This window comes from Equus caballus, chromosome 5 (genome assembly GCF_041296265.1).
Source record: "Equus caballus isolate H_3958 breed thoroughbred chromosome 5, TB-T2T, whole genome shotgun sequence".
NCBI lineage: Eukaryota > Metazoa > Chordata > Mammalia > Perissodactyla > Equidae > Equus > Equus caballus.
Window position 1 is genome coordinate 75,333,333 of NC_091688.1, and position 286,063 is coordinate 75,619,395.

General features: G+C 39.9%; 3 protein-coding genes, 1 long non-coding RNA gene and 1 other non-coding gene across 20 annotated transcripts; 2 read left to right on the forward strand and 3 right to left on the reverse strand.

Moving 5' to 3' along the window:
* Positions 1–7,530: 7,530 nt before the first annotated feature.
* RWDD3 (RWD domain containing 3) lies at positions 7,531–23,680 on the reverse strand. Of its 3 annotated transcripts, none has more exons than XR_011439337.1 (6): positions 23,523–23,680; positions 13,082–13,579; positions 10,920–11,035; positions 10,716–10,821; positions 9,990–10,057; positions 7,531–8,826 (listed from the first exon to the last, which is right to left on the reverse strand). XR_011439337.1 is itself a non-coding variant. In XM_023641582.2 (6 exons), exons 1-5 carry the CDS (start codon positions 23,605–23,607, stop codon positions 9,992–9,994), a joined length of 861 nt encoding a protein of 286 aa, XP_023497350.2. In that variant the 5' UTR covers positions 23,608–23,680; the 3' UTR covers positions 7,531–8,826; positions 9,990–9,991. The 3 variants fall into 3 exon arrangements, 2 of the variants coding, with proteins under 2 accessions (XP_023497350.2, XP_023497351.2); XM_023641582.2 differs by having other exon boundaries at positions 13,092–13,579; XM_023641583.2 differs by lacking the exons at positions 7,531–8,826; positions 9,990–10,057 and having other exon boundaries at positions 10,349–10,821.
* LOC111773581 (uncharacterized) lies at positions 22,943–42,166 on the forward strand. 2 transcript variants are annotated; one of them, XR_002808200.2, is made up of 5 exons: positions 22,943–23,140; positions 28,517–28,687; positions 32,663–32,790; positions 40,221–40,370; positions 41,407–42,166. It is a non-coding gene; the product is annotated as an uncharacterized lncRNA (long non-coding RNA). The 2 variants fall into 2 exon arrangements; XR_011439338.1 differs by lacking the exons at positions 22,943–23,140; positions 28,517–28,687; positions 32,663–32,790 and having other exon boundaries at positions 38,338–40,370.
* Positions 42,167–49,657: 7,491 nt separating this feature from the next.
* Positions 49,658–151,626, reverse strand: TLCD4 (TLC domain containing 4). Of its 13 annotated transcripts, none has more exons than XM_070268689.1 (8): positions 151,425–151,626; positions 149,730–149,821; positions 98,957–99,121; positions 92,184–92,273; positions 90,397–90,455; positions 88,172–88,266; positions 71,247–71,320; positions 49,658–55,533 (listed from the first exon to the last, which is right to left on the reverse strand). In XM_070268689.1, the coding sequence occupies exons 3-8, from the start codon at positions 99,109–99,111 to the stop codon at positions 55,215–55,217; spliced, it is 792 nt and encodes a 263-aa protein (XP_070124790.1). In that variant the 5' UTR covers positions 99,112–99,121; positions 149,730–149,821; positions 151,425–151,626; the 3' UTR covers positions 49,658–55,214. The 13 variants fall into 13 exon arrangements, with proteins under 13 accessions (XP_070124790.1, XP_070124788.1, XP_070124791.1 ...); XM_070268687.1 differs by lacking the exon at positions 151,425–151,626 and adding an exon at positions 150,152–150,287; XM_070268690.1 differs by lacking the exon at positions 151,425–151,626 and adding an exon at positions 150,121–150,258.
* ALG14 (ALG14 UDP-N-acetylglucosaminyltransferase subunit) lies at positions 150,174–241,584 on the forward strand. Its single transcript, XM_001491203.7, has 4 exons — positions 150,174–150,512; positions 154,990–155,141; positions 187,981–188,112; positions 239,732–241,584. The coding sequence occupies exons 1-4, from the start codon at positions 150,377–150,379 to the stop codon at positions 239,960–239,962; spliced, it is 651 nt and encodes a 216-aa protein (XP_001491253.1). The 5' UTR covers positions 150,174–150,376; the 3' UTR covers positions 239,963–241,584.
* Positions 212,936–213,037, reverse strand: LOC111773679 (U6 spliceosomal RNA). The gene has a single exon (XR_002808375.1). It is a non-coding gene; the product is annotated as a U6 spliceosomal RNA (small nuclear RNA).
* Positions 241,585–286,063: the final 44,479 nt, after the last annotated feature.

Sequence of the window (286,063 nt, forward strand, 5' to 3'; positions counted from 1 at the left end):
GCTAACTGTCCCTTCTCAATGGAGAAACAGCATTATCAGACACATCAGAAACGCGTCAGGTTGGGGTTCACATAGAAAGGAGCACAATTCCAAAACTCCCTCCCCAAAACACTTCAGGACGTCTGTTGCCAACAATGAACTGAGCAAACACAAGTTTAGAGCTCTAGAAAGATACCCCAAAGCAGATGAGTTCACTTTTTAAAAAAACCAATGTATGTCCTTGAGTCCACATTTTTTCTACTCCTAGGCTAGAAGAAATGTAGCTTTTTGTGGAATCTATTATTGTGGCCAGTTCTGACTCAAGAGGAGCCTGTCAGGCCAAAGTAAACTACAGTTTGTCAAGTTGTTAATTTGTTTTGTGAAGAGTATCTGTCTTACCAATGCCACTGCAGATTCACATCAGGATTTAATGTTTCATAGAAGTGAAAACATGGTAGGAAGAGATTGCAATGAATTAAGTAGATATGAACTGAAAGCCACATTCCTCACCTCTAAAACAAAGCTACAAATGGGATGTTTCTTGAGAGGTGTGATGGCTAATTATGTATCAACTTGGCTGGGCCATATTGCCCAGATATTCAGTCAAATGTCATTCTGGATGTTCCTGTGAGAGTGTTTTGGGACTAGACTTCCATTTAAATCGGCGGACTTTGAGTAAAGCAGATCGCTCTCCATAATGTGGATGGACCTCATCTAATCAGCTGCAAATGTGAGTAGAACAAAAGGTTGACCTCCCCCAAGCAAGAGGGAATTCTGCCAGCAGACTGCCTTTAGACTTCAACTGCAACGTCGGCTCTTCCCTGGGTCTCCAACCCGACAGCCTTGGGACTTGAACTACAACATCAGCTCTTCCTGAGTCTCCAGCCGGCCAGTCCACTCTGCAAATCTTGGATTTGCCAGCCTCCATAATCACTTGGGTCAATTCCTCAAAATAAATAAATATATATCCTATTGGCTCTGTTTCTCTGGAAAACCCCGACTCATACAAGAGGGATGGAAGGAATGACAAACTGATCAAAAATAAAGATTCCATTCCTTAACTTTTTCATTTCTTGATAATTTTCATACATCACTGGCAGTTTTGCAACCTTTAGAAATTTTTGTCTGTTTTTCATAATATGGGGGATAGCTCCTATTTTTAATCTTTTTATTTCAAATTCATTTTCCCGCCCTATGCAGTTCATACTAGTGAAAACTTTAAAAATGGTTTTTCATTTATCAAATTCAGACCTTTGTGCATCAACTGACAAGCTAAGCATTCATGTGACAATCCCAAAATTTCAACAGCATCTTCATCTTCCATAGCTGTATTTGTACAATTATTTGAATGTTACATTTTCCGCTTTGTATAAAAATAAGTGGAAAACAGCAAATTAAAGGGTCAAAAATAATGCTAACAAGCAAAAAGTCTCATAAAGTTAGCATCATTGAAGTAAAATGGAGATCATTTGGCATGCTAAGAAAGGTGGATGTACAGCTTCTGTCACACACTCATTAATCTTTACTCAGCTGAGTGCTCAATTATGAGACAGAACAAGATTAAGAATATGTATGAAATGTCGGAAACATATGATCAAATACTGTTTGATAGGCAAAAGGCAATTAGGAAATTTATAATATTTTTAGCTTTTTCTGGGACTGGAATGCCCCTCACAACATGTGTGTCTACTGTTCAGCTTTTCACATTCGACATCCTCACGTGTTTTTAGGAACATGTGATTATAGGGTAGAGCTTCTCAAACTTTAACATGCATACAAATCACCTGGGGATCTTGTTCAATCGCAGATTCTAGTTCAGTAGGTCTGGGGTAGTACATGATATTCTGTGTTTCCAACAACAGATGATGCTGGTCCACGAACCACACCTTGAGCAGCAGTTACAGGAGACTGCCTGTAAATACATTTCATGCTCAAAGGTGCATACAAACATTGCAAAAACTTCTCAGTCCATGGTTCACCAAAATCACCACCAAATGAAAAACCTGTAACTGACATTACTCAACCCAACGAGTTGATTTTAAACCGAATTGTCTTCATCCAACTTGCTTTTGGAAAAATTATTTTAAACCATATCATTTGCTGCCTAAGCTTACATTTGTTAACCTGTCGGATGCATTTTTTTTAAAGCCCTCGTTTCCAATAGCCCTATAACAGCAGCAAAGAAGAGGCAAGGAAATACAATGCTTCCTCTAATACACCCCTCAAACAGGCTCCTTCCTCAGACTTCCTTAACTCATCAGTCAACAGAACCACCATTCACCCGGCTACTCGGGACAGAAACCTAAATATCACCTTTAATTTCTGTCTCCTTCATCTTCTACATCTAATCCAGCTCAAGTCTGCTCAGTTCTATCTTCAAAATGTGTCTAATATCTGACCACTTTTAGCCAATGCCATCACAACCAGACCACCGTCGTTCCTCATCTGGACCACTGCAGCAGGCTTCTGACTGGGCTCCCTGCCGTCCTCTTGCCCTTCTGCCCTATAACAGCCAGATGACCTTATTGACGTGCAAATCAGATATCACAACTGTTTCCAGGGCAATGAATTCCTATTGCACTTGGCAAAAAAACATTCTTACGTTGGGTTAAAGACTCAACAGGATCTGGCTCCTACATCCGTCCTTCTCCAAACCTATCACTGTGCACATACATTGTAGACGTCACCCCACACACTCTTCCTTCCCATAAAGGCCATCTTGCCTCTGACTATTTCAAACAGGCCATGCTCCTTCAGGCCTCAGGTCTTTTACACTTACTGTGTCTGCTGCCTGGAATTCTCTGCTGCCTCATTTTCCTGTGGTTGGTTCCTTTCATTCAGGTATCAGTTTAAATGTCATCTTCTTAGAGAAAATTTCCCTAACCACTTTACTTAAAATAGCCTACCCTTCATGCTGACCCAGTGGTGTAGCCTTTAAGGTCACACGTTCCACTTCAGCGGCCCAGGGTTCACGGGTTTGAATCCTGGGTGCGGACATGGCACTGCTTGGCAAGCCATGCTGTGGTAGGCATCCCACGTATAAAGTAGAGGAAGATGCACACGGATGTTAGCTCAGGGCCAGTCTTCCTCAGCAAAAAGAGGAGGATTGGCAGCAGATGTTAGCTCAGGGCTAATCCTCCTCAAAAAAAAAACTTAAAAAAAATAGCCTACCCTTCTGCACCTACCTTACAACTTTGTATGTGGCTGAGAAATTGCTATTTGTTACAAGGATTTAGGTATTATCTTTACTTTTCTTATTTACCAAAAACATTGAAATAACTCTGGCATTTTTTAAAGCCAAAACTACACTGATAAGGGAAGAAATACAGAAATATACATTGAAGTAAGTACATAGCTTAATGAATTATTATAAATGAAAGTCTGAGGAACCAGCACCCTGGTCAGGAAGTAGAACATAGCCATCTTTCCCCAAAAACCCCTCATGTGCCTCTTTCCAACCACAACCCCATCCTTTCCCCTGTAAGTAAATGCCGTCTCAACTTTTATTATAACAAACTTCTTTGCTTGTCTTTGAGTTTCAGCACTTGAGTATGCATCTATAATTTAGTGTCATTTTGCCTGCTTTTGAACTTTTAGAATATGATATATATTCTTTTGTGTTTACCTCATTTGTTCAATATTGCTTTTTTAAGATGAAACCATGTTGTTCTGTGGCTATAGTTCACTCATTTAGTTTGCTCTATAGTATTCCATTGCATGAATATACCACAATTCATTTGTCCATTCTATGTTGATGGATGTTTCGGTTGCTTCATTTGGGCTATTAAAAATAATAATGCTATTAAGATTCTCATACAGGAAACCTCATACATATATGCACACATTTCTGTAAGGTACATACCTAAAAGAAGAAATCCTGGGTTATAGGGTATGGAACTGTCAGTTTTTCTAGATTATGCGAAACTGTTTGTTCAACGTAATTGGGTTGATTTATACTCCCACCAATGGTGTATCAGTGTTGCCACTGTGCCACTTCTTTGTCAACTCTTATTATTATCCATCTTTTAAATTTTAGCTTTTCTAGTGAGTAGCTAGTGGTGTCATTGTGGTTTAAATTTACATTTCCCCTGCTTACTAATGAGGTTGAGCGTTACCTCATCTCTGCATACAATTTTTGGCCGTTTGGATGGTCTCCGTTGTGAAATACCTGTTCAAGACTCTTGCCCAGTTTTTTATTGGGTTGTATGTTTCTTATTAATATTCTGGCAATGAGACCTATATCAGTTAAATGTGTTTAAGCAACTTTTCCCATTCTGTGCCTTGCCTTCCCATTATCTTTATTGATATCTTTTGATGAACAGGAGTTCTTAATTTTAATTGAGTCCAACTCACCAATATTTTTGTCAAGATTATTGCTTTTGTGTCCTGTTTAAGAGTAGGATCTGACGGTCAAGAAAATATTTTTCTATATTTTTTCTAAAATATTTTTGCCTTTCACATTTTGGTCTGTATTCCACCTGGAATCAATCTTGGTTATGATGTGAAGTAGGAGCAAAATTTGATTTCTTTTCCATATGGGTACTCAATTGTTCCAGGGCCATGTGTTGAAAAGATTGTCCTTTCCAAGTGTGATTCCTATAACAGCCCCATTTAACTTACCTATTGAGCTTGGCAGAAGCAGATGAGTCTCAGAGAATGGCTGCAGATTATCAAATGTAAGTAGGTAATTCACTCCAATTATGCATACTATTCCAGATGTGGTCTTACACTGCAGCAAATCCACTTCGCCCTTGATACTTGGTGTCTAGTTCTTGATACTGGTGTTCTAGTTCTGGCAAATACTTTTCCTCTGTTTGAATTTGCAAAGACCACTAAAAGCAGTTTGTTTTTACCTAGCAAACTTTCACTTCAGGACTATATTTTACTCGAGGACCATATCATCTCTCTGGCTCTCTGTTACACTTCAATATTCAAGGACTTCATTTGTGTTAACATCCCACTGAACATCATGCCAATTGGACCTGGTACACAGAAAGTAGTAAGTACTCTGAATGCCTGATCAGGAGTAGGGAGATAAAAACTCATCAAAACTCAGAAGTCCACCAACACAGTGAAGTTTTTAGGGGTCCAGTATTTTGAGGTAGATCCCAGCATATCCCCAGATGAAAGCTAAGGTGCTTTACCTTGTACTCCCACCATTAAGGTACAATGCTTCCTAGGCATCTTTGGATTCTGGAAGCAATATATTTCATATTTGAATATGATTTTCTGCCCCATTTACTGATGAGCCCTTGGAGCTGCCTGTTTTGAGTGGGGCCCAGAGCAAGAAAAGGCTGCAGATCCAGACTGCCAGTACAAGCTGTCCTGCTGCTTGGGCCTTATGACCCAGAAGACCCAATGGTGTTCAATTAGCCATGGCCTGTGGGGATGCTGTATGGAGCCCCTCACAAGCACAATAGAACCTAGGATTTTAAATCAAATCATGGTCTCTTCTGTAGATAATTATCCTTCTCTTGAAAAAGAGCTCCTACTTGCTACTGGATCTTAGATGAGATTGAACACTTGATCACGGGACACCAATTGCCCACGTGACCTGAGCTACCTATCATGAACTGAGTACTATTTTATCCATGAAGTCATAAAGTTGGGCACATAAAACGAAGTGATGTGTACAAAATCAGGCTCAAGCAAGCTGCATGATCAAGTGGCCGAGATGCCTATAGCAACTACTCCTGCGCAGCTTCTTCCTCAGTCTACACCTATGGTGTCCTGGGGAGTACCCATAACTTGTTAACTGAAGAAGGAACTCAGGCCTGGAATAGGGATCATTCTTCACAATATGCTTCAGCAATTACCATTCTAATCTAGAGTGTCTCTGAAAGGTATAGAAGAGAAATTTCAGTGGACAGAACTTAGAGCAGCACTTCCGATTGTCTACTTTAAGTAAAGAGATGTCCACAGCTGTGGATCTATAATATTTCATGGGTAGTAGCTAATAGGTTGGCCAGGTAGTTAGGATCTTTGAAAGAATAAGATCAGAAGACTAATGACAAGGAGATCTGGGGCAGAGGTATGTGAATGAACCTCTCAGGATGAGCACAGAATACAAGGATATTTGTGTCCTATGTGACGTATACCAAAGGGCAATCACTCAGAGAAAGGCTTCATTGATCAAATGGACAGGCTGACTCATCCTGTGGACGTCAGTCACTCTCTTTCCCTAGCATCCCAGTGCTTGTTCAAGTGGCTCATGTGCAAAATAAATATGGCAGCAGGGTTGGAGGTTATACATGGACTCAGTAACATGAAATCCCTCTCACAAATATTAACCTTGCTGTTGTCACTGCTGAGTGCCTAATCTGCTAAGAACAGAGACCAAGGCTGAGCCACCTGCAGGGCCTCACTTCCTGGGAGACACCAGCCACTAGTGGCTAATTAATTACATTGGATCCCTTCTCTAGTAGAAGAGCCAGCAATTTGTCCTCATGAAAATACTTATTCTGGATATGAATCCAAAGTTACCTCCTCTAATACTACCAACCATGATCTTACAGACATGGTATCTCTCACAATGTAACTTCTAAATAAGAAATTCATTTCAACACAAGAGAAATGTATCAATGGGCTCGTGACTATGAAATTCATAGGTCTTTCCATGTACAAAATCATCCAGAAGTGGCTGCCTTGATAGAATAATACAATGACCCACTAAGACTCAGTTATCAGGCCAGCTGGGAGACGTGACCATGAGAGGCTGAGATGCTATAATACAAGATACAGACATACTTTGAACCAGTGATCAATACATGATGTTATTTCTCTCACTGCCAGGATACATGGGTCCAGCAACCAAGGAATAAAAATAGGACAGATTTCTCTCAGGGCTATATTTAATAACCCAATCACAGAGTTTTCTATTCCCATTCCTTGTAAACTTGGGCTACGCTGGTTTGGCAGTCTTAGTTCTCACGGAAGTAATGTCTCTACCAAGGCACACAAAATGGTTCAAATGAACTTGAAGTTGAGACTGACACCTGAATATATTAGGTTCCTTATGACACTAAACCAACAAGCAAAGAAAAAGGTTCCTATAATGGCTGGGTGATTGATACAGATTATTACGAGGAAATTGGGTTACTGCTTCACAATGGGGTCAACAAGAACTATGTCAGGAGCCAGGGGATTCTCTGGGCTGCCTGTTAATACTTTCTTGTTCAATAGTGAAAGTTAATAAGCAACCCAACCACTAAGGACTCAGATCCGTCCACAATGAAGATTCAGCCACCCTACTAGGTAAAGAGCCTTGAACAGCTAAACTGCTAGCCAAGAGCAGAGAAAAATGGAGTAGAGGAAGAAGTTATAAACATCAACTACAACTTCATGACCAGTTATGGAAACGAAGTGCTATGCAAATTTGTTTCATTGCTTGTTCTGCATATCTTTGTATACATTAACTGTTTTTTTCCTTCCCCATCCCCTATCAAGTTATATAAGAAACGTTGGTGGTACTGAACTTTACAGTTTAATCTTCAGGTTACAGAATATCAAGTGGGATTGTGATTGAACTAGAAGAATTAACACCAGTAAGGATAATAAAAACTGATGCGACTTTATTTCTCCCCTTTGGGGGTAGGTGAGAGTTTCTTCATTTGTACAAAAGACAGTTAAATCTGCATAGACAGAAGCAGAAAACTGTTGTTGTTGTACAGAAATTTAAATACAGGCAGAAGGTGGTGTGTGGATGCTTAACAGCTAAAACGGAAGGTTATGCTGGTTACTTACTATAGGCGCTCAGCTCCCTCTCCCCTCTCTCCATACACACACACTACCATCCTCCTATATTCTGCTCTGTTCTCCTGGGGTTGGGATATGCAACCCAAATTTCCCAGACTTCTCTGCCAGCTGGATTCCTGTTAGGTTTGCTCAATAGGAAGCACTGCTGGAGGTCAGAAGGCAGTACAGGTTGCAGCACTGTGGTCGTCGCTGGTAGTTGTTGCTGTGGCAGCAGCGGTGGAGTGGTTCTGAACTCCAACAGGTCAGAGACCCTGCCCATCATCAATTTTAGGGGAAGGCTGGACCACCGCAGCAGATCTAGCACCAATGACAGCAGTCTCCAACAGGGCAGCAGCAGGTACAGCTCTTAGCAGTTTCTGAACTGCCGTTGCCCTCCCCTGTTCCTTCCGTCATCCAGCCCTGTTCCTTCCCCATTTTGTTCTTCCAGATCTTCTCATTTGTCACCAATTTCTGTTTGAAATTTACTGTTTGAAATACTGTCTGATTTCCTAGTTGGACTTTGACTAATTAACTGCCCCTTGAATTGTTGCATTTTTCAGTTCTAGAATTCCTATTTGCTTTATTTTGTTGTTGTTGTTTTTCAAATATGCCATGTCACCTTTCACAGTTTCTAACTCCAGTTTCAAGTTTGACTTCTACCTCCACGAAGATATTACGTGTAACTGTTTCATGATCTATGTCTGATAATTCCAGCATCTGGAGTCCCTGGGGGTCTATTTCTGTCATCTACTGTTTCTGCTGTTTCTCACTCATAGTATCTTGTCTCTTCATGAGTCCAATTACCCCTGATTGTTAGCTGGATATTGAATTTAAAAATTATTCATAGATAAAATTTGACACCTAGGATGATATCTTCCTCCAAAGGTTTGAAGGATATGAGAACTTGAGAATCATGGACTACCTTAATCCAAGTTCAAAGTTTAAGACTTTTGCACTTGCCAGAATCCTCAAAGCTTAGCCATAGTCCAGGACAACTGGTTTATACACAGTTCACTCTTACACCTACAGTGTAGCTTTTCAGGAGTCCCAGCTCTTGGCCTCACCTCCTCTATCTTCCAGAAGTCCCAATTATTTTTTCATAAGTACCTCAAGCTGAAAAGAAAGCATCAGAGTTTGAGGCAAAAATATCAATGGAAACAATTAAGATTCTCTTCCTTTAATACTAAAATTAAACAAACTGCAAAGAAACTCTTACAGCCTTTTGTCATATAATTTAAAATTTTTTTATCCAAAGATCAAATTAAATTTATATAAATCTCTACCACTGTCAAGGTTAGTTTTGCATTCTGATGTGTATATTTGTGAAAGACTTAGGTATAAACAACCAAGAAAGTAATAATAACCAATACTTGTTTCTAAGGTAATTTGAGCAGGTAGAAATTTAATTAAGTTGGAGAAAGTCATTACTAACATCCAATTTTACCTGATTCAAACTCTTCTCTAGGCTAGAGAGTCAAATTTGAAGATAAAAGTTTGGAGGAGTACCATAAAGTATGAAGTGGCAAACAACTGAGCAGAGAAGAGTCAAGGGAAAATAGAGGACCAGCAGTTCTGTTGTGATAAAATTCAGACCCAACCTCCTCCTACTGCTACTGTGACAGCCACGATGGTGATCACTTTTAATGTTATTTTTAATAAACCAAATGAAGGGGGTAATAATGACCAGCCCAGAATTTCCAAGCCTCAGTTCTTCATGCCAGCAGTGTCGCTTCTCCTTGCATATTGGTGCCATAAAACGACCTAACTACACTTACCATTTCTCCAGGAAAAAAAATCATAAACACCTTGAAATGAAATAAAATGAATCAAAAATTCCCTCCTTAACAGAACCCCATGAAATGATCAACAGGTACGTATAATTTAATTCTAAGAGTGCCTGAAAATGAGACAATCAGATGGACCTGCCACGGCCACAGAGCAGCACTGTCAAGAAACGCTGCTCGGTGCGTCCAACGTTTCCTCACTCCTCTCTCCAGACAGTCCTAATTTCATAATGACACCACTGTACTTCACAGACTGTAGTCAGAGGGATCTGCTTTTGGCCCCTCTTCCATCCCTGGGCCCCTTATTTCAGAAGCACAGGTGGTTTCATGCACACAAATATCCTTTCTCAAATATAAATGCCTGCTTACACTTTTGTTACACATTGTAATATAAGCTTTTATCATATGGCTTCTTCTCTCCTTAGGTCATGATAGATATACTTTAGGATCACCATACTTTTAACCAATTTCAGAAGAAATAAAAAATATTACCTCTAGATAACTTTCTCCATCCAGCAAGCCAAGTTCATTTTGTGTGAAACATTTCTTCCCTTATAAAACTAGAAGGAAAATTGTTCAAAAAAGAGTTTTAATTTAAGTCAACTCTCTAGTCCTATAACTAGCAAGTACCATGCTATTCTGGGACCCCAAAGAAAGCAACTGTAAATCAAGTTCTATAGAATTTCTTTGGTTTGTATTTAAACTAACGATTTACGCAATTCCACAAAGAAATCAGTGTTATATTTTTCTTAACATTCAACTTAAAACATTAGACATAATAAGCTGAACGGGGGAAAATCGTGATCAAATGCTAAAAATGTAAACATGAAAAAAGTAAACATGAAAACAACGCTTTTAAAAATTCATTTAATTACAAGAAAATTAGCCAGAAAATTGCTCAGTTCCAAACAAATCCTCTATATAAACACAAGAGCTCATTTATCATCATCTTCTTATATTTATCTTTCAAATAACATTCCAACTATTGAACCTAGGCTTTACTGGCAAAAATTAGAATACAGGAGTGTTTTTACCATTTAATATTCCATAAACAGAATTGGCTTTTGCTCCTGAAGTTGGGATGGTGTCTATCATTTTGCTTCAGAGAAACTTTAAAATTGTTCCCTTATGAGTATTTCACTTAGCCACTCCCAAAACCCAATGCAAAAAAACCACAGCTGTTTTACTAAATGATTCCTATCTTCCACTTCATTTTACCAGCCCAAGTACAAATTCGGAGAAAAGCTTCTTAAGTCCTGCAGTTTCAAATTCCTTTTGTAACTCATCCAACGATGAATACTCTTTGACTTCAAATGCCAGAAACCTGCATTATACAAGAGAAACTCATGAAGATGCCTAGATTTGTCAGAGTGTAATTACCCATTCAGTTGCTTTTCCATCTGCAATAGTACTAAATTATACCTTTTGTGTTCTGTCTGTACTTTTGTTTCAGCGAGTACACTAATCATTTTCTCTCTGCATTTCTTTCCACTTGAGTCCACATCGACTTTGGAGGTTTTCTGAAGAATCAGGTACTCCTAAACGATAAATCAGTATGTTAAATACGTATCTTACTCTGAATCTCAAAGTCCTAGTTTTAAAGGAGCCTTAGACCTGCAGACTTATTTTCATGCTGAAAGAATACCATCTTTCTGAGTCAAGCAGTAGGAAAGTTACACAGGGTTTTCACGTACTTGGCAGCATAAAGTACTGAGGAACACAGGAGTAAAGAAGGATGTCATCGAACTATGCAGGAATAAATCTGGACAGCCTACGAGGTCTGATTCTGGGCTGGGTACCTTAACCTTCTGTGCCTCAGTACCCTACTCCATAAACAATACTCAAAACAGCACCTACCTTATGGGAAGTTGTGCTGATTAAATGAGTTAACGCACGCAGAGCACTGAGAGGAGTGCCTGGCACACTGAAGACCACCAGCTACTGTCATTACCATTACTGCTTCTGTGTCTGCGTGAAGTTAACAGGCACAGAGCACTTACCATTCCAAATTGATGGCATCTATCAATCCTGATATACAATCTTATAAAAATTTAAGAGAGATCCTTACATTAAATGGCATTTTAGGGACAGCTAATAAAAAAGAAAAAATTCTTTAAAAAGTATAACTTCTCAGGGCCGGCCCGGTGACACAACAGTTAAGTGCGCACATTCTGCTTCGGCGGCCCGCGGTTCGCCAGTTTGGATCCCGGGTACAGACATGGCACCGCTTGGCAAGCCATGCTGTGGCAGGCATCCCACATATAGAGGAAGATGGGCATGTATTTTAGCTCAGGGCCAGTCTTCCTCAGCAAAAAGAGGAGGATTGGCAGCAGATGTTAGCTCAGGGCTACTCTTCCTCAGCAAAAAAAAAAAGTACAATTTCTCTACATTAGCAGAGTTCTAGTCACATGAATAAATACTTGTTAATTAACTGATGGATCCAATCTGAGTAACAGCATTTGTGAAACAGCTGCACTTAGCCTAAAGTGCATGACTGAGCTGGCTTAAAGAAAAATCCGAGCCTTTTGGGGAAATAGGAGTAAGGAAATTAATTTGTATTCATTTCGTCAGCCAGCATTTTACCCAAAAGGATCAAGTTTTATAGATCTACTATAAATCACCTTAAAATATGTTGTTCCTTGGTCAGAACTCAATCCAGGACCTATATTAAATCTGAATTATTCGTTGTGTCTATATGCTATAACCCCGCACTAATCTGATTAACCAAATGCCAAACTAGTTTTGTGACAAGAGCCAGTCATGAAAAAGCTAGGTAGTTATTCTACAAATCTTTACGATCATAGACTGTGCAAGCTAAAGCTGTTTAAATAAATTCGATTGTAATTACTCTTGACCCAACCCATCTGAAAGCATAAAACCTATTAAGTGATTTGTAGCTCTTTTACGATCTGAAATACAGCAAGCAGCTTTCCTCGTCTGGTCCCACATAAAACAGGTTAGATGAGTTTAGAATGAGAACTTGAAAAATCTGAAGAAGACGATGATTTTGAAAGCAGCTGCTGAGACAAGTCAGGTGGAAAGCAGATGTCAGGTAGGAGGTGACATGCTGCCAGCCCTAATGATTCTCCCACTCACACGGAATCCCGGCTGGGAGGGACCAGCTCCTCTTTCCAGGTATCACAGATACCAAATTAAAGTGTCAGAATGCAACTTTCACTGCTAAAAAGTTAAAATTTTTGCAGACTACCCACAAATATACACCTCACTGTGCCTAACTAAGGAAAGAAATAAAAATATGCAGGAACTTCTGGTGCACATTTATGAAGTTGAGGCTCGAAGCTAATTACAGAAACAAACACTCATGCTCCACAGAGATTTTTTTATAACCTATCACTTTTGTTAAGTGGCATGATTTTTTGGATAGCCTTATACTTATTCTTCAAGCCTTACAAACTTATAGCTGTCATTAGAAGTAAACACATTCTTAAAAAAGAAAATGGAGATCCATGCACACGGTAATGAAGGAGAAACATCTTGGTGATTCATCTGCCCCACTGTTATAAAACACACAAGAGAGACACCATTTTAGCAGCAAATACCCAAATTCATATTCAACATTAAACCTTTTGGCACCTTGATGTTGCTTCTGTCTCCTTGTAGTAAAATCAGTATTATTTTACCCATGAACATCAGTCTTCCCGTCAGTCTTAAGTCGGAAGCCCACTTCTCCACAGTTTTGACGTATTTAGTCTTTGCTCTCATGTGGTCTAAATGTAAAAGAGTTACCCACAGTCCATCATCCACGGCCGTGCTTGCTGCAAGAGCACACGTCTCACTGCCTCTTCCAGTTTCTGGTTGGTTGAGGATGTGCCTGAGATTCTGCTGAATCCAGAGAACCAGCTCGTGAACCACAGGTTCTGATGCAAGGTTCTCTGCTCGCTCAAGTAACTTCTCTTTCACAGTCACGCACTGGGCCCGGGTCAGGTGTTCACAGTTAACTGAGACACCAGGCAGACACGAGGGGTAGCTAACCGGTAAATGGAACACCAACTCTAAGGGTACATCCGCATCCGTAAGTCCTTCGGCTTTTGTGCGAATTCTGAACACGGTCCCATCTGTTTCTGGAAGGCATCCAAAAACAATGATTAGCTGTACATAATTCAATTTGAATGGAACACTAACAAGTTAAAATTTCTGTTTCAAGTCTTGATTTATTTTCCATGTGAAAACTCTTGAGTTGTTTTATGAAGAGACACATAATACTAAGAAAGCCATGACTGACGGATTATTTCCTTCAACCACACGCACATATTCAAGGACGCACACACACCAGCACCCAGGACTTCGCTGGCATTTACAGTTGCTATCACCCCCATTTTTATTACAGTTACCAGAATGATTTCTCATCGTAAAACATTTTTCCACCCAGACTTAGTTGATAATTCTGGAAACCCCTAATAAACTCATATGAACATTCAAAGAAATGACGTCGTGTATATATAAAATCACTAATTAATCTGAAAGTTATACACTAAATCCAATAAAGGTCATTTTGTGGTAAGTCCAACTCGAAGCAAACCCTGAACGCTGTGTGGTTGTGGTTGCAGAGTGTGCACGACTGTGCCTGACAGCGTCGCTGCCTGGACCCGCTCTCCTCTTACTTCAAATGTATTAGTATCAGTGTAACATGAAGGTAGCGAGATGAACTAAAATTGGGCGGACATCAAGTCAGCCGCTTCTGGCTCCGTAAGGAGGGGCAAGCGCACACATAGGGTATGAGATGAAACACTCTGCTCTCTTTCAGATTTGCTCCACTTCACCCCTCTGATGTGTTCCACACCACTTCACCCCATTTTTCAAAAAAGTTGATAAAACGTCAGGCTGATTCCTTCTGCAGGGGGCAGAAACACACAGATCAGAAGAGCAGAGGAGAACAGAAGCGGGTGCAGACCAATCGCTTTGAAGCTCACTTGCCTCTCTCTCCCCGACTTCTTTCTCCACTCGCCCTTGTTCCTTCTCTTCACAAGAGAGGCAGTCAAACCTTTCCCATTTTCATACCTGGATCGCTGCTCAACAGCCTCCACAACTGAAACCTGAACATATCCCCCTTTTAAAGAACCTAACAGAACATGAAAATGGCTTTCTAGCCATCCAATTCCGTTTATGTAAAAGCCGTTGTTACAGACATTGATTCATACACGACCAAACACATCTGTTACACAAGAGTTTTTTCTTTAATAGAATCTTCTGTTTCAGCAGCAAAGCACTACTATTTTAAGACACCACCCAGAAACACAGGCAGTAACCACTATAAAGACCATATTAAAATGATACAACTTAAATTCACATTACATAAGTAAAATGTGTACTGCACAAAGAAAAATTTTCCAAATCTAAATGAGTGCACTCCTCTACAAGCCATCGCCAGTTTCTCAAAACCCTTCTTTCTTCCACCCAGTTACCTATCTTTTTTAAAAATTATTTTATTATAAAGTAGGCTCCCCACATGTCAGTTAGATCAGTACATTTCACTATGTGAAACGAGTATTATAAATACCTACAGACAACATAGAACCATTAGGCTAAATGAACTCTCCAGAAATCATCTAGGGAGACCACTTTTTCTACTAAGGGGGAGGCAAAATGTTTAAAGCTCTTCATTCATTCACCAATCAACAAACATTCGCTGAGTCCATTTTAGACCCAAGGCACTGCACGGGTCTCCAAGGGAAAAAAATGTGGTTAAGATGCAGATCCTGTCACATGGACTCAATCCAGCGTTTCACAACATGAAAGAGTGGACATATCCAAAGTGATCTTCCTTGACTTCTCTTCTGCACTTAAAACTTCTTTACGTATAAACACATATACATACAAGTTATATAAACATGTATTTTATGTTATCTCCATGGAGATGATGCTCTACAGGACGACATTTCCGAAGTTCTTCTGAGAAAGGGTATTCAAAGCTCTGTTCAAGGTCGCTGGCACAGCAGACAGCCCTAGCAGCTAGAGAGCCTCTCCCTCCAGATCAGAGGGTAGATTTGTTTCCAGACCAGTATAATAAAGACAACACACTCCTTCAGCACAAAGCGGGGGGCAGGATTGCTAGCAGCCACCTTGTAAGATTGGGGGATTCCTAAGCTCAGTGATCCTCAGCTGTGACAAAGACCCACTGTGTGCACAGAATCCACATGGGCCTACCTCCACATCGTCCTATGGAACTTGGGGACAAGGGCACCCAAGGTGAACCTGAAGTTCATGCTGCCTGCTGTGCAGTGAGTAGCAAACTGTCTAAACCCACCCGGGTCACTGCCTCCTGCCCGGCTGACTCTACGGCAGCGCGCCAGCCACCTGGCAGCTGCAGCTGCTGCCGCTCCTCAGGAGCTGCTTGACCACTTGGTGATACGTACAGTTGTTTCACCACCTTGCTCTCTCCTTTCCACTCTTCCCTCCAAGGAAGAAGCGTCCTCCTCCCTCCCACAGCAAACCCTGCCATATCCAAGATGCAGTTCCAATTGTGAGCACTTCTCTAGTGCCTGCCTTTTCCATCCCTCCCTCAAATCTCTGCTTCTCTTCCGCTTACAAAATATTTACCTTCTCCTTGCTTCAAAAAAACCAAAATGCAATGCTACTCATTCACTTAAACTACAGACCTATCTTTCTCTGTCCTTCATTTTCAATCTTCTGGAAATAGAAAGCTCACCACCTGCATCCACTTTCCCATAAACTGGAAACCAGTCTCCATAACTACTTGTACTGAGACTTCTATCATCACTTGTCTCTGAAGCTCTCTCAAACATCACCTGTGACCTCCTAACCTCTGACCTGCAGGAAGAAGCTAATTCAGCAGGCCTGTGTTGCTCAAACCCTGCACACTCCCAAGAAAGGTGTGTCTTCAGGACTGGCCCTTGGCTGGCTCCTGGGAGATGAGCTCTGAGCCCCTGGCATATTCTGCCTGAGAAGAGTGGTTTTGGGATACCTGAGGCCTTGGACCACAGGGTACCAGTTTGATTAAAATTTACAGTGAATCTTCTTACTCTGGGGACTGGAGTCTGAGGAAGTGACATCAGTTACACAGGCGGGGAAAGTCTACATGATTGATGCCCCATAAAAATTTGGACCCCACAGTTCACGTGAACTTCCCTTGTTGGCAACACTCCTCACGTGTTGTCACACTATGGCTGAGAGAACTAAGCATGGTGCTGTGACTCCACTGGAAAAGGACAACTGGAAGCTTGCAGCTGGTTTCTCCTGGACTTCACTCCATGTGCCTTTTCTCTTTGCTGATTTTAATGTGTCCTTTTGCTGTAACAAATTGTAACCATGAGTATACCAGCTTTTCTGAGTTCTGAGTCCTTCTAGCAAATCATCAAGGCTGAGGGTGGTTTGGGGACCCGTGACACAGCCACATCCAGTGACCTTCATCCTGCCCTACCTTTCCACAGCATCTGAATCTACTGAACCAATCTCCTTCTCAAAATTCTCTCTTCTCATCTCTCCCAGACACCACATTGTCCTGGTTCTTTTCCTACATCTCTGATCATTCCTTTCCTGCTTTGTCTTCTTTTTCTAACCCCCTGAATGCACAGGCATTCTTTAAAGTGTAATCCCATAAACAACTTTCTCACTCTAGCTACCCAAGCTTGAAATCTTAAAGTCACTTGTGACTCTTTTTTTTCCCCTCCTTGCTTCATACTTCATGTTCAATTGCCAAAGTTCTCCAGAATTTCTCTCCTTTCCATTCACAACCACCATCCTAATTCAGGCCTTTCTCTGGTTTCTGCAATAGTGGGCTCCTCACCACCTGCCTCTCCTCACACCAAATTATCCTATGCCACTCTCCCAGACTGACAAACAAATTACAAATTCCTCCATCCACGGAGGGGCCTACCACTCCAACGTCCTCTCCCCTTACTCCTTGCTCCAACTAACCCATTTTACACTAATACTGTCTCTGGTTTCCTGTCTCTGGGCCTTGCTCCTGCTATCCTATATGCCAAGAAGGCCCATAACTCCCCACTTTCTGCCTGCTGGGATCTTTGTTCAACCACCAAGCACCTCTCTAAAGTCTATCTGGTGATTTCCATGGTACTTTGGACTTATTTTGTGGTGTCTTCATACTCAGAATTATTGTAGTTGAACCAAATTAACTGTTTTCTTCACCACTGGAATATATCTACTTTCTTTTTAGACAACAACTAAAATACAATGGGTTACAAGAAACTTTTACATTTTACAGTTACTCAGTTCTGAGCATCACGCCCCCAGTTTGTAATCAGGGGCCTCACTGTGGCGGCCACTGGCACCTGCGGTAGGCTGCGTAATGGCCCAGACATTCATGCCCTGATGCCGGAACCTGTGATTACGTTACCTGACATGGCAAAAGGTTCTTTGCAGATGTGATCCTGAGATGGCAGGTTAACCTCGATTATCCAGTGGGCCCTAAATGTCATCACAGTGTCCTTACAAGAGGGAGGCAGAGGGAGATTTTGCCACAGAAGGTGGCAATGTAATCACTGAAGCCAGATGCCATGTGGCTGCCTTTCAAGATGGAGGGGGGACCACGAGCCAAGGGGAGCAAGGAACCCAGCTCTGGCAGCTGGGAAAGGTAAGGAAACGGCTTCTCGCCTCGGGCCCCAAGAGGGAGTGCAGCCCTGCTGACAACGTGATTTCAGCCCAGTGAGACGGATTTCAGACTTCTGACCTCAAGAACTATAAGGGAATAAATGTGTGGTGTTTTAAGCCACTGCGTTTGTGGTAATTTGTTACAGCAGCCCAAGGAAACTAATACAGTGTCTATGCCCACAAACACACTTCTCCCTTTCTGATCAAAACTCCAAAACCCAGTGTCCTCCAGTCTCTGCCATATCAACACCCACCTCCTCCTCCCCAGTGTCATGAACTAACTGACAGAAACGGGCTGTTCTGGGAGAAAGTCTTGAATGGCTGTAGAGCTAGTCATTCAAATCCTTACCAATTTTCATTATGCTTCTCTTAGTTATTTTCTCATCCTAGTCAGCAAATAGAAAAGCCATAGGAGAAAACACTGAATTTTGCCACATAAAATTGCAAAATTATTAGATGTTTAGAAGAAAAACTGCTTTAATTCTTTTAAGAATTGGAAAGGATTAACGTTCTTTCTAATTGGTCTTCTGGGTGCCTCCTCATCCCCCACCACACACACACTAGAGCCACAAACTAAAATTACACAAAATGATGTTATCTCTGTAAGAAAATGAAAAGCCCAATAACATACCCCATTCTGGTGATATTTAATGTGGTCATAAAATTACATATTCTTTTAAAAACTCATTTTCTGGGGCCGGCCCAGTGGCACAACGGTTAAGTGTGCACGTTTCGCTTCAGCGGCCCAGGGTTCCCCGGTTCGGATCCCGGGTGCGGACATGGCACCGCTTGGCAAAAGCCATGTTGTGGGAGGCGTCCCACATATAAAGTAGAGGAAGATGGGCACGGATGTTAGCTTAGGGCCAGTCTTCCTCAGCAAAAAGAGGAGGATTGGCAATAGTTAGCTCAGGGCTAATCTTCCTCAAAAAAATAAATAAATAAAAACTCATTTTCTCCCAAAAACTCTAGAAGAATGTATATTACCCTTCCATTTCTCATCGGCCTTAGTTTGTAGATGCAATTAAACCAGCTCCTTTTCGCCTCAGAATTTTTCACGTAACACATGCATAGTCAGTCTGACGTTGGGCTTGTTGGGGTTTTTTTTTTTTCATTAAAAAAAAGAAAATGAAGTTGCCCCTATCTGTTTTTAAGATTATTAACAGCTTAGAAACAGAGTGATCAACAGAAAAATAATTCTGCTCTAAATCGAATGTTAATCTCTGTCCCTCCCTGGCTCCACACAATTCTAATTATTAAATTTAACTCACCAACTCATCATTCACAATAAACATCGATGCTCTAGGAAACTTATGCCTGCCCTGGAAAACTAAAATTTTCAGAAGTTCCAAGACTATTTTCATCTATTTTAAAGACCCTACCAGGGGCTGGCCCTGTGGCCAAGGGGTTAAGTTCGCGCGCTCCACTGCAGGCAGCCCAGTGTTTCGTTGGTTTGAATCCTGGGCGCGGACATGGCACTGCTCACCAAACCACGCTGAGGCAGCGTTCCACATGCCACGACTAGAAGGATCCACAACGAAGAATATACAACTATGTACCAGGGGGCTTTGGGGAGAAAAAGGAAAAAAAGAAAATCTTTCAAAAAAAAAAGGAAAAAAAAAAGACCCTACCAAAAGATATAGGTCTTGCCTCTGCTTGAAGCTCACATACACATCCTCTAGTTGTTTTGTTTTTAATAAGTCATTCTGCCTTATAATAAGTGTATCAATTTCATAACTAAAACACTAATTGAAATAGGTTTCAAACCTCATTCTTCTTTACAAGCACATGAAAGAAATTATCCTCCTAACCGTACCCCAAACAACAGAAATTCAAACTAGAGAAGCTGAATTGAACTCCAAACTCTACACTAATGTTATTTTCAGGCTTCACCCGGTTCACGGTCACACAAAGTAGAAACTCAACAAATGCTGTCTAGCAGTGGAAGACACTGGAAATTGTAAACAAAATTTAAGAAAATGAGTTCTTCAAGATTCATTTAGAGCCCTTTAAGAAACCATTTATATCCCATATTCAACTGACTTTCCCTAGACTTGCTTTTTTTTTTCCTTTGCAATTTTTACACATCCTCAGAGTAAGACTTTGTACAGCAAACCACTAAGAAGCTCCAAACACCCTCTCATCCTTCACGTGCACAGGATTTTTTTCCTCTTGCTCCTAGGGGGCTCACCACAAGGATGCATCCACTAGTGCTTGTTTTTAAGTTTCAGCTGAATTTTTATATATATTTAAAATGTGGTCACAGGAAAAATACAAAAAACTAAGAAACGCATGAAGCTAAAAGTGGCAATCCTATCCTTTAGAAGTGAAGTTCAAAGCTGAACTGGTTTTACAGAGGTGAGTTCAGTACTGACAATCAGCAGGAAACAGAGCCGAGCAGATTTAGCGGGGTGAGGGGGTGACAGCCACGATTCATTTTTGCAGGAGGGCCCAATCCAATCTGAACATTAGTGCCAGCAGAATACAAAAATTCACTCTGAAGTTTCTGAGCAAACATATTTTATGATGTTGGGTCTTACTTCCCATTTTACAACTTTTTGATCTGTGAGTTAATTTCCAGAAATGCAATTCTACGTATAATGAGCATTGACTATGGCAATATAATCTCTGTGATCCTCAATCACCTTATCAGGAAAATGAAGATTTACAACAATACAAATCTCATCTATTTCATAGGTATGCACACACATGCATGTAGATACTCTCTTTCAGAATTATCTTGAACATAAGCTGGGTCATACCCATCTGTTTTCTCTGGGTGTTCATTATTGCTCTCTCTTTCTGGTCAAGAGTTATCCTTGCTAAGAACTATTTTACTGATGGAGCAGCCTCATCTCTATTAAGGAGCACGATGTAGTGCAAAGGCCCATATACTCTGGAACCTAGTGGTTACTTATCCAGCCTGAGCATGCGTTATCTTCTCTGTAAAATAAAGCTAAGAGCACCCTTCATGAAGTAAGATGCATTTAAAGTATTAAGTACAGCGGAGGTGACCCCATTAAACCTGGCACCTGGCCTGACTGCACTGCACAGAGAGGGGCAGAATACCCCTGATTTGGTCTACCCACAGGCCTCCCTAGTAGACAGGAGTGTGGGGGCTTACACAGTTTGCACCCATTAAGACGTAGTTACACCTGATGCCTCTTACTATGAGCTTACTATAACCATAGTAAAGAGGCCAAATGTACATAAATCCCCTGAAAGTCTCAGCTTAAATTAACCCAGCTGAACTGAATTCAACTATTCACCCTCTTCCATCTTATGGCCTTAATAGTTGATCCTTGGGCTGGCAGCCTGAGCCTTCCTGGGCTATCTTGTCACCAGAAGTGCAATCCCACACAATGTTCTCCTGATTCCAGTAGCAACAGGGCGAAGCCCATCTGGGGGAGGCCAGGAAGGAACTGATGGGGTTCAGAATGTTCTGGTACCAAGGTTATAGCCTCCCAGCCAAGCTGACGGTGACCCTGGAGCAGCAGCCAGCAGCCCACTGTATGTTTATTGTGGGCTGTTAACAAGGCCTACCTTACCCTTCATGCCCAGTTGTGAACATCAAACATCCCGATTTCAATCACTGAATTGTTCTATTCTCCAGTGAACCTTTCAGCAACAAAATGTCCTAAGTTGTTACACTGAATTCTTTTATAATTCAATTACTTATTGCTGCCAGAACATTGAATCAAATTAATTAGGAGGCATGGCTTGAAAGTCATGCTCAATTTAACAGCAGATAAAGGGTCCACAGTGTTCTCAATATTAAGAAACTGCTTTCTTTAAATGCTTACTTTTTTAAGTTTTCTCTGACCCACCAGCAGTGTCTCACGCTCAGCTGTGCACTCATGATCCAAATGACTACCACTCCATCTCTTTAAGGTGTCATGGGAAACCATAGGTTCATTTTTTTCCAGGATATTCCCAACTAAGCTATAATAAAGGAATTTAGGAAAACTGATGATCTCTTCAAATAGCTTGCCTCAGGCAGAAGTAATTATCAATAACAAGAGCTGCAGAGACAGCGGGTAAGTAAGATGATGAAGAATTAATTACGAATGCTACCCAATCAGAAGAGGGGCGACTAGAAAACACTAAAGGGAGTAAATCCTTTCCTATGGATTTTAAACAACTGTTGCAAAAAGCTCCAAGACAGACTAGGCACGAAAAAGAAAGCAGCTCCATCACACTAATTGGTTCACAGGGCCTGGAACATAGAGCTTTAGGAACGGGTGTAGACGGTGGATGCAAGAAAGAATAAACAAAAAGGAGCCAACCCCTGCTCTGGGTGTGAATAACACACCACATGGATCCCATGAAACCGTCTTACTCCTAGACAGCTTTCTCACAACACCCCTTACACTCTAGACGACCTTCTTAAAGGTCAACCAATTTATGGTCAGAAGGACAATTTTGATAGTAGCTGAAACATAACAGAAGGCTAAAATCCCATGCCAAAAAATTTACATAATGTATTTGAAATCTAAGTGAAAATCAAAAATTATCTGCGTCACTGCACTTTTTCACAAGCTGCAGTTTTGGTTTTTCTTTACTAGAAGCCACGGACAAGGGCAGAAAAAGTTTTAACCATCATCAAAAAATAGCCAAAGAACCTTTCTAAACTGTAAGCTCCTAGAGGACATGGGCGGTGTCTTTGTCAATGTTTGCAGGGAATCCGTAAATGCGGGCTGACGATAAACGCGCCCTCAAGAGCCTGTAACCCGCAACCACCTTTCAGCAAAACAATCAACTCAGAAACACCTGAGAAAAGTATGCGGTGGAGCACCGGGCGATATTCAAAGATTCATTCATCACACAATTACTACCTACCACGTGCCTGGCACTGTTCTAGGTGCCTAGAGTTTTGTGATGACAAAACAGACAGGGGCCCTGCCCTCACGTAACTTGAGACAACCAAATACCCATACAGAGTTAAAACTGCCGTGAGCGCTCCGAAGGCCACAATGCTTAGCGCTTACAAAGGATATCATGCAATTTGCGGAAGCTGGGTTTAAACTACGGGGGTTCAGGATAGGCCTTTTTTTAAGGTGAGATCTGAAGGGTAAGTAGAGGATGGCCTGGGAGAGCATGTGGGAGCCATTCCAGGAGGGGACGGCTGGCGCGAAGGGCCAGGCGCTTCGCGAGTGGGACTGGGACGGACGATCGGGGACTGAGACCGGCACGCAGGGGGGTGGGACGGGCGCGGAGCTGGGGGCGCGGGAGGCAGGGACGGGCCGGCGAGCCGCAGGCGCCTGGGCATCAGGTTCTCCGCTGACTGCAGAGTGGCGAGCGGGGCGCGACACTCTCCCCGCTTTAGGGGGTCGCCTCACACTCCCGCCTGCTCCGACACCACTCCAGTCCCCGGTGCGTGTCATTCCATCAGTCCACTAGCCCGGTCCCCAAGTGTGGGCCCCAGGGCAGGGTAGTCACCTGAGTGGCTCAGCACCTCCCACTCGTCGGGCCCGCAGAAAATCGCAGCCAAGGCCGCGAGCTCCTCCCGCACCCGCTCCGCCATGGCCGCGCGGCCAGCAGCTCCGCGCCTCCCCTTCCGCCGCCGCCGGCCCGGAGCAGCGCGGCCGGGCGGCCACCAGGGGGCGCCCCGCGTCTCTGCAGCGCCGCGGGCCGGGCGGGGGCGGGGTGGCGCTGAAAGTCCCGCCCACAGCTCCTCCCACTGACTCCGGACCCAAGGCGCCGTCCATTCTAGGGACTTCCCTCCGAGGGCAAAGGCTCGGTGGTCCGGGGCAGGGTGTCTGCCAGAGGCGACCGTGCGGCTCACTTGTTGCTTTCCTGAGAGCGAGAGGACTCCCAGCAAAGCCCGAACTCCTCTTTTAGCCCAGGCTGTGAACACTCGCCTTTGCTGCCCAGACCCGGCCTTGGGCCGCGGGCTGGAGGACCGCCATGGCGAAAGGAGCCTTGCAGTTAGGAAGAAATAAACAAGCAGGGCAGTGACCAGAGAGGTGGTTAGCCCTGTCCGGCTGGAAATTGAACGAGGTGTTGGGCAAGGTGCAGTTTAAGAGAAGGGACGAGATTCTCCGTCCTCGCGGAGCTATTAGTGACCCAGGCGGTCTGGGAGTCTCTGAAAAGGCGCCAGGCAGTAACAGCCCCAGATGCTGAGCTGTAACCCGCGCTGGGACTCCGGACAGGGAGCGGATTCCTGAGACTTCTTTTCTTTAACGGATGCCGAAGGGGAGGGTTGGACCTGCCAGCGCTGGCATTCTAAGGACATTCCTGGGGTGGCCCGGGACCTTGTGGGGAGCTGTGCGTCCAAGGTGCTGGGTGCACCGTCATACCATTCCACGTTTGTCTCCTGTCTTCTCAGGGACAGCCCTGTTGAAATGGGCTAAGGGAACTCCTTGGCCTTTGAGGATACAATCAAGTTTACTTTGTGATATTCGATCCATGCAAAACAGTGTGGCTCTTGAAGCTTTGAAATGAGATGATAATCCCTGAATCCAGCGCTTGAATTTAAGAATTTGAGCAATACTAATAGGTAACAATTATCAATCCATTCTGTTTCGGCTTTGGTTTAGAGAACAAGATTACAGTGATCCTCTGTGACAGCGTGTACGTCAGCATGCTTGACTTGTCCTTTTGTTTTTCAAGCAATAATTTAAAATTCTGCAACTCCCAAAAGTTGGTAGTCTAGCTCACAGAGGTCCCAAAATTTTTGTTTGTATCAGACATAACATTCTGTGAGATCAGTCAGGGAATTTAGATGGTCTCACAGTGACTCCTGTCATTGACCTACAGAAGTGGAATAAACGGGGCTGATTTTAAGACCGAATCCATGTTACCATCATCAAACATCATTCCCACTGTTGCTTAAAAGGGATTTTAAAAAGGAAAAGACGCTGGCTTCCGAGAAGAGAAAGGATATATCTAACAAGATGGACTGCAAGAGAAACGCTTTCCAGAGGATGTCAGGAGATTTCAGTGACCCCAAGTAATTAAGAGCACTGCTGTGCACATAACTGGAAAGACAACGGCTTGCATAAACTCATAATTATCTCTGATGTGGCCAATTTATTTAATTAAAAAAACCCTCCTTTGAATTATTTCCAAAATAACAGCAGTTCAGTAGGTTCACGATTAGCTACTAAAGAGTTTGGTGAACAAAAGAATAAATTTTTAACATAAAATATCACTGTTATTTGATTTTAGTTTCAAGTCCAAATTTAGTATTAAAAGTGGTAGGAAAATATTAAATTTAATTATTTGACTTATTTATTAAGGATATTCTGCAAATAAACAAGAAGTTCAAGTCTTATTTTTAATTCCCCAAATTCACTATGAATGACATCAGTGAGATAAGATGAACAGTAAGATTACAGCTGTCAAAAACAGGAGGAGGCAGTCTCTGAAGCCTGCTGTCAGCAAGGTGTCCATGAAATTGACGGAAGAGGACATCAATCTATTTAAAATTTTCTTGTCAATAGGTTTCTTCTTTGCTGGTTCCTTCTCCATTGATTTCTTAACCTGCTTTTCATACTCCATTTAACATGTTTAAATAAAAAAGAAGCCAATGTGAATGTCTTTTAAATTAACACCATCCTAAAGCCCTGAGGTCCCATGAATAAGTTTTTGCTCTGAACATTTGGAAATAATCATCACAGAGACAGCATAATGTCAGCTTGGTAGTTCTCACACTATGAAAATATCAGCTACGTGTCAAATATCTAAAGCTTGCCTTAGTGTAATAAATCTTGTTGTATTCACAAGCTACTGAAAATTCTAAATATTTAAACGAGGAGTGAATGTCTAGACATGTGGATGGATGTCTACTTAGAGCACAGCCTCTTTCTCTCTCTCCACTCCTCTGCCCCAACAGTATATGATTTGCTAGAACAAGATTATTTATACACACAACTTTTCTAAGTAGCTCCTTCCCCAGGACCATAAGGAGGAGAAGTTTCAAATCTCTCACCTCCAGTTAAAACCACTAGCCCAAGAGATAGTTCTTTTAAATTTTCTGGGAAAACACTTCTACTCCTTTTATCATGAGTAGTATGGAGACTTAAATACTCAACTCAATGTCTGAAATTTTAAGTCAAACCCCACTTGGGCATAGAAATGAGAACACACAATTTTACGAGTATTAGGAGTGGGTAAGTGTTAGTATCACATCAAAAAAGCTGAGAATTCTGAAATGGGCGGGATGTGATAAGGAACATTATTGTATTAAGACTATGAGAAAAGTAAAAATGCTTTCAAGAACCACTAAGAGTAAAGAACAAGAGAGTTACCGAGTGTCAATTTGCTAAATGAACCTGAACACCAATAAGCTGTGCTACTGGTTTTGCCTGAAGCGTTTCTGTATTTACTCATTGCATAAACTGTTCTTGTTGACTGTTGGCCTGGTTCCACAAGATGAGTATTCAGGTACAGAGGTGAAAGCAACAATCCCAGACTTCTGTCTTTGGTCTAGACAAGTAAACCCAATATGCAACGTTTACACCTTCTTTCATTACACTGTGGGTACAAGTACCACATTTCCTTGCTGGTGTGAAGTTCAATATCATGGGATAGGTAAAAGCAATGGGATGCTGGGGTACCCAGATAGATACCTCCCACAACTTCCCAGAGCAGAAATAGGTTTGTAATGCCCAGGAACATAGTAAGCTTCCAAAACAACATAAAGGCCGTGGTGTTGATCGCTCATAGTGGTTTTGTTCTGTTACAGTGTGCAAGTCACAAATCTATTTTTCACCAAGATAACAATATAAAAGCAAGTAAAATTTATGCGAATTTGGCGCTGACTCTGTAACCATATCGTTTTGTAGAAAGAGCTGCCTCCACTGTGTCCTACTAATGTGTACTCCCTCCAAAAGATTGGTTACACGCTGCCTGTGAGAACCGTGCTTGATTCTTAGGCATGAGTGGTATCAAAACAGTTCCAGCTTGCTTTGTGGGAAAACAGCCACACAGCCCAGGTCCGCTGGCATAAAAGGTCAATGCCTTATCAATGTTATAAAAACAAATCTTCAGTATCATTAGGGTTTTAGAGTTTGTCTACTTAAAGTAACACCCAAGGGCCACCCCAGTGGTTTAGTGGTTAAGTTCACTGGGCTCTGTTTCGGTGAGCGGGGTTCGTGGGTTTGGATCGCAGGTGCAGAGCTATACCACTCACCAAGCCGTGCCGTGGGGGTGACCCACATACAAAATAGAGGAAGATTGGCACAGATGTCAGCTCAGGTACAATCTTCCTCACCAAAAAAATAAGTAAATAACACCCAATACTTAATTTTGGTTACTACTGTAAATGGCTTCTTTTTATTATTATATTTTCCCACCATGTATTACTAATTTAGCCAGTTTTTATAATCTGCGGGGGGAGGACAGAGTCTGTGTGACTTTTTAAAAATCCTTTTCTCCAAATTGATACAGGGACTATAAATGAGTAGTAAATTCTGCCACTTTGGCAAAATAGATTCCCAGTGGTTGAAAATTGAAAGAGTAATACAGTAATAATATGAGGTCTGAGATTTTCTTCAAAATAATGTTGGAAGGGGGAAGAGGCCGGGGTACAGACGAGGCTGAGGTGACCTGAGGTTAATAATGGGTGAGGCAGAGTTGTGAGTACAGAAGGATTCGGTATTTTCTTCTGTCTGTTTCTGTGTATTTTATTTTCTCTGTAATAAAAGTTAATTTTTAAAATGTAGTCAGTAGATAATACATCAAGATACTTCAGTTTTGCATAATGCTCAACTAAGAGAAAAAAGACAGAAATGAAGGGGGAAAATAGGAGGAAAGGGAAAAGAAGCAGGGCTAAGTTGAGAGAACAGAGTTGGTAAAAGCTATCAAGAGAAGATAATGAGTTCCAAAATGACAGGTTCAACATTCGTTCAAGAGTGAAAAGCACAGAAGCTAAAACTTCAGTGCCTGTAGCAAGATGCATGTGGGTTTCTCTTAGACATGCCCACAGAGGGAGGCAGGCAGAGCTGTGGCGCTCCACAAGGCAAGGACCCAACCCCCTCTCTTTTGTGGCTCTGCTCTGCACACCTTGATCCCCACAGTCATGCCATGGGCTGGGGGAGCCACTGGAGTTCCAACCACCAAGTCCACATCTTGTCAGGAGAATGGGACCCAGTCAGATCCCATTGGCTGCTCCCAGCTGGTGGGCTGGAAAACGTCGCTTTTATTCTGAGAGGCCATGTACCCAGCTAAAAGTGGAGGAAGAAATGAAGTATTACTGTTATTCCATTCTTATGGAGAAAGAGAAAACACTATTGGGAGATAGTGACAGTCCCCGCCGTAACATCACATCACATCACATCACATCACATAATTCCGTAAAGCTCACCTGTTTCCCATCCCTCCACCCTCACAGCCCCTAACCCTTTATCTCGTTGACTCCCTTCGTTTTTCCCATATCGTCTACCATTATCTGAAGTGTCCTTGTGTGTTTGTTTATGTGTGTCTTGTAGTTGCCCCACAGAGAGCGTGAGCACTCCCCCAGCAGCACCACCTAATTAGTGCAGATGTCCAGAGAGATGAGGACACACGTGCACGCCAAGAGGGTCTGAAAGATTTATTGCTTACATGCCAAGGTTTTCTGGGAAGAGCAGGGCAATACAAAATGGCCTGAATGAAAACAGGTGAGCGGCTCCGGTGTTCCTTGTAGTTAGGGGGTGGGGCCGGGGTTAGAGTTCCTCTGTGCACCACTGGAGTTTTCGTGGTCTGAACAAGGGAGGGAGTGCCCAGACTTGCTTACCTAGTTGCCCAGAGGCAGGGCAGAAAGGGAAAGGGGGTAGGACTTGAAAGCTGTCAGCAGTCAATCAAACATCAAAAACAGAGTCAGACATGTTTATTGTCTGTCTCCACTAGGATTTTAACTTCCAGGAAGCCAGGGGCCATATCAGTCTTATTGGCCTCTGTATCCTGCACGTCTACAACAGCACCTGGCAAGTTACGAATTCAGTAAACATTTGTTGATACGAATAAACTCATTGCAAAGTTTATAAACTCTTCATGTGATTGCTTATCCAACAGAGTCAGAGTGCACCTACTATATGCTAGTGACTTTCCAAGGCATCCCGTGACTGAATAAGGTACAGTCCTTGCCCTCCAAGAGTTCCAAATCCATTTGGGAGAGGCATCAGTCTTTCCTGGGGCGGGGTGATGAGTGTTCTGCCAGGTGAATGGAAGGCCATCAGAGAAGGGCCAGGAAGCCTGTTGGCCATTGCATTAGAGGGTTCCCATCATAGGGTAAGGGGAGGAGGAGGAAAGCTCGAGGAAAAGGTGGCTGGAAAGACAGTTCTCTGCTTTCATTCGTCAACAAGTGTTTGCTGAGCACTATGTGCCATTACTCTGTACCAACTATTATCCCAGGTCCCAGGGAAACTGGTTTGTGACACAGACCTCTTGGAAGGTGTAGTGTAATGGGGCAGACAGGTCTTAAAAGGTCAAACATTTGGTAATCAGCAGCCTATTGAGATCATGGGAATAGATGAGGCTGTCTGTCTGCATCTCAAGAATTTCACAAGGAGGGTGATGTATTTCCCAGCAATGGAACAGGGAAGCATTGGTTTGCCAGTCCTTCTAATGTGACCTGGATCAAAACAATAGTCCCTTTGTGGCAATGTTTCTGTATTTCCCTGTGGTTGTTTTTCACTGTTTGGTTTCATTCTGTTTTTAGTGGGGAGAAAAATCAAGCCAAGAAAACAAAAAAAAATTTCCTTTGTGGCACTATTACCACCTGGAAGGGTCTCTCTGTGTCCCTGTCATGTCATTTCTCTCTCTCTCCAGTGGTGATACAAAAACTATCTAAAAATAAAAAGGCTGGGCTAGAATACTTTGTTTATTGTTATTTCGGATAAAATCCTGCTATATTTACGTGGTTTTCATTGCCCTTTGAAACATTGATTGGCCAATAATTTCTTCACTGACAGGTTCATTAGTTTTAAAAGGAACATTATACTTCTAGATGAAGCACAGCCAAGTCTCCTACTCCTGGGACCATATTAGCAAATACTTTGACCTTTTCTCCTTCTCCTCTTTCATAAGATACTTTGCCACTTCTTTGCCTAGCGAATTCTTATTCATTCTTCAGGTCTGAATCCCACCCCTCCTCCTAATCAGAGTTGAGGACCCCTCCTATATTGCCCCGTCGCTCATCATATTTATACACTTGTCAGACTATATTGTAATTGCTCACGTGTCTACAACCCCGGTAGAGAATGACTTTCATGAGATAAGGGAGGTTTTGCAAGCCGTCTTTGTTCTCTCTCCAAGTCTTCACACAGTGAAGGCGTATGAAAGGCACTCAAAATTTTAGATTGAGTCAAGAATGAATGAATGCATTACAGTATCTGAATAAATGGATTATGGTTCACTTATTACCTCTGCTCTCGACCCATCAGATTTTATCATCCTTTGAATGTGCTGATACACCTTAGTATTAAGCAAGAAGATTATTACCCATATCTTTACTCAAATTACGTTCAGAGTAATGAAGAAATATTAATGGGCAAAGGAAATAGTGGATTACTCCTAACAAAGCCCCACAGTTTCATACAGGGGAATAAAAGGGAGGAAATATACATATTATATACATAGTTTATTGTTACCTTTATAGTAACTTTTTACATTTGAGTAATAGGCACCCATGGTTGCCACTTTGCTTCGCTATATATTAAAGAAAAAATGAATTTTTAAGTAATTATTATAGCTAATACACAATTCAAAGTTTTGACATTACTGGGCTAAGTCTGGAAGTCATGTGGTAGGTAAATCTATATAGTGTTTATGTCCCAAATGGAAATGGGACACCACATGGTACCTGATCCAGCCTGGATAGAAATATATTGTATTTCCACCAGAATGTGTGACGAGGGTATTATATTTCATTTACTATTCAGGTTAACATTAGTCATTTTAAAAATAACAAAGTCACCTGAAGACAGAATAGTGATATATAGCAGTGTAGCCGTATCAATTAAAATTAAGAAGCTACAAGACTTAGATTTTTAACTGTATAACTTATGATCACTTAAGAAATTTTTTCTTCTCTTTTTCTGATACTCCAATATGTTGTTGATTCGTGACTTAAAAGACCAGATTATATTGAAGGGGACAGGTGGATACCCTGGAGAGGGGCCCAGGGAAATTTTTGTCATGATAGAAATGTGCTATTTCTTGATTGAGGTGGTAGTCATGAGTTTTTGCCCTTTAACCATACCATTAAGACGTGTGCTTTTTGTTTTATGTATGGTATACCTCAATTTAAAAAAAAAAAAAGATATTGAGAGGATAAGGACTTGTTAATAAGTTCACAATACTTTATAAGATTCCTTTTTTTCTGAATTTGAGCTGAGGATACTCTCAGCTTGAAATTTGAAAGAAATTATTCTTCAAAAACTCTGTAAGCCTTGCTACTGCTTGATTTTTATGTTAAAACAACAAATCTTGGCAAGAAAAAGCTATAGGTTTCAACTATCTTCAAATGGCACCAACTTGTCTCCTTGAGTGGGGTGTTGATAGAGCTGAAGAAAACCATTCCTTCATGCAGGGCAAGTTGCTTTTAGCCTAAAAGCTCAGCCTACTGTTTTCTGTTGATGTGGGGAAAAAAATGTAATTGATACAAGCACGCCTCAGTTTATGCAGACTAAAGAGTGATTATTCAAATATTTTTAATGCACTAAACAAGCTTACTATTTCAAATAATTTTATGACTCTTTTTTTGGCTAAGTGAGGGACCTGTTGTGATGCGGGCCATCTACCATTTGTACATCAATTCTTGGACGCACATATTTTTCACATTTAACTTCACATCAAAACTTGCAGAATGGGTATTAGCAACTTGGAAAAAATCCTAGAATCCTAGTGTAAGTGAAGCATCTTATTTCAAAGAAATGCTCTCTCCCCGATGCTCTTGATGGAACAAAGGATGATGTATATGAGAAAACACAGACACAGATGCCTCTAAGTTACTCTGTGATTCACAGTCATCAGACACAGAAGGTGAAGGAGTTGCAGGAATAGTTTAACTAATTATTTTCCTTATATCTCCCTTTTTAGGTATATACATGAGTGATATTTGATAACGTACATCTAAATAAGTCTAAAACAGCTTTTTCAAGTATAAAATAAAAATTTCAAGTGCTAAGAAAGTGAACCATAGAATAATTGGCAGCATATTTTCTTTTGTAGTGGCACATAAAATAATGGTCCATCTTACAACTGATAGCATCTTAGATTCTATCAAAACTGGTCCTTGTGCTTTTTGGATGTTGGCTTTTCAGCCAAAGGGATGATGGAGGAGCAGGGAGGAAAGACCTGTAATCAAATGGTATCTTAAATGTATAATAATAACAATGCTATTTATTGAGTAGCTACTATAGGCCAGCTGCTATGCTAAGTGCCTTATGTATATCATTACACGTAATTCTCTCCCCAAAAGCCTGAGAGAGACTTGTTGTTTAACTGACTTTTATCCTTTCAGAGCCATTAAGCAATATGTCCAAGGTAAGTTTGCAAAACTGAATTTGAACCTAGTTTTGACAGACTCTCAAAGCTCTTGATCTTTGTGTACTGTCTTCCCTTGCCTCTCCCCACACCCCACCATCCCCCAGAGTTCAAAGGGAAAGCTTAAAGAGGGTGGAGAGAGAGAATGAGAATCCCAGCATCGTTCAGTTCCTGTTCAGGTTGCTTTTGAAGACGTTTCGTCGCTGATGTGGTGACGCCGTCTTCCTTCAGTCAGGTGAGACGCTCCAGGATCCTAACATCAAACCACCCAGCTAGTGCCTTAGCTAGTACTATTTGGGATTCTATCACTTGCAACAAAAAGAATACTACTATAATCATTCCCAGATTTAATGTATTTATACACTTTACTACTAATAATAAAATATTACTTCTAACACAGCCGGAGTTTGAGTCCCGCTGGCTCACTTCATTAAGCCGTACGAGGAATGAAGCCGGCTGTTTCAGTTACAGCCAGTGGCTGTGGAGACACCTGATGCTCTTTGGGATTAAGTGATACCCTAATCAGCACAGGTAGGAAGTCATAAAATACAGCACAAAGAACACAGGGCCATTAGCCCGCTCAGTTTTCCTCTGAGCAGCATTGTGTTTCCACACAAATGGATTAACTATGAAGAAACTCAATTTAGTCAACTGTAAAAAGATACAAATTACAAAATGATCTCCTAGAACTTTTCTGGTTTTAAAATTCTTGACTTCTGCACAGATTAAAGCCATCCACATATCACACGGGTTACTAGGTGCAGATACATCTAGTGGATTTCATGGCCGGTTCCATCCCTATTTCTTTGATAATATGTATTTTTTTTCTTAATAGAATTCAAATTCAATATTATCAAGTGATATGCTTAGCAAAATTAAGACAGTTTTGCTCAGTGGTAAGAATTTTTGAAAAACTATGACATACTTATGGGAGAAATAAAAGAATAAATTGATGTTCTAAACCTTATCTCCAGGAACTATCTCAGGATAGTGTTCGTACTACAAGACTTGTGACTCACGGAAGGAAAATCACCAAGTTCTGGAATGGGCATTGAGTTTCAATTCTTAATGCAGAATAACAGCATACCTCCTTGAAATTAAAGTCAGATCTTTAACATGAGGCAATAAGGAGGCTGAAATGTTCTTGTCTTCCCTTATGGCCTATTGATTTCAAATTTTAATACAAAAATAGAATATGTGATTACTTGTTTTCCCCAAAATGATGACCTTAAAAAGACACGTTAAGAAGTGATTTGCAATTATAAAAAAATACTCCTGTATTCAATCTCAGACAACGGATACAATTTTACAAATCAAAAACTGAACTCTTTAGCCAAAACGTTGACTTGGAAAAAGAAAACATGAAATGTGAGAGGAAAATTATGATATTATTAAGAATTTCTTCCAAAAGCACTAAGCATTTTCCAACAAAAGTGACATTGATTCAATAAACTGCCTTCAAGTTATAGTGCATTTCAGGAGATACTCCTCAATATTTTTTGTTATTTACAGGTGTCATATAATTCCCTGGAGCAGCTATTGCCTAACTCAGTATTAATTATGGCTTGGAATTTTTGATAGCTTTCTATGATATTTAACTTGCTTATACTCAGGGAGTTGTTCAGGGGTATAATTTCCCTCATGTGTTCATCACTTTGGCTAACATTTTAACAAAAGGAAATCAAGGAAAGGAACAAAACTATCTTTACAGAATGGTAATTATGCCCACTGCCTTAAATTTTCACACCAACAGATGGGGGTCCACAGAACCACAAGCGTGAATCCAGGGGTGTCTGTCTACCTGTCTGTGCTTACACTGGGAAGGGCTGAGACAGCAAGGCTTGCTGACTCAGGTGTAGCAAGTACGCCTTCTGCAAGAGGGGACTTTGCCTTTCAAAATCCATCAAGGTAAACCCTTGGCTCCCCACCGTGGATCTCCAGGCATCACAGCATCTTAATTATTCACGGGTAGTGAGGCCCAGATACGGTGCTAGTTCCAGCATTACATAAATAAATGGTGGAGGGCCAGGAGGAAGCTGACTCTGTGTAACTCCCCAGTAGCTAGCAGCAGTGACATTCAAAATATTTAACACTACTGCCACTTAGGCCCTGATCAATCTAAGGAACATTAGGCATAAACGGCTTTATTGACGATAGGAGTGCACCCTGGCTGAGCGTCAGCCCCTGGAATTAGTAGCTTGAACCACTAGTTCAAGTTCCCAAATACATTTTAAAGTATATTATTTCATTTAATCCTCAAAAATTCTGTTATGTAGGCATTATTATTTTTCTAATTTATGAGTGAGAAAATTAAGGCTTACAGAGGTTAATTTACTCTGGGTCACACAACTAGTAAGTGATAGAGCCTAGAAAAAGTATGACTGCTTAACACAACCAGTCTGTTTTATTCTCTGGTTTCTCTTTCATTCTCAATGCTAAGGACATAAAATTCACTAACTTTAATTTTTTTAAACTGTTCTATCTATTCAAAGTTAGAAAATGAAAAGTGACAAATGTTGATTCAGTACTTCAGTTTCGTGTTACTCAAATCACTGAGTTACAAGCAGTTCCCATTAAATGACTTTTTTCTTGGCCTATGGAAACATTAATGACTAGCAAAAGAAATATGTGAATAAGACCCTTTCAATATTATTTTTTGGAGGCTCTTCTTCACTGCTCTCAACTTCTGCTACTGTCAGCATGTTAATCTGTATTGAAAAATATGAACCAAATAGCCAACTTCCTGGGTGAAATTTATCCTATGAATTTAATCTTCGTAAGCAAGGCATGAAGTCACTGAGTGTTTTATAGAAGGATTAAAAATCCGCTTATCCTCGAGAGAAGAGACAAAGCTCTATGTTTAGAAGAATTCCACATAATTTATGTGGATACTCCTCCCTCAAGGAGGTGGAGCCTAGCTCCTGACTCCTTAAGTGTAGTCTATGTGATGACTTCCACCCAGACAGGACAGTATGGGAAGGGGCTCATGAGAAGAGTCGCTTTACATTGGAGAAACCTGACAAATACCACCTCAGCCAGGTGATCAAGGTCAACACCAGCAGTGCTAAGTCATGTTGATGGTATGTACCTTTGATGCGATGTGATTAAAATGGCTCTGGGGTCTTCCTCCCCAGAACCCATAACCCCAGTTTCACCATGAGAAAAGCATCAGACAAATCCAGTTGAAGGACATTCTACAAAAAACACTTGACCGGTACTCCTCAAAACTGTTAAGATCATATAAAACTGGGGAAGTGTGAGAAATTGTCACAGCCAAGTGGAGCCTAAGATGTGACAACTAAATGTTATGTATCATGGGTAGGAACCTGTAATGAGAAAAGGATATCAGGTAGAAACTAAGGAAATCTGAATATAGCAATGGAATTTAGTTAATAATAATGTATGAACATTGGTTCATTAATTGTAACAAATTGTAATACTAATGTAAGATGTTAATACTGGGTGCAAGTTATGTGGGAAATCTCTATACTGTCTTTGCAATTTAATTTTGTAAATCTAAAATTATTCTAAAAAATAAAGTTTATTTAGGGTCCAGCCTGGTGGCGCAGTGGTTAAGTGCACACATTCTGCTTTGGTGACCCAAGGTTCACCAGTTCGGATCCCGGGTGCGGACATGGCACCACTTGGCAAGCCATGCTGTGGTAGGCATCCCACATATAAAGTAGAGGAAGATGGGCACGGATGTTAGCTCAGGGCCAGTCTTCCGCAGAAAAAAGAGGAGGATTGGCAGCAGTCAGCTCAGGGCTAATCTTCCTCAAAATAAATAAATAAATAGTTTATTTTAAAAAATAATTCATTTATCATTTTGACATTTCAATAGTTGATCATGCTACATCAGGCTCTAGTTAATTCAGAATTCCTAAAGAAGCAGATAATAAAAGTGAAGCTAGGATTCCTCAGAACTACCTTTCTTGTTCTGAGGAAGCCTCCCCTTAGCATCACTACCCCACTCGCCACCCTTATCCCATCTCACTTTGCTTTCACAGTCAAAGTTCTTGTAAGAAAAGTGTAGATCCGCAGCCTCTTCTTCACCTCTCATTCACTCTTCAAATCACTGACGGCATGTGTCTACCCAGCAATGACTCCAAGTCCAAATTCAGTGGATTCTTCTCAGTCTTCACTTATTTAGCCTGATGGAGTTTGAAAGCATTGATCCCTCACTTCATTAAAATTCCCAGGTCCCTACCACAGTCTCTCCCGTTCTCTTCTTAACTTTCCTTCTCCTTTACTAATGCAGCAGAATACCAAAACTCCACTGTTTTTTTAGTTCTGCTGTTTTAAATTTGATAAAACTTGAGCTTCTTGGTCTGGAGAAGGGTCATTTCAATAACCCTCTTAATTATACAAATATAGGGTGAATGGGCACCATTCTGGAATAAGGGACTTATTTCTTTTGTCTTAGCAAAATCTGTCTCTTTCCTTGGTGGGCAGAGCTGGTCACTGGGGATGAGGTGACTCAGTCCCTGTGTAAGGAATTCAGGCTATTCTTGGAGAGAAGACATCAGAGCCCCAAACTCCAATCTCCATGATTCAAAGTAAGGAAAACCTGTAAGGGTCTGTCAAGGATTCCTGCCCAAAATCTGCTAGGAGGAGACTAGATCAAGAATTTCAAGAGCTGAATGTACTAGGAAAATTAAATATGTCAGCATAAGGACCCCAGAATTCATAGGGGTGGAGAGGTGGGTACACTGGTTCAGCACAGAGTGGCAGAATTTCCTCCAGACCCAACCATCCTGCCATGGCTGTTGCACACTGGGGAAAAATCACTGAACGTAAATGTGAGTTAAAAGTAGCTGTAACCTTAATGCCCAATCTGTAGCACCACTGTGGTCTACGCCGTCATCTATCAGAGCAGCAGGGGCATCCCAACATCATCCACCAAGTCAGTGTCCAGTGGCAATCCTTCGTGGACTCAAGACACAAAGGTAATGGACTTAGACTCCATGTTCTCTCCACTTGATGCTGGGAAGAGGACTGACCCACAATGCTCCCTACCCTTGGGTTGAATCGGTACCTGCCATTCTTGGAAATATTTGAGGAAGAAAAATATGGGAACTCCTTGTCAACCTGGACTCAATCAACTTATTAAACAAGTGATGTGATCATATTTGTACCCTAAATTTGTGAAGGTCACACTAATCGTACAAGTTTTGCTCACTCTGCCTTATCATTTCACTATGCTTTTTTATATTATTTAATTTTATTATATATTATATTTATACTAAACAATGAATTCTCCTGGATCTATCCAGACAGAAGGGAAGTTTTTGACATGTTTGTTTTAAAGGCAAGTTCTAAATAGGTGTCAGATCAGATGTAGCTCAAATATGGTTTCCCTCCCTCACTTAGGAAGCGTGAGCTTACGGGTGACATTTACAGCAGGTAGTACAGGCTGGGGACAGCACTGCAGACGGTGGGGAGACCCAGATCCTAAACTAATCCCACGGGAGCAGGAGCCCAGAATCCTTTCAGTGTCTGCATTAGTGTTATGTCCACCCTCCCTTTGTCTTCTCCCATCTCAGTAACATCTACAAATGGACAACGTCTTTGTGCAGGTGGATTTTTTGTGGAAATTGGAGGAGGACCAAGCTTCACCTCTGGGTCTAATTCCACAAATTGTGGGAAATTCTTTGGGTTTTCAGAGGCTATAGAATTAGGGATGCATTTTGATCTGATTTTATTGAGATCTTGAGAGAGAAGCTCCTTGTTGATATCTGGGTTGTATACATAATCTGAAAAATAAGCTGCCCCTTTCTGAACTACAGCGGAGAAGGGCAGTGGCTGTAACTAGACCATGAACTCTTTGAGGATGGACATTCTTTCCCATCCTTGCTACTCAAAGTCCGGTCCATGGTGCAACAGCACTGGCATCACCTAGAAGCTTATTAGAAACACAGATTCCAGTCGACCCCAGGATCAACCCTGGACCGACCCCAGACCTAATGGAGAACCTGAATTTGCATAAAACCCTTGATGCTTTGTATGCACATTGAGAGGAGCTGCGAGTCTGGTACTCTACCTCACTCACTGGTGAAGGGGAGGAGGGACAGGAGGAAGCAAGGCAGGCAATCTTATTTTGAAAGCTCTTACATTAGATTACCGATAAATGAGTGTTTTAGGGCTTTAAAAATGAGGAGATAAGGAAAATATTTTTAAATCAAAATTAATAAACTTTATGTAGTCCATGATAGGCTCCTCTTTTTGTTTCCTTTCTTCTCTAATATCTCATGTCATTGTCAGAAAATTTCTTCCAACTAATTTTTTAATGTAAGTACGAGCATGGATAAAGTAGTATATGAAATCATCTTTTTTTTAATTACTTACTTAATTTGACATAAAAATGCTGCCAGCTTTGACGTAAAAATAAGGGCATCAATATTTTCTCTTTATTAGCTACCCAGATAGCACTGCAGTTTTTATATATCATTTTCCTTTAATTTGTTTGTTTTTAAGGTGGTAGTGGTATTGTTAATATTCTCCACCAGCGTTGAGCACCAACTTTCATTCATTTTGTTTTGGTAGGAAATAAGTTGCCAAAAATAAACTGTAGTAAGTCTATATTCAACTTTATAATTTGGGCTCCTATAAGCTGTGAAATAAAATTATAAGCCCCTCCAAAATTTGTTTCAGCCTTAAAATTCAAGAAAAGCTGGAGGCCACAATGACATTTGATAATGAACCTTGTGCAGAAATCATCTTGTTGATACAAGTATTCTGAGAATTCTAAGTACTGAGCTGGCCCTTATCCTTCTTGGCCAAAATAAGAGAATGTTGGAAGTGCTCAGCACTCCAGTGACCTCAAGAACACAATAAACTAAGAGCACTAATCAGAGGGGTAAAGAACGTACTTAAATTTAATTGCAGTTCTCCTCAATGTTTTCTGAAGAGTAAGGAGTTCCCCAAGGTATTCAACCATTAGCTACAAATTCTCTATTTCCAGGAAGTCAGAAATTATGTGAGGAACACACATCTTAAAAATCATATTTAATATATTTATAAAATCATATTTTTCATTAACTATATAGAATGTTTATTATTTAAATGATTATTATTTAAACCATTTAATCTATATATTGTTTAGTATTTAAATTGTCCAGCATTCTACAAATGAACTCACCAGCCTTGTACAAATTATGCCCCCACAATATTTAGTGTGAAGGGTCTCGTTAGTCAGACCGTGGGCTCAGCTCTCCACCTTCAGCCCACTCAAAATAAGGGGTGCCCAAGTGGCTACAATTCCCAGCACTCCAGAAAGCCTCATTCTTCCACAAAATCATAATTAGGCAATTTTTATTTATCATTAACTTATTAAAGAGTTCTATTCTAGCCTAGATTACTTACCCACAATTAAATAATATTTTTAAACACCAGCTTGAAAATAATGAGTTCTGGGAGAGAGGGGGAGATAGGTTAGTAAGTACAGCACAGGCGTTTCAAATGTGTTTTAGGACAAACGTTTAAGTCTAAGAGTCTAACGCCAGGGAAGGTTGTTGGCTCTCCTTTTGGGCAATAGATCCAAAAAGGGCCCCACAGGGGATTTGGCTCATTATTTTCCCTCTAAAAGCTCATATTCTTTACATAAAGCCACTGTTACAACAGCCACTGAGACCACACATTTTAAGTAACCATTTTATTGATGTACAGCATACAGAAGTTCGTACAATTCATATGAATTTTCACAAAGTGAACTCACCCGTTTAGCCAGCACTGAGATCAAGAAACAGAGCCCTGCAGAAGCCCAGCAGCCTCCACCCTGCCCTGCCGTCGTCACCCAGCCCCTCACCCCTCTGCAAGGTAACTTTTACCACCTTAGATTAGTTTTGCCTGTTTTTGAACTCGATGTAAATGGAATCATATGGTATTAATTCTTTATATCTGGCTTTATCTGCTCAACAATAACATGAGTTCGTGTGATTCATCCATGTTATTGCCTGTAATTGTAGTTTGTACATTCTCGTTGCTGTGTCATATTCCATTGTAGGACTATATAACAATTTGGTTTTCCATTCTGTTATTGATGGCATATGGGTTGTTTCCAGTATGGGGCTATTATGAATTGTGCTACTACATTATTGTTTCAAATCAAAAGTAATATAATCAGTTTGAGTAAGGAAACATTTGGCAGATATATTCTTTTTTCACCATTATTTTCTTCTTAAAAAAAATGAAACTATTGGGTTAGATAGAGCAGAGAGGAACCTTAGAGTGTAACATTCTATAATCCTATGGCATCGTTTTTTTTTTAAGATTTCATTTTTCCTTTTTTCTCCCAAAGTCCCTCAGTACATAGTTGTGTATTTTTAGTTATGGGTCCTTCTAGTTGTGGCATGTGGGATGCCGCCTCAGCATGGCCTGATGAGTGGTGCCATGTCTGCACCCAGGATTCGAACCAGCGAAACCCTGGGCCACTGAAGTAGAACGTGCAAATTTAACCACTCGTCCACAGGGCTGGCCCCTAATCCTATGTATCTTAATAACACTTCTTTCTTTTCATAAAACATAGTATCCACATAGCCAGTTTAGCAACTGTACTAGTTTCTTTTGCTGCTGTATCAAATTACCACAAATTTGTGGCTTAAAACAACACAAATTTGTTCTCTTATAGTTCTGGAGGTCTGAAGTCCGGAACAGGTCTTAAGGGGACAAAACCAAAGCATTGGCAAGGCTTCCTTCCTTCTGGAGGCTGCAGGGGAGTCTGTTTCTTGCCTTTTCCAGCTTCTAGAGGTTGCCATGTTCCTCACCTCGCGGCCTCCAGCCAGTAATCCCATCACTGCCATCTGCATCTCTTGTCACATCTCTGACTCTCCTGCCTCTCTCCCTCTTTTATAAGGCCTCTCCTGATTACATTGGATCCAGGTGGGTAGGACATGGACATCTTTGGGGAACCATTGGTCGGCCTACCACACCAACCCTCTGAAGTTACGTTCGGCTCCCGTCCTCCAGTACACTTCATCCCTGCCACCTCAGCGAAGTAAAGCGGAAACTCAATGTCCTTTTACCCCGTGATCTCAACTCAAAGACGTTTACAAAGTAAACTCCTGGAGCGTAGGGATGGACCAGCTTCGTTACTGTTTTCCCACCACCGGAATAATCTTGGATACTCAGTGGACACTCAGTGACTACTTGTCAGTTGAAGGAACGCGTGAAGGAGTATTCCCTACATCCTGACATCCCTCCTGCGAGGTGAGGAGCAGCCGTGTGACATGGGAGGACCTGAGGATAACTGCCTGCAGCTGTGGTTTTACTCCATACTCTGATCTTCACCAAAACACGTACGGTCTCTCTATACCTCCATTTCCTCACCTGGTAAATGAGGTGGCTGGCACAAGTAATATCTAGAGTATCTAGCCAGCATTAATATTCATTTTAAATGGAAACAATCCTTAAGGTAAAAAGTAAAGTGAAAAGGTCAGAATTCAAAATTCTATAAATGGCATGATTTAAATTGACTGTAAAATTATGCACCATACTAATATAAATGTTAGCAAAAAGGGGAAACTGGGTTTAAGATACATGGGCATTCTGTACTATCTCCACAATTTTTCAATGAATTTAAAACTGTTCTAAAATAAAAAGTTTATTTTTTAAAAGTTGCTTGTCAGTGAGATGAGGTTATAAACTCCTTGGGGGTAGGGACCATGTTCTCCCTCATATTTGTTTACATAAAGCCTAGGACAGTGCTTCACAGAGAATGACTAATAAGTGTTGAAGTGTAAGAGAAAATATTTTTGTGGATTTCAGATTATTACATACACAGGATCTAATAGTCTTATCAGAACTGTGAAATAAGCTTTGTTGTGTGGAAAGGCCAACTGGGCATGATGAAATCACTGGTCATCAAGGAATGAGGTCATGGAGTGGGTTAAGCATGTAGCTTTTAGAGGGATGCATCAGAACAGGGAGTGAAGGAGGTCAGAAAGGGCACGTGTAACTTGGACAAGCATATTTAATTATCTTATATTTGAAAATTTTTTAAAAGTCTGTATATCCAGAATTCTCAGTGGGAGTAGAGATGGATGTCGGAGTGTGTATGGAGTATATATGTCCATATGTCCATATCTGGGCACACATCCAAAACTGGTTGGGAATTATAATGCGATCACATGTACGGATTTTTAAAGTTTGAGAAACATTGGACTAAATAATTGGCTTACCCATTAAAATTACCTTATTATTACAAAAACAAAGCTACTCATTAAGCATCAATGATCATGACCTTCACTGTCTCCAAATTATCTCTAAACTGCTTAAATAATTCCAATATCAAACAATTATCTTTATGAAAGCTTAGGCAATGACCAAAAAAACATGTACAGAAAAAGTTACATTAAGAAAACATTAAAAAATTAACTGTGGTCATTTTTGTGTGGCTAGGCCATGGATCGCACTTCTTTCCTTTTCATTTTAGTAAGCAGGTTTTATTTCTATGATGAAAATAAAATTAATGTTTAAAAAGTATTTTTAATTTTAAGAGTTTACATAAAAATATTTTTATTGTTGATTTTTAATTTGAGCAATTAATATTACAAATCCCTACGCACATGAACATATATCATCAGAATTATTTGAGGTGTTATGGGAAGATTTCTTGATTTCCCCCCACCCCTCTCTTCAAACTTGTCCCTTCCTTGGTCTTCCCCATCTTAGGATACAGGACTACCATCTTCCCATTTATTCAAGCCAAAAGCATAGAAATCATCATTTATTAGGCTCTTTCCTTCACCTTCCCACAAGTTCATCAACAATCCTGTCAACTCTACTTCTAAAATACATCTTGAATCTGTCCATTTCTCTTCATCTCTACTATCAGCACTTTAGTCTGAACCAGCATTTTACAAACTGTGAGTTTAACCCATTGGTGAGTTATGAAATCAATTTAACCAATGACAACCAGTATTTCTTCTTTTACCATGATATCAAATGCAAAATCTCAGAGCGCGTCACCCACAGGGAGGGCACTGTCTCATGAAATTTTTGTTTATGAATATCGGTTTATGTACTGAGTCACCAAATAAAATATGTCTCCTCTTGTGGATTGTGATAAAAAATGTTTGACAGCCTGCATTTAACCCCCCTTCATTTCTCATCTGAACTGCTGAAAACCTGGAATGCCTATTCTGAGCATGGTAAGAAGCCAAACTCCTTACAGTGGCTGAAAGACTAACATGATCTGGCACCTGCTGACCGCTCTGACTCTATCTCCCTCCCTCCTCTCCTCACTAACCATGCTCCCATCACACTGGCTTCCTTTTCATTGAACACACCAAAGCATCCCCCCGCCAGGGACTCTGCACCTGCTGTTCCTCTGCCTAGAATGATCTTCACAACACTTGCAGGTTCTCCCTGGTCTTAGTGCAAAAGGTCACCTCCACAAAGTGGCCTTTCTAAAATGCTCCCCAATCGCCATTGTCTTTTATTTCTTTCACAGCACTTATTACTACCTGAAATTACCTTGTATACTTATTTCTTTTTTCAGACTTGTTTACTGACATTTTCCAGTTGCTGGAATGTAAGTTCTCAAAGAGCAGAGCCTTCCTTGTCTGCCTTGTTCATGGATGTATCCCTGGACCTAAGATAGAACCTGGCCCATAGAGAGCGGGGGCTGTTTTCTGATTGAGTGATTTCCTATATGTGAAACACCATGTTAGATCAGGGATCAAGGAGGAAAGACACACCCTACAGAGCCACTTGACACACTACATGCTTACCTGTTCCTTACCTCTATTCCCTTCCAGCTCCCCTGGGCAAGGACTCTGACAGTTTTGTTCACCATTTATACTCTCTGCCTTGCATGATACCTAGAAGATAAATGTTTTTAAGTGAATGACTGAGATCGTGAATTTATGGTGGCTCCAATTACACAGGGTTGAATGATTTTCCAGCTGGTCTCTGGAGCCTGGGTTAAACATAGAAAATGTAAACATTTGGTTAGACCCAGGGTAAGAATATTTAAGAGCTGAAGCTAATGATTGGAGAGTCATGAAAGGGATGGACAATGGAGTGTAGCTTTCTTCCTTCTTGTTTCACATTTTTAATAAACAGCTTAGACGCCTTTTTCTAAAGAATGGTCCAAAGTTACAAAGGTTTTCATTTTAGTCATATTTAAAGAAAAAAATTAACATTCTGGCAAGCCATTTTCTCACTCTATTCTTTAAAACATATATCCTAATTAGTTTTTATTTTTGATCATTACAATGCTAAGCAATCATCACATTTTCCCCTAGAGCAATGCAGATTTACTGCTTACATTACTTTTCTTCATGATATAGTGTCTTAGAGAGTCCATCTACTGATTGTAAAAATCTAGAGTGGATCTTTGGTATAGATAATTCCGTCACCAGTCAGCTAAAGACCAATAAAGTTGCAGGAAACAATTAAGAGTACCACCCAATCAAGTCACAGATAATAAACATTATCAGAATAATTGCCCCATCCCAGTTCATGCCGGCCTTGACTCTTCACAAAGCCCACCAAATAACCTCAGCAGCCCACGTTTAGGGTCATGGGCTGATTACTGAATTCTGAGTCAACCAAGGTAATGGACGCATTAGTGGTAAACGGGCTTCTCAAGATAATCGGAGGATTCAAATTTTTTGTTTTGGTGAGAGAGGAATAATTAACTTACTCTTTACATTTTCATTATCATCTATTTTCCTTTCTGATGATATTTTATTGTGGAAAACAAAGAAAATGTGTTCCAAATTTGGATACCATGATTAAGATGTTTACATCTTCCAAAGGTTAACACTAGGAAGAGTATTGAAAAAAATGAACTTGGCTTCAAGTTTAGTGGGAAAGTACATCATTAAAACTTTATCTCTTTCCCCCAAGAATGTTGAACAACTCAGCAAATATTATACTCAGCATTTTTGGCTAGCTTCATTGATTGCAAATGATACCATCTCTTCTTGGAAGTGAGGAAGACAGAGTCATAAACAAGTGGCCGCATTCAAGGGCATATAGTCACAATCGAAATTAGAATTAAAGCCACCTCCAAAAGCTTACACAACTGAAACCAATATTCTAGAATTGTTGTCTGACAGGAATGATGCTCATAGCCTGCCATATCCAGGGCTATACCCTAAACTTGATGCTAATTACCGTTATCATAGTCTGATGGAGTTTGAAAGAAAAAGGCGCTTCAATTCACCCAGATCAACTCCTCCCTTTATAGATGAAAAAAAAAAAATGCCGGCAAGGTGAAAGCACTTGCCTAAGATGGTCACTAGTAGGTGGTAGATCCAGAACTGGAATCTAGGTTTCCAGACTCCCAGATGAAAAGCCTTCCCATGATGGAACTCAAAAAGATCAAAGTCTGTTCTGAAGCCTGAGAAGGCTGAGCTCCCACTGCTTGCCTGTCAGTGGGGGTGGGTGAGCTAATTTCTTTGACCTTTAGGCTGAGAGAAAACAAAACAGCTTGGCTATGGCCATACAAGCTTATCCAGGACAGGAAGTTCTGAGATCCAGGCTCAGTCAAGAATGAATCTATTTATCCTGGTTGTTCCAGGAACTTACTTGGCAATCTAGCCAGTGCTTAATAAATATTAAAATGATTGAATGAACATTCCTTTCAACTCTTCCTGATGTGTTTGTCTGTTGTGTTTTTAGTGAGAAAAAAGAAACCAGTTCTCTTACTGTGTGTCTTGTGGATGAGTAGGTGACAGATCTGTGAGAGGAAAGGGCTCCCAAACCAGAGGCACAGGAGTGCAAGGCTTTCAGCTGGATGAGCAGGTGGTAGATAGTGGCACACACCTGGTGGAACCTGAATTGATAGGGGAGAGTAAAATCATTAAGAACCTTAAATTCAGCTTAAGGAATTTAGACTTAGGAGTAGAATATTGGAAGTTCTGAGCAGGGCTGTGACATAAAGATGTATTTTAAAATGAGTCAGTCAGCAGTATGTGTGATAGACGGAGAGGGAGAGTGTAGAGTGGGAGAGACCAACTGGGAGGCTGTACGGCAGAGGGAACATTGTAGAGTGCCTCTCCATTTCACCTCTTAATTCATAAACCGGAACTGGAGACCTAACACAATTACTGCAGCCACCCTGCCCCTGCTCCAGGACGCACTGGCTTCTGCTCCACCCTTTGAACTTTCGCCCCTTTGCTCACCATCCACAGACAACCCCACCTAGGGAGTTGCTCCCACTGCAAGGCTGCAGCTCTCTCCATCGGCAGCAGCCTCCAGCTTCTGGATCTGCAGCCAGACTCCATAGCAGGGCCTTATTCTTTGGGCCTCTTACCATCATCTCCAGACCCTTCCCAAGCTCTTTGACTGGTCAGGGCTGGGCTGACGCCATGGGGAGCAATGAGGCATGAGGACAGTGGAGAACATGAGAGCATTGTGAGAAAACTACGGGTTAGTGACCAGTCAGCAACCTGGAATACACAGATACAAGGGGTCAAGGCAAGGCAGTGGGTCAGAAATGAGAAAAACAATTGAAACCACAACAGTGAGGCACTTTGAGAGACTTTCTTTCCCCCCAGTTGAATTCTTCACATTTCCATTATGTTCAAAGTCTACCACTGGCTCCACTCTGCCCTTCCAACTACTACACCTTCTCTTTCCTCATTCATGGCAAAATGCCTCAGACCCTGACTTCCCTCTTCTTCCTCTCATTCACAGCATCCCCTTAAAGCTGCCACCAGCCTGCTCTCCCTACTTTCTGACATCACAACCAGTGGCATCTGTCACCTCTCTCTTCCACAGCCTTATTCATGAGTCATGTTCAGATTTTATAAATCCTTTTGGCTCTCCTTCTGCAATATTTATCAGATCTGGTCCTTTTATCTTTCTTCCTTGTCTCAGGCCACACATCAGTTGCAGTTGTTTGGCCAGTTTCTCCATCACTAACCTATTCCTGTACTCCCACTCATCTGACATTGAGAATCTTTCTCAAATGTCATTTTAATCACATTACTAAGTCTTAAAGCTTACATTGGTCCTTCCTAACTTGTTTCAAATTAAAGCTCTCGCTAATAGGATGTGAGAGTTGGAAGGAAGGTCGGAGATACTTCAAACATTATTTTACAGCTAACAAAATGAAGATTCACAGAGATGAAGATACTTCTTCACGGCTACCTTAGCCTCTCAGGCACCTCACTCTTTCCAAATTGCTCTTCTCCAATTTACAATTCAAACAAATCTTACCCTCTTGTGCTGCATCCATCCATACAACTTTTCTATCCACAACACAGTATATGTTAAAAACTGCTCATTTCATCTTCTAAAACCTCTCATGATGAGCCTGCCTGACAACACAAATCATTCCAGGAAGCTTAATTGTTGGGCACAGTTTGATTTTTGGTAATTATAATAGATCAGGACTTGGGGTTTCCCGCAGACTCAGGCAGCCCACTAGGACCACTTCTCCACTAAGGCTGCCTCCTCATTCCTGCCTCTGCATGGAGGCATCTGATTGTTGGCTGTGGGCAAAACACTGCTAAGATATGCTCTCTTGTATATATGCAGTCACGTGCCGCATAATGACGTTTTCGTCAACAACAGACCACACATACTACGGTGGTCTCATAAGATTAATACTATATAGCCTAGGTGTGTAGTAGGCTATACCATCTAGGTTTGTGTAAGTACACTCTATGGATGTTCACACAATGACAAAATCAGATAATGATGCATTTCTCAGACCATATCCCCTTCATTAAGCAACACAAGACAATACACACACACAACATACCTACACATAACACATACATATACACACACATAATGAAGAATATATATATTGCATTTTAATAAAGAAAAGACAAAAATTCTTATACCATGTGTAGGAATTTCACTATATTCATTATTCTTGATAAGTTCATGTCACCCAAAATGCAATGTACATGTACATAGCATTTTCTTACTCTATTTTTCCTATTCTCTGAAGTCCTTTCTCCTTTTCTGTGTCATTCTCTCCCAATTTCCATCTGTCTTTGAACTTTATCATTGATAGAAACGCAGCCCACCATCTACATTACCTTTCATTTCTGCCTACAAGTCCCCTTCTTTGAGAGTTCTCCTCAGATAATTTCTGGACTGATAAAATTCAATGATTTGGTAAAATGACAAGACTAGATGTGGCAGTAGCATTTAGCTGGAGGTAGATGTAAAGAGGAAGGGGCTATTTGGCTGGGGTGGGGAGGACCTAGGAGCACTGTGCCATAGACACTAAGCTACTAGAGCAGGTGGGGTGTGCACGGGCCTTAGATGAAGAGTCCAATTTAGGGGCAACATCCAGGAACACCTGTCAGGTGATCAGTCACTAGCACGGGGACAAGTTTCAAATTGGCCATATCACTTATTATGTGCTGGTTCAAGGCCCACCAAAAGGAAGGGAAAGCAGTAAGTAGACTTTGAGAAAGACTAGAGACTAGGAGATTAAAGAGTGATGTCTTTGAGATGCCTGAGGTATGGGAGAGAGCACCCACTTACACTTGCTTTGAGGGGTGCTGAATTCTTGTAATTTTACCTATGGCTGATCTCCACTGACAGCTGTGACTGCTATTTTAATTCTGAAATTCAGCTGTTCTTTTGCCAGTCTTGACACATATTTTAGGCATGTTCTTAAGCATGACTCACGATATTCTCCAAAGGCCAAACCACTTCAGTATTCTATTCAGTTAGTGCTCCGCTTCCTGATCTACTGGATATTCTTGGACCAAGATGCAACATTAAGACCACAGGCAATTTGAGAAGGTAGGAATTCCAGCCGAGACATTGGGCAAAAAACACTAGAGACCACATGAGAGGCCTAAGGAACAAAGGGAAGGAGACTAAACTCACAACTGCCAAAGTCCTACTCAGTCTGAAAGAGCCCATTGATTGGATAGCACCATTCCTGCCACTAATGAGCATGACTAAAATGTTGGCTATGCCTTCTGATTTGCTACCAGGCTGGGACCTCGAGAAGAGAAGGAGGGGAAAAAAGGGGGAAGGGGGTAAACAAGCACCTTGAAGAATAAATATTAACTTTAGGATTCAGGTGCCAGGAGAGATGGTTTGATTTGAGGAAAGGAATTGTTATCATCAATCTATTCATTAATTACTATTAAAGTGTACATCTTACAGACTCGAACTTTTGCACTAAGTCATCGTGATTTTATTAAATTTTTTCACAAAATACAAAGCTTTGCACCACATTATAGTAGTGTCCTAACACAAGAAAATACCAAGGTTTCCATTGTGGAGGAAGGGGTGATTTATGTATATAGGATATTGATTTTATACACATTCTTAAAATTAACATTAAATAAAATTGTCATGACAAATGCCAACCTTGTATAACACGCAGATTATTGCTTAGAACTTGCATATACTTTAAAATCTCACACAAATAAAGTATACCAACATTTCAAAATTTTAAGGGAAGTACCTAAAGACATTTATTAAGCCCCTCAAATAAAGCACAACCAAAAACCAAAATGAAGAATATGAAATTGCTATTCTAATTGCTGATAAATCTGAGTAACACTGATTTGAAAGTTACCAAGTCTAACATTTTGTAAATAGAAGTTCTTCAGCCTTATGGAAATAAACTTTAGAAGGTGTGTTCTCAAAATGTTAAATGTATTTTGAAAGACTTCCAAAATCTTTATGACAATATTGTTATATATTCTCAGAAAAAAATTGTATATATATCACTATAGCTACTCACATTTACTGAAGTTTTCAAGTAACTTTTTCAAATTAAATCTATGTCCAAAAGTTAATACTGTTACAAATTCTAATTACCAAAAAAATCTCATAACTCATCCTAGTTACAAGTGAGTATTATCTATGCCAAAATTCCTTAAGTAAAAAGTAGACATAATCATAGTAGAAGCAAACCAAGCAAGAAACAGAAAAATATATAGCATATTTTATTGATAGTTATATTTTTAGGCTTCATTAACCAAGAAGTAGCAAATACCTTAATGCACATTTACAGAAAGAATTACATAAAGATATAAAGAAAAAAATTATAGATGACGATTAACGAGTTTCCAGCCAGAGGTATTGTACTTATATCTTTGAGATTTAGAAATATTTCTCATTGTTTTTGGTCTTAAATATAGGGCCTAATATCAAAACAGTCTACTGTTCAGGGGGAATCAGTGTAAACATTTCGATGCGAACAAACCAATCTTTTGCAGCTGCCTTCAGTCCTTCGCTGCTATCCAAAATATCTTCCGAAAAAGAATGACCTATCATCAAAGCAGGATGAAAAAAAAAAAAAAAAGCTAGTCGAGGCAGTTTGAGCTCTGGGCTAGAAAGGGATAGGGCTCAAGTCCTTGGATGTTGTACTTTGGAAAACACCTTGACTAATCCATTTGCTGGTAAGTTTGTTTCAGAAGAAACATGAGCAAAACTAAGCTTGCTCCATTAAAGAGCAGGACTCAACAAGGCTGCCTCAGACCACCACCCCCGCCTCACAACACAGAGCTACCTCAGGTCCTCTTCCTCCTGTCATGGGGGCTAAGGAAGAACATTTAGATAACTTAATGCCTACAATGAACCCCCAGCTGAAATATGTTTTAAAGCTCTTATTGCTAAACCAGTTTAAGAAAGAGACCACAGATGTTTCTCAATAAAACCATAACATTATTAGCTTTGCTTCATGTTGTAAACCACTCTTGTTAAATGCTAAATGGCTTCCTATAGCCTCTTAGTAAATCATGGTTTGCCCGATCACTACTTAAACTTACCGCAATGGTTTTTTTCAATGAAAGAACATACTTGTAAACTTTTAAACTTGCCACAATAGACGGGGAAGCTGGCAGGTATGGGGAGGCCTCAAAAGTTGACATAGAAAGGTGTCAATACAAGGGGGGAGGTGCTGATGAAGTCCTAAGGAGGAAGAGATGGAAGGGCTGGAAGGATTCAGAGAGAAAACTTCTAGATTGAGGGAGGAGCATCACAGCTTTTAGGGAACATCAGTCATGATGTCTCCTCCAACTCCACGTCCTGCTGGCTATTCATACGTGTCACGTGTGTTTAAGGTCAGAACTCACTTTCAGTAGGTTTAGTGCGTCTGTCGTCAACCAGCTGTGGTTAAGGCTGGGAAGGTGTGTGTGCACGCAGGGCCTCTCAACACAGTGAGACACAGGAGGCGGTCTCACTGCTGTGCCAGTTCGCACCCGCTGAGAAACTGTGCCACATTTCTGACGAAATTACACAAGTTTGCTTCTTATGGAATCCAAAACACATAAATATATAGTCTTCTACTAAGTATAAGTGATAATGTCAACAATTACGTGGACTTTTCAATTTCATCCAATAGATTAAACCACTTAAAGCCAATTCAAATGTATACTTACATATTTGGAGCTAAGAGTAACCTAGAAACTGAAATTTGTTCAAATATTTATTTTAATAATGTCTTTTGGAACATGTTTATTTCCTTTAAAAATGAAACAGAACAAACTTGAGTATTACAGCATACTTTCCCCTACATTTCTCCGTGAGAAGAATGTTTCTGAACACATGGTAACAAATGGTGTAACTAACAGTAAAGCTGGCTGCTCACACCAGTGAAGAAACATTTTCCAAATGCCCAATGCACCTCAGAGAAAGTGTACAATTTAAAAATTGGTACTTTAGCAAAAATTTGATTTGAGTCAAATAGATTACTAAAATTTAGAAAAGAATTTGATTCAAATACCTGTAAACTAGGCGGTTTTTAAAACTAGGCCTTTATAACAGTACTGGGTCATCCACAGTATATGAGTCCCTTAGGAATGGTACCCTTAGGAATGGTAAAGACATTATTTCTCTTAATATAGGGCTAATCCCTGAAATAACAAAATCAAACAGTTGGAATCAAAATTACATTTCAATTTACTATAATGTATCAAGACACAAAGCAGGAGTTAATTTCTTTGCACTCATACATAACTCCATGTTGAGGTTTAAACAAATGCAAATAATACATATTAAAAAGATTTTAGACACAAGAATGCAAACTCTATAAATTCAAGCTCATAATTTTTAAATTCTTCCAAATAAAATATCTAATGCAGAATCTATGTTCTTGCATACTAGTTGATTTTCATTCATTTTCAAAATTTTTTAATAATTTTTATTTTCTAATCTACTACACATTCAAAGAACATCTTTACAGTTACAGGTTGTCACTAATCTTTTTCTATAAAAATAGAGCTGCTTAAAAATTTGTACCAATTTGCTTTTATTTTCCATAAATACTTTAACAGTTGTTAAACATCGGAGTGCCTAATAGAATCATTAAATTAATCCACGTAGTCAAAATACTATGTAAAATGTCTCGCAAAAGTTTATCATTTATTAAATGAAAAATTCATCGTTTAGTAAATGATATGTTCTCTCTTTACTTGTTTCTTAGGTAGGTGGACACAATGACAGAACAGCAAAGTATAGCTCCTGTAAAGATCTGACTTGAAGTAGGTTGGCAGTTTGTGGTCTCTTTTCCATTTCATGTCTGTTGTATGCGGAAATATGTAGAATCTACCTTTGGATATTGAATCTGGATGCTGAATTAGCTGTCACACAGCCAGCATAAAATGAGAATTGCTGACCAAGGGAATAGCAAACTTGAGTTCAAAACATTGATATTTTTAATGCACTTATTTAATGAGCAGCAATACTAACGAAAGGTGCTGTCAATGAAAGTAAAAATTAAACTTTAAGCATGAAATAGCAACTAGAAAAACTGAAACTGCTATATGGAAACTCACTAATATTATAGCTTTATAATGTCATTATTTTGATGTTAGGTTTAAAGTCTCTGTTCAGAAACTATAGAAATATTCAGAGTCAAAAATATTTATTTTATGCTTTGTTTCTTTTGAAAGGAATGAATTTCCAAAATAGTTTTCTAATATAAATGCTTTTCTTTTAAAAAGCCAGTTTTCTTGCAAAAGAGCAAGAAGAGAACAAGATAAAACCACATGCTTTCCTACCCCCTCTATACAACCAATACATACTTAAGTGCCTATGATCTGGCAGGCACTAAATTATGTAACAAATCATCAATGCAATATTGGTAGCTTTAAAAACAAACACCTATATTTTACATTACTTTAAGTCCTTCAAAAATAAGTGTACCAAGTATAAGCCAATGAGCCTCATTTTATCATTTACTTATTGACTGAGATTTCAATTACCTTCCTTAAACGTTCTAAAATTTATCAGGCTCTATCTCTATCTGCATTGGACAGCCAAATCAAATCAAATAAAACCAAAAGTCTTGCTATATCCCGCTAGCCTCCCTTCATCATCATAACACAAACAATGAAAAAGAGTCAAACATTCTCCTTCAAACTGAGAAACTGAATGGATTAGATCTTTTCGTTTGGGTTCAACTAAATTCAAGTATTCACCACTGGTTAAAATAACTTTCTTTTTTTCTTAGGTAAGAAGAATCATAAAGTCAAGCACTTGAGAAAAAGAAATAAAGGCTCCAATAGCTAACTATATAATTCTATATTGGGGTTGCAAGAACGAAAGCAGAAGCAAGGATATACTCACACACAAAAACAAACAGGAAACCAGAGTCACCAGTCATGTATCGTCATATAAGACAATAATCCTGATCATCAGAATACTTGGATTAAATCATCTATTTTTTTCCTGTCCTTTAGGAAAGACAGAAATTCAAAGCACTCAAAGTGCTGACTAAGCAAGCATGGGTATAAACTGTGAGTAAAATATGAACGCTGACTGGTGTTTTTTGTAGTTTTGGTCTCATCAAGAAGAGGCCTACCTTATGAGCATGATACATACACACTGCAGAAGACACTGGTACTGATGATGTTGGGTTCTGAACTTAGGGGAAGTTTTGCAAATAGAAATAATATACTTGGAAAAAGCATAAGGGAAGCAGATAGAGACAGCAGTGTTAAAGCTTTTTTCTTAATGATTCCTCTTATTAGCCTAAATAGTCATCTATAACATGCATCTTTAGAAGGAGAAATTCATCTCTTAAGGAGCTCTATAAAATCTGTCTTAAGCTTTGCATAAAATAAAAAAGCAATAATCTGATAAAGTGCTAAAAATATAAATAATAAAGTGATGTCTGAAAAATGTAAAAATTCAGGAAGTATTTTCTATGACTGAATTAAATATTCCCAAAGCAAATAAAATACTTCATCCAATAGATGACAGTATAGCTAAATGAAAACTACATCATTCTAATATCCTAAGAAAAAGAACATTCCAACAATTTAGAAATTAAACCCTAAACAGGTATTGACAGCCATAGTAAGAAATGAGTGCAGTACAGCAAAATGTTGAGAGCTATTTACAGATTTAAAAGCAGTTCCCAATCTTTCAGCAAAATTGGTCACATAAAACAAAGTGTACCAAGTTAGCATAAGCATCTTTTCACAGAGAATACCAATGCAGGTTAACAGATTTCTGAAAAGATTCACCACTATAAGTTTTTATTTAAACCTTTAAGATTTTATCCATGCTTATAATGCAGATGAAAATCAGAAAACAAATCTTGGGATAAAAACTAAAAATTTTAGTTTCTCTGTTCCAAAGTTTAAAAAAAAGACACTGGAACCCTGGATAACAAGTATAATTAATAAAGAAGCATAAGAACATGCCAAGAATTCATCCTATCAGTAGATATAATGTGGGTAGTAGTGAAGTATGCTTATCAATAGCCCACTTTTAGTCAAGTTTTCCATTCTGAAGACTACTTTTGGCTTTCTCTTGTCTGATGAGAGAGACGACTTTGATGCACCCCCTTGAGATTTTGATCATCCACATGACATTCATCACATCCAAAACAACACAAGTACAGATCCAGGCACTTTGCCGTAAAAGTCCAAGCCTTACGTAGGCTTCTGTTCCAAACACAGAATAAATGTAGCTATAAAAAGGAGGGATCGGGGCAATCCGCACAATGAAGAACACCACCGTCATGAGTATTCCATTGATGACATTAGCCTTGGAAAATTTAGGATACTCCAAAGCTTCAAAGAACCACCTGGAAAAAAAGCAAAGAAATATCACATTTACTCTGCATCTCTGAGGATTAAACATTTTAATTTTAGTTTTTAAAATTCAGTGACCATCCCCCTAAGATTTATATGGAGAGGCAAAGGGCCTAGAGCAGCCAACACTATACTGAAAAAGAACAAAGATGGCAGACTCACACTTTTGGACCTACCATAAAGCTACAAGAATCAAGACAGCATGGCACCGGTGAAAGGACAAACAGAAGAACAGAATAAAGAGCCCAGAAATAGACCCACACAAATATACTCAACTGATTTTTGACAACAGTGTACATATGTTACACAAAAGTGAACTCAAAATGGACCACAGATTTCAACGAAAAATGCAAAACTATGAAACTTGTAGAAGAAAACAGGAAAAAATCTGTATGATCTTGGATTTGGTGATAGTATTTTAGATATAACACCAAAAGTACAATCCATAGAAGAAAATATTGATAAGTTGGACTGCAGTAAAATTAAAAACTTGCTCTAGGGGCCAGCCCCATGGCCGAGGGGTTAAGTTCGCGCGCTCTGCTTTGGTGGCCCAGGGTTTCACCAGTTCGAATCCTGGGCGAGGACATGGTACTGCTCATCAGGCCATGCTGAGGCGGCATCCCATATGCCACAACTAGAAGGACCCACAACTATGTACCGGGGGCTTTGGGGAGAAAAAGGAAAAATAAAATCTTTAAAAAAACAAACAAACAAAACTTGCTCTGTGAAAGGTACTGTAAAGAGAATGAAAAGACACCGACACACTGGGAATACATATTTACAAAATATATACCTATGACAAAGTACTTGAATCTAAAATATATAAATAACTCTCAAAACAATAAGGAAACAACCCAATTAAAACATGGGCAAAAGACCTTAAAAATCTTATCAGAGAAGACATACAGAAGGAAATTAAGCATATGAAAAAAAGTTCAACATCATTTATCATTAGAAAAACATAAATTAAAACAAGATACTACTATATATTTATTAGAATCACTAAAATCCATAAATCTGACAATATCAACTGCTGGAAAGCATGTGGAGCAAGAGGAACACTCATTCGTTGCTAGTGAAAATGCAAAATGGTAAAGCCACTTTGGAAAACAGTATGGAAGTTATAATGCTAAACATATTCATAGCATAAAATCCAGCAATCACACTCCTAGGAATTTTCCCAAAAAATCTGAAAATTTACATCCACACAAAAACCTGCATGCAAATGTTTATAGCAGCTTTATTTATAACCACCAAAAACTGGAAGCAACCATGATGTTATTCAATAGGTGAATGGATACGCAAATTTTGGTATACATGCACATCGTATCTACGTACATACTATGGAATACTATTCAGCAATAAAAAGGAACAAACTATCAATTCATGTAACAACATGGATGAATCTTAAATGCATATTGCTCAATGAAAAAAGTCCAAAAATGCTACCTACTGTATGATTCCACATATATGACATTCTGAAAAAAGCAAAACTATGAAGACAGAAAACACATCAGTGGTGGCCAGAGATTCGGGAAGAGAAGAAGAAGGGAGAAGAGGTGAAGCATAGGGGATATCTGAGGGTGGTGAAACAATTCTGTATGATACCGTAATGGTGGATACATGATGTTATGCATTTGTCAAAACCTATTGGACAGTAGGAAGAGTGTACCGCAAATTTTAAAAAATCAATTAGGAGGTTGGGGGATGCCAGGACATAATGTAGACTGTGACAAAAGAATCTAACTGCATTAGAAATACGTGACATAACCTCATTGAATGGAGTAAGGTAAAAATGGCTGATCTAGGTAACTTTCAAAATGAATGGAGACTGTAAGACTAAAGACAAAAGAAACTGTCCATAAGCACTGTACTCTAGTTGGTAAAGGTGTGTCTCATGGGGGATAGGCTAACCATTCTAAAACCATTAGACATGTATATTGGAATTTACCAAATAAGTAAATTTGTTTGATGGTGAAGTGGGGACCAGGTTTCTCATTGCTGGAGTGGAAAGTTACACACAGGTGAGTGAAGGAGGCGAGACTAATCCATATGATACTGGATTAGAGTTGGAAACATCACTATGAATTCACGTTTATCTTAATATAAATACATAGGTGGACATGCATAGAAATAATTATAGATAAGTGTGTATACACAGGTTAGGTACAGAAATAATGATGCCCCACTAGCAATGAGCAAACCCAGGGCCCAGATCTTGGTTTCTAATACCATTCTCCAATAAAAAGAACCAGGGCTCCTTGACAAATGGCTGATTCTAGAGCTTGGACAGAGAATACATAATATGAATCTAGAGTATTTTTTAGTGCCAGAAAGTAAGGAAGTGCTCAAGAAGCAAAATGATAAGGTTATGTCAAAGGGACACAGAAGCCAACTGAAAGAGCCTCCAATGGCAAAACCTATGATAATTTGAACAAAATAAATAACATAATATTGGATTAAAATCCAAAGCATAAAATAAATATCCATGAATCCATATAAGTGAATGAATGAATGATTAGGGGAAAAAAGATAAATATTTTGTGCAGAATAATTGCAAATAATTTCTGTAGACATTATACCCTCAGAGAGGTAACACATAACTCCTCACTCCTCAAGGTGGGGGGAGCTATGCATAGTGACTTCCTTCCAAAGAATTCAGTATAGAAGTCAGGTGGGGTGGAAAGAGTAACTTTAAAGTTTAGGGATGTGACAACTCAACCTCAGCCAGGTGAACAAGGTAAACATCATCAGTGATAAGTCATGTTTATAGCATGTAGTCCTGATACAATGCAATGAGAAAGGCACTTTACGTCTGTGGTCTTCTTTCAAAAACCCCATAACCCACATCTAATCATGAGAAAAACACGAGACAAATTCAAATTGAGAAATATTCTACAAAACACCTGAGCAGTACTCCTCAAAACTGACAAGGTCATCAAAAACAATGAAAGTCTGAGAAACTGTCACAACCAAGAAGAGTCTAACGAGATATGACAATTAAATGTCATGTGGTATCCTGGATAGGATCCTGGGATAGAAAAAGGACATTAGGTAAAAACTAAGGACCTTAATCTGAATATAGTAGGACTTAGTTAATAATAATGTGTCAATAATTCTTCATTAATTGTGACAAATGTACCATACTAATGCAAGATGTTAACAACAGGAAAAACTGGGTGTAGGGTATATGGGAACCCTCTGTATCATCTTTGCAACTTTTCTGTAAGTCTAAAATTATTGTTAAATAAAAAGTTTGTTTTTAAAAAATTCAGTGAGCATTTGCTCTATTTTACTTTTTCCTCCCTAAAAAAAACCACCTTGCCTAATTTTACCTCATTATTTTAGAGGTTAAATTGTAAATGTAGTAAAATATATCCATGTATCTTAATACTCAACTTGACTGAATTAGGCATGACTAAGCTAGAAACTGCTAAATCTCAGAAACTAAAAATTAACTGTTAAAAACCTTAAAATGTTAAGAGATTAAAAGATAAATAGGAATAATTTTTAGGATAAGAAATGTATTACAATTTATAAGTACATGTAGAGGGAAAGAGAAGGGCTACAGAGATAAACCCACACATCTATGGAGAGCTAATTTTTGACAAAGGAGCCAAGAACATACAATGGAGACAGGAAAGTCTCTTCAATAAAGCATGTTGGGAAAACTGGGCAGCCACATGCAGAAGAATGGAAGTAGACCATTATCTTACACCATACACAAAAATTCACTCAAAATGGATTAAAGACTTGAATGTAAGACCTGGAACCATAAAACTTCTGCAAGAAAACAAAGGCAGTACACTCTTTGACGTCGGTCTTACCAGCATATTTTCAAGTACCATGTCTAACTGGGCAAGGGAAACAACAGAAAAAATAAACAAATGGGACTACATCAAACTAAAAAGCTTCTGCACAGCAAAGGAAATCATCAACGAAATGAAATGACAACCTAACAATTGGGAGAAGATATTTGCAAACCATATATCTGATAAGGGGTTAACATTCAAAACATACAAAGAAATCAGACATGTCAACAACAAAAAAACTAACAACCCACTTTAAAAATGGGCAAAAGATCTGAACAGACATTTCTCCAAGGAAGATATACAGATGGTCAACAGGCACAGGAAAAAATGTTCAACATCCTTAACTATCAGGGAAATGCAAATCAAAACTTCAATGAGATATCACCTCACTCCCATCAGAATGGCTATAATTAACAAGACAGGAAACAGTAAGTGTTGAAGAGGATGTGTAGAGAAGGGAACCCGTACACTGATGGTCAGAATGCAAACTGGTACAGCCACTATGGGAAACAGTATGGAGATTCCTCAAAAAATTAAGACTAGATCTACCATATGATCCAGCTATTCTCCTGCTGGGTATTTATCCAAAGAACATGAAAACATGAATGCATAAAGATACATGCGCCCCTATGTTCATCACAGCATTATTCACAATAGCCAAGACTTGGAAGCAAGCTAGGTGCCCAAAAAGGGGCGAATGGATAAAGAAGATGTGGTATATATACACAATGGAATACTACTCAGCCATAAGAAATGATGAAATCTAGCCATTTGTGACAACATGGATGGACCTTGAGGCATTATGCTAAGTGAAATAAGTCAGAAGGAGACAGTCAAATACCATATGATCTCACTTATAAGCAGAAGACAAAAACAACGACAAACACACACAGAGAAACAGAGATTGGATTGGTGATTACCAGAGGGGAAGGGGGAAGGGAGGAGGGCAAAAGGGGTTAGGCACATGTGTGTGGTGATGGATTGTAATTAGTCTTTGGGTGGTAAACATGAGGTAATCTACACAGAGATGGAAATGTATAATGATGTACACCTGAAATTTATATAATGTTATAAACCAATGTTAACAGAATAAAAATAAATAATTTTTAAAAAAGAAAAGAGATGGGCTAGATTATTCAAGCTAATTAAAAGAGAATCTACTTAGGCAGTAATGGTCAAATTAATAAAATAATATCACAAATAGGAAAAAGTCACTGAAGCAGTAAAATCAACATCCCTTGTTCTCATCCAGATCTCCTGTCTTCCAGCCTTCTCTACTCCAAAGACTTCCCCTTATCCTCAATCATTCATTTCTTTGACTATATGGTGGCCTTTGGATTACTCAGAAATACTAACCTCTAATAACCCAATCCTTTCTAATCACAACTCTTAGCATCCCACATCTCACTGTACCCAATTCCACCTAAACCTCTTCTTTGACCTCTCAGCTCCCAAATCCCTCATCATCAGGCTCCAGACTTTTATTTACTTCCTTTCCTATCTACCTTAACTCAGTGAACTTCAGAACACACACAAGAGCACCTCAGTTCTCTTGCCACTGCACCTATCCCACCCTCCCTGCCTATCTCCAACCTCTCATCAAGCCAGCTTTCCTTAAGCAGTTTCCTATACAGTGAAGGTGAGTGCTGCGCCCTGCAGTCAGAGTGCCTGAGTTCAAAGCCTGCTTCAGCGACTTAGCAGCTGTGTGGTCTCACCTCTCCCTGTTATTGATTTCTATGTCTCAATTTTATCTCTACAAAATGTGGATAATGACTGTACCTGCCTTACATCCTACAACTGTTATGACACATAGTAAGAACTCCACCATACTGAGCTCAATAAATAGCTATTACTACTCACCGATATTGACAGTAAGATAAATGGCACAAATATAATTTAAAGAGACCTGAAATTCAGCTGAATTCTCAAATTTGCTTGATGTCCCTTTTACTTAACTCCACATTCTCCACAGAATTGCTTCCAAATCTGTCTCGCTATTCAAGTCACTTCCCTTCCTCATTCACTTCTCCTTCTCAATCCCATCAGAGGAACTGGCCTCTTCTACTGCTGAGATATTAGAGTCTGTCAACCATGAATTCCTCAAACTCTGACCCCAAGGTCTGAAAACTTCTTGTCAGGCCCCTTTCCCTTTATACTCAGATAAAGAGGTTTCTCTTGCCCTCTCCAAGGCTAATTGCTTCTCTACCCATGCTCTGGATCTCACGCTACCTTCTGGGACTTTAGTCCATCAATTATCCCCTTTCCCTTTCTCCGTCTAGTTCCCCATCTATAGACTGATTCTCCCAAATCCAAAAAGCTCTCCTTCTCTGGTTGTCTTCCCTATCAAATTTTTCTAAGGAGAAGTCAACAGTGTATTCACAGACATTTTTGCTATACTTCACAACCCAGTACAACATGACTGCATTCCCCTACAAAAGAAATTGGTCATCAGTAGCTTCCCCCTAACCAACAGAGTGGATTTTTCTTAGCCTTCGTCCCAGGTGACCTTCCAGTAGCATACCAAAGGTCTACCATAACACTGCCAAGCATCACAATTCCCTCTCTCCTCTCTTGATTTCCATGACGCTATTTCCTCCTGATTCCCTAACTGCACTTCTCAGTCTCCACTTCCTCTGCCTGTCCCTTAAATATTTGCATGCTTCTCAAGGGCCATTTTCTCCTATATGCTCTCTGAAGGCCATTTCATCCATTCTCAGGGGCTCAACACCCTGACACAAACCTCTGGTTTCAAGTCCTCTCTTAAGCTCTACTTGGAGTTCCATATTTCTAATTTATTGCTGGGCATCTTCACCTGACAAATCATAAATTCTCAAATATGCCTAAAACTCAACACACATAAAACCAATACTCTATTCCTTGCCTATCCTCCCACTCCCCATTACCACCTGTTTCTCTTCTGATCCTCCCAATCTTAATCAATGGCATCACCATTGACTTAGTCATCCAAATCAGAAACTTGGAGTCATCCTAGACTATACCTAGAGTCTGTAACCAAGTCTTGTCCATTTTATCTCCTAAAATTCTTTGTTATCCTTCCCTGTTTCATTCCATTTCCACTGCTGCCATTATGATTTTTGGTTCTCAGCATCTCTTACCTAGATGACTACAATAACCCAACTGGTCTCCTTTGACTCTACCTTTCTAGCCTTTTCTCTTTGATGCCACAAGTCCAACACTACCAGCCCAGACTGCTTCTCCAAGCACATCCTCAACTTTCCAAATTTTTGATTGTCTGAAAAGGTGATTATCTACAAATCCAGACTTAGAGAACTTCTCCTTTGGCTTAACTATGCAATCACTATATCTATCTTCTGCCAATTTTTCACTTGACTAGTGCCTGGTCTTTAAGTCAGTCTCTTTCAAAGGAAAGAACTCATATATTATATTCAAGGTGAAGTAATATTTCTATAATTATCCTTATCTTCTTCTCTCATGTCAGAAGGACTACTAATTTCATTGGCATATACCTCTTTTTACCTAAATAGAACACTCGTTCATTCCAACAAATAAAGGCTAACAGTCTATGATAATATGTATTGAAGCTGAGAGGGAAAGGAGCAGTAGGAAGGAAGACATGCATGTGGGAAGGAAGGAGAGAAGGAAAATGCTATCTTTTACCCACCATCCACAGTTATTATTAAGACAGGCATAAAGGAAAAGAAAGCAAATTACATGAGTTTGTGATCTCCCCCCCACCCCGACCCTGACCCCATAGAGAAAAATCTGTCTTTGGTCATTTAGCACTTCTTCCTCCCCCCTCCCTTCTAAAGCAACTTGAACCTTTGAAGTAAGTTTCCTGGGAATAAATTGTGCAGTGTGGTACTCACTACAAACAGTGTAAAAACAAGGTGTTATCTGGTCTAAATCACATTTGGAAAGAGGAGAGGGGGCTACCTGCTGGCAGAGAAAGAAAGAAAAAAAGTGAGAAAACAGGATGGAAGCAAAGAATCAGTCCCTACATGGTACTGGTTGGTGAGTTGTAGGAGTTGGGAGGTGACAGTCAGAAATCTGAGTGAGCCTTGGGAAAGCTGCAGGGTCCAGGAGATATTGTGAGTTCAAGAGGAATGAAGAGAATTTTAAGAAGTGCTGCTGTGAGTAACAAACTGGATCTTTGTTGACATCCTTGGAAAAACTTCAATAAGGATTTGGATGCTGTACTGTTTCTGGGACTCTACACAGAGACTGGGCTGTGAGCTGACCCTAGTTATATCTTGGTGGCAAAGGTAACTCTTTCAGGCATGTAAACATTTGTATTTAATAAATGTTAACTCTGAAAATTTAGGAGTCCAAGAACTTAATTTTAGAAAAGTTGGCTTCCACTCCAATATTATTTTGGTTCCCCATCTACTTCTAAACTACTCCTTCATTGTTTCTACTCTTCCTTCTCTTATTCCCCAATACCAGACATTCAATTTTATCTTTTAAATATCATCTTTTCTCATGGCTTCCAGTGTCACCTCTATTTGATCACTCCAAAATTCCTCTCTCCACCTCTTGGTACATTTTTACTCGGATGCTCTGTTTGTCTTCTTACCCAACAATTCCAAACCAAACTCATCGCCTTTCTTCCTACTCTTTCTAATTCCTCATCTCTTTTATTGGGCCCATTCCTCTGGGTCCAAAGTCGAACTTATCTTAAACTTGTCCCTTTTCTCTACCTCTAATTTCTTATCCATTGCCAATTTCACATTTTCTTCTCTCAAAATCTCTGTTTTTTCATCTTCTCTCTATCCCCACAGCCTAATTTGGACTCCCTATTTATTTTCTGAACTAATGAAATGACACCATTCATTCATACAACTAAGAGCTATATGCTAAGCTCCTATCCCAACCTTTTGCCTCCAGTCTTACAATCAACCTATGCTACAAATACCAAAAACTAGAATTACTCACTGTTATTTTCAGAATCTCTTTCTTCATGATAATACATTCTCACCATCCACCGGGTCAAGTTCAGTCAGCTCTCTCTGGCACTCAATACCCTCTGTGTCTGTCTACCCTCCTCCTAGGACATACTCTTTGATCCTACAAGTCTATGCAGTCTCCCTTTTACACAGCATGTTTATTCCACTTTTCAAAAACTTATGTTCATTCCTGTCTCCTTAAATTGAGGGCCTCCTCTCCCAATCTACTTCTAAAAACAATCCTAAAAATTTTGAGAATATGTCCCACCTTCTCTGTGACGCCTTGTATGACAAATGTCAATCAATAATAGGTCTCCAAATGTGGTCTGCAGACCTCTAAGGCCTTGAGGGGGTGTATAAGGGAAAAGTATTTTCATAATAACACTAAAATCTTATCAGCTTTTTTCATTGTGCTGACTTCTATACTGACGGTGCAAAGCAGTGGTAGATAAAACTGTTGGCGTCTCAGCACAAACCATGGCAATGGCACAAAATGGCAGAGTTGCCATTGTACTCTTTACCACCACACTTACAGTTAAAAACTAAAAAAAAAACCAGTTTCACTGAAGAGTGCCCTTGAAGACGTAGTAAGAATGATTAATTTTATTAAATCATGACCTTTGAGTACATATCTTTGTAATATCTGTGTGATAAAATGGATATACACATAAAGCACTTTTGCTGCAAAGGACAATGGTTGTCTGGAGGAAAATCCCTTGGAAAATGATTTCAATTGTGAGCTAAACTATCTGCTTTTTCCATGTAACACCATTTTTACTTGAAAGAATGACTGACAAACTATGGTTATTTAGACTTGGGCATATGGCAGGCATTTTCTCAAAAATGAACAAAATGAGCTTGTCAAATCAAGAAAAGCAACTGACAGTATTCACTGCCAATAACAAAATTTGAACTTTCAAATGAAAATCAGAATTTTGGAAAATCCGTATCTGCCACTGCAAGTCTGACAGCCTCCCAATACTTACAGACTCTCCTAATAAGATCAATGGTGATACTAATTAATGTGGGTTTTTTATATTATCTAATAAATGCATCAACATTTGGAATCCCTACATAACTCAGTGAACCAATATTTTCCAAATGACTAAGGCATGATGATCCAAAATCATGCTTAGGTAAAGATTCAAAGCACAGGAGAGACCAGCAGACTTGAATGTTGACTGTAGGAAAGTTCATTGGTATGGTTTCAGATTCCACATTTAACTAACCTTTAAGAAACTATCTCTTGGTATATCTTGGTGTAGTATTAAAGAAGAATATCCACAATCATTTGAAAAGGCTACTAAAATACTCCTCTCTTTTCGTACTACATTATTAACTCTGAGAGGCCAAATTTTTCTCATGTATTTCAACCAAAACATTTCATAACAGACTGAAAACAGAAGCAGACGTGAGAATCCAGCTGAATTCTATCATGCTAGACATTAAAGAGATTATCAAAAATGTACAACGGCATTGTTCTCACTAAAATTTTTTCATTTCGGCAATGTAGTTATTTTTCACAAAAAACCATTACGTTAACATGAAATATTATTGTCAACATTAAATGAACTAATAAATATTTTTTAACGTCTCAGTTTTAATTTCCAATCTGGTAATTGTCGACAGATGTAACACACAGAGAAAAAGAAGTTCATTTAGGTCCTCAATAATTTATGAAATCAACAAGTTTGAGAACTACTGTTTTACACCATTAATAAATGCCAGCACCTACTTTCCTGCCCTTTCTCACAGAATGTCTTACCTTACTCACTCGTTATTTTATAATTTTAAGTCTTATTTTCTCAAACGTAGACATGATGTCAGATGCTATACTTGAAGCTCCCTGAAGGCAGGGCCTGGGCCACTTAGGTGCTGAGGAGGTATGCAATATACACTGAGTTATCACGTTAAGGAGCTTAGTTACAAAGTTTTTATAAGGTAACTAATTTTAACAGGAATTCATAAATACGTCCTCTTAACAGGTGAGGGCATTTAGGCAAGACAGAAGTTATCACCATTAAATTATTTTTCACAAAAGAAATCTGATGCATGAGCATAACAGCAGCAGAAATTTAATGGAAGAGCAGGTGCCTCAGCACTATTTCAATTCTCTTTTACTCCATACCCCACCACACGCATCCCATGTGCCTTCTTAAATTACACAAGGGTTTAAAACAGAGAACCTAAAAATACCACAAATTATAAAGAAAACAACTATGGAAAACTCTAACAGTGCTTAAATAACTGTGTTCAATTTTGTTATAATCTTCTTGCTGCTCCATTATATCATCATTTCTTGTTTGCATTCCAACCCCACTTCTCATTTTCTTAATTTAAAAAAACTTAGAGCTTTTACATAAGATATAGTATAACTTTTTCCTATAAAATTAAAGAATAAACTCAACTATCTCTAATCTCATGATTTTTCATAAAGAGTCTCAAACAAAAAACAAATCGAAGTTCCTCTAAGTGTCAAAGTTAAGTTTCTCCTGCTTTCAGTCTCATAATCTGAATCAGATTCAAGAGACAGAAGCTGCTAAAACTTAACTGATCATCTCTTGGGAATCATTCATTCAAAAAGCAATCAAATGGCTACTGTGTGCCAGACAATGTGTGAACACTAGACCATGCAAAGTTTAACAAAATTTGGCCCTTGACTTAATGAAAGGAAGAGATAAAGAAGAAACAGAAAAAAGGGAAAGAACTTTACAACAAAATACATTCATCGTAATGGTATAACTGTATGTCGCTATCATGGAAGCACAGGGACACTCAACCCAGCCAGAAAGAGATGGGGTTTAGTGATGGAAATGATCCTTGGGCTGAGTCTTGATGGATAGAAGAGCCAGGAGGCCTTTCCAGTGATGGGCAAGCTGGAGTAAGAGGAGATTTTTGAGGGAAGATGTGGCAGAAAGAGACAAAACAGCTCCACGTGGAGAGTTTTCTGTGTCACATTAAAGAGTCCGTATTTTATCCTGGAAGCAGCAGGAGCCACTGAAAGGATTCAACATTCAGCTGCATGTTCATTGTTGTGTTTTAGGGAGGTTACCATGGAAGATAATAATACAGAAGGGAGGGGAAAGGGGAACAGGACTGGAGGCAGGGAGATGGCGTAGAGCAGGGATCAGCAAACCTCTTCCATAAAGAGCCAGATAGTAAGCGTGAAATGATAGGCTTTGGAAGCCATATAGTCTCTGTCTCGACTAGTCAACTCCGCCATTGTAGTACAAAAGCAGCCATGGTAGACAGATAACAATGGCTGTGCTCCAATCAAACTTTATTTAACAAAAACAGGCAGCAGGTTTGGCCCTCGAGCAGTAGTTTGCTGACCTCTGGTCCAGAACAGCACTATTCAAAAGAAATTTCTGCCATAATGAAAATGTTCTATAGATAGACTACCCAATTCAGCAGCCACTAGCCACACGGGGCTAGGAAGTACTTGAAATATTATAAGTTAGACTGAAGAACTGAATTTTTGATTTTATTTAATTTTAATTAAATTAAATGTAAATAATCACTTGTGGCTACTCTATTGTGCGATACAGGGTTAGAGGCCGGTACAGTCTAGGTAAGAGATGATGAACCAGGGCACTGGCAGCAGAAATGGAGAGGAGGTGGCATAGGCAAGAAATATTTAGGAGGTGGTAGCTAGGACCTGGTAATGGACCAAATATGAGTGAGGGAGAAACAGTCAAAGATGATTCCCACATGTCCAGCAGAGGTAACCGAAAGAATGGCTGGGCCACATGCTGAACGAGAGAATCTAAGAGAATACAGAAGGAAATACGTTGCATTCCATTTTAGACATATTGAATTTGATGTGCCACCTGGAGGAGAAAACTCTTGACTATAAAACAAAGAAGTAGGTAATATTAAATATGTTCTTTTTATAGAGAAAGTGACTGTAGTATAGGGATGTTAAAAAAAAACTTGTTCAAGGTCATAGCAAGTAAGTGGTAGGGCTGAAATGCAACTTGAGTTCATCGGATTCTAAAGCTTATGCATAGTCCATTACACCAAGATGAGCAAATAGGTAATAGCTGAAACCTTAAAAGTAGAAGAACTCACCCAGGGAGAAGTACAGGGAAGATCCAGAAGAGAGCCCTGGAGAACACCAGTATTTATGGCAGTGTCTCTTACGAAGAAGATGGAGAAGGGGTGGGGAGAAACACAAGAATCAGGTGAGTGCAGTGCTGTGAAAGCACAGGGAGTTGGGCATTAGAAGAAGGAGTTGATCAACAGCATCAAGTCCACAGAGAGATACACTAAGACAGGCACAAACAGAGTTCTTTGGATTTTAAAACTGGAAGTCTAATGAAACTGGAAGCCTCTAATGAAAGAGTTCCAGCAAAATGACAGAGGAGGAAGCCTGATTTTAATGAGCTAAAGAGCAAAAAGATATGACAAAGTGGAGAAATCAAATATAAGCTATGCACTTCCAGTGTTTACTGGGTTTTGGCATAGTGAAGATACACTACATTTAGCACTTACTGAACATATAATGAATGACAAGCACTATGCCAGGCGCTCTATCTATACAATCTCATTGAATCTTCACAATACACTGTGAGGCCTGTAGGTATCATTATCTTTGTTTTATAGATAAGAAAACTGAGGTTCGGAGAGGTTAAATAATCTTCCACTCATACACAATGGTAAGTGGGAAAGCTTGGATTTGAATCCAGATCTTTTAACTTCAAAGAAGACACTCTTTCCTGTATACTTGCACATTATCAGAGTCTTGGAGGATTGCAGAAGAATTATTTCTCAAGAACATCTAAATGGCTAAGCACAAGGAACAGATTATCTTCTTGAAAAAATAAGATTACAACACATGAAAAACTGGCAAACAAAATAACACCCTATAGAAGTACTTGGGAAAGAAAAGGTTAAGCAACAGATCTGCAGCCATTCTCCCCTGTATTGGGGTGGAAGGATCTCCACCCCCTTGGCAAGGAAAAAAAGACAGAAAATCAGGCTAATTGCCTGGTAAACAGACTAATGATAGATCTCCTGATAAACAGACCAATGGTATCTGTAGCAGGAGAGTCTTCTTCAACGGAAGACCTTTAGCAGTCTAGGATTGCTTATGGTAAATGAACTTGGAATGTACGGATTTATGGGGACTGACCCATCGGGGAATGTTACATAAGTTATGTAACCATCTGAGTATTAAATAGAGATGTTTCATAATCAAGAGAGCTCCTTCTACATCAGCGATGTGAACTACACATACTTCTTAGGACCTCATAGATCACCTTATTTGAGTATGTCCAATGGAAAAAGGACCTAGGGAGCTATGTTGATAGTCCTGAACATCTCCCTGCCAGTGACGCGTGATTACCCGTATCCTTGAGATTATCACTAAGGCTTGATACAGGGTATGTTCTCCAACTCACATGATTCTGATGTGACATTTTCCCTGTACCAGGTCACAGAAGGCTCCATGTATTCATGGGAGCCTTCCCTGGCTTTGGAAGTTTGACCTAACACTTGAAAGGCAGGTAAAGTTTTCAAAGATGGAGGGGAAATGGAAGATATGAATAAAAGAAGAAACGTGAGAACAACCCACAGCTGCACAAGAGAGTAAGGGTACAAAACTGACTCCAAAGGGTACTAAGAAATAAGGCTGGAGATGTATGGAGCACATCACAGAGAACTCCAAAAGCTGGAGAAGAGTCTAACAGGATGTAGTCTTTATTAAGAAAATAAGGCACTGAAAGTGAAACATAAGAAAGATCACCTTGGTGGCACTGTGAGGAAAGGACTGAAGAGAGGGGGAATCTGGAATTAGAGAAGTCAGGCAGAGGCTATTGCAGTAATCACACCACGGAGATCCTGGGGGCCTAAACTAGCACCACGGGTATGGAATGAAAGGAACAGCTAAACGTTACACCAAAAAAATGTCAGCAGACTTTGCTGAATGACAAGATAAGGGTAATAAAGGATAAATAAATCCACTGTCAAAAACAAGAAACTACCTCCAGGAAGCAGAGCTTGATTTCCTCTCTCCCTCACTCCCTTGAGAGTGGGCTATACTTCATACCTTACTTTCAAAGAATAGAGTAAGAAGAAGGAAAATCTTCACAGTGGAGAAACCTGGCAAACACCACCTCAACCACGTGATGCAAGTTCACATCCCCTATGATATCACGTAGATATCATGTACCTCCTGAAAGGAAGTGATGAGAAGGGCACTACACTTTAAAGGGATTCCTTCCAAACACCCATAACCTCCAAGTAGCCATGAGAAAAACAGACAAAGCTAGACTGAGGGACATCCTACAGACAACTGGACAGTACTCCTGAACACTGTCAAGGTCATGAAAAACAAGGAAAGACTAAGAAACTGTTACAGACCAGAGGGGACAGGGAGACATACAACTAAATGCAATGTGGCACTCTGGATTGAATCCTGAAACAGAAAGAAGACACAAATGGAAAAACTGATGAAATCCAACATAGTCTAGAGTTCACTTAATGGTAATATATCAATGCTGGTTTCTTAGTCTTGACAAATGTTCCATGGTAATATAAGATATTAACAACAAGGGAAATGAAGTGAAGAGCACAAGGGAGTTTCTGTGCTACCTTTGAAACTTTTCTGTAAATCTAAAATAAAAAGATTATTTTTTTAAATGAGGGACTCAGATAATGTCACTATCAGAATTTGGGAAAAGGAGGAAGTTGATGTCAGGAATATGAACTGGACCCAAGATGAACTCAAGTATAATAAAGCCTTATCATCTTGCAAAGAGAGCTGAGTTCAAAAGCTAGGACCACCACTTGGATAAGTTTCTCTAACCTTTCCAAGGCTTGGTTTCCTCATTTGTCCAAAGGTTATAATAATCCATATCATATATCCTTATTTTTATATAGTAGCTTTAGGATCTTAGAAAAAAAATTTTCCCCAAACTAAAAATAAATAGCACAAATTTAAAATAATTAATGATAACAGTAACCTACCGCTGATTCACAAAAGGGCTGGAAAGTTCTGCAAGCAGGCGAAAATTCCCAACGTACGCCAGGACTCCATCCCTCTGGATGATAAACATAAAACACAATGTCAGGGATAACATTCTTATCAAAATACCGAAGAAACATTCAACAGCTTCTCAGCATAAAATAACAATTGATATCAAAACACAGCAAGTCTGCTAAACTGATTGGCTTCTTCATGAGAACTTATGTCATTAGCATACTACAATATTTTTAATAGACAGCATATTGTATACTTATGTTCACTTACGTAAATAATGTTCACTTACAAAAACAGATTTCAAGCACTTGTCTCATGTTAAACGAATCAAGTCTGTAAATAGCCATTATTAACAGCCTTCTCAAATTACTGTAGAAATATGATCAAAGTAGTGTGAATTTCAGAAGTTGAGGCATTTTATAGCAACTAAATACCTAATAGGAACTCATTTTATATCCATTAATAGAAGAACCTTAAAAATCTCAAAAGTCTACTTAACATTCTAAATAACAATATATAAGCCTGTGAGCAGATGCATATTTGCCAAATATAACAACATATGCTAAATCTTATCTATCACATTTGACCTGAAAATATATTTGTCAACCAAGATCCTAGAGCTAAAACACACACTTTTGGGAACCTTCCTGAATTTAGAAACATAACACCAAGTATAGTCCACCAATTTAATAATAGGAAAAGTATAGCAGAGTTAACAAGCATTAGCAACAAAACCAAAAGTATACATTCCAAAAATTGTATGTAATTAAAAGACGTTACTAGGTAAATGGAGTCATTCCAGCACTTGCAATTAAATAGAATTATGACTTTACACCAAAGGAAATAACCCTACCTGCCCCCAAAACATTAGATAGGCATGGAGCTTCAGAAGCATTTTTCCTACTGGTTATACTATGCTGCTCCCCAAATAGGACTAACATAAAGCAATAAAAAAAAATAACAAATGAGCTTTTTATTTGAAGGTTTTCAGTACCTCTCCATGTAAATTATTTTAGGGATTACAAATTCAGAGCTATATTACAAGAATTAGCTTTTCCAAGACTAATCTAAAACTTTTATAATCTCAAAGTCACGGTCCTTAGTGAAACTGAAATGTGCGATGAGGAAGAAGGAAGGAGGATGGGCAAAGAGACAAAGTCAGCAGGCAAGATGCACACTGTCTACAGCGGGGTGGTCAACTTTTTAGAGTCAACTGGGACACTGCTACACCAGTCCAAAAACACAGAACAATATATGAGAAATAATTATGCACATGTGTTATTACTTTAACATAAAACTATGAATAGGTGTTTATTTGAAATTACATATTTTTCTGTACTATTCACTTTTCTGTTAAACACTTTTACTTATACAAAACAATAGGACAAGTTAATAGTGGCAATTAGTAGTACTTAATAGAACTAATTAAATAAATAAAATGTATGAAAAAATACAATATTTTTATAATGTTTCTTTCTGCCCTTTTATTTAGATCTTTGTTGGATATTTAAATTTAGTAGGCTATATTGTATGCTTTTATGAAACATAAATCTAAGTCTTTTTAAAAGGAGAATGTAAATACAATAGGGCTAATTACATAAGCAGTTATTACCTATATTTAATAAAAAATAATGACATCTTTCTATCCATGATACAACAGGATATTTTTACTCTTTGTTCCCTTTCCCAATAATACTTGTCTGAACTGCCTGTGGCCTTAAGAATATACTCTTATTTTTTTTTGCAGGAGTAAAACATCTACAGTCAAATGTAAAATCCACTTTGACCAGTGGCTCTGCCCTGAGAATCCCACATGACAGGTATCAGTCCAACATGATGACCTCAAGCTAAACATTTTCTTAACAAAGGTGTCTGAACATAAAATACTTAAGATTTCACTTTCTAACAGTAGGCTTTTAGAGTTATAAGAATTCAGTCTCCAGCTCTCTCAAAATGTCCATCCACTTTATATCTACAGGCTTGTTTTGGTAGACTAGCTGTTTGTCTGTAAGGTCCTTTGCGTGTACAAGCTCATCATATAGGCTATCCATTTATAAAATAGCCATCATTTTTAAACACCCCAAAGCACACTGGATGGATTCCAAATAAGTTACAGTTCTAGTAAAGGGAGTCCTGTTTCATGTGGCTACTCTTTTCTGGTAACATTTTTTAGTTAAGAACTCAAAAAATGAGGCATCTTTTCACTGTGAGTTTTTGTGACAAGCCGCATATAATATCCATCAACTCAGGTACAGATAGTTCATGCTTTCCTAGCTCCTTATGACCTCCTCAACGATCACCAAACAGTTTGAGAAACGGTACGTAAATATGTTTTACTGTAATACTTTTTTGCATCCTCATCCTCAATTATTTCCAAATTAAAGAAGGACATTCTTCCTGCCTCACACTTTGAATGCACAGTTTCACAGCAGGCCATCATTTGCTGTCAACAATCATAGCTATCTTGTAGGCACATGTCCACAGAGGCCGTCTCCTTCCATTTCCATAAAGTCAAAAATCTTATTTAGTGCTTTTGCATGTTTTGAGGAAACTAAAGATGAGAAGAACTTTCATTATGAAAGCCTCAATATCAGAGGTAAGCAAATCACATCCCTTGTTAGTAGTGTTGTATGCCAGGTGTGGAAGACATTTAGCAGGTAATATCTTTCCATTGTCTGGTAAGAAGTTCATAGACTGAATGGAATTTGCCAAAGTTTCTATTTGCACTGTCTGCCAAAGGTGCAGAGAGATGAGCCGAGTCTAATTTGTATGTGAACAACATTTATGTTTTATGTAGTTTCTTTATAACCTTCATAGAAATCAAAAGTTCAATTTGAAGCTCCTAGGGAACCCCTTTCTGTTGCTGCAATTTGATGCATCATTTGATAAACCGTAGAAAGTATGACCGTGGGTAAGATCTGACAGAATCAACTCTCTAGTTTATACTGTAAGAAGCCAACACCTCTATTATCAAAATTTCCCCCTTTTTCACCTACAGGGTATTTTGGATGCAACTTCTGAATCAGGAAATGTAACTTTATTCAGTTTAATAGAGCAATCAGGGAACAATAAACTGTGTACATTCATGTGGTGTGTCCAAGCAAATTCAATGCCTGCTATTTTCAGCTGAGCATTAGTGTCTTTTAGGAAGATGAAAAAAATACAGATAGAGTAGATGCACTTGCCCGTCTCATTCCAGACTTGGGGAGATTCAGTCTCTTTAGGCGCTTTTACGCCCCTTCTCTATCAGGTTTGCTGGGGCTGCCGTAACAAAGTACCACCGACTGGGTGGCATAAACAACGGAAACTTATTGTCTTACAATTCTGGAGGCTAGAAGTCCGAAATCAGGCAGTGCTCCCTCTGAAGGTTCTGGGGGGGGGGGGCGGATCTGTGCCAGGCCTCTCTCCTGGCTTCTTGCAGTTCTTTGGCTTCTGGCAGCCCAACTCCAATCTTCACGTGGCATTTTCCCTGTGTGTATGTCTGTGTCCGAATTTCCCCTTTTTATAACGGTACTAGTCATATTCCAAGCTCCTGGATATTTCATGGGCTTATTTTTAGTTTTGATGATTTGTTTAAAGTTTAGGTGAGTTTTTCCAAAAGAAGTGGTTGGAATATTTGAGTGAAGAAGAGGTCAGAAGAACGAGTAATTGTGTTCAAACGTAGACCATCCAAGTAAAATTAAAAAGTTGAACTGTTCTGCTTTTCTCTCCTACGATGATTTAATTCTGCAGTGAATAGGGTAAGGAAGAAGAACTTTGAAAATAGTGCACAACTAGAACATCACTCTTGGGGGAGACAAAAATGCAAGGGAAAATGTTATTTTAGTGAGATGTTTACTTGAGCCAAACATAAAAGTGTTAGAAACATATTTATTATTATTATTATAATACTTCATTATAATGAATTCATGTTTGTAATAAACATTCACTCTTGTTTCTCTCTCTCTCTCTCTTTTTTTTTTTTTTTGGTAAGGAAGATTGGCCCTGAGCTAACATCGGTGCCAATCTTCCTCTATTTTGTATGTGGGACGACTCCACGGCATGGCTTGATGAGCAGTGTATAGATCTGCGCCCAGGATTCAAAGCTGCAAACCTGGGGCCACTGAAGCAGAGAGCAGAAACTTAACCACTACACTACTGGGCTGGCTCTCACTCTTGTTTCTTTTTTTTTTTTTAAAGATTTTATTTTTCCTTTTTCTCCCCAAAGCCCCCCGGTACATAGTTGTGTATTCTTCGTTGTGGGTCCTTCTAGTTGTGGCATGTGGGACGCTGCCTCTGCGTGGTTTGATGAGCAGTGCCATGTCCGCGCCCAGGATTCGAACCAACGAAGCACTGGGCCACCTGCAGCGGAGTGCGCGAACCCAACCACTCGGCCACGGGGCCAGCCCCTCTCACTCTTGTTTCTTAAAGATAAATCTCCTGTTCATAACATTGCCTTTCTCCCCGCAGTTAAAGTCAGCTGTTCTTCCAATCTATTTTTCCTAACAATTTTCTTCTTCGGGTTAGTTGTTTTAAGTCTATGGCATTCCAGGTAACTATATCCAGTTTTTAGAGAATATGACAGCCTGGACGGACTGCTATAAAATATTATGAGTTAATGTGTTCCTAAGGTCAGTCAAATCTTTGCTAAATTAATTTCTTTCAAATAAACAGTTTTTCCAAAGAGGAGATCCAACACTGAAATGGTTTTATTTTTGTTTAATTTGCATTTTATATGACTTTTAAAATATTTTAAAGCAGATACCCCAAAGTCATGTAAAATATGGAAATAATATAGACACAATGGCCTTAGTCAATTAATCTTTAAAAAACAAATCTAAAAATTCCTCTCTAGTTAACTTTAAAAATACAAAAAATACATTTATGAAATATACTATGTCCAAGACTTTTTGAGAGTTTAAAAGATTACTTCTTCTAACTCTTTTCAAATTGGTATAGAATTAAAAGTAATTATTAACCAAAATACCAAATTAATATCACACATAACTTGACTTTATGATATTCTTTAAGTACTAAAAGTTACTAGTAAAAATAGTAAATTTTATATGTTTTCATCTAAATTTGGCCAAAATGCAATATCTCCACACTTTGAGGAAACCTTCTCTTGATTTGTAAAAAATTGGGCATAATATCCTGGCCTTTTGCCTAATTTCTCTTACCTCTTCTCAAAGAGAATGGTTAGTTCTCTCATTTCTAGCCCAGTGGTTCTCAAAATGTGGTCCCCAGAGCAGCAGCAGCAGCATCACAAGATTTGCATCTTCAGGGGGCCCCATTCCAGTCCTAGGGAATCAGAAACCCTGGGGGTGGGACCAGCAATCTAGTTTTAACAGGTACTCTAGGTGGTTCCAATATACACAAAAGTTAGAGAACCACTGTCCTAGCTTAGAGATGACTAGAGATCTCTAAGCCCTAAGGAAACTAGCTCCCTACTTCTCTGAAATGCAATTAGTGAATATTTATGAATGCCCCCATCAGACCCCCCCCCCCAGCATTATCAAGGTACACTTGCTAAATTCCTCTAGAAAAGTTTATCCTGACCCCTTCTCTTAACCCCTAGCTGGGTCAAGCGCCTCCACAGATCTCTCTGCTTGTCTGCTAGAGCACTCACCCCCTGCAAATATCTACGCTCCGTGTGTCTCGTTTACTGTTCTAGCCATAAAGCCTGGTGCAGAGCCTGGCCCCGTTTCCTGAGTTGAACCACTCCTGCTCACCAGTGTGAAGCAGGCAGAATCACTTCCAAAATCAAAATCCTAAGAGTCCTTCAGGCCTATTTCTGAGGGGGTAATAGCACCCTGATGAGACTATTAGTACTCCATTCTAAAAGAAAAGGAGAAAAATATCCAGGTTTTACTTTCGTAAAGAGATCAGAACTGAATTAAACTTGTTATGAGAAAAATGGTCTGACTAATCTCCAAACCTTGATATGTTTAGATTAGTGAAGCAAGACAGGGAAAAGTGGGCAGGCAAGTAAAAGAGGTAGGGGAATTGAGACCTACGTAACAGCTACAGGGCAGAAGGAAAACAGCTAGAAGCAGGTTATCAATGAGCACACCAGCAAACTATGGGCCCTTTGTTAGCTGCATGGCCTTGCGGCTGCTACTGACCTTCTCTAACCCCATTTCCAGATCTCCATAAATATGGTGAATACTTTTTAAAAGAGCTATTATTAGGAGTGTATGGCTGCCACCACCACCATCATCAAATGACAGAGTTAAAATTAATTGACAGACGGAAGTGTCTAATAATGTCAATTGATATTACCACTATATCCCAATACCGACGGTAGAATTTACACAAATGTTTATTGGCTAACTGACTACCAGAAATCTTTTAAAATCTTATTCTATTTGGGTACTTCATTATGATAATTAAGCAGTTAAGTCTGGGGAGGCAGGGATGGGTAACAGATGATCACGGGCCTGTGGTAGGGAGGCCAAGCTCCCGGGTGACTTTGGGCAAAGCTGACCTAAGCTTCTTCACTTTCTCCATTTGTAAAATGGGCATAATACCATCTTTATGACAGAACTGACACATGAATAAAATGAGATGCATATTAATGGCAATCAGAAAAAATATGAAAACAGAAAAAGCACTCAAATTTTTTTTAATTCTTTTAGTTAAAAGTGAAATTGAACTAGGTAATTTTTCTTACCATAATTATAAAGGAGATGAAATAAGCTTAAGAAGAAGTCCTAAAAAGGCCCATTCCTTCCTGCCTAGGCAGAAGTCTTTACCTCCCTGATACCTGGGTAACTACACAGGACTACGGGTCCAGCCTGAAATGATGACGAGGAATGAATAATAAGAAAGAGCGATGACCATCACAATTAGTAAAAACTGAATGTGGATTCACTACTGCTATTTTACTATAAAAGATAAATTATGTTAACAAATCACTCCTCAAAAAGGAGTTAATGTTACTTTCCAATTGCTGCAGAAAAAATCCAGTTTGAAAAGGTAAATAAACATTTCTAAGGGTAAACTCAACTGTTTTATACCTAACAGGTTTGCCAACTTTGTACCTCACTTTGCACAGCTATGTCGCCCAACCCAAACTTAACTCTGTTCACAGCTTTATCTTTATTGCCATCACAGTATCATAGGGTTGAAAAGGTCTCTGAAGATTGCCTAGTTCTATTATCGACAGATTTTTTTAATCTCATCTACCAAAACTCTTCAAATTTGCCCCTCAGCCTGGACAACTCCCTGGGGAGGAGCGCAGCATCTCCTGAAGCAGCCTACTCCATCCTGGGATCGCTATTCAGAAGTTCCAGAACAATACTGCACCCTGATTTCCACTGCCAGTCCTACTTCTGATCCTGGCAATCCAAAATCTCTTTTGCATATGATAACCCTTCCAATATTTAAAGACAGTATACGTCTATCTTCTTTCTAGGTACCATTTCCAATTTGCTCAGAAAATTCTGGTTTCCCCTCTTCAGAGTTCCTGAGCCCTATTAACTGCCAGTATTCACAAAACAAAAACAAACGGATCAAACAACAAAAACCAACTAATCTCTTGATGAAAAGAACCATTTACACATAATAATCCCTACATGTTCCAGTTAAATCACATGTGCACACACATCTTTTTGAGGATGCAGGGCAACCTCTCTGAAGACAGTTTTGGCAGAACGTCAATTTCCTTAAAAATGTATACATAACCATTCGCCCAGGAATCCCACTTCTACACAATTATTCTTTTAAAATAATTATGTATGGGCACAAATATGAAGATGTAAGGATGTTCACTCAAGTTATATATAATAGTGAAACTTAGAACGAACACATAACTATAGGGAATTGATTAAATATTACTATACATCCATACGCCACAAGAGAAATAATGATACAATCAAATGGCCTGAGAGTAAAAACATTTTCAGAACTTGCGAAAGACAGAGAGTTTACCTTCTTCACACCCCTTCTTAGGAAATATTTGAGGTTATGCTGCAACACGATGAGTGAGTAAACCAAGACAGTCAGACATAGGATAAAGAAAACAGTGGCCCCAAACCCATTAGTCTTTGACAGGTTCCTTGCTTTCTGACACAAGTGTACCAGTTATTTTGTTGTATGCAATACTTCAATGTGAACAATTTTAAATTTTAGTTTTGAACCCATTTTTTGTAATATATATTCATACACAGAATGTTATTTTTGATTTATGCACACAAGCATATAGGAAAAAAGTAAACAGGATACATTCCTAGGCATAAATGTTTATTAAGTAAATATAAGTAGTTAACTCTGGGCTGTGGGATTGGGGTATTATATTTTCTTTTTGTTTGTCAATACTTGCTAATCCTCACATGAAAACAAATGACCTGTCGAATTTTTTCAAATGGCCTCTGCTTGTACATTATTTATCATAGTTTTTTAATTTACAATGTTAGGGGCCTTAACCACTATTGTCCAAATGTATACTCTTGTGATTCTCTTTCTACTCCTCTGAATTCTCCTCTGCCTCTTTTAGAGGATCATCCTTCTTCTGGCCCCTGACCCTGACCCCGACCACACTAACCCCACAAGACAAACTTAATCCTAATGGCACATGGGCCCTTTTCCCCTGGAATAGCCATGAATCACCACGAACCTCATAACATCTAGAAGCATCCTCCTGCCCAACCTGGTTCTCCCACTTCCTTCCCTAGTGTCACATTCCTGTAGTGCTCGGGGTCATTTCACCCTCTTCCTTCCCTTTATTCTCTGAAATCCAAACTAGTCACCAAGATCTACTGACTACAAAATGGCTCTAAGATTTGTTTCTTCCTCATTAATATAACCACCAAAATTAAATTTTTCATAATCTATCACCTACACCATTTCAATAACCTCCTAAAAGATATCTTCCCTCATGCAGATTTTTTCTACCTATTATCAGCTTTATCTTTCTAATATGCCAGTTATATCAAGTTATTTTTTGGCTAAAGGTCCTACAACAATTTTGTGAAAAGTAAAAATGCAAGGCTGGTGAGGCGGAATGTGCACTCAATCAGGCATCCCCATCTTACCCATCCAAATCCCATCACCAAGCCCACACAAATCCCATCCACTGACAACCCAAGTCCTTACTACCACCCATGAGGGTCTGACCTCTTCTCCTCAGTGACTTTCCTATGTTTTCTGACCCAGGAAGCTTCATTTTTTTCTGCCAATCTAAATATTCTTTAAAAAAAAAAAAAAACTGAGCTTAAGTCCCATCTATCTCAAAAGCTCTTAGAAATTTCAAAAAAGCATACATATATATAGAAAAATGTATGCACAACTTATATAAACTGCAAGAATATACATCAAGTATTATCAGTAGTTATCTGTGAAGAATCAGATCTAAAAAATGTTATACTAAGCCCTATATTTCTACAAAGTTTTTTTTCTAACATCCATATTCAGACAAAAGAAATTAATAGAAATTAATATACTCATCTTACCATTCCCTAAACTGCTAGAGCATTACTGATTTATCACTGGGTAATGCATTGCTTCAATCTTTTAATGGCTTCCTATATTTAAATCTTAGCTACCTAATTGAATCCCACAGTCCTATCATACTCTTATCTCTTACCCTGCACCTTCTTAGTTCAAAACCACTGTGAGCCACACAGAGGGTGTTAGATACACTTCCGTAGTCTTGCTTCTCTATCTTGTGATCCTGTACATCAAGGACTCTTGACCTGTTTAATCCAATACGCCTGTGAGAGTTAGCATCTGGCACGTACTTCGAAGGGCATAGGCAGCCATCAGATAAGCTCCAGGTTATGCGTAATTCCTTGTTACCTTATCCCCCTCTTCTCCTCAAGAAAACCTACTGAAATACAAGTGAAATACATGCTATTAAAGGGACAAGTTTAAGGTTGCTCTAATAAATTACACATTTTGATACTTTACTGTTAAATTATAGCAAACCTCACAACTGACTTCTGGTCAATATGGTGGTTCCACTTCTGCCATCTACCTTTAAGGAGCTTTGCTTATAGTAAAATTCATACTTGCCATGGTCCTGCATGACTCCAAGGGAAAACAAAACAGGATTTGTCTGATCCCTTCCGGAACTTAAAAGAAAATTCTCCTTTTAGCCAGTGATTATGAAAATCTGGATTTTCTTACCATGGGAAATTTACTTTTCTAACAGCTGAGAGTCTAGGGTCAGGGATTTAGAAAGTAAGGGAAAAAGATAACTAAAGCTATTATGCACCTACTAATGCTAGAATGGCGCTAAATACTGTGCCACCACCAAAGGCTTGGAGTGGGCTAGGCACCATTTCCTACCACGAGGGCTGTAGAATTGGCACGAGATAAGTTCTGGACACCCTAAATCGGAACATTGTGCAAACATGCGACTGCATTCTACGGCAGCCAGAATAACGTACGTTTTTTAGGTTATTTAGACTGACCTGGAGCCTTAGCACATTTCCCTGGAAAACCCTTTCAGAGTACCATCAATCTAGAAATGAGATTTGGGAACAAAATCCACCCTACATTTACTAACTATTTGCTTAACTTTAATCATTCAATATTTTTATTTACTTACAAAACAGAGTTGAAGGTCTGAGCTAACACAGGATTAGATTGCCAAATCAGAGTCATGTGAACTAGTGACCTTACTTAGTGTTAAGCTTTACTAAATGTTACAAGGATAGAGGCTATCAAATAATTCAGAGGAAGGAGAGAGAGGTCAAGGATATCAAGGGCAGTTGGCAAGCCAGGTCCTTCTTGTGCTGAACAAGTGGGGCTGGCCCAGAAGATACGAAGGCTCTACAAGCTGAGGTTTGCAAAGCTCCTCACACGGGAGTGAGAGTTTAACTTAGAAAACATCTCCATTTTATACCCCAAGAAAGTTGTTCAGCCTACGTGACATTCCCCAAGGAGCCAGGCCTCATAGATCCTTGGTTCTCTTCACTATCAGCAATCCTTAGCCAGAAACATCCTAAGGCCATTTCAGAGTTAAGGTCTCTTCCTCCTAACCACATTAGTACTTTATTTACCCAAAGGTCCTGTTGACAAGGAGATTAGACCAGAGTCACATGCCTTCGTTTCTTTCCCTCCCTTTCTCCCAAGGAAGTGAATGAATTTGCAGGTCAGCTGCTTTTATCCCCTCTTCCCAGGGTTACTTAAGAACTTGGTGACTTAATTTAGCTTACACTTCTTTGCCCATTGCCTAGCTCCCCAGTATTAGAAGTAAATCAAATGAGTTCAACAAAACAGTTGAATCACAGAATCTCAGAATTAAAATAGAACTTTAAAGATAATTTAGTGCATGCTCCTACCCAAAGTTTCTACTTAGCTACTTTTATATCTATCTGACTGAAGATTTCTTAGGGTAGAAGAACAACTTTACAAGGCCATTGTTATAATCTTGTATTCAGTGGGAATGTCTCTTCTGTAAACAGAAGCTTCTCTTTACCATCCCCATCAGTCCTAGTTCCACTGTCTGAATTAATCCAGAATAAGTCTACTTCCTCTTCCACTTAATAGTCCTTTCACATTTCCAAGGACATTTCAAAGCCATTATGTCCTACAAGTTCTTATCTTTTCTAGGCTGACCTCTCTGAGTCTTTCAGTTGCTTATCTTAAGGCAATAGCTACCTGATCTAATCTCCCCTCTGCAGTCACCTGGCAGCTCACCCCTGAACACGTGAGATTTTAGAGACTCCAGATGATGACGGTCTTGGGTACGGTCCAACCAGGAAAACCGTAATTTTATTTGATTTGGATACTGTACCTCCCTTAATATGATATAAATTTGAAGACAGTTTTCATTTTTAGCAGATGTGACACGCTTTTAGTGCAACTGAAGTTGCAGTCAAATACCACATTCAAGTCACTCCCCACTTCTTATACATTGTTAAACCTAAAAGCAACACTTAACATTTATCACTATTAAGTTCCATTTATTTGTTTCAGCCTATTATTCCAGTCTGAAACTTTTAAAAATGCGATACGTCATCCAACATATTATTAGCTTCCCCTTCCTAACCTTGTTTCGGTCATTCGATAAACTTGCTTTTTTCTTTTTAAGTTTGTTTTATTGTGATAAAATATCCATAATATAAAATTTACCCTTTTAACCACTTTTAGTGTACAATTCAGTGGCATTAAGCACCTTCACATTGTTGCGCGATCACCACAATCCATCTCCAGAACTTTCTTATATTCCCAAACTATAACTCTCAGGCATTAAACAGTAACTTCCCAATATCCCCTCCACCCAGCCCCTAGTAACCACTACCCTATTGTCTGTCTCTAGGATCTTGACTATTGTAATGACGAATAAAAATGGCAAGTAATAGGATACATTGGAGAATATGAGGAAGCCATTTGGTATAAACCTAATTCGGCCTGAACTTGTCTTTCCAAAAGGGCCTGACTGAGGCCGCTGAGCAGGCATTGTATATCTGCTTTAGAGATTCCCTATGGCAAGAGCAAAAGGCCCTTGAGATAAAGGTGCAACTTCCCTCCCCCTCCCAACTTGGCGTCTCCTTAAGGATTAAGCGTCTTTCCTTAGGCTAGAAGCTGATTGCTGCGCTTACCTGTGACCGCCCAGCTGGAGACAACAGACTTGCCTCCTGCTACGCCCAGCAAGACAGCAGACCCACTACCTGCTGTGTCCATCAAGTGCTATGCACAGGGCAATCTTGTGACTAGTGTGGGAGGGACATTTCAATCATATGTGAAACACCCTCTTTGAGGGTATATAACTACCCTGTGTACCCCCACTTCTTTGGAGTGCTCTGTTCCTTTGTGGAAAGACTCTTCCGGGTTATAATCCTAAAATTTAAGCTCAGAATAAACTCATCCAAATTTTCATTTATAGATTGGTTATGGATTATTTTCGTCGACAGTAAGTATCTCATATAAGGAGAATCATACAATAAGATCACTTTTTTAAAAGTCAAACTAAGAACAAAATATTGACTAGGGTAGACACGGCAGTTCTCTAGGCTAACATCTATTTTATCGTCATACACCAAGTCCAATTTATAAACTGTTTTCTTTCCTGGTATTGAAAGGAAAATAGGTTTCAAAAATCAAGCCAGCTTAGAGAAAGAAAGGGAGACACCTCTACTAAAATCATCTCACTACGCGAATCTGAGAGGATGCCCTTTGCCCACAAAAGAGCATGAAGCAGTAAGCACAGGACAAAGGAGGAGGAACTAGTCTTGAACTCCCCCTGAACCAAAACCCCCCGAGTAGAAGGCCTTAGGGGAGCTTTGTTAGGTTCGTGAAACATGGGGAATGGTCTCATCAGGTATTCTGTATCAAAAATGAAATAGTAAAACAAATGTCAAAACTAAAAGCATACATATACATATATATATATCTTTATACAGACACATATATTTTTTTAAAGTGACCACTTAACATTTTTACCATGGCTAATCCCTCAATTAGTAGTAAGAGTTATAAACTAACTGTATGATTGTGCTTTTTTATAGATTTGTATAACAGAGCTATAGAAATACTAACAAAACAATTTCCAAGACATTTCTGACAGCCTATTACTCATTACTGTATAAGAAAACTGACAATCTTTTATTTCAGTAGGAAAAAAAACTATTTAACATGTTATTCAAATTTTTAGAATATTTTTCTTTGATGTAAATATTTAACATGTTTCATTGTACGTAAATTTACTGGGGAATAGAAATCACACAGACCTTACTATTGAATCATGCTATAGTACACTATATTAGGTGGCTATTTTTAATACCTACCTAGTCAACAGAAGTGTTAATTCTTGACATTTTATCTTTTGAAATGTTGCTACAACAGCTACTATAGTTATCTAACATTTTTCTTTAAGTCTATCTTAATGGGAGAAAAGGAGGAAATACATTATTTAGGTGAGAATAGGCAACACTATTAAAATCATTTTAAAACAGGAGCTTCTCTTTTTTAACAGTGTTAATGATAAAATGTTAGTGAGTCATGGCCTTTGTTTCCTGGTACTGTGGAAATTTTTCTTAGATGAAACACAGAAGACAAATAGTTTTCTAATTCTTATCTCCTGGTATAAATTACAACTTTACTGTATCTGACATAACAACAAATCTTTCCCTCCAATACCACTTCATACAAATTTGCTTGTAAATGTTTTTAAAATGTAGATACTGGGGTAAAACATTAAACAAAAAAACGGAAATTCTCATCCTCGAGGAGGCACACTGCACTTAATACCCTGAGATAAAGGCAACGAGAGGCATCTGAAAGGAATTTTCTCCCTAAACTGCAGCAGAATGGTTTAATGAGTAGATTCTAAGGCAGTGTAATAACGCAGAGGAGCTGGGAAAGGATGTATCTACTCTTCCAAATGTACTGGAACTCACTCTCTAAAGGAGTGGTTTGACTGGGGAGAAGAGCTGATTCACAGGGAACACAGAAGAAAACTAAGGTCACCCAAGAAGTCAGAAAGGGAATACAAAACATGGGGGTTTACCCTTAAAAATAGGACATTAAAGCACGAATGTGTTCACTTCCTTTATGGTAAGAAATTAGCCTGTCATAATTAGTACGATAATTAGTATCCTGTTGCCGAAGGGGTGAAAGCTGAATATCAGGAAAAAAAACTGCAGGATTCTTACCCTCCTACACAGACAGAAGACAGAACTTCTAAGTCCTAGATTACTCCACCGGAGAATTTTTAAATTCCAGTAAATATATTAGGGAGAGGTAAAACAATAGTGGATCAAGACATTATATAACCTATATATGACCTATAATACCCTAAATTCAAAAGAATCTTACTTTTCAACTATTCAGTAGGTATACATTTAAAACCTACAGGTAACTCACGTCTTTTCTTCACTTTAAGTTTTATTTTGTTCCAGTTAGACAATATTTTAAGAAAAAAGCTTACTACAAACAGCTTAAATGGTTGCATAACTATTAAGCCAAAGAGCTTTCCAAATACCAGTTCTTATAAAACTCATAAGAATTTCATGAAAATTTATACAGCATGATAATAATGAGTTGTTATTATTATTATTTTGTTATCCTTACTTAAAATGCACAAAGTGACCTGGGAATTCACTGCATGGAAAAAAAAGTCTCATACAAACAGTAAATGTAAGATCTGTAAATGACATAGAACGTCTACAACTATAAACATTTATTATTTCATACAATTTTTTTCTATTTTGTTTCCTTATGAATAGATTCACTAATTAAAGATAAATTTATTTCATATCATTCCTTTATTTCATACAACAGAACATAGGAAGACATATCAAAAAAGCAACCATCTTTGGAAAAATTGCAACTGATTTTCTTATCAACTTTACTAAATAAAACAAGAGTTAATTTCTTTTTAAAAAATCCACAATGCACTTTATTGATTTTTTTAAAAGGCATAAAAGTCCAAAGAAAAAATAGTATTCATCCCACATAATTAAATTTTCAACTTGCCAACCCATGCACAGCCAGCCACTTGCCAAGCCTGAGATTTCAGTGGCCAAGAGAGCAGCTCACAGTATTCACATTTACAAATGCATGTAAGCGACCCGCTATCTTTCATCAGCCTATATTCTATTCACAGCACAGTGATTCTGACTCATGTTCAGAGAACACAGTTCTACATTGCAGCATGATATTCAACTCACATGAGTACCCACATGCATTCTCCCCAGAGTTAACCAGTATTTTGTGAGTGAGTTTCCACATCTTCTTAGCGAAAGTGTTTAGGAAACAAAGTGCTTGTATACCAAATATCCAAGATCTGTAAAAGGTAGAAGTCTATATTTTATAACTACCTATAATCTACTAAAATCTACAAAAGAGGACAGAAATAAACAGTAGGTATGCCAGTAAAAATAGCCTATTGCTTCAGAAAAATTAAGTGATTATGGATACCTTTTGGGACACATAAGCACTTATTTATAACATTAAAACCAGCACAAATTTTTAAAACATTTGTATTAATTATTTATATTTATGACTTCAAATGAGGGATATAGAGAGATGCATTAATATATCTAACTCTTGCAGAAATAATGCCAAATTGACCTCTTATTCACCAGCTATCTTTGTGTGGGTCAATATAAAGAAAAATAGGAAAATATTATTAATACACATTTGTATGAATTTTTAACAGCCCTGCAAAAAATACTCACAAATGTCCAGTAATACAAGGATTTTAGTAATACCAAATAAGAAAAAAAAAACCAGTGGTTACATTTAAGTTTTAATACAGAGAAAATATTTACATATAAAATTTATACTATTCTAGTATACTATTCTAGTTTACATATATCTATTATTTCCAAATATCTATCTTGGGCTTGTTGGTATATCTAAGTTGAAAAATAACTGATTGTGGAGAAACCTAACAAATATGCAAAGGACATAAAGTTGCTAATTTACAGATGTATAATGTAGAGAAATAATTTTAGATATAAAATTTAATATGCACTACTGCCTGAGATTTGCTGTATCCTCTATCAGCTGAGTCTTGGAATTCTGATGAAGTCTCAGAGCAAGACTCTCTCACTGCTCCAGCCTACTTAAATGTAATTATGCATGTACATGTAATTACACATGCAACTGAACAGAAAAGAAAGATTTTAGCTGGTTATACAGGAATCTATACCTACCGCTGGCTGTTAAATCATAAATGCATCTAGAAAGACACAAATAACAATACTACATGATCCTAAAGGTTTTAAGTGAAAATTCAAGAAATTGGGGTCAACCTGCCTTTCTCAAAGTTTACAAAGCCAGACAGACACACTAATACAGGCACACAAGTAAAGTTATTACTTTTCTTAATAAAGAAGATATCACCAGAGTGATCCCTGAATGCAACTAGAGTTGGCCTTTATAAACTAAGAATTGTAGGTTTAGATTTATGTTCACACTTAAGTCACTATTCCCATTCTTGTCTGCTTGTTAGGCTATTGTAAATCCTGGCACTCACCAGTATAAAGAAGTATGCATACAGCGCTGCACAATGGTGAATTACAAAATATTTGTCACCAATCACTTTCCAATACAAAATGAGAATCAACAAATCTGTAAGAAGGAAAAATAAGGTAAGATATTCTATAGGAAGAAAGCTGCGTTGTTTTTCAAGTGTTTTTAACTCCTTCTCCTGACAACTCATCACAGTCCACTCGAGCCCACAGAACTTTGTTCATACCTCAGCAGTCCAATCACCCACTTTATCGTAAGGTATCTGCTTCCATATAACTGTCTGCCCCACTCTACTGTGACTCCTCCCGGATGATGACCAAGTGTGGGTGTCTAGCACAGAGCCTGGTATATAGGTATGTGATATATTTGTTGAAAGTATAAATGAACAACTTGTTTCCAGGGTTAAATAAAATGGAAATATTATTGAACAAAAATAATTTTAAAATAAGCTAAAATTACTGATTTTCATCATTACAATAATTCAAACAGATAAGATGGTGGCAGAAAAGCTACAACATGACCAACTCACTTATAATACAAATTTAACAAAAATTATTTAAAAATTAACAAAGGATGCAATTAAATATTAATTCAAAATAGCAAAACCACCAAGAACTATGACCATAAAAAAGATATACAAATAAAGGGGTCAAGGCATCAATTTTCTTAAAAGATCCTGAATCTAAACACCATAATTTGGAAAATAATTAGCTTCCTCTAATAAAACAGAAACTTCTCAAAACGTTAACAGCTATTTTCTTTACCAAATAGTTAAACATGAAATTTAGACACGGAAACCAATCACTATCACGGATGGAGACCTGGGAGGATTAAGGTTTTGTGGGGTCAGAGCTTATATAATATGGCGACCTTCTTTTAAGAAAATAAAAATTACTAATACAAAATTAGATATGAATATTTATAAAGAGAAAAGAAACCATCAAATTACAAATTCTAAAGAGAAAATAAATACCACAAATATGAAAATCAAGAAAAGAAAACATTAGTCATTAACTGCCTGCTACACCTCTCTGCCCACATCTTCCCTACATATTTTGGCTGTGAACTCTTTGGTCACCAATTTACATGAAAATGATCTTGTAATATTTTCTACAGAGACAATAAAAATAATTCATTTTTAGTTCAGCTTGATTTAGAAAAGCTTGTTTCAGTTCATATCTCTTGTTTTTAAATGTTTTGTATTGTGATCTAATCTGAGGAAACCTTTAAGTTTCTGTCACACAAGATTTCCTGGGTAGTGACTACTCTCCGAATTGACAATACTCATTAACCAATGCATGAGGTATATTGTAAATTTTGTGTTATCCTTGTTAATGACAGCATTTTGTGCCAAACGCACAAATCTTTTTCCATGGTGTTCACATGATTCTCTCTTTCTTTAATTGGACCAAATAATCCAATAGCCTATTCATTAATTTTATTCAAAATTTATCTCTTCCTCTTAATGAATCACTGTGTTTTGGTATAATCTAATTTCTTTTTACAGTCCACTTACTGATGGGAGAAAATTTTCTATTGAACCCATCACTCATCTTTATCACTTTTGTTTCTTATTCCATTATTTTGATTTGGATTTTCTTTCAGCTATTTATTAAATTTGAAAATTACAAAATAGGGTTCCCTCTATAAATGTCCAAATCAAGGATCTGTTATTTCTCTCATTTTATTGAGACAGTCCAAAATGTCTTTTCAAAAAGCAGTTAAAATGGCATATTCTCAACTTAACTTCCCCTTTGTATCCTTGTATAAAAGGCCATCTCAACTTCATCCCCCATGAGGGGAAATATGCCAGAGGGAAATGCAGATAGGAAGAGTCCATGATCTTAAGTGATTATGGCTAAAACAACTTACTTTTGCAAATTTTACCAAAACAATACAAAACTATGACCCTGGGAACACATTTAAAGTTCATTAGCTTCCCAGTAATTCCACCTGAGAGATTCTTTGGGACAAAAAGGGACCATCACTCACAAAAAAAATGTTCAAGCCTGAGGCTCCACTCTACAGCTCTGACCTTCAACGAGAACCAGAGAGCCAACAGGAAAAACGTTTCAGAAGGTTCTACCATTACAGCAGATATTTCTTCCTTCGTATGGGTCCTAACAGCTACTTCTCAAATAAATAAACCAAAAGCAAAGACTATGTATTCCTTGCATAATTCCATGAGTAGTTTAAAAAGAAACAGACAGTGAACAACATATCACATACCAGAAATGAGGTAGCCTGAAGCAATAGCAATATTCACTTTCACAAGCGATGGATCACCCCTATAAATATTTTAAACAAAAAACAAAGTTCCTTTTTTCAGCACACAGGTTTAAATGACAGCTACTTTTTTTTCTAGTGAGATTTAAATAAATGAAAATGCTTTCTGTAGATTCTCAAATGGCAAATTGTCATTTGCACAAGGTACTGTGTTAGCTATGATAATAATTCTAATTGCACAAGTAATCCTACTTTCCTATATTAGGTAAAAGTTTTATGAAAACAATTTTACCAAAAGACAACTTTTTATAAATGTATTCTCTTACGATTTGTTTGCAATAGAATTCAAATGGAATTCTAGATGCTGATTTTTTTTTTGATTACTTATTGTGAATGAGAGATTAAAACACCTCAGGAAATCATCTAGCCCACCTCTGAATTCAAGGTCACATACTATCATCCTCATCACTTTACTGAGGACTAGAGGGATTTGCCTCTCATCACACAATTAGGAAATGGTGGGAACAGGATAGTTTCACCCTGTTTTCACCCATACTCTTCTGCTGACTAGTGCTCTTTGCTCCAAGAAACAAATATAAATTAACAGTCCTTTATCTGATTTATAATGTGAACTACTGATAAAACAAACACAAAATAAAACTGATAACAGCTAAACTGGAAAGATTCAGCAGAAGTCATGCCTTCTTTATAAGTTTTGATCTGCAAATATGACCCAGGAGAGTTGGACCTGGAATAAATTATGGCATAAAAGAAAATACAAAAATATCAAAAATTATAGTAGGTAAAAGTTTGACATGGATAAAAATTCATCAATGAATCATATCTTTGCTATGAAATTTACTTCCCAGAAGAAGAGGTTCTGTTGACAATCATGTTAGTAAAATTAAAATTAAAAAGAAAAGAAAACACTAGAAATTGTTTAGGTAGATTACATAGAAACTTGGTCAAGGAATTAAATTCACTAAATTGATTCTCTCTGAAAAATATCTTCCCAATGAAAATTTATCAATACTAGATAATTCTGATGGGCATAATTCCGTATTTATGAACAAAACACAACATCGTTGCAGTTAAACAGATGGTTAAAAGGCCCGGTTAAATGGCCTCACATCCCCCAGAGCCCATGTCTACCACATTGCTGTGTAGTGCTTTCTCAAAACAGACCTCATCTCTCAAACTAAGCTGAACTAAGCCTTTTCACATAATTCCAGGAAATATAGTTTGCAAAATTTCTGTCATTTAAATGTTTCAAAAAGAACCCTTTTACAAATTACCATATTATTGCTGAACACAGTTATTATTAGTGCTTCAAATCTTGTCATGTGGTACTAAATTCCTCTCACATGGACACCTATTATTCTCATTTTCATATCTTTGATATGGAATGATGGGTCAAACATAAATTTGAAGACTAAGTCTTAAGTAGATATTATCCAAGTTGACTCCTATCTCAGTAATAACTCACTTTTGCTCTGAACAGTGGTTATAATAACTTGGTTTTCTTTGTTAACATGGTATAAATGTTTACATCATCATCATATTCTCTCTGTTTTGGATAATAACTGCAATACTAAGGTAAAATGGCCCTCATTATTTGTATTCAAATGAAAATAAATCATCTTAATGCACCTTGCTGAAATAAGTCTGAACATAAGCATTTTAATAAACCATATACCATCAATATGTTTTAGCTTTTAAAGAGATGTTCTCATTAATAATTAATATCAAAACATAAATCAAATTGATGACATTGGAAAGAAACAGCTTACCAAAGTGGATCAGCGATAGTGGCCTCATCAAACAAGAAAATGTACAGGCCAAAAATCCCAACCACCAAAGAATGGCATGTAGATACTACCCTGAAATGAAAGAAAATACACACAGATTTTAGATTCTTTGCAATAAACTTTAATTCTGACAAGACATTTAACCTTCTGAAGAAGTTAAATCTGGAAGCATTTAAATACAAGAATGGAGTACCTAAGATTGCCATTTAGAAATGCAAGGGCCACACTTGACTTTGCAATTAATAACAAGAAGGACACCCAGGTCTACAATTTCCTGCTAGAAAACGGGTGAGTCACTTATTGGTTAAAAGTTCTAAAGCAGAAGCACATCTGATGATGCAGCTGATAGACGTTTGTACAGACGGATGGCAAGTGGTAAGCCCTGCACCCAGATTGAAGCTCCACTTGCAACAGCATCACTGCGGGATTAGTCTCCTTCTCCAGTTAGGAATGACTTACTGGCCTTAAGCAACTCCACATCCTTGAAACAGAATTCAAATGAATCACAAAATAAATATTTATTACTTTGGAGATTTCAGTTTTAAATGCACATTCACATGCATTATTGCACTTGCTTCTTGTAACAAATCTGTGAGAAAGGTAGGGCAGCTATTATTAGTCTCTATCATTATTATGAAAGCACTTCTAAACAGAAAAACTCAGGACCATGAATTTGTACATAAAACCTATTTTTAAAAGAAACACCCAAGTGAAAGCAAAATGTTCACAAGATCCAGATCGAATTTTCTTTCAGAGAAGAAATAAAGTTTAGATGAAAATCTTCAGTTTCTAGGAACATATTTTGCAAATAATTTAATGATTCAACCAATATCCAAGCTCTATATGTTACTTAAAGAACTGTATACAGGATACTGTATATTTATTTACACAATTAAAAAGTTTACAAGTAATGAAGTTTCTTTTCTCTTCATTAGAATAAAGGATGAAAGGTATAGCAAAATTTTCTCTTTAGAAATTAACAGGGTGCAAAGAATTTCTCACTACAATATGACCCCACATCTTTGAAAGTTAGTGAAATACATCAACCAATATGAAGCCTGATATTAGAAAATCTTATTGTAAAAGATTTACAATCTTTTAAATCTACAAAAAGATTTCTTGTAAAAGATCTTATTGAAAAATCAATATACTGGATTTAACAGATGATGTGGTCCTAAATAGATATATCATGTTAAATCAAATCATATTTTAAATGCTCAAAGATTCTCACTAATCTAAAGGCACTGACAAAGAACACTTCATAATACCAAAGGATCATTTTCAAGTGTGAATAATTAATCCAATTTATCTGGTTTATAAGTCTGGAATTTTCATGCCAAGGCCACCTGTATTTCATTTAAACACAGCAGGATAAAAATGTAAGTTCCTGGATGTCAAATAAAACACTCGATCTAAATAACCATATGACTAGCTTTCTGTTGCTATTCAAAAACTATGGAAAGGAAAAAATATAACCTCTCACTAAGCTGTTTTAGTGTTTAGTAATCTTACATCAAAAAGTTTCCTCTTGGAAAAAATCTAATTTTTTATTCCTGATACTCAGGCCTCAAATTTCCTTCTCTGTTGAGATGTTATATGGTAAGTGGGAAAAATTATAAGCCCTCAGCTGATGGCAACAGCATATAATTCATGAACGAAAGTTAAATCTTACTTGTATCAAATAGCTCCCACTATAATGAACAGGAGAAGCAAACACCCCGTGCCTTCATACTGTTCTATATTAAAAGTCTACACAGTCAGAAACTTCTGTTATTAAAAATTTCACATTTCATTCTTTAAAATCAGATTCCTGGCAAAGCAAAATGTTGATTCCTTAGTATCTAAAAAAAAAAAAAAATCAAGATGTTCCCAAGATAAAATATTTCAAATCTTTTTTCAAAGAGGGTTAAAAAGAAATGTCTATGCTTATAAAAAGGTAGCTTTTTTTTTTAGGAAATAATCACCATTTTAGAATAGCAATTTAAAGTTACTGACAATCATTCACAAGTAGCATGAGTATTACCAATAGAAATTATACAGCTCAGACAGAGTTCAATTTTAGAGAAGTAGATTTAAAAAGCAGGAGTATTTCAACACAGTAGGACTTTCTATATCATAGGAAAACAAATGGATACAAGAACATTTTTTTACTTATGCAATATAAATGGTATCTATAAGTATGAGTGTTTTCAGAAAAAGCAACAGTTAAGTACAGCAATTTCTCACTTATAATTAACTAAACTCTTATCTCTCAGGTAAAAATTCTGTGGTGAGTTTTTATCCCTCCTGTCCTTTTTCTACTAGATAGCTTAGACCACTCATTCTTCAGAAACTCTTTCCTGATTACTATGAAAAATTCTGCGTGTTGTAATGATATGTTTCAGGACTGGACATCTGATTTCAAGACATATATGCGTACTTTCTCTAAAAGCAGCCAATTTTTTTCCTTCTTTGCACTCTCCACCTCACAATTTAAGTCCCACGTAAACCAAGGTGGAGTGGGAAACAGGAGTAAATTCAAGAGAGAGAGAGAAAAAGAGAGAACACCATTTGAATAGTGTAATACATTTTATATAATCCCAGACTCCTTATTCAAATGGGAACTCAGTTTCCCAAATGGTGGTTCCATGCGTCGTAGAATGGCAGTGACAGACTGAATAATGCAAAGTATTTTTCAATTTTATCATTTCATTTCATTGTCACCTATGCTTCTATCTTTCTTTGGCTTGCAGCTCTCCAAGATTCAAATGTCTTTACCTACCCTAACAGGGTGAAAAGGAAAAGAAAATAGTTCAAGATTCAGTCACAGAAAATGAAGAGACCCTCTGGTCTCTCCCTTCTCTCTTCTATCCATCTTCATGTTAGAAAGGGTTTTACAAAATAACGGTTAGTATCTTTTATATCCCACATTTGAACAATATCTTTGTGCTCTTCTTAAGACAACTATACCTCTTATTTTTAAAAAATACACGGAGAAATAATTCTCACTTTCGGGGTAAAAAGAGCTGTAGCACGTATGAACCAGACAAATCAGTGTAAGGTGCAGAAGAAAACAACTAAAATCTTATTCACAGTCTGAGTTATAAAAGTGGATGCCTGCAAAACAATCTGACTCAAACATAGGGCATTTCAGATCAAATATGACCATTCTCAAATAAATACTTAGACTTTGGCAGAAGTCCTTTAATTCTAAAAGAAAATTTCAATAAAAAATAATTATAGCAATTTTAGAGACCTGCTGAATTCATTTTATAGTTAGCATTAACTTCAAGCTAATAACAACAAAAAGTATTCCCATAGCTGCTCCAATTCACTGAGGTTCGCAAATGCACAGAGCTATTTGGGCACGTGAAATGCTCTAAACCAAGTGAAGTAGTCATCAGAGTTACTGTGAGTTTGAAACCTTCTGAGAGATTAATGAGTTACACACCAAAAAACTCTGCAAACCAACTAATTAAAACTCCAGCAGATTTCTATATCCTGAGATGTCGTATTCATTTTCCATTTATCTTTTGTTTAAAAAATCTAAAAAGCAATTTTTACCTTAGAATTATATAACAAAACAATAGATTCTGGAGGGCTCTGAATTATAATGAAAAGTTCATTAAAAGAGAGACACAGTTAATACCTATCCTTCTCAAACTCTTCCAAGAAATTGGAAGAGGAGGGCAAACTTCATAACTCATTCTATGAAGCCAACATTAACCTGATACCAAAACCAGACAAAGACAACACAAAAATAGAAAATTACAGGCCAATATCACTGATGAACATCGATGCAAAATTCCTCAACAAAATACTAGCAAATTGAATACAACAATACATTAAAAAGATCATATGTCATGATCAAGTGGGATTTATTCCAGGGATGCAAGGATGGTTCAACATCTGCAAATCAATCAACATGAGACACCACATTAACAAAATGAAGAATAAAAATCACATGATCATCTCAATAGATGCAGGGAAAGCATTTGACAAGATCCAGCATCCATTTATGATAAAAAGAACTCTGAATAAAATAGGTATAGAAGGAAAGTACCTCAACATAATACAGGCCATATATGACAAGCCCATAGCTAATATCATTCTCAATGGGGAAAAACTGAAACTATCCTGCTAAGAACGGGAACCAGACAAGGATGCCCACTTTCACCACTCTTACTTAACATAGTATTGGAAGTCCTAGCCAGAGCAATCAGGCAAGAAAAAGAAATAAAGGAGATCTAAATTGGAAAAGAAGAAGTACAACAGTCACTATTTGCAGATGACATGATTGCTTATATAGAAAACCCTAAAGAATCCACTAAAAATCTTTTAGAAAAAATAAATGAATACGGTAAAGTTGCAGGATACAAAATCAATGTACAAAAATCGGTTGCATTTCTATACATTAATAACGAAATAGCAGAAAGATAAATTAAGAATACAATCCCATGTACAAGTGCAAGAAAAAGAATAAAATATCTAGAAATAAACTTGACCAAAGAGGTGAAAGATCTGTAAACCGAAAACTATAAAACATTGTTGAAAGAAGTTGAAGAAGACACAAAGAAAAGGAAAGATATTCTGTGCTCTTGGATTGGAAAAATTAACATAATTAAAATGTCCATAATGCCTAAAGCAATCTACAGATTCAATGCAATCCCTATCAAAGTTCCAATGACATTTTTCACAGAAACAGAAGAATCCTAAAATTTATATGGAACAATAAAAGACCCCAAATAGCCAAAGGAATCTTGAGAAAAAAGAACAGAGCTGGTGGTATCACACTCACTGATTTCAAAATATACTACTATAGTATATACTATATACTATAGTAGTATAAATGTATATAGTATAAATTTATACTATAGTATAAATATACTATAGTTACCAAACAGCATGGTACTGACACAAAAACAGACGCACAAATCAATGGAGCAGAATCGAGAGCCCAGAAATAAACCCTCACATCTACGGACAGCTAATTTTTGACAAGGGAGCCACAAACATACAATGGAGACAGGAAAGTCTCTTCAACAAATGGTGCTGGGAAAACTGGACAGCCACATGTAAAAGAATGAAAGTAGACCACTACCTTACACCATACACAAAAATTAATTCAAAATGGATTAAAGACTTGAATGTAAGACCTGGAACCACTAAACTCTAGAAGAAAACATAGGCAGTACACTCTTCGACATCAGTCTTAGCAGCATATTTTCAAGTACCATGTCTTACTGGGCAAGAGAAACAACAGAAAAAATAAACAAATGGGACTACATCAAACTAAAAAGCTTCTCCACAGCAAAGGAAATCATCAACAAAATGAAAAGACAACCTAACAATTGGGAGAAGATATTTGTAAACCATATATCTGATAAGGGGTTAATATCCAAAATATGCAAAGAACTCATACATCTCAACAACAACAAAAACTAACCACCCACTTTTAAAATAGGCAAAAGATCTCAACAGACATTTCTCCAAAGAAGATATACAGATGGTCAACAGGCACATGAAAAGATGTTCAACATCATTAACTATCAGGGACATGCAAATCAAAACTACAATAAGCTATCACCTCACTCCCATCAGAATGGCTGGAATTAAGAAGATGGGAAACAATAAGCATCAGAGAGAATGTGGAGAGAAGGGAACTCTCATACGCTGATGGTCAGAGTGCAAACTGGTGCAGCCACTATGGGAAACAGTATGGAGATTCCTCAAAAAATTAAGACTAGATCTACCATATGATCCAGCTACTCTGCTGGGTATTTATCCAAAGAACATGAAACACGAAGGCATAAAGATACATGCACCCCTAAGTTCACTGCAGCATTATTCACAATAGCCAAGACTTGGAAGCAACCTAGGTGCCCATCAAGGGGTGAATGGATAAAGAGATGTGGTATATAGACACAAAAGAATATTACTCAGTCATAAGAAATGATGAAATCTGGCCATTTGTGACAACATGGAGGGACCTTGAGGGTATTATGCTAAGTGAAATAAGTCAGAGGGAGAAAGTCAAACACCATATGATCTCACTCATAAGCAGAATATAAAAACGACAAACAAACACGTAGAAACAGAGATTGGATTGGTGGTTACCAGAGGGGAAGCAAGGAGAGAGAAGGGCAAAAGAGGTGATAAGGCACATGTGTGCGGTGACGGATTGTAACTAGTCTTTGGCTGTTGAACATGATGTAATCTACACAGAGATCGAAATATATACTGATGTACACCTGAAATTTATATGATGTTATAAACCAATGTTACTGCAATAAAATAAATAAAGAAATAAAATAAAAAGACACAGATGTGCTAACCATACACCAGGTTCTTTGGTGTGTAGCATTTAACTGCCCTCTGTCTCTGGCTAAGCCGGCCAATACTATATATAGGCCACTCACAGCCCCAACTAATGTTTACTTCATTATCACTTCCAAAGAACATGTGCTTGTTATCACGAATATTTCAGAGAAGAATGCAAACACTACTATTCCCCAGTCAGCCAGAGTCTACTTAAGCTTCCTATACTTCCCCAGAAAGTTAAGTAAATTTTTCCCAACATCTTTCAATATAAGAATTTTTAAAATTTTCCTGTATGAGATCTATCTACTTGTCTTTCCTTTTATTCCTAAGGTCAAATAAAAAATTTGACCTTAGACTTTGTTAGATCCTAAATGAAAGAATTGGAAACATTCTAAATAACTTTATTTCATAAAACTAGCTTTCTTTTTAATCAATTACATTTTCATATACTTTACCTTGAGTTCCATTCAATCTTCTTTCCGGAGCTGAGACTATTAAAACCTGAAGAAACATGTGCTGAAAACCAATAACTTATAAAGTGGAAAAGAAGCTGAAAGGTGAAAAAGCTCGTGAAAGTCATGCTGATGACCAGTTTGGTGTTGGTATCCATATTTCTTCACCTGTTAACAGAAAGGATGACTATCAATTACTTTAAATTGCTCACGATAAACCTAAATTAAATTTTCTTTAATTTTAAAAGAGCATGTAGTTGTAGTTTTAGTAATTTATTTTAATTTAGCACAAATCTATAAATACAAAGAAACTACGAGAATTTTAAGACTTTACCAGCTATTTGTTGTGTATCTTATATTTGTATTTAAAATAAAAGAGGGAAAAATCTATTAAAGATCTCAATATTATAAATTTCAGGAGACAAATTTAACATAGTGATACTCAAAATCTAAGTCTTAGAGTTTAATATTAAGAGGAAATTTCAAGTACTATAACTGAAGGTTTTCCTTTAGTAATACTATTTTTAATTAAACTTAGGACAAATCACCTGACATCTCTGTGCCTCAATTTTCTCATCTATAAAATGAGAGTTGGTTAGATAATCTTTAGGAAACAACTAAGGCAAAAGTCATAATAAAACTAACATTACAGCAAACATTATTTGCTATAATAAACATTACAGCAAAACAAAAAATAATTATGTAATTAAAAATTAATTGTACAATGGGACAAACAACATTTAAAACAAAATTGAAATCTTATGAAGAACAATACTGTCTTGGAAAAGAATCATATCACCATTGCTAAATTAGTATTCAACTTTAAAAAAATATTCTGCAATCACACACATGCTGAGACCAAAAATTCTCCACGGCTTTTTATCTCTAAAATATAAGATTTTTATAAAAGATCTTCAGGTTTTAAGGATAGAATTAGCACAAAGAATAGTTATATACATATATACACATTGAAAGTAAGTTTTCTATCTTATTGAGCTGAACTTTACTTGGCTCTAAAAATCTTAGGAACATTCAAACCAAAAAAAGACACTAAAGCATTTGCTCATATCCAGCAAATACAGCATCTCTATGGCTCCATCCTTGCTAAAGCTGACCCTCAAATGAAAAGGAAATGAATCAATACATATTTCCAGCTGCCTAATGTGAAGAAATAAAATCACCTACTGAAGCCAATTCACTAGAGAAAAGCCAAGTCGTTGACTGTACGAGCAATAACCCCACTTGATTCCCTTCCAACCAGGATAGCATAATAGGAATCAATCTCCCACAGGGCCCCTTCGGACAAAATTCATGTGTCCGTAATGAATTCTTTCCTCATTCTTTGGTTCTGGTATGTGCGCTCAGAAAAAATACTGATATTACAATTCTTCTCTGTAAGATTCCATTAACTTTATTGCTCATTTACTTTTTTTTTAATTCAACATGTGTTTATTGGGTATTAAAAAATTTAATTTGTGGTCTTTTAGCCTAGGTTTAATATTAACCAAATAATACACAAAAGTAAGTTTTGAACATAAATTAAACATCATTACAATTTGCTAAGTGACATGTAAAGGGGAAAATGTTTTTCTAAGATTAAAGCAAATAGGGATCTGGAGGCCGGGTAGGCAGGTAAATGAAGAAAATGAAACCAGCAACCAAAAGAGAGCGGAGAGTCTAATCTTAAATGTGGGGGTGGTCTGGCCTGAAGAAAAGCCTGTATGTTCCCTGCTGGTCCTGGAGGGCTTCTGGGCATGGGCTACTCATTTACTTTTGCTAAAATTCAACATACAGGGGCCGGCCTGGTGGCGCAGTGGTTAAGGTCACACGTTCTGCTTCGGTAGCCCAGGGTTCACCGGTTTTGAGCCAGGGTGCAGACCTACCCACTGCTTGGCAAGCCATGCTGTGGAAGGCGTTCCACATATAAAATAGAGGAAGATGGGCACAGATGTTAGCTCAGGGCCAGTCTTCCTCAGCAAAAAGAGGAGGATTGGCAGCAGATGTTAGCTCAGGGCTAATCTTCCTCAAAAAAAGAAAAAAATTCAACATATATAATAAGCATTTATTTCATGAATGTTTGCTAAAAGTTATGCTATAAAACATAGTAGGTATCATGAAACATTATGCATTTCGTGAATTAATTTAACCAATACATTAAAAAAGTACTAGAACAATTCACCATTAAGAGATTCCCCATTCTTAAAAAAGCTAGTTCTTATCAAATCTTTGTTATACTGGATATTTTCTATTTTCAATTGACTTAGTTTCAGTTAACTCGGTCTTTGGGGTATCCATTGAGAGTCTCACTTTGCAAAAACGTTCCCTTTAAAACTAAAAAGTTCCATATAGGCAAGTTGTGGCTTCCATTAAAGGCTCAGCAGACAGAAGCTAATTAAATTATTCTACTTCCAGCTTTGCTTCTTATTAAGCAGCTGCTTGCCTCATCAGTCATGCCAAACCAAGGACTAATCTAGGGATTTTTTACAAATTTCCCCAGAAAACCAAGGCTTCTGGTAGGAAGTAACTGCCCCTGTTTAGCATTGAATCAGGCAAGAAAATTATAAAAATGGATAAAACCAAACAATGCTCATCACTGACATAGATTAAGGGCCTTTGTGAGTTTGGTGATTATTAAGTAGAGGAGTATACAGAAAAAGTAGAAAAGTATTAGGCCTAGCTCACATACCTCTACGCGTGGCTGGTAGCTGGCAGAAGGCTGGGATACTGCCCTAGAAAGGAGCAGCCAGAACAGAAGTGGGAAATATTTCTGTGGCAATTTACAAGCAGAGTGTCTAGACGGGAACTTCACAATATAATTAGCCCATTCTGATTCACAAGAATTGTCACACCAAAGCTCTGCCAGAGGCCTCCTGAATACAAAGATGTTTGTACTTTTTCCCCCCAAGACAGTCTCTGTAAACTTTCAGTCAAGTTGCTTTCTTAGTAGAGAAAAACCTGAAAAGGTTTGAAGTACACCTCTCAACCACCAGCTGTGAGAGCCCTTCTCCAGCGGGAGGACGCCCAGAGGCAGAGCCACCAGAAACAACATAGCCAGGCTGACTCAGCCTCCACTTCAGCCAACAGCTGATCCACCACCTGTCACGTGTCCACCTCGTCCCAGGCACTGTGCTGGGACTCAGAGTACAAAATGGGGGGCATGCTTACAGGCCAGTAGGGAAGCAAAGAAACTGATCACTGCCACATCAAATGGCAAGTTCAAGGTGCTCAGGGACACTCTCTGCTTTCTGGGGGATAAATACCCCAAGAGGGGATGCATAACCAGTGAATCCAAAGGCATTCAAGGTGAACCAAGATTCCAAGCCCAAAAAGACCCAGTTCCACCAGCTGAGTCTGGAACTACCAACCTGGAACGCAACCGTTACTCTCATTTCCCCATGTTCGTTATTCCCTCGTAACACCAGGAATTCCTTAGCAAGTACGTTGGAATCAGCAAGCCTACTTCCGTACACACAAAAACCGCACCCTTTCACGTTCTGATACAATTTCCAGATAAGAACCACTGCTGTAGTGATTAGTAGTAAAAACCCTTAAAAAGAGGAGGAAAAGGTCTTGCGCGGTTGTCTTTAAAGGCAGCAGGGAAGGGGGAAGCTGGACAGAATGCTCTACACGGGCTTAGCCTTCTTCCCACCCCTAGTAAGCTCCACTGCCTATTTCCCATGTTGATTCCAAACACTCCCTGCTCGCAAATCTCCAGCTCTCCCTCTCTTACAATAGATGAGGTTTCTTCCCATTTCACCAAAAATGAAGGCTATCGGGCATGAACTCCCGCAACATGACAGTGTTTACTACCACTCCCCCCCCCCCCCACTACTGCCCCAAGGCAGCTCCTCTTAGTCTGCACACCATAGGCTCTGCTCACCCCTTCACCATGGCTTACGACGTGTGCAACCAGACCCCACCAACCCCCGCACACCAGACCTGGATGGTCAGCTACCCTCTGGATGGCTCCATGTGGACATCTTGGAGGCCCCACAGGCTCCATAGGACCCCAGCTGAACTTCACCTCAAACGAGTCCTTCCCTCAGGGTTCCATATCTCAGAGAATGACACTCTCATCCACAACACTGCCTCATCTTCCAATCTCGGGCAGCTCACCCACCCTGGACTCCTTCCTATCCCTTACTCCTACAATTAACTGACTGTCAAATTCTGATAGATTGAAGAATATCAAATGAAGGATAACTTGATTCCAGGAAAGTTCTGAAACTTTCCCATGATAGCCTTAGGAATAATACAAAGAAATGTGGCTGCATAACAAAATTAGGCAAATCTAGGGCTGGTTGAAAAACTAGAAGCACCATGTAGATCAGAGATCTGAAGTAGACTTGAGAAATATCTTCTGCTATCCCATTAGGGTTCTCTCTCTTTGGTCTGTTTTCAGTAATATTTTTACAAATATTTATATGTTTACTCAATCTACATATAAAATAGAGCTGGCAAAGATAGCTAATGTAACAGGTTAAAAAAAAATCAAGTTTCAAAATTATCTTCATTGGCTAAAATAATGAGTTCCAAGCAGAAAGATAAAATATAGCAGGAATAAAATTTTAAAAGGTAATACCCAAGGACTTAGCATAGTAGCCACATAACTAACCCACACGCACACAGGAAGCCTTGGCATTTTAAGTTACACAAACCAATGAGAGACAACAATGTAATGAAGATACTAGTAACCAAAAGCAAACTTTAGGTTCATTTCTAATCAGATGGTGCAGAAGTATAACTTTGGATGAAGACACTCATCACTCCCACTTTACTCTGAATTAACCACATACCAAAGTACCCTGAGAGTAGTGTAATTAACATGGTGATTTTCAGAAACCAGATCATATCATGATGAGTTAAAGGGCTGAGTAATGTCAGCTTGGGAACAAGTTTACTTAGTGAGGACCTGAGAGCATTCTTCTAACATCTAAAGAACAGTCATGGAACAGTGAAAGAGGGAACTTACCCTGCATTACTCAAAATGGCACAGGTGGGCAAAAATTACAGGGAGGGAAGAGTTCAGCTTAAGGAAGAACCTTCTAACAATTTAGAAGTGTCGAAGCATCCGTCACAGAAGTGCTAACAGGACAACTGGAGGGCGCGTCCACAGAGGGCATGAGCACTAGTCTGACTGTCAGAGGACCCTCAAAGTAAGATCCTGGGATTCTAGGAATGAACTTAATTCTGACATCTAAAAAGGCAGTTTTGTACTAACTACTACATTAGATTCTCAACATTCTATCATTTATGTTAAAAAAAATCAAAATTGCACATGTAAGAAAATATTAAGTACATATAACATGGTGGGAAATACACAGGCTTGGTCACAGACTTGAGTTTGAATGTCAGTTCCACCCCTTGCTAGCTGTGTGACCTGGGACAAATTACTTCATGTGCTTTAACTGAACCTCAGTATCTTCACCTGTAAAATGGATATAACAACAATACTAACCTGACATCGTTGTCACGGGGAATGAACCACATAATGTTTGTTGGGCACTCAGAACGGTAATTGGCATATACTGCACATTCAGTAAGTTTCTGCTTCCGCCATCGTCCATCTCCAGCAGCATGTAGGACATGTAATTTCTGGATCTGTCATCACTCCAGCCAAGGGAAACAAGACCATTCTCTGGCCACTGGGCCATAGGCCACCAACTAATCTCTGTTTACATTAGTCAACACTCAAAATGTAGGCAGCCCCCACTGCAGAAATCTATCCTCTCCACGTGACCATCCCTGCCATGCGTCAAAGTTCCTTTGCAGCCACCTGACCCAACCTATCACCCCCTCCATCTCCCAAGCCCTTCCACTAGGCTGCCTGGAACTGCTGCTCCACACCCAGAAAACAGTGCTCTATGCTTGGCCTCTCCTCTGCACGCTCTGAAGACACCCCTTTTCTTCTGCAACCCTACCAGGTAGTGGCTGCCTAGTCCCTTACACTTCAGAGTCAAGAGATGGCCCTATATCCTCTTTGCTCCTCATGGTCCCCTTCAGGCCTTACTCCTCCATTCCCTCACTGCCTGTAAACACCCAGGGTCTTTTGGTCCTGCTATTCAGTTACACCACCCTCTCCCTCTCCTCTTTGGTATTCCAACCTCCTAAACATTTCCTCCCATTCAGAGACTGTAGCCCTGCCCCACTGATGTCCTTAAGCCCTGCCAACATCCCGAGTGACTTTCTATCTACATAGAAGGCCCAGGTGTCCTTAACAACTCATTTTATCTTCATCTGGAACGGCACCTCTTCCATCCCACCTCAACCACCCATGGACCTTTATGGTTCCTTTCTCCTCATTTTTATGCCTCCAAAATAGCATTTCAAGTATTTCCTTTGTTGACCTCTCCTTCAAGCGTTGCCCAGTTTTACAAATTTCTCAAGTCCACTGACCTCTCAGCTTTCCCGAACCCACTAGCTGGCCAAACCCCAACCCTGAATATGTCCAACTATTTGCTCAAAGATGAGCCCCAAACAATCAGAGCACTCTGTTGGAAAAAGTCGTATCTCAGAAGAGGTTGAGGTTGATGAGTGTGAAATTACAGAGGGATCAAACAGCCCTCAACACTGCCCTGCACTCCTACCACACTGCCCTCAGCAGGTTACTCCCGTCCTCCCTCACAATAAAATAGAAGCCAACACATGAAAACTCTCAACATCACACTATCACCCGTATAAACTACCTGCATCTTCAACCATCTGTCCTCCCATCTCAGGACAACCTTTCTAACCTGTGCACTTTGGATCCATCATTTCTGGCCTCCTTGGAAATCTTTTGCTCCTCGTTATCCTTTATTCTCTCCTCAACTAGATCTTTCTATTGGCTTTTAAACAGGCTGAAGTCTCCAATAAAAATGAAAATCAACAGATCCACCATCTCTTCTTCCTATATCCTTTTCCCACCTCTCTTTTCCAATATAGTTTTCTCTCTCTTGCCCTCTCTCCTGCCCCTCCCCTATATCCTTTAAGGACAAAGTTCTAGAAAGGTGTGTCCATACTGTCGCCATTTCTCACTCTTCAGCCCACTCTATTCTTGTCCTCACCCTTATCATTCCTCTGAAATTTCTATTCCTCTGAGTCCTGACGCATATAGCCAAATGCCTATTTGTCAGTACCACACAAGCATTTCAAAAGCACCTCAAACCAAGCTCATGACCTGACCCCTAAACTTAGTCCTCTTCTAGGTTCTTCATCTCAGTGAATGGCATAACTGTACCTCCAGATTTGACAGCCAGAAACCTAGGAGTCATTCTTGATAACTTGCTTTCTGCACCTTCCTACTTTACCACCACATCCAGCCTACCAAGTCCTGTGGATTTCACTTCTTAAATAGCTTTCAAAAACATCCATTTTTATTAAGCTACCACCATCACTTTTGTCGATTGTCTCCAAACTGGTATTCTTAGCGTGGAGGACGCCAGGGAAATCTTCTCTAAAAGCTGTCTCTGATCATGTCACCTCCTCACCTACCCCCAACTTAAAATGTTCATTGGTTTCCCAGTGCTCAGCCTCACCTGGCACTTGCCCTCGTTTGCTACACTCCAGCTAATGTGGCCTTCTTTCTGTTCCTTAAAGATGCCATGTTCCCTCCCTCTACAAGACCTTTGCATAACCTATTCCCCAACTCTCATCCATGCTCCTCCACTCCCAAGTTAACTCTCATGCTTCTTCAGCTCTCAGGTCAATCCTCACCTCCTCAGGGAGCTTCTCTGAGCTCCACTAACAGGTCAATTCCCCTCCTTATCTGCTCTCATAACATCATGTCCCTCTCCTTTACGCCTGCAATTTAAATGAATGTCTCCACCCCCCAGTGGAATGTGAGCCCTAGGAAGGTGGAAAACACGAACACTTTTTCCCCTCTCCATTGTGTCCCCATAGCTAACACAGTGCCTGCCATACAGCCTGTGCTCAATGTCTATTAAATAAAATAATGATAATAACAGACAGTCATATTCTTATATGTGCTTTCTATTCTGCTGGTATCTCATCAGTTACAGGTCCCTCAGTTTACCAGTAGAATCAGAATACCGCAAAAAAGAATTTTCTAAATTGATGACTCTAGTATTACAGCATGAAAACACACTGACTTCAAAGGATTCTCACCTCCAGTTGTCCAAAAGCAAAGAGTACCAATACTATAAAGGAGCTAATACTGCATATGTGTCTCAGTCTGTTTGCATTGTTAAAACAAAATACCACAGACTGGGTGGCTTATAAACATCAGAAATTTATTGTCCACAGTTCTGGAGGCTGGAAGCCTGAGATCAGTGTACCAGCATGGTGAGGGCCCTCTTCCAGGTCGCAGACTTCACATGGTAGAAGGGGCTAGAAAGCTCTGTGGGATTTCTTTTACAAGAGCACTAATCCCACTCCTGAGGGCTCCACCCTTTGACCTGATCACTCCCAAAGGCTCCACCTACTAATACCACCACCTTTGGGGGTTAGGATTTCAATATATGAATTTGGAGAAGACACAAACATTCAGACCATAGAAATATGATATTTGATTTCTTTCCCAAACTCCTTACAACACATGGTATGTGTTCAAAGGTTTCATGTGTATATATAATGGTAATCTGCACTGTATTTTCATACTCTTATCAACTACAGAAGTACTCGTTTATTGATTTATCTACTATGTCAGTAGCCCTAACAAGTAAAAGTGTTTAAAAAGTCTCTATTTGCAAACTGTAAATCATTTGTTAATAAACACTTAATTGCAGAAGATGAGATATTTACCAAACCAAATAAACAAAAACTCTACCCAAAAAAGGCACACTGCCCACCCCTACTCTGCTTTTTTTGACATTTTCATATGGGTGGTACATTGCAATTATCTGTCTAAATGCTCATGAAATGTCAATTATTAACCAGAGATATTAAAACCCCCTAGTAAAGAATAACTATCACACTATCCACTTTTGACTTTTCATTCATGTAAAAACTGTTGAGCATCTAACCAAATACATACAAAGCTCCTGGCTAACTGTAGTTACAGTTTTTGTTTTCTATTGTTGTCGATGTTTTGTAAATTCTGCATTGAAAGCTACATGAAAAAAAGTTAGGAGAATTACATGCAGAAAACATTCCACCTCTTTTCTCTTTTCTGGGCATTAAGTTCAAGAACCATTAGCTTAGTGTGAAGTCTTCAGGAGGCCAGCTGCATAAAAGTCAACCTGACTTCTATACATCCTCCAGTATTCACGGTACAGCTTTTTAAACTGAAGCAAACGAGAAGTAAATGAAGACTAAACCAGGACAGGCAAAGGAATCTGATATGAATATGATTCAGTTACACTCCTTTTTGCAGATATATGATGTCACATCAGATTTAAGAAGAAATTCCTCATAACCATAGAAAAGATTTCTCTATGGCTCCTCCGTGTCAGTTAAGACACTAAACTTTGAATAAGGGTATCCTTTATATTTTCCCATTCCTTCAACCATTTACTTCCCAAGAGCATATAACAGAATTCAAATTAACGAGAAACTGTTCAACTCTGCTTGTTACAGACCCTGGCAATTGACATTTCCCAGAAACAATTTTTTTGGATTACAGGTTGTTTTAATGATAACAAAGAATAAAATATTTAAGGTTAAATATTCATACATTTCTAATGGGCCTTTATTTTCCCCTCAGTTGTAAGTAATAATTATAATCACAAGACGTTAGAGCAGAAAGGAGACTAAACTCTGTTCTCTAAACTGGCTCTTAAAGAATCACCTACCCTCAGCAAGAAGTGTCCACACTCAGGGGCTGTGGGATGGCTTCATCTTGCTACCACAACTTGAAGAACTGTGTAGACAGTTAATTCATACTGCCATAGTTCTCTTTAACCCAAGACTTCCCTTTTATCTCTCATAGCCCTATCTGTCTCTTTACATCCTATGTTAAATGCCTTCTAGGAATTTTTTTCTGATCCCTCTAACTCAGTGTTTTTCAAATTTTGATGTCCCAGAGCTCCCCATCCCACTGCCCCCCAGCCCCCTCATACACACAATACTTTCTCAGTATACATTCTGCTTATTTCCACCAGTCAAGAAGATTCTGTAGTCTTCCTTTCTATGGTTTGTTTTCTGGGGGGGAAATAGGTTTCTTGATTTATTTTTTCACATGGCCCAGAGTCCCCACCAAAAGATTCTGACACAGCAAGGCCGGGGAGTTATTCCTGCTCTTTCAAGAAAGAATTTCTCCCCTTGATTTCCTACAACACTTGATCAATTCTCCCTTCTATTAAAAGTATTGTTAATTAGGATTTTAACAAAACTTTTCTTATTTTCCTAGCTTGCATTTATTTGCACTTTTTACATGTTCTAGCTATTAACTTAAAAATAAAACAAAATTTAATACAATTAATCTATGTCATCAATTTTTTTGAATCTTTTGTCTTATTTAAAATTTACTTCATTTTATACTGACTCCCTGCCTCGGGACTTGTTTTTCTAATACCTAACAAGAACTGTGGCTGCAAGGGAGCCGACAATGGAAAAAGGCCTCCTTCCCCAGCTCTGCCTACTGCTCCAACCCACTGAAGCACTCTCCCCTAGGAAACTCAGGAGTTCATTTTCTAGGGCCTTAAGTCTCACAGTATAGATGGCACATTTTATTTACGTGATAAATGTTGCTTCCTAGCATCTCACCCCACTTAGAACTTTTATAAAGAAGCCTTTATTTTTTAAACCTATGAGTTATAATGACAGTCACTAGATTTTGGATAAACCAGAATGCCGAGGCCAGGAGACAATAGTGATTGGAAGGTCACACTAATACAGTAGTTGAAACCAATAAAAAGTAAGGATTTGGAAGCTTATACAACTTGAGGGCCCACCTTTAAGGAAATCCACATTTCACATACAACACACTCCCTGAGACTTAGAAGTGTTCTGTGTGAGTGAGGGGCCCTCAGGCCGAAGCAAGGACCCAGTAGCACTGCTTTGCCAGGTGGAGACTCTTGGGAAGAGGAAGCAGGTCCTGCAGCCAACTTCTACTCAGCTTCTGATGTACTTATTTCCATATTCCTGCTTTTCCTTTCCTGAAGGGCTCACAGAAGAGCCTCTTGGCTTGGGAAATCTCTTGGCTTTCTACCAACATTGTGAAATCAAAGAAAAGCTGGACAGAGTAAGATTTTGCAAATACATTTTGTTCTTTTTTTAAAGGAATCATTGGGACACCTGCCACGCAACCCAGGAAGTCAGAACCTAAGGAGACAGGGAGGTCCTTCTCACCTTCAAGCTGTCCACTTGATTACCCCTGAGAAAGTCCTTAAGGTTAACGGAAGTGCCTGAGGTAGGGTTTTGCCTGCTTGCCTTCTAGTTCTTTTTTGCCTGCTCCCCACAGGAAATAGGAGACAATATTAAATGGGTGAGGGGGGCTGAAGAACAATTTAGCAAATTTCAACCACCTGCTGAGTTCTTAAAACGAATTCCGTTCAGCTAGAGAGAGACCTAAAATCAAATCTTAGTCCCAGTATTTTATCAAGCGGCCTTTGGCAAGAATATAACTTCTCTGACACGCAAGTTCTATGAAACAGGGATAAGAATGCCTACCTTGCTAGATGGTCATGTGGCTTAAAAGGGAGGCGTTAAATGCCCCTAGCACAGTGCTCAGCACATGTAGCCACTTGTGGTAAGTCATTTAATACCCATAAATTCCTTTGCAATGTGATGTTGTCACTCCAGCCACCCAGAGGTGGAGATTATGTCTCTGCCCCCACAAATCTGAGCTGGCCTTGTCACTGTTGACAAATAGAATACAGAAGAGAGGCTGCAAGGGCTCTGGAGCCTATGCAGGCCTCAAATCTGCCTTTCACTCCTTGGAGCGTAGCCCTGAGACTGCCATGTAAAGAAACCTGTCTGGTCTACAAGAGGATGTGAGGCCGCGGAGAGAACTAAGGCTGCCCAGCTGACAGAAAACACTCAATACCAACTAGCAGCCATGCTGGCAAGCCATCATGAATCTTCCAGCCCAGCTGACCCTGCCATTGCAGGCAGCCACATGAGGAAGCCTATAACCAGCAGAGTAACTGCCCAGCCACCCACAGAATCATGAGAAATATAAATCATTTTATTAAGCCACTAGGTTTGGGGGTGGTTTGTTATTCAGCAATAGATCAAAACCCCACTCAATAGAAGATAACACTTATTATTACCACCCTTTCCTAATCAAAAATGTTACACCTGTCTCTCTGATGGCACCAAGTCATAGAGAGACAGGATATTCTGTATCTGAAGCACTGTGATCATGTCCCCTCCTTTAACCTTTGGCCTAGAGGCCCTGCAGCTTGTCCACCCCTATTATCTGTTTGGGGGACTTGGCGGCTTAAATGAGAAGACAGTCAAGGTCTTCTAAATTCTAGCTGGCCTGTTACCTTGTTACCTAGGGCCACTTAAAACTCTACCAAGGTACTCTGAGAGTACTTTCTCTGCCGACCTCCTTCCATAAGGCTGCCATTGCCTCAAACTGGTTCCAACTGCACTATTTTCCAATAAACACAGTACTTATCTACCTGATTCAGTATCTGGTTTGATATTATCAGGAAGCCAAAAAATCTAAATGCGGTGACATGTTTCCTTGAACCATTTCACAGGCTAGTGAGGTGATGTGCAAAACAAATCAGATGCGGCTTCAGGTAACCTCAAGTTTAACATTTACTACAAAGCTCATGTTTAAATTCAGGGCAGGTCCTATACAAGTACCTAAGCTTGGCCCATGGACTTGGTATTAAAGGATTGTTGGGACAATGTTCCTGAGGCAAGACTTAGGTGAACGTGATCATAAAAGTTCAGTTCCAGGTGGCTCGTTAGAGTCGAACTTTTCCCAGGTTTATGAAATAGGGTCAACCTGCCCCAACATGTGGATCTCTAAATCCTGGTAACACTATCATACTCTGCAACCTATTAATCATTTTAAGCTTGGAGATGTTCTCAAGACTTCTTGGAATGGTGGCTGTCACCCTTTAGAAATTGATCAACATGAACAAATACCATCCTTCCTGCAAAAAGGACCAAGTGCAGAGTTTTATTTATTTTTTTAAAGAAGATATTTTGTTCAGTCATTGTTACAGTTCTAATACATGAATGCCATCTAAAACATCCTCACTTCTTTCTTTGTAAGTTGTAAGCCTAGTATTCTTGGGCAAATGGATTCTACTCACAGAAATTCCACTAAAATTACATATTCTGTACTACCTTGTAGAAAAAATTGTCCAGGAACAGTGTCAGATTGCTGTTTTCAATGGTCATGTATCCCTTTAGGTCCTCTTAAGCTATTTCTGGATTAAACACATGAACATACAACTCATCCTCATGACCTTTCACTGAGCAGGGCCAAGGCATGACACCCCTGGCTAGCACTGAGGAACACGACCTGAAATGGCATTACAAAGCAAGGTCACTAGGTTTTACTGTACAATATTGGGAATGTGGTTGAGAATGCTGGTCCTGGCAACTGCAATGTTTTCTTGATGAAAATCCAAAGGAGAAATTTCTCTCACCTCCTAGAATCAGAAATAGACAGCCTTCTCCGATTTGGTTTCTCCCTCTGGACACACTGAAACTTGTTATGGGTTGTTTGCCTCCTGTGTTTGGCCGCTGGAAAGCTTACAGCCAGAACTTCCAGGAAGAGAAGAGGACTTTCAAGTACACTAATGAGCCTCACTCATACCTCCATCTTATTTTCCTTTGACTTGTTTTTCTTTCCCATCCTAAATTTACTTTATCTTGTCATATTGTATGCATCTTCCCAAATCATTTTTGGAACAAGGTAGGGTGAAAATAAAACCAAAGATATCATAGTCAGTGTGTGTTCCTAATCGCTCTGCTCTGGAGAGTGAGCTCTTGTAAGCAAGTGCTGGCATTGCCCCACTTTGAAATCCCTAGAGTATCTAGTGCTACACTTACTGCTGAATGAATATTTGGGGAATTAAATGGTAGACTAAGTAAATTGTGATAGCACTATGTTAACTGAATTATAAAATAAGCAGTATACTAATGATTTTGTCTTTTATCCTCAAAACAAATTCACACATGAGTGAAAGGATGTACGTACGAGGATGTTTATTGCATCATTATAAGAAGCAACCTTAAGGTCCAATGATAGGGAAATGGTTAAATGTATTGATACAGATGCACTAACACAGGTGATATAGCCATTTAAATGAACAAGATGATACAAAAGAATGCTCATCACATACTACAGAGTGAAAAAAAGACTGCAAAGTGATAAATTTTTCATAAATACACAAGTAGGCACATTTTGGCATTTGTAGAGAAAAACGTCTCTGGAGGGCTATACCCTCAAAACTGAAAACTGGTTGTTTTGGGGAGTGTGGGAATATTGGGAATGTGGTTGAGAATGCTGGTCACTGTAAATGCTGTGTTTTCTTGATGAAAATCCAAAGGAGAAATTTCTCTCACCTCCTAGAATCAGAAATAGACAGTCTTCTCCGATTTGGTTTCTCCCTCTGGACACACTGAAACTTGTTATGGGTTGTTTGCCTCTTGTGTTTGGCCGCTGGAAAGCTTACAGCCAGAACTTCCAGGAAGAGAAGAGGACTTTACACTAATGAACCTCACTCATACCTCCATCTTATTTTCCTTTGACTTATTTTTCTTTCTTATCCTAAATAAGAGGACAGGTGGGAGTTGGGAAAGGAGAGTGAACTTTCACTCTCTTGAGTATTGGTTGTTTACACTGTTTTTTATAATGAACAAGTTTCAATTCTGTAACTAAAAAAAAAAAACCACTGAATAAAAGATTTAGGGACTTGAGGCTATAAAGCATTCTCAAGTCCTCCAAATGCCTAGCGTCTAAGAGTTCGCTATGGGGATACTGAGCTGGGAGACACCAAACATGCAGCCTTTGCTCCAGGCAGCCAGACCTTCCCTTCGCCGCAACTTGACCTCCCACCCTGTGGCGTCGATCTTGCCCTAGGTTGCTCCACAAAACATGTAAGAAATGGATCTGTTTTGTAACACTCATACAGGTTTTAAAAATATGAAAAGGCAAAGAAGCTTTCTCAATTGGAACACAGCTGTAGTCTTTCTCAATCCTCAAAATAGCATGTAACAAATGACAAAGCATTTAATTCATAATTGTCTCAATATTTTTACATGTATTAGAGCAAAACATGTTAACTGAGCAAGACTAGTCTGAGGAATTATGTCCCTAAAATGTAACACTTGTAAAGGGGGCTTCTAAATTTGTTCTAAATTTTTCATCAAATGTCCTTCCTCCTCCTCTTCCACTAAATACATACATACCAAATAGGGAGAAGTTGTCTATGCCTTCAAAATGTACTTTTTTTTTTTGAGGAAGATTAACCCCAAGCTAACATTCGCTGCCAATCGTCCTCTTTTTGCTGAGGAAGACTGGCCCTGAGCTAACATCCGTGCCCATCTTCCTCCACTTTATATGCAGGACGCCTACCACAGCATGGCTTGCCAAGCGGTGCCTTGGCCACACCCAGGATCTGAACCGGCAAACCCTGGGCCACCAAAGCGGAACGTATGAACTTAACTGCTGTGCCACCGGGCTGGTCCCAGATCAAAATGTACTTTTTAAAGGTTTTTTTTAAGCCTCTTTAGAGAAAGCTAATTAAATTAACTTGACCAGGAGAGTTTCTCCATGTCCCCAAAACTTAAAAGTCAAATTAAAACCAATGTATAAACCCATCAATGTACAGTTATTTCTAAGGTAGCCAAGGCAGGATACAATAGACACCAACAAAGCACATGCTGGGATCCAAACATGGGCTCCACGGGAATAGTCTGGTGGACACCGTTAAGACATAACACCCAAGAAACCAGGATTGAAAACATTAGGTAGATACCAGACAGCTGAGGAGAGGTAAAGTCAAACACTGAAAACATATCAACTCAGGTAGGAAAATCAGATAAGGCAGGGATGGGTCAAAGGGAGGATCGAAACAGGTCAGTGTGGATGATAACAGCAAGCAGTAACCAAGCAACCAGGTGAACCTGTGCACTATTTCTCCAAGCTTTGCTGTACTTGCTTGCTGGCAAGGGTACTAGGTGCTGGAGTCACAAGTTAATTGTTATGAAAAGAAAATCAAAGGGCTGCAGCTAGATTCTGCCCTTGATTAACTTCAGGGCATAGATACTGGAATTAGCTCAAGGATGCTGGGTGCTGCTTCACCTATTTCTCCAAGAAGCTTTTTTGTCAATCCCAAAGACTATGAAGGATGATTCCAGTTTGATTGTAGATCTTGAAATAGATGTCTAAGGAAGTCTTGATAATCTAACCCTTTTATAAAATGTAATGCAAATACTTTTCCAATTCTCTGTGAGGCAAGCGGCCAACTTCCTAACAAGTTTGATCAGCAAATGGGATTCTGAAAGAACACACTCCATCCACTCCTTCTGCACAAACTTCTCAAAGCGAGAAGGGGAGATGTGAGCCTCCTGCTCACCCACTCTGCACCATGAGACCCTCTGCTCCCTATCCAGCTGAAGAAAGTGGACACGGCCTAAATCCATCCCCAATTTGTTCTGGATCCCTTTGTCTTCTTATTTAACCTACAGAGAAAAATCTACTGCTCCAAAGATACTGCTTTCAAATCCAAATTTACTCATTCCACACTTCCTCTTCACTCAAACCAACTGTTTGCCTTGAAGTGGATAGAATTGGTAGGAAGTCCCCTTTCTGCACCTGCCCATCCAGCTGCCTTTCATTAACGTGAGTCCCGCACCCGTAAAACACCAGATGAGTTCCCCTACACCCTTGTGTCCCCACCGAGAGGGGTCCAAATATCTCCCAATCAAGTCTGTCCCCTTCCACCTCCTCCAGCATCTCCGACCCCAAAGCCCAGCCTGCTCCCCAGCAACCTGTTTTTCCATCCACTAGATAAATGGTGTCCAAATAGTGGTCCGTAATAAGTTTTTCAAAACAGAATGGAAACAGAAATAGAGTAGAAATAGAAACAGAAAATAGAATATTTATAGTAGGCATACGTATTGTTTCATGAAACTTGTTTCAGATGCACATATACTTATGCTCTATGTCTCAATGTAAAAATGCATTTTGTACTGTGTTGTAATCCAAAAATGTTGGAAACACTGCTTTAGATAAGCCTTTGTCCATCTAGCCAGACTCCCCACTCCCTATTGGTCCCCCGGCGCAGCAGCTCCTTTCCTCATGCTGGCTCAAGCTCTGAACACACTTCTAGCTGTCTTCCTCAGCTGTTTTCACAAACCATGGCCTTTTACGATTCACAAGTTCCTTCTCATGTATCCACAGGATTGTCTTCTCCTTGAACAGACCAATGTTCTGAGCAAAAAAACATTCTTTGCTATTCCTGCCTTCTTTTCAGGTCTGGGATCTGAATGCAGCACATCCAGCTGTCTCACTGTGAATAACAAACCTCAGAGAAGCAGGACTCCATTCTTTCATCTCCAACAAGAAAAAACACCACCAAAGTCACTCTTGAAATACCTTAGATTTCCTTAGAAGACTAACTCACTTTCCTGATGTAATGTGTTCTCTAGTGTAATACGTCCAGTGCCTGATCCCAATGCCAGGTGAATACAGCTCACTCCTAATGCTGAGTCAAAGTCTGTTCCCAACCTTGAGAACAGATGGTTACTCCACCTCCATATTGCTTTCTTCTTCCTCTCACAAGGCAAATGGAAAGAGGGAAAGCACAACAAGACAACTGTATGAGCTTGGTGGCATCCTGTCCTCTCTCAAGGAGGGGGGCACAAGCTGTCCAGCACAACTGTACCCCCAGTACTGCCCTTCCCTGTCCAATTGCCCACAGTTCTCACCCAGGCAATTAATTCATTATCTTCCTCTAGAAAAAAACCAGTTTTCTGTATTTTCCTGTAGACTGTTCAGTTTACTTTTCTCAGCTAAACTGAGTATCCCACTTTTCAACCTTCCAAGAGATACTGAAGCTAAATCAATCCTTAATCTGTAGAATATGGGACATTAATTTGAGGAGGGTGCAGGGAGGCACTGAGATCTGAAGGTTTCTCATGAAGTAAACTGTTCAGTTTCCTCTCATACTTGGAAGGCCAGCTCTGAGGGAGGAATATAAACACTGGGCCTCCTTTAAAGCACCAAGGGAGGCAAGTGAACAAGTCTGAGAACTGCAGGATAGCTATACCAGGCTTTGAGGGGCAAGACACACTCTCAAAGGGAAAGGGGGAGAAGGGGAGGTTACATCTAGGGCACATTCCAGAATTTGCCTTGCAGCTCCACCACTCCCTTTCTGCCACCCGGCCCTTTTCCCATTTCCCAGTGGGGAAGCCAGGGGTCCTTTACCACCCTCTCCGGTCATCCAGTTATTTGGAGGGCCCTCAGTCCCTTCCAAGTCGCCACTTCCTCCTCTCCACTCCTTTGCTGGAAATGCCCATAATCGTAGGACTGAGTTAGATTTCTGATAGCTCACTGCTCCCAAAGCCTCCGTTTACTTTGGTAATCAAATGACTCTCTCACCAATGGAGATTTCAGAAAATGAAGGAAAAGATAGACCAACGCTGCCTCCACACTCCAGGGTCTGTTCAGAAGACCCAGCTTCTTTGGAGTTTGCCAGATGTGTCAGCCCCTTGACCACTGCCATTCCTAGGCACCTCCAAGTATACAGCTTTATTCTTTCCAACGAGGTAGAGAAGACTTAGCATGAAAGGAAGAGGAACAGAAAGCTAATAGTGTAAATAATTATGACGGCCTGAGCAGCTGAGTGTGAGACAGGTAGACAGGTCAAACTCATGCAAGAATACACAGTAAGAATTCGATCCCTGGAGGTAGGTAAGGTGGCAAAAGGGGCTGCCGAAGTAAGAAAGAAAGAAGCACCTTCAAATGTATTACCCTCAGGATCACCTGGTGCCACAGGAGGGAGGATGGCAAACAAACTAAAATCCATGGTCCCTCAAGCCATTCTTTCCAATTTCCCAGCGTTGCAGGAGTACACTTTTCTAATTCAGTTTCACCCAGACAATTTAAGGAAAAGATAAACAAGGGAAAAAATTCTCTACTTCATCTATAGCACGGCTAAAAGGGAACTGGGATTCTCTATGTCTTACCTTAACTGGCTACACAAAGATGAAGCTGCATTCCAACCTATACCACATGCTCACAGAGCAGCATCTCACTTAAAACACACACACAATCCAAGATCCATCTTTCTCAACTCCATTTATGACTGAGCAAAGATTTTACTAAAATGACAGCTTTTTTCCTACTTCACACATCAACTCCTAACGTCCACACAAACTCTTCCATCTTGTCCCCAAACTGGTATTGGATTCATTTAAATATTTTGTCAAAGATCACACTTTAAGAACTTTATAAGTTCATATAAAAATGTGCACCACATTAACACTGAGATGTGTACAACTAAGACAAAACTGGCCAGCAACAGTGGCCAGTTTAATGACCCCTTTAACGAACTTAACTCAAAATGTTTTCACAGCGGTTTTCCTCCCGTCTTGGGGCGCTAGGAAAATGCTAGCATTACAGATGCCATTTCACGGCTGGGTAAACCGAGGCACTTCATTTCATCAACCTGCCCGGGGTTACAATGGGAGAGCTGGAAATAGAAACCAATTTCTCCCTCTTGACTCTGCGCCCAATCCCTCTCCCACCAGACTCTTCAGCCACTCGGTGGCTAAAAATGGGACCCACTTGAGAATTGCAAGGATAAATAAAAGCTTCTCGTTTTATTTAGTAACGGGGAGGTGGGAGGGGGGAGACTTACCCACTTGATGCACCTGATTGCGTACCGGCCTCTAACAAGCAAGCTTCCCCCAGATGCCAAAGCACCCCGCCCTGTGAGCCGAGACCCGGAGGCAGCCACGGAACCGCGAGCGGGACGCGGGGCGTCTGGGCTGCGCGGGGCTGCGGGCCGGGACACCCTCTGCGCCCCGAGCGGCGCCGCAGCCCGCGGGCTGGGAGGATGCTGCTCCGGCCGCGCACACCTGCTGCAGCCCGCGGCGGAGCCCCCTCCGGCTCGCGCGCTCGGGACGCCCACCCCGCCTCCGGGCGCCGCAGGGAGCCTCGGCCGCGCTAGGCCGGGGGAGGGCAGCAGGGCGCCCCTGCCTCCAGGCTGAGCTCGGCGGCGCGGGGGCGCCGCGGGGCAAGGCGAGCCCGCCCTTCTCCCCGAACCCACTCCAAACAGCGTCACCTGTGCCGGGTCCCGGGGCGACTCGCGCGCGGGCGACGGCTGCGTCGGGCCGGGAGAGGCGGCGGGTGGTTACGGGCGCCTGCTCATCCGGCCCGGCCCAAGGGCTGGCGCCGGCCAGAGCCGCCCCGCGGATGCTCAGCGGGAGCCAGGGGAGCCGCGGGCTCCGAGCCGCTTGGAGGAGCCGTCACGGAGGCTCCAGCTACCGCCGCGCCCGCAGCGCCCGCCGCGCCCGCCGGACTGCGGGCTCGGGTTACCGCAGAGCGGCTCCTTAAAGGGGCCGCGGCCGCTCGGGCTCCGGCGTCGGCTCCCGCTCCGGCTCCCGGCGGCTCAGACCCCCGGCCAAAGTGGGCGGGGCCCAGGGGCCGGCTGTTGGGCCGACTTTCGGGTGCTGGAATTTGGGTCCCGGAAAGGGCTCAAAAACGGGAACACCCGAGGCGGGCTGCGGTGGAATGCTGGAAGAGCACACCTCACCAGGGACAGACCGTGCTGTCCTTCGGCTTTCCAAAGCAAGTAACAAAACTAGCAAGTGGGGAGAAAGGTCTGAGTCCGCTTCCTTAGCGGTCCATACCTGGGCTCGCCACGTAACCAGAATTCTTTTCAGATTATGAGTTTACCTTCTGCCTTATATGTCCCAATTCTGCCTAAATGAAGCGCACGGTTTGATCATCAGAAAGGAGATGAAAGGGCAGTTGCTGAATTTCCCTGCCACGTTTGACTTGAAGAAAGCCAAGTCCCGCCCCGTTCTTGATTGGGGCTACAGGTGCCTTCCAAGCCGGGTAGGAGACGTTAGCAGAAGAGGCAGGTTCTCTCGGAGCGGCGTCCTCCGGAATCCCTGAAAAGCCCCCCAGGAGTGCACCAGCACCCCACCTACACCCGGAGCCCTCCTGCTGTCAGGGTGGGGAAGTAGGATTTGAATTTTTGGTGCTGGCTGAGAATTCCAAGTTGCCCAGTGCATAAAGTTTGCCATTAAATACTAGCTCTTCTGACCTGCTAAATGTAGCCTCAAAAACTTCTGAGTGTTCTGGATCAACAAGATGGCATTGTTTTGAATAAAACAGAATAACGAAGAGGTACATTTAGGCTGTTATAATTTGCAAAAAGCAGCCACAAATCCTTTCTTTTGGAAAGAGGTAAGATCTAAAGTAAGTATTAATTAGTAAACACCACCAGTAATAAGGTAGGGCAGTTACTTGTAAGAAATGTCTATCAATAGAGCTAATAAATTTTACCTACTACATACGTGCACACAAACACACACTTTAACTGAACTTTACTGAGGCTCAATTTCTTCATCTGTAAAATGGGGATAATAATTCACAGTCACCTTTGAAGACCACAGTCTTAGCAAATGGGCCTCAGAAAAGACAAAAACTATGCCAGCCTGCAGGGGCAGAGACCTGCCCACCTTCACCAGGGAGGAAGGTCCTGCAGGCCTCCAAGTGCATGTTCCCTTTTTTCTCCTAAAGACTCCTAAAGGCATATCAGGGCACCAGTGCCCTTTGGCCACAACTCCCATGGTAGTTGCTTCACAATATGGGTAGTCCTCATTAACAGCTTTGGTTTGCCTCATACCTGCCTTATGCACTCACGTAGCTATTTTGTAACGCCCTATGGGCAGAAAGGTTGTATGTGCACATCTGTGGGATCAACTCTGCAAAAGAACAGACTGAATGTGTTATCTTGGGACTCTGCGTCAAGACTACCTCCTCCAGACTCTCCTATGCTTATCTCCAGTGGTTGACGGTTACTTTGTTCTTTCCTGAGAAATGTACCATCATTATCTTTGGTATGCATATTCTCTAACACCCACTGCAGTAGCCAACTGCCAAGTAAATTCACAGAGATCCACCATACTCTAAGCCCCACTATATTCCTTCAAGTAAGGCCTCTACAAATGCATCATGAAAGCTGCAAGATTGTTTTGATATTATATGGAGCATTTAAGTGAATATATCAAGGACAAGGCCTGAGAGATGAAAGGAATTCAGTAAATATTAGTTGAATTTTGAAACTTTTAAACTAACCAAAACTCAATGACCTTAGGAGGTAGAAGAATATATCAACTGCGTATTTTTTCTCAAAATTTTAATTCAGGTTAATTTCTTTAAAAATATCCATTTCATTATTCACATTTAAGTTTTTAATTATTCTTGGGCCAGCCCCGGTGGTCTAGTGGTTAAGTTCGGCCCTCTCTGCTTCAGGGGCACAGTCTGGTTCCCAAACATGGACCTACACCACTCCTCAGCAGCGATGCTTTGGTAGTGGCTCACATACAAAAGAAGAGGAAAATTGGCAACAGATGTTAGCTCAGGGAGAATCTTCCTCAGCAAAAAAAAAAACAAAAACAAAAACAAAAAATTTAATTATTCTTAACATTGTTTACCAATACTCCCTTTCCAAGGACAGTTCTCCCAAATTCTGTATTTACTATCTGAAGTTTTTCTGCATTTAAAATGTGAGGTATCAACACAGAATTACACTTTTCATATTTTTGTTCATTGAAAGAATTCAAAGAAACTCTTCAGAGAAATGAAATTATTCATCCATACTTAAGAGAAAAGATTACAAAAATTCTTTTGAGACAAATTGTCCTGATGAATTTCTGTTTCCAAAACTTCCTAAACTTCTAAATAGAGCCAGTTGTTTGGAAAACTGAGACAAAAAGCTGCTTCTTTCTAAAATGACAAGATAAAGTATTTTGGAAAACTGTCTCAATTCTCCATTCTGCCCCGTTAGTGAAGATATAACCAAAATGACACCAAACATTTTGATCAGAAAGGTTGACTTAGTCAAAAATGAATAACCCTAGACACTGCTTCCTCCTTTATTGGTAGTTTTAGTGTATCAAGAATTTTTTGTAAGGTTTTGGGAGGATTTAAAAGTACTTTCATTTGTTTTTCAGAATTTTTCAAGAAGAAGCTATTTCAGGATGTTAACAATGATTATCTCTGGGTGGAGGAGATTCTATATATTTGTGTTCTTTTTGCTTGTCTTATGTGATTTTTCTCCTATAATACATATATATTACTTTTGTTGGATCTTTATTTTTAATGAAAGTAATACATGTAAGTGAAAATTCAAATGGTTTTTAAAGGCTTATAACAAAAAAATATCCATGAGTGCCATCAGTCCCCTGACCGACTTCTCCCCACCTAGCTTCACCCCAAGTTCCATACAACCATGCTAGATGGTCTTCATTTCCTAGCTGATATGCTTATACCAATGTTTCTGCATTTTCAGTTTTAGACATTATTTGTTGACTTCTTGTCATGGTATTTGAGGATTTAGCTCTTTTACACACACCACCACCACTACTTCGACCTCACCCTTCTTTCTAACACAGCCACATCACAAGTTTCATTCAAATCAACAATTAGGGTTTAGAGGGGCTGGCCCCATGGCCGAGTGGTTAAGTTTGCGCGCTCCCCTATAGGCGGCCCAGAGTTTCGTTGGTTCGAATCCTGGGCACGGACATGGGACTGCTCGTCGGGCCATGCTGAGGCAGCGTCCCACAGGCCACAACTAGAAGGACCCACAACAAAGAATATACAACTATGTACTGGGGAGCTTTGGGGAGAAAAAGGAAACAAAAAATCTTTAAAAAAAAATAAAATAAAAAAATAATTAGGGTTTATATCATCCTGACAATGTAAATATAGTACATTGCTGAATCAAGTAAGGTGCCATGATAATGCTTTTCTAGAAAATCTCCTGTACTCCCTTGAGTTAATAATTGCCTTGCTTTTTCACCTTTTTAAAAATAGATCTAAGATGAATTTTATCCAAATGCTTCAACATATCTGTGAAATGCCCATCAATACTATCTTGCAATGCCCAAACACATGATTTTTAGTTTACTCTCTTATTTTGCTAAAGCACAGACTCTAATAGCTTACTCAGAGAGGGTGCATAGAAGGTAAATTTTTAGAGTGCTTGCATGTGTGAAAACGTCTTTGTTCTATTCTCATTCTTGATTGATAATTTGGATAAGTTGAAATCATTTTCCCTCAGCACTTTAAAAGGATTGTTCCACTGTCTTTTAGTTCCAGTGTTGCCACTGAAATGTCTAATGTCTTTCTAGTTCCCATTCCTCTGTAACTGACCTGTTTTTCTTTCTAGAATCTTCCCATTATCTCTAGTGATGATGAAAGTTCACAATGATGTACCTTCCAATGGATCTGTTTTCATTGATTCTGCTGGAAACTCAGCAATTCTTTCAATGTTATCTGCAAATTTTTTCTTTTATTATTTCTTTGCTAATTTCCTCCCTCCCCTTTTCTCAGTCTCTCTTTATGAATTCTCGTAGTAGGATGTTGAAACTTCTATATTATTCTCTAGACATATTGTCCTTTTATCCTATTGATCATCTCTGCATCTTTCTTTTCTATTGTCTGAGACAGAGGTTCTCAATTGAGTCTCCCCACCCCAGCCATTGGGCAACGTCTGGTGATATTTTTGGTTGTCACCACAGGGAAAGGGAGCATGCAACTGGTATCTAGTGAGTAGAGGCCAGAGATGCTGCTAACCATCTTACAATGCACAGGACAATCTCCCACTGAAAAGAATTTCCAGCCCCAAGTGTCAATCGTGCCAAGACTGTGAAATCTTGGACCAGGAGAATTACTTAACTTTATCTTACAATCTCCACTGAAGTTTCTATTTCAAACATATTTTTCTTTCCCACCGTCTGACTATTTTGTTATAGGAATTCTCCATCAAAAAATAAACTCGTTTCTCTAGAGAAACTTCATACTTCATAGAGGGATCATGTTGGTGGTGGTACGGTAGGGGTGGAACGAGTGAGCACAGGCTGGCTGTATGAGGTGGGGAAGGGACCCAGTGGTCTAGAGGTTTGTAACAAATTTAGGGCAATCTCCCTTCTTCAGGCTTATGCCTCACCCCTGCCTTCCATGGCTTCCTGCAACTGCAAGTGCAAAGTCTCCTCGAAGCATTTCCCTTACTCCCTCTTCCACTTTGCTAACTCAATTATCTCTACCCCATCCAACTTCTGGCTTTCAAAATTTATTGAAATCTCTCATCTGCTGTAGACTTTTCTCCTGTTTTCTTTTCCCTTGTGGCTTATATCTTGTAAACCCCTTTCTACGCTATTATTTTAGCGCAACTTTTCAAAGACTAAGTGACAAAAAACTTTTAAATAACAGAAAGGGATCCAGAACAGGGGAAGGGGAAGAACATGGATCTATTTTTTTTTAATTGCTAACTCATTTTTTAATTATGCCAAAATATTTTCATGAATTTTTTAAAATTTTACAAATTAGTTGAAATTGATGTTACCAATGACTAGTTTATATGTTTATAACTTTTAGATCAGTTTCTTGAATATCCTTCCAAATACTTTTCCATGCCTATTCTCTAGGATTTTTTGAACAACAAAAAGGATTAAAACAGTACATATTATTTTATAATTGCTCAGACTATTCTATTCAATGGATGTATCATAATGTATTTAACCAATCTCTTACTGATGGACATTTATGGACCTTACTGTTGGCCCAAATTTTCAGTTTTCCAGATAGAGCAAAGTAGTAATGTCTGGCTAGAAATTAACTTTAGTATTCAAAGCCAGTCTCAGATTTGATGTAGAAATACTGAAGGATTCCTGCTCAGGTCAAGAGGAGGACAAGTGGGATGCCTACTCTCCCACTGCTAATACAGTGGTGCTGGAAGTATCAGTCAAGGGAACTAGTGAGAGAGAGAAAGTAGAGATGGAACTACGGGAAAAAAAGATTATAAAGTTGTCATTATTTGTAGACTATAAGCTTATATAACTGGAAAACCCAAGAAAATCAATTGAAAAAATATATAAAAATAGAAAATTAAGTGTATATACATATGTGTGTGTACATATACACATATAAATATATGTATACATATTTATAGTATCTATAAAATATAATTTATATATAAAAAATATAATTTATATATTTTCTAGATACTATATATACTATATAAAATATATAGTATATGTACAATATAGTATATAATATATACATGTATTTATATGTATATACACACACATATTTGTACACACACACACATAATGCCCCTTACAAAATAAAGAAAAAATTCCACTAATTGCAGCAAAAATTTAAAAGTGTCTAGAAATAAATTTAACAAGGAATATACAAAACATATATGAGGAAAACTTTAAAACATTCCTACACGACTCAAAAGTAGACATGAACAAATGAAAAGACAGACCATGTTCCTAGATAGGAAAAGTCAACGTACGTCAATTCTCCCTAAATTTTAATTTTTAAATTTACTGCCATCTCAATGAAAATACCAAGAGGATATTTTCTGGAATAGGACAAGCTGATTCTAAAGTTCATATAGGAAAAAAAGAATAATCAGAAAAACTCTTTGATAAAGGAAGAATAGTTTTCTGTATATTAAAAAATACTACAGAATGTCAATAATGAAACTCTTTGGGATTTACAAAGGAATAGACTAATGGAATTGAATAGAAAGTCCAGAAATAGACCCAAATAAGTAGAGTCTCAAATCAGTGGGATAAGATGGACTTTTTAATAAGTGGATAACATCTGGAAAAAATAAAGTTCAATCTATATCTCATATTGTATATGAGGATAAATCCCCAATGGATCACATATTTAAATGAAAAATATGAACAGACAAATGTGCTACAAGAAAATATGGGTAAACTCTCTTCTTACGTTGGAATGGGAAGGCCTTTCTAACTATGACTCAAAATCTAGAAGCCATAAAATATTAATAAATCTAACTAATTAAAAATAAAAAAACTACTACAAGGCAAAAAATAACAATAACATAAGCAAAGTTGAAACACAAGTTACAAACTGGGAAAAAAACATATCTGGCATTCAAATCACAGGTAATGGGCTAAACTCCTTAATAAATAAGAAGCTTCTAGAAATCAAGAAGAAAAAGACCAGCCACTCAAGAGAAAAATAGAAGACATTAACAGACAAGTCACAGAAAAAGAAATATAAAAATGACCTTCACACATGATAAATGGCCCTCAAAAGATATGCAAATTAAAACTAACCAACCTCATCCCATAAACAGATTGCTATTCTACTTTCCCACTACTCTCTGACTTTGGAGCATTCACCTCTCACTACATTTCTTCATATTGGCTCTACCATCATCATTTTGAGAACGACTGGGAAATTTATGAAGCTATGTCTTTTTTTTCTTAATCTAGATCCCAAACACCTTGTTAACAAAGCAGATAGACCTTAACTGTACAACATTTAGAGTATCGTTGTTTATCAACATACTAAAATTCATGCTCACTGCTTTGAAACATGAAGAATCCATACATCAATATGATAAAAATCAGAACAAACATGTTCTCTATCATATTCCTATAAATAAGTGTTTTTTAAAAAATAAAGTTGAGGGGCCAGCCTGGTGGCATAGCGGTTAAGTGCGCACATTCCGCTTTGGCAGCCAGGGATTGGAGGTTTTGGATCCCGGGTGTGGACATGGCACCGCTTGTTGAGCCATGCTGTGGTAGGCATCCCACATATAAACTAGAGGAAGATGGGCATGGATGTTAGCTCAGGGCCAGTCTTCCTAAGCAAAAAGAGGAGGATCGGCAGCAGATGTTAGCTCAGGGCTAATCTTCCTCAAAAGATAAATAAATAAATAAAGTTGATAGTTGAATTATTCATAAGTAGTTTTCATAGACCTTATAGCTAAATACAATTTTAGAATTTAGAAATATTCCTTAGTGTAAACGTCTCCTGCCCCACCCACATCCTTTGCCAAATATATTCAATTCCAAAAGGATCAAATTTTTGTAGTGATATAAATCAACTACTTCACTGGTCATATGTTCACATTTACTGGTCATATGAACAATCCTAAAAATAACTAAAAACAAAAAACAAGAGCAATTTTCATTGCAGTATTTTTTTTTAATATACAAGCATATTATCTCCCTTATATGTCCCAATCAAACTGATCTTCTAATGTCATTACAACTATTGTTTATGCAATGGTATTACTATAATCAACCCATCCCCTACATTTAAATCATGTCTATCACTAACTGATGTTCCTGTTTTAGAGACTCTATATGAGAAGCTGGAAGCATCAAGAATGACAGTTAAAATTATTATTGATATAGAAAATGTATATGCTGCAACAGAATCAAGAGCCCAGAAATAAACTCACACATCTGTGAACAGCTAATTTTTGACAAAAAAAGCCAAGAACGTATAATGGAGAAAGGAAAATCTCTTCAATAAATAGTGTTGGGAAAACTGGACAGCCACATGCAAAAAAATGAAAGTAGACCATTATCTTACACCATACACAAAATGAATTAAAGACCTGAAACCATAAGACTCCTAGAAGGAGCCTAGGCAGTATGCTCTTTGACATCAGCCTTAGCAGTATCTTTTTGAGATCATGCCTCTCCTGGTAAGGGAGAAAAAAAAGAAAAAAATAAACAAATGGGACTACATCGAACTAAAAAGCTTCTGCACAGCAAAGGAAACCACCAAAAAAATGAAAAGACAACCTAATAATTGGGAGACGATATTTGCAAATCACATATCTGATAAGGGGTTAATATCCAAAATATATAAAGACCTCATACAACTCAACAACTAAAAAACAAACAACCCAATTAAAAAATGGACAGAGAATCTGAACATTTTTCCAAAGAAGATATATAGATGGCCAAAAGGAACATGAAAAGATGTTCAACATCACTAATTATTAGGGAAATGCAAATCAAACTTACAATGAGATATCACCTCCCACCCATCAGAATGGCTATTATTAAAAAGACAAGAAATAACGTGTTGGAGAAGATGTAGAGAAAAGAGAACCCTCGCACGCTGCTGGTGGGAGTGTAAACTGGTGCAGCCACTATGGAAAACAGTATGGAGATTCCTCAAAATATTAAGAATAGAACTACCATATGATCCAGCTATTCCATTGCTGGGTATTTATCCAAAGAACATGAAGACACTAATTCAAAAAGATATACAACATGGATGGATCTCTAGCGCTCTACACTAAGCCAAATAAGCCAAATACCCTATGATTTCACTCACATGTGGAAGACAAAAAAACAACACCAAAGAGGCCAACCCTGTGGCATAGTGGTTGAGTTCAGCATGCTCTTCTTCAGGGCCCGGGTTTGAAGGTTCAGATCGCAGGCATACTGTACACCACTCATCAGTCACGCTGTGGTGTGACCCACATACAAAGTAGAGGAAGACTGGCACAGATGTTTGCTCAAGGCGAATCTTCCTCAAACAAAGAAAAAAAGAGGAAGATTGACAAAGGATGTTAGCTCAGAGCAAATCATCCTCAGGGAAAAAAAAAATAAAAAACAAAAACAGAACCCAAGGGGAAGTGGGGAGGGGAGAGGGTTAAATGGGTGAAAGGGCACATTTCTACACTGACAGATGGCAACTAGACTTTGGGCGGTGAACACAATGTAGTTTACACATAAATCAAAGTATTATGATGTACACCTGAAATTTATGTAATGTTATAAACCAATGTTACTTCAATAAAAAATTACTTAAATTAAAAAGAGAGTGACAGTTAAAATTATTATTTATATGGAAAATGTATGTGCTGCATTCAGATCTCCCACTTAATCTTGAGGCCTGTGTTCTTTGCATTTTAGTAAAAACGAAACATTTTTGCCCTTGAGCAAGAAATAGTTTTGAAAAATTACCCATTGCTAGCTCTTTGCAAAATACTTTTATTATAGTTTGCAATATACTATGAAATTTTTTATTTTAAAAAGAAGAGAATCTAGTTCCAAGAAAAAAGAAATCATCTTGTGGGAATTTATTTTCCACAAGGAAAGGTAGGGTTCAGGTTACAGATTTTAAAATTCCCCATAGTAGAAAATACAAGGTAAAAAATAATTTTCAAAAGACTGTTACAATTATATGTCTTCAAACTTTGTCAAACATATTTTGTAATAAAACATGGAGTATCCCAAAATGCTAACCTAATGTTTAACAGCTAAAAAGTAGGGAGAAATGGATTGTAGGATAAGGAAAATTTTCACTATTAATACTGTTTATGCACAACATATTAGAAACTATAATATCAATAATGAAAAGATCTGGGGCCGGCTCCATGGCCGAGTGGTTAAGTTCGCACGCTCCACTGCGGCGGCCCAGGGTTCGGATCCTGGGCGCAGACATGACACCGCTTGTCAGGCCATGTTGAGGCGGCGTCCCACATCCCACAACTAGAAGGACATGCAACTAAGATATACAACTGTGTACAGGGGAGCGGTTTGGGGAGATAAAGCGAAAAAAAAAAAAAAAGATTGGCAACAGTTGTTAGCCCAGGTACCAATCCTTAAAAAAAACAAAAAAAAGGAAGATTGGCAACAGTTGTTAGCCCAGGTGCTAATCTTTAAAAAACAAATAAATAAATAATGAAAAGACCATCAGAACAAGGAAATTTAACTTAACCTATGATTTCTTCCTACAATCAAATATAAATGAAGCATTTCACAAAAATCATATATATACCAAATTAAAACGAAATGTCAGAATTTTTTTTAGCTTAGACATTATTTGTTTTGATGTAGATATGAAATTCAATTTTCCTCTGAACATTTATAGATAGAAGTTGAGGTCTTCAGACTTTGGACTTTTGGCCATAACCAGTTTGCAGATGCAATCTTATCTGCAATGGTTCTCCATCTCTCTGCATGGCTACATTATCCACCACCAACTGGGGGTCACCTTTGACTCCTTTCTTGCCCCCAGAAAAGCATTCAGTGTCTGCCTTAGAGGAATCGCCTCCAAATTAGTCTCCTTGGCTCCAGTCTTGTTCCTACACCTTCTAATTTATCTCCATTGCTATCATCAGTAAGAAAACAATAAATCTTTTCCGAATTTAGAAATAGATGAAATCATATATTCACCAACGTCCGGCTGAGTTCTGGACAAGTGCCTGACTATCAAAGGCCACCACCAATAGAAGAGGGAACATTATAACACATCAGAGTCCAAAGCACAATTGAGTCTCACGACTGTGTTGCGAGAGGTGGATCACTGAACACACCTGGATTTTAAACTGCTTGAAGACAAAGTTTCTGTCTTGTACACCTTTGCACCTTACACTGCACGCTGCAAGATGGGTGTTGTGTGTGGGTTCTCCCCACAACAATTTTCCCTACTTTCCTCAGCTTGTCAAGGAACTCATTTAGGAGTTCAAAGTTCTATGGCTAGTGGAGAGTCCTAACTGATAATCTACATTCTCGCGAGGAAAAGCACAAAAGAATGACGTGCTTCCCCTCATTTTTTGTCCTGAGCCATTACCTAAAGGTAATGAAAGAGACTCAAGTGATTTTAAAAAACTGCTTTGCCTTCTCTTTTAGAAAGGAACTGCCCTCTGGTTTGCACAGTAAGTCCTGTACCAGGTGACACTTTAAAAACTACCAGGACTTGGCTTGTTACACAGTTTTATCCACACAGTATTCTACTAGAAAGGGAAAGTGGCCTCCCTAAGGCATCAATGCAGAGGTGAAAGAAACTCATTTCAATTCACTTTTCTTAATCCAAATTATCAATTCTTTCAACAAAGAACGCTCATTGTAAGAACATCAAAGGAAACTTCAACAACTGTGTAAATTCTGATTGCTAGCTATACAAAAAACGACTTGGAAAAGAAGTAAATATAATCAACAGCTAAGAATACCAACTGCCTAGATTCAACATTTGTTATATTGATTTGGAAGGGGGAGGGACAAACAAATAGAGCTAAAGTTCAAAACCACAGGTCCCCTGAATAACTCAGGGGTTTTTTATAGATCTGCCCTTCTTTGGTCTGTAATGACCATTATGACAATAAAAACTAAGCATTCTTTGAATTTGGAAATCAACATAAAAATACAAAGAGTTAACTCACTGACATCCCTGTTAGCACTTGATCACCCTGAACTGGGAATTCAGCCCTTGCACTGGTGCCCACAGAAAATCAGCTCGAAGAATTCCATTTTTTTCCCTCAACTTTACAGCAGATTAAGGGTTTCCTGAGAAGCTGAATGGTCTCCCATCAGCTCTATATTCTTCTCCCTTTTCCTCCCGACATGGGAATTGAATGAGCATCTTCTGTTACTTAAACTCCTTGGAGTTTCCCTGCTTGCCTAAAGTTCTTCCAAACAAATACAGCACCACCCCTGAAATAAGTCCTGGGAAAAACATTCTTCAATTTGAGCCACCTACTTCACTCTCATTTCTTAATCAGCTCTGGCATTCTCCTAGTCGTTGACCTTGTCATCTCCAAGTTGTGATGATTCCTTGCACCTCATAACATGTGGGCTTTTTTGCTTTAATTCTGAGCTCTACGTTTTGCAATTAACCTTTTGCTCAGTTCACATCTACCCATTCAGGTAATGGCCTCATCCCATTTGTGCAAGATCTCAGCTTTGGCTTAACTCTGTCCTCCCTGTTCCCTCAATCCAATGAACTGTATCTGACATCAACTCCACTTACACAACAGCTGTCTAAAATTCTCTTTCTTGAGCTTCAGATCTACATTCCCAACATCCTACTATATGTTGCCAGATTCTCTAAATGCAATAAAATAGAAGACGTTATCCCCGTCCTCCCATACTCTTCTTCCTCACTTTTCTCAATTTATGGAGTCATCATGCCTCTAATCACCCAACCCAGAAACCTCAGTTTTCCCAGACTCCTTTCTCTTGCTTAGCCCTCTGTGTCCACATAGACACCATTCTGTCAATTCTACTCCCTAAAGATCTTTCATATATTTACCTCCTCTACCCTTCCTCTTTCACTCACTGAGTTTAGGCCCGTATGCCTTCTTTAACCTCTGATGTCTCTCTGGCATATTCCCTCTTCGAGCCTTTATACACAATGTGCCAGCATAATAATTTCCTTCCCATCTTCTCCCAGTGCTTAGTACCCCATGTGTCACACACAACAGACCCTCAATAAATAGTCATTAATGAAGGGCCGGCCCCATGGCCGAGTGGTTAAGTTCATGCACTCTGCTTCGTGAGCCCAGGGTTTCGCGGATTCAGATCCTAGGCACAGACCTAGCACAGCTAATCAAGCCATGCTGAGGCAGCGTCCCACATAGCAGAGCCAGAAGGGCCTACAACTAGAATATACAACTATGTATTAGGGGTCTTTGGGGAGAAGAAGAAAAAAAAGAGAGAACATTTGCAAGAGATGTTAGCTCAGGTGCCAATCTTAAAAATATATATATTTATTAATTATAGAAGAGACTTCAAATCCTTGTGATCTCACATCTTCCCTTTCCTTGTCATTCATAGATTGCCTCTCTCTCTCTCTCCAACCTCATGCTTCTTCAGGATTCTTCTAACTTGCTGTTGATTATCTTCTTATCCTTTCACCTCCAGTCAAAGCTTTCTATTACTCTTTATTGCCAGTTACATAAATGCAGAGCCTTAAAGTCCTCCATTCTCACTCAGACCTACCTTTCCAGTCTTATGGTTCATACTCGCCCTCTCACATTCTTTATTCAGTCTAGCCAAATCCAACCACAAGTCATTACCCCCAAAAAATGCTGTGCATTTTCTTGCCTCCTTGCCTTTGCTCATGCTGCTTCCAAAACAGAGAATCTCTTCTCTGCACATCTTTCCCTATCAAAACCTTCCTAGTTTTAAGGCCCAGATCAAATGCCACTTTCTTCATAAAACTTACAGATTCCTCCAGACAGAATTCCTCTCTTCCTCTTATCTCCTTCTTCGAAACTTAGTTTATAACTTGCTTCGTACAAGTATTTTGTTTCTCCTACTAAAAAAGCAGTATCATAGAGTTGTTCAAAGCAGTGTTTTTCAGACCATCTGCCACAGAATAACCAGAATCTTGTGAAAAACAAAACAAAAACAAAAACCCTACTGAATCAGTCTCTGGAGGTAGAACTAAGAACTCAACTATTTAAGAGCAAGCTCCCCAGTAAAGCACACAGTGAAGTCACAGACCGGCGAGTTGCAGAAATGGACCTTGAAGTCAGTCAGACTGGGAGTTGCATTCCAGTGATATGTCTGTTAAAGATATCTTCAGAAAAAGCTAAAATCATGACTCTGATACAAATAGAAAAGAAAAAAAATTTAAAGATTTTATTTAACTCCTTCAATGAGGGAACCAGAATTTTTCAGAATCTGAAAAAGACCTCTATACAGAGTTGTAAAATGGCTCAAAGATGATAACAGGCTACAGTTAGGTAATCCAGAAGGATGGCACTAGCTCAAAGATAATAAAGGCATGAGTCAGATGACTTGGAAGGTGTGCTATAGGCCATGCAGTTTTCTACTGAAACATGAAATTTATTTCTACACCTCTTACTAGCTGTGTGCCTTTGAGTATGTTGCTTAACTTCTCTGAGCCTCAGTTACTTTATCTGTAAAATGGTAATAAGATTTCCTAGTTTTAAAAAGTTTTAATGGGGATAGTAGATAGTACTTACCCAATAGAGCTATTGTGGGAATTAAATGAGTTGAGTGCCAAGTATTGAGCCCATGATACTTGACAAACATTACACAGTAGTAACAGTACTAATGGTAGTATTACTACCAACCATAAGTTCCTTGAGACTCATTCTTGTTTACTAATGAATATATTCATTCAATCGATCAACCAATATGTGTAAAATACTGTTTTTGCTGGGTTTGGGTGGATAATAAAATAGTTCCTGTCCTCAAAGAGTCCAGACTAGCAGAGGAGATGAGAACTTAAGCAAATAATTACATGAGCTATAATAAGTGAAAGCAGAGGTATGTGAGCACCATTGGCAAAATGGCTAACCATGGGCAGAATGTACAGAATGCTTACAGAAAAGCACCATAAAGGTGAATTTGAGCTGAATCTTGAAAGGTGAGCAAGAAATCAGTAATGAAGCACAGTGTGCTAACAATTATTGTGCCAGATCATTACATATGTTAATTTTAATTTGCACAAGAGCCTTATAATAATAGCCACTCTGAGTACTCACTATGTATCAAGCACTGTTTTAGATAACCATCATTATCCTATGTTATGAAGAAAAAATTCCTGAGGCTTAGAGAAATCAAGCAACTTTCTTAAGACGATATAGCCAGTGAGTGGCAAAGCCACAATTCATCCCAGATAACCTCTTTCCAAAGTGTAGGAAATATCATCTCAAATTACTAATAAGAGAATCAAAATCCAGAGAGATTGTTAGAAATCAGGTCCCTGGTTTTGAAGCCCAGGCAGATGCAGATGATCATGTCAGAAAGAAGGAGAGCACGCAAACCCCTGGAAGCATGGAGGAGTTTGGCACATCCCCAGGAATCAGCAATGTTTGGAACTCAATATGCATTTACAGAAACAGCAATGGGAGATGAGGCCACTAAAGTAGGCAGAGATTGTGAAAAATAAATCATGCTGCACTAAATATTGCAGATTCTGCTCAGGAGGAGATGAGAAAATAATGAAGGATTTTAAGCAAGGGAATGAAGAGATGAAAGGTTTCAAAATTGGAGGCAGGGCAACCAGTTATGAGGCAGCAAAGGCTAGTATTATTGAGATCAAGAGTTTTGAAGTCAGACAACTTGCCACTTATCATGACCTAAGGAAAGAGAACCTCTCTGAGCCAGAGTCTCCTCATCTGTAAAACAAATATAATAATAGGGTCATTATGAGGCTAAATGAAAGAACATAGGTAAGCACCTGCTACTCTACTTCAGATCTAATAGGCATTCCATAAATGATGGCGGTAGTATTAACAGTTGTTTATTGCTATTTTTGTTATGATACAAACACACTGAGACCTAGTTTAGGTCTTTTTGAAGGAAGAACATGTTAGTTAATACCCTTACTGATGCTCTTTTACCTAGGTCATTTAGAAATAAAACCAATGCTGCTTGATTTGTTCAGACTTGGTAGATTGATCTGTATCAAAACAGCAAAGTCCCAGGAGCACAAAGAGAACCAGATTTCAGGAATGGCATGAGGTTAAGGGTTCAGTTTATCAAACATTTCTGTGTCTCTACTCTGTATCTAACACCGTATTAAGTGGTACATGTATAAAAGTAGATAAGACACAACCTCCTTTCACAAGGGGTCAAGAGTCTACAATATAGTTCTTTCAGTTGATTTCCTTTATTCTAGATGCCTGGCCTCCTCTCTTACTTACAACCTCACACTCACCTCTTGGGTCTGATATTTATATTACTCTTGCGGACGTGATCTTGGATTCCCTACTTCATTACCTACCCCTCCTTTGGACTACCTCCTTTCCTGGCTACTCCAGCTGAATGAGTCAGATCAAAGCCTATCCTCAGTACCCTACCCTGGTTCCCAGGCATCTTGCTACTATATTGAAGTTAAACCAATTCTCTCAAAAGCTGGTACTAGAATTCTTTCCGGAGGAAAACACCTTGATAAGTCATTATGCGTAGCAAGAGACAGGATAATAAAAAAGAGACTGTTCTACATTAGAAATTCCCTTAGGGGTATGGAAGGAGTTGGGGAGAAAAGAAAAGCAAGAGAAAGAAAAGAGACAGAAGGCAGAACAACTTCATAGGATACCTAAAATACTTTTTTAAATGTAAAATACTCTAAGTTATTTGCATTTCTTCAACTCCCTTCATGTCTTCCAAATCTTCAGTAACCCTTCCACTGCCCCTAAATGCCCTCCACACACACACACACGAACACATAGTGTTAGTGAGAGTGGTGGTGGAATAAGTGAAGAAATCATGGGGTCAAGTGCCACTGCTAGATCAAAAAGGAGCCCAATGGAAATATCACACCCAGAACGATGAGATAGTCCATAAGCTGAACCCATCAGTAGGAGTAAGGCCAGAGGTAATACAAAAATCATAGATGTCTGGAAAATTGGCAGAACACTTTGGGAAGTGCTGTATTTTATTTAAAAGTTGTGTAACAGGGAGTTAAATCAATATTACCTCGCTAAAAAAACAAACAAAACATTATCTCAATTGATATCTGGGTCATGATTTCTTCTGAGTCATTGATGATTTAGCACAAACTCCATAGGTCTACCTTTCCAGTATTCCTACTGTCTTCCCCAAAGCTGGCCACCATTGTCTTACCCAGGGTACTACAAGAGTCTCCCTGGGATCAGCAAACATTTTCTAAAAGGGCCAGATTGTAAATATTTCAGGCTTCATGGGCCAAATGATCAGTTACTCAACTCTGTACTTAGGGCCTGGAAGCAGCTATAGACAGTATATAAATGAATGGGCATGGTTGTGTTCCAATAAAACTTTATTTGCAAAATCAAGTGGTAGGCTTTCTGTCCTGCTCCTTCTATTCTCCACATTATAATCAGGATACTCTTTCTAAATGTACTTCTGCTGTACCTCTGCTTAACCACTTGAATGGCTTCCCAATGCCTTTGGATAAAGTCCGAATTCTTTAACAGAGTGAACAGATTTCATCCCATTAGCCTCCTCTCTAGCCATTTCTGGCTTCCAACTCAATTCTTCCGTACTATTCCCCAAGTTCCTAGTTCCCTCTTCTTTCCATGCCTTTGCATACGCTGTTCTTTTGGCTTGGAATATCCCCCTCCCCATTCTCCCCCCCCCCAACACTCACCACCATCTCTCCCCTCACCCCCCAGCTTAGTTGATGCCTACTCATCTATATTTCAAGTTTCACATTAATGTAACTTCCTCCAGGAAGCTTTCTCTGATCCCTAAATTTTCACAAAGTATTGAGATTGCTGGCTTAATTGACTCTCTTATTTGTCTGAAGCTCTGTGAGGACAGGAAATTGGTCTGTAAGTAATCCATTGTATTCTAAGGTACTCAATAAATAATTGGTGAATATGAGGAAGGAAAAGACAAGAACCAACCTAAAAATGGTGGGGGCCCTCAAAAGCTAATTGGTGGAGAATAAGCTGAGATTTGTCTGAACTGTTCCCTCTAATCCAAAATCTGCTCCAAGAGCATTTCTGCTTTGCTGCTGTAGCTTGCAGAGAGTTTAGGAAACATACATCTTCTAGACTTTCTGATGCAGGAACCAAGTCCTGGATGGTTTCCCTTTTGCCTAGATTTCCAAACAATCTGTTCACCCTCTCTCTAGTTCCTGATCTCTCACCACATCTCCTGTTACAGTCTTGTATACAGTGTACTTTACATTTGGTAATTCTCCTCCTAAGGTGATCGTGGCTTGCCTTTCTGACCAATATTCACATTTCATATATCATGTAGTGGGCATATTCTATATGCCAGGCTTACAGGATTTATTCTATAAGCCCGGCCTATAGGACTCAATCATTTAGTCCTCATTCAAGCCTCAAAATAACATTATGAGAGATTTCCTTTTATTATTCCCACTTTACAGCTGACAAAATTAAGACCTAAGGAAGTTACATAATTTGTCAAAGAAACAGAACAAATTGCAGAGCTGAGACGTGAGGAAAGAAAGCCTGACTCCAGGGCTTACGTTTCTAACCTCATACTACTTCACAGTTTCTCGAGGACCATGTCTGTTTTGTCCCTCACTGAATGCTGTTCCTGTACAACCCCAGAAGTCGCCTGCAGTACTTCTGCAAGTTTCATCCCGAATCTCACGGATAGTATGAGAGGGAAGTAGAAAGCATAAAGCATTCCTCAGCCCTCATAGGAGGATGTGAAAAGTATGGGTGAGGTTGAATGATTCAGACGTTAATCATCCAGATAGGAGACCATAACTAAGGATATCTTAGCTACTTATTGCTGCGTAAGGAAATATCTCAAAACTACATGCTTAACAATCATTTATGAACTAACAATTCTGTGGCTCAGAAGTTTGGTCTGGGAAGTTCTTCTACTGGTTTTGCCTGGGCTCACTCATGTGGTGACAGTCGGCTGTGGCAGCCTGGCAGGGGCTTGATGGTCCAAGATGGTTTCTCTGGCAGTCAAGGTAAGCTTCACGGCATGGGCAAGTGACTTGTGCTTGGTTTATTGTTCTACTATTGCTGTCTCAAAATTCTTAATAATTATGGAACAAGGGGCCCTACTGGGCCTTGGAAATTATGTTGACAGTTATGCTGGCAGCTGGTGCTAGATGTCAGCTAGACATCTTTCTCCACCTACCCACTCATCCTCAAAGAGGCTAGCTCAGGTTTCCTCACATGATGACAAGCTTTCCAAGAGAGTGAAGGCAAAGCCCACAGGGCTAAAGTTCATAATTACCACATCATCACTTCTGCTGCATTTTATTGATCACAGCAAGTCAGAAGGCAAGCCCAGATACAAGGAGGTGGCCATCTAGAGTCCACTCCTTGATAAGAAGAACAGAAAAGTCACAATGCAAAGCAGCATTTAAAGAGGGAGGGGTTGAGTTTGTGACCACTTGTTGCAATCTGTTACAGAGAAGGTACATGTTTAACGAGAAATGAAATAATTTCAGTCTTGGACATGTTTTAATTAAGGTTTCTTCTGAGGTAAACCCATGCAAAGGAATCCAATATAGGTATACCTATATTTGGATAATATAGGTCTAAAACATAAAACAGAGGTCTAAAACATAAAAGAGTTGGTTCTTTCCAAATGCTTCCCCTAAAGTTCACCCATAGAATGAACATGGTCAGCCTTACAAGTTGAGCAAAGGTGAAATTTTTACCAAACATTTGCAATGGCACTACAAGCATCACCAGTTTTCCAGCCCGCAAGTCTTCAGTGCCATTTGCCTGACTTCCTAGGTAATGGTATATGTTTCAAGATCTTGTTAGAAGTGCCCCTTCCCAGGTATCAGTTTTTTCACTAGTTGGAGTAAACACTAAATTGCTATAATAAAGAGATCCCAGAAATCAGTGACATGAAGAAAATGGAAGTTTCTTTCCCTCTCACATAACGATTGGGATTAGACTGAGGGGACACTCAGTTCTATGAGGTCATTCAGGACCCAGACTCCTCCTGCCTTGTTGTTCCACACTCTCCTAGGATGTCTTCCTCATCTTAATAGTTGCAGCTGGCCATAGACATGTCCATAAAGAAGACAGAAAGCAGTCCAAGGCAAGCCATCTTCTTTTAAAAGGGTAAGGCAAAAGTTGTACTCATCACTTCTGCTTATATTCCATTGGCAAGAACTTACCCACATATCATACCTGGCTGCAAAAAAGGATAAGAAATGTAGTTTCCAGCGGAGTGAATGTAGGACCAGAAAGAATAGAATGGATTTTATGGTGACAAACATTAGTCTGCCATGAAAAGTAAAAAAGAAAAGGAAGCCAGGGTTAAGAACCCTTAGAAATACAAAGACCAAAAGGGGATAAATAAGGATTTTGTTTCTTAGAGAGAAAGAGAATGACAGCCTGAAAAAAAAAAAAAAGCAAAATCTAGCTGATGGGTACCCAAGTTTCCATTTTATTATTTCCAGTACTTTCCTGAATATATTTTATAAATAAAAGTGTTTTTTTAAAAAACTTTAAGGGAATTAGATAGAGAAAGAAAGACCCAAGAAGAATATCAAGACAGAACAATAGTGATATGAGGAGAATCAGAAGAAAATGGAGCAATGAAAATCAATGAGAGAAAAAAATTTTAATTGCCTGAGAGAAGATAAGAAAGATCAGAAAAAGAAATTCTCCTTGGCCTGGAAAATCTAGAAGTTACTGTTAAATAGTTATGGCAGAAGCTAGATTTCAGTGAATTAAAAAGTGGAAATGAACAAAGAAAAATGAGACAGCAAGCATGGACTAGTCTTTTTTAAGAACACTGACTTTTTAAGAAAGAAGAGATAAGATTGTAACTAGTTACGACTAGTTCCACTTGCATGCGGACTGAGAACCAGCACCCAAGGGCTGAGTTGGGCTATTGGGTCCTAGAACGTAGGGTAATTCACAGTTCTCGCTGTGCAGCATGAGTATAATGTGCGTCTTGACTAGCTAGAAGAACAGAGAACTCTGCATCTTAGGCTGGGAAAGTTTTCCCAAAGTTCAGAACTACGCTTGGATGTGGTGGTTGAATCCTATAGTAACAGGGTCCTGGGGCCTCCAGAGACATTCTCTCTATTCCCACTCCCACAGTCAGTACCTGCCACTTCTGCCTGAGATAGATAGCTTGTTCCCTGGAGCGTCAGGGGACCCAAGCTGGGTGTGAAAATGAAGAAGCACCCAAAGCACCTCAGTCACAGCTGGAATTTGGGCCAACCCTCCCCCTTTAGAATATCAACTGGGGGGGGGCAATAAATCAATAAATCTGGATGGAGAAGAGGGATGCGAATCAGCAATAGTAAAACATAAAGTTTAGGCACTTTTGTTTGCCAGACTAAACTGGAAATATGACCCCCTTCCGTCCCAACCCCCCCAAAAGAAGAATCAATACAGAATCAATAAATTCTAATTAATTAAGGTTCGTGCTGTTTCTTCAAAGTGGCAGAGAAAGCAGCAATCTCCTTTAAGAAAAGAAATGATTTTACAGAGAAAGAATTAGACTGTGCTGTCTCTGAGGAAAACGAACACTTCTTATCGCAGTGTGTGCTTATGTTCTAGGTGACATAGGGATCATTTGGTAGGAAGACAGACTAACAGGAGATTTGCCTTCAACCTTACTCATGAGACTTGAGCCCATTACCCTCCGGAGCCCCAAAGGACTGAGTCCAAAAAAAATAAAAAAGAAAATTCTCATTTAGATGAAGTCTGAGGCACTGTGATCAAGGAAAACAAAAAAATAATGAAAGGATGAAAAACCTCCTTTGGTGGGAAGTGGTTAATATATCTGAAGGATGAGACAAGGCCACCAGGCTGTGAAGTTTGGAAGAAAAAAATACAAGAGGATGGGGAGGAGGCATCAGAAGAATGAAGAGGAAGTTCTCCTTATGAGGCCTAAATCTGAAAGGTCCCTCTCTTGGATGGTTTTTCAGGCCCTTTCAGAAAGGTTATTGGAGAGCCATACAGTGGTGGCTGACAGGGAGGGTTGGCTGAGATAGGGTAAACCTCACATGCCTCACTTATTTGCAAGCTTTATCAGAGAAAAGATCTATTTGTAGGAGCAAGTTGGGTCAGCACTAATGTAACCAAGCTCTCAGACACTCAGATGAGCTTTAGGTCAGTATATTACAGAGGTATCCAGCATGCATAGGACAGTGTCAGTCTAGGGCAAGGCCTGTATCAGTCGATACCTGACTTCTGTAGTGTTGGAAGGGCCATGCTTCTTCCACATGCTTGGGGTCCACCAAGAACATGCTGCCTGGCTACATGTTCAGGAGGACCACCTCTCGACATCTAAAATAAAACTTTGCTCTGTGCTCACCAGAAGGCTTCGGTTTCATGAAATAGCCCTATTGCATTAAAATAGACTGGGAGTGGAAAAACACTCTGGCAAAGGGATAAAAGGTGTGGTTAAAGACTGGAGTGCCATTTTAATGTGGTTGGGCTGTGCTGGCTTGTAGTTTAAAGGAGTTACACTGAGCCAGGCTGATTGAAGGAGGGTTTTATTGATTTTGCTTTTATTTTTTAATGGGAGAGACTTGAGCTTTATCTAGGCTAAGGGTAAAGACACAATGAGAGTCAGTGGTTAAAGACTCAGGAAAGAGAGGGCATAATTGATGGAGGAAACCGACCATAAGAGGTTTGGTTTAGTTTACAGCCTCTTTTCAGAAAGGGAAATTTAGAGATTCTTTTAAATTTCTAAATTAAGACACACTTATTTCACAGTTCCCTAGGTAAATATTAAGTAAGTATTACAAAATGTTAAGACTTTCTCAGAGTAATTTAAATTACCTTTCAACTCACTCCAAAAACAAATATAACGAACAAAGATTCCACTGGAGTATTGGTGTGGAGAAGGGAATCTTAAGTTTGGAAAAAGGCGTAAGTCATCTGAGATTCCTATCAAAAATGTTTATCAGTAGCAGCTGGCCCAGTGGCATAGTAGCTAGGTTTGTGCACTCTGCTTCAGCAGCCCAGGGTTCACAGGTTCGGATCCCAAGCACAGACCTAGCACGCTCATCAGGCCATGCTGTGGCAGCATCCCACAAAATCAAGGATGATTGGCACAGATGTTAGCTCAGTGACAATCTTCCTCAAGCAAAAAGAGGAAGACTGGCAACAGATGTTAGTTCAGGGCCAATCTTCCTCAAAAAAAAAAAGTTTATCGGTAAATTAATAAGCCTGTTTGAGAAGGGATTCACAATGAATAGGGCACCCAATGTTGATGAAAGATGAACAGGATGTTAAATAAGTCATGGAGATGCTGAGAAGAAACCAAGTTAAAAGGCACAGCAAGAGCTATCCACTGTTGTAATGTGTATTCATATTTTACACAAAATTTCCAAGAGAAAATAACACTAATCTTTAAGTAGCACATCTGTAAATTTCATTCTTCTTATCCCCTTCTTCTTAATGTAACATGTTTTCTGCATTAAGTACCTGTGCTGTGTAACATCACTAGCTTCCTGAAGCCATTAGATGGCCTTAGTACATCCACAGGAAGTCACATCAAAGCACCAGCAGCGTTGAGTTAGCATGGTAAAGCTTCAATTTCCTCACCTACAAAATGGGGATAATAGTGGTAAAGTTCATAAGAAGATTGAAAGAGGTCATTGAGAAAGTACATAAATGCTTGCTACCTGGTAGACTGCATGTAGTATTATGTATATGAATTTCACAGGAGGTTTGCCGTGTTTTTTCTTCATATAAAGTCAAGGAATAAGGTATAGTCAGATAAGAGCAAAGACACAATTTGTGTGTTTCTATCAGGGACAAAAGCTCTAGGGCCAGCCCTGGTGGTCTAGTGGTTAATTTCAGCACGCTCCGTTTTGGCAGCCCAAACCTATACCACTTGTCTCTCATGACCATGCTGTGGTGGCAGCCTACATACAAAAACAGGAAGATTGGCAGTGGATGTTAGCTCAGGGTGACTCTTCCTCAGCAAAAAAACAAATATATAAATAAAAAGCTCTATTGCAGCAGACAAAAATTTGAGAAAGATATAAAAAAAGGGCAGATGTACAATAAAGAAGAAGAGACAGTTGATGGATGTGCTAGGCAGAGGCTCTGGGGGAAGGGAGGGTTGGGACAAGGAGAAAATTAATTCAACAGATTTCAAAGACAAGCAGTGTTTAGAGCAGAAATAGAATTGTTTCTTTATTTATAGGTCTAAAACTAAAAATATGGTAACTTTGAATATTAAAGGAGCTAATATTGTGATGTTCAGTAATAAATAGTATATTGTAGTATGATACTTATCATGATAGTCTGGGAATATATTTTTAAATAAGATTTTAATGTCCTGTTAAATTTGGAACTGATAAGACATTTTGGGTGTATAAGGCTAGGGATAGGGATTTATAAACATATCTAGAAGGATGTGTCTGAGATAAACGGACATAAAGTGAGAGAATAAAATTAGCATGTCTAGTAATTTCACTGTAAATTCATCTTAAACAAGGCTTGAATCAAGACTGAGATATACACATATATGTATATGGAGAGAGACACACACACCTATGTCTGTGTATCTATCTATCTAATCTGGTATCCTTTTTTGAATGCACTTGGAGAAAAAGCTAGAAAATGGAAGAGAAATTCATGACTGGCATGTGAAAAAGCCATTTTCAAAATTCTTTTCTTCCTATTTAGTTCTAACTTTATAAATGAAAAGTCAGGCATAGTAAATAATATTATATTTCTACCTTGCTTTCTTTAATATATAGCAGAGTAGCTAGTATAAATATACAACTAATACTTTTAATGATACTGTAGAAGGTAAGAGTGCGAGCTTTTTTTGAATCCTGAATACCAATTCCTGGCTTTGTGACCCAGGGCAAATGATGTGATCTCTCTGTACCTTAATGTCGCCATTTGTAAAATAGGGATCATTATAATGCCTACCTCACAGGGTTGTTGTGAGAATGAGTTAATTCATGTTCTGAGCGCCTGGTATATAGTAAGCACACAGTAAATGCCACTTAAGTATAAAATATTTGCCTTAGCCTTTGAGGGTTAGCATTCAAGGAGTCCTAGGAAGTAGCTTCATCCAGGAAAAGGCTGTGACAAAGCATATATTAGTATATTTCAAAAAGAAAAACAATTCTTGGCTACAACTAAGATTATCTGGGTAGTTCCAGGACAATTTCTGTCACCCATCCTACCCAATCTTCCAGAAGATCTTTGATGGTAAAGCACACAACCATGAGCGCTGTGGGCCACGGTTCTGTTTCTGGCTCAGACTAAGAACTCCCTCCCAGCTTCATCTTACCTTGTCACGGGCAAACATATTGCTGACCAAAGTGGTCTCCCTGGCCCTTCAGGGAGGAAAGCTTCAGGCTTCTTTATCCATTCTCTACTACCCTCATTAGGATTGAAGATTGTTGAACTCTGGTGGGAAGGGGCCTAGCTGCCCAGATCCCTAGCAGCCCGTGCTCCGAGGCAGCCCATGAAAGCGTGGGTTGGGTGGCTTTTCTCTAGGAAGCCCTGTTAAGAGGTGTGCAGTTCACATAGTCAGGCTCATTGTGAAGTCACTCCTTGAGTGTGAACTGGGTCTGTCTTCACACCACACCCCCAGTGCCTAGCCTAGTGTGCAGCACATAATAGGTATTAGTAGAACTGAACTGAAATGTGTTGTGAGCTTGCACTCATCCTTATTTACTTCAATCCCCAGAAGCCTCTCACCTCAGCCATTATTATCCTGATTCTTTTCACCATAGTCAATCGAAAATCCTCCAATCTGACCCAACTCCCATTCCTCACCATCCTTCAAACCTTTTCACAGCACCCTTTGGACCTCCTGATCTGTAACCTACAAACTTCCCTCCTATCTTCAACTTCTTTTGTAATGTCTTCTCTACGTCCCCACATAAGCTGAAGCCTTGCTCTCCCATACTTCCTCAATATATCTTTCAAACGCAGGCCATTCATTTCTCACACCCCCATAGAAGGTGGGGAATGCATCCCTCTTGATCTCTATCACTGCTTCCAAACCATTCCTCCTTCTTTCAAAAACTCCAGCTCCTTTGAAATTCTCGTCATGCAGTTGTACCATCCTGTATCAGTGTCCCCACCAGGAAATAAATGCCACATGCTATATAGTATGATATATTTGAGAGATATATATATCAAATTTGGTTAATTTGTAGATGATTTAATAAAGGGACTATTTACAAATGCATAAATGAGGTAAGGAAGGTACAAGGGATAGTGTAGTAACCCAGGGCTAGTAACAGTAGAATTGTTACCACCCCTAGGCCTGAAGAAACAAGAAAGGGAGCTCTGGGACCTAGATGGAGAGATACACATAGAGAAGGCCATGTTGAAGAGCAGAGATCTTCAGTTCAGGGACCCAGCCTCCCTCCATCAGATCTGATGAGGATCCCCATTGGCCAAACCCAACTAGAACCAGAGAGCAAGGAAACCTGTTGGTTTAATCCATAGGTTTCAGCTCCCATGGCACTGGGTGGAATGTAGAAGTGTAGATCTCAAGAGACAAATGGAAGATATCTAGCTTATACCCAATGCTCTTTTTCGATTCCTGTCATCTTCTGACCTCTTACTCCTTGAAGACTTGAGCTCCTAGCTCATTATCTTCCTCTCTACACCTTAGTGACTTCAGCATCCATGTAGGTGACCCTCTGTAATCTTTTTCATCCATTCCTATAGTCACACACTAAATACTACCAACAGTAATAACACGATGTTGACTTCAAGCATCCCACTATCTGACCACCACCTCTTATCTCTATTGCTCACTGACTCTAATTATTTCATTGCAATTTTCCAACCTTCTTTAGGCTTCCAATCCACTGACCTTACACTCCGCCACTATTCATCCACTGTCCCACCTCCACTCTCCTGTCTTCACTTTACACTATGTCCAGAGGAAATTTCATGGACTTAACTCCCTTGAAAAGAATGTTGTCTCTACAATTTATTCACCTGTCAAAAGTCTAACTCTAGTTAAAGCCAGCTATCTGTCTTTTCCAGTGGGGAAAAAAGACATAATTGTGTGGACTGGTTTCTCTCTACATTTGCTATCACAAGTTTCAAATGGGCATTCTGATCTGCCCAGAATTCCTACACTGATCCTGGTAAGTATGCCAATTACTCTTCAAGAGGATTATTTCATACCTTCTTTCTCCTTGAGCCTCTCATACTCTGCAATCTCAGTATCCACACCCTGATCCGTTCACCACCAATTCTACAAACCTCCCACTATCTGCATCCATATCCCTGCCCTCCATCCTGTTACTGGAGGATAAGGGTCCCTCCTCCTATCAGAGCCCAACCCCTCCAAGTGTGCTCTAAAATTCCAACCTTTTTCATTGTTTGAAGAAATGTGTTCCGGTTCTCCTTCCCTTTCTCTCCTCCATCAATTTTCCTCTACTGGCTCATTTTTAACATCAAATGAATATGTCAAGTAATTCCCATCTTAAAAAATGTCTCCTCGATTCCAAATTCTCCTCCTTTTCTCATCTGATTTATCCATTCCCCTTCAAAGAAAAACTTGATTGTCTACAGAGATTGCTTTTCTTCATCTCCCATTATTTCATTCTGCCTTCCATAACCACCATTCCACGGAAATGTTACTCTTGTTTAGATCCCCAGTGACTAACTGGTTCCCAAGTCACCTGATCCCACCTATCAGCAGCATGTGACATAGCTGATTACACTCCCATTCTCAAATCATTTTCCTTTCTCGGTTTTTGTGGACAACATTCTTTCCTGATTTTAAATTTAAAATAATTTAAACGAAATAAAATTAAAATTCAGTTTCTCAATCACAGTAGCCACATTTCAAGTGCTCAACAGGCATATGTGGATGGTGGACAACACGAACATAAAACAATTCCATCCTTGCAGGAAGTTCTATCGGACAGGACTGAACTAAACTGTCTCCCTAGGTGAGCTCACCCAGTCCCATGGCTTTAAATACCATCTATATGCTGAGTTCTAAATTTATACCTCTAGCTCTGACCCAAGCTTCAGATTTGTACATGAAACTGCCTATCTGATGTAACCATTTTCATGCTAAAAAGGCTATTCAAACTAACATCCAAAATAGAACACTTCATTTTCATCTTCTCCTCCTCTTACTCTACCCACGAAAGCTTTCTTCTCTTCCTGTCTGTCTATTCTTAGCAAATGACACCATCCAACCAGTTTTTAAGCCAAAATTCCGGCAGCCATCTTGATTCCCAATATCTAATCCATCAAAGAGTCTTACCAACTCTATCCATAAAATATATCTCCAATCTACTCTCTTCTCCCTCCACTGTCATCTTCCTAGTCGAAGGTTTTTGTCTGCCTACTGTCCTACTAACAGGTGATTCCCTGCACCTAAATCTAGCACCTAGCAGGTGCTCATTAAATATGTTGAATAAATTAACAAATACAATCTTACTAAATAGTGCAAAATAATCTTAACTTTTAAAATATTCATGAATAATAGATATTTAGCACAGAAACTTTGGGAAACAGATTTTCGAAGATAATAAAAATCACTTCCCAGACTTTACTTACAAATGGTTATGGCTCAATATCATTATTCATTTTGTCAATTATTAACACATTTTTCATGCTTTTCACAGCACTATAATTTACCCCCATGCATCTGTTATTTGCATTGTCAGTGCAACTCACCTCCCCAAGAGACATTTTGGTTGTTGTTTCTTCCCGCTCAGCCTTGCTTTTCCTGATTAATCCTGGAGCTTGTTGACCTCTTGATTATCTATACACTCTGTGCCTGTCACAGCCCAGGACTCAGCTCACCCAGCAGACATTTATTTGTTCAGAAGTTCCCCACTTTGTTCCTGTCCCTGCCTACCACCTAGCTCCTCCCTGCAGTCCTCAGCCTTCTTGTCAGGAACACTAACAGTTTGACCCTAGCCTTGATTCAAAATAACTCAACCAATAACTCCAAACAATGTCTGCTACCCCACCCTCTTTGATTCTCCGTATTTACTGGCAGCCCCTAAATGCTTGATCACACCCATTCATTTCAGCTGCATGACAGGTATGGTCAAATAGATTTTTCCTACAGATACAGGTAATTACACTAGTGAAGGAATGGAGTATGACGAATGCAAGGGCATCTTCTGGGGCCTGGAGCCTAGTAATTATTAATATACCCGACATCTGCATTGGCTGTGTCAGTTTATGAAGCCATCTCAGACACACCATCTTCACAGCAATCCAAACGCTATTATTTGCCTACCCAACACTCACCTCTCCTCCACCCTGCTCCAACTTCCTTCTCTCCAAGAGAATGTCCATTTTGTTCATGACCCACCCTCCATCAAAGGGCAGATACAACAGGTGAGTTGTATGTCATCCTCCACCCTACCCAGCCAGCTTTGAGGTCTCACTCCTTTTATGAATGGGGAAGTGATATGAATATGGCCAGAAGGAGTGAAAGAAAATGTGCTGTGAGGAGTTCTGGAAAAGGTTTCCTCACCCTTAAAACAAGATCCTCAGTGACAAGATCACCTCTTTTTTGGCTCTGGAGATGGCCCTGTCTAGATGTAATTTCTTTTTTTTTTTTTTTTAAAGATTTTATTATTTTTTTCTCCCCAAACCCCCTGGGTACGTAGTTGTGTATTTTTAGTTGTGGGTCCTTCTAGTTGTGGCATGTGGGATGCCGCCTCAGTATGGCTTGATGAGCGGTGCCATGTCCTCGCCCACGATTGGAACTGGCGAAACCCTGGGCTGCGGAAGTAGAGCGCGAGAACTTAACCACTCAGCCACGGGGCGGCCCCTGGACGTAACTTCTGAGACCACTAACATCTTCTATTAAATATGAGGAGAGAGAGTCTTAGGTTGAAACCATTGCTGAGAACAGCGCAGCGGGAAGATGAAAGGAAACTACAGCCTTTGCAATATTCTTAAGCTCTTTTTCATACTATGCCAGAGGCCCTACAGCTGGACTTCCAACTGCGTATTTGGAAGCCCAGGGGATTCTAATTCCATCAAAATTTGAGAGGCACTGACTTCCAAGGCCACAGCTATAAACCTTCACCACCACTTACTAGGTAAGTAATTTTAGCCAAATTATTTAACTTTTATAGAATCCATTTCTTTATCTGTAAAGAGGGGAATAATATTCATCTTATGGCCTTATCGTAAGGATGTAGGGTTAAGAGGATTTCATGGAACACTGAATACGGGAAGTGCTGTGAGGTCTATTAGCCAGAAAATAATGCCACAAAGTCCCTAAATATTTCCCAAACTTGCCTGCTGATAGAAATTGACACACTGATTAGACAAGCTGATCCCAGGCCTGTCCTCTGGAGATCCTGATTCAGCAGCTCCCTACGGACTTCGAGAGACTGTATTTTTTGAAACACATCCTAGGCTCTGGGGAAGTGTGGTAATCAAGCAAGTTTGAATTTAGCAAGGGAACACACGATGTAAAACTCCTATGCAGCAGGATTTAGGATTTCTGGTTTTTAAATCTAAATCTGTTACTGTTTCACTCAGGCAATGTTTCACCTTTCTGGACCCGTTTACTCATCTGTGTACTCGTCCTATCTAACCTGCAGGTCTACAGCGGACTGAAGGCAAATCACATGTGGGGTGAAACGGCTTCTCTAATCCAGTATTTTCATATTGCTGCAATGTGCATTAAGTAGATACAAAAATAAGCAAATTAGGGTTGGCAGAGACGTTGGCTTTAATGGTAAAATTAACGGAAATGATGAATGGTAGGACGATGCCTTCTCTACCTTGAGCCACTGAGCTTCCACTCCTCTCAGGATCATGGCATGACTTGAGGTGATGACCCTCAGCTACTCTGGTCACACTGTTGTGAAAACACCTAGAAAAGTTAAAAATATGAGTGTTGGGAAAGAGGAGATTTGGATGAGGGCCCTAAATTCACTTTTTGGACCAAGGTATGTTTTACTGGCAAACACTTTCAGTAATGTCTGCATGTGCAACAGAAACATTTCCCTCGACGCTCTAAAAAGAAAAAAAGAAAAGAAGAGAAAGACGACGCGGGCCATCGGCCTCAAGTGGAGTTCACGAAGTTGGGAGCGCTGAGAGACACCTAACTTGGGAGCTCCGGGGCCCGTAGGGCGCACAGGACGCCCGATGTCGTCACAGGCGGAAACCAACCTCCTCCAGCCCTTCACTTGCCCAACGTCACCTTACGCTTGAACGACGGCCGCGCAGAGGCCGGCGGGCCCGCCCCCAAGGTCCTGAGAGCCCGGACTTCCGCCTCAGGCCCCGAACTCCTCCCTGCGCAAGCCAGCCCAGCCCAGCAAGAGGCTCCACGCGCCGAGTCTGAGTCTCCTCAGCGCCCGTAGTTCTTGAACTTTGACCGCCCTCAGAGCCGGCGCTAGGGGATGGCACGCATGCGTCGTTCCTTTCAATGGCTGGCGCCCTCATCCTAGCCGCGGCGGGGGGAGCGGTGGCGGTGTTCCTGGCCCTGCGGCTATGGGCAGTGCTTCATTCGCGGGTCTCTGGGCCCCGGGAGTCTCTCAGTCTCCTAGTGGTCGCTGGGTCCGGTAAGTGTCAGGGCTGTGACTGTCGGGCTTGGGTCGGTCACTACAAACCCCAGAGTACACCGCGACGCTCTTCGCTGGTCTCCTTAGAGCTTTTTGGAGAATTGCATGCTGAGATTTGTAGTTTCTCTGCGTTATCGGAACCGGTCAGTCCAGCCGGGGCAAAGTGCTGGTCGGCTGACGCGGCGCAGGCGTCATTAATGCCAAATGAGTAACTTAGACTTGTCTTTAATTAAGCTTCTCTGTAGCGTGTATTTTCCTAACAAATTATTAGTGAACAGAGGGGACGCAGAGCCTTTTGATGCTTACATGCAATTTCCCTGAATAAAAATGGCTCTTTTGCATTATTAATCTGGGCATCTTGAATTTAGTTTAGGAATCGCGGATACTACATGATAAATGAGGCAAAGTGAATTGTCACGTTTATAAATATACAAAATCCCTGAGGATAGAAACAGTTATCTATTGACGTGGAACAATGCTTCAAGATAGTGTGTCAGAGTACAAACAACAAGCTGCCCTATTAGGTAATACACTCTAAACAGACACAGCTCACCAGCTCTGTAGGCGCTTACAATTTAAATGGACGTTTCTGACAGAGATATACAAATACATGCTGCGTAGATTTAGAAATTCCAAGAGATTGCATCCAGATAGAAGAATATTTGTAGGATGAGAAACGTTCTAAACTTATGTTCAAGGATAATTCGTTACTTTGTTCACTTAATATATTTTGGGCCATGGGGGAGGCCAGGCAATATGGGAAGCTTTAGAAATAACAAAACTGACTGATACATCTTGCTGTGGAGTGCTGACTGCGTCCAAAACAGTGTGAAAAGTGAGAGGGTACAGCAGTGAATGAAATGGAGGATATAGAAAAAGTAGCAGAAAACAAAAACCGAAATGGGTACTTACCACACTGAGAGAAGTGCTATAATCTGGGAAATACAAACTGCTATGGAAGTCTTCAGGAAGGGCACCACTTTGTCTGAACTTGAGACAAGAAACTTCCTGGAAGAAGTGATGTCTAAACTGAGACTTGAAGGATGACAAAGAACTGGTCAGACAAAGAGGATCTGGGGCTTTGAGGGCTGGGAGGATGTGGAAAGAAGGCCATAGCACTTGGAATGGCCAGAGATGAGAGGGCATTATTGCATTGAGTTCAATGTGGGGAGGTAAACCCAGTCCAGATCCTAAAGGGCGTTTTAATCTATTGGCATTACTCCACTGCTTCATACCACGTAAGGGTTAGGACCACAGGCCTCTAGATTGACGTAACGCTGGAGTTGGATCACATCTCTGCCACTTAGTAACTTGGTGATCTTGGGCATATTAGTTAACGTCACTGAGCTTTCTGTTTCCACCTCGAAAAACGTGGGATGAGAAGAGATTAAATGTGGTAGTATTTAAAGTGTTTAGTGAAGTGCCTGGCAGATAGTAAGCATTTAATAAATGGTGACTAATGTTAGTCCTGGTAGCAAAGGGATCTTTTAAAGTACTATTGAATGCAGAGTGTTAAATCCAAGCTTTCACAAAGATCATTCAGCCTGCATTGTCAAGAGAATGTTTTGACAAAGACTGAGGTAGGAAGACATGTAAGTCTTTTGAATAATTCCAGTGACGGATGATGACAGCCTGACTACAGTGATAGATGTGGGGATGGAGAGAAGTATATACATTTAAATGAGATTTAGGAGGTAAAAAATCACAGGACTTGTGGATTGAAAGTGAGGGGTGAGGGAAGGAGGAGCTCAAGAATGATGTCCAGGTTTCTGTCTTGAACAAATGGTTGGATGGATGGTAGAGCCATTCACTTGACAGAATTAGGTTTGGTGCAGTGGGAACCAAAATTAGGATTGATAATTCGTCTGGAAAGTGGTGCCCTCTGTCATTCAAACCACTCAGGGGAGGGAGAGGTCAAAAACCTCAAAGAATCATCCAAGTCAAAGAAAGACTTGTAATCAGTAAACAGTTTAATAGTTCATGCCCAGAAGTTTGGAGGAGGGAGAAGGCATTTTCAATGTTTACCTGGACTACTAAAAAGCATTTAATCCTTAGATACCATAAAATAGTATTAATCAACCACTCATATTCAAAGAACATCGGTCAGAATTACTGCTTCTCTTTGAAACACTATATGATCTCCTTAGGCAAATTTTAGATTTAATATCGAGCACTCATCTATCCATCCATTCGATAATAGGAATGCCTCCTATTTTGTAGGCACTGGAGATACAGCAGGAACAAAATGAACAAAAATCCCTGTCATCATGGTGCTTGCCTTCTAGTTGCATAAGGTTGGAGGGAGACAAAAACAAAAGAAATAAAAAGACAGCGTAGTAGATTGTATGGTGATAAAGGACTGTGAAATAGAGAAAAGGAGTTGCATTTTAGACAGAATTGAGAGGAATCTTCCCTAGGGAGCTATCCAACAGCAAGAGGCCAGAGTTGCTGGAGTAGACTGAGTAAGAGGGGGAAGAAGCAGATGAGGCCCAAGAGGGAACAGAGTAAGGGGTCGGATTACAAGAGGCCTTTATTCCGTATGAGAAGGGAAGCCATTGGAGGGTTTGAGCAGAGGTAAATAATTAACGAAGTATTGAATAATTAATAAATAATCAACTCTTTTTAATAGGATCCCACTGATGCTGTGTTGAGAATAGACTTAAGTGGACAGTTGAATAGACAAATGGAGCTGGGGGAACAGACCAGGAAGCCATGGTCATAATCCATGTGAGAGTGATGTGGCTTGAAGCAGGGGGGTAGCAAAGGAGGTGGTGAGAAGTGTTTTCATTCTGGGTATATTTTAAGGTACAACTGAGAAGATTTCGTTCCCAGAGAATATATCTTATTAAAGAGTAAAATGGAAGACAAAGCCCATCATTTTAATGACTTTCTTCAGTGGCAAGGTGAAATTTTCAAAGAATGTATTCAGTGAGGATTTCCTTTAAAAAAAAAAGACTTAAAGCAGGTGTAATGAAGTTTTAATTGCAGTGAAAGATGTTGTGGATATTAGGTTTTTATCCTTAATTGTTCCAGCTGTGAAAACAAGTACCTACTTTGCAAACCACCACAGTTTTTCAAGGCTAAAAGCAAAAGTACTAAAATGAGTATAAATCAGCTGGGTAAATTACTTGCCCCAGCCAAGAAGATGGGTGATAAGTTATAAAGTTAAAGTTTGATTCTAATTCCGGGAACTCACACTTAAGCTATGCCAATTTTATTTCTATATGTAATTCCTTCTGGAATCCAGAGAGTAATCCTTCCCTTTCCACTGTAAGAGAATATATGCATTGGGAGAAAACACATGCTTAAGTTGTTTGATCATCTTTCTATATGTTCACTTTATCACTTTTGAAAGCACTTTCTTACAACAATAATGGAGGTGGGGGGCGGGGAGCTTTGTAGGTAGGGGGGACAGTGTGACCAGAGGCAAGGAGGAGGTCACAAATAAGATGGATACAGAGGATTTTAAGGACATCAGCTTGGCTGAGGCTGGGAGATTGTGAAGTGAAACTGGATAGGTATGATACGGCTCGTTGATAAGGAATTTGATTGTTTTGCTTAAATAGTATATAGTTAATGTTATAGGTAGATGTTCTTTGGAGTTTTTTCCATGAAGGAAACGTCAGTGAACACAGTTGATTTTTAAATGCATAGTTTTGAAATTAAAGTTAAAATTTGGAGACTGTACAGTTTCAAAAATTGAAGATACAGTTGTTTGATGAAACTGGTCAATACGTATTTGCAAACCTGCGGTGTGCTAAGACTTCTGTTAGGAGCAGGGGTTATGGTGGTGAACAGAAGTCTTCCTTAGGAAGTCCTGAGCCCTGCAGTAAGTACTCATACATCCCTGCTGTTGCTTCTCAATGCAGACACCTTCAGTGACTGTCTTCCAATTTTTCACCCTACTGTCCTGACCTTATTTCACCCTCCTCCTTCTTACCAGTATTCGCCTCTTCCCTTCAACAAACATCTCAGATCTTGCCATCTCATGTCCTGGTAATCCTGCCCCTGCCCAATGGCCTCCCTGCTCCTGTCTGTCCGTTAGCTTCACCTTTCAAGTCGTCTCAGTGTTTACCAAGGATCTCCCCTACTCTTATGCAGTGATTTTTCATAACCATTTGCTTAACCACTCCCTCTGTGTTTAAATTTTTCTTGCTGTCTTGCATGGCTCTTTATGTATCTGTGTGTGTCTTGCCCCTCTCCCACCAGGTTTTTGATAACAGGAACTGTGTCTTACACTTCTGTGTACTTTCCTAAGCACCTACTGCTAGTCGTATAATACTGCTAGTATTTTTATACATTTATTATCTTCTTCCCTCATGTAAAAGTAGTATTTATACAAGGTCATAGACTGTTGTTTCCATATGTTCCTTCCGTCTTTTAAGAAGTACACAAAACATAACGTTAGTATAACATAGTCAAATGGATATGTCCGTTGCGGGTTTCTTAATCTTAGGTCTTCTGATATTTTTTCCAGGTGGGCATACCACTGAGATCCTGAGGCTGCTTGAGAGCTTGTCTAATGCTTACTCTCCTAGACACTATGTCATTGCTGACACTGATGAAATGAGTGCCCATAAAATAAATTCTTTTGAACTAAATCGAGCTGATAGAGACCCCAGTACCACGGTAAGTGATAGTTTCTATTTCTAACAAAGTTACAAGTTGTGTATTGAGTTTAATTATCTCTGGAAACAATATCGTGGCACTTTAGTACCCTGATCACACAAGGCAGTCTCAATGTTTATGGCTGATGAAATATATCAAAAGAAATTCTTTCTGTAAAATTTCTTTAAAATAAAGAATTTCTTTAAAATAAATCTTGAAATAAAAATGGTTGCTTAAATTTATTATATTCTCTTTTATTCTTTGAAATAGAGGAAATTGTTTTTCAGTTAATTCCAACTGTGAAAATTGTTTTATTTATACTTACATACATAAAGCATGCAGTTCATGTGGTTATTGGCGCTTCATTAAAGTTCTTTATCAATGTATTGCATTTATTGATAATTTGATTTATCTATGACTACTTACTCTGCAAATCAGATTTGTATCTGCCTTTAAAATTACTTCTCTGCTCCTGGTTGCTCAGTTCATTTTAATGTTTTATTCAGAATTTGGGGTAAAAGAACAAAGTGAAAGTACTTCTTTATCAAGGAAGAAAACTAGAGCTATTCCTTCTGTAGGTCATCTCCGTCCATCTCTTTCACTGGTACCTGCCAAGCCATGGGCTGCAATAGGTCACTCACGACTGAACTCCAGCTCAGACCATTCAAAGTGATTCTCTGGGCTTTTTGGACTTGGAGACCCAGAGAATGGAGGCAGTCTTTTTTCAGGGGCAAACTCTGTAAAAGATAAAACTTAGGAGCTACTGGCAGTCGTGTTTTCACCTAGTGGATAAAGACAGACTACAGATAGAGAAAAGAATGAAGTTAATATGCAGGAAGAATAAAGTGAGAAAACAGATGGCGAGCCCTGCCTTCAGACACTCCCGAGGCCCAGCTGCATCTGTGGGTCCTGGCTTGGTGGTTCTTATCTTCTTGGAAATCAGGATCCACTAATATAACTCCTCTCCCACTTCACCCTCACTCCCCCTCCTGCTTCCCACCCCAGACCATTTTTAAGCTTGTTTTAGTTGAGTTCTGGTCACTTGTAAACATGATCCCTAACTAAAACACCATTAAAATGTATTCTTGGAGAATCCGTGTCAAACAAGATCAGAATCTGCCTGCTGTTATTTAGTCATAGCAAAAGGTATGGTATGTTTTTTCTGTGTGGGAGATGAGCCAAAATGCTTCATTTCTGTTTTAGGCATCAATACTGTATTAGTTGCCTAGGCCTGCTGTAACCAAGTACCACAAACTGGATGGCTTCAAACAACAGAAATTTATTCTCTCTCAATTCTGGAGGCTAGAAGTCCAAAATCAAGTGTCAGCAGGGCCTTGTTCTCTCTGAAGCCTTAGGGGGTTTTTCCTTGCCTCTTCCTGGCTTCTTATGGTTGCCAGCAGTCCTTGGCCTTCCTTGGCTTGTAGCAGCATCATTCCAGTCTCTGCCTCTGTTGTCACAGGGCCATTCCCATGTCTGTGTCTTCACATGCCCTTCTTATAAGGACACCAGTCATTGGATTTAGGGCCCACCTTGGTCCAGTGTGACCGTATCTTAACTTGATTACATCTGCAAGACCCTATTTCCAAATAAAGTCACATTCAAAGATTCTAGCATTTTTGAAGGGCACTTTTCATCCCTGTGTGCCAGTAATTGACTTTTTCAATAATGTGTGAGACAGATAATGGTATCCCCGCTTTACAAATGAGAGAAATGAGACTCAGAGTCGTAAATAACTCGGTCAAGTTCCCTCCAAATATGTAGCACTTACCTACACGTGTCTTCTCCAGTGCCCCTGCTTTGTCCACACGGGGCACTCTGCCTCTTGTGATCCTTTTCCAACTCAAAGTACTGAGTGAGAGAACAGTGCCTTAGGAATTCTTATCTAAGCCATCAGAGAATAATAATATTATTTAATCTCTTATAAAAAGTATTATAATGTAGCAGACTACTTAAAAAAATGTAAAGATGAAGTAATTACAAAATTCTTACTGTTTTCAGCCTAAGGAACAGGTATCTTTGTTTTTACCCAATTATTAGTGTGCATATTCTTTTCTTCTTTCCAAGGTGGCATCCACTTTGGAGCCTCCAGTTTTAATTTAGCGTACATATTGTATATTTCCCTCCAGGTCTATCATCATACGTACTGTTTATTTGCTGAATTATTTCATGGTTTAGTGAAACGTTTGGAAGATTGTTCTATACTGTGGATCGATGATGCTTTAGAACCCAGTAAGTTGGGTTTGATTCACTTTAGTAAGAAAGCCAAAGATTTTGGATTTTTTTAAATGCCGTTATTTTTCCCTGCTGTTGAAGTGGCACCGCAGTGTAGGACTGAGTGTCTCTGTTAAGACTTCCTTCTTCCATCAATTAATTTACTGCTGGAGCAACACAATCCTCGTTAGAGAAGAACGCTATCGCATTCCTGAAGAGTCTCTACTCATAAATCTGAAGCTGGGAAGAGTTTCTGCAGAGATGCAGAGGAGAGCCACTGAGGGCGGTAGCATGAACATGCCTGTTGTCCTGCTGGCTACCCCTTTGTGCCACACTTGGAGGAGAGGAGGCAGGGTGGAGAGACACCTTCCCACTGAGCTTTGTTAAAGGGAAGAATCCACTTATTCCTCTCTTTCTACACCACAGTTTCAGGGAGTTGTCCCTGCAGCCTCCCTGACAGCTATCCCTTCTACCTTCCATGGAGCTCACTAGACTGGGGAAAGGAGGAATCCTGCTGAAAAAATCAGTAGTAATCAATACATTTGCTGGCAGAGCCCTTATCAGCCAAGAATACTGAACAATCTAGATCTGTACTTTCTAGTACAGTAGCCACCAGTACTGGCCCAGCACCACTCACTGAGTTGTCCTTTTCCTACTGATCTGCAGTGCTACCACTGTGACATTAAGTTTCTATGTATGTATATCTCTATATCGAGCTTTCTTCTTTGTTAACTGGTTCATTTGTCTGTCCCTGAGCTAATATCAAGCTTCCTTAGTCTTACTCTTCAGAAGTGTCTTAATTGCTCTTTGTTTTTCACATAGGTTTTTGAAGTAGTTTTGACAAGTTCACAAAGAACCCTGTTGGAATTTTATTTGAATTGAGTTGAATCAATACATCAGTTTGAGGAGAACTTACATCTGTAAGTTTCCAGGAACATCATCTCTTTCTCCATTATTTAGATCTCCTCTAATGCTTTTCAGTAACATTTCTAATTTTCTTTATAAGAGTCTTGCCTGTCTTTTCTTGTTTTTATTTCTAGGTACCTGTGTTGTTTTATTATAGTTGTAAGTGATGTATCTTTTAGTGATATTTCTTGTGTTGTGGTATATGGAAATATAATTGATTTTTGTATAATGATCTTATAAGAACCACTTTGCTACATTCTAATTAATCCTAATATTTTGTACACTTTTGTGTTATCTATGAAGATAATCTCATCATCTGCAAATAGTAACAATTATGATTCTTTCTAATCCTTACACTTTTTATTTCTTTTTCTAATTTTGTTGTTAGAACTTCCAGAACAATAATGAATATGAAGCGGTGTACTGGTCATCCTTGCATTATTTCTGACTTTAAAAATCTGCCAAGATGGGGCCGACCCAATGGCATAGTGGTTAAATTCACATGCTCCACTTCAGTGGCCCCAGGTTCGCATCCCAGGCTTGGCCCTACACCGCTCATCAAGCCATACTGCAGTGGCATCCCACATACAAAATAGAGGAAGATTGGTACAGATGTTAGCTCAGGGCAAATATTCCTCACCAAAAAAGAAGAAAAAATTGCTGAAAGCTTTATTTTAAATCATATTTTGTTGTTGATTTTTATCAATGTCTTTTCTATATCTGAGATTATCATGTAGTTTTTCTAATTTTGTCTGTTTATGTAGGCAGTTACATGGCATGAACTATTCTTGAATTCCTAGAATAAACTCAGTTTGTTCATAGTATGTTATTTTTTAATGTATTGCTGGATTTTGTTTGCGAACATAGTGTTTAGGATTTTTTCATTTATGTTCATGAGCGAGATTACCCTGTACTTTTCCTTTCTCATGCTGTTCTATAGTTTGGGTATCAAGGTTACACTAATCTCTATGTGAGTAGAGTGTACACATTTTGTTCTTGGGATGAATTTGTGTAAATATGGAATTAATTTTTAAGTTTTGTAGAACTTGTCTATAAAACCACCTGGCCCTGATGTGTTCTTTTTCTTGTGGTTATAGGACTCTTCAGGCTTTTTGTTTCTTCCTAAGTCAGTGTTGCTAAAATATTTTTCTAGGAATATGTCCATTTTTTGTAAGTTTGCAAATGTATTAGCATAAATATTTTCATAATATTCTGTTGTCATTTTTGTAGTCTGTGCTGTAGTGTTTGCATGGTATATCTTTCTCTAGCTCTTTATTTTTACTTTTTGGTGTGTCATTGTGTTTAGGTGTGTCTTTTATGAAGGACATACAGCACAATTTTTAAAATTCAAAACTGAGAATCATTGTCTTTTTAACTAGCGTGTTTGGTACATGTACATTTATTATGATTACTAATGTATTAGATTTAGTTTTGATATTTTATTTGATTCTTTCTGCTTACCATACTTTTTCTTTGAATCTTTTTTTCCCTCTTTTTCTGTTTTCTGTTTGGATTAATTGAATTTTCTTTATTGTCCCTTTTTTCCTTCTCCTGGAGTGGAAATTATTCTACTCTCTTAGACATTATCTTTAAATTCGTAACATGGATAGCTAATTTAAAGTTAAAAACTTAATATCTCTGTCCTCCTGAAAACCAAGGCTTTTAGAATGTTTTAACTGTGAGCACCTCCTCCCACCTTATGTATTATTGTTAAGTATTTTGGTTCTACCTTGTTTTTATACCGCTCAAATTACTTAGTACTATTATTATTTTATACAGTCATTGCTTTTTTAGGTTTATATAGCATTTTGTTTGCTTACCAATGCTTATCCAGTGTGTTTCTTCCAAAAGTCTATCTTTTATTAATTCTTTCATGGAAGGTCTCTAAGTGCTATATTCATTCTGCATTTTTTGTTTGCCTGAAAATGTTTTTTGGTTTTCCCCTTCCTTTGATTGCATTTTGCATTTAGAATTCTAGGTTAATTTTTTCTTCATAACTATGAATTTAGCATTCATTCGTTTATTTAACAAGTCTTTATTGAATACCCACTGAATGCTAGTGATACAGTAGTGAATAAAACATACAAAAATCTCTGCCCTTATAATGCCTACATTCCAATGGGGGGATAATAAACAAGATAATTAAGTACAGTGTATAATGTGTTAGTAATAAATGCTAAGGAGAGGAATAAGACAGGGAAAGGGAATAGGGTGTATTAGGAGTTGAAGGGAGGTTTCAATTTTAGGTAGCATGGCCAGGAAAGGTGGCATTTGAACAAAGACATGAGCGAGGTGAGGTATAAAGCCATCTGGGGAAAAAGAATTCTTGGGGAGGAAGCAATAACTGCAAAGAGGGCCTTGACGTGGGGCTGTGCCTGGCATGTTTGTGAAATAGCAAGGATGTCAGTGTGGCCAAAGTGAAGTAAGCAAGGGAGAGCTGAGTAGGTTATGAGGCCATGGAGGTCAAGGTGGGGATGTTGGACTCAGATTTTTTTTTTCATTAAGGTCATACTAGTTTATAACATTGTGAAATTTCAGTTGTGCATTTTTCTTTGTCAGTCACCATGTAAATGTTCCCTTTTACCCCTTACGCCCACTCTCCAACCCCTTCCCCTCTGGTAACCACCAATCTGTTCTCTTTGTCCATGTGTTAGTGTATCTTCCACATCTGAGTAAAATCATATGGTGTTTGTCTTTCTCCGTCTGGCTTATTTCACTTAACATAATACCCTCAAGGTCCATCCATGTTGTTGTGAATAGGATGATTTTGTCTTTTGTTATGGCTGAGTAGTATTCCTTTGTATATCTTTATCCCTTCATCAGTGGGCACTTGGGTTGCTTCCACATCTTGGCTGTTGTGAATTATGCTGCAGTGAACATAAGGGTATGTAAGTGTCTTTGAACTGTTGATTTCAAGTTCTTTGGGTAAATACCCAGTAGTGGGATAGCTGGGTTGTATGGTATTTCTATTTTTAATTTTTTGAGAAATCTCCATACTGTTTTTCATAGTGGCTGCACCAGTTTGCATTCCTACCAGCAGTGTATGAGGGTTCCCTTTGCTCCAGCAGTTGTTATTTTTTGTCTTGGTGATTATAGCCAATCTAACCAATGTAAGGTGATATCTCTGTGTAATTTTGATTTGTGTTTCCCTGATGATTAGTGATGTTGAACATCTTTTCATGTGCCTGTTGGCCATCTGTATATCTTCTTTGGGAAAATGTCTGTTCAGATCCTCTGCCCATTTTTGATCAAGTTGTTTGTTTTTGTTGTTGAGTTGTGTGAGTTTTTTATATATTTTAGAGATTAATCCCTTGTCAGATATGTGATTTGCAAATATTTTCTCTCAGTTGGTGGGCTGTCTTTTCGTTTTGTTCCTGGTTTTCTTTGCCTTGCAGAAGCTCTTCAGTCTGATCAAGTCCCAATTATTTATTTTTTCTTTTGTTTCCCTTGCCCAAGTAGACATGGTATTTGAAAAGATCCTTCTAAGACTGATGTCAAAGAGTACCCTACATATAGGACTTTTATGGTTTCACGTCTTACCTTTAAGTCTTTCCTCCATTTTGGGTTAATTTTTGTGTACAGCGAAAGATAATGGTCTACTTTCATTCTTTTGCATGTGGCTGTCCAGTTTTCCCAACACCATTTATTGAAGAGACTGTCCTTTATCCATTGTATGTTCTTAGCTCCTTTGTCGCAGATTAGCTGTCCGTAGATGTGTGGTTTTATTTCTGGGCTTTCGATTGTGTTCCATTGATCTGTGTGTCTGTTTTTGTATCGGTGCCATGCTGTTTTGATTACTATAGCTTTGTAGTGTATTTTGAAGTCAGGGATTGTGATGCCTCCAGGTTTGTTCTTTTGTTCTTAGGATGGCTTTAGCTATTTGAGGTCTTTTGTTGCCCCATATGAATTTTAGGATTCTTTGTTCTATTTCTGTGAAGAGTGTCATTGAGATTCTGATTGGGATTGCATTGAATCTGTAGATTCCTTTGGGTAGTATGGACATTTTAGCTATATTTAGTCTTCTAATTCATGTGTGCAGAATATCTTTCCATGTGTTTATGTCATCATTGATTTCTTTCAATAATGTCTTATAGTTTTCATTGTGTAGGTCTTTCGCCTCCTTGGTTAAATTTATTCCTTGATATTTTATTCTTTTTGTTGCGAATGTAAATGGGATTGTATTCTTGACTTCTCTTTCTGTTAGTTTGTTAGTAGAGTATAGACATAACAACTGATTTTTGTAAGTTGATTTTGTACCCTGCAACTTTGCTGTAGTTGGTGATTATTTCTAATAGTTTTCTGATGGCTTCTTTAGGGTTTTCTATATATAAAATCATGTCGTGTGCAAACAGTGAGAGTTTCACTTCTTCATTGCCAATTTGGGTACCCTTTCTTTCTTTTTCTTGCCTAATTGCTCTGGCCAAAACCTCCAGTACTATGTTGAATAAGAGTGGTAAGAGTGGGCTCCCTTGTCTTGTTCCTGTTCTCAGAGGGATGGCTTTCAGTTTTTCCCTGTTGACTATGATGTTGGTTGTGGGTTTGTCATATATGGCCTTTATTATGTTGAGGCACTTTCCCTGTATACCCATTTTATTGAGATTTTTTATCATAAATGGATACTGGATCTTGTCAAATGCTTTCTCTATGTCTATTGAGATGATCATGGATTTTTATTCCTCATTTTGTTAATGTGGTGTATCACATTGATTGATTTGTGGTTGTTGAACCATCCCTGCATCCGTGGTATAAATCCCACTAGATCATGGTATGTGATCCTTTTAATGTATTGCTGTATTCAGTTTGCCAATATTTTGCTGAAGATTTTTGCATCTATGTTCATCAGTGATATTGGCCTGTAATTTTCCTTCTTTATGTTGTCATTGTCTGGCTTTGGGATCAGGATGATGTTGACCTTGTAAAATGTGTTAGGAAGTATTCCGTCTTCAACTTTTCAGAATAGTTTGAGAAGGATAGGTATTAAATCTTCTTTGAATGTTTGGTAGAATTCTCCAGAGAATCCATCTGGTGCTGGACTTTTATTTCTGGGGAGGTTTTTGATTACTGTTTCAATCTCTTCACTTGTGATTGGTCTATTCAGATTCTCTTATTTCTTCTGGATTCAGTTTTGGGAGGTTGTATGAGTCTAAAAATTTATCCATTTCTTCTAGATTGTCCAATTTTTGGCATGTAGTTTTTCATAGTATTCTCTTAGTATCTGTTGTTATTTCTCCTCTTTCATTTCTAATTTTGTTATTTGAGCTTTCTCTCTTTTCTTCTTAGTGAGTCTGGCTAACAGTATCTCAATATTGTTTATCTTCTCAAAGAACCAGCTGTTAGTTTCATTTATCCTTTCTACTGTTTTTTGTTTGTTTGTTTCAATATCATTTATTTCTGCTCTAATTTTTATTATTTCCCTCCTTCTGCTGACTTTGGGCTTTGTTTGTTCTTCTTTTTCTAAGTCTGTTAGGTGTAGTTTAAGATTGCTTACTTGAGATTTTTCTTGTTTGTTAAGATGGGCCTGTATTGCTATGAATTTCCCTCTTAAGACTGCTTTTGCTGCATCCAATATGAATTGGTATGGTGTGTTTTCATTTTCACTTGTCTCCAGATATTTTTTGAGTTCTCTAATTTCTTCAGTGGTCTGTTGGTTGTTCAGTAACATGTTGTTTAGTCTTCACATATTTGTCATTTTCCCAGTTTTTTTCTTGTAGTTGATTTCTAGTTTCATATCATTATGGTTGGAAAAGATGCTTGATATGATTTCAGTCTTCTTAAATTTTTAAGACTTGCCTTATTTCCCAACATGTGGTTTATCTTTGAGAACGTTCCATGTGCACTTGAGAAGAATGTGTATTCTGCTGTTTTTAGATAGATTGTTCTATATATATATATTTAGTAAGTTAATCCCATCTAGTTTTTCTTTTAATTCCACTAGTTCCTTGTTGGCTTTCTGTCTAGATGATCTATCCATTGATGTAAGTCAGGTTTTAAGGTCCCCTACTATCATTGTGTTGCTGTTAATATCTCCTTTTAGGTTTGTTAATAGTTGCTTTAGGTAGTTTGGTGCTCCTGTGTTAGGTGCATAGATATTTGTAAGTGTTATGTCTTCTTGATGGAGTGTCCCTTTTATCATTATGTACTGCCCCTCCTGGTCTCTCATTACCTTTTTATCTTGAAGTCTACTTTGTTTGATATAAGTATGACAACACTCACTTTCTTTTTTTTTTTTTTTTTTATTAATTTTATGATAGATTACAACCTTGTGAGATTTCAGTTGTACATTTTTGTTAGTCATGTTGTGGGTACACCACTTCCCCCTTTGTGCCCTCCCCCCACCCCCCCTTTCCCTGGTAACCACCGATCAGATCTCCTTGTCAATATACTAACTTCCACCTATGAGTGGAGTCATATAGAGTTCATCTTTCTCTGACTGGCTTATTTCGCTTAACATAATACTCTCAAGGTCCATCCACGTTGCTGTGAATGGGCCAATTTTGTCTTTTTTTATGGCTGAGTAGTATTCCATTGTGTATATATACCACATCTTCTTTATCCAATCATCAGTTTCTGGGCATGTAGGTTGGTTCCACGTCTTGGCTATTGTAAATAATGCTGCGATGAACATAGGGGTGCAAGGGACTCTTGGGATTTCTGATTTCAGGTTCTTAGGATAGATACCCAGTAATGGGATGGCTGGGTCATAGGGTATTTCAATTTTTAACTTTTTGAGAAATCTCCATACTGTTTTCCATAGTGGCTGTACCAGTTTGCATTCCCACCAACAGTGTATGAGGGTTCCTTTTTCTCCACAACCTCTCCAACATTTGTCGCTCTTGGTTTTGGATGTTTTTGCCAATCTAACGGGTGTAAGGTGATATCTTAGTGTAGTTTTGATTTGCATTTCCCTGATGATTAGCGATGATGAACATCTTTTCATGTGTCTATTGGCCATATTCATATCTTCTTTTGAGAAATGTCTGTTCATGTCCTCTGCCCATTTTTTGATCAGGTTGTTTGTTTTTTTGTTGTTGAGCCATGTGAGTTCTTTGTATATTATGGAGATTAACCCTTTGTCGGATAAGTGGCTTGTAAATATTTTTTCCCAATTAGTGGGCTGTTTTCTTGTTTCAATCCTGTTTTCCCTTGCCTTGAAGAAGCTCTTTAGTCTGATGAAGTCCCATTTGTTTATTCTTTCTATTGTTTCCCTCAACTGAGGAGTTATAGTGTCTGAAAAGATTCTTTTGAAACTGATGTCAAAGAGTGTACTGCCTATATTCTCTTCCAGAAGACTTATTGTTTCAGGCCTAATCTTTAGGTCTTTGATCCATTTTGAGTTTATTTTGGTGTGTGGTGAAAAAGAATGGTCAATTTTCAATCTTTTACATGTGGCTGTCTCACTTTCTTTTTTTTTGCCATTAGCTTGGAGTATCATCTTCCATCTCTTTACTTTGAGTCTGTGTTTATCTTTAGAGCTGAGATATGTTGCCTGGAGACAGCATATTCTTGGGTCTTGTTTTTTAATCCATCCAGCCACTTTGTATCTTTTGATTGGAGAATTCAATCAGTTTACATTTAGAGTGATTATTGATATATAAGGGCTTAATGCTGCCATTTTATCACTTGTTTCCAATTGTTCTGTATTTCTCTTGTTTGTCCTCTCATGTATTTCAGATTGCCAGTTCAGTTTAGTAGTTGTCTGTGTTGGTTTTCTCAGTTTTCTCTTTATTTATCATTTGTGTCTCTGTTCTGATTATTTGTTTAGTGGTTACCATGTGGTTTGTATAAAAAATCTTGGAGATGAGAAAGTCCATTTTCTGATAGCCTCTTATTTCCCTAGTCTAAGCAGATTCCATCCCTTTCCCCTTCCCCTTCTAAGTTGATGTCATAACTTGTTTGGTTTTGTGTTGTGAGTTTGTGGTTAAAATGACAAGATTATAGTTATTTTTGATGTTTTCCTTCCCATTATCCTTAATGTTATAATTAAGTGTTTGCTAACCTGTTCTGATAGAGAGCTGTAATTTTCTCATTTTGTCTGCCTGTTTATCTCCTTGCTCAAGGCTTTGTATATCCTTTCTTTTTTTTTCCACTATGAAGGCCTTCTTGATCATTTCTAGTGGGAGGGTCTTGTGGCCATACACTCCCTCAGCTTTTGTTTATCCGGGAAAGTTTTTATTTCTCTATCATATCTGAAGGATATTTTCACTGGATAGAGTATTCTTAGCTGAAAGTTTTTGTCTTTCAGAATTTTGAATATATCATTCCACTCTCTCCTAGCCTGTAAGGTTTCTGCTGAGAAATTGGCTGTGATAAGGGTTCCTTTGTAAGTTATTTTCTTCTGCCTTACTGCCCTTAATATTTTTCCTTTGTCATTGACTTTTGCCAGTTTTACTAATATATGCCTTCGAGAAGGTCTTTTTACATTTGATGTAATTTGAATTATACTAGCTTCTTTGACTTGTAATTCTTGCTCTTTCCCCTTGTTTGGGAAGTTCTCAGCTATTATTTCTTTGAACAAGCTTTCTACTCCTTTCTCCCTCTCTTCTCCCTCTTGAATACCTATAATCCTTATGTTGCATTTCCTAATTGAGTCAGATATTTCTTCAAGAATTTCTTCATTTCTTTTTAGTCTTAGTTCTCTCTCCTCCTCCATCTGAAACATTTCTATAGTTCTGTCCTCCAAATTCCTAATTCTCTACCCCATAATGTCAGCTCTGTTATTCAAGGACTCCAGATTTTTCTTTATCTCATTCATTGTGTTTTTTATCTCCAACATTTCTGATTGATTTTTTTATAGTTTCAACCTCTTTTGTGAAGAATTCCCTCTGTTCATTAATTTTATCCCTGATTTCATTGAACTATCTTTCTGAATGTTCTTGTAACTCGTTGAGTTTTTTTTATGATAGCTATTTTCAATTCTCTGTCATTTAGGTTGTAAATATCTCTGCCTTCAGGATTGATTTCTGGGTGCTTGTCATTTCCGTTCTGGTCTGGGGTATTAATATAGCTCTTCATAATATTTGATGGGGTGGATTTTTGCCTTCGCACAGTAGTAGTATCTGATTGCAGATTCCACCTGCTGCCATTGGAGTGAGTCAGGAGCTGTGTGTTTTGAACCCACTGCAGTCCCTGGCATCTGTGCATGTTGGAATCTATACTGACAGGGCCCTGTCTGCAATTGCCTGCTCGCCACTGCTGCTTTACAAACATATGCACATGCCCTCTAACAGGGGTCCCTTGCTCTGGCCCACTGGCAGAGATAGTGCACTGGGCAGGGGGAGGGGTGCTTTCTTTCGCATGCATGATCACCAGGATGCTTCACTCTGCCCTCGTTATCTGCCCTCCTGGGGTGCTGGCTTGCTGAAGACACCCCTGCAATTGCTTAGCCTCCTCTGTATCAAGCTTTCCCATGGCTCATAGGCAACTCGGTGAGCAAAGGCATTCCCACAGAGAGCTGCCCCTCCCCCCTCTCCTATTAAAGCCATGTGCAGTCCTGGGCCCTAGATCACTGCCAAGGAGGGAGAGGAGATCCCCTTACCTCCTTCCACTTCCTCCTGGGGTGTCCAGCACCTCCACCTTCACACATGTGGCTCTGTGAGTCTCTCAGATGTCTGTTGTGTTGTGTGAATGTCCTCTGTTGGTTTATGAATGTCCTTTTTGTTGTATCTTACTGGGGAGAGTCTAAGGGAAGAGCTCACTCTGCTCTGATGCTGACATCTGGACTCCGATTTCTTCAGACGTCCTGGTCCATTTTGAGTCTTCGATTTTTTTTTTTCCCTGTGTGTGACATGGGGAGCCATTTGGAGGTTTTAGGTAGAAGAGTGATGTGATCGGACTTACATTTTAATGGGATCATTTTGGCTGCTAAGTAAACTAAAGGGGAAAAGGACAGAAGCAGAGAAAGTAGTTTGGAGGCTCTTGCAGTAATCCAGATGAGAGAACAGTATGACTTGGTCCAGACTAGCAAGAGTGGATGTGATGGCAAGTAATCAGATTCTGGATATATTCTGAAGATAGAGCTAATATGATTTGCTGGCAGGTAAGATGTGGGGTGTGGGGAAAAAATGAGGAGCGGAGGATGACATTCAGATTATTGACCTGAGCTACCAGGAAAATAGGGTTGCCATTCATTTACATGAGGAAGATTACATAAGGGAGCAGGAGGGCTAAGTGTGGGTTGCCTGTAAACAGTCAAGCAAAGATATAGACTCTGCAGTTTGGATCTGTGAGTCTGAAGTTCAGGAGGGAGGTCTGATCTGGTATATGACTTCTGGAATTGTCTGTGTTTACATGATGGTACTTAAAACAAGAATCTGGGTGAGATCACCCAGGGACTGAGTGTGGTTAGAAAATGAAGAAGACTAAAAACTAAGCCCAAGGTACCCTAACTTTCAAATATGGGGGAGCTGTTATTGTTGTGGAACTATCCAATGTTATTTTGTTCTTCCTTTGTAGGCCTCTCCTCCTGAACCTGCAGAGGCATCAAACCCTAGCCCTAGTTTTCTGACATTATTACGTCTTCCTCTCTAAATTCAGTGTCACAGGCTGTCTGCTCCCTTTTCATTTTCTTCTTGTTTCTGGCACGTGTGGATCTCCCTTCTTTCCAGTTGTTATATTTCTTAGAGGAGTTTAATCTGTTTGTAGAAGGAGGGTTTTCAGGTTCGTTTATATTGCCATCTTGCCAGAACAAAAGTCAAATTCATTTTCTGATTACAGTCAGAGTTTTAGTATATCTTTTGTGCAGATGCGTATTCTGGACTATTTGTATGAATAGCACCGCCCCACACCCACCCAGTTTTCCTCACTTTTTTTTCTGATGTGCCCATACCAACTGCAGTTTCCTAGCTATAGATGATACTGCTGTGGTTAAAGGCCTTGAGTATCTTTTTGTAATTTAATTTTTTCAGACGTCTTAAGTGAACCAGAAAAGCTGTACCATTTTAAAGCATTAGCGGTAATTGCACTCTCTGCCTGGGCAAGATGTCTCATCCATATCACTCAGAATAAAAGTGCATCGATTCTCACTTGGTGCTGGTGAGAAGCCAAAACGCACATTTTCAACACAAGCCTGCTCTTCCAAAAACGTAAGGAAAACCTTCCCAGAAATCGGAAGATACAAATTACCCACTGTCAGTCACTTAGAATTACCCAAGTAGCATAAGAATTTTTTATTGTTTGGCTTATACCTTATTCTGATATGGAATTATTCAATGAATTTCTAAATGTTTTGCTCGTTTGTAAAAAAAATATTTAAATGCTCAGATTTACCTATTTATGCTAGATACAAGTATAGAGCAGATTTTTAAGCTAAATTTTAAATTAGTAATGTAATCTTGTAATTAAATGGTAGAGATGACCTACTTCGGGTGCAGAAACTTCATTCAATTTTCTCCTGATTCCGCTGATTCAGTGTATTTTTTTAATGGTGTTTACAATCTTTAGGTACATAATTGACCTTATTTTTAATTACGTAAGAGTGAAGAGAAATAATTATTTCTGGTACACTTTTTAACTCTACTGTTAGCCTGTGCTTCTCTGAGTAGTTTAAGTAGCTTTTTAAGAGAAACAGGCTTCCCTTGGGAGAAACATCTCAATCGCACTCAAATGAAGCAACTGAGATTAGAAAGGTGAGGAGCGGAAAGCTTAGCAAAAAAGCCAAAAGACAAAAAAGCCAATGTTTAGCTGTGAAATTACTTATATGAAAAAATATCTTGAAAAGGCTTCTAAAGAAAGTGTAATTTCCACTGGGATTAGTCCTAAAGTAAAGAGTAGCTAAAGTAATATCGTTTAGAAAAATTGGATAGTAACCATTCCAAATAGAGCCAATTACTAGAGCTATATTTTCTGAAGGTAAGTGAAAAATCAAAACCAGAGCTTTCTTCTTGTAAAGCAGAATCCCCTCGTTGGCCTGTGTTTCAGCAGGGCCATCCACCCCTGTGAGATGTGGAAGGAAATAGGCTCACAGCGTCACACTGTGGATTTTGGTTCATTCTTTTATTTGCTTCCCAACCTGAGCCTTATCCGTTATTAAGCCCCTCCCTTGACAACCGTTACTCCTTGTAGCTTCTGTTAGAGTATGTTGGCACCTTCAGATCCTATCACTAAAGAAAAAAAGCTCAGTGAAAAAAGGATAAAACTTTTTAAAAACTACATGGAAAAGTTAAAGAGTAGGCCTTTTTCATATATAAAACAACAATGGAAGTTGCTGAAAGCTGATTTGAAGGGTTAAAAATTAGAGCTAACTTTCTTTACTTTTGAGTCCTTTAAATAGAATCCCCACTACTCTATAATTAAGCTTATAATGTTTTACCAAGAAAGGTTATTGTTTGTTCACTTATTAAAAGAAAATTAAGTGCGTGTCGATCCTGTATAAGACGCTATGCTTATGTGGCTATTTCAGCAAATCGTTATTAAATATGCCCCAGCATATTTAGCAGGGTTGTGGCAAAATTGTAAGTGGTTATTTTTCTGTTTCTTTATTCTTTTCTTTCTAAATTTTATTTCATGTTTTTAATTCTTTAATGTAAATACTTTGGACAGTAAAGAAGTATGTAAAATAAAAAGTGGGAGTTCCCTCTCACCGCCCCAGTCTTACTCTCTTGAGGTAAGCACTGTACCAGCTTGAGATAAACCCTGCTGGTATGACTTTTTCCCCCTTGTTATATTTGTACTTACAACAAAATATTATGAATTTTGTGTACGTATATACACATCACTACCCAAACTGGGGGTCAGGGTATGGCTGGTTTGTAAATCACACCCTAGATATTGTTTTCAGCTTGTTTTTCTTTTAATTCTATACCATGTTGCTTTCCGTGATGGTACATATAGGTCTGCCTTGTACTTTTTAATGATTGCATGGTCATCTATAGTATTGATGAACCATTGGCCCATTGCAGTTTTCAATTTTTCACTGAATACGGCAGTAAACATTTTTGTACTTATACACATGCTGTATACACATTATATCACACATTCTCGTCACTTTCCAAATTTTCTACAGTCAGCTTGGGTGTTACTTTGATTAGAAAAAAATTTAAAAACAAAAAAGCCCAAATTAAGTAACTTGCTGTCATTAAAGGGCATGTCAACCCTTTTCCACTTAAAATTCTGCTAAATCGCTGGTTGAATTCTTGTTTTAAAGTAAATGTAGTAAACATATGAAAGAGTACAAATATCATGTGGAGTAGAGACAAATGTAATAGATATCCCAAACAGTTGTCATTCTGGTCACTAAATAACACCTTCGATGCCCTCTATTCATATTTTTCAGTAATTTGCTTGGGACGGCAATATCGAGTGCCTATTTTAGGGAAACCCGACATGTGTGCACTTGCTTTGAACTCTCGTCGTCTTGTCTGCATCACATTCATATCCATGGCTGCCCACATTTGTTTCCTAAACCACTGCACTGCACAAATAACTTATTATTCTAACATTTTCAATGATTTCCTTAACATGAAAAAGCATATTTGGAGCCAAAAGCCAGTGTCCATTAGAAGCCGCCTTTCTCTCTAAAATCAGAACCAGGGCCGGCCCGGTGGTGTAGTGGTTAAGTTCACATACTCTGCTTCAGTAGCCCGGGATTCACTGGTTCGGATCCTGGGCGCGAACCTAGCACCACTTGTCAAGCCACGCTGTGGTGGCATCCCGCATAAAATAGAGGAAGATTGGCACAGATGTTAGCTCAGGGCCAATCTTCCTCACAATAATAAATAAATAAATAAATAAATAAATAAAATAGATGAAATCAGAACCAAAATAAGAATACCTGCCATTAGTCATACAATTTATTTGTTTTGTACATCCATCTAAGATGCAATAAGAGGTATAAATATTGAAAAAGAAGAAATAAAGTTATATATTCTATAAATAACTATACTAGAAATTTAAAAAATCAACTAAAAGACTGTCAAATAAGAGAAGTTTAGGAAAGTGTCAGATGCAAGCTGAATATGCAAAACTCAGTAACTTTCTTACATGCCAGCTTTAACTAGTAGAAAAGATAATGAGAAACTACCCCTTAAATGTTAAATACAAGGAAAAGCTCTTGAATAAAAGGAAATTACCTATATGGGCCCAACAGTGAAATCTTACTGAGAGACGTTAAATATGATGTGAAAAAATACAGAAACATGTGTTTGATGTATAAGACCTTATAAAGATTTTCAGTTTTCCCAAATGCATAATGCAGTAGCAGTCAGAATTCTGTTTTCTTCTTTTTTTCCTAACTTTGTTTATTCAACAATAAGTATTTGCTTTCCATCTGCCAGGCATTGTTAATAGGCAGTTGGGATACACCAGTGAACAAAACAGACCAAAATAATTCCTTCTGTCATGGAGCTTACTCAACTCCAGCTGGATCAGAAAGACAATAGTACTAGGCATGGTAGATAAGAAAATCATAAAGCTTGTTAGAAGATGATCAGTGCTTGGGAGGTTTACACAGGAATGGGGGATTGGGAATTATGACAGGGACAAAAACGTTGTGGTTGTTCATAGTACCTTGAAGAAGATGAGGACACTTGAGAGAAGAGCATTTCAGACAGGCAGGATAGTGTCTGGAAAAGCCACAGTGTGGGATATTCCTGGATGTTGGGGGAGTAGCAGAGAATCTCAGTGGCTGGAGCATAGGGAGTGGAGGAAGAAACACTAGAGAGGAGATGGGAGGGTCGAGTAGGGAGGCAATGATATAGGGCCCTGTAGGCCATTGTAAGGACTTCCTCTCTTACTCTGAGGAAAATAGGGAGCAGTGGAAGGTTTTGCTCAGAGGAGTGACATGGTCTAACTGCTGTCTTAAACAGATCACTCTGGTTGCTGTGTTGCAAATGGACTACAGGGAACAAGGGTGAAACCAAGGAGACCGCGTTAGGAAGCTGTTGAAGCAATCCAAGCAAGAGATAGTGTGGCTTGTACCAGTAGGGTTAGGAATAGGGGGAAATAGTTGGATTCTGGATGTTTTTTGAAAGTAGAGTTAATAGAGTTTCCTTACAGATCGGATATGGCATATGAAGAAAAGAGAAAAGTCAAGCAGAACTTCAAAGCTTTTGGTCTGAGCAATTCTAAGAGTGGAGTTTCCATCACTGACCCTGGGAGGTCTGTAGGTGGAGGATCTCTGTCTCCAAGTGTCTTTATAAATAATATTTCATACCACCAAATGAATCAACAGCCTCTGCATTGGCTGGAGGAACCTGGACACAACCTGGGATTCAAAGGGACTGCCCAGGCCCTCGCTCCAATGATTCAAAACCATTCCCTGAGTCCTGCACACTTGTACTCTCTCTCCCAATCCAGAAATGTCCTTAAAGCTTCAGAAATGGTCACAAAGAGTCCTTCCAGGTGTTGGAGGACTTCTATTACTGTGCTCTCCTCTCCTGCCTCCCCAGCCCGTGTCGCTGTCATCCCCTCATGCTGCCACCAGGTGGCAGTACACTGCTGACGTCGAGCTGTTGAGACTAGCGTTACTTCTCACTAGAGACAGGCGGAAATTCTGATAGAGTAGAGATTTCTATTATAGGTTACAGACTGATCTGGTATGGGAACGAGGAGGAGAGATTGTCTCCACTTCTTTTTTAGAAACATCGTATATTCTTATTAGGGATGATTTTCGTCTCCTGTGTTTGAAAAGGCTTTATATGGCTTTAGAGCAATCTTTCCAGCTGGAGAGTGTTTTTACTTAAAAACTTTATTTACCAAACGCGTTACTGAGGTTGCAGTACTGGTGTATTTGTTTTATATGCTCTTCTTTGTTCCAGATAGGTAGAACAGCTCCCTAGAAGCTTTGCCTTCCCAAAAGTAAAATCCTTCTCGAAAATCAAAAGTGGATATTGATTGAGTAGTTCTTGTCTGCGAAATTTGGGCTAAGTTTTATAAGGAAGATAAGTAAGGAAAGGAAGGGCCATTTGGCATCAAGAAGTTTTTGGTACAGTTGGAGAGCCAAAAGTATAAATACTGGAAACCTTAGGAGTTAATGAAAAGTGTTGCTGGGCGGTGCTGGTGAATAAAAAATAGTAAAGGCACCAGGTACCTCTGGAGCCTGGAGTGCAGAGTGGGGCTGAAAAGAGGCCTCTCGGTTGAAGTCTGCCTGTCGACCAGCTAGGCTTCCAGACCCTGTACCCTACCCTGGTAGAAAAGCCAAGCCTTACCCACTGGAAAGGTTGAACTAAAGAGGTTTTGGCTTTGGGAACATCAAGCCAAATTGTAGATGGGGTAAGACATTGCCCTGAAAACAGAGGGCTTAAGGAGAGTAATGAACTATCCCTTGTGCCCCCAACACCCACCACTTAGGTCTCCTTTCCAGTCAGTTCCCAGAATGATATGTTTATTTCCCCCAAACAGGAGATTGACGATTAGCTTTGAAGAAACTGATTTGCTCAAACCTGAACTGTAGATTCTGACTCTTGGTATTTCCCCCAATGACAAGCCCCATTCAGCACACAGGGCTTCCAGTCTGCCCTTTTGTGCCTTATTCTTTAATGTGAACCAAGGTTTCTCAGCGTCAGCACTGTTGACATTTTGGGCCTGATGATTCTTGTGGGGAGCCTGTCCTCTGCAGTGTGGGATGTTTAGCAGCATCCCTGGCCTCCACCACTAGATGCCAGTAGCAGTCTTCCCTTCCCCGCCCCTCACCCCCAGTCTGGGCAACCAAAAATGTCTCCAGACCTTCCTGAATGTCCCTGGGGGAGAAATCTCTTCCTCCCTCCTGAGAATCACTGGTTTGAAGAATCCCAGACACTGGAGGAAGGCCTCAAAAGTAAGAGAAAGCAAAACTAACAATCAGGAAAAGGAACTTTGAGAGCAATCAAAGGAAAGCACGATGCACAGGGAGGGGCATTTAAGGGGAAAATATCTTCAGAGAAATGAGATCTGTTTTTTAAAAACCTCATAGAACAAGAAAGAGCATTGGCTATTAAAATTTTGATTGTAAGAATAAAAAAGTCAAAATATTGGAGATCATATCGAGGAGCTCTGCTGTAAAGGAGAACAAAAAGATAAAAACAATTGAGGAAAAACAAGAAAATTAGATAATCAAACTGGATGTTGAAGCTCTACTATCTAGAAAGAACAAGGACACAGTGGAAAATTTTAAGAAAAGCGATGACCCAGGAAAAATTCCCAGAAGTGGAAGGACATGACCTTCAAACTAAAGGACTTTTCCCAGCCCAGTTAAACTGCAGTCACAACAAGATATATAATTGTACAATTTCAGAACTAGTGATAAAGAGAAGATACCAAAAGCTTCCGGAAAGAAAAGAAATTTTCTTTTCGCACTAGGGAGTCCAAATGGCATTCAGAATGACAGTGGAGCAGTGTCCTCAAACTGATTCCCCATGTGTGCTTTCACAGAGGATATGTGCTCTACCAAAACAAGGGGGACCCAAGAGGAGGAAGACTCCGGTCGGTCGTAGAATCTGGGCTCCAGCCCAGCGGAGAAGCGAGGGAAATTCTCAGGAGGGCATTGGAGAGAGTTCGGAGTGAAGACCACCTTGCAAGCAGGCCTCTAGAGCAGCCAGTGGGAGAGGAGCAAGGGGATGGAGCACTCCAAAAAGGATGGCACCAAGAGAGCAGCGTAGATGATAAATTACCTCTGGCATTTGACCAAACTGAAAGTGCCATAGGGAACTTCAAAACCTGTGTAGATATATTGCTTTGATTAAAAAAAAAGAAAGAAAGAAAAACATTAAGTGCTTTGAATGCCAGGGAGGGAGAGATCTCTGTGGGCTGGAGTGTTGGGGGATGAGGGGTGGTTTCTCCAAAAAGATAGGGGGATTGAAGAGGGCAGGGCACATGGGAAAAAGTAAGGAAGTTGGAAGCGCAGGACATGTTCAGACAGAAGGAGGGTGTGTTTGACAAGAATCGTGACAGGAGTTTGGGAAAGAAGTCAGTTAAATTACAAGACAAGAAATTATTTCAGTTTTAAAAACCTGAGATCGTCTTAGAATGTTTTCTGTTGCAGAAAGGATTTAAGTGATCTATTTTTTTAAAGTCGTACTAAGAGGGGAGAGGGATCATCTCGGGGTTGTGGGCAATGGTTGATTTTTGTTTTCGTCTTTGAATATTTTCTGTATTTTCTAAGGTTACGATTAGAAAACAATGAAAGTGTTTTGTTGTTTTTTTTAGAAACAAAGCTGAAAAGAGATAAAAGCCCCAGTGGAGATAATAACCTATTGATATGAAATATTTATTTTTTAAATAACCCAAACACATATCATAAGCACCAGTATTTTGGGACTAGTATACTTGTATTTTGGAAGCACATTGGTTTTTCTGTTACTTTAATAAATAGGGATTCTTTGGGTTGCATCTCGTAGCCCATATATATGTACGAATCAGTGGCAGTTTGGGAGTTGCAGGGTTTATCCATCAGTCCCTCTGAAGTTAACATGATGTGCTTCCATTTAACAGCACCTACTATTTTCCACAAGGTGGGGTGCTGACTTCACACAGTGGATAGAGACTGCATATAACTTGCTGAGACTTCTAAATCTAATGCATTTAGTATCTCTCATAATTTCCAAGCAATACTAAAAGAAAGAAACTTGTAAACTATATAATTTCAATTGTAGGGTTTTATTTCAGTTTATAAATTATGTATTACAACTCATAGTTTAAGATAATTACATTTTTTGAATGGGACTCATGTTTATATGTACTTTTCCTCCTTATCCTGGACCTTAACTATATTCAATTATAGGTAAAGGTAAAAAATACCTCTGATTTGGAGGAAGGCCATTCTGAATAACAAGATATACGTAATTTATTGCAAATAGAAATCCTGACGTAGCTATTTCAGTGAATAAATTGTTTTCAAAACAATACATCAGATAGGTGTGTACATGTTTGTCAAGTATTTTAAAGAGCTTAATCTTTAAATTTCTTCCTAAGTCTTAATTATCCCATCCTTCATCTCCACAACAAAGGCAAGTTAGGTTAAACTTTCTTTGAATCGGATTCTGGATTGATGGAATTGAAATAACTGTGAGTAACATATTGCAGTTATTTCAGCCTTCTGGTAATTTAATCAGTTTCCCCGTGTCTGTTAAATTTGTATGGAATTCTTACAACGTGCTGAGCCAGTAACGTTTTATGATGTGGTGCTGTTGTTTCTCCATTTTAAAGCAAATTACAGACATTCTAATAACCAGTGTTTGAATTTAAACATTTACATAGGTAGCATAATTTTTAAAAATTTATGCTTATATGAACATAACCCCCAAAATACAATAGTTTCTTTTTTGTTGTCATAAAATCAGGATGTAGCCTGTTTCCTTTTGTCCTTCCTTTTTCATAAATGGAGGTTCTTTGGTCCCTTTTAGCCATTACACTCTAGGATATAATTTTGGAGCCTAGTAGTTACAATCACACGAGGGACAACATAATTCCAAGCCCTTCAAGTAGTGTGGCTGACTGGTGGTGTACTTCCAGTTTTAGTCAGGATTGACCAAAGAGCTAAGCACAAGAAGGAAGTGAAAGTGGAATAATGTGTGCAGGGGGATGTTCACGTGTCTTTCAAGGCCATGGTAGATGCTCAGTTCGTGGTAGCTGATGGAGAAATACCATGAAGCAGTGAAGGAGCTATGGGTTCCAGTCTGGGTTCTGCTGATCCCCAGCTTTGTCATCTGGGGCAAGTTTGCCTCTCTGGACCTGTCTCTCACTGTGAAGCAAGGAGGCCTGGCTGAGATCAGGGGATCCTCAACTAACCACATGATCCCGCAACTGGCTCTCACGTCTGACCTGTCAAAGACAAGCAAGGTTACTGCTCCAGATCACACCACTCTCAGACCTGCCAGCACCTGCCTAGAATCTGCATTTCTGAACACCACCTTTTCCTAGATTCCCAGTGGTCTTGCTCTGTCCACCTACCTGCCAGGTCAACTCATTGCCCCAGGGCCAGGTAGAAACACCTGTCGGCCCCATTTCAACCTGAAAATTTCTTACGTTGACATGTTTTGTACTTAGACAATGCTTTACTGACTCACAAAATTATGCTCAAAGCCAGATAACGAATAATGATATGCTCTCCATCCGTTTCCCGTTTTACCATTCACCCCAGCTAAAAACCTGAGAGTCACCCCAAACTCTCCAGCCTCCTTAAATCCCTCCTCCCCACCATTTTCCCTCTCCATTCTTTCACCTTAGTGCTGCAAGTGTCCTTTAGGCCCTCAACATCGTTCTTCTGGTGTATTTCAGTGATCTCCCCAAGTACATTCTCCACTGTATTTTAGTGATTTTCCTTCTCCGGTTGAGCTCACACCCCTTTTGTCCATTCTCTCTCTTCATAACTGCCAGAGTGGTATTTCTTGAACGCAGATCTGCTCACATTACTCTCCTCTTTTGACATCCTTCATTGGCTCCTCATTGCCTTTCGATTTGAGTACATACTCCCTAGAATGACTTCGAAGGCCCTGCCTCTCCAACCCCATTTTCTGCTGCTCTCTGCTGTGCTCCCTACATGCCAAAAACAGAGCTCCCCAACTACTCTGTGCTGTTTCATGCATCTCTGTTCTGAACGTGCCTGGAAAAACCTTTTTCCCCCCTCTGCTATACCTGGTAAATTCATATCCTTCTGAATCAGATCAAGTCTCTCTTTCAGAAAGCTTTACTGTGTCTTACTTGGTACTGACGTTATATTTAATAATCGTGTCTCATATCTCTTTGATTGTAATTATTAGTTGTCCTGTGCTGCCCTGCCACACTGTAGTGAGTTCATTATTAACTTCTTAGTTGCCCTTGTGTTCCTGGCCCCGTTCCTATCACTTGGTAGGTGTTCTTGGGTGTTTAATGAATGAATGAATCCATGCTCACAATGAAGAGTACAGCTCTGAAATCTAGTGTAAACACTTGTTTCATCTCTGCTATTGATGTGTTTTTCTTTTTTGAGAAAAGGAAAGCTGTCTTAAATTCATATCATTTTAAAGCTAAAAGGAAGACTGTTTCAATTGCAAGTGACGTAAAACTAAACTCAAAACTGACTTAAACAATAAAGGGAATTTGTTGACTTAAAAAAAGGAGAAATTCAGTCTTGTTTCTGGCAGACTTGGTCCAGCTACGCAGGGTTATTACCAACGATAGTCAGTGTCTCTCTGCTCTGTCTTCTGCAGGGTGAGCTCCACTGAGCTCCCCACAGTGCTGCTTCAAGCAGCTCCAAGCTCTGCCCTCAGGGTAGCAGAAACCAGTAGCACATCCTGGCTTTATATCTCTGCACAAGACTATCTAGGGAAGAAGAAGTTCTCTTACAGCATATAGGAGAAAGGAGGCCTCTTTTTCCCAGAAGCTCCAGCAAATGTCTCCTGCCTTATGGTCTCCAATGAGGTTATATTCCCATCTTTCAGCCAATCCTTGTGGCCAGGGGTGAGGGTTATTCCATGTTGCTCAAGCCACTCCAGGCCTCCTCTTGGAGGTAGAAGTTGGGGGTGAAGGAGACGGGCTAACATCCCACTAAAACCATCTGGCTGAGAATGTGAGAGGCGTGAGTTACCCATAGGAAAATTGGGTTATTGTTGGCAAAAGAAGGGAGTAATAAAAGACTGAGAAGAGGACAACTAATAATCATTATAAAGGGCTTTAGAAATTTTTTGGGCCAGAGTCCCGTAATTGTTTCAAGCACAAATGATTTTTTTCTTTCTCTGAGCCCAAGACCTCCAGACAAGGAAGGGCTTCTCAAGGTAAAGTGAGAAGTGGCTGAAAGCCATGGGGTGAGCCTGGAGCAGCAGCCTTGCTTGTCTCTGACAAGTCAGACGTCAGGGCCACTTGTAAAATCACAGTGGCTAGTTGAGGATCCCTGATCTCGCTAGGCCTGCTTGTTTCACAGTGAGAGACTGAGAACCAGAGAGGTTGACTCATTCAGGATGACAGGGCTGGTTATCAGCGGGACCCAGTCTGGAACCCATAGCTCCTTCACTGCGTGGCACTTCTTCATCAGCTACTGTGAAGTGAGCAACTGCCAAGTACTTGAAGACGTGCGTATAAAAACATTTTTTTTGTGGTAAATTACGGTCATCTTGATTTCAGAATGATTGGTTGGACCATCCAATGTACTTGTCTTTTAATATATATTATACTTTGCAGTATTAGAAAAAACAGTTATGAAAGAAATCTGAAACCATTTTTGGTTGAGTGAAATTTTACCATTTTAGTTTTGTCCTGTTTCCAAGATTCTGCGCTAGTGTGGCATTCATTAAATAATAAATGTATTGTACATTTCAGTGTGTGGTAACAGCAAAGAATGACTTCATAGACCACTTGATCTGCTCTGTTGTGGTTTATGATGCCATCTGGATTCCTTGGTGGAATTATTTCCATCTAAATCACTATAAACTTCTATTTAGTTTGTCACAAATCTAAAGCCAGATATGTTTGTGGTTTTCAGCAGTGATGTAATTCTGGAAGCTACTTTGAAAGTTACAAGTTGTCATATACTATTAGCATTTAACTCAGTGCTTCACATAATTTCAGACAAAGTAGAAGCCTGAAAAAAAATCCATTTCTCCACTCAATTTTTTTACTTTTAAGCATTCTGCTTTTCTTGTCTATCTTGCCACTATACGTTTAGCTATGCCTCAGTCAAGCATGTGAGGGGAACACTGGGAGGCTCTACGGGCATACACAGTACTATAGGACGTGGCCTCTGCCCTGTCTTAATTTGGAAGCTTAGATAGCTAGAGAGAATATTTCATTAACTAATATATGTCTTTTTCTGTATGGTAGAGAGAGAAAAAGAGAGTCTCACTTCTTTGTCTTTTATATTACTGCTGATTATGTGAAAGAGACTGGATCATGTTGCAATTTACACACCTAGACTATGCAATACTAATTTTATGTAACCACCATCATATATATGATTGGTTGTTGACTGAAGCGTCGTTATACAGCATGTGACTATATAGGCTAGGTGAGTTGAAGAACTGAGAAGGAAAAGGAAATGGGTAGTTGGCTGTATAAAGAAGCAACAGGAGGCAGGGAGCATAGCCCCATAGGAAGCTAGTTCAGCTCATTATGTGTTGGGGAAGGCAGGCTCCTCAGCAGTGAGGCACAGAGATCCAAAAAAGAACTGTAGAAGGGTGAGTCAGCTGTGTATTTCAGGACACATGAAGACCTGGGTTCAGGTTCTGGCTCTACCACTTGTTGGCTCTGTCACTTTGGGAAAGTTCAGATTTCTCATCTGTGAAGTGAGGACGTCAGATTAGTTGGTCTCTTACAATCCTGAGATGTTATGAGGTAAAGAGTCAGCATCTTCTCCAGCGTAGACCACAGACTGGACTTTTAGAAACTGCAGTGACAGTCATTTATCTGTTCAGCAAGTACTGACTGAGCACCTATGATGTGGGAAACCATTCTTCACACAGGGATTACAGCAGTGAGCAAGATGAAATCCTTTCCTCTCATGGACCTCACATTCTCAGGAGAGAGGCAGACAACAATCAAACACATAAACGAATGATTTAATTTGAGGTACCAATAATTGCCATGAAGATGCTAAAATAAGACAGTGTGGTGGAGAGCTACCATGTATTTAGGGGAGGGGCAGGTGGGGAAAGCTGAATCCTCTCTGAGGAGATAATGTTCAAGGGAGACCTGATTTGAAGGAAGGATCTAACTATGAGACAATCTGGGGAGCACAGCAGACTGCTCAGAGTGAATAGAAAAGGCCCTCAGGAAGGAATGAGTTTGACACATTCCCGTACCAGGAGCCTTGGAAGCAATTGTAAGAAGTTCAGACTTTATCTCAAGTGCACTGGTGAGGGTTTTAAGCAGAATGAAAGGAAAGATCTCCTGTACATTACAAGAAGATTGCTCTGGAGGTTTTGTAGAGCATAAAGTGTAGGGTAACAAGAGGAGAAGCAGATAAGAGTTAGGAAGCTATTGCAGTAGTCGTGGTGGGAGATGGTGATAGCTTGGACCATGGGAGTAGCAGTGACGTTGGGAATAGGCGTATAGATAGGGAATGTGTGTAGAGATTTGGGAAGAAGGAAACATGGGTGCACTCCCATCCCCCCACCCTGCCGATCCCTGCCAGCCCAACATAGATTTTTGTGATCTTCATATCTATCCAGGAAATCTATATATGACAGATTCTGCCATTCCATTTGTCAATTTCTGGCTTGGGAATGCAGGAATACATGTTTTGGTGGTGAATATGGTAGTTCAGTTTTGAATCATTATAGAAAAACTTAGTGAATAGAGAAACACTAAAACGACTATGCACTTCTTGGCTTCAGTAGAATGGATTGAGAGCCAGTTTAGCAGCCTACAATGTCCTTCAAAGAAAGAAATTTCTCTGGGTCTCCATAAGAATCCGGGAGAAGACTGACCCTGCTTGGGTCACATGACCACTCCTGAACCAAATGTTAGGTCTGGGGGTGAGGGGTGGGGTAAGATGATAGGTGAAGCCTCCTTTATGTCCTGCATCCCATTTGTAAGACATAAAAGAGGGTCAGGGACTGTTCCCTCAAGGCAAAGGTACAGACTAACAAAAGCAACATGTCTGTAAAAATGCCTTCACTTGGATTTCTCCAAATGCCACAACCCCTGGGAATGCCTGGCCAAAGGTCATAGCCAGGCCTGAATTATAGCTGTCTGAAACTCTGTCGCCATTCCTTTATCTTCAAAAGAACATTTGTTAAGACCAAAATACAAGCCTTCCATTGGTAATTTTTTCTCATTGACTTGTTTATATATTTGATTATTTTTTAAAACTATAAAGTAATAAAAACTATCTTAGGATTTTGCCATGGCCTGGCTCTCACTGTTTCCTTTAGGTGACACAGGACATCAAATACCCTAGCACCAGCTTCTGTGTGTCAAGCATAGCTAATCTGAGGGCCTTGTCCCTATCAAGATGGCCCCAGGTTCCTGTGCACTTGACTGCACGCCCGCGTAGCAGGGGTAGTACAGGAGCAGTGGGCATAGAATTTTTCAAGCAGTTTTAGGTGCAGAATGGGATGCTTTGCTTGCTCTAACCTAGCAGGCTCCCTTCCCCTTTGTGCTCACACCTCCAAACTTCAGGGCACTCCTCTCTTGTGGACCTGTTTGCTGGGAGAGGACTCACATGAGCTGAGAAGTTCCTTGAGGCCCTAGTGAATGGTCAGTTCCACAAAGAGAAGTCTAGGCTGTGTACCTAGGACACACTGTCAGGGGAGGGGGCATTTGTCTTTGGTTCCTTCTCATCTCTCTCCTGTTCTCCCCTGCTCGTAGGGTTTGATGCCTCCAGGCTCTGGCTGTTTCTAAACTCCCAGTCCCCTGCTTTGCTCAGTTTTTTTCCCTCTAGCCCAGGAATTGCAGTCAGTACAACCCATTTATTGAGTGGCCCTTGCAAGTAAGGGCCTAAGTATGCACTCTGAGATCGCCTCCTTTGTGTCCTTTCTATATTCTCTGTCTAAATGCATCTCAGTTGGGTGACAGGAAGATTGAATTAGTTTATATTAATTTGCAATAACATGTTGAGTCATTCATTCAGTAAATATTTATTGAGCACCAACTGTAAACCAAGTACTCTTAACAAGCACTGAGAGTGCAGTGATTAAAGTTCCTGGGCTCCTCAGGTAAGTTATATCCTAATAGAGGAGATAGACAAATAAACAAATATGTAATGTGCCAGTGGAGTAAATAGAGTAATTTTAAAACATAACAGCCAGCTTTGTGGTGGGGGAGGGAAGCGTGTGTGTGCGCATGTGGGAGGGGAGGGGGTTATTTTAGAGGTTGGTCAGGAAAGGTGCCTCTGAGGAGAACTGACCTGCTGTGATGGTCGGGAGGAATGGGTGGGGAAAGGCTTGGATTTAAAGAGAAATCTCTTTTTGGTAGGATTTCCAGTTACCTGAACTTATCATCAAAAAATAATAATGTGGAGGGGCCAACCCCACAGCCTAGTGGTTAAGTTCGCATGTTCCACTTCAGCGGCCTGGGGTTCCCCAGTTCGGATCCTGGGCACGGACCTACAACCCACTTACTAAGCCATGCTGTGGCCTCTTCCCATATAGAAGGGCTAGAATGACTTGCAACTAGGTTATACAACTATGTGCTGGGGCCTTGGGGAGAAAAAAATAATGTGGGGAAGATCTAGATGGAAGTTAGACGTGGAGGCCTCTCTAGAGTCGAGCTGTAAGCCAGCCATCCCCTGCCAGTCCGGGTCATGGCTCTGACCCTTTGCCTGGCTCATTTCTGATCCGCACCCACCCCCCTTCCCCAAGCCGGTCGCCACCTTGCTGTTTTCCTGTTTATCTCACTGGTAGAACTTTCAGTTTGGCTCTCTTCCCAGCTACCACTTAAACTCTCATCCTTGATGGTCATACAAAATTGCCTTGGGCTGTTCTGAATAAATTTCCTTCCCTGTGAGCTGGAAGAACCTACTCATTGCCCCACCCTACAGGTAACCATATATTTTATTATTTAAATTGGGACACTTCTGAGAACAGAATTATGTTAGGACTAAAGGTATAAACCGGGCCTGTCTCCAGCACACTGGGTCATTGGTCACTGTAGGCATGTGGTCATTGGCCCAGATAGCTCCAGCTCACAACTGGAACTGAGACTCCCCTCCCCAGCCTAGCATCTGATCTGGAGGCCCAGGTTGGGCTCCTTGCATGGCGCATCCAGAAGTCAAAACAGAGGTCATCACTCCTTAGTCACTACCCTTGTTTTTTCACCCTCAGGCCTGTTTTTCTAGTTTTCTTCTTGGAGCCCCCTCAATTCCCACCCTAGAACATGCCTCCCCTAGTTTCCATTCTTCTGAGAATGGACTGGAGACTTTCTAAACCCATTTTCTCTGCTGCTTCAGGCTGCTAGCTGGGATGAGATGTACACTCATTTTCTCTGTCCAGGTCTAAGAAGGCTGTCTCCAGTCCCAGGCACCCTTGCATTGGCCTTACCAGGGCCTCTGGAGCTAGGAGGAGCTGGGCTTCTAAAGCTGGAGTCGAGCTGATCACCCTTCCAGCCTCTCAGGACACTAAAAGTATACAGAAATATTGTTCGTTGCTTCTTTACAAAATTATATGCTCACAATTAAAAGATTCAAAGGACAAGATAAACACCCATGCTTTTTCGAAGAAAATTTTATAGGTATTGACATCAGGTCTCAAAATCTGAAAATAACATCCAGAAAACTTATAATAAGACCCTACTGCATTATTTTTACCAAAATAATAACAATGACTTCTTACTGGATTCAAATATATTTTGTAGTACAGGTTCACAATTCCTTATCTGAAATCCCAAAAAACTGAAAACTGAAAAAAAAATTCCAAGTTTGTCACAAGTTTATTTCACAGCAAAACCTGATTTGAATAGACATGAGGCGTATAGTCTTCATTTATCCCACTTAATGTGGATATCCATGTTTTACTACAGAAATATTAATATATTTGGTTACTTCCACAAACTTCAAAGGAGGCTATATGATATATGCACCATATTACCTGTTGAAAACGCTTCTGACCCAAAAGTTTTCTGATAAGAGATTTTGGCTCTCTAGTATTATTTTGACTATTGTTTTTCAATTAATAATCTCTACGAATTAGGCAAGCACAAAACCTCAAAAAAGATTCCAAACAAATTTGCCCCCACTTGCTTACTGCTTCCTCTATGGTCTGTAGTTTGGGAGCTATTCAGTATTTTTTAATTCTACATTTATTACCCTAATCCTTTGGAAAGAAAAACGTTGATTTAATAAATGGCTAATAAATAAATAAAAGTAATGAATAAAATTTTGAACCCAGATCTCTCCTTCTGCACTGGTGTAACATGGAAGGAGGAGGAAATATCCTTTTACCATCATACGTGAAACAGAGTGGCAGTCCACTTTTATATTGTGCTGAGTATCTAAGAAGTATGCTCATGGGGCTGGCCCCGTGGCCGAGTAGTTAAGTTCACACCCTCCGCTTCAGCAGCCCAGGGTTTCACTGGTTCGAATCCTGGGCGTGGACATGGCACCACTCGTCAAGCCATGCTGAGGCAGTATCCCACGTGCCACAACTGGAAGGACCCACAACTGAAAAAATACACAACTATGTATCAGGGGACTTTGGGGAGAAAAAGGCAAAATAAAATCTTTAAAAAAAAATGTATGCTCATGCCCTCCTGAAACATAACAGAAGCCTCCAGTCACAGCTTTTTCTAAATGCAAAAACTTAGGACCAGTAGTTGTGTGTCTTCCACTGGTTTAGGAAAAGGCTTTTCTGTTCTTTTCTCAAAGATCGTATTGTGCCTCAAGGCCAGGGGAGGGAAGAGGAGGGGAATGTATTAAATATTTAGTTCTTTACTCTCTGACTTAACCTGTGTGGTAGACAGGCTCCCAGAAACCTCCAGTGATTTTTACCTCCTAGTATTCAAGCCTTTGTGTAGTCTCTTCCATGTCAAATAGGGTTGACCTATATAACTAGGAGAGATTGTATAGAAATGATGAAGTTTGACTTCTGAGGTTAGATCATAAAGACTTTGCAGTTTCTGCATTGTCCTTTCTTAGATCACTTGCTTTGGGGAAGCTTGCTGCTGTGTAATGAGAACACTCAAGTGGTCCTATGGAAAGATCTATGTGGCAAACAAGTAAGGCCTTCTGCCAAAAACCAATACTGAATTGCCAGCCACGGGAGTGAGCCACCTTGGAAGTGGATCCTCCAGCCACAGTCAAGCCTTCAGCTGACTGCAGCCCCAGCCAACAGCTTGACTTCAATTTCATGAGAAAGCTCAAACCAGAATAACCCAGCTAAGCCACTCCTGGATTCCTGACTCTCAGAAACCATGAAAAACAAAAGATATTTATTGTTTTAAGCTGCTCAGTTTTAGGGTAATTTGTTATACAGCAAAAGATAACAAGTACACCTGGAACTTTAGTCCAAGGAAGAAACATTGGTTTCTCTGATTATGAAAGTAATAATATATTCTTGTTGCAAATTTCAAACATAGATATAAAAGACCTGGAAAATGAAAATATTCTGTGATATCACCCCCTTTACAATCTGTGGCAAATCGTTTCAGATCTTCTCCATGCGAATGCTAATATGTGTATATATGTGTATACAAATACACACATGTGAGTGATTTGTTAATGCACATTGGATCATATTAAACATACTGTCCTGCAACTTGCATATTCACTTTAATAACTTACCTTGGCACATCTTCCATATACGTTCATATGAATCTATGTCATTTGTTAATATATCTCCATATATTTTGTTGTATGGACTTCTCCATTCCCTATTGTAGGGTATTGAGGCTGTCTCCGATTTACAAAAATACAAACAGTGAGACAGTTGCTAGCATGTGGGCAAATCTGTGGGCTATATTTTGGAAGCAGAAATGCTGGATCAAAAGCAGACACACTTAAAATTCTGATAGATATATCCAAATTAGCCTCCCCAAAAGTTGTAATGATGTATTTACCCAGGGAATGTAAGTGTCTATTTCCCTACACCCTCAACAACACTGGGTATCCACAGTTTTTGTTGATCAGGTAGGTGAAAAATGACTCATTGCATTCTTTTATGTTTAATTGTTAGCCATCTTTTCAATATGTTTATTAGCTGCTTGTGTTTCTTTTGTTTGGAAACTATATTATTTGTCTTATTTGTTGATTTGTAAGAACACTTTGTCTATCCGCATGTTAAGCCCTTTGCCTAAAACATATTTCATAGGAAATTTCCCCCAACTTATTCTCAAAACTAACTTTAACATTTTTTAACCATATTTGTTACTGTGTTTCACTTTGGTATCAGTGGCCCAGTTGATTTGGATTGCTACTGTTTCCTTCTAGTTTCCCGAATACTTTATTCACCGCATTCCCAGGAGCCGTGAGGTCCACCAGTCCTGGCTCTCCACAGTACTCACCACCTTGTACTCCATGTGGCTCTCCTTTCCCCTGACTCACCGAGTGAAGCCAGATTTGGTACGTATGGCCATCACCAAGGAGAAAAGTCACTCTCCTGTGGATCCTTCGGTCGTAACAGGACATATTGTCTTACACAGCCACCATTTGTCAGTGCGCCAGATACTGTAGTAGACCTTTAACTAACTAACCTATGCTAAAGTTTATCATTTGAATGCACTTTGCTGAAAGAGGTGAGAAATTTGTCTTCTTTTTCTACCTATAACTTGAACTCTGTTTGCCCTTTTCTGCCCCTTGTCTCGTGGTGATAAGCACTAACAGAGAGGTGTCTTTAGCCAATTTGTGCTCCTATCCACCTGTGGTTCCTGAGCCAACATAATGTGCTTGCCAGCCAGAGAAGAGCCAGTTTTCTATTTCTTTTCAATACTCTTTTTGTTTTTGTCAAGACTCTGTTACCAAATATGGTGTGCAGTGGGCAGAATGTTATACACACTCCAGTTTTTGTGGGAAAGTAATACAGAAAATAGAAATATGAAAACTTAATTAGTGCACTGTGTTCAGCCTTACCTTCCTTATCTATAAAGGTCTTAAGTTCTCTGTGGTCTTTAGGGTGAAGTGTATAATTAAATTCTAATTACACTTCAGTAGACAATGCAGAGCAGACGATATGTTATCACAGTAGTGTACACAGTTCTTAAATAATACTCTTATTCCTATTTAAGGCCGAATCCATTCATCAGCATAGCATGAAAGGAAACTCTTTACTTGCTTCCCATGTACACGAGTTCTGGCACAGCGGATGTTATTCTCATGAATAGTTGGACAGAAATGCGTTTAGCTACAATGATTTTGAAAGATCTCTATCAGTTTGGTCATTGCCTTTCATCAGCTGGATTGCAGTTCAAGTCCTTCCTTTGGATGAGAATTTTAAACTCTGAATTTTCAGCATGAGTAGTTTGGATTGTTTTCAAAAGATATAATTTACAAACAATGAAATGCACAGATCTTAAGTGAATAGTTTGACCACATGCCTATCAGGATATAGAACATTTCTATCACCCCAGAAAGTTTTCTCCTGCCCCTTCACAGTCAACCCAAGCAACGACTTTCTGATTTCTATCACCAGAGATTAACTTTGCTTATATTTATTTTTAAATTTTTGAAAAAATAAGTTCATCTTATGATCTCCAACCACATTTTTAGTGTAGCTTCACGAGAATTCAGATGTTTCCCTACAAGATCATTGTTGCCCTGAAAGATTCAGTTAATAAACTCAAGACAAAATGGAAGGGAGAAAAAGGGTCTTCACATTTTAAGCTGGAAATGGTGGGTTTATATTTACTAAACCACCAGAGGCATAGCCGCTGTCACTGGCAACAGCCAGCTTGAGTGCAGTGACTCTAGCACTCTCGGGTGTTATGGCTCAGAAGGAAGTAATGACGTGATGGACGATGTCTGCCGTGGACACAGAGAAGCTCTCGTGCCTGGCCTGAGTATCAGATTACCTCTGTAGTGGAAAGAGAACCGACAGGGCGTTGGAACACTTGGTCCCAGGCCCATTTTGGCTTTTATTTTATTTTAGTCATTTCCCTTCTGGGCTTCGTTCTTTAGCTTAAAATGAAAGGATTGGACTAGATGTCCTCTCAGTTTCCTTCTAACTTAGTCTAAAATTTTATGAGCACTATAAATTTGCTTGTAAAACATGGAAGGAAAAAGAACTATTGTGATATTTCTAAAGGAGTAAGAGGAAAAAAGGGGGAAATGTGAAATACTTATTTCCATTTTAAACTGAGTTAGTTAAAAAAATTATTTCAAACCTGAACATTATCCGATCAGCTGCTCTGATATGGTCGGCTTCACACAATGAATTCCCACTTAATGAAATCCCCTTTTACAGAGAAAAAAGTTAACAGTTGAGACCTTTTTTACTGCACTGAAAAAGCTACAATATGCAGATCTCCCCTGTATTTACCCTCAGCTTTCTTATGACTTTTATCACCAAGCACTACTCCTTTATTTCTTTAAAAAAGTGAAAGAAAAACCCATTCTTAGAAAGGATGGCAGCATCACACCTTAAATTACTGGAGTTGTCTGGGCAGCCGGGTGCCTTTCTGCCTCACTTTAACTGTGTGCACCTGAGCTGGGAAGTCTGCCGCGCCGTTCAGCCGTCTCCGAACCTCACTTTGTCATCTATAAAATGTAAACAAAGACACTTTCCTTACTGTTCCAGAGTGAGTGCTGAATAATAAACGTTTTAATGTTTCTTAAATGGAAATTCCATCTGGTATATAATCGCTACCATTTATTGAACAGTTATATGTGCAGACCTGGTCCTAAGTGCTTGCATTCATGCTGTATGAGATAGGAAGTACTGTTATTCACATGTAATGCATAAGGAAATTGAGGCTCTGAGACATGAAGTTACTTGCAGAGTTTGCACAACCAATCAATAATGGAGGTAGGACTAGAATCCAGGTCTTTCTGATTCTAAAACCCAAGGCCTTAGTCACTCAACTGTGTGCCACCATTTCTGGCTCACACCATGGAAGATGTGTTCGTTCATTCAGACCAATTAAGAATTAATTAATACAGTACTTTTTAAATAAATTACATTAAACGTCATTCTCTTTAAATAATAGTATAAAATGAAAATATATCCTAGCAGCTCAAATTAAGTACCTGCTTTCGTAACAAATTTAACAAACACTGATCTAATTAAATAATAATAATAATAATAGTATATATTTCAAAATTAAATGTCATATGTATTTACCAAAATATTTTTAAAACAAAGTGGATAATAAAAATAATGGGGAATAGTACTACTAAGAAATATTATTACAGAATTTTATAAATGAGATTGGGAAAATTAAACAAATTCATATTTACCAATTTCCTATTATAAAAAATCATATGTAAAACCATTGTGAGAATATGACTATTTTATGTCTTAATTGACTTTTCGGATGAGATAATAATCTAAAACCTCAGGTTGATTGTGAGGAAAAAGTGTGAAAATCTATTTACTGAGTGTATATTAAAATTCATGCTTGTTTCATCCAAACCAATTATTAGATGAAAAGTTTGTCTTAGAGAAAAATTATGAACTTTGTTTTGGAGACCTTAAAGCATCATGACAGTAATTGGAAAGATGGTTTCTTCTTTTACAAGGTCATTAAATACTTTTTAGGTGGTTCTAATATTCTGCACATCGTGTTTTTCAAGAAATATGGCTTTGCCAGGCATCTGTGAATAAAAATCCTAAGTTTATAAGAGTGTTCTTGAGTTTAAAAAGATAATGGGACCAAAACCAGATCAGTAGTTGCCAGCATCTGGAGATCGGGGAGGAATTGACTGCAAAAGGACCTGAAGGAACTTCTTTGGGTGAGAAACTGTTCTGTATGTTGATTGTGATGATGCTGGTTAGTTGATTGTGTGCGTTTGTTAAAACTCAGACCAATGCAGTAAAAAGGGTAAATTTTAGTGTGTAAATTATATCAATAAATATGAATTTAAAAAAGATAAAGTGGGGGCCACCTGGTGGTGCAGCAGTTAAGTTCTCACGTTCTGCTTCCGAGGCCCGAGGTTCGGATCCCAGGTGCAGACCTACACGCTGCTTGCCAAACCCTGCTGGGGCAGGTGTCCCACATATAAAGTAGAGGAAAATGGGCACGGATGTTAGCTCAGGGCCACTCTTCCTCAGCAAAAAGCGGAGGATTGGTGACAGATGTTAGCTCAGGGCTAATCTTCCTCAAAAAAAAAAGAAAGATAAAAGTGGATTAAAATGTGTATCATTGCCAAAAGCATCAAAACATTTGACTTCCAGTTGCCTTATGTATGGCATTTAACTGTCTTTGAGTAAAAGTGATTTGGTGAGGCATTGCTCCCCTGTGTCTTGACACCTAACCTCTCCAATGTTTATGAGGCTTAGAGAAGAGGAGTAAATACTTGAATTGAGTTGACAGCATTTGTCTAAAATTTCTGATATAAGATGCAGCACCTTTGTATTAGAAATCTGGGTCAGGGACCATCAGTGGCAGCCAAAAATGACATATTTCACAAATGAACTGAGATTTCTGGTCATTTCAGTCACTTATTATTTTCTGTTTGTAACCTTGGAAGCAGTAAATAGAGTTCATCAAATTTGGAATGCTATGTTTTATGTCTGATTTGTGGATGAGTCTATCGTCCTCAAAGTGGTAGCTTTTAAAAGGACGTATCAAGTGCCTGCTGTATGCTGCTTTTCTACTTGGATACTGAATAGGCCTCTGAAACTTTCCTGGTCCAAAACAGTAGATATTTCTTATTCTTTTCCCATTTTGGTAAATTTGCTCAAGTCAAATCCCCAGGAGACATCTTTGATCTTGTCTTCCACACCCTACCTCCCATGTTCGATAGCAAGTCCTGCCAACCATATCTTCAGAATTTATCACCCAGTCTGTCCGTTTCTGTCCATCTACACTGCCACCATGCCATCCAACCCCCCTATGCACAATTTTCTAACCTGTCTGCCTGTGGAAGGAGTTCCTGACCCCCTGCAATTTCTTCACCACTTAACAACCAATGTGATTTTTAAAAAATATAAATTAGATATTGTTAATTCACACTTAAAATCCTCCAGTGGCTTTCTGTGCTCTTAGAATAAAGTCCGAACTTCTCAGTGTGGCCCGCATGCTCCAGCCTGGACCCGTTTCTTTGACCTCTTCTTCTCCTCTCTTTCCCTGGTTTTCTCTGTGCCAGCCACAACTGCCTTTTTTTTTTTTTAAACAAACCCAGCTGATTCATATCTCAGAGCCTTTGTACTTTCTGCTCCTTGTGCCTGGGATTCTTCACCCCTGATCTAAACATGACAAGCTCCTTTTTGTTCTCTGAGCTCAAATGTTACCTCCTTCCTAAGGCGTACCCTGACTGTTAGCACTTCCTCCAACTCATGGCCTCATCCCTCTGTCACATTGCCCTGCTTTATTTTCTTCATAATATTAATCCCAATAAAAATAAATTATCTTTTTTGTGTATTTGTTTATTGTCATTACATAAGACAGTGTGACTGCCTTGCTCATTGTACTTATGGAACAGTGCCTGGCATGTGGTACCCTGTCACTACATATCCTTGATGAATGTTCTGGTCACTGTGCTACTTACTCAGAGTGCAAGCATGAGTGAGACACGGGCCCTGCCCTCAAAGAGTTTACACTCTTGTCGAAGAGACAAATGGGAAAGTAAGTATAACGCAGTATGCCAAGAGCCTTACTGGTGACAAATGAAAATTGCTGTGGGAGTATTAGAAGAGGATGTCAGTGGCTTGTTCATTCACAAATATTTGTCAAGGACCCTACTTTGTGCGGGACTTATACTGTGTTCAAGAGGTATAAAGGTAAGCACAGTAGACAGCAGTCTTGCCCACAGCAGTGTGGTTGTAGTGGGATAGATCCTCTCTGGAGAGTTGGGTAAGGCCTCAGAGTGGAGACGACATTGAAGGAAAGGTGGATAAGAGTTAGTCAGAGAAAAAGGTCATTTTAAGAAAGTGAAAGTGGGCCAGCCCCGTAGCCAAGTGCCACATGCCACGACTAGAAGGACCCACAACTAAAATATACAGCTATGTACTGGGGGGTTTTGGGGAGAAGAAGGAAAAATTTTAAAAATAAAATCTTAAAAAAAAAAAAGAACAGTGAAAGATTAGTAAGTCAGTTGAGTGAGAGAGTCGTATAATATACATAAAGTTGAAATCTTTAGACCGTACCTTTATTAGTTGGCATTTTACATATTATATTTTATTGTTATTAGAAATTAATGGGATCTGGAACTTAACTCAGTGCAGTAATAAGATAGCCATCTTTACAATGCTAAATATTATAAGTACTGTTAAGAGGGCATATTGGGCCTTTTTCTCTATAATCCCCACAAACAGGCTTCTTTTCATTAAAATCCACTAGAAGTTAAAGGAAATGATCACTTAAACATTTTATTGATTATCATTTTTTTTCTATGAAGATGGGCACCTGAGCTAACAACTGTTGCCAATCTTCTTTTTTTTTCTCCTTTTTCTCCCCAAATCCCCCCAGTACATAGTTGTATATTTTAGTTGTGGGTCCTTCTAGTTGTGGCATGTGGGAGGCCACCGCAGCATGGCCTGACAAGTGGTGCCATGTCTGTGTCCAGGATCCAAACCAGCAAAACCCTGGGCCGCTGAAGCAGAGCGCGGGAACTTAACCACTTGGCCACGGGGCCAGCCCCATGATTATCATTTTGATTTATGTGAATGGATCCACCTAAAAGCCGTATTTTAAAAATATTTTAGAAAAATACTGTTTATTAAACTATTCCTATGTGTCACTATTCTAAGTACTTTGCATATATTAACTCATTTAATTCTCGTAACAGTCCTCCGACATAGTCCTCTTTACCTGTCTTCCATAGGTAAGGAGCTCAAGGTCCAGAGAGGTCTAAGTAACCAAGATCACAGAGCTAGTCAGTGTAACATAACTCCAGTTCTTTAGAAACGTATCAGATTGTGCCTGAATTAGCTAACTTGCCCAGCAATTAAAAACTTAAGTAGTTTTTTTTAAATATCTGTATTGCAGCAGGCACTGAAAGAGATGAATAAAATATAGCCTGTGTCCTCAAGAACGTTATAATTAGTTAGCTTCAAGGAAAATGGAGTAAAGAAACAACAGGTAGGCATGAAAGAGAGTAATTCCATTGGAAAAAACCTCTTTAAATCAGAAAAAGTTCTTCTGTCTCTACAGCATACTGCTTATTCTGCTACTCAAGGTTCTTTTAAAAAGTATTTGAACACATCTTTTTTTTTTGTATTTTTTAAAATGATTATAGAGTCCTAAGAAGTTGTAGAAATAATACTTAGAGGTCCATGTACCCTTAAATATAAGTCCATATGCCCTTATATAAGGACCGTCTTATGTTAAGTATTGTACAATATTGAAAACAGAAAACTTATATTAGTATAGTACTGTTAACTAGACTACAGGCCTTATTCAGTTTTCACCACTTTTTGTATGCATTAATGTGTGGTCCTGTGTGTGTGTGTGTATAGTTCTATGCTGTTTATACATGTATTTATTTGTGTAACTACCACCAAAATCAAGATACATAACTGTTCCATGTGCAAAGGAGCTCCCCTGTGCTACCCCATCCCTGTCCTCTCCCAGCCGTTAATCTGTTTTCCATCTCCACAGTTTGTCATTTCAAGAGTGTTCTATAAATGGAACCATACAATATGGAACCTTTCGAGATTGACTTTTTTTGCTAAGCTTAATGTCTTTGAAATCCATTCAGTTTTGTGCATGTATCAGTAATTCATTTTTATTGCTGAGTAGGATTCCATTGTAAATGCCCATGAATGAGATTGCTGGGTCTGATAGAAAGTTCAAGTTTAGTTTAATAAGAAACTGCCAAACTATTTTCCATAGTGGCTATCCCATTTTACGTCTCACCAGCAGTGTATGAGAGACGATCCAGTTTCTCTGCCTTCTCTTTAGCGTTTGGTACTATCACTATTTCTTAGATATTTAGTGATATACCATTCTGGTTTTAACTTGTATTTCCCTAATTGCTAATGATGTTGAACATCTTTTCATGTGCTTATCACTAATATCTCTTCTTCATTGAACTGTCTGTTTATGTCTTTTTCCCATTCTCTAATTGAATTGTTTGTTTTACTTTTGAGTTTTGAGAGTTCTTTTGTATGTTCTAGACATAAGACTTCTGTGCAATATGTTGTTTACAAATATTTTCTCCCAGGGCATAGCTTGTCTTTACCTTCCTAACAGGATCTTTCACAGAGCAAAAGTTTTTACTTTTGATGAAGTCTGATTTATCAGTTTTTTCTCCTCTGGTTCATACTTCTGTCGCCTCTAAGAACTCTTCACCTCGCCCTACATCCCAAGATTTCCTCACATTTTCTTCTGAAATTTTTATAGTTTTATGTTTAAATCCATGAGTCATTTTGAATCAATTTTTGTATAAGAAGTGAGGTGTAGATGAAGGCTCATTTTGGCTATAGATTGTTCAGCACAATTTATTTTAAAAAACTTTCCTTCCTCCATTGAATTGCTTTTGCCCATTTGTCAAAAATCGGTTGGAAATTTAAAAAATAAAATCAGTTGGGTGTGTTTGTGTTTATCTGTTCCTGGGATCTCTCTTCCATTGATTTCTGTGTCTGTCCCTCTGCCAGTAGCACACTGTTGTGATTGCTATAGCTGTACGCAGTAAATCTTAACTTCAGGTAGAGTGATTTCTCCCACTTTATTCTTCTTTTTCAAAATTATTTTAGCTATTCTAGTTCCTTTGCCTTTCCATGTAAGTTTTAGAATGTTTGTCTATATGTGCCACAAAATTTTGCTGGGATTTTTATAGGAATTGCATTATATGTATAGGTCAGTTTTGGAGAAATTGACATCTTTACTATATTGAATCTTCCAAATCATAGACATGATATGTGTCTCCATTTATTATATCTTCTTTTATTTCTTTCTTTAACATTTTGCAATTTTCAGCATATAGATCATGTACATGTTTTTTAAAATTTAATATCTTGTTATTTCACCTGTTTGGAATGGCTGTAAATTATACATGGTATTAGGATTTTAATTTTGGTCTCTACGTGTTTGTTGCTAACATGTAAAAATACAATTGATCTTTGTTTTTTTATCTCATATCCTGTGATCTTGCTGAACTCACTTATTAAATATAGGAGTTTTTTAAACAGATTTCCTGGGATTTTCTAAACAGTTGTGTCTTCTGCAAATTGTTATTAGTGCCATCAAGTTGATTCCGACCCTGTGTACAGCAGAGTGGAACCCTGCCTGGTCTATTTGTGCCATCCTCTCACCTTCTGGCACTATATCAGACAATGCACTGCTGCTATAATAGGGTTTTCATGGATAGTTTTTTTGGAAGTGGGTGGCCTGGTCCTTCTTCCTAGTCTGTCTTAGTCTGGAAGCTCTGCTGAAACCTTTCCACGGTGAGTGACCTTGGTGGTATTTTGAAATACCAGTGGCATAGCTTTTAGCATCATAGCAAGACACAGACACCATGGTACGACAACTGACAGACAAACAGGTGATGTGGTTCCCTGACTGGGAAACAAACCCAGGCCACAGGGGTGAGAGCACTGAATCTTAACCACTAGACTACCAGGGTCTGGCCCTTCTGCAAATACGGAAAGTTTTATTTCTTCCCTTCCAACCAGTATATCGGGCTTTTTCCTTCTCTTGCCTGGCTAGGACTTCTGGTATGTTGAATAAGAGTGGTGAGAGCAGACATCTTTGTCTTGTTCCTAATTTAGGGTAAAAGCATTCATTCTTTCACCACTAAGTATGATGCCACCTGTAGGTTTTTTCAGTAGATGCTCTTTGTCAAGTTGAGAAAGTCTCCCTCTGTGTCGGTTAAGGTTCTCCTGACTGAGCCAGATCCAATAGGACAGGATTTTATTCAGCCTTTTTGTTCTACTCAGGTCTTCGGTTATTAGATGAAGACCATCTGTATCAGGGAGGGCAATCTGCTTTACTCAGTCTCTACCAATTCAAATGTTACTCTCATCCAAAAACACCCTCACAGACATACCCAGAATAATGTTTGACTAAATGTCTGGGCACCTGTGGTGCAGTCAAGGTGACACACAAAATTAACCGTCACAACCTCTATTCTTAATTTGCTGAGAGTTTTTTCATGAATGACATTAATGAAAAATCAATGTCATTAATGATAAAATGAATTTTGTCACATGCTTTTTTTGCATCAGTTGAGACAATCCTGATTTTTCTTTAGCCTATTGATATGGTACATTACATTGACTGATTTTCAAATACTGAAACAGACTTGCATTCCTGGAGTGAATCCTACTGGATCATGGTGTATAATTCTTTTTATATATAGATGGCTTTGATTTGCTCATAATTTATTGAGAATTTTTATGGTGGTATTCGTGAGGGATATTGGCCTTTAGCTTTCTGTTTTGGACTGTCTTTGTCTGGTTTTGGTATTGAGGTAATACTGGCTTTATAAAATGATTAGGAAGTGTTTCAGCCTCTTTGTTTTCTGGAAGAGGTTGTTTAAAATTGATGTGAATTCTCCTTTGAGTGTTTGGTAAAATTCTCTAGTGAAACTGTTTGATCCTGGCGGGTTTTTTTCCAGAAGTTTTTCAGTTATGGGTTACATTTCTTTAATAGTCGTAGGATTATTCAGATTATCTGTCTCATATTGGGTGAATTTTGAGTTTGTAGTTTTCAAGGAATTATTCCATTTCATCTATTGACACATTTGTCACACAGTTGTCAATTTGTCACACATTGTCACACAAATTGTCAAATTTGTGTGCATAGTGTTGTTTGTAGTATTCCCTTATTGTCCTTTTTTACAACTTTAGGATCTGTAGTTGTAGCCTCTGTTTCATTCCTGATGTTGGAAAGTTCTGTATTCTCTCTTTTTGTATTTATCTTGCTAGAAACTTAATTCTTATTGACCTTTTCAAAGAATCAGCTTTTAGTTTCATTTATTTTCTCTGCTCTTATCTTTATTATTTCCTTTCTTTTGGTTACTTTGATTTCATTTTGCTCTTCTTTTTCTAGTTTGTTAAGGTAGAGGCTTAGATTATTGATTTAAGACCTTTCCTCTTTTCTAATGTAAGCATTTAGTGCTATAAATTTCTCTTTCAGCATTGCTCTAGCTTCATCTTACAAATGAAGATATGTTGTATTTTCATTTGGTTCTAAGTATTTTTTTATGTCCTTTGAGACTTCCTCTTTGACCCGTGGATTATTTAGAGTGTTTTGTTTAATTTCCAAGTATTTGGACATTTTTTTCGTATTGTCTTTCTGTTATTGATTTCTAGTTTGATTCCATTATAGTCAGGGAACATACTCTGTCTTCACATTTGTTGAGGTTTGGTTTATGATCCAGGATACTGTCTATCTTGGTGAATATTTCATGGACGCTTGAAAAGAATGTGTATTCTGCTGTGGTTGTGTGCAGTGTTCTATAATTGTCTGTGAGATCCTTTTAATGGATGATGATGTTGAGTTCTATATCTTTGTTGATTTTCAATCTAATAGGTCTATTGATAGATACAAAAGACATGGAATATTTCGTTAGCTCTTCTAAAACCGTGTCTAAATAGTCCCATTGATCTTGGCCCTTTGTAATCCATTCTATGATCTTTTTCACCTTGTGTAATGTATACATTGATCCCACAGTAATACAATTTTAAATACTTCTTGTAGTTCACTGTTTTGTATCTTGAAACCCAAAGATTTCTTCGCTATTGTGTCTTCTTTAATTTCTCCTAAAAGTAGTAGTCTCTGAGTGAGTAGGCTGATCTCATACTCTCTCAAAATATAATCCTGAGGAGAAATTAGTTTGTTTCAAGGATAAGAAGAGAAAGTTGAATTCACGAGGTTGCTGATCGTTAAACCGAAGTAAGAGGACTGCTTATGTTTAGGGGGCAGGGAGAGCTGTAACGTTCTTAAGGGTAAAGGCCATGTATTTTTGTGTTTCCCATGGTCCCTTCCTAGAAAAGTGCCTTCCACATATTTGTGGAATGACTTAAAAATAAGTGAATGAATACTGGATGATATGAGTCATCACAAAAACAAAGACGCCCACTCCCTAAACTGTGCTCTTCTCAGGCTTTCTTAAGAGGCTGAAAAACCAGAAGGGTTTCCTGAGTCTGCAGTGTTTGATTACTGGCTTCATTCCACCCTGGCTGTTCTTAAATGAAATACTGAAGGAAAGAACTCTGCATACGAAATGAAACCTAATTTATTTTTTAATCAAGTAAAAAATAAATTTCAGATTCTACATGTATAACAAATTGGAAAGAAATGGACCATTTCAGCCTAATACTCTGCCTCTTTGCCTGAAGCTGAAGCGGGTTTAATTCACCATGACCAATTTAGATGTATTTATTACATGTACACTGTGCTTTGTATGAAAGAAGGCCATTATTTTACTTAGTCATTTTTTTCCCCCATGTTCCATACCCAGTTCAAGCTGTGAAATGTCTAAGTTCATAGCAGTAGCAAGTTGATGACATGGATAGTGGGTTATTGTCCATAAGTGGGATACTGTGATTTTTTTTTTTCTAACTAGGTATTTTCTGTGGTGAGCTACAAACTGGGTTGCGCTAGGATTACCACTGTTAGCATAGTATATAAAATTTTTATTGGCCTATTGATTGACATGTGTTTGAAACATTAAAGAGAGTCAATTAACTTCTTGTGGATATGCCAGAACCCTTACAGGAACTTTGTTTTTCCCTTTAATTGCTGTTGGTTTGATTTTCTTTGTATAATGACTTTCATCTGGTATTATATTTTCTTTGATCAAAAACCTTTATAACATATTAACGGAAACTTAGCTAGATAAAGCAAAGGTCAGCTGACCCAAGATGCCTATTTATAAATGCAGTAAAGTGAGAATAAGATTTTTCAGGCCAAGTCAAATAAGAAACAATTAGACCACAATTGTCTACTGCCTCATGTTTTCCAGGATTGATGAAGTCGTACTTGGGAGCCATTGGTTTAAGTTTGTTCAGTCCCTGTTCCTCTGTTGACCAGTTGTCTGTAACTCATTAAAGTAATGCTGGGATGACTTTTTCCAGCATGTATTTCCGCTCCGTACATGCGCTGTAAATTTGGCAACCTTCATAAAGATACAGAAGAACCAGCTCTGTATTGTACGTGCCTTTGGCAAGTCTGATGATGGTCAGAGTCCACTGTGAGAAGTGATTTTATGTGAAAATCCTCCCACATATCTGGTTTCTTATGACTGACAAACTGCTTTTCCCAGCTGCATGGTGAAATTACCAGCTGTGCCACTGACACGTTGGCTGAGTGACAACCTGTGTTGTAGCTGCTTCCATCCACAAACGAGGTATTTAATTTAAAGCTTGTAGCTTCTGTTTCACGTTTTGAGTGACCTCAGAACAAAATCTGTGTCAAAATTAGGCTGTGTATTATCAGTTAGAGATTGCTTTGAATTATCTCAGTTTCTCTCCAGTTTGGGGGACTCTCTGAAGCTTGAAAATGATTTTTCTTTCCTTTCTAAATTGATCCTTTTTCCACTTGGCAAACGTTATGTTTTTCCTCTCTGCAGAAGCCAGCGTGGCTTTGCCTACCGTTTTTCTCCTCGTTTCACTTTGCCTGCGTCGCTCTCTGAGTTGTTGCTGTTCCAGCCCATCACAGGCACATAGGAGATCTGGGCCTTCTGGGGCCTCTTCCTTTCAAGGTGAAAGCTAGCGTGTTTTCCCAGTGACACCGTTGTGGCTACGGTGAAAACAAAAACGAAAGTTGAAGGAAAAGGAATTCAGTTGTGAGAGGATACGAGTAAGGGAAGCGTGATAGAAACAAAGCTGTCTTCAAGAAAGAACTGATGTGTGGGCAGAGGCAGTGAACTTGGAGATACCTGGCCTTGTGGAAAGGGTGGCAGGAGGCACAGGTGGCTAAGTGAGAGCGGGGGGGGGGGGGGGAAGAGAAAGGAAATCTGAAATGATCTTAAGTTTAGATGCATAAGTGATTCCTGGAACAGTCCATTTCACGGCCTGTCACTGCCTGTTTTACAGTTTTGTGTGAATGAGTATAGCTCTATTTTTATAGCATTTGGCAATCAATAAAGTCATTTTTGTGTAGAATTTTTAACACATCCTTTTGGTCTGAGGGAAAAGGAAGGAGCACAAACAGAACGCAAATAATTGAGTATGGAATGAGAGAGCTTAGGAAGGGCCACTGCAGTCCGAGTCAAGTGGCGTCATGAAGGGTTGGGACGCGTCTAGAACGACAGTTGGTATGGGAGTAGGTGGGGAGTTTTGAAATCTGAATGCAGCTGTGAACCCCGTGAGGAGAGGTAAGATGTGTGACTCGTCTTGGCAATCCCAGCGTCTGTTTAAGTGCTCGGGGCATGTGAGAGTTCAGGAAGTATTGAAGGAGAGAAGTTGGCTAGGAGGGAAATGGGATGGGAAGAGTCGGAGAAGCTCTTAAAACTTAGCCATGACTGCTTAGAGCTTTTAATTGGGGTGAAAAAAAATAGAATAGGAAAAACAAACATTGCCTGACTGCTCCTTGGTTAACTTTTGCACCCGCTGAATTAATCTCTGGAATTCATCTAAGGGTTTTTTTGATAGCGCGTTTCTGAAGTGTTAAATATTATCTTTGTCAAAGCAATCAAAAGGAAATGGCAAAAGTTTCTCTTTCAACTTAAGCAGTATACAGTTGCTTTACTTCATCTTTTTTTTGTTGAGATGAAATTCACATAATGTAAAATTAACCGTTTTAAAGTGTACAATTTAATGGCATTTAGTGCATTTACAATGTTGTGCAACCACCACCTATATTAGGTTCTAAAATGTTTCCATCAACAGTTGCTTTACTTTAATGTATTTAAGTGTCATGGACCCACTTAGGGATTCTTACTTTATTTAAAAAAAAAAAAGATTGAAACCTAGGCAATGTTTTCTAACAGCCTTTGGAGACTAAATGCCATCTTTTTCACAGTCTGTCTTGAATTTCTTGTTTCCCTCCCCGTGAGCCGTTGGATAAAATGCACCTTTTTAGGCTAGCGTTTCCTCTATTTTTTGGTGATTTCTTTTTCTCCTGGCCTCCTGGTATAATGTGTTTTTTTGGTTTTTTGTTTTTTTTTTTTTTTTTTTGAGGAAGATTTGCCCTAAACTAACACCTGTTGCCAATCTTCCCCTTTTTCCTTGAGGAAGAGTCACCCTGAGCTAACATCTGTGTGAATCTTCCTCTATTTTGTATGTGGTGTAGATCCACACCTGTGAAGCAAACCTGGGCCGCCAAAGCGGAGCACACCAAACTTAACCAGTAGGCCACAGGGCTGGCCCAATTCTTATTTCTTGTAGCATGAATACACTGAAGCCTCCTGCTTATGGATTTCTTTTTCTAGTGCTAGACAAAGCTAAAGTTAAACCAGCTGCAGAGAGCTTATCACTTCTCCACATGGAGGCTGAGATTCAAGATTCCATTTATACCAGGACAGCATTTTATAGGAGGTGTAAGCCAAGTGCTTCTCACCTTCCTTAGAGCCTCTCCGCAGGGTCAAAAGGGCAAACTCTGATTTTGTCTAAGACACATGGGCAAATCATTATATAAATATTCTTACAATTGGAGATGAGGAAACTCTGAACACCGTAGATTTACTAAGAGGAATGAGTAAGCACCTTACAAATTTCAAACATTGTTGTGGCTTACAGAAAAAGATATTTTGGCATTATTGTTTAGAGGAGTGGAGAAGACCCGATTAGAAACAGGTTAGGGAGCTTGAACTGGTATTCTCCACTCTTAAAAATAGCAGGAAGTTCCCTGCTGGTCAGACCTTTGAATTACAGAAAGAACATGTTGTGACTGATCATTCCTTTTAAGAAATGTGAATACCAGATTTATAAGTTTCATATGTTTATGATGTCAAAATTTCCATATTCTGCCAGAAAGAATGAAATCTGCAGTGGGATCAGAATTGTAGAATTGCAAAGGGCAGCAAATTCCACTTGTTAGGAGAATACCATTTTTGCATTCTTGGTCTTCCTGATTTCACATTTAAGCCATTTATACAAATCTTTGACAAAGCCATTTTAAAAAATGTTTACAGCTGACAGTTTATGAAAACAGGTTTGCTCTTATGGGCTAAATAATTACTTTTCTCTAAAGACAGGTGTCACATGCTCAAATCTTCAAAGCTCCAGATGCTATTTTTCTAAAGTTTTGTTTACACAATACAGTATTTTGTAGATAAGTCTTGTTAGTGGAGGCAGTGCCCGGAGCTCAGGGGACTTGATCTGTTGTTGTTTTATTATTCCTAAGCCAACTTTCCTGTGTCAGCTTTTCAAGGAGCCATGATTCATCTCTGTGAAATCACACAGCGAGAAAAAATTCCTCACTGCTCACTACCAAGGGAGAAGAGAATTGGGGCCGGGTAGGAGCTGGGAGTGGGTGTGGTGTGGATTTCCCTCCTCTCTGTGGGAACTGGACGAGACTTAGTAATGGCAGACTTCCAGTGTTCAGGTCACAGAAGAGTTCTCCATTTTTGTTATATAGGTTTCATCAAGATTTCACTGAGTATTTGCTTTACGCTTTTTCTTGAAATTTCCGTAGTATTGTTTTCTTTAGTTTGTATCCATTATACCTTAGTTGTGATACAGGAGAAAAAAAATGCCATACTGGGAATCAGGAGGTTTTGGGTTTATTCTCAGCTTTGTCAATACTTAGGTGTGTGAGTTGAAGCTAATCAGTTAGCTTCTCTGAGCTTAGCTCCTCCTCCCTATCAAATGGGAATAATAAGCCACAGTGGAAGGAGTAGAGATGTCAGATCTGCTTGCTTTTAAACAGGCCACTCCCTCTGCCAGGAAGATGATTTCCTACCACTCAAAACCACTAACTCCTGCCTGAATGGCTTGCGCTCCTTGGAGCTCCTGCACCTCGTGGTATCTTAGATATAGTGGATGCCCAAAACATGTTTTTTAAATTATGATGATGCCTTGGCCCTTAGAGTCTTTCTGGGGTTCCTCGTGGTTTATGTAAGGAGCACCTGTCACCCGTAACACACATTTGGAAGGCTTGGCTACTGTTCTATCACTGCCCTGTGCATTCTCTGTGGCCTTCTTCTCTCTTCTGTCTCTTTTCATATTTTGTTCTTTTTCTTCCTCTCCCTCACCTGCGTCTCCGCCCACATTGGATCGTGTTGAAGCCCCTGCTTCCATCTTCTGAGACCCTCTCCCGCCTTGCTTTCTTTATGGAGTCCCTGGGGCCTGGCCTGTTAAGCGCCGCTCCCTGGCAGCTGCCGTGATCAGCTTCTACTGCAGGAGTTCTGCTTCCCTTAGGCCTGTTGGCAAATAGAACTTAATTTTAATTTTCAACAATTCTCCTAATTTTTCTGTCCCTAAACCCACGCATTCACCTTTGTTGTAAGAGCTTTCTTGCTCTTGACTATAGGAAGTGGATAGGCGTGGAGACGAGTCATAAACGTTATGGGAGTTACATGTGTGAGAGCTTATGGATTATTGACGGACTGTATTCAAATGTGAATTGGATAAGATCTGTCTCAATGACTTTTCCTTTTCCACTTCAGTGAGCCCTCTCTTTTTAGTTTAGGACCAGCGCTCATCAGGCTTCCTGCCTTCTCTTTTTTGTCAGCTAATTCTGAAGTAAACTGATGATCCTTGAGCCACATGTAGATAAAAACATATTCTGTCACACAGAATCAGAATGTCACATATTCACATAGAATCAGAATTTGGACCACATAGTTGTTTAAGGCATTTCACATTGCACAAAAACCCATATTCCTGGCTCTTTTTGAAAAATCAGAAAGGCAGATGACTGCAGGGTGGATATTAGCCGGAGCTGAGTAGTGACTGCCCTGTACAGGATATGCGCTCTCTGTGGTCTCTTACTCTGGATGTATCATTTATATAGGTTCCCTGAGTGGAGCATGTTTCTGTCCAAGCCTTCAGACGTTTTCCTGAGGACCCTAATGGGTGGTAGCAGTACATAGAGGTGGCTTGTAGGCCTCATACACGTCATGGAGGACTAAATGCAGGCCGTGTAAGTGAAGGCAGTGGGCTTACTGTGCACAGTAGCAAGACAAACCTGCCGTCCCTGAACCCTTCCTCTTTAAAGTCCTGGAGCTGCCACTGCTGTTGTGGCAGAATAGTTAATATTTATTAGACTATTTATATCTTGGTGGATTTCTAGATACAAAGATCATTGTGTATCCTCATAGTCCCCTCCCTCTTTTTATTAGAACAGTCATATTAAGTCAATCCTGGTGGGGAATCTACTTGCACGCTTAGAATCATAAACTTTTATAGATAATACCTTAGCAATTATTTAATCCTACATCCTCTTTTTAAAGTTAAGATAATAGAGCCAAGAGGGGGAATGCTTTGTCCAGACTCTTAGAACTAATAGCAAAGCACAGATAAAAACCCAGTTCTTCTCCCTCCCAGCTCCAGGCTCAGCTCTAGACCACAGTACAAATGAAACTTAGATTTCTCTCCTCTCTAAGGGTAACCTTAGAGTTGGAGTAGAAGAAATGGGCTTGGGCACCGAGCATACTAGGGTTCAGAATCTAGGTCTGCCATTCTGATATTTGGGCAAGTTTAGGTGAACTATTTAATCTCCATAAACTTTCTTTTCCTCATCTGTAGAATAGGGACCATAATCCCTACTTCATGGTCTTATGTGAACATAATCAGTATGTGCATAAAGAGCCTTCGTAGTAGGTTCTTAGATCACTCCCCACCCCTTTGTCACTAGGTTAAATATTCTTTTCCAAAAATTGAGAGACTAACAAGGAGTTAATAAATATTTTAAACTTAGGCCAAGGAATGTCTGCACAGTGCCCGACGTGGATGATGTGGTATGTCTAACTGTTTTCATGTTGATTTTCATGCCATAGTGAGCCCCTTCAGGCATGAAAACAACCAAGGATTATTTGCTTCTCTGTTCTTTCTTTCTTGGCCCTCTTGTTCTGTTTTCATCACAGACTCCGGCCCTTCCAAAGCAGTCTGTCAGGAATTACCTGGTTCTCAGCTCTCTCCTGCTGGACCACCATTCAGGGACATCCTCCTGAATCTCCCCTTTCAAGGTGGAGCTCATGGGCGGTTCTCAGTTACACCATTCATTTCCTCATTTTCTGGAAGCATCTTCTGAACTTTATCTCACGCTATCACTCCATGCAGATCTTTCACTCCTGTGAACTCTTCTTGAACTTATAGGTTAACATTTAGTTGTTCTCTAGTCATCTCACTTCCGTTACATTTCTCCTCCCCCAAATTAGATTGTGAGCACTTTAAGGGCCAAAAACTAAGTCTTTTGGCTTTATTATTATCCCCCATGGAGCTTAGCGATGTGTTGGGTGCTTAGAGAGGTCTTTGATTAATAAGTGGATTTTAAGAAACTGGAACACACCATGACAAAAATTAGCGGCTCCTGATCTCAGCTCCCTGCAGAACACTGCACTGCCTTTCTTCTCTGTCAGTTAAATATCTCCTCCTTCGCTACCACCCTTTTTTCCTCCCTAGGTCCCACTGAGAGGTAAATGGAGTTTAGGGGACCCTTGAACCGCCTCCTGGGTCACCTTTATTACTGTGACTCTCTCTCTGTCACCACCAGCCGAGTGTGCCCTGTCCTCTTAGTTATCAAAGAGCGTGGGAACTTGGACCTCCTCTTCTAAGAGTGCCGTGGCAAGTTTAAAACTGTGCAAAGCTCCAGATTAAAGATTAAAGAGGATTAGGAAACATAACCAAGACTTAGGAACTCAGGGCTTCCTCTGCTGCCATTCCGCCAAAATGCCCACTTGATTCTAAGGGATAATGTTATTCATTGAATTGTTTTTTTATTTTTTAAGAGGACCTGCAACTATCACTTTAGAGTTGCTTTCTTATGCCATTTCCTAGGATCATAAAACCTAAATATCAGAACAAGGTTTTACTGATTATCGTCTAAATATCTATCTGTTAAAGTTACTTATTTCTGAATTTGTTATTGTATAAGCTTGTTATTTACAAATAAAGATCATTTGTAAATAAATTTACAAACAATTGTAAATAAATAAATTATCCACAAATTTGTTATTATTTTGCATTGACTGACTGCTGTGAGCTGAGACCTGAGCTGGGCACTGTGGAAGATGGAGATGACTATGATAAAGTGGATGGCAGTTATGCTCACAAGAGTCTATCATCCAGGAGACAGGCATGGTCCCAAGCCCTAGGCTAGGATGGAGGGATCATGTGGACCAGTAACTGAACTGACCTACCTCAAGGTTCGATACAGAAGCACGAGTGTGACTATTTGGAGGCGTTTTATTTCCCAGGCCCTCTTTAGGAGGTGAGAGCAAATTAATTAACCATTATTCCATTATTCCCGGCTGCACAGACTGCATAGTGAAGAATATAGCATGAGGGCTCAGGGTGTCTGACAGTATAGTTCCAGAAGGCAGGAGCAGCCAATGCACTTCAGAGAGCCCAGAACAAGTAGCCCTTTAGGTCAGTTTTTAAATCAATAACAGATCGGGCACTACAAGAGGAAGCCTGTTTCCCAGCCAAACAGTGAACAATGCTAGAAGCCCAGGCTCCCACAGTCTCCGGGGAGTAATGAGAACTTCTTCAGTAATCAGCCAATTTGGATTTCAGAGAATGATTCTAAACACAAAATGGTAAAAGTTGGGTAAAGTAAACCAAACCATTGCTTCATAGACGAATCACATAATTAAATTAGAGAAGCATAAAGTTAGAAATGCTGGAGGGTTTTTTGTTTTATTTTTTTAAGGAAAAATGATTTAAAGGCAATACTATTAAAATAATAACTCATGGCTAAAAATATATGCTGAAGCGTTTATCTCTCTGGGGACATGAAAACAGTATCATATCCAAGTTGGAGTCTAGTCCCCGTTAGAGCAATAAATTAGTTTTGGAACTCTGAAGTATTTGTTTGATTTCTTTTGTCTGCATAGCTAGTGCAGATTTGGGAGATTGTTTCTTTTAGTTGTTGGCAAAATGCTGTAAATGTCAAGTTCTTGTTGCTGTATTTTTATAATAAAGTACAGAAAACTTAGTTCCATCAAAAGAAATGGAGGGTTAGGATAAATTGTGAATAAACAGTAGTTTTTGGTCAAGTTAAAATACAGTCTATTGTTTATCCTGTACTGGAAAAATGAGACAATTCTATATTTATACCTATAGAGCAACCCTTATATTTGTGATGAGAGGGACAGATTCTTCTGGATTGTTTTTTGTTTGTTTTATTTTGTTTTGTTGTTTAATCAACAGTGCAAACACAAGAAAGAGTTGAACGGCATCTTAACAGATTATACTTTTTCCCTGTGATATCACTTTTGATCTTTAAGGTAATTCCAGCTTTAAGGGTCTTTGATTCGCTGATTCTAAAGTACTGTACTAGGAAATTCCACCAAAGCAGGGCTGCCTGGAACAGGCCCTGTTGGCCCTGGAGTGTAGATGTTCTCAAAGGGAACCCAGTATATGATGATGGAGTATGTGACTAACTTGCAGAGTACTGCCTGATCAGAGGTACCTCAGAACTTTCCCTAAGTCTGCTAACACAGCCTTGGTGACCACCAAATGTGCCATTTGTATTTCTTAGTAACAAATATGGAGAACTAATTACTATTTAATGAGCAGCAAAATCCTACTGGGCTCTACTACAATAACATGGTAGCTTGTTCTAATAAGACAGAACAACTGTGAAATAGTTCATAAAAGTTTAGATCCAGCTCCACTTCTGACTGAGTTGAATGGTATTATTTCCCTAAAGATTTTGGGTTACAGTGACATTCACCAAAAAATCTAAATCATGTTTACATGGAAGTTCATATGAGGAAACACTAATTAAATTTGGTTAAATGTTTCAATTATTTTCACTTTTTATCACTTTTACTCATTAAAAGTGAACACTAAAACACTTAGTAATCAAATTTAGTTTTTTAATTGCAATAATAAGGAATAATAAAGAATCTTAATCCTATTTTATATGGAAGTACTTGAGACCTTCAGGTTTCTAGGCTAATTTAGATATCCCCACCATCTCTCATTATTTCCTGACTTGGCTTTCTGATCATAGTGTGGCCAGATCAGCACACAGTATTCTAAATATATGGTCAGAATGCTTCCTCTGACTTTATTCAATTTCTTTGTTTAATATAATGGAGAACTTTGCTTGTTTTTATTTCTGCTAGGCCCTGTTGGAACTGGAATTTTATTTTCCAAATTTGTGGTACTTTTCACTAAATATGGAATGATATTCTGATATTTTTTTCCCTTCTAATCAACAAGCACTTTCTTTTCTTTGTAGAACTTAGTAATGGCAAAAAGAACTAACTCATCCTTGTGGTATTTTCTAAATCCATAATACACAAATGAATAGTTACATGGCTAATAGAGTATCAGTATACAGTAGCTTCTTGTTTCTTTCTCTCACTTTTTTTAAAATAGATTTTATTTTTTTTAGTGCAGTTTTGGGTTTACAGCAAAATTCAGAAGGCACAGAGATTTCCCAAGTACCTTCTGCCCTGACATGTGCATAGTCTCCCCCATTATCAACATCCCCTGCCAGAGTGGTACATGTGTTATAATTGATGAACCTACATTGACACATCATTATCACCCAAAGTCTGTAGTTTACATTATTGTTCACTCTTGGTGTTATACGTTCTATAGGTTTTGACAAATGTATAATGACGTGTATCCACCATTATAGTCTCAAACAGAATAGTTTCACTGTCTTAACATCCTCTATGCTCTGCTTATTCATCCTTCCCTCCCCCCAATCCCTAGCAACTACTGATCTTTTCACTATCTCCATAGTTTTACCCTTTCCAGAATGTCATATAGTTACGATCATGCAGTTTGTAGTCTTTTCTGATTGCCTCCTTTCACTTAGTAATATGCATTTAGGGTGCCTTCAAGTCTTTTCATGACTTAATAGATCATTTCTTTTTATTACTGGATAATATTCCATTGTTTGGATCTACCACAGTTTGTTTATCCGTTCGTTACTGACAGGCGTCTTGACTGCTTCCAAGTTTTGGCAATTATGAATAAAACTGCTATAAACATCTGTGTTAAGGTTTTTGTGTGGATGTAAGTTTTTAGTTCCTTGGGTAAATACCAAGAATGCAATTGCTGGATCATATGGTAAGAGAATATTTAGTTTTGTGAGAAAGCACCAAACTGTCTCCCACAGTGGCTGTACCATTTTGCCTTCCCATCAGCAATGAATGAGAGTTCTTGTTGCTCCACATCTTCATCCGGATTTGATGTTATCAATGTTCTGGATTTTGGCCATTCTTGTGGGTATGTACTGGTATCTCGTTGTGGTTTTAATTTGCCTTTCCCTAATGACATATGATGTGGAGCATCTTTTCATACATTTATTTGCCATCTCCACATATATCTTTGATGAAGTACCTGTTAAGATCTTTCTCCCATTTCTTAATTAGTTGGTTCATTTTCTTATTGTTGAGTTTTAAAAGTTCTTTGTATATTTTGGATAACAGTCCTTTATCAGATAAGTCTTTCACAAATATTTTCTCCCAGTCTGTGGCTTGTCTTTTCATTCTCTTGACAGTGTCTTTGAAGAACAGAAATTTTTTATTTTAATGAAGTCCAACTTATCGATTATTTCTTTCTTACCTTTGGTATGGTATCTAAAAAGTCATCATCAAACCCAAGGTCATGTAGATTTTCTCCTGTGTTATCTTCTAGGGATTTCATAGATTTGCAGTTAACATTTAGGTCTGTGATCCATTTTGAGTTAGTTTTTGTGAGGGTCAAGATTCATTTTTTTGCATGTGGATATTCAGTTAGTTGTTCCAGGACCATTTATTGAAAAAATTATCTTTGCTCCATTGTGTTGCCTTTGCTCTTTTGCCAAATAGCAATTAACTATATTCATGTGGCTCTATTTCTGGCTCTCTATTCTATTCTTTTGATCCATTTGTCTGTTCTTTCACCAATACCACACTGTCTTGATTACGGTAGCTTTATAGTAGTCTTGAGGTCAGGTAGTGTCAGTCCTCCAACTTTCTTCTTCAATATTATGTTGGCTATTCTATGTCTTTTGCTTCTCCATATAAACTTGAAAATCAGTTTGTGAGTACCCACAAAATAACTTGCTGGGATTTTGACTCGGATTGCATTGAATCTATAGATCAAATTGGGAAGAACTGACATCTTGACAATATTGAGTCTTCCTATCCATGAACATGAAATATCTCTTCACTTATTTAGTTCTTTGATTTTGTTCATCAGAGTTTTGTATTTTTCCTCATATGGATTTTGTACGTATTTTGTTACTTATACCTAAGTATTCCATTGTTTGAGTGCTAATATAAGTGGTAATGTGTTTTTAATCTCAAATTCCAGTTGTTCAATAGGAAAGTAATTGCCTTTTCTGTGTTAACCTTATATCATATAACCTTGTTATAATCACTTAGTAGTTCAAGAAACTTTTTGGTCAGTTTTTTCAGATTTCCTACATGGACAATCATGCCATCTTTGAACAAAGACAGGTTTGTTTTTTCCTTCCCAATCGGTACACTTTTTATTTCCTTTTCTTATCTTAGTACATTAGCTAGGACTTCTAGTACAATGTTGAAAAGAAGAGATAAAAGGGGATATCCCTACCTTGTTCCTAATCCTAGGGGGAAAGTGTCTAGTTTCTCACTGTTAAGTATGATGTTAGCTTAGTTTTTTTGTAGATATTCTTTATCAAATTGAAAAAGTTCTCCTGTATTCCTAGTTTTCTAAGAGTTTTTTATTGTGATTGGATATTGGATTTTGGCAAATGTTTTTCTCCATCTATTGATATAATCATGTGATTTTTCTCCTTTAGCCTGTAGATGTGATAGATTATATTAATTGGTTTTTGGATGCTGAACCAGACTTGCATACATGGGATAAATCCCATTTGATTGTGGTGTATAATTATTTTTAAACATTGTTCAATTCAGTTTGCCAATATTTTGTTGAGGATTTTTGCAGCTATTTCATGTAGTTTTCTTTTCTTGGTATTAGTATTGATTTTGGTATTAGGGTAATTCTGGCCTCATATAATGACTTAGGAAGTATTCCCTCTACTTCTATCCTCTGAAAGAGACTGTAGAAAATTGGTATAATTTCTTTTTTTTTTTTCTTTTTGCTAATGAGGATTAGCCCTGAGCTAATATCTGTGCCAGTCTTCCCCACTTTATATGAGGGTCACCACCACAGCATGAGTGATGAGTGGTATAGGTCTGCGCCCAGGATCCCAACCTGTGAACCCAGGTCGCCAAAGTGGAGTGCGCAGAACTTAACCACTGTGCCGTGGGGCCAGCCCCAAGAGAATTGGTATAGTCTCTTAAAAATATAGAACACTTAGTGAATTTGCATGTCATCCTTGCACCATAGCCATGTTAATCTTCTCTGTATAATTCCAGTTTTAGTATATGTATTGTCAAAGACCAAAAAAAAGACATTTTCACCATTGAAAATGTCCTGAATTCACCGGTAACCAATTTTTGCAATCTCTTTTGGCTTTTTAAAGTACAACTTAACTGTCTGTCAGTGGTAAAGATGGCTGGATTTCAACTTTATACTTTAGTGAATGGACTACATTGGATGTCATACTACAATATAGGTGTACATACTGCTTTTGAGCAGGGGGTAGAGGTGACTGAGGACATGTCTAGGCTGAGTCCTGTGTTTCTGACTTGGGTAAATGAGTGAAATGAAGTTTAGCTTTAGATACATGCTGAACTTCAGCCGACTCTGGAAGTGGAGATGTCCAGTAGGCTAGTGGATGTACTGTCAAAGCTCAGAGAACAGTCAGGACTGTGAATGTTAATTTGGCAACAGTTGAAGGGAATGATTCTTTGAGAAAATAGAAATGTAGGGAGAGCTTTCCTATGCAAAGTCTGTTCCAGAAGCTAGAGTTAAAAGCATTGGGAGGGGGTATCTAGGAGGAAGAAGTGTAAAGCCAGGATGGCAGTGAGAGTACAAGAGAGAATTGGTTATTAGAGGCACTAACCATAAAACGATTATATTTTTCTTCTTTTCGAATGTGGAAGTCTCATTCATGGATCAATTTATAACTTCAAATTTATTATTACTATTTCTGATTATCTGGCTTAACAATTTCAGATGCTCATTAAAGTCCAGAGACTGTAATTCTTTTTAGCTTTTTATTTTGGAATCGTTTTAAACTTACACTTAGCTCTTTACTGTGGAATCATTTTAAACTTACATAAAAGTTGCAAAAATAGCAGATAATTCCTGTATATCATTCATCCAGCTTCCGTTAGTGTTAACATCTTATATAACCATAGTACAGTTATCAAGACTGAGACATTAACACTGGTACGATACTATTAACTAAGTTACAGCCTTTATTTGGATTTTGCCAGTTTTTTCACCATTGTCCTTTTTCTGTTCCAGATCCAATTCAGGGTCGCACATTGCAGTTGGTTATCAGGTCTCCTTATTCTCCTCTAGTCTGGGGCATTTCTTCAGTCTTTCCTTGTCTTTCATAACCTTTATAGTTTAGAATAGTATTGATCAATTATTTTACATACAGAGACTACAATTACATGATCACATAGTGGGATTCATTCTTACTTTGTTTCTAAATGAAAGGTTGAGTTTTCTAAAGAAGACTGGATTTCATGTTTGTGAAAATCCTGGTATTTACATTTTAGCAAGTTGCGATTATTGTGCCTTCTTACTTTCTTGAGGATCTGTCATTACTGGGAAATTCCTTCCTCCTTCACTGCAAGGAAATGATATGTCCTCTGTTCTGTTTACCGTAGCAGTCTCTCTGTCTCCAGTAATGATATGTGAAGATATGTGAAGTATCAGAAGAACAACTTACTGGTTGCTGTATATAGTTCCTAAATTAATAAATTTTTATTTTAGAAGTCATCTTTAAAAGCCTTACACATTTTCCTCAGAAAGCTGAAGATAGAATTACTGTATGATCCACCAGTTTCACTCCTAGTTATACCCAAAATAACTGAAAACAGGGACTCAAACAGATACTTGTACACTAGTGTTCATAGCACCATAGCCAAAAGGTGAAAACGACCTGTGTCCATCAACAGATGAATGGATGACAAAATATACATACAATGAAATATAATTCAGCCATAAAAAGGAATGAAATACTGATACATGCCGCACCATCTGTAAACCTTGAAAAACATTATGCAAAATGAAATAAGCCAGACAGAAAAAGGATAAATATTGTGTAATTCCAGTTATGTGAGGTCGCTAGAACAGGCAAATTCATAGAGACAGAAAGTAGAATAGAGATTACCAGGGGCTCGGAGGAGGGGGTATTGGGAAGTTATCATTTAATGGGTACAGAGCTTTTGTTTGTTTGATGAAAAAGTTCTGGAGATGGTTAGTGGTGACAGTTGCAGAACATTGTAAATGTACTTGGTGCCGCTGAACTGTACCCTTAAAACTAGTTAAAAGGGTAGATTTTGTTATGTATGTTTTACCACAACTTTTAAAAAGCCTTATACAACCATAAATCTCCTGCCCCCACCCCCATTTGTTGGATCATTTTAATTCAATATGTAGTTTTTTTCACATTTCACAGGTTAAATTTTTTCTGAGAAGCCTTAAATAGCATTATCATAGTAAAGTTGACATTATAAAAATTGTATTTCATCTATCATTAGAAATTTGAAAAAATTTCCTCTCTATTTGAATGTGAATAAGATAAATTCTGATATGGTATTTGATTAGTTATGAAGATCAATAATGTTAGAAACATAAGCTTATGGTCATTAGAGGTTCATTTTATCCTGTTGGCTTGGGTTTTGTGAGGGACGCTCATGTCAAGTTTAGCCTCTGAACAACCTACCTGCAGAATATACCACCCACATTCATCAAACCTCCTGATGTTATGCCTCGGATTCTCCAGAACTGAGAACGACTGCAGATACCTGCTTAACTGTAGGCACTCTAGGGGCTAGGGACAGGCAGAATAAGGAGCTCCAGACTCATGACGTGATTTGCTGGCTTGTTCAGTCTCATGATTGGCAGCCCCAACATGCAATAGGGAAGAAGCAATTTTCAAAAGAAGGGAATACTGGGCAAAACAAAGATTGATGTCTGCCATACCAGGTCATTTCATTAACTCATTCAACGGCTATTTGTTGAGCGTCCGTTATGTGCTAAGCACTGTTCTAAGGGCTGCGGATACCTCAACTAACAAAACAGGCAAATATCCTTCCTCCCATGTAGTTTGAGCTGGTCTGTTCAGCTGTAAAAGCATGTTAGAACTTGGACAGCCAGCAGATGTGACATAAAGTGCTTAGACCTCTGAGGCTAACCTGTCCCTTATTTTTTGGTCAATTCATTGAAGTCATTGCATTCATGGAGGATAGCAAGCTAGTATTCATGCCAGAGTGGTGTCCTTTTGCAGAGTTCTGCTATAGCTTCCAAAGGTTTACCAGTGGATGGTGTCACTGTGGCTTAAGAGTCCTTAGCATCTAGAATGAGGAGATGAACTGGTACTGTTTCAGCCCCTGGGGACAGCGTGTTGGTAAGAGCCAGTCAGGTTATTGCTGGATTTCAATCTCAAACCAAAATCAGGAGCCTGGATGGAATTATGCTTGGTGGGGCTCAACCTGAGGTTCACTAGACACGCAGGAGTGCAGGGGCTTTCCACACACACACCGGATGCAAGCTTAATGCAGAAATACTAATTCCAGTTTACAGGCCAAGCTCCTGAAAGAGTTGTATACCTGCCAGTCTTGGTTAGATTGACTTGGGACATGGGCAGGGCCCAGTCTGTTAAGAGAAAAATGTCTTCACACAAGAAATGACTGTAGGATGGTGGTAAACAGATGCTGTCAGCAAATAAAAATAATTTTTAGTATTTATTAGCCAGACCCACATTTTCATTTACTCCTCACAACAAAACAAACTAGGGAAAAAAACTGTTTGAGATCAGACCTCTAGTTGCAAGTATTAAAAAATTCAGATTTAACTTGCTTAAACAAAAAAGGAAAATTTTTCAATATTGGCAGTACAGTGATGATTAAGACAGATCCCCCCTGCTTCCTCCCTCATCCTGGTCTCACTGTGTGGAGTCATAACATTTTCCCCTTTTTGGGATATTAGGAAATATAGTTATATATTTCAGCTCTGGAAACCACATTCGGTTCTAGGCATCACACTTTTAAAGGGCCACTGACAACTTGGAGCATGTTCAGAGGAAAATGACCCAGATGGTAAGGGAATATGAAATCAAGTTGTATGAGAAACAGTCAGAGAAGTAGGGAGATTTGGCCTAAAGAAAAGAAGATTAACCAGAAAGTATTACAGACTCCACAGTTTTCAGATTCCCAAAGACACTACATAGGCTAGGGATTCATCCTGCTCTGCCCACTGGAGCCTCCTAGAACAAGGGCTACTGCTGGGGAGATACAGGAAGAACATCAAAGAGAACTCGATAAAAATCAAAGCCATGCCAAAGGAGTGGACATCATTGGAGGCAGAGCCCAAGCCCCACATCTCTGGAGTTATTCTAACAGAGGGCATCAGTCGGCGCCTGCTCACATCCTTCCTCCCTGAGCTTCCCAGCTTCCCCAGGGCCAGGGGCATCTCTTTCCCTTGTTCTACCTTGTGTATACTTTGACCTTGCTGAGGTGCTTCCATGGTTTCCTTTGTGTTTTAGTTCCATTTATGTATCTGTCTGTCTCTCACTAGTGATTCTCAACGCTTTCAACCTAATGTCTTCTTTTTATGGCAAATATTTTGTAACATGCGCTTTCTTATCCTGAAATGAAATTCATAGTTAATGTAACATACCTATGCAGCACGTGATTCCAAAATGCAATGTAATGCCCTAGTTGTAATAAAAAGGAGAAGCAAAAAGAAAGTGATTTATAATCAGATTACATGTCTTACTTGCATTATCTCCAGGCACGACCACACCAGGAGACACAGTCAAGTAGATAGATTTGGGATGTGGCATCTCCATGTTCAGGATGACTACAGTGCAGACAGATGCAGGGGCATGGTGTTGGTACCTCAAACACTGTGAGTGTGTTTGCTGCCTGTGACTTTCTTTTCTTTTTTTTTTTTCCAATTTACCATTTTAACCACTTTTAAGTGTACAGTTCTGTGGCATTAAACACATTCACTTTGTTGTGCAACTGTCAGCACCCTCCATCTCCAGAACTTTTCATCTCCCCCAGCTCCTGATGTAATTTTCATGAATGGTGAACGGTTCTTGGTAAAGGTCCAAACAAAACAAAGTACAGTCTTCCCTTGATTTCCATGGTAGTTCTGTTTGGAAAAATTCAGTATATATATAAAACATGCAAAAACATATTTTGTCTTTCTATGTAAAACAGAATTAGTTTCTAAGCTCAGATAATTATAAACAGATTATCACCATGTGGATGTCCAGTAGAGCATAAAATAGTGCTTTTTTGTATTAAACAGCCCCAAATATTGCAGAACGTCTGTATCCATGGCACCTGTCCACTAAGTGAAAATAGCACCCCTCAGTCACTATAACACGAGAAATGGTCCTGTTAGTTCCCTGATATGTTGCAACCGTTTGGAACCAGACTGTATAGTACATGAACTCTGGGAAGGCAAGACCCAGTTTTGTTCTCGTTTAACTTCCTTGGTACCTGGTACAAAAGGCACTCAGTGTTTGTTGAAGTAGAGAATGCAGTATAGAGTTTGCCCAGATATCCCTCAAGTGTTTGTAACTCAGCTTTTCTAAAACTGACATAAGGTATCGTCTTCCTCTTCTCTGCCCATGCTCCTCCCCAACTTGTCTTACTCCTTCATTCTCAGTCTTTACAGTAGTCTAGAAAGCTAGCAACTACGATTTATCTCCCTCACTGCACACATCCAGTAGGTCCCCAGACCATAAAGCTTCTGCCTTTCCTAACTGTGGCATCCTCTCTTTCCCCTGCTCCAGCCTCCCTTTCTGTCTTCATCCCAGCTATTGGAATAGCCTTGCTTCCCGGCCTCCATGTCCCCCCTTCAAATACACAGTGAACTCTGAACTTTCCACCAATATGCCAAGCCCTCCGAGGTTTGGAAGTGTAGCTCCCTATGCCTAGAGAAATTGTTACCTTTTTCGCCTGGAAAAGCTCCCTCCTCATGCGTCAAGACCCGGCTTAAATGTCTCCTCCTCAGGTCCCAGACTGAGACAATTACTCAATCTGTGTCTCTGTTCACATCCTTGTGGCATTTCTTGCATTAAACTTTATTTGTTCACATGCCTGTGGTCTCTGCCAGAGTGAGAGTTGCTTGAGTTGAAGTTAATTGCTCAGGCTTTGGAATCAGTAGCTAGAGTTTGCATCCCACTTGAGTTAGCAGTCCTGTGGTCTTGGGCAAAGTCCTTAATCTCTTGAAGCCCCAGTTTTCTTATCTGTAAAATGGGTATAATATAATGCTTATAAAGTGTTTAAAACCAAGCTTGAAATATTTATCATTGTCGTTGGCTTTGTATCTGTCCTGCACCTCAGAGAAAGTATAATAGAGAAGGTGCTTACCAGCTATTTTGAAGGATGGAAGGAAGGACTGCTGATATTGTCAAATTCTGAGATTTTATTATTTAGTCACAAAAACACATGTTATGTTTGGCAGTTATACTCAATTTTGTCATGGATAAATTTATCCATGTAAAATATTCCTAAAAGAAAAAAGTGATCTATTTGCCCCTCTAACTTTTTTAGATGCCTTAAAAAGCATTCATTCTGAAATAGTAATGTAAAAACCCTGGGGCTTGTAAAGCCCACACCCACTGTGGAAAATTATGTGCCTAGAAACTCCTGTGTTTTGGATTTTGGCTTGTATCTTCCAAAATGTGAAGGATGGGGAATGTCACCTTTCTCTTATTAGGCTGGAATGGTGATGAGCAGTGAGTAACAAGGTTTGTTGAGCTAAACTCAGTAACTGTCCTGCAGGTGTCTCACCTTCAGTTAAAACTATATATTCTTATTCAGCTTATGGCTCAATTGTTTGTTTGCTTTAAAAAGTCTTTCTTTTCTATGTCTTGAGCGCTGTTTGCAATATAAAACTAAATCCTAAATTTTAAAAACTTCCATAGCTAATACTCTCTAAATGTTTAAAGCCTGACATTTAATCTCCATGAACTGGAGCGCTCTGATTTCACCGTTTTGCAGCTAGTAAATGTCACTCTGAACATTGTTGCTTTCACTCACACTTAAGCGCTTTCATCTGCAGTGGGTGCAGTGTGTCAGAGAATTCTTTGTGTGCCACTCTAGTGAGGGAAAAAAGACTAAGCCCGGCCTTTAAACAGAGTGAATAAAACTGCTTGGAAGGCAAAGGCGACCCTGTTTTTATACGGTGTTTGTGAACACACAATCCTGAACTCTACTAGAGACTGAAAAAGCGGCTATAGTCAGAGCAGGGTCCCTGCTGAGCTCACACTGGTTGCCAGCCAAACAGCTCCCTCCTCTTTTTGTGACTACAGGGGGTTGGAGGAGAGACCGGGTAGTAGATGCTGTCATTACTTTAATTTCACTTTTGCATGCTGGGTGGAGGAATCTTGTCATCCTCTGGCTCCCCAGACTATTTCCAACCTGGCTGTTTTATTTCTTAGTCCCTGAAGGCTACTGGCACACAGGTCAGCTCTCACTTCTCATCATCTTGACGTGAAATGGAAAATCAGTTTGTGGCTATTTTCATAGCACCTGATTTACTCCTGTTCTTTTATCTGTCTCCCCTTTATATTCTTTATTTGTTTCCCATCTCTGCAGCCTTTTGTTCTTCTGGGATTTTTGTGTTTGTTCTTCCTCCCCCTGCCTCCTCCCATCCCCCAGCCCCCTAACTCCCTCTTGGGCCTTCACCCTCCTCTTGGTCCCCAGCCCCTTGCCCTGCCCCTTTTGTGCACATCTTGCTTTATGCTTGGCTGCCTGCCTTTCTCCTCCCCTGTCTATAACATGCACTTCTGGTGCCACCTCTGCTATTTCTCGCATCTTCCAGGTACCTCTTCATGTACCCAGAGGGCTCGGTCCGGATTGGCCCATGATATAGCTGACAGCAAGCAGACATGCTGAACTTATCGCTAGTCACTGCTGTCAACAAATAGATTATCAGCTAAGGTCTTAGGCATACATGTCTTTTTAAGGGTGGTTAATGCCTACACCACCCATTGTTTCCCGTTTGTTAGCAGCTGTACTGAAGCATGAATTAAAGCCTGGAAATAGACCATCTACAAGAAGCACTGAAGTGGGATTTTAGAAAACCATAAGCTTTTCTGTCAGACATGGATTCAAATCTCTACTCTGTTTCTTATTAGCTATGTGGCCTTGGACAAATTAATTCATTCATTTAACAATTATTTATCGACTGCCTATTACGTGCATTGTATTTGGCTTTTAGGGAGCCAGTTAATAGCCCTCTGTCTTTTCCTCTTATGTTCACGATCAAGTGAGAAACAAGACATGGAAATCAAAATATGAGCTTTATAAACTGATAAAAGCCAGATTGGAGGATGTGGCTTATCCATGCAGCCTCCATGGGTTACTAATACTTCTCCCCTAAATTAGACTGCAGGCCCACCTCTCCTCTTCTCTGCTGAACACACAAGCCAGGGTATAGAGGACAGATGCATGTTGAAGACAGACAAGCTGGAAAAAAGAGAGTGGAAAAGCCCATGGGGCCTGGCTGAGCTGAGCATCCTCAGTCTGTTCTCCTAAGCTCACTGAGCAGGCAGCCACTCCTCCTCCCTAGGGAAGGGTCGAGCTCGCAGATGGAGAAGAAGAGGCTGCACTCTTCCCTGCTGGGACCTGGAAGTTCCTTTCCCTCCAGGGAAACAGCAGGGCTGAGTACTCCCCTGTAACTATAAGCATTATGCTTAACCAGTGATTATATAGGAAGCAAAATAAATGTTGTTAGTCTGTCTCCTCACCTATAATATGGGTAACCATACCCCTCTCTTATTGTGGCTGTGGAGACTAAAATGAAATGAGATATATTTACAAATATGAGCACCCGTTAACTGTCATTCTTTGATCAGGACCAGCCTGCAGTAGAATTGGTCATTCAGGGGTCTGATGTATCTTTGTTGCCCTCTCTTTCTTCTGTCTTTCTGAACCCCAATTTGGTGATTTTCCCCCTCCTCTCTCCTATTAAAAAAAGAAAAAGTGGGAATGCTGGTCCTAAAGCTTTCGGTTTCCAGTAAGCACACTGGCCAAATCTTTTCTAATCCTGGCTTATGTGTTACAAAACTATTAATTTGGACAAAGAAAGCATTTGGAACAATTAAGTCTACTTTAGAACTACAAAACTGGTTGTACCTGAAGGGTCACCAAGGTACAATACATGGCTACAAACAGGTATTATTACCTGAAAAACTCATCGTGATTCCTCACATTTATCATTGTTATATTAACTTGAACAATACTCATGAGTTTCCCTATTACCGTAGAAAATAATTCAGGTGTGGCCTGAAACCACAGTGATGAAGAATAACAGTATGCATAGTGAGTTTTAGGAAAGAACTTTTAATTCAGGGTATTTGGACTTTATTTTAAGGGCAGCAGGAAGCCATTGATGATAAATGATACCTCGATCAGATTTGTATTTTAGGAAAAAGTCCTGTAGCAGCACTGTGGAGAGTGAACGGAGGAGGAGGGGGCGAGGCTGGGAGAGCAGGCAGGCGGCTCTGGGTAAACCAGGGAGCAGGGGAGGTGGCCCACACCAGGTAGTGCAGATCACGGGCAGGGCCCAGACGGAAGAGGCTGTAGAAGAAGAACTGGCAGGATTTCAATGAGAAGAGGGAAAGAGAGAAATATATCAGGGAAGTGGACTGTTTCCTGAAGTTAAAATAGTATTTCAGGTGGCAGTGCTACCAGAGGCCCTTCCCCAGCAGGATTAGAGGGTTAACCTGGGGAATCCAGCCTGAGAAAGACAGTTGGAGCCAAAGGAGAGATGGACTCAGCCATTAAGAGCAGCTGGACCAGGCCCCCAGGAGGGAGCTGGAGAGGAAACCCGCTGGCAGGTTAAAGCCTCCGGGTACGGTGCAATACAGAGGTTTGCCTTCCACTGACTGGGAAGAGCGAAAGAGAGAGGAGGAAGAAGGAGTGCAGGAGAAGAAGTCACTCAATGTGTCGGGGACATTTGGGAGCCACATACTTTCAAGAATTCCAGGATGTTATAGACTCTTCTGCCTCATGCTTGATTACGTCTGACCATTCACATAAAGCACATGAAGGCTTATTTCAGTTTTTCCAAAAAACAGATCTAACAGAAGTACTTAATTGGATACCTAGCTAGATGTTTTTTGTCTTGTAGACTATATCTTTCTTTTCTTTGGGTTTTTTACATTCCATTCTTTTTCCTTAAATTGCCTGGGATGGAGGGAATTCAATCCCTTGGCTCTCTCCTTTTAGTCTGTTTTTATAGGATGTAACGAGAACTTTTGGATTTTAAAACAAGGATCTGAAAACAGTGAATAAGAAAAGATCAGTAATACCCTTGCGAGGTGGAAGGGGAAGGAAAGGCGAATGATTTTATGGCTTTAGAACAATCCATGATGTTCTTCTCTCACCTTTTTATATCTACATATTATCTAAAGGTTTTGATTGATTGGACATAGCACTCTGTGGCCCTCATAGCAGAACGTTATTGGGCAGATCATGGTGAATGTACACTTTAAGTTTTATAAGTGATTACATGAAACAGTGACAAAATATTTTCTCTATCTGTTTAAAGACTTAAGCTTTTCCCTCCATTTCATAGCTTTTAAAGACTCAGTATTGGAACGGGGAGTGTTTAACTAATGACAAGTGATAAAAAGTTTTTGTTCATATTTCAGAGGCAATTTACAAACCATTGTTTTTTCTGAGCTATTTGTACCATTAAACCAGCCAGCGCCACTGGAAAGCCAACGAGTCAGCAGTTCCTGCTGGCTCCCCTGCGACTTTGTTGTACACCCGTTTTGTGCAAAGTGCATGGTAGGGGCTGAATGCAATCCCGTGTTTCTAGACTGATGGCATCCTGATGGCTTGCTCATCTTCCCAGGCCCCAGTGCCAAGAAAAATGCCAGGCATCATTGTAATACCGTACACGTGTTAACTCATTCAATCCTTACTGCAACTCTATGAGTTCGTTACCTGCCATTGTTTATCTCTGATTTCCAGATAAGAAAACTGAGGCATAGGGAGAAAATGGACTTGCTCAAAGTCTGCTGGCTACTAAGTGGCAGAGACAGGATTCAAACCCAGATAGCCTGAGACTGCACTATCCTTACACTAATCAATATACTGTGCTCCCCTTCTGCTCAGGACGTAACTATTGAATTCATGAATAAATACAGTCCTACAGATGAGACAACCCAGAGTGATGGGCTAGTGGTAGTTATTAGAATTACAACATAGATTTTAACATACTTGATTATAATTAGCATCAAATATAAAGTTAGCGTCTGTCACATGTGTGATTGCCTTGCTCCACCCTCCAGAATTCCCTTTGCCAACATTTCCCCCAACCAAAGGGAGCTGGTTTTGTTTTTGGCCCCAGCTCTCTGTTTCAGAGACTCAAACCATGGTGGGCTGGCAGGGGAGACTGAATGGAGTGAGACAGCCAGTGGGGGTAGGAGTCATGAACAACAATGAGCAAGTGACATTAAAGGCTGCCCGGCACTTACTCTCCCTGGAAACGCTCTGTCAGACTCAGGAAGTGTGATTTAATCCTGGTTAAGATAATTCCATTTTAGACCCCAGAGTGGACTGTTTCTCTAAAAGAATTTTGTTTCCAATCTTGCCCTGGGAAGCCCTACCAGTAAATAATTTGGTGTATGTTATTTGCCCTGTTAACTGAACTGCGCAAAGTAAGGGTTTATTCTTCTGCCATCCCACCTCCTTTTCTCTCAAAAGGCTCTTAAAAGAGGACCTGAGAACCTGCTGCCCCAACAAAAAATGCCTGGACCGTGGCCCAGCAGGGTTTGGGGAGGAGGGAAGACTGTAATTCAGTCAAAGAGCCACTGTTGATCTTGAAAGAACATCAGCCGTACAGATGACACAAGGGTTCTGTTCCCCCTTCAGCTCTAAGGCCCATCTTTTGGTGTTTGTTGTGAGGCAGCCCTAGGCAGAGAGACTAAGAAAAATAGCAGCAGCAAATATGCACAAGGGACTTGCCGAGTTCTAAAAAGTGCTTTGCAAACTTCACCTCACTTAATCCTCACTATAACGCTATGCAGAAAGTACCACTTGAATCCCCGTTTTACAGATGAGCAAAGTGAGACACAGAGAGGTGAAATACTTTGCCCAAGATCACACAGGTAGGAAGTGGTGGAGCCAGGATTCATTCTCCAGCAGTCTGGCTGGGAGTCCATGCTCTAATCGCTGCCCTTTCCCTGGACTGTCAGTACCTCGAATATCCTACCTTATTTACAGTTAGACAGAAACTATTGTTTCAAGAGACAGGGGGCTCCCTATTTGAATTAGAAAACCTGGAGGTTTGGTATTTTCTCCATAGTGGCTAAGAATCTCTTCCTTAACAAAATTTTGGTCATGCAGGATGTTTCCCAGATTACCTGCTGGATTAAAACCTGCCCTTACAATGACTCTGGCAGAGGAGTCACTCTGGTGCTACTGACAGACTGAGCCCCACCATTGAGGCCCTGCTCATCCAGCCCTCCCCTCCCCAAAGACCAGTTGTAATGCCAGCAGCGTGTGGCAGACCATTCCCCATGCTGCAGAGGCACTCCTTTAGCATGGGTGGGATGGGGAACCTGGGCCCTAAGATAACTTTGAGGGACAAAAGATATGCTGCCCTGCCACCTGCCACCTCCTTATTAATGTCCCTGTCTGTCCTTCCACCCCTCAGGTACCTTTTCTGTATGCTGTCCTTTTTCTCAGAATGCTGTCCACTAATCCCTTTTCAAGTATTAACAGATAATTAGGGAGCGAACCTCTAGTCCTTGAGATAGGACTCCTCCCAGGGAGACGTGCTTTCTCAGAGATGACTCTCTAAGTCTAGTAAGCAGAGAGGGGGGCGTCTTGGCTCCTGAGCGCCTCAGTTTCTGGCAGCTTTCTCTGCTATTAGGAGCCTCGGGCTCACTGAAAAGCTCCTCTGGATGAGTTCAGCAGGGCTGCGTGTCTCCAAAGTGGTTTTGAGCAGGACGAGAGAGAAAGTGGCCTTGGATGGATCACCAGTACCCACATCTCCTTCTCCCATGGCTTGCTCCCTTAGCACACAGACCCCTTTTGCAGGAATGAATGTAGATGGAGTACCACGTCCGAAGACTGCCAACCGCTTTCCTGTAGGATAGAGCAGAGGTTTACAAGCTCTAGTTTGCACCCATCACCTGGGAGCTTGTTTAAAGTGCATATTCCTGGGCCCTGGACCAGAGTCTGATTTGGAAAGAATCTACATTTTTGACAAGTGCCCTGGATGAATGTGATGTGGCGGCCTGAGAAACACTAGCATTGAGTCACTTCTCTACTTGCTGGTTTAAAGGGGTCCTCTGAATGGAACTGGGATAGACTCCTTGCTGTTCTCAGTTCCTACCAGTGCTTCTGTTTTCTGAGCCTGTAATAGAGGGGAGTCCTTAGTGAAGCCAAACATACCTAACAAAACTCAGCTAAGCTTGAAGTCCATAAAAACCTTGAAAAAATAGCCTGATTTTGACAAGCAGCGTCATTCTGCTTCTGCAAGTTACTGGTGGAGTCAGGTGCACCATTGCTAGGATTTTGATAAGTGTATGGTGGACAATGAAGGGGAAACAATTTTCAAATTCCTGAATGCACAGAGGGAAGCACATGTTCTTCAGAGAACCTTGACAGCTTCTACAAGGTGTGGAATCCAAGCTTGGCTCCAGAGTCCCGTGTTCTTCCAACACACTAAGATACAAGCACTATAAATGCACTAGCATTTCCATTTGTTGAATTCTGTCTTCTTGCCTCTGTTTCACTGTCTTTGAGTATATATGTCTGTCTTTGACACACACACAACCAGAATCTCATAAAGAAGTGTTTTTATGTATCCTTTTGTCTGAATTAAGGAATCAGGTAATCCTCTAGAAAAATTCATAAAGCTTTTTTTATACTGCAAAAATAATCTGTGTGCAAATTATCTATGAAAAACCACCAACTGGTTTTCAGTTCAGCAAGACAGAAATTTTATACATAGGTACATGTGAAAAAAATTAGGGGGTGATCATGAAGAAAATATCACTTACCTACTTCAGAGAGGGCCTTGACAGAAGTCGGGAGTTATATAATTGCTTTGAATTCAAGCCAGATCTTCCTGTTTAGAAAGGATGCTCCCTTTTCTTTTGAAAATGTTAACTATTTCCCCTATTTTATTTGCTGAAAAGCCTTTCTAATCTATCTTAGTCCAGTGGCATGTTACAGTCTGCCACTGATTTCTCTGTTAAGGCTATAAAATATTAATAACAATTGCCAGAATTTCACCTTTATTTAAACTCCCTGTGTCATATCTGCCCTGGAGCCTACCTTGCCTGCAGCCCTTTTCCAGCTAACAGTGCATCTGGTTGGCAGATGCAGGACAGTGCCAGACCAGGATGGAGGACAAGGGAGCCGCAGCTTGTCTTCCAGAAGCTGAGTTTGAGTCAGAACTAAACCGCTAACTAGTTGTGTGACCTTCCATAGGTTACTTAATTTCTCTGTGCCTTAGTTTCCTTGTCTGAAAAATGAAGGTAACAACATCCCCCTCAGAGGGCTATTGTAGGGTTTAAGTGAGGTAATTATGCAAAATGCCACTTAGGCTCTGTGCCCAGCAAGTAGTAGGTGCCTTGTAAATGTCAAGGTCTTTCGCTTCCTCCTCAGGCTAGGGGGAGAGGATTGAACCAAGTAACTCCCTGAGGCTACATCTGTCTCCAGAAATCTGTGCTTCCTGGAGGGCCACTTGGTATAGAGTGTGGGGAAAACAAAAGGAAAAAATACTGAATTACTAGGATTCAGAGACCTCTGTGAAAACATTTCAGAGGGCTGAAAATACAATGAAAACAAAAAAAGACCAAGAAGGCAGGAAATCGTCACCTTGACCATTTGGTCCAGAGAACAGGAAAAGTAAAAGATTCAATTTCCTCAACTGAAAGTAGAAGCAGCCAGAAAGGTTAGGAAAACAATATTTGGTTTGCCTGACAATGATCATTAATGATGATGCAAAGCAGGCGTGACTTAACCATTTAGACAAAAAAACAAATTGTTTTAATTTTATCTGTGTATTTATTTTTTATGATGGAACATCAGGGCAGGGAAATTAAACACCAACACAGTGTGGGCACTGACCCCTCTCAGCTCTTTCTTACTCTGCACTTCCACTTGGAGGAGTGCCATCAACAAGCATGGAATGCCCAAGCTGTGTGGAGCTTTAGGTCTGTAGGATCTTCCTAACAGACACTGAAACTACAGTTGGGTGGCCGTGAGTTGTAGAAGGGCTATCAGAGCCTCATGTCTGTGTGTCTCTGCCACCTATTTAGCTACCATCCCTATAGCTCAGCCCAAATCCAACAAATCAGGATGGTCACAAGAAGTTTGGGAACTCTAATTTCCCATACAAGGGCAAGTAGCCAACTCGTTTTGAAATGAACAAGGTGGGGCTTATTCATCATGTCATCAGGCTTGTTTATCGTGTTACGGCCATCGACTTTTGAGGCTATTTGGCCACAGGCTGAGAAGTACACTACAGAGGCCCTGCAGATCCAGAGCAGGGAAGCTCAAGAATCCTTCAGTCATCTACCCTCTGGAAACCCAGACCATACTGCTCTGGTAATCAGGCTCCTTCTGTCCCTTTTTTCCATAAGTGTTGCTTGGAGTGGATCAGGCAGGGCGAAATGTGACTGGATGATAAAGAAACCAAAATGGGTGGTTGGTTCTTCTTCCGATGTATTTTCTGAAGGGTAGAATAGATCATGCCAGGTCAGTGCCATGTCTGAGACAGAGTGAAGAACAAGCCTTGTGCCACACAGTGCTCTTCAAGTTTGAAAAATGCCACAAGGATACTACTTTACTTTTGGATGAATTATAATAATAACTGATGTTTATTGAGTTTTTACCATGGGCCAAGGACTATGTTAAATGCTTTACGTGTAGTATCTTATTTAATCTCCACAGCAACACTATGAAGTAGATACTGTTTTCCCCATGTTTATTTCTGGTTGGATTACCACTCCCTACTCCTAACATTCTGTACCTTACCCCTACAGACTCCCAAGGAGGAGAATACATTAGAACTAATTATCCACCTCCTGGAAGGACCGTCAGGACCATTCTCATTTTGTCCTATCTGTTTTTCTTTGCATTACTCACCATGAGAAGTTCAAACCCCTGAGAAGGAGTTTCACCTGGCTGTAACAGCTCTGTTAAATTATAATCTGTCTCAAGATCCCACCCCTCCCCAGCCCCCCAAACCCTTACAATGGCCCTCAGTAACTTATAGTCAGTCCACAAACTCTACATCTTGTTTTTCCTGCTTCTTGTGTTAGTTGATGGCTGATTTACCCAGAATGCCATGCCGCTTCATCAGATATTGGTCACAAGTCACCTCCTCCCAGATCTGCTTTGACCTCTGTATCTCCCTTGACCTCTGTATCTCCCTGTTCCCTTATCCAGCTTTATAGTATATATTTAAATGTGTATCTGTTAGTTTCTGTCTACCCACTGGAATATAAACTTTGTGAGGGCAGAGAATTTTGTTCACTAATACATTTCTAATCCCCAGAACAGTACCTGGCATATTGTCTTTGCTCAATAAATATTTCTTTTTCTTTTTTTTTTTAAGACTGGCACCTGGGCTAACAACTGTTGCCAATGTTTTTTTTTTCTGCTTTATCTCCCCAAACCCCCCCTGTACACAGTTGTATATCTTAGTTGCAGGTCCTTCTAGTTGTGGGATGTGGGACGATGCCTCAACATGGCCTGATGAGCGGTGCTATGTCCCCGCCCAGGATCCGAACCCTGGGCCGCCGCAGCGGAGCACGCGAACTTAACCACTCGGCCACGGAGCCGGCCCCAATAAATATTTCTTGAATGAATGAATCCATAATTGAGGGAACTGAGACATGGAATGGGTAAGCAGTTTGTCCCTGGTCACATTGCTGTTAAGCATCCAACTCAGGTCTGTGTGATTGCAAAGCCCTGGCCCGTAAGCACCATGTTGTTCAGCCTCTTCATGGATTATGTGAAGGCAGCATGAGCAAGAATACTCTGACTGAACTGGAGTGGTCTGTGTCGTGGTATCAGTAGAGGGAACTTATCAATTGGACAAGATCCTACAGGACAAAGTTTACTGTTCTTTATTTGATTACACTGGGAACAGTTTTTTTGAAGTAGCACCAAGCAAAATGCAAGTAACTGATATTTGAGCAGCCAGCAATAAACTCATTGTGCTTACAACATGAGTGCATTAGCCTAGATAAAAATAACTTGCTTACCTTTTTGATATGGTTTAAGAGAAAATGAAAGCTGTGCCTGGGTAAAGAGAAGTAGGGAAGTAGCTAGATGGACTGTGGCAAGTTCGTTCAGTGAGGCAACTAATGCCTCTGTAGAACCATGGACTGGAAGTAGTGAAATAGCTGGAAAAGTAGACCTCAAAATGCTATATAGACAATGAAGACAACTCTGAAAACTCCGTGTGTGTTTGCAGTAGAATTGTAAGAGACCTTGAGGTTCCTAAGTAGTTGGTGATTCTGATATTTAGGATTTGTTTGCCTATTTCGTGTTGGTCTTGATATCTAGATGTTTCTGTTTAACTGTTACTTCTCAAATGATTAAATATGCATCAAAAAAAAGAAATACAGTGTATTATAATCTGAGCCAAGCAAATACGTCATCCCATCTGCTACGCATCCTTTTCCTTCCTGCTGTCCACCTCGGCTGATCGCTGACGTTCAGCACTGCCTTTCCTCAGGCTTCCCCCCAGCCTTCTGGTCCTCTGAGTATAGCCTCTATGTGTTACAGACCACCTGCCCTCCAACTGCATTTTCTTCCTGACCCTGCTAATTACTCTCAGATGCTTCTCTATCCAGTTTTCTGAAGCTTTCATCCCACTGCGCTTGCTACTCCTCCTCTCTCGGATGAGGCCTTTTGTGTGTCCTTTCCATAGGCTGGAGCACTCACCTGGGCTCTTCTTGCTGCATAGTCCTCATCCGTGTTGCACTCTGTCTGCTTCCTGTGCTCACAGTCCAGTGCTCTTAGCTCTGCCTGAGGAAATCCTATGACTGTTCTGACATGATCCATTCCTTCTCTAACTGCATTTGCTGCTCTCAAAGTCTGTCTTCTTCCAATCAGGGTTCTTGGTAACAAACCAAAGAAATATACTCTGGCTGATTGAAACAGAAAAAGGATTTAGTGAAAGGCTATATTGAGAGCTCTCAGATTTACCTGGAAAGCTACTGAAATAGGATTCAAAAACACAGAGGCATGAGGTGGGAGCTGAGCAGCAGATTCCATGGCCACAGAGCTGGTTTGGGGGGGACACTGCTGCCACCACTGCTAGACAGTGAACGCTGCAGCTGGCAGCACTGGTACTGGACACTAGACTCTGCCAATGGCACCTTTGCCACCAAAACAGATTCTCCTCCAGCCTTGCTTCTCTGCACCACCAGCTCCTGGCCAGATCTAAGCAGAAACATCTGGCCATGTCACTGGCCCATCCACCGGCTGCAAAGGGGGCCTGGAAAGGAATACCTCACTTGTGCTGTGAGAGATGGGCTCTGCCTGCTGCCACAACTTATACAGTGGGAAATCACTCAAACAGATTCCAAACAGGCACAAGAAAACAAAACAAAAGACCACATGGCCCATCCCTGATTCATGACAGTTGTTTTACTAAACTCTCCCCAACTTCCTTAAGTCCTTGAAGCTGTTTCTTCTAACCTCTCACTCAGCAAGAACTCTGGAACATAGTTCAATGCGAAATTAAAACCTTAGGGGTCACAGATTTATATACGAAGATGTTCATAGCGGCTGATTTAGAATGATTTAGAATAGTGAGAGAAAAAAAGGACCCTAAATTTCCAACAATAAGGGAATAGTTAGATGAATTATAAGTTATCCATAGGATTAAATATATTTAGTCTTTAAAAATCATGGATTTTTAAAAGCTTTTTACAACACACAAAAATATAACTGAAAAGAACTTAACAATATTTATATATATAAGCTCTCACAGTTATGTGTGTGCATATATGAACATATTTTATAGTAAAATATAAATGTGCATCTAAAGACATAACGTTGGAGTAGAATACACCAAAATGTTAACAGATTGATGAGATTGGAAGAATTACTTTCCTTTTTATACTTTTCTGTAGTTTTCACATTGAGTTAAGAAGTTACTACTATTTAAAAGAAAATCCATTGAGGGCGAACTTTCTGTACCACCCTTTTTATTCTTTGTCATATTGTCAGACAGTAGTTTTTTCCAAACCAAGCTCAAACTAAATACTCTGAATTCTTACTCTTTTCTCCTGGTGTTGAAGGAACTCACCCTTTTCTATGTAGTCAGGTCCTCCCTCAGTACCAGTTCGTTCCCACTGATCTTTGTGTTCACAGATCATTCGTTCCGTTCTGTAAACCTTCTCCCCAGCCCTGCTTAGCTCACCCAGCTCCTACCTGAGCTCCCCTCCCACATGCTCACTCTCCCCTGCCCTGTATTTTAGCCCAAAGATGTACTGAAATAGCCGTCTCTGAGGTTTCCATTAGTCTTTGCCAAATCTGAAGATCTCTTCTCTGTCACTGTCTTTTGCAGCTTTGCTGGCTGTAGGAAACATTATTATTTCATCATCTTGACACACTTTTGGGCATAAGTTGGCAGGTGACCTTGGGGTTTTCTTATTTCTCTAAATAAGAAGGTGCATTCCTAACCACCTTACCTGATTTGCTTCCTATTAAGCCTTTCAATCAAGCTCTTCTTCCCGTGCCTCCTGACTGTTCCTCCACCTCGGTGTTTGCGCCCTTCCTCATCTTCCCGTGTACCTGTCTACATAGTGGAGCCAATAGCCTGTAAACCATGAAGTGTTGATTCTGACAGAACCTGTGACCTCCACAGAGACTGCCTGCCTGAGCCAGCTGAGCTCTGACGGCAGGCTCCGGTTCTCCAGCTTCACCCGTGGCCCTGGAAGCTCGGTGGACCTTGCCTGCAGCCGTGTTGCTGCAGTTCGTGAGCTCTCTCCAGCCTCTACCTCCACTAGCAAGGCGTTGTCTGAAAGTCTAGTTTTCAGGCCAGTGCCTCGGAGTGGGACTCTGCTTCTCTGTCTGATCTCTTTGGATCGCAGCCCTAAGTGGACTCTCCATCTAGCTTTCACTCTCACTTTCACATGCTCTCTCTTGGGTCACCCTCAACGTCCTGGTTTCTGACCTTCAAACCAGCCCAGACCGCAGACATCTTAGCCCATATTCTGTGTATGGGGTTCCCACTAGGCTAGGGGGTGAGTTCAGACTACCCAAGTTCAATATGTCTTTTCATACATGCCAGTGTTGTGTTTCAGCCAACAGGACTTGACTTGTAGTGACCTAAATCTACAGAACAATAACCCTCTTTTAACTATTCTTGATCCTTGATCTGGGTCATCTACCCTCATGACTTCATATTTATATTATCCTTGACCTCTTTCTGTTTACTAGACCCATAGCTTATATTATCTTTAGAACATCTTTTGGATTTTCTGCTCTCAGAGAAGTTTACCTATTAATTTGTTAATTCATCCAGTAGGCACGTATTACACACCTACCAGTTGGCACTGCAGATGATCAGAGGCTAGTCAGGGAGTTAGACAAAATAAAATACTTTGTCAGTTAGGATACTTTTAATTGGTAGTGACAGAAGTCCTGATTCAAACTAGCTTAGCAAAAGTGGAATGTATTCCCTCACATACCTGGCAAGTCTAGGGGTAGGTCTGGTTTCCTTCAGGCACAGCTGGATTCATGGATCTTAAATGCTACCTTTGGGACCTGGCCTGTCTTCATCTCTCAGCTCTGCTCTGTTCTGCTTTGTGATGGCTTCATTCTTAAGCTCTCGACGTGGTGAGGTGATAGATGTTAACAGTGCCAGGCGCACACTCTCCTAGGTTCCAGTGCAGCAGAAAAGGCACCGCTCTCTCAGCAGCCCCAACAGATGTACTACCATGGCTCATGTTTCCTCACTGGATTATTTGCTTTTCCCGGAACAAGTGACTTTTGCCAAGGGAATTTGATGCTCTGACTGGTCAGAATGGAGTCATTTGTCCTCTCCTGATAGTTGGGTGTGGAGTCAACTCTACTCAAGCACTTAAGTTGAGAACGAGGGGTATAATGGTTCTCCTGAGGAAAAGGCAAATGGATGTGGGATAGTGAAAAATAAAAAAATTAAAAAGCTGTCAGTCACAGCCATTATGTTTATCATAAGTATGTATGATAGAGTTTGAAACAAGGGTGAGTCTGGCAAAGGGAGTGTTTGACTCCATATATGATGGACAAAGAAGGATTCCCTCCTCCCTTACCCCCTCACTGCTTCCCTTCCTTCCTTCATCCTCTTAGCAAAATTTCGTGAGTGCCTATTTTGTTCCGAGTGCAGAGTATAGATTTTCCTAGAAGTTGACCCTGCCCATAAGGAGCTTACTAAGTACGCCTAGACATACATCAGAGATATTACAGGTTCCTTTCCAGACCACCACAATAGAGCAAATGTCTCAATAAAGTGAGTCACATGAATTTTTTGGTTTCCCAATGCATATAAAAGTTATGTTTACACTATACTGTAGTCTGTTAAGTGTGCAATAGCATTATGTCTAAAAAAAACAATGTACATACCTTAATTTAAAGATACTTTCTTGCTAAAAACTGCTAACCATCATCTGAGCCTTCAGCGAGTCTTAATCTTTTTGCTGGTGGCAGGTCTTGCCTCAGTGTTGATAGCTGCTGACTGAGCAGGGTGGTGGTGGCCGAAGGTTGAGATGGCTGCGGCAATTTCTTAAAATAAGACAACAATGAAGTTTGCCACGTGGATAGACGCTTCCTTTCACAAACGATTTCTCTGTAGCATGCAGTGCTGTGTGATAGCATTTTGCCCACAGTAGAACTTCTTTCAAAATTGGAGTCAATCCTCTCAAACCCTGCTGCTGCTTTATCAACTCAGTTTGTCATATTCTAAATCCTTTGTTGTCATTGGAACAGTCTTCACAGCATCTTCACCAGGAGTAGTTTCCATCTCAAGAAACCACTTTCTTTGCTCATCCATTTAGAAGCAGTTCCCCAAGTTGAGGTTCTGTTAGGAGATTGCGGCAGTGCAGTCACATCTTCAGGCTCCACTTATAATTCTAGTTCTCTTGCTGTTTCCACCACATCTGCGTTACTTCCTCCACTGAAGTCTTCAGCCTTTCAAAGTCATCCATAAAGGTTGGAATCAACTTCTTCCAAACTCCTGTTAATGTTGATATTTTGACTTCTACCCATGAATCCCGAATGTTCTTAATGGCATCTAGAATGGTGAATTCTTTTCAGAGAATTTCCAATTTACTTTGCCCAGATCCATCAGAAGTATCACTATGTATGGCAGGTACAGCATTACAAAATGTATTTCTTAAATAATAAGACTTGAAAGTCAGAATTACTCCTTGATCCATGTGCTACAGAATGAATGTTGTGTTAGCAGACATGAAAACATTTATCTCATTGTACATCTCCATCAGAGCTCTTGGGTGACGAAATATTTTGAAAAGAATCCTTTTTTCTGAGAAGTACATCTCAACAGTGGGCTTAAGATATTCAGTAAACTATGTTGTAAACAGGTGTGCTATTGTCCAAGCTTTGTTGTTCCATTTATAGAGCACAGACAGAGTAGATTTAGCATATTTTTAATGGCTCTAGGATTTTCAGAATAAGGAATGAGTGCTGACTTCAACTTAAAGTCACCAACTGCATTAGCCCCTAACAAGAGAGTCAGCCTATCCTTTGAAGCATTGAAACCAGGCATTGACTTCTCCTCTCTAGCTATGAAGGTCCTCGATGGCATCATCTTCCAATATAAGGCTGTTTCATCTACATTGCAAATTTGTTGTTTAGTGTAGCCCCCTTCGTTAATTATCTTAACTAGATCTTCTGGATAACCTGCTGTAGCTTCTGCATCAGCGCTTGCTGCTTCACCTTGCACTTTTGTGTTCTGGAGACAGCTTCTTTGCTTAAACCACATGAACCAACCTCTGCTGGCTTCAGATTTGCTCCCACAGCCTCTTCACCTGTCTCAGCCTTAGAGAATTGAAGAAAGTTTGGGCCTTCCCTAGATTAGACTTTGGCTTAAGGGAATGTTGTGGCTGGTTTGATCTTCTATCCAGACCACTAAAACTTTCTCCATATCAACAATAAGGCTGTTTCGCTTTCTTATCATTCATATGTTCACTTGAGTAGCACTTTTAATTTCCTTCAAGAACTTTTCCTTTGCATTCACAGCTTGGCTAACTGTTTGGTGCAAGAGGCCTAGCTTTTGTCCTCTTGCGGCTTTCAATATGCCTTCCTCACTAAGCTTAATCATCTCTAGCTTTTGATTTAAAGTGAGAGACATGCAACTCTTCCTTTCGTTTGAGCATTGAGAGACCATTGTAGGGTTATTAATTGGCCTAATTCAGTATTATTGTATCTCAGGGAATGAGGGGGCCTTAGGAGAGAGGGAAAAATGGGGGCATGGCTGGTCGGTGGAGCAATCAGAACACATACAACATTTATCAATTAAGCTCACCATCTTATATGGGAAGAGTTCATGGTGCCCCAAAACAATTACAATAGTAACATCAAAGTAACAAATATAATAATAGTGGAAAAGTTTGAAATATTGGAAGAATTACCAAAATGTGACTCAGAGACACGCAGTAAGCACATGCTGTTGGAAAAATGGCGCCAATAGTCTGCTTGAAGTGGGTTGGTACAAACCTTCAATTTGTAAAAAATCCAGTATCTGTGAAGCACAATAAAGCAAAGCACAATAAAATGAGATATGCTGGCAGTGAAGAAGAGAGACAGTAAGAGCTATGGCCCCGCATTTGTTGAGAATTTATATTTTAAGAAATAGAAACATGAAGAGTATTTCTGTGTTTTTTATAAAATTAAAAAGACAGCGCCAACCATTACATTGTTTAACATTTTCTTTACCCAGGCTGTAAAGTAAATTATTTTTTGTTCAGTGCTTGGAATAAATTTCTCTGGTATGCTTCACTAAATAATGAAAATGCCATAATCCACAATTTTTAAATTTTTTGCCTAGGCTGTCATAAAATGCAGAGTTAAAACCTGTGCTTAATTAAAAGTAGCTTTCCTTAGCCTAAGTTTTCCTTGAGATTAGTTTGCTTTTTTTCTTTTAATACTTTTGTTTATGGTTTTGTGGTTTATTGTTGCTGGGACTTTGTAGTAAGGTACCTCAAAATGTAGGGGTACAACAGAGATAAGCAAACAAAATACCTTTAATTTCCACTTTGACCTTAACAGTCTCTGCCTCTGGTCTACGGCAGGTTGTTAACGCATCTCCCAGCCACGCTCAGTCATTTCTCCTCCTGGATACAGACATCTCTATCAGTGTATTCACAGCTTGTGTGTAGAAGGCCAAGCAGATATTGAAGTGAACACGGGTGGACATGTACGTTTTTTTAAAAAAACAACAAATGTGAAAATATTTTTGTGAATTCAAGATCCAACCAGCAATCTTTATATTGTTTTTTAGCTGTAGGTTTTCTTTTGTTTTGTACTATGGAAAAAAAGATTGAGAAAAGCAACACAAATAACCCAAGGATTAGGGAATACATTAATACAGTGGCTCTCAACTGTAGACATTTGGCAGTGCCTGAAGACATTCTTGATTGTCTTGACTACTGGAATCTTGTGGGTAGACGCCAGGGATGCTGTTAAACATCCTACAATGCACAGGACAGGCCCCCACAATGAAAAATCATCCAGTCCAAGATGTCAATAATGCCACTGTTGAGAAACCTCACATTAATAGGATTTTTAGAATTCTAAACCCTGAAAGGATTCAGAACAATCTTGTAATTTAGGCTTAAGACAAAACTAGAGGCAAATTAGAGTCATAGAATTACAGAATCCTGGAGCTGACTGGGAAAGTCATTGAGTCCAGGCTCCCTGTTTCCTACATACGGTGACTGAGTCACCTAGGAAGAAGTGACCTGAAGCAATAGAACTCCTCCACCTCCGAAACATGGGACCAAGCAACTCACCCAATCTCTCTGTGCCTCAGTTTCCGATTCTGCAGAAAGGGATAATGAAACTTGCCTCACATGATTACTGGGAGAATTAATTAAAATAATACATGTGAAATGTTTAGGACAATATCTGGCCACAGTGAGTTGTTAATAAATGGTGGTGGTGAGGGCTGGGGTGGTGATCATCATTACTGTTGCTGTCCAGGGTCACAGAGCTAGTTTGCATCTTGTTTAACCCTGTCCCCCTGACTCTCAGTCCCATTTTCTTTCTATTACCCTGCCTTGAGGGTCTATGAAGAAAGGTTATAGGGGCAACTCAATGGGGATTAGAGAAGACTGGTCTGGAGAGCAGCTTAGTAGCTGGTAACTCAAGAAGAAGTCTGAACAAAAGCTCTCCATGAAAGACAGATGGGGTTTAAACTGTAGATAGGAGCTTTAAGAAAGACATAAGAAAGATTGCTTCCCACCTGAAACAGGCTGCCCTCTGTCTTCCCAAAGCTCTGTGCATGGTGTTCCAGGTGGTCACGCCTCCAGGAAGGGTGGAGCCGAGATCAGATGACTTTGATCAAACCCTTACAGCCCTGACAGGATGTCTGTCTGTCTGTCGAGAGTCCCTGAAATGCCCGGATGATTAAACAGTGTATCTGGGGACCCTTTCAACTCTGAGATTCTCTGATGTCTAATAAGTTTTGTGGACCTTGTGCTGGAAAGATCATGTGACATTGTAGATAATGCCCAATAGGCATTTGTAGACAACCACAAATCTTGTTTTATGATTTGGGGAGTAAAAATGCTTTGTTAGGCTTTACTAATTCCATCAACATGAGCATATGATTAAGATGCTGTGTAAAACACTTTTTCCCTCTGAAAATAATAATAAGTTAATCTTACCAACAGTTCTGTGAAATGAGTTTCCTCTCATTTTCTTAGGAGACTTATAAAAATTGTTTGCAGTTGCTCTGAGTTGAATTTTTATTTCTGTTGTTGAGTTTACCAGCTAAATTGTTCTTTGTGGGGACTTTTTATTGAGATGTAATTGACATATGACATTGTGTGAGTTTGAGGCGTGCAACATGTTTGTATATTGCAACATGATTACTGCAGTAGTGTTAACTAACACGTTTATCATATCACATAATTATTTCTTTCTTGTTTTGAGAACAGTGAATATCTAGTCTCTTAGCAACTTTAAAGTTTATGATACAGTATTGTTGACTATTGGATCTCCAGAACGTATCTACTTTTTGTACCCTTAAGTTTGTACCCTTAAACAACATCTTCCCAATTCTTCCACCCCAACCAACTAAACTGTTTTTAACCAGTGGTTTTCTATGAAAATTAGCAGAATTCCAAAGCGTTAAAACTCTCCAGATTACAAGCATGGGTTAAATTCACTTGAGGGAAAATCTCGTTCATTTAGTAGCCTTCGCTCAAATATCCCATTTGTTGAATTGAACTCCTAAAAGGATTCTACATGCCACAGAAATATTCTAAATTAGTCATTTAAAGACATTTTCTCCTGTATCTTACATGTTGGTGCTCCAACTATTACAAAGATTATTTTTAAAAACCAACAAGAACAAGTTGGTACGTGAGAAAACAATGAATCACAGCTGATTTTATCTGTTTTCTATATATTTGTATGACATTCGAGATCCACAAAGCATTCAGGGAAAGGCAACACGCACCCATCCAGTGGGTGCTGACCACCAGGCACTGTGCTGGACACCTCCCGCAGCACAGGGCCAGCCACACAGGCACAGAGAAGTTAAGTGATTTCCCCCAAGTCACACACTTGGTGAGCAGGAGAGCCAACAGCGCAGCCCCGCCTGGCTGCACAGTGCACAGGTTTGCTCCATATGAGATCTTGGCAAGGAATATTTCAAGACTTAGAATAATAACAAAAACCCTTCTACAGTTTGACTGCTTTTAATTTAAAATGCCTCATTTAGATTAGTATTCTGTACTTTGATTTGACCTTCAACTTTTTTTTTTTTAAGGTGTTGTGTAACGGACCGGGAACATGTGTTCCTATCTGTATATCTGCCCTTCTCCTTGGGATACTAGGAATAAAGAAAGTGATCATTGTCTACGTTGAAAGCATCTGCCGAGTAGAAGATTTATCCCTGTCGGGAAAGATCCTGTTTCACCTCTCCGATTACTTCATTGTTCAGTGGCCGACTCTTAAGGAGAAATATCCCAAATCTGTGTACCTCGGGCGAATTGTTTGACAAATGACAACTTACTGCTTTAGAATTTTGCAGTCAACAATATTTATGTTTCAGGGAAAGAAAACTACATGTTTATTGTGAAGGCTTCTGAAAGTTCTGAGAATTAGTGGTGGTCAGGAGTGAAAAATGTGTAAATAACCCAGTGAAGAAAATGAGGGCACTCTTAGAAAACAAACATTAATACACCATTAGGCCTCTGTGCACCAAATTTCTTTTCTATATAAAAATATCTGGGCCAGCTTTGGTGGCCTAGTGGTTAAGTTCAGCACACACTGTTTCAGTGGCCCAGGTTCGATTCCCAGGCACAGATCTACACTGCTCTGTTAGCGTCCATGCTGTGCTGGTTGTCCACATACTAAAAAATAGAGGAAGATTGGCATGGGTGTTAGCTCAGGGCGAATCTTCATCAGCAAAAAAAAAAGAAAAAGTAAAATCTATCACTATCTGCAAGTTATCTTCTGACTTGTTTTACTAATATTTTTTTCTAGAACTAAATCTAGAATTTCTATGATTAGTAACATTTCCTGTTCTGCAGCTTTTTTTTTTTTTTTTTTACAGTATTCTGCATTATAAAAAGAAAAGAAAAAGAAAGGAATTTCTTCGTTTTTGTTCAGATACAATAGGCTCTATTTCCTGTATGGAAGCAGCGAAGTCCCTAGTGAACCGGTTCTCTCAGTGTCAAGGAAGCAGTTGTGTTAAACTGGCTTCACAACAATTTGTACTCCACAGGCTTCTAGAACCTTGAGCCTAAACCAGTGTCTTTTTTTGTTCTTTGGTTTTGCTTTGTGAGTTGTTGCCCTCAATCCAGAATATCTTTTTAAAAATGTCTTGTTTAATTGTTAAAATAAATTAAAAGGTGACTCCTGTCAGAGTAATAAAACCATAATTCTGTTTATCAGAAATCCAAACTCTCCAAACATCAAAAAAATGTTTTAGTAAATTCACAACATCATGGCTGTAGTCATCTCTGGCATTTTGAGATGTTTAGGCTCAGTCAGGTATCTGTTTAATAAACATTTATATAGTGCTTGCTGTATGCCAGGTATTCTTCTAAGCCCTTTTCAAATATTAATTCATTTAATTCTGATGATAGCACAGTGAGGTAGGCACTGTTATTAACCCCATTTTACAGATGACTTGTCCAAGATCCCATGACTAGTAAGTGGCAAAGCCAGGATTCAAGCCCAGGCAGCCTGTCTTGAGAGCAAAGCCAGTTTCATGGGCATGTGGCCTGTGCAGTCACATGGGGATCCACACTTAGGAGGCCCCTGCATTGGTTTAATACTCTGCTGTCACCCTCTTGAATTTCTTAATATATTTTGAACAAGGGACCCACGTTTTATTTTGCACTGAACCCCACAAATTATTTACCTGGTCCTGCTTGAGAAGCTGTGCTCTGAATGATGCCATGTCAGCTGCAACGGAAGTAGCTCACCCAGTGTGGGGCCTGGCCCAGGGGACTCCTCGGTTAATGGGAATTCAGTCCCCTCCCTGTAAGCTCTGCTCCCTTAACAAGGCAACAGACAAGGAGAAGACCTCTTGTAGTAGTTGAGTTTTTAATGTTTTCCTCTTAAATCTTTTTTGTAAGTTTGATTTAAATCTAATAAAGAAATGGTAAGAAACTGGTGAAGAGATTGTCTTTTAGTGAAAAGAGGCATGATTACCCGAGGCGGTGTGAAATTAAGAAGCTGAGGCTGATTCAGCCTTTCTTGTTCTTTTAGAGCCTCTCCTTCTCTGAATAAAGTAAAGAAGGGACATCTGTTGTCAGGACATTTTCCTAGGTTTTTGGCTGGAGAAATGCACAGCAGAAGACTCTCAGAACAGTAAAAGCACTTTGACGTCTGGAGCCAGCGGCCATGGGGCGGCCATGGGGCAGCCATGCGGTAGTTCATCGTATTTTGACCTTAGATCTCAGATCTCAGGTTCTGGCTGTGTTTCCACTGACGTAAAGGGCTGCAAGATCATCTCAGGAGCTGAGATGAAATAAGGCTCGACTTTTCCAGAGAGAAAGTGATTTTTTAGGGACAGTAGCACGTGCATTTTATTCATCTTTGAATTTTTGTCTCCTCTGTACTTTGTTCCTAAGCGGCACTAAGTAAATAGTTGATGAGTGAAGTTGGACTGCGCTCAATTGCATTAATGCCTGTCTGTGCACCGGGGCGGCCTCCTGGGCCCCCGCAGGTAATCCTGCTGCAGGGGCTCCTGTCGGGCCAGAGCTGACACTGCTTAGGCTGTGGAGAGTTGTCGAAAAGATGCCATGATTTTTTCCAGAAACACATGTCCCAGATGTTTTGTAGAGCCTTAATTTAGCCAGTGGTTAGCCTGGAACATCAGAGAAAGAGTCTGTGTGTGTTATATCACTAAAAGTTTAGAAATGTCTTCCCGGCTTCAGGCTGCTGTGCACATTCAGAATTAGGCTGAGGCACATGTTATCACGCCTTCTTGCTTAGTTCCAGATTATTTGGTAAACAAGTGCGTGCTCTGCCATGTGGTGGTGTTATGGCTAATTTGCGTCCTCGAGGTCACACTAGCAAAGGGGGCTGGTTTGAGGTGATAGGGGTCTCCCTGCTGTGCATTTTTGCGGCTTAAGAAAGATAGTGCGCTAGTGTCAACTCCAGCTGAAGATCAGCAGCTAGCTGGGCCTTTCCCATCGCCCTTGAAACACTCTGGAATGCAGCTTTTACTGGAAGAGGCTGTTCATGAGAAGTTAATTGCATCAGCCTTTCAACAAGAGGCAGGGAAACCACACATCCTGCCCACACCTACTTCCCTGGAAGATTTTTATCTGCAGTTCAGCTGTCCTGAGGGGTCTCAGCAGCTTCCCAGGTCAGAGAGTCTGGCTATTTCAAATAGGACGTCCAGAAGTCGTTACAGGAAGCTTTAGCCTGGAACGAAGAGTGCTATGAAACCGTGTCAACAAGAGGAATGTCGTATGATTTTAAATTGAAAGCAAGAGGTCCTTGCTAGAAAGGAGTTGACCCGAGCTTCCCCTTACAAAAGCAACTTGAAACACATTGTTTACATGGCCTTCCGAAGACAGGTTAAAATTGGGAAACATACTACCCCTTCCTGTGCAGGTCCTTCGGTTGAGTCAGTACTTTATTTCTTCTGAAAAGCCCCATCTCACCAAAAGGAGTTTGATCGTAATAAGCATCTTTCATCCACAATAAGAATGTCATCGTGAGTGTTAAAGAAGATCACCCTTCTCCGTACAGCTCACTGTTGGGTGCCTCACGGAGTTTCTTCCCCATGATTTCAGCTCCAACACACGATGAGCAGGCACCCAGATTTTCCTGTCTGCCCTGAACTTTCTTCTGTTCGGGCCCATCACTCTAGCACTCTAAAAACAAATTGTCTACAGTTGTGTTCTTGTTGCCAACTCACTTTAAACATGGATCTGACATAGCTCCTGCTTTTCCCCCAGGGTAGTGAACTGATGCTAGCCTCTGTCATATCTCTCAAACAACAGACTCTGGAGTAATTTTTGTTTTTTACTTTCTTTCCTTAATCCACTTATAATTAGTTGCCTTTTTTTTTTTAATATCCCCAGAATTTTCTGTTGTATTTTCGTCCTCTTCTCTCCTTGTCATCTCAAGTCACCTGTTGATGCTGCCTTCGAACTAGTTCGTCTCCACGCTTTCCTTTTCAGTCCCGTGGTCACAGTCTAAGCTACTTCAACATAAGTTCCTTATTTTATTAGCACAGTTTTTGGGGAACTGAGGCATAGAGAGATTAGGTAACTTATCCAAGATTTTATAACTGGAAAGTGGCAGAGCTGGCATTTGAACCAATGCCTTTAGCTCCAGCCAGACTTACCCTAATAGCTATGTTAGGTTTAAAGAAAAGCGGGGTGGGGGTGGAAAGGAAATGAAGAGGGAGCAGTGATGGGGAATAAGGCGCTGGGTGCTCTAGAGAGCGATATCAGGGAAGGCCTCTCTAAGACAGGGATGACTGAGCTGAGATCTGAAGGGTAATGCCTTAGTCCTTCCACTTCCCCTCCCAACTGACATTGCACCTCCCCCATAAAGTCCTCCCTGTCTCCCACAGCCTTGTTTCAGCAACTTCTTCTCTGAACACTTCTGTGACACAGCCACCCAGACCTGAAGCTGGTGCTGAGTTCCCTGCCATCACACTGCAATACCCTGTACTGGGAGACGCCTGTGGAGGGAAGAAATTTCTTTATGTTTGCCTTACTTGAGGGACTATACTTCATACTAGCTTTGTATCTTTGCTCCACTCTTGGTCACACCCACCACAGTTCTGGATAAAATGTAGGCATTAACTAAACATATAAAACGTAAATTCTTATACCTTCTGGCTTTGTCTAGACCTACTTAGTTACAGTCTCATTCATGAGACTAATGGGTCTCAAACTTTTTTATCTCAGGACCTCATGACACTCTTAAAAAATTATTGAAGACCTCAACAAAGTTTTGTTTATGTGTGCTATATTTGTCAGTATTTACCACATTAGAAATTAAAACAGAGAAATTTTTAAAATACAAGAATACACAAGGACACATTCCATTTTCCATCAGAGCAGTGATATCATCACACATTACATAGCATCTAAAATCTATAAATTCATGAGAATGTGCAGGAAAAAGGCAAATAACATCTTAGTATTATTATGAAAATAGTTTTGACCTCACGGACCCCTGGAAAGTTCTTGAAGACCTCCAGGGGTGCCTGGGCCACATTTTGAGAACTGCTGCTTACATAATGGCACATCAAGGACTTCATCTCCTCTCACAGCCTTGAGTCAGTCAATGATCTGTGTATTAGTTTTCTGTTGCTGTGTAACAAATTGCCAGAAACTTAGTGACTTAAAATAACGTGTGTTATCTCACAGTTCTGTAGGTTCTGAATGCAGGCAGGGCTTCACAGGTTCACCACTCAGGGTCTCACAAGGCTGTGATCAAGGTGACGGCCGGGGTTGGGTTCTGATCTGGAACTCTGGATCCTCTTCAGAGCTCGTTCAGGTTGTTGTTGGCAGAATTCAGTTCCCTGTGGGTGTAGGACTCATGGTAACCTGTTTCAAGGCCAGCAGGAGAGTCTGTACTGCTGCTGCTTCTCTTTTAAGGACTCACATGTTTGGGTCAGACACACCTAAGATAATCTCCTTTATAATTAACTCAAAGTCAACTGATTAGGGACCGTAATCATAACCACAAAATCCTTTTTGCCATATTAATGTAACATAATCAGGGGAGTGATATCCCATGATATTCACAGGCCCCACCCATACGTCAGGATGGGGATTAGGATGTGGACACCACGGGGTGAAATATTGGGGACCGTCTTAGAATTCTGCCAACCACAATCTGCCAGGGGTTTTCTGTTTTGTTTTAAAAAAATTTTTTTTTCTTTAACCTTTCACTTAGACCACCAACCTCTTGCCTTAGTTAATCCAAGTTCTCTAATTTTTTTTTTTTAACAGGGGAAATTAATGTCTTGCAAACTCTATCCCTTTTCTAACAAAACATTTGATGCCTTGGTTTGTTTACTTGTCAGATAGGCATGGCAATGGTACCTACTTATGGAGTTGTGAGCATCAAACTAGATGGTACACATACTGCCTTTAACACAGAGTCTGACACATGGTAAGCCCTCAGTAACCTTATGTCTCCAAGTGACAAAGGTGACTTCCTTGCTGTGTAAATGGCCTAAAGAAGGGATCTCTTTAAACGAAGTACAGCAATAACTTCCCACCCTCTAGGATGGCTACAGTCAAAAAAAGCGGAAAATAACAAGTGTTGCCAAGGATGTTGAGAAATTGAAATTCCTGGTGGGAATGCAGAACGGTTCAGCAGCTGAGGAAAACAGTTTGGCAGTTCCTCAAAAGGTTAAACATAAAGTTACAGTATGACCCAGCAATTCCACTCCTAGGTCTATACCCCAGAGAATTGAAAACATAACGTTTACACAAAAACTTATACACAGGGACCGACCCCGTGGCCAAGTAGTTAAATTCACACACTCCACTTCAGCAGCCCAGTGTTTCACCGGTTCAGATCCTGGGCGCAGACCTAGCACCACTCATCAGGCCATGCTGAGGCAGCGTCCCACAAAGCACAACCAGAGGGACCTGCAATTAGAATATACAACCATGTTCTGCCGGGCTTTAGGGAGAAGGAGAAGAAGAAAAAGGGGAAAAAAAGAAGATTGGCAACAGATGTTAGCTCAGGTGCCAATCGTAAAAAAAAACAAACTTGTACACAAATGTTCATACCAGTATTATTCATAGTAGCCAAAAAGTGGAAACAACCCAAACATCCACTAACTAATGAATGGCTTATGTGGTATATCCGTACAATGGAATATTAGCCACAAAAAGGAATGAAGTGCTAATGCATGACATGCTACAACGTAGATGAATGAGGCTTGAAAACATGCTAAGTGAAAGAAGACAGTCACAAGAGGCGACATATGATTCCATTTATATGAAATGGCCAGAATAGGCAAATCCATAGACAGAAAGTAGAATCTTTGTTGCCAGGGACTGTGGGAGAGGGGAATTGGGGTGACTCCTAACAGGGGATTTCTTTTGGAGCTGATGAAAATGTACTGGAATTAGATAGTTGTGATGGTTATACAACTTTATGAATACACTGGAAACCACTAAATTGCACACTTTAAATGGGTGAATTTTATGGTACGTGAAATATTTTTCAGTGAAAAAAACTGTCATCAATAGTCAAGGAATCTATGCATATTTATTTGTGAATGTGTATATAGATGAAAAAAGACAAAACGAAAAACTAAGCACAGCAGCCAGGAAGTTGCTATAGGGAGAATTTTTGTTTATAGTGCTTCCACCTCTGCCCATGGGCAGAGACTAAACAAAGACTGAAGGTGCTGGAGACAAAGCATGGCTATCAGGGAAGGGCTGAGTAAGAAGGGGATGAAAAGAGCCTACTGGGGGGAGGCTGGGGGAAGATGATGGATGGTCGCAGCATGAAGTAACACCCTCTCCCACCTCTTTGCTGAAGATGCCTCATTAAAGAGCCTCACACCAGCAAGAGCCAAGACAACTGAGTGAATTGTATTTTCCAAAGTTGGCCATCCACGTTCTCCTCTGCAATATGACCTGGCCACCTCCCCGTCAAGAGGTAGAGCCTGGGGTTTCTCTCCCTTTGACTTTAAACTGGCCTGAGTGACTTGCCCCGCCACTGGAATACGGCAGGAGTAGGAAATGGCCTTCTGACTTGACGTGCTTGCCCTCTGGACTCTCCCTTGGGATGCCCCCTCTGAACCCAGCCACCATACTGTGAGAAGCCCAAGCCACATGGAGAAGCCATGTGTCGGTGATGACAGTCGCATCTGAGTGTTCATCTCAATCCAGGTGCTGGACATGTGAGGGAAGAAACCCCCAGAGGATTCCAGCCGTGCCATTTGAGCCCCTCCCAGGTTTTCAAATCCTCCTGGCTGACGCTGAGACAGAACAGTCCTCCTCAGTCCTGTGCCCTTTCAGTTTCGGATCACAGAGTCCATGAGCAGAATTAAATGCTTGCTGTTTTCTGCCACTAAGTTTTAGGGTAATTTGTTACAAAGCAATAGGTAATTAGAACAATGACCTTTCAGAAGGAGCTGGTCCCCCCAAAGGTTGGTTACTTTGGCTTAATATGAGGAAAGGAAACGATTTCTCACCCCAAAGGCAAAAGGAAGAAATACATTTCTACACCACAGATAGGAAAAGGCGTTTCTTCTCCTGCTCCTTGGCCTGCCTGTAACAGTGAAACAGAAACCAGTGGATGCTTTTCAATCTTTTAACCATATGCAGATGAATAAGCAAATGGTTGGACTTTATTCCTAATCTCTTTTCCTTTGCTGTATAAATGAGGGGGGTTTTTTTCCACTCTAATAAACTTTAGCATTTAAACAGAAGTCATGTGTCACATATATGACGATTAGCAGCAGGAATGTCGACAAGGAGATAGCTGCTGAGCACGAAGCCTTAATTAATAGCCAAGCCGTTCAACTGGAAATAAGAACAATGTCTCTGGCAGGGGAATGTGAAATCTTTTTTCTAATATTTTTTTTCCTCTCAGTCTTTATAGGATAATGATTTAAAATGCATTGACTGTGAAGAGAACTTTTTAAAGTTTTCAGTTGAGCTCTAGTGGTCGAAGTGCAGTAATCTTGCAGTGACATCACGTCACGGCACCCTCCCCATCCCTGGGTCCCCAAGTGAATTGCCAAAGCCCAGAATATGCAGACTGAGACCAGCGCTGGAACCAAACCGAAGCAAAGCCAAGCAGCAGCAGATGGGATGGAGGAGGCTAGAATGACAGTCTTCTCTCTCAAAAAGAGGGAAAAGAAGTTTCATTCTTCAAAGAAAAGGGAAGGAAAACAAGGCTTTTATGGAAATACCATATACAGAGTTGGCAGAAATTCAGCAAGGAATTAAAAGTATCCAAAATGTTCCCTTATTCAGTTCCAGCCTGGCGGCCAAATGAAAAGAGGCTCCGTTTTCAAGCTGATGTGCTCTGAATTCTCTGGACCTATAACCATGCAAGGCCTCTCGAAGGGCCCGAGCTTTGGTCTCTCTTCTCCCCAGTCAAGTAAGCTGAGTCTAAACAGCCAGATGGAGAGAGAGCTTAAAGTGTTCCTCAAAATCTTATAGAAAACAAAATATTTATGGATGAAATGATAAAAGCTCTGAGATTTAATTCAAAATCCATTGCCAGAGTGGGAAGGAAGAGAGTTTATAAATGAAACAGGGTTAGCCGGACATGATCTCTGTGGAAGCTGGGACAGTGGGAACATAGGGCATCATTATAGCAAACTCTCATCATATTTTGCCCTCTGCTTTCATACATGTGTGAGCATCTCCATAATTAAAAGTTTTAAAAATATAAATCATGTAAGAAGTCTTCAGATTCTAAAAAGTCAAAGAATGTATTGATTATAGATAAAATGAAACAAAGCTTTAAAACTAGAACAAGAAAATAAGTTTTTTAATTACTTTTATTTCATGTTTAACCCATCAATAGAATTTCAGTCCTTCTACAGATCTGATTCCTGAACCAGAGCAGGTTTTTCTGACTTTAAAAATATTCAGTCCTGGCCCTTTCAATACACTGCTGTCAAGGACAAAATGTCACCTTCTTTATCTAGGAAAGGGCTGTGCTGCTCACTGTTCAGTAAATATTTGAGGTGTTCCAACATCAGGTTGACCTTCACAGGAGGCTACCGGGCGCCGGCTCCCACTGAAGACGTCCTCCTTCTCCAAGGACACACTCCCCGCCCCTCTGGAGACTGTGCCAGCACAGGTCAACTCTGTGGACCGTGAATATTAAAGTTGGTGCTGACCCCAAACTCTCGGTGCTGCTGAGGATCTTGCAGTGTGGAGCAGGGCTGAGAGGCAGCTGAGTGATGAGAGCCCTGGGTTCGGGTTCTGGCTTTGCCGTATACATGTGTTTGATTGTGGTTCGTTTTAATGTTTCTGTATTTCCCTACCACATAATACGAAGGAGCTGGACGAGATTATCCTTGAAAGCCCTTCCAACAACAGTGCTGCCACCACAGTAACAACGGCTTCCCTCATTTCTCAAGGGCTAGTGCCACACCAGCTACTGCACTACACAGTACGTGCATTGACTCATCTCTAATCCTCAGACCTAAGCAACGGGGGCCCCACACTTGAGAGACCCCTCTACCTGCCACTTCCCTCCTGGGGGGCCAGAAAGCTGCGACCTTCCCCAGCCCACTCTCCCTTTCTAGACCAAGCTCTGGCTGCCTGGGACCCCAGAATTCCCTGCCTCAATGGCCCAAGCCTTCTTCTAGGGCTTGCATGGGCCTCTTTCCAGGAATGCCCTCCCAGGGAGGCTTACAGAAGTGCAGTATGTGGAAGGATTAGGACCTGCAGGCTGGGGGATGGACAGCGTGCACAAGGCTCCTCACAGTACGAGAGGAACCAGGTAGACAGAGAAGGGAGATGGGCTGTTATTTGGGCGTTTGGTTTGTCCTCTTACCTGGGATCCTGTAAAGTTGGGGTGGGCCTAGTGAGGTAAGGATTGTTATTATTACCACCTCTCTTCTACAGAGAATAAAACTGAGACGCAGAAAGCCTGAGTAATTTGCCTGGGGCCGCACAGCTGGTGAGTGGCAGAGCCAGGGCTCAGACTGCAGTCTGTGATTCCACGCTCTTCACTTTCATGCTGCCACCCAACAAAATCCACAGAATCGGCGGATCCCCGTGGCTCTCAGGAGACAGACACGGTCCTGAAAAGCCGTCTTCCCCCAGCTGAGTTGCTTTTCTTCTCCATTCCCCTTTGTTGGTGCCAACTGAGAATGTGGCAGACAGCAGTGGTGGCAAAGCCTCATCCAGAAAAAATTACCATGGGAACTTGATTCAACAGAAAAATATTTGATACAGGAGTATGACAGTTAATCCTAGGATTTCACTTTTTGTTCTGAACTTCTGACCCACAGCTGCTAGTCCAACCACGAAATACCAAGAAGCTACCTTAACTAGATGTTAACCCTGTTAAACAAGTGTTTGGCCAATCAAATAAGTTGGTCTTTGTTGATTTCCTTTAAACTCTAAAGCCAGGAAATTACTTCTAATATGTTGAGACCCTCGCCTTCCCTTCAAGGACATCCTGAGGCACAGAAATAAAATCTGACCAAACATACTGTCAATTACGACTCATAACGAAATGTCCAGCAAATTATAGGTAATTTGAAAAAGCAAATTTCTGAACAAAGCCATAAAAATGTTTCTTGCAGTATTTTTAGAAGGCGTAATTTGACGTACTTAATAGCAAGGAGTCGATTTTGTTATATTTTGAATACTAACCGCAAATCTCTAAAGTTAGTAATAAGAATAGTAGCTAACAGCAGTGGAGGCTTGTGTGCCAGGCAAATTCTCTGTCTTTTAGATGCATTTGCCCTCTTGATCCTCTCACCAACTGAGGGAAGCATGTGGTATTTTTATTGCTTCTTTACAGATGGGAAAACTGAGGTATAGAGATGTTAGTAAGCTTAGAACTAAGATTATACACAAAGGGGTTTATCAAAGTACTATTTATAATAGGAAAAAAGTGGGAAACTATCCAAATTGGAAAGTGTTTAATAAATTACGATATGTCCACATAATAGACAATGGTGCCGTCATTAAAAATCATGTCATTGAAGAATATTTAATGGCATAAAAGAATGCTTAAAATGTTACGTTAAATAAAATTGTTTAATGATGCAAACAATTGTGTATTAAGAGCACAATTTGAAAATCTATGTAAATGTATGCAAAGTTTAAAAAGTTCTAAAAACATAAAATGTTGAAAATGGATGTCTCTGAGTTAAGAAATTATGTATAAAGATTGTTCTATAATGTTTTAAATTCTATTTTGATGATGTATTACATAATGAAAGAAAATAAGACCAAAAAAATGCCTAAATTCCTGTGAGCCATTAGTTCAGGGAGTAGGAAAAAGGGAAACATTATGACGTCTTCTAAGAAATACTGTACTTGCAAGTATAACAAATAATAATAGAAATAATTACTTAATAAACGTGTCCAGTACGTGCTGTTTTACGTGCAGCTTTCACACCATCTCACTTAGGCCTGCAAAGGCATTGAGAGGTAAATAGTCTTAGTGCCCATTTTGCAGGTAATGAAAATTAAGCTCAGAGAGGAGGTGACTTTTCCAAGGCTCCACGGACGATACATGGTCCAGCCAGGGCTGGAGTCTTTGGACACTCAGTCACAGTGCAGCATCTGTGAACACAGACTCAGTGCGTGGGCAGAGCCAGTAATGTGTAATACTGACCATGTTCGGACTCATTCAGCGTGAGACTGAGTAAGTAAGGCAGCAGCCTACGGGAGCCTCCCGCTGACTTATGGGGAGGTCCAGTGAAACAGGAATTGGGATATCTCAGTTCTAGTCTTGGCTCTGCCATTAATTATGTCTATGGGCAAATCCTTTGACCTCTCTGAGTCCCTATTTGTTCATCGAGATACAACTCAAATGTAACTGGGCTTCCCGGGCCCAGTGCCTGTCCTGGAGGTCAGGTGCCTGCTTTGTCACGTGCCAAAATCCCCTATGTATGATTCTGAAGGCTTTGAATGGCAGTGTTAATTTCTACTGAAGATGAAGGGGCAGGAGGGTTGCATCACACATATCACAAGCAAAACGTCCTTACGGTTTCCTTTAAACACTTCTTCCCCACCCCCCCCCCCACATTCCACCTTCCTCTCCCAGCTGCCCAAATTCTCTTTTTGTTTCCTTCTCCCTTTAAAAAACAAAAACCTTTGTGCCCTATCCTTTCTTGAGCCACACTCCTCAAGATTTCTTCCTATTCCAAGTCTGTTATCATTCAACAAGCATTCATGCCCACTGTATCCTGGGGCCGTTCTTGTGCTGGAGGACTTCACATTCATCCCTTTCTTACGTGGAGTTATCTGACTGGGTCTCAGCTTCTTAAATGTGCATCCAGCCAGAGGCAGTCTGTGGGAGAATAGGGAGGATTTTCATTGCTCACAAGTTCTTTAGTGTTACATGTGATGAGGATTTTAGGCTGGTTAATTTTAAAACTGCAGATGAGAAGCAGGCTCCGAGGAGCAGAGTTTGCTTGCCCTTTGAGAGACATTTGCATTTGTGAAGGAAGAGGGGATGGCCTTACCTCTGGAAACTCTTAATGGGGAAGGCAAGGACTTAAGTTGTTTACTGTCTGGCAACCTCATGTAACTGACCCCCCCCCCCACCCAAAATCCTCCTTTGTCTTTAGCTGAACATGATATTTAAGCGGTGACTTCTGCCATTTACTCAATCCGGTTTGATTCTTATCTAAAAGTTGTGGGACCGCCCAATGCCTGGACCCTACTGGCACTGGTACCATTTTAACTTTTTTTTTGTCTTATAAAGAGATAACTCACATACCTATGCCTTAAATTTAGCCTTACTCTCCACCCATGTTTGCAGCAGAAGCGGCAGCAGCAACATGCCAGCAGCAGCTCTGCCTGCCCATGGGTCCTGCCCCCATGACAGCAGCAGCAGCAGCAGCTCCCCATGCCAGCAGCATCTCTGACTGCCCGTGGGTCCTGTCCCCACGCAGCAGCTCTGCCTGCCTATGGGTCCTGTCCCCATGCTGTTCCACGCTATTCTCTAAATAAAACAGCACTACTACCAGACCTTGAGAGTCCACGAAATCTTTCTTTCAACTCCTTGGCTCACCGACCCCGCATCAACATATAGTATGAGAGGTGAATACTTCTTGCCCTCAAAGGACCTCCCAGCTCTATTTTTAAAAATAATTCTATGAAATGAAATTCATAACAATATCTCCTTCAAAGACACTGATAATTATAACAAGCAGTTATTAGGTACTCACGGTGCCCCCAGCACTAATTACCTTACAATGAACCCTCACAACCCAGTGAACTATAGGTACGATGATTAGACCCGTTTCTTTGATGAAGAAACTGAGGTTTAGAGACGTTTGGTGACTTATCTGGAGTCAAATAGCCACTGGGTAGCAGCTGTAGGATTCAGAGGCAGGCTTGCCAGATTCTAGACGCTGTGCTTTTAGCCTCTGGGCTGACTGCTCCATCTCCCCATCCTGGTCTTCTCTTACTCAGAGTGTGTTATCACTGGGAGGATTGACATGGTATTAGAACCTGTTTTCCTGTTCCATTTTTGCCATGTCTTCTGTCCTAGTCCATTCGAACTGCTATGACAAAAATACTGTAGACTGGGTGGCTTGTAAATATCAGACATTTATTTTTCACACTTCCCGAAGGCTGAGAAGCCCAAGATCAAGGTGCCAGCAGATTCGGTGTCTGGTGTGGGCAACTTCCTAGTTCTTAAATGGCCGTCTTCTTGCTATAACCTCACGTGGTGGAAGAGGCAAGAGAGCTCTCTGGGGTCTCTTTTATAAAAGCACTAATCCCATTCATGAGGGCTCCACCCTCATGACCTAATCACTTCCTAAAGGCCTTTCTTTGATGGAAAAAGCTCCATTCATGATGTTGGTTAGAGAAGTAACTTGTCTGCCACTCAACATGCTTTAAAGTCATGGACTCAGTAAAGCCACTCCAGCCCCCAAGTGTGGAGTCTCTTTTCTCTTTTCTCTTTAGTTTTTTCTTTATGTACTCCATGTTTCAAAGTATTACTATGACCTCTCATCTGTAACAATTTTTTTTTTTTGGAGGAAGGTTAGCCCTGAGCTAACATCCGCTGCCAATCCTCCTCTTTTTGCTGAGGAAGACTGGCCCTGAGCTAACACTTGTGCCCATCTTCCTCTACTCTGTGTGTGGGACACCTGTTACAGCATGGATTGACAAGCAGTGCGTAGGTCTGAACCCAGGATTCGAACCAGCGAACCCCAGGCCACCAAAGCAGAAGACGCAAACTTAACCACTGTGCCACTGGGTTGGCCCCTGTTACAATTTTTTTAAAAACAAAGTCTGAGAAGACTGCTTTTCTCTGTGGCTCAATGAGAACTCCTGGAGGGATTCAGAAAGAACCAGGACAGGTTTTTATTTCTGTCCAAAAAACAACACAGTCAATGGCAACATGTCTTTGGTGAGCTGCCAACACATTCTTCACATCAACATTGGCTGGAGTGATATGGTGTGAGCAACAGAAATCATTGAATTCTTACAAGCATCAGTGATTTTTGTGGAGGTTCAAACCTGACATCAATCAAGACCATTCCAATTTAGTGTGAGGGTCTCTATGGATTGGTTGTGTCTCCTGTTATCTAACAGCATTTCAGAGGTGAATGCACATAATTAAAGTATCCAAGGGCCACCACAGAAGTCCTGCCTTACTAAGGATGCTGAATATATAGATTTAAGTGTAAGACAATATATGTTAAAAGGCATACTCCACAACTGAGAAGGAAACAGATCAGTTATACAATGGAAGGATTTCCTTACTTTTCCCCTACTGTTCCAGAGAGGGATACAATGGTCTGAGACCCGGATTTGTTTAACCAAACCTGCTAACATTGTTTTTTTGTAAGTTACTGGATTGTAAATGGGAGTTAATCTACACCATACATAAATTATATATTAAACATTTTGGAAAACTAAGGGTCTGGCTTATCACTATTACATATATAATATATCCAGTAATCATACTTCCAATATTTTTAAATCTTTTTTTTTCCCCAATGACTACCCATGGATTCTGAAACTAGTGTCCATAGAAATGTTTGCAAAATGTGTGATTTCTCTATGCATTTTCTGGAAAGATAAGCCATAGCTTTCGTTAGATTCTCTATAATCCTTCCCCCACCTCCCAAAAAAAGAGACAAAGCCTACACTTAAGATTCTGAGACTTTTTAAGGGCATATTTATTTATTTTAGAGTCTTTTTTTCAATCTGAGGCTTGAAATTTAATGGAAAAACAAACAACCACATCTCTGCTTTTCCTTCTGTGCCTATTCAATCATCCTACTCCTTCAAAAATGAATGGAGTGTGTGTGTGTGTGTGTGTGTGTGTGTGTGTCTGTCTGTTAAACCTTCTCTGGCGGCAGCAGGATGCAAGAAAAAAAGGAAAAAAAAGAGAAGTGGAAATATTTTTTAAGAAAAAAAATTTTTAGTAGAAATCTGCCTTAAATTTTTAATTTTTCACCTGAGTTCTTGGGTGTTGTTATTGTTATTTAGTAGTCTTCCCTGTGAATTCTTTTGTGGATGGCTGTAAGTGACTAGACTCCATCTTAGCTAGAGGAGCCGACACAGCAAATTTGTGTTCTGTTCTAAATTCAGTGATGTGATGACATATGCTTAGTGGTCAGACTGACATGCAAAATAAATCAGATATAATCATTTGAATATAAGTTTGAGATATAAAATAAACCATTTTGGGATCGAAACAAAAGACAGAACCATAGGAGTAGCAGTTTGCCAAAACACACATCAGCTAATTCTACTTGTTGTCAGAAAAGAAAAATCATTTCAATTGGATGTTTTACTTTTCTACTTCTATGAGTACCATAAAGAGAAGGTAATAACTCAGATGTGCAAACATGGAATTTAGAGGTGGAGGTTCATAAGCAGACACTTGCACTTTTATTTTTAACAGGTGAGGACTCAGGACCAAAGACTCTCCAGGACACGGGGCTGACTGGTCACAGAAGCTCTAACTAGAACCCAGGTGTTCCGACTCTCAGGCCTGTTTTCCACTGCATCCCATCCAGAAAACTAAAGTGAGAGCAATTAACTTTTGACTTATCACAAAGTGATATTAAAGAGTATGCAGTTAGAACACATTTATGATACCTGGGCCCCGGATAACGGCATGCCTACCATCAGAGCTGAAAAGATACCACCTGCCACTGAGTGACTGATAACAGAACACACCATGGGGCTCAGGTTGAACTTGTCATTCTGGTTCTTAGGCCAGAAGCCAGTTTTTAAAATTGACTTCATTAAAATCATTTTCTTCATTTAAAGTTATACTCACCCTGTGAAGGAGATACTATTAGGGAGGTGAAGGACATTAACATTTTCGAGTATGCATTTCTGAGCAGTATTTGAATTTTCTCCCTGTTCAGGTAACCATCTGTTACTTGTATAATTTAAGTGAAAAAAAAAAGAGGGTCCTACACAGTGAGGGTTGTGTTTGATGCGCTGTGGCCGCAATGATCTCATCTACAAATCTGACACCAGCAGTTGACTCTTTGCAATGCTTAGCGTATCAAAGGAATTAAAGAAAAAAGACCTCACCCTGTTTGTGGAGCGATTCAGTTATGATTCCTTTCTTTCGTGCCTTCAAGGAAGACTGGACACCAAAAAGTTGATTCAAATAGAATGTGTAACTGGAAGAAACTTTGGCATCGTTGGGCAAACTGCAACTTACTAGACGTGAAGAGGCACACCTCCAGGGGCTGTGGGACTCCCAGAGCTAACACAGCTAGTAAATAAGGACGCTGGGGCTCGACCCCAGGCCCCTGTTCTCCCACTGCCCTTCCACTACCCACGGTGATTGCGTTCCGGCAATGGAGCAATCCCGGGCCTAAGTTATCCAATTTTACTTCCCATTGGTTTTCTATGGCTTGCGTTGGGGTGTCCCCCAGGGAGGTCATCATTCCTTGTGTCCATATGTCTCATCTGGACATAAGGGGCTGAATCAGAGCCTGGCTAACAGTTGCTGTGTGCCTGCGATGTTTCGGGCACTCCATGGGACACTCTACATACATCAGCACATTTGCTCTTCAGCACAGCCTTGTAAGATAGCTGCTACTATCCCTCTTTTCTCTGTGAGAAAACTGATCTCAGAGAGGTGAGGAAACTCGCCTAAAGTCCCACAGCCGGTAGGTGATGGGACTAAGAGTCAACGCTACATAGGTGTGATTCCAAAACTCACTGGAAACACTGTTGGGTAGAATTAGGCTTTATTTGCCTTTGTTTTCCTGACAGATGCTAGCGCGTTGTTATGCAAATAGTAACTGAGTATTAATAAGTATAGTGAGTATTAATGAGTATAGTATTAGTGAGTAGTGAGTACTAATGCTTTTGGAAAGAATGGACAAATGATAGATTTAGTAAGAACAAAGCATAAGAACTTTTCAAATGTTCTCGACAACATTTCAGATTGGTTTTGTTCACCTCTTGTTGGGGGAGAGAAACAACCTACACCACCTAAAATCCATCAGTCCATTAATTATCACCTTTCCTTGTCATCTGACCGGCAGTCCAGCAGAGTGGCTTAACCCGGGGCCCTGGTGCCAGCCTGCCTGGGTTAACTCCTGCCGTTTACCCGCAGCTCAGACAAGTTGCTGGGCGTCTCTGTGCCTCAGTCGTTTCATCGTAAGGTGAGGATTCTAGTTGTGACTTCTTTATAGGGTTGTTTTGAAGATGAAGTGAGTTAATAGATGTAAAGAACATTGTAACACACAGTAAACACTCAATAAAGAGCTTTATTAACTTAAATACGTTTCTTCATAGCCCTTGTAAAACCCTTACTGCCCTTTGCAGTAAAGCATTTTCAAAAAGTGCTCCATATCAGGGACCCAGGGTTATCTTTGTGCTCTTTTCCTGCAGGTTCCTGTGTGCCGACTGTGTTGACATCACATTATTAATATCTTTTGCTGCCTGGGCTGCAGTCAGAGTTTTTCAAGAGGCCTTGGATCCCCCTGGGGTTTGCTATACTTCAGTGCACCGTGAAGCATGATAACAGGAACTGAAGTGGCAGAAACTGAAAGCAAAATTTAAAACTTCAGCCAAGAAATGCTTGGCTGTTTTTCCCTTTGCTGCGTATTTTAAAAAAAGTAAATTGAGAACCTCTGAAACCGATGAAGTCCAGCATGTTGTATTTCAGGGGTTTTTTGCTTTGGTTTTCTAAATATCAGCGCAGAGTTTTCATCCCTCCCTTCAGCAGACATCCATTGTTTACGCTGGTGTACCCTCATTCCCCGTATACATCTGGTGTCCATCTAGAGCAATCCTAATTTTAAATATCTTTGGCATCCTTTCATGGAAATAAATTAACAAGGCAGGGGAAAAAAGCCTTTGTGAGGCCCTCTGGCCAGAGTCTTGTTTCATATTTAATTTCAGCTGTTTTTCTGTTTGCCCTGAGCTTAAGAGCCGCCTAGTGAAAAAGTCTCGTCCAGTCCTGGAAGGCTGCTTGACCAGGGTAGGGGGATGGCAGCAAGGTACCTTCTGTGCCCTCTTTGGAGGAACACTTAAATATTAAGTTTTTCATCTAGAATTCTGGTCATTTCTTTGGGGCTGGCAATACTGGAAACTAACATTTTATATCATGTATTCTTGTAATGTTTGCTTTTTTCATTTTTACAATAAGATGCATTACTGTGATAGGCAGAAAAGGAAATAAAGGTTTTAAAACTATTGACTTATTGCCACAAATGAAATGGCCATTCTATTTTTAAGCAGCCCCATAATAAGGAGTGATGCACTCTGGGAAGCCGAAAACTCTACACTCTGTGAGCACAGGGACCGTCTGCTTTTCTCATCTTTGTCTTCCACAGAGGAACGCTCTATAAATACCTGCAAAGCAACGAAAAAGACCTCTTTCATATTCCTTTAAATATATTTACTTTCCCAAATAGGAAGACTGAACACTGGTTCACCTTAAACATGACAAAAATTATGTATCACACACACATGCATATCTGGATTTACACACAAGGTATTATTTCCTTGATAAAGGATTCACCAGATCCCTATATATAGCAAAACTCCTCAGTAGGTTTAAAGTATAATTTGATTTGCTTCATTTTGCCTATGAGATAATGGAGTAGATTAAAAGAGCTTTAGTAAAACAAAAGCCCTCGGTTCAGATCTGCTTCTACCTGTGACCTATTGTGTGTCTGTGGGCAGGTGTGTGTGTTTGTTTGCTTGTTTGACCTCTCTGTGTCTCAGCTCTCTCCACTGTAAAGTGAGAATAATTGGAAGTGTTGGAGGGTCCTCACCAAAGCCCCGGAACAGTGCCGGAGCACAGATGTAAATGGTAGCCGCTATTATTATTGTTGTTTATTAAAGCTTTTCAGAACATCCAGTACATGAATTGAAGTATAATTACGGTGATAACCGTGAGTCCCAAAGTGCATCATAAGGGCTCACACTTAACTGGTAGGAAAAAAGAAAGCTTTTCATGCTCAAGCCCAGCCAAGCGATAGAAATGCTCAGACTCACAGCATTTCATGGCTGGAGTTCCAAGAGGACAGAGGCCTCCTTCACTTCCTTGTTTATGTGACCAGAGGAGGGGAAATCCCACCCTCCTCCAGCCTCTCCAGGCTACCCTTTTGAGCCACAGCTGGAAAGAAAAGAAAGCAGCAGTTAAATTCGGGAGCAAGGACTGGTAAGCTGGGATGTTGGCATTGTAGCCTAACAGAGGAATTATTAAAGGTTCAATTCAACAAAAATACCTAAACTTCAGTATAAACTTTTCAGTCTGATAAATAAGCCAAGAGCTGCACCGGATGGTGAAGTAGGAACTCTCCCCCGTGACAGCCCCTCCCCTCTAAGGCGGGAGAGACCCCAGAGGGACTGACTGGCATGTGGGCCAAAAGCCTGGGGATCCCTCCAATGCTGCCAAACAGGGAGGACTTGCTCCAGATTCATGGTCCCAAGCCCCACTGAGCTTCAAGAACCAGTGACAGGGAGAAAAAAGAGGAGGAAGCAAGGAGGGAGGCAACGGACAGGTGTGTTTCCTGCTCTAGAATCTGGTCTCCAGCAGTTCTGGTGATGCATGTACCAGTCAAGCTATGTCTGTGGGGCCGGCTTCCCTGTGGTCTGGGGGTGCAGTAGACTTTGGCCCTTTCCTAAGACCCTTTGCAAGTCAACAAGTGAACAGACTTCCTTCCCATGCCACACCTGCCATGATCTCCTTCTAGAATCGGGGAGGGGCCCTTGGGAAGTGGATAAGGGGCCACAGGCTGCTGAGCACTCCCACCTCGACCCCACAAATGAGATCTCCCTGTTCCCTCTTGTCCACATAGCGAGTGCATGATTCCACTACAATTCAAAGATCAGAGAGGCAGAGTGGCTTTCAAGGGAGGAGACCCATAAACTGGGCCCCTCTTTCTGGTCATAGGCAAACAGTGTTCAGATACTCCAGACAAGGAAAGTGCCAGAAGAACACAGGGTTAAGGTAGGATAGCATTATCCTTTAAGTGCACACACACACAGTTAGTGTACACGGAGATTATACATGAAGAGTTATTGAGATATATGAGACTACGACTTGCACTACTGTGAATCCTTTACAGTTCCTGACGCAGCACTATATCACAGTAGATGCTCAATTGATATTTGTTGAATAAATGAATACACGCCTGTTGAAATAAAGACCCCTGGGGTGGCGAGGGCAGGCTTCACGGAGAAAGTAGTAAGTTACCTGGATCATTATGGGGCATTGACCAGAATGTTGGTTTTAGTAAAGTTTTCATTGTTATTGTTAGAGCTACACAACCTGTAGTAGTCAATAAATATTAAGAAACAGTATCAATTCTCTTCTGCTTCTTTCTTAAAAGATATGGTGGGGGCCAGGGGAATGCTTAACTTTTCAGAGATCTTTTTGCTGCTGAACATAAGGTAGTTTGTTTCCTGTGATCCTGGAGTAGAGCAGTCCTCTCCGCAGTCCTCTTTTTCCACTCTGCTTACAAGCTTCATCATCAGAACAAAGACGTGAAAGCCACAGTGGTGAGCAACAGGGGTGAGGAGATCGCACCGTAGGAGCCGCTCGTCACAAGAACAACACCTCGCTTAGTGCTGTTGGATACGGACGTGGAGGGCAGGCACCTGGGCGATCAGCTTCGCTGTGCCTGATTCTAGGAAGAGATATAAATTGTTTATTAAAATTCAGGTGACTAGATCCTTTCTGACGCAGCCATGATAGGTTACAGTGTCCTGATTATAGAGCATTCTCCAGTGCTTTTGCAAATTGTTTGTCATATCTTTGTAGAAAGTTGGATGTTTTCAGCATATTTTGAAGATAACACGTCTTCCTTTACCAGAGCAGGAACAGACTCTGAGTGAAGACAGAGGAATGAGAAATACGCCATTTCTGCATTGGTGGGTTGCTCTTTCCAACATATCTTGCTGTAAATTAAAGAACTACTACCTGCTTGTGATGGTTAATTTTATGTCAACTTGGCTAGGCCATGGTGCCCAGATATGTGGTCAGACATTATTCTGGAAGTTTCTGTGAGGGTGTTTTTGGATGAGATTAACATTTGAATTGATTGACTTGGTGTAAAGCAGATTACCCTCCATGAAGTGGGCAGGTCTCATCCAATCCATTGAAGGCCTGAATAGAACAAAAATGTGACCTCCCCCTAGCAAGAGGGAATCCTGCCATCAGATGGCCTTCAGACTTGAACTGCAAAATCACCTCTTCCTGAGTCTCCAACCTGCTGGCCCATCCTGCAGATTTGGGACTTGCCGTTCTCCACAATCACATAAGCCAATTCCTTACGATGAATTTCTCTCTATATATATATGTATGTATCTATATATACACATCTTGTTGGTTCTGTTTCTATGGAGAACCCTGACTAATACAATGCTGGAACAAATAATCCCACACATTTCAGTGGCTAAACACAATAGAAGTGATGTTTTGCTCAGGGAGCAGCCCAGTGCCAGGGTTCCTTGTCAGGGGCCAGTTTTTCACCATGTGGTGATTCAGAGACCCAGGCTGTTTCATCCTATGATTCATTATCCTCCAGGCCCTCCAAGTCCTCCATGTCCAGCCAGCAGAGAGGAAGGTGATGGTAGAGAAGGCACATCTGCTTCTTAACCACATTGGCCAGATGCAACACACATCATTTCCACTCATTTTCCATTGCTGGGAACTAGTCACATGACTCTATCGAGCCGGATGGTGGAGCTGGGAAATGTGGCCCTTGACTGGGAAACCACTTCCCAACACAACTCTCTACTAGAGAAAAGGAAGCAAGAATTTGGTAGGTACCACAATCTTCTTCACAAACATTCACTTTCTTACGTGTATTTTTGAGAAGACATACTCCACCTCAAGTCTAATTCCTTTTGTGTTTTCTTTGGTGAATCTGTTTCCTTCTGACATGACACAGAGCCTCTTCTGTCAATTTCCTGAGTGATTGACCTCACATCATTAGAGTTTTCACAGATTTAAAATCTAATGAGGAGAGCAAAGTTAACAGAAATAAAAAGGTCAAATAACAGTAGAAGGAAGTATGTATTAATAAATGCATAATGAGCAGGACAGATGATAAGTACAATGGGTTTTCAGAAGAGAGAAAGAACTCTTGGGTTGTTATCCAGAGAAAGCATTTATTTAAGAAGTGTACTTGACTTGGGACTTTAAGTATGAGTGGGATTTCAATGGGCAGAAGGGAACGGGGAGAACATTCCTCAGAGGGTGAATGGGAGGCATGAGCGAGAAAACAGAGGGAGGAATGAGAAAGAAATTTTTGAGGTATGATCAACAAATCAATCTGACTAGAGGGAATACTCGGAGAATATTTGTTTTTTAAAAAAAGCAAATCAAATCTGGATTGTGCTTGAACTGAATTAAAATCATATGCAAATAATGGAGATCCTTAGAAGATTTTTGCATGAAGAAAAGTTAGAAAAATAATATAGTGGAAGGGTGCAGGATGGTTCAGAGGGGAGCACGCAGAAGCAAAAGACCAGAATCTTCGTGACCCCTGAGTGCAGAATCTTGTGGCTATCTTTGTATTAGAACTCTTTTAGTTGCATGAGAAAGAAGTACAACTCAAACTAGCTTAAGAAAAAAGAGAATTTCTTGATTCATGTAAAAGGGAAATCTAAGCTGCATGTGTTCTAAGCATGACTGGAAACCAGGAGCAAAAAGTGTATCATTAGAGTTCAGTCTTTCCACCTCTCAGCCCTCTTGGCTCTGCTTGTGGTCTTTTTCTACATGATGGGCAACATGGCATTGGCAGCTCCAGCCTCACCTCACAGCTTGGCCATCTTACTAGACAGCCTGTAGGGAAGTCCTGGGGCAGATGCTTCTTGTTCAGGTTTGGGTCACACGTGCATCCCTGAACCAATACTATGGCCAGAGGGGTGGACAACTCTGACAAGTGCTGGGCCATGTGCCCCCAGGGTCGGAAGATATGTGTATTTGGGGACCATGTGGAGAGGCTAACCAGTCCCATCTGAAACATCAGAATGGGTCTACCATGAGAAAGAGAGACTCTCTTATCAGAAGAATGAAAGGGGTGCAGTTCACTACCACCTCTAATTTTTTGAATTAGGTTTTCTTTTTTCCTAAAAATATTTTAAGTTCCTCATTAAACCAACAAATGCTGGAGTGCGTCTTCATTGGCTGCATTATCTTTTACTAATATCTTACATCTCATCTCCCTACATAACCTAGGCTTGTGCTGAATATGTAGTCACGAGTCAACTTTCTCTGAATTCTACTCCAGAAATAGCTCGCACTCACCCCTCCATCCACACTCCTCATCCTTATCCTATGAACAACACCCTCATGCTTCCTGCCTGGCTTACTAAAACAGACTCCCTCCTGGGCTTCCTGCCTCCAATGTCTGGCCTTTCTAATTCATTAAGTACAAACCACCAGAGTCATCTTCCTAAAACTCTGGTCATAGTGTGACAGAACAAATTCTATAATCCTTAATGTGGCGATGTGGTAGTTTGTTTAATGCCCACAAATTCCTCCCATCCCGGTATGTATACCACTTTGCAATGTGACCTTGCTGCTTCTCCTTTAAGGAGTGGAGTCCATTTTTCTGCCTCCTTGAATCTGGGTTGGCCTTGTGATTTGGTTTGACAAGTCAAATGCAGCAGATGTGACATGAGAGTTCTGAAGCTTAGGCCTGACAGGCCTGGCAGCTTCTGCTTTGCTTGTTTGGAACGTTATCCTGAGACTCTGATGTAAGGAAGCCAGTCTAGCCTAATGGAGGATGAGAAGCCATGTGGAGAAGAACTGAGGCTCTCTAGCCAACAGCCAACACTCAGAGCCAACTGCCAGACTTATAAGGGAGGCCATCTTGGGTCTCCCAGCCCAGCTAATTCTCTACCTGTATGCAGACACATTAATGAGCCCAGGAGAAGCAATAGAGGAATTCCCAGCCAAAACATCGAATTACGAGAAATAATAAATCATTGTTTTAAACCACTAAGTTTTGTGACAGTTTGTTACAGAGCGATGAATAACTGAAACAGGGAAAATCAATAGGATTTGTTTGAAGGTGAGGAGATGACTACAATGACTCCCGTTAATTGAAGTTTAAGGAAATAGATAATGAGTTCAGATGAGGATGTAATGAGCGCTGGGAGTCTTTGGGATGTCCCAGTGGGGATGTCCAGTAGGTAGTAAATACATGGATCTGGGGCTGCCTGGACTGAGTCATCAGTTTCAGTAGTTGGGAGTGGATTAAATCACTCAGGACCACCCAGTGAGCGAGGGGAGGCAGAAGCCAAAGGTCAGAAGAGAAAACCGTGGGGAACACTAACCTTTAAGGCTAGGCAGAGGAAGGAAAGCTGGAAGAGGAGCTGGAGTTTTGTAACAGTTAAAAATGGGTAGAATATGTTTATGTACTTTACTCTCATTCTTCACTTCTTTCTGGCTGGTCAAAAAGGAAAAAAAGAAAAACAACAGAAGCCAAGAAGCAACGTGGGATGGTAATGTAAGGATGTCCCAGGGACCCAATCAGTCATTCTCAGGATGCAAATCCCCCCTGGAAACAGAGCCAGTCAGTGGTGGGAGTTCCCCACTGCACTCCAGGACACAGGAACACGCTTAGCTCAATGGCAAACTGTGCGGAAAGGTAACCAACCAACCTGGCTGCCCACACTGCTCTTTTCCCCAGACAGAGATCTGAAGTAAAACCAAACAAATTCAGAGAAATATAGACAAACTAGCTGCTCTAGTCAATGCCAGAAGAGGCAGAGATGTGTGCAGAGGCAATCACGGAAGGACACAAATCAGAATCCACAGAACACAGACAACACAATGAGGAGAGAGACAAAGATACGTGAATGTAGCAAAGAGGGGTGTGTCTTGTATGCTCCTATCTCATCCTCAATGTCCTATCTCTTTCAGATACAATACGGTTGCAGCTTTATGGATACTGTCCTGTGGGAAACTCGATTGTTACATTTATATTTCTGGATATGTCAGTATACTATTGCGTATTTATGCCACAGTCAAAAATTCCCCATCCAAAAACCACCATAATTGTTTAAATTAACAGAGCTGCCGATACTCTTTACAATATTTGGGGTATGTGCGTGTGTCTAGTAATCACATCATACCCCCAAAACCAACTCAGCTATCTTGAATTTGGTCCCTTCATTTTACAATTTTTTTTGACATTTTCAACAATAAGACTGTAGCACTGTTTGCCACTCTCTGCCTCTCAACCAAAGGCTTAATTTAACAAACACATACTGGGCACCCGTATCGTGTGAAGTTCTGCAGGACACACACAGTTGTAGGCAGTGGTGTCCCAGTAAACCAGCACTCCAGAAAGAAAAGACCTGCTTTATAGCATTTGCTAATTTTTTTAGTGTAAACACTGCCACTATGGCTGATTTCAAGCTATCAATGGTTTCACAGCTGGCTTGCAAAAATCCTGAATATTTAGCTGCCTTGGGACAAACATTTAAGAATGAGTTGCCGCACGGGGGAAATCTGAAGTGCCCTAGACAACAGCAGCACCAACTGTCAGCTGTGTGTGTGAAACCATGTTGGTCTTTCAAGCCCAGCTGGCCTGCTAGTACAAAGTGTGCCCCAGCAAGACCAGCACAAGAACCTCCCAGGCAAACCAAAGAATCATGAGAAATTATAAGTTGTTGTTTTAAGCCACTAAGTTTTGGGGTGTTTTGTTATACAGCAATAGCTAACTAATACACACAGAGTACAGATTCTGTGGGGGAGGGTCAGTCTATAGAGAAGCAAGAGCCCTTTTTAGCTTTGCCTCTCCTTTTTTGCATGCCCAGTCCTCTCCGCAAGCTCTCTGGGAAGTTTCAGTCTTTCTCTTTGCTACACCAAGACTTTCTGGACATGTGGTGCTGAACATAAGCCTTGGCAGCTCTGATGCTCTTGGTTCTTTGAATATGCCACCAGTCCAATTTTTAATCAGACTGGAGGCTGAACAAAGCAAAGATCTATATGTACAAGCAGTGGTTTTAGGAAAACCTGTTTTATTGAAAATCAAGACTGATGATTCCATGAAGTGAGGGGATTTGGAACTGCCATGAGCAAGACCACTGAAAACAGAAAGAATGTTTGATAACAGCCTCCTCCTCTGTTTTATTATCTCCTCTGGAAACTGATATTTCTTATCTGTCCCGCCATCAGTAACAGCCTTTGCCCAAGTGTAACTGATTTGTTAAATATTGACTTGATACAGTAGCAAGGACCCAGGATTCATTTATTCCAGGACATTCCATTCCTGAAGTTAGTATTTTATGTGGGGGTTAAGCTCTGTTTCTCCACGCATGTGCAGAGCAGGCCCCAGGTGGACTCCCTAAGGGTCCTCCTGCTAAAGATTTCCAAAGACAAGATCTGTCCCTTTGGCCTCCGTACTACCATCATGAGTGAAACAGTATCAGTATCTAATGTGTCAGGAACGAGGGCTATGATAAGGCATCACCTCCAAAATTCAGCTTCCTAAAGAAAAGCAAGAAAACGGTGATCACGAAAGTCAAGATAGCATTTCCTCCCAGGAGGAAGGAGAGGGTTATTGATCAGGGAGGGACACAGACGACACAGAGAGAAGGCTTCAGGTAATGTTCTATTTCTCACTTGGGGAGCAGGGTCACATGGGATTTGCTTCATAACAATTTTTTTAAGTATTCATGTAATTTTTGTACTCTTTTGTGAATGTAGGTTTTATTTCACAATAAGAAAAATAATCAATTTAAAAGTAGTACATTCTGATTTCTTATTGTATCACCTAGGAGCTTGTTAGAAACAAAGAATCTGGACCCCACCTCAGACCTGCTGAGTCCACTAATTCCCAGGTGGTCCGTCTGCCCATTGAGACTGAGAAGCGCCGTCCAAGATTAAAAGACCATAAATCACTCATCCTGAGGTATTGGGAAAGTCACGTTATCCTTGTGCCTTCGTTTCTCATCTGCAAGATGGGCATAATGGTACAGATCTGGCCGCCCTTCCAGGCTGCTGGGAGGAGGGTGCGAGATGATGGACGTGAAAGCACTCTGAAAAAACAGTAAAGCGCCTTCTGAATGCTAGTTGTTACCCTGGGATAGAGCCCTGAGAGAATTGATTACAAGGAAGCAAACAATTCCCCTTCCCTTAAATTTCATACTTTCTGGAATCTTTTCGACTCCAGTGTTCTGGCAGCCTCCTGCTTCTTGATTCTGCTTTGTCAAAACTTGCTTTCCTCCTTGCCCTGAGGGTAATACTAGCTTCTGACCAGACGCAGGGTCCTCCATGCCTTTTGCAACATCTCTAGGGCAGATGGCCCCTTTCTAAAGGCACTGGGGTTGCCAACGTGACTTTCTGACAAATCGAATCCTGCTGGATGACGGCAGCGTTCTGGCCTCACCTGGGCGGAAGCTGAACTCCAGAGGGATCTGTGAACAGTAGGTAGGTGGGCTTCAGACACACTTTTGATTGCTCATCGCTCTTGATTTTTTTAAAAAACAGTAATCCTGTGCTCTGCACATTGTAAGGACTCAAAAAATGATGATGCACATATGTATTATTTCATAAGATATTATGTCTTCTAAACTTCGAAAGATACTAAAACAGTTCACAAAAGTTCCAAATGGGCAGGTAATTAAAAGACTTATTGATGTGGCTGGCCCAGGTTTCTTGCATGAGGCTTCTACTGAGTTTCATGAATTAACATGATGTTGACATTTAAGGAAATGGTACATAAACACTAGACATTCTATTGTTATGCTTAATTATTCATTCATTTCAACACTTATTCGAAGGCCAGGCTGTACCAGGTTCTGTACGTGGTTGTGTTTGTGTTCCACCAATACAACGTGGAGAGAGACAGACATGGGGTGTGTGTTTCGATGACCATATTAAAACAAAGAAAAAAGAGAGAGAAAGGGGAGGTGTGTGGTGAAATTTTTCAGAACTCTCTCCAGCGCCCCTGTTCTGGAGTCAGCCCCTCCTGATCCAATCCTAGCATCACCAGTTAATAGCTGTGAGACTGGGCAAGTTACTGAACTCCACTGGATCTAAACGTTCTCATCTGTACAGCTGGACAAAAACATGACCTGCTTTTTAGGTTTATTGTAAAAATGAAATGACTTATACCAAGTGTCTGGTATGTGATAAGGGCTCTATAAAAGTTAGCTACATAATGATTAAAGAAAGGGACTAGACATTAACTTGGGGGAAAAAACACATCAAACTTATTAATCTCTTTGTCATGATTTTTGCTATTCTGCTGATGGTGTTTGTGCAGAAAAGAGTCAGGATAATAAGCCTAACCCGCTATTCGTGAAGAGGCCTGCTTGCAAGCTTGGCCCTTGGCTGGTGTCTGGGAACTTAGATTTTGAGAAGGGTCCCACCCTCAACTGATAAGAATGTCTCACTGTCTAAACTGTTTATGCAAACAACCTGATTTATGCTGAACGCCTCTTTCCTTCCGAGAGTCTGGCATTTGGGTGCGTGCCAGGCAGAGGCTGCCTGCATGACCAGCCCCCAGTCAGGACCGTGCGCCCTGAGTCTCTGATGAGCTTGTCTGGTTGGCAGCATCCCACACGTGCTCTCACATATAGAACTTGTTGCTCGGGGATCAAGCAGGTCCTTTGTGACTCCATGGGGGGAGGAGCCTAGGAAGCTTGCGCCTGGTTTTCCCCAGACTTCGCCCACGTGCCTCTTCCCTTTGCCGACTGTGCTTGCCATGCTTTTGCTGCAACAAATCAGAGCCGTGCATATGATCAGTTACTGAGAGCTGGGAGTGCTCCTCGTGCATCACTGAACCTGGGGGTGGTCTGGGGGACCTCCTGACACAGAGCTAAACTAGTTGCCTCTAAAGGGAAAACATTTTGGGGGAAAATACTGGCACCACAGCATTATCTAATGTAATGTCAATAAATAAACATCATATTCATAAAAAGACTCAGAAACATAGGATATGAAAAAATGTTCTTAGAGTAAAGGATAAAAATGCTGCCAAGGGGCGTTCTGTCCTCAATGACCCTTCTCTAAAATTATGAAGACGTTGTGGATCTTCCAGCACTGTAAAAGCTGACTGTGATGGATAAAGCAGAGACTGGCAGCACGGTAACTGACGAGTTTTAGATTGTCTCACTTTAACAGTCCTCCTGCTCCGCTCACACCCTTTCCGCCCCGATGGACTTGATTCCATTCCCAGTATAAAGGAGGTTAATTTTGATTTTCACTCACAGATCTTGTGTGTTTTTAGAGTTAAATGTAAATATGTCATTATAGATTTTTCTAGACTAATTGCTTCAGCATCAGTTTTGAAACATACTCATTCAACAAGAATTAATTGAATACCTTCTATATGCAGACGTACCATTCTTTGGTTTAACTTGAATCCTGCTGTTTTCATTATGATACTGCAGAATGCAGCTTATAGGCCCTTGTTAGGCAAACATCTCCAAACCCTTGCCTTATTTTCTCTTGAAGATAATCAACAAGAGCACGTATTTGGGTATGTTGTTCTGCTGGGCTTTGAATCAAATGAACCAGTCAAGAGTATTGCTCTCCATCCCTCTGAGGAAATTCAGAGTTCCCATTAAAAAAGCAAATCCTTCATTTAAAAAATGTTTAATAGGGTCCCACCTGGTGGCGCAGTGGTTAAGTTTGCACGTTCTGCTTTGGCAGCCTGGGGTTCATCGGTTCGAATTCCCATTGCAGACCTATGCACCACTTGTCAGACCATGCTGTGGTAGGCATCCCACATATAAAAAGTAGAGGAAGATGGACACGGATGTTAGCTCAGGGCTAATCTTCCTCAAAACAAAGCAAAACAAAAAAACGTCTCACAGGGGCTGGCCTGGTGGCATAGTGGTTAAGTTCTCACACTCTTCTTTGGTGGCCCGGGGTTCATGTGTTTGGATGCCTGGCATGGACCCACATGCTGCTCATCAGGCCATGCTGTGGTGGTGTCCCACATACAAAATAGAGGAAGATTGGCACAGATGTTAGCTCAGAGACAATCTTCCTGAAGCAAAAAGAGGAAGATTGGCAACAGATGTTCATTCCGGGCCAATCTTCCTCACCAAAAAAAAAAAAAAAATTTTAATAGAATGGCACGTCTTTCCAGCTGGTTAAATTGAGAACATTGAAAAAAATGGTTTCATGTAAGACTTCTCCACCTCTGGGCTAGAGCGTTTTCATCCAAAGGTGAGCTGGATATGTTGGTATTTAACTCACATATCCACAAGCATTTGTCCACACACATGATATAGTTCTCCTGGCTTGCGTAAGAGTGGGTGAAGACCACTGTGGCATTATTGCTGCTGCTGACAGCCCCTCCCTCCAACTGCTGACAGATTTCAGGGAAGGGCCAATGCCAAAACTGTTAGTATTCTCCTCTTCAAGTTTCAAATTGAGGCATCTCCCGACCCCCTTGCAGGCCCACCCTTTCTGTTCTTGGAAGTAATTTGGAAGCCTACAGTCTATAACTGGCAAAAATGATGGAGAAAGATAGTAAATGCATCTAGCAAAGGAAGCAACACTTTAAGTCAAATCAATATTTATCTACTGAGCCTTGGCACTACTGAAACCCTGAGTCAGGAACACAAAAGTAAAATGTAGCCCTTTGACTTCAAGGAGCACGTAATCAGGTTGACTGTCTTAGATAAGGCTCTTTGCTGTCAAAGAATGGAAGGCCCCTTGGACTGGCTTACGCAAAGCCAAGGATTTGTTAAAGCCAAGAGAAAGAATGCTGCTGGGTCTCAGTAAGAGACTGACACCAAGAACTGGGTGCCGATATGAACCAGTGTGGCTCTGCCAGTCTCTTGGAGGGCCCATCTCTCACTGCTGCTTTCTCTCAGAATCTCTATTTCTTGCTGACTCCTTGCTGACCAGCTGTGTGAGCTTGAGACCAGCTGAGACTGCTAGTTGTAACTATGATATCATTTCTCCCCTTATTCCAGGAGAAGAGAGTTTTAGCTGGACACAGGACCACTCTCTGAAGGCTACACTTCCAAGCCTCCCTTGCTGCTAAGCACAGCCATTTACTTGACTCTGGTCACTATGATATGGACAGAAGTGATATGTACAACTTCCGGGTTATGCTCTTAAAAAGAAACGTGTGAGCTCCTCTCTTCTTCCTTTTCCCTCCTTGCTGCCTAGATTCCAGATAAAGACGGCAGGAGCTGAAGCTGTTGTCTTTGACCTAGAGATGGAAGCGTTGGGTAGAGGATGCAGAGCCACAAGGTAGAAGGAGTCTGGGTCTCCAGCTCTGTGGAGCCATCATATTAGCCCTGGACTGCTTAGGTTCAGACTTTTATAGGAAAGGGAAATTTGCTTCCATCTTGTTTATGCTGGTGTTATATTGGGTCTTTATTTAAGAAGCTGGAAACTGTAACTTAACTGATATATCTGCTTTCTCTGCTTTTCTACAAGATGGAAAACGACTGCTTATAGCTTCCAAATTTAGAAGACCTCAGTTGAAGTGACCATGAATCAAATATCCAGGCAAGAGACTCAGTTGCCCCGTCTTGGTCTTCTAGTCGGCTAAACTGAGAGGGGAGGGTCAAAGAATACAAGCCCAGCTGCTGGGCTCACCCTGTGGGTGGAGGAAACAGGGAGGGTCCTCAGAGGAGGGCCATTGGCTATATTGACCTGGGCTTCTATACTAAGACCAACCACTCCTGGAGGCATGTATGTATTCTTTTAGATGTAAATAATCTATAACATGTAAAAGTAAAGCATATGCAGTAAGTGGATTAGTGAGTGAGGATGAAATCTCCAAAAGTGGAAAGGAAACCAACATCTCTGTCCCAATTAATATGGTCTCCTGTGGATGTGAGGGCGGACTGGCTCACTAGGGGGTGACCTCATAGGCTTCCAAAGGTGCTTGTTCTGCCGAGGAGGATGACAGTCCCAAGTAGAGAAGAAAGACACTTCAGTCAAGCGTATTCAAGGAGCCGTGTTCTCCTGCTAGACCCCCAAACCAGACATGAGGAATATGAGAGGTTTTTGGTGGGGAGGGGAGAGCTTTAGATGAAAGGAAGGAATGTCGGACTGAAGGTCACCTTGGGGATATTGGGGGGTCATCCCCAGGAAACGAAGTCATAGGAAAGAGGACCGTGTTTCTTGATGAGGGCACGGGATTCTGTGTTCATCATCTTCTCTCTGCACCTGTTCTTCCTCGCAGCCAGCCACCAGCAGTAGAGTGTAATAGTTAAAAGAATGGACTTGGGAGCCCCTCTGAGCGACCTGGCAGGTCGCTGCCTCTGGGCCACAGTTTCTTCATTTTCATCTGTAGAAGGAATCTAATCATACCAGTCTCACAGGATCATGTGAGGATTAATAGAAGTGATGTGAGGAAAGTGCTCAACACAGCGCCTGGCACGAAGTGCTTTGTGTGTTAGCTATCGTTATTAAGCCTCTAATAATCATTACTATTCTTTCATTAAGCAAATGCTTATTAAGACCCTGCTTAGCACCAGGAGTAAGAGACCCCGCTGAGTGAAGTCATTTGCCCAAAGTCTCACAATTAAGAATTATTGGTGCTGGGTTTGGACCAAGTGGGTCTGACTTCAAAACAATGGGCTCTGAGGGGAATTCTTATCAATTTCCCTACACAGCCCCCTTTCTTCTAACCTTTTTTTCTCTTTCTTTTAATAAGGTCATCATAGATGTAAAAGAATTAGTTTCTAAATTTAAGGAGCACAGAGTCTAGCAAAAAGAAAAGCTAGACAATTAGATATTATATATAGGACAATACCTTCTATGACAGGGGTTAAAAACTAAAAGTTATGAAACCCAGAGGGGTTACTTTACCAGACTGAGGGGAGCCGGGAAGGCTTCCTGGAGGAGGTGACTAACGAGCCTAGTGTAAGAGAGTCAGGTAAAGCTGAAGAGGACGCATGAAAGAAGGCTTTCCAGACACAGCTGTTTTATTAAATTACTAAAAGTGAGTTATTGCCTAGAACATAGAAAGTGCAGGTGGAATATACAGGCTTGGAGAGCTTCCCCTCCCCCCGCCCCGCCCCCTACTAGTTATCAGTGAGACGTTCTACGTGAAGAGGGCTTTGTAAACTCCAAGATGTTTGGAGTTCGTCCTGGAAGCACAGGTGAATCGCACAGTCTTAGGATCAGACTGGCTGCGCGTCTATACTTGGGCACATGTGTTTTTGGTTAAATCAAGGCTATAAGAACAAACATCCTGACTTTTCCTGAATCAGTTCAGATAGTAAAACGCAAGCAGGAGAGCCATGACTTTGAAGGCATGGACTTTGTCTTTCTCACTGCGGTCTCTCTGGAGTCTAGGACAGTAAAACTTGGCACACAGTAAACACTCAACAGATATTTGTTGAAAGAAAACATGAATTGGATGAAAAGATGTGTGTATTTTAAGAGCAACGTTTGCCAACCTTCGTTTGCGGGTTGACGCTGACTAGAATGGTCTTTTTGGCTTCCATCTGAAGGAGCTGGCAAGTTATTAAGTCATATATTAACCAAGCTTTTGGATCGTTGTATAAATGACTCAGCAGTCCTCAGGAGGTAACACTGCAATTTTTTTAAATTGAAGTATAATTGACTACACTGCGATTTTAACTCATGAATAATAAGTGGGCACCTGCTTTGTACTGAGAACTCAGCTAGGAACCAGTAAGGAGCAGATATAAACATGACCCCATCCCATGGATTTAAAATGTAATAGAAAGATGGGGAAAACATGTGAAGAGGATCAGAATATGCCACCCCAGAATATATCACTTTGGCGTAACGATTATTTTGAGGTGAAGGCAATTAAGAAACAGCAGACACAGGAAGAACTCTCTGCCCTCCCCTTTTCTGCCTCAAATCAGGGCACAAATTTCCCTTTGTGAAGGTGTTCGCCCTCCCCTAGAGGAGAATGACTGTTAATCACTCAGGACTCTTATAACTGGAGTTTGCATGAGAAACCTTACTAAAATAACCTTTATCTCCATTCATTTCCTCCATACGTTTACCTTCCCACAACTTAACACCACTAGAAGCCAAAACCCCTTTACTTTTGCTTGTAACTTCTCCACAATTTATCGCTCTGTGTTAAAATGGTAGATAAGCTCTCAAGCCTAACCACTTCTTTGGATTTTCACGTCTTTTCTGTGAAGCTCCCATGCTCAGGCATGATAAATTTTCCTCCTGTTAATCTGTCTTTTGTCAGTGTAATTTGCAGTCATCCATTACAGAACCTAAGAGGGTAGAGGAAAATTTTTTTCTTCCCCTATACATGCGCAAAAGAAGGGTGGTTATTACCAAGGTTAATTGTGTGATAATGACTAATGGTGGTTTAACTCAGAAAAGATAAGAATGTGTGAATAAATGGAGTATAAAATAAATAATCGAGGGTTAGTTTTCAATGAAGTAAGTACCATTTCACCTTAGGAACATATGCTTAAAAATAATAATATATTATCATTTAAATTTCATGCAACCATATCAGGAAATATCCTTTTTGTTTGTTTTCCTGTATAACTTCTGGCAAGACAGTAGTAAAACCAAGCAATTCAAAGGCAATTTTAATGGCTGCAATGGATTTTTTTTTTTTTGCATTTAGAATAATGCCTGTAAATCATACTCATATTCTCTTCAAGCTGAAAGTAAAAAGCGCTTGCATCACTTTACAAAGTGTTTTCCTTGAAAATTTTTGAGAAAAGACTAGATGAGGCCGAAATATTTTTTAAATCTGTGATCATGATTCAAGCATTTTAAAATGCAAAATTTGGAGAAAGAAATGGAAACTAGTAGAGTGGCTAATTCTAAACACACGAAAAAGAGTGGAAAAATTTTTTCCTATTATGATGACCACATTCCTCCCCTAAGTAATAAGAATTTTACTTGAACAAGCATTGTAATATAATAGGTGCTTATTTATCTAGAATGGTTGGAAAATGGGCCGACGCACTTAACTTCATTTTTTGGGTGAGTTATCGGAGGCACCACTCAAGAATTTCTATTTTTAAGTCACCTCAATACTTAAGTCATCTGGGCTTATTTCAATCTTTCCTTAATTCAGAAAACAAGCACAGAAGGATTTTTCAGGACCTCAGACCATCACTGTTCCTCCTTTAAGGCCAAACTCCTCACAGCCTTCAACACTTTGCTTGATCTGGCCTCTGCCTTCCTTTCCTACTTCAGCCTTCTTCCTCTTGCTCGATGCCTCCAGCCACTTCTTTTCCTTGACTCCTCCGAGCTTGTTCTCAATACATTTGCCCTGGCAACCTCCTCCGCCAGGAGCACCTTTCCCCCTTATCTTCTCAGTGTTCAGTTCTCCGCTTGAATATCACCCCCTCCTGGGACCGCCCTCTCTGAAGCAGCACACACACGCTCCAGCACAACATGGATTCACTGTCTTCACGGTGCTCACGACTCCAGGAAACTACCTTCCTTGTTTCTTTGCTTGACTGTGGTCTGTGCCCCACCCCGCACTAGACTGACCGCTCCTGAAGAAGGATATTAACTGTCTTCTTTACCATTATATTTCCAGGGCCTGGAAGCGCCCCCAGTACAGCGTTGCCACTCGAGAGACAGCTAATGAATGCACTCGAGAGACAGCTAATGAATGAAGGCAACGTTGAGCAAATGACATGCCTTCAAAAATGCTTTCTGTAGAGTACCTTCTGTTAGCTTGTTATTTTTCATTTACTTATTAGATAAATATTTATCAAACGGCTACTGTGTATAAAGTGTGGGAGACACGATGTTGACCAGAACAGGTTCCTGCACTCCTGGAGTTTATAATCTAATGAGAAGTAAAAGCAAAGTTCAGTTAGCTTAGTTTTCTGTTTACTATATTAATTCTTTTAGTGCTATTGAATGAAATGCCTATTTTCCACATGTCTTCATTGCCGAAAGGTAAACACGTTTCCTTCCTTCTAAGCAACTTTCAGCACAATCTGGAAATGCTCTCCTTTGTCAGAACAGTGCTATGTGCTGAAACTTAGACCTCTGAGGAAAGATTCCCGCTGTCTCAGAGAGTGAAAAGGAGTTGCATTTCAATAGGGAACCCTGGCCTTTACATTTCAGAGTAAACAAGTTTACAAAGGCTTTAAACTGCATTAGTATTTTGATACCATTGTAAGTTATCTAAGGTTTTTGATAAGCAACAAAGAAGATTGGAATGTGACGCTAGAATGGGAATCATTTTGTACTTCAAAATGGTTGCTTAGCTGAGATTCTGATGCTAACCCTACTCCTTACAAACAGAAGCTTTGAACCATATCCTTATCAAAACCAAGAACACAAATTACTATAAAGAAGCTAAAATTAGGGCCGGCCCAGTGGCGTAGTGGTTAAGTTTGCACACTTTGCTTCAGCAGCCCAGGGCTCGAGGGTTCAGATCCCAGGCACAGACCTCACACCACTCATCAAACCATGCTGTGGTGGCATCCTTCATACAAAATAGAGGAAGATTGGCATGGATGTTGGCTCTGGGCCAATCTTCCTCAAGCAAAAAGAGGAAGATTGGCAACCGCTCTTAGCTCAGGGCCAGTCTTCTTCACCAAAAAATTAAAAAAAAAAAAAAACTAACAAAAAAGTAGCTAAAATTAAGCAAACTGTATTTGATAGAAATGAAAGGCAGAGACACTCAACCTTTTTGATCCTCTTTCTGTTTGAGAATCAATGAAAGCAGTAAGATCCTCTCCCAGAAAAATGTACATGAGCATATACACAAAAGATCATAGCATAAAAGTCTTGCGAAGGTTATAAACCCTGATAGGGCCTCTCCCCTCTTCCTAAAGCCTTCTCCACACTATCCATTTCTATAGAGCTGGTGAAGCATTGGTTTTATTTTGAACACCAAACCTCAACAGTCAGCAATTCCTTTGATCTTGAATGACAATAGATAAAACTACTGGGATATTACCAATTGCCTCAAGAAGGAAGAAGACAAGATTAAAAAAGCAAAGGAGAGAGAAGAGAAGAGAAGACAGAGAGAGAGAATGAATGAGGAATCAATGAATGAATATGGGAAAGAAGAGAGGAAGGAAAGAGATAGAGAAAGGGAAGTAGAAGCAGGAGGTGGGTGATGGGGAGGTGGCCAGCCCTCCCTTCCAAAAGTCCAGAAGAAGCACTTTCCCTCAGCTCCTGCTAACCCCTTGGACTCCATGACCTTTCATCTCTCCAGTTTTCCTGGCCCTTTCTGTTAGTATTGCTATGAATCCTCTCGGCTTCTCTCAGCTCAGCTGCCTACTTATTAAGGACTGCCCCACTTCTCTGCTTCCTTCCGCTATCGATGAGTTTTCTCCACCTGCAGCCTCCATTTCTTCACCAACTCTTCCCTTTCTTACTCGATATAGCAGTCTCCCCTCATCCACGGTTTTGCTTTCCACAGCTTCAGTTACCTGAGGTCAACCGCAGTCCGAAAATATGAAATGGAAAATTCCAGAAATAAACAATTCATAGGTTTTAAGTTGCGCCCTGTTCTGAGTAGCATGATGAAATCTCGCACTTTCCCGCTCCGTCCTGCCCAGGACATGAATCATCCTTTTGTCCGGGGATCCACGCTGCGTACAGTACCGGGCCTGTTAGTCACTTAGTAGCTGTCTGGGTTATCAGATCAACTGTCATGGTAGCACAGTGCTTGTGTTCAAGGAACCCTTCTTTTACTTAATAATGGCCCCAAAGTGCAAGAGCAGTGATGCTGGCAATTCCGATGTGCAAAAGAGAAGCCATCAAGTGCTTCCTCTAAGTGAAAAGGCGAAAGTTCTCAACATAAGGAAAGAAAAAAAGATCGTATGCTGAGGTTGCTAAGATCTATGGTAACTTTTATTACAGTATATTGTTACAATTGTTCTATTTTATTATTAGTTAGTGTTGTTAATCTCTTACTGTGCTTATTTATAAATTAAACTTTATCATAGGTATGTATGTACAGGAAAAAACATAGTATACATAGGGTTCAGTACTATCTGTGATTTCAGGCATCCACTGGGGTCTTGGAACGTATCCCCTGCAGACAAGGGGGCACCACTGTAATTCGTCTCCTACTGGACCTGTGGTCTAGAGGCTTCTCATCGAGAAGAACCATAGTGAAAAACGAGCTTTCTCGTCTTCATTTATTTTATGTAGCCACTCACCTTTTCCCTTAAAACTCTCTTCTATCTTGTTTTCTGGGTTCATTTTAGTGGTCTTCTTTGCACTTTGTTGTTTCAGCTGTTCCATCTCTTTTTTTTCCTCTAAATCTGAGCGACCCCAGAGTTTAGCTCTCACTTCTCTGTTTTCTGTACACTCCCTCTCCGAGGAAACTATCCATTATAAAGATGTGGTGTAGTGTGGTAAGAAAAACATGGATTTCAGAAGCAGAAAAAAACCTAAATTCTGGTTCTTATATCACTGCTGTGTGATCTTGAACAAGTTACTAACCTCTCTGAGCCTCTGTTTCTTCCTTCTGAAAAAAACTGGGGACAATGATACGTCCCTAGAACTCGTTGTGAGGATTAAGTGGGAGAAGATCTGTAAGAAAGTAATTGTCAGAGTCTCACTGAGCAAACATCGTGACCACCGGCCGTCAGCCGACTCACTATAAGATGCTGAGGAATGAAACGATCAACAATGCACAGTTTTCTGCCCTAAATCTACTCACAATCTAGGAAGGAGACCGGTAAACAAATAAATGAAATAAACTATGTCAGGATCAACAAAAGAACCATTCACAAAATAGAATGGATGCACAGAAAAGAGGATAAATAAATCTGTTGAAGGTTTGTGAGACAAGGAAGGCTTCTGGGGCAAGGTGACATTTGAGTGGGATTTTGAAGGATAAATATTAACAAATAGAAGAAGAGGAAACAGCTCTGTAAAAGCAGCTAAGTGTGAAACAGCACAGACTATTCAGGCTGGAGAGGTAGGGAGAGGCCAGACAATACTATGGTGATAATAATGGTAATAACACCCAATTATTGAGCAATTACTCTGTACCAGGCCCCATAATTAAGCACTTTGCATATGTGATTTCTTGAAATCCTCATTATAGCAACGCTGTGAGCGGAAGAGACTGGGCTTGGCCCAGTGGCCAAATGAAGAACCAAGACTTTTAAGTAGTGTGGACACCATGATCATAGGTGTATTTGGAAAAGTTATTAAGGCATCAATTTTTCTTTTTTTTAATTGTGGTGAAATACATGTATCATACTCATTTTTAAGTGTACAGTGCAATGGCGTTAAGTACATTCCCATTGTAGTGCTGTCATCACCACCATTTACCCACAGAACTCTTCATCTTGTAAAACTGAAGCTCTGTACCCAGTAAACAAGAACTTCTCATTTCCCCTCTCCCCAGCCCCAGGCAACCACCATGCTACTTCTGTCTCTGTGAATTCGATTACTCTAGCTACCTCATGCAAGCGGAATCATATAGCACTTATCCTTTAGTGACTGACTTATTTCACTTAGCATGACGTCATCCAGGTTCGTCTATGTCATAGCATGTGTCAGAATTTCCTTCTGTTTTAAGGCTGAATAATGTTCCGTTTTATGTATATACCACATTTTTTAAAATTGAGCTTCATAATAGTCTACATCATTGTGAAATTTCAGTTGTACATTTTTCTTGTCTGTCACCACACAAGTGCTCCCCTTCACCCCCTGTGCCCACCCCTCACCCCCTTTCCCCTGGTAACCACTGAACTGTTTTTTTTGTCCACGTCTTTCCTTATATTCCACACATGAGTGAAATCATATGGTGTTTGTCTTTCTTAGTCTGGCTTATTTCGCTTAGCATAATTCCCTCCAGCTCCATCCATGTTGTTGCAAATGGGATGATTTTGTTTTTTTATGGCTGTGTAGTATTCCATTATATACATATATATGTGTGTATATATATATATATATATATATATACACACATACACCACATCTTCTTTATCCAATCATCTGTCAATGAGTACTTGGATTGTTTCCATGTCTTGGCTACTGTGAATAGTTCTACAATGAACATAGGGCTGCATATGTTACTTTGGATTGTTGATTTCAAGTTGTTTGGGTAGATACCCAGTAGTGGGATAGCTGGATCGTATGGTAGCTCTATTTTTAGTTTTTTGAGGAATCTCCATAATATTTTCCATAGTGACTGCACCACTTTGCATTCCCACCAGCAGTGTATGAGGGTTCCCTTTTCTCCACATCCTCTGCAACATTTGTTGTTTTTTGTCTTGGTAATTATAGCCTTTCTGACAGGTGTAAGGTGACACCTCATTGTAGTTTTGATTTGCATTTCCCTAATGATTAGTGATGTCGAGCATCTTTTCATGTGCCTGTTGGCCATTTGTATATCTTCCTTGGAAAAATGTCCGTTCATATCCTCTGCCCATTTCTTGATTGGGTTGTTTGTTTTTGTTTTTGTTGAGTTGTGTTTTGTTGAGTTGTGAGTTCTTTATATACTTTAGAGATCAACCCCTTGTCTGACAAATGATTTGCAAATATTCTCTCCCAGTTGCTGGGTTGTCTTTCCATTTTGCTGATGGTTTCCTTTGCTTTGCAGAAGCTTTTTAGTATGTTGTAGTCCCACTTGTTAACTTTTCTTTTGTTTCCCTTACCCAAGTAGACGTGGTATTTGAAAAGATGTGGCTAAGACCAATGTCAAAGAGTGTACTGCCTATATTTTCTTCTAGGATTTTTATGGTTTCAGTTCTTACATTCAACTCATTAATCTATTTAGAGTTAATTTTTGTGTATAGTGCAAGATAATGGTCCACTTTCATTCTTTTGCATGTTGCTGTCCAGTCTGCCCAACACCATTTATTGAAGAGACTTTCCTTTCTCCATTGTGTGTTCTTGGCTCCTTTGTCAAAAATTAACTGTCCATAGATGTGTGCTTTTATTTCTGGGCTTTCAATTCTGATCCATTGATCTGGTTGTCTGTTTTTGTGCCAGTACCTTGCTGTTTTTATTACTATAGCTTTGTAGTATATTTAAAAGTCAGGGATTGTGATGCCTCAGCTTTGTTCATTTTTCTCAGAATTGCTTTGGCTATCCGGGGTCTTTTGTTGGTCCATATACATTTTTGGATTCTTTCTTCTGTTTCTGTGAAGAATGTCCTTGGGATTTTGATTGGGATTGCATTGAATCTGTAGATTGCTTTAGGTAGTATGGACAGTTTGACTATGTTCATTCCTGCAACCCATGAGCATGGAATATCTTTCCATTTCTTTATGTCTTCTTCAATTTCTTTCAATAATGTCTTATAGTTTTCAGTGCACAGGTCTTTCACCTCCTTGGTTATGTTTATTCCTAAGTATTTTATTCTTTTTGTTGCAACTGTAAATGGGGTTGTATTCTTGACTTCTCTTTCTGCTAGTTCATTGTTAGTGCATAGGAATGCAACTGATTTTTTAAAATTGATTTTGTACCCTGCAATTTTGCTTCAGTTGTGGATTATTTATAATAGTTTTATGATGGATTCTTCAGGTTTTTCTATATATAGAATCATATCATCTGCAAATAGCAAAAGTTTCCCTTCTTCCTTTCCTGTTTGGATGCCTTTCATTTCTTTTTCTTGCCTAATTGCTCTGGCCAAAACCTCCAGTACTATGTTGAATTGGAGTGGTGCGAGTGGGCTCCCTTGCCTTGTTTCTGTTCTCAGAGGAATGGCTTTCAGTTTTTCACCATTAAGTATGATGTTGGATGTGGGTTTGTGATATATGGCCTTTATTGTGTTGAGGTACTTTCCTTCAATACCCATTTTATTGAGAGTTTTTATCATAAATGAATGTTGGATCTTGTCAAATGTTTTCTCTGAATCTATTGAGATGATCATGTGAATTTTATTCCTCACTTTGTTAATGTGGTGTATCACATTGAGTGATTTGTGGATGTTGAACCATCCCTGCATCCCAGGAATGAATCTGACTTGATCCTGGTGTATGGTTCATTTGATGTATTGTTGTATTCAGTTTGCCAATATTTGTTGAGGATTTTTCATCTAAGTTCATCAGTGATCTTGGCCTATAGTTTTCCTTCTTCGTGCTGTCCTTGTCTGGTTTTGGTATCAGGGTAATGTTGGCCTTGTAGAATGAGTTAGGAAGCATTCCATTTTCTTCAAATTTTTGGAATAGTTTGAGAAGGATAGGTACTAAATCTTCTTTGAATGTTGGTAGAATTCTCCAGAGAAGCCATCTGGTCCTGGACTTTTGTTGTTTGGGAGGTTTTTGATTACTGTTTCAATCTCTGTACTTGTGATTGGTCTATTCAGATTCTCTGTTTCTTTTTGATTCAGTTTTGGGAGGTTGTACGAGTCTAGGAATTCATCCATTTCTTTTAGGTTATTGAATTTGTGGGCATATAGTTTTTCATAGTATTCTCTTATAATCCTTTGTATTTCTGCAGTATCTGTTGTAATTTATCCTCTTTCATTTCTTTCTTTTTATTTTTTTTGAGGAAGATTAGCCCTGAACTAACATCTGCTGCCAATCCTCCTCTTTTCGCTGAGGAAAACTGGCCCTAAGCTAACATCTGTACCCATCTTTCTCCTCTTTATATGTGGGATGCCTACTACAGCCTGGCTTACCAAGCAGTGCCATGTCCGCACCCAGGATCCAAACCAGCGAACCCTGGGCCGCCGAAGTAGAACGTGCACACTTAACTGCTGCACCACTGGGCTGGCCCCTCCTCTTTCATTTCTAATTTTATTTGTTTGAGGCTTCTCTCTTTTTCCTTGGTGAATCTGGCTAGGGGTTTGTCAATTTTGTTTATCTTTTCAAAGAACCAGCTCTTAGTTTCATTAATCGTTTCTACGGTTTTTTTAGTCGCTATTTTATTTATTTCTGCTCTCATTTTTATTATTTCCCTCCTTCTGCTGACTTTGGGCTTTGTTCTTCATTTGTTAGCTCTGTTAGGTGCATTTTAAGATTATTTATTCGAGATTTTGCTTAGATTACTTATTTGAGATTTTGCTTGCTTGTTGAGGTGGGCCTGTATTGCTATGAATTTCTCTCTTATGACCACTTTTGCTGCATCCTGTAAGAGTTGGTATGTTGTATTTTCATTTTCATTTGTCTCCAGGTAGTTTTTAATTTCCCCTTTGATTTCTACAATGATCCAATGGTTGTTTAATAACATGTTGTTTAGTCTCCACATATTTCTCACTTTCCCAGTTTTGTTCTTGTGGTTGATTTCTAGCTTCATAGCATTGTGGTCAGAAAACTTTTTTTTTTTTTGGTGAGGAAAATTGGCCCTCAGCTAACATCTGTTGCCAATCTTCCTCTATTTTGTATGTGGGATGCTGTCACAGCATGGCTTGATGAATGGTGTGTGGGTTCATGCCTGGGATCACTACCTGCAAACCCTGGGCTGCCAAAGAGGAGTGATCGAACTTAACCACTACACCTCAAGCCAGGCGTCTGTATATACCACATTTTGTTTATCCATTCACTCATCGATGGCCCCTCGGGTTGTTTCCAGCTTTTGGCTACTGTGAATAATGCTGCTGTGAACATGGGTGTGCAAATATCTCTTCAAGATCCTGCTTTCGAGTGTTTTGGGTATAGACCCAGAAGTGGAATTTCTGGATTGTATGGTAATACTATTTTTAATTTTTCTTTTGAGGGAATTCCATGCTGTAAGGCATCAGTTTTGAAGATGAATCTGAGAGAGGAAAGCTGGGGGCAGGATGCCATTCCCTGGCCAGAGACGATAAGAACCTCAATTTCAGGCTGTTGGGAATGTAGGTAAGCAACTGACAAGAACGTGGTGCTAACTGGCTGTAAGAGAATGGGGAGGTGGGCATTCCTGACGACTCCCTTATAGGGTATCTCCAGACTGGGGGGCCCTGAAGCTTATATAAGTTTAGGAGCCTCCTTGAAAAAGAATTTTAAAAATGAATAAAAAATTAAGTGCAGGGCTCTGAAAGGGGTCCATGGAAGTGAAGGAGCCCTTCCACTATAGCTCTGAGGAGAAAGGAGGAGTCGCAATGCAACCAAAAAAAAAAAAAAAAGGCGGGGAAGGGGCACAGATGTGCCTTTCAAGAGTGAGTTCGGATCTTGAGGGATCCAGGAACTTGGTTTTCAAGAAATCATCCTCAGGCAGGCCTGGTTTCAAATCCCAATTCTGCTCTCTATTAACCATCTGATTTTAACCAAGTTGTGTATCCTTTCTCACTGAATTTTAGATTCTGATTGTAAAATGGGAATAGACAGTATTTACCATTACAGGGTTGTTGTGAGTGATGCCTGTAAGTAAGGGGACCACGTAATTTATCATCTAATAAATATTAGGGACACGTGTGAGAGTGGAAAGGAACACCATTATGGAGCCTTGTTGGGACTGCCTGAGACAAAAAGTATTAGTAGTACCTGCTTTCACTCTCAAAAGTATCCCTATTGGGGTGATTAGTTATATGATCTTGCTCCCCATAATGTGCTTCTAATAGTGCTTAGCACATAGTACGTGATTTAAGTCTCTTAGCCTCCTCCAGCCTTCTGGGGTCCCCTCTGCTGTTAATATAACTGACTGATTCCTTCATAGTTCTTTGTAATTCTCTAGCATTGTGGATTTACAAAGCGTATTCTCCAAATCATTTATTACTATTGTCCTGGTGGCAAGGTACAAGATAATATGATTCACAGATTTGTATCTGTGAAAGGATACTTTCTTACAACTCCTCGCCAACTGCTTTTAATTAATGGGAATTTGGAAAGGTAGCATTGACCTCTTTAAGAGCATTTATTTCAATTCAAAGTGTTTTGCCTATTAAAGGCGTTTCCAGTTAAAATACTCAAGATTATTGGGCCACACCCTGGTAATTATTTTGTAACGTGAAATTTTACTTAAACTTGAGCATTTGCTGACACATTCTCTTGTTACAACTTAGTCAGGATTTTCTAAATCTATCCTGGTAGTGGTAAGTTAAAGATGTATACTGTAATAAGAAAACAAAAAATGGGCAAAAGATTGAAAAACACTTCATGAGAAAGATATACAGATGACAAATAAGCACACGAAAAGATGCCCAACATCATCACTTATTCAGGAAATTAAAATTAAAACCACAGTGAGTGGGGCTGGCCCTGTGGCCAAGTGGTTAGGTTTGCGTGCTCCAATCCGGCGGCCCAGGGTTTCACCGGTTCGGATCCTGGGCACGGACATGGCATTGCTCATCAAGCCATGCTGAGGCAGCGTCCAACATGCCACAACTAGAAGGACCCACAACTAAAACAAATATCCAACTATGTACCTGGGAGCTTTGGGGAGAAAAAGGAAAAATAAAATCTTTAAAAAAAAAAACCACCACCACAGTGAGAGCCTACTTCACACCTATTGGAATGGCTAAATTTAAAGATTGACTATACCAACTGTTAGTGAGGTTGTAGAGGAACTGGAAGTCTTACCCACTGATGGTGGAGTGTAAAATGGTACAACCACTTTGGAAAATGTTGGCAATTTCTTAAAAAGTTAAACATAGACCTTTCATACCATCCAGCCATTCTACTCATAGGTATTTATCCAGGAGAAATGAAAGCATATGTCTGTAAAAAGGCTTGTACATGAATGTTCATATAGCTTCATTTGCAATAGTCCAAAA

Coding starts and splice junctions, on each gene's coding strand:
- RWDD3 (XM_023641582.2), bottom strand. CDS start 23,607: ATGGCGGAGCGGGTGCGGGAGGAGCTCGCGGCCTTGGCTGCGATTTTC. Junction 11,036..13,091: donor GAGACAGAAGCAACATCAAG/GTGCCAAAAGGT, acceptor TTTATCGTTTAG/GAGTACCTGATTCTTCAGAA. Junction 10,822..10,919: donor GTACAGACAGAACACAAAAG/GTATAATTTAGT, acceptor TGTATAATGCAG/GTTTCTGGCATTTGAAGTCA.
- TLCD4 (XM_070268689.1), bottom strand. CDS start 99,111: ATGGATACCAACACCAAACTGGTCATCAGCATGACTTTCACGAGCTTT. Junction 88,267..90,396: donor TTCAGGCTACCTCATTTCTG/GTATGTGATATG, acceptor TCCTTCTTACAG/ATTTGTTGATTCTCATTTTG. Junction 71,321..88,171: donor ATGCATACTTCTTTATACTG/GTGAGTGCCAGG, acceptor TTTATCATCCAG/AGGGATGGAGTCCTGGCGTA.
- ALG14 (XM_001491203.7), top strand. CDS start 150,377: ATGGCTGGCGCCCTCATCCTAGCCGCGGCGGGGGGAGCGGTGGCGGTG. Junction 150,513..154,989: donor CCTAGTGGTCGCTGGGTCCG/GTAAGTGTCAGG, acceptor TATTTTTTCCAG/GTGGGCATACCACTGAGATC. Junction 155,142..187,980: donor ATAGAGACCCCAGTACCACG/GTAAGTGATAGT, acceptor GTTTCCTTCTAG/TTTCCCGAATACTTTATTCA.